We start from the raw sequence: 288,358 nt of genomic DNA on the forward strand, positions 1-288,358 counted from the left end.
CCACTAAATACCACTGAAAAGATGATGTTGCTCTTGTAATTTAGAGATGTCCTGCAGAGATGTGTTGGCACAGGGGCCGAGATGCCAAGGACTCACCATTTGCCTTTATAGGGTTGAAGAGGTGCCCACCCCATAATCTCTTTGGGTTCTCATGAGAACCTTCTTCCCTTTGAGCAGCCACTCTTCAGCCTCATGTTGGGAGGTTAACATTTGAGGATTTGTCTCCCTTTGTCTTCTGCCTCACATATCTTGCTGTGCTGCTCCAAGCTTTCACAGGCTGTTCCCTAGGTTCTTCTTTTTCTGCCTTATTTTGGTCTTCATTCCCCTCCATCTCCCCTTGTTTGTAAGCTTTTTCCAGCCTCTGACCTCCACTCCCTCTTCTCAGCTCCTTCTCTCTTCTTCCTCACCCAGCTCTTCCCTATGATACACTCCATCACTTCCTGCATTTCCAGATCTTTGAACATTTTGAATCCCTCAGTCAATAATTCCCTTGAGCATGAGCTCCTCCTTGAGCAGACACCTGCCCTTCCTCAGCTGTCCACTCTTCTTGAGTGAACAACAGCTTTCCCAGAGCCACTGCAGCCCCTCAGGTTTTTCCTCAGTGATCTGCTCTTTTCCCAGCACCATTCCCCACCCTGAGCTGCTGTAACCTGAGTATTTGTTACAGCTCCACACTCTCTTTCCAGAGTGGCAGCAGATACTTCCCAAAACATCACTGAGGCACTAAAGCTATGCCAGCCTCCTGTTTGTTCTGTTTTACCTCTGTAATTTGAAGTTTTTTTGGTTTTTTTTAGTTTTTCAGAAGTTTCTTTCACTTTAACTACCTTGAATACTTAATGTGGCTGGGAAATCCTTACCACTCCTCTCTTCATCTACATCTATCCATTTATGGTCTGGGCAGCTTATTTTGGGTGAAAGCTGCTGTTCTTACTCATCAGAGTTGCTGTGCTGTAACCATGATCCAGGGAGCTGCTCCTTGAGGCTGGGGGCTCTGGGTCAGGAGCTGCAGGTACTCACTCCCACCTGAATGCACATTTATTAGGTTTTGGGAGGATTAGGGTTTGGTTGGGGGTGATCAGAGGGTCTGGCTTTGGCACTGTTCACACCTCCCTCCGTGTCCTGCTGCCACTGCCTCTCCTGCATCCCTCAGCCTTGATTAAACCCCCTCTCTCCAAGGTCCCTGTGTGCCCCCAGCTTGCACTGCAGCTTCCCCCTTCCTTCCCCATCCCAACTTTCTTCTCCTCAGTTGCATTCATCCCGCCTCGCTCCCTGGAGCATGGCACCAGATGTGACACTTGGGGACAGGGCTTAGGTGCGGACTTGGCCATGGTGGTTTAAGAGTTGGACTCGATGCTCTTGGAGGTATTTTCTATGATAATATCGCTCCCTTGCTGTGCTTCCTGCTGCCAAACTAAAGAAGTCTACAACTCTTGCACTCCATCATCCCTTTTTCACCCTCCTCTTCACCCTCCCTCGCTTCTCACAGACAGAATCACAGAATAATGAGGTTGGAAGAGACCTCCAAGATCATCAAGTCCAACCTATGCCCTAACACCTCAACTAGACTATAGCACCGAATGCCATGTCCAGTCTTTTTTAAACACATCTAGAGATGGTGATTCCACCACCTCCCTGGGAAGACAGTTCCAGTACTTTATTATTCTTTAGGTGATTTTTTTTTCCTAATGTCCAGCCTATTCCTTCCCTGATGTAGCTTGAGGCTGTGTCCTCTTGTTCTGCCAGTTGCTGCCCGATGGAAGAGACCGACCCCACCTGTGCACAACCTCCCTTCAGGAGCTGTAGAGAGCAACAAGGTCACCCTTAAACCTCCTCTTCTCCAGGCTGAACAACCCCAACTCCTTCAAACATTCCTCACGGGGCTCGTGCTCCAAGCCCCTCACCAGCCTTGCGCTCAAGCATCTCCTCTTTCCTCCCTCCCCACCACTTCTCTGCCATCGTTTCTGCTTCCCCTCACGGCTCTCCCGCCGCCGCTGCCATTTCCCCTCACGGCCGCCCCCACCGGCGGCAGGGGGCGCTGCGGGGCCGCCCCGGCCGCGCTCGGCGGGGCGGGCGGGCGGCGCCTCCCTCCTTCCTTCCGTCCTTCCCTCCCTCCTTCCATGCCTCCATCCCTCCCTCCATCCCTCCCCGCTCCCCCCCGCCGCCCGCCCGCCCGGCCGGGGCTGCGCTGGCTCCGCTCCGCTCCCGCGGCAGCCGCACAGACGGCGCGGCGGCTCCGAGCCATGCGCGCTCGGCGGCGGGCGGGCAGCGCGCTCCGCGCACGGCAGCCGGGCCCTTCCTCCCCGCGGGACGGGACCGCTCGCGGACTAAAACTCTGTGGATACAATGAAGTGGCTCTGGGACTCTTGGTTTAGCAGGAAAAATTAAATAAAGCGATGTAAGTTTTCTTCTCTTTTTTAAAAAAAATTTTGTTCGTTTGGTTGTTTGCTTGTTAATAAAACCGTAAGAAAAAGACGCGGAAAGGATGCCCTGTTCGGAGCGTGTCGCGGAGGAGGAATGAGCAGTGCCGGGGTTTTCCCTTCCCAAAGTTTTCCTGGAGGCGGAAACGCGACGGTCCCGTCCGAGCAGAGAGGGACCGGGGGCTGGGGCAGAGGGAAGTTGGTGCAGCAAAGCTTGCTCTGGGCTGTGGAAGCAGAGGACATAGGATCATGCAGGTATAGATGCGTATTGCTGTTTAAAGGTAATTCTGGCAGACGTTCAGTTTAGTTTCCATCTTGCTTCCGCACCCAGAAGTGCCGGGAAGAGCAAACAGCGCAGAAAATACTCTGCGATTGTTCAGTTGATGTTGTCTGTTGTCAGATGTGTTGGAGTGGAAAGCTAGTGGCAGGTGTTGAAGGGAAGAAATGAGCCGGACCGGTCATTTCTGTAGTGGCAGAGAAAATGTATCATTCTTCTGTATGGCAAGGGTGTTACTGGTATTACTTGTTGTAAGAGCTGACGTATTTTAAGTGTGTTTTTTAACGGCACCAAGCACCCCAAAGCTGTTTGTAGAACAGCTTTGCTTAACAAATTTGGAGTTTTTACTGGCAGAAATAAAAAACTTGACTTGGCTCATGTGAGTAAAAGCAAATCGGGGAGAGCTCTGCTGCACTCCTGCAAGGTGATCATGATTTTATCAAGGCAGCCCTGAGGGGAACAGTGACATACTGGGAGCACCGTGAGAGACAACAAAAGCTAAATTAAAGCAAAACTTATGCAACCGAAATGTGGCTGCAATGGGAATAAATCAGACCTTTCAATTTTATTTTTCTTGGAGATTTTTGGGTGAGGAGGTGGAGATGAGCTTCTGAAAAGTGAATAAGCACACCAGCCAAGCACATCTAGGGCAACAGGTCTCGTTTTGCCTTGCAGAGGGTGAGCTGAGCCTTGTGAGTGCTTGAGCCAAGCTTTTCCAGGCACAGCCGGGCCAGTGGCTGCTCCTGTTGGATCCGGAGTTGGTGGCCCCGAACTCTCCCACTGCCGGGCTGGCGAGCAGCTCTTCCCAAAACACAGGGTGCATGGTGGAATAAACACGGTGATTCAAAGAGGATTTGTCAATACTAAAAATAAACAGGCCCGCAGATGTGTCCTAGAGGGTCATGTCCAGACACAGCATTTTCGGGGCCAATGAGCCGATTTCGGCGATTTTCCGTCCGTGTGTCCTGTCCAAGGTGCTGAAGTTCATTTTGCTGCAATTTCCCAGGATTTCGGGGTTTGGCAGAAGGGGTCTTGGAGGCTTCCTGATGTCTTAAACCGGCGAGGGGGTTCCCCCCCGTTTGGTATGAAGAAAAAGCAGGGATGTGTTTTCAGACACGTATATTTGATCCGTGCTTTTGGCGTGGGGAGGCAGACCAGGTGGAGACGCAGATGGATCCGGCAGATCCCATAAGCTTGTGGTGGCAGAGAATTGGAAAGGTCAGAGCTGTGAGGCAGTGAGGAGTGAAACCCTCTTATTTGAATGGACCAAGAAAGTGGTGTTTTTGGAAGTGTTGCTTCTGCTGGTTTGGGTACATTGCCTTGATGAAACAGGGTTCCAAAAAAGTTGAGGGGAGCCCAGCATCAGGATGGGATGGGAATGATACAGCTGGATTTGGAGTGATTTTCACTGGTTTTGTTAATAATTTTTTAATCTGGTGTAGCCTTTTCAAGTGGCAAACGTGGTTGAAAGAGAGCTTCAGAAACAGAGGGTCCTTCATAAAAAATATCGTATCTTTTTGGAGCAAATGTCTCAACGTGTAAGCAATGGAAGTTGTGGTATTTTTAGATTAATGTGCCAAAAGCTCTCAGCCTTGAGTAGTGGAGTTTATGTAACTTTGGTAGGGGGCAGGTCGCAGTATTGCCAGAAATAATCACAGATTAATATTTTACTGAACTTGCTTGTGATTGGAGTTGGACGTTGTAACGTGGTTTTTCTCAGCTCTTGCTGCTCACTCTGAATCATCCACAGTGCAGCTTTGCTCTTCTGTCTGAGGCTCTGAGGGTTTTAGAAGCATGAAGGGTCAGCTTCTGAAGCCAGAGTTCTCACACAGGAGTGGTTTGTGCTGCAAGGAGCCCTGCAGATTTAAAGCATGCCAGGGCTCTGTACAGTGTGGCAGGGAACGGATCCTGTTTCATGGCCTCAATCATTTGTCAGAGGTCACAAAGGTATTCAGTTGCATCATTGGGTATGTAGCCTAAATACCTTGACCATGAAGGGGGTATGTAGACCACGAGACTTTGTGACTCTGAATGACAGCTCATGGGTACAGACTTTAAAAATGCAGCAGAGTTGAGAGCATTTCATTCCTGGCTTGAACCAGAAAGTGGCCTCGGTTCTCACTATGATGGACTAACACCTGTGGCACCAGCTACTGCCTCCCAGGACCTTTACATGTGACAGGAAAAGGTTGAGTAGTTGCTGTGTTCTTGATTTAAGCACGTTGTCAAAATTATGTTTAAAGATTTACTGATAGGAAATTTCATCCTGACTGGGAGATTAATGAAATATAGCTACTTTTAATTTCTTTAAATATTCTGTTTATGATGTTAGAGAGGGATTGGTTTAACGTCTCATTACGCTTTTCTGTTTAGTGTTTGAAGGAATCCTTTGTGCATGTATCAGAGTAAAGAACATTTTGATTTTCATATTGAACCATGCTGGTGGTCATTTGGAAATCCTAGTCCTACTTTTCAGAAGGAACTTATTGTCGTCCGTTATCATCTTTAGAACCTTAGTTTTTGAAAGCTCAACTTGAAAAATCATAAAAGGTACCTGTTGTTTTCAGAGATCGGGTGCTCAGTTCTTCCTGAAAATTGTTACCTCATAAGTTGTCTCTGATTTACTCTGGAAAATTATAGCCCTGATTGTTAAAAGGTGACATCAACTAATTTCTCAGTTCTCTTAAATAGAACTTTGGTAACTTAGAAGCAGTATCACTCTTAAATATCCACTTGAATTTCTGCTTTGGGTTTACACATTGTCTCGAGGTAGGGCCTTAGTCATGGTATAAAGCAGTTTATAGTTGGAGTTCTGTCATCGCTTTTCCCTCGTTTCACCATCTAACCTGGAGTAAAATACATGAAGTCTGTGGGGTATATTTCTGTTTGCTTGTAGTGAATATCTCTTCCATGGTGTCATGGATAATTGCAATCAGTTCAGATAAACATGTGTTTATTTATCCTTTAAATAGGACTGTCCTTATGAACACCTACCAAAAGGAAACCCCGTTGATATTTCTATTGATCTTGGTTTATTATTTACTCTGCAGACCAAACTGAGGAGCCCACTTTGACCTGGCTCTGTCTCTTTGGGTTTCTCTTGCAAAGTGACAGTTTCTAAATCAGGAAGGAAATCAGGTCACATTTCTGGTTCTACAGGATTTATCTCATTGCTCTTCTTTCAAAGTAATTAGAGTTACTAATAATGAGGAAAAGAAAACTTTTCCAGAACTGGAATGTCCCTAACTCCTCTCTCCTTCTGGCAGTTTTTGTGTCACTGAAGAGACCCAGGTAGTTCAGAAACTTTGGTGTGTAGGATCCTTTTGCTCTGTTACATACACAGTGTCTTCCTTTCAATGCAGCTGCAGGTGATCTTTTCACCTTTATAAATCTATCTTCTTTCCCTTAGAATTGTGTTTCCTTATTTATTTCCCAATAATTCTGGAGTTGGTGTTACTAGCTCCGGACTGTCCATTGTAGTGAGTGAGATCCCAGATTTCAGCTTGGGAGATGAATAAGAACACATTTATTACAGTTATCCCCTGTTCCCGTCCCTCAGCTGGCTCAGGACAGAGTGATTTTGTTAAATTCATGCAGTACCAGCTGTCACGAGCACTGTTTGCACCCCTCCTTCTCTGGTTTCTAATCAGTCCGAGTTCACAGAGGAAACTTCCCATGAAAGATGGCAAAACAACCACAAAAAATTCCCTCTCTTGTCACACTCCCACCTTTGAGGAGGTGTAGCTTGGCCTCCCACCAGGAGGTCACCTTGTGAATCATTACAGTGCAAAATTGTGTCAAAAGATCCCTTATCTTTCGTGGCAAAAACATGCCTCACTGCTCTTTGTATTGAACAAAGCCTTTGTTAATCACTGTTCTGCATAACAAGAATGGTCTGAGTTTTATTTTTATCATCATATTGCAAGAGCTTTTTGAATTTAGAGATTTGACACATCAAATAATGCTGTTGTACCAAAACATGCAGAAAAAATTAACAATTCCGCTAAGCTCCAAGTTTTCTCTTTGCCCTTTTTTATTTAATTATAAAATTAGAAGTTTACTTTTATGTCGTGGAAAAAAAAGTCCATACTTCACTGGACTATTTATTTCATCTCTCATTTTTAATTGAGTTTTCCTAGTTTGCTAAACTTTTGCTCTTTCTGCAATGCTGAGAGCCCTGCCAACAGGTTGTAGATTTTTTGAAAGCTTGCTGGATTCCTAAGGCACTAAAATTGCTCTGCATTCCAGTTATTGTTTGAAAAATATCTGCAACTTGTACTTTATTAGTTTTTAATCCAACTCTAGTATTGAATATCTAAAGAAGTTTTACTGGTTTTATTTGCAATTGTGTAAAGGTTAGGTGACAATGCAGACCACGGGCACAATTAAGGTGTGTTGGAAGAAATTAGTCTTTTTTCAATATTTGTGGCACTTGAAGGCTGATTGTGAACACTAAGCCTGGTTTTTAGGGTTTTCAAGGGGCCTTGGGAAATGGGAGTTGTGCTTGAGTTTTTTTCTCTGCTGATTTTAAGTCTTTAGTGAAAACAAAAAAAATCTGTGTCATACAATGTAATAGAAAAACTTGTTCATGAGCAATTTTTTGTTTTAGGATCCAATAGCTGGAGATAGATTAGAGACTAACTTTTAAAGCCAAAATCCCTTATTAAAGACTGTATTGGTTCTAAAGTGATTTTTCTATGTTTCTTTTCCTTATCGTATTGAAATGGTCGCTTTTACCCGCTAAAATGGACAGTTTTGTTAGAGGCTGAATACGCCACAGGTGCTCCTGACAGCCTTGCAGCACATTGGGTCTAGCAAGTTTTGCTTCAGGTTTAACAGAACCTTGGTCTTGGGAAACCAGAACAGCACAGAGGAATCAATCACCTCTGGTTATTTACAGTGAGAAAAAATCCCCCCTGTAGGAGCCAGCTCAGCTTTTGTGCCCCACTGCCAGCCCATTCCAGCCCTCCCAGGAGCGTCCCTGCTGCAGGGTCAGACACTGCCCAGGGAAACAATCTTTAAAGAAAGTGATGATGAGGAAAAAAAGCCCCTTTCTCATGGTGTAAAGCTCATAAAGAGGAGAAACTCTGTCATGAAGTTTTTGTTTTAACCTGTCACCAGAAGTGGGCAGAGGTTTAGGGAGAGCAATGTTAGCGGGAGGCTTTTGGGAAGAGGAGAAAGGAGCATCATTAAAGTGTTACAGCCTGACCTGTAGACAGGCACTTAGTGTTGTCTGAGGCCTGACACGCTGCTAGCACGTTACATAATGCACAATTATAAAATCACACTAAAGCCTCTTTAAAATACCTGTCTGATTATAACAGGGTAATAATTATGCCGCGTTTAATAGAGCTGAGTGCTGCGGGGAAGGGACCCCCCTGCGCCAAACTTGTTCCTGTGCCTGCCAGCCCGCATGCAGCCAGCCGTGCCATCCCCTGGGGTGCCTTAGACCCTCCCAAAGCCCCTCGGGTGTGTGCCCGTGCCCCGTGTCGCTCTCGTGTTACACAGGGGTTGTCCTTTCCTTCCGGACGCATTTCTGCCCGTCGCTGCTCCCCATATTAGTCCAGCCAGCTCGGCGTGACGCGGCCGCCCTCTCTCCCTCCCCGGGGCCGAGCACATCGCCTCCGGTGCATTGCCTAGCCCTGTCCCCAGCCTCCGACACGGCACATCGCCACCGGTGCGTCCCCAGCCCGGTCCCCAGCCCAGCCTCCGCCAGAGCGCATCGCCTGCGGCGCGGCCCCGGCCGGGTCCCCGCTCCGCACCGCGCTGTGCCCCGCGGCTCCCGCGCTGCCGGAGGGGCAAAGGCCAGCCGTGGCTGCAGCCAGAGGCTCTGCAAAGCACTGCAAGTATCTCAACAACTTTTTGCATTTATTTCTTCCTCCCCCTCTTGATCTCTTTTCAGCAGCGTCTCACGTCGGGAGGTCCGGTCTGGCTCGATGCGCGCGTGTAGTTCCCATTGAGCCGCTCCGTGGTGAGCTCCGGGTCCCTCGGGAGATCGCCCCTCCGGCAAAGTTCCCCGCGTTTGCCGAGGTTCTCGCAGCTCTTCCTCATGTCCATCAAACGGAGGGATGAGTCCTCTCCTCGGCTCTGCCGGCGTAAATCCAGATCGATTTGTTCGACTTCAGCAGAGCTAATCCAGATTTACACAGCCCTTTCCCCGAGGACTTCCCCCGTTTTTCGCTCTGGGTGACCGTCAGTGGGCCAATGTCAAAATACATCTGATCTAGGCAGATTCCCTGTCTACAGATATTAATTATTCCCTGGCAAGTTTCTGAGGAAGAGCAGTTGGATTTGAAAACAATATACAAATTCTGTTGCTAATTTTAGAAAGTAAGGGGGATTTTTCCCCCTCCTGTTGAAACTAAATATAATTTGAAAGATAATGTACAAAGACTTAAATATAGCCTGCAATTATACATGGCATATGAATAGTTTCTCTTGGTTTTAACATGTTTGGTTTATTTTTCCATCTTTCTCAGCAGACAGCTGCTAGATAAAGGGAGAAAAGTAAATAGTTGTTATGAAACCATACGTCATAGCTACAAGGAATAATTTAAGAAAAGGAATTATCTTAATTATAAGGGACGATAAAGACTAAACAAATCCTTTCTGTGCTTCATCCCCTTGCCCCATCATCTTATGACACCTCTGTAGTAGTACTTTAGCTAAAGAAGTACCTGAGTGCTTCTAGAACAAATTTCTTTTGGGTCCATCATGTTCCTGTTCCTGCTGCATTCAGGCAGTTTTGAAATGAGGCTCTGGATCCTCCTTCACGGGAGGATGAAATTGGAGTAGAAACTTTCCTAGGAAAATTCCCGGGTTCTTGAGTTCCCTTGCCCTCGGTGGAAATTTCGCTTGAATTATACTGAGTTTGCTTTCCTATGAATTTGCTCAACTTGACAACCCCCAAAACTTTTGTTGCGTCCGCACGGTGTCTGAGCAAGCACCTGCAAGGTGTACAGACGTCCTGGCATGAACAACTTGCTTTTTCTGGCAGTTGTGAAACACAGTTCTGCTCCTCAAATACTGTTACATCTGAGGAAAAATTGTTCTTTTGATTAATCAAGTTTCTTGGGGTTTTCCCTGTCTTGTGAAACCTGAGCAGTGCTGGGCTGGTGGGTCTTGCTCTGAGTGTTGTGTGCTCAATAGTCAGGACCCAGTAAAGCTTTTTAGCTGCTTCTAAGGACAGACCAGAAAGAACCTGGGAACACTGCACTGTGGTCACACATCACCTTTTTTACACAGGTATGAAGAATGGAATAAAAGACCCTCAAAATAATAACAATACTAAAAAGACGCCCCAAAATAATGGTTGTAGACTCCTGGGAACAAGGCGAGTGGCTGTGTCTGAGGCTGTGATCCAAAAACATTGAAATATTCTGGGCTGTGGTTTTCTTTTATTAATTAGTCTAAGTGATGTTCAGAACCTGAAACCAAGGCTTTTAGACACATCTCTGGTGCCTAATTCTGCTCAGTGTCTCATAACAGGGTGAATCAGGAGACTGTTTATTGAAGTCAGTGATGCAGTGTCGATGTAAAAGCGACAGAAGGGAGATGGAGGATTTGTTTACGAGCAGAAAAGTCCCCTGGACAGTTTAACACTAACAGAGAAAATTACTGAATAGTTGCAAAGCACAGAGCTTAAATGTAGCTGAAATAAGTCTTCTGGAGCATTTCCAGAACTATTTTAAGGGCCTGATCCAGAGCCTGATGAAGCCAAAGGTAAAGCTCTTCTTGACTTCTTTGGATCCAACATTACATTTCAAAACATCATTCCGTCTCTGGAATTCTCTAAAGCTGTCTCCTAGATGGTTTTTAATTAACTTTTATGCCAGATATAATGTCTTTTGTATCCCTTTAGTACTTGGATTTGTTAACTATAAGAAATAATATCATAATGCCTTTGTTGCACAGGAAATTCTGATTTTTTATGTAGTCATTAGTTGTGCAAGCCATTGAAACTCATCTTTTGTTGCTTGGCTTGTCCATTGGTTTACCAGTGTGCATCTGTCTTATTCTGTAACTTTTGAACCCACTGGTTCAGGACTAAGGGATGTTTGGCTTTTGCAAGTGCTGTTTAAGGATGTTGTTGGGTTGACATTAGAGAGGCTCAATGGAGCATCATATGCAAGAAAGTGACTGTGTAGTGACCCAGCTACATACATTACAGAATTTTTATTGTGTTATTCCATATTTTGTTCTATTTTATGTTTAGTGTCCTATTGTTGGGCCAGTAACTGCTTCACATCCACCACCCAGGTCTGTGAGATCAGGTAATGCCAGGTGTAGGTTGTAATTGCATCGCTTTAAAGGCAGCTTGCAAACAAAGCCCTGGGGTCTCAGTGCATTTTGAAATAATCTGAAAAGGCTCCATCATGTGTATTCAGCACTGGATCCGAGCCTGGTGAAGACCCTCTTTGGCTTCAGGAGCTTGTGGATAGGTCTTTGTGTCTGAGGAGGAGTGGGTATCAGAGGTCAGGTACCAAGGGTGCCTTGAGCTGTGAGAGAGCCTACTCCTGTTAAAAGACTGGAGGAGGTGACAGAGGGACAAAGATGATGTCCCCTCCTTCTTTAAACCTGCCCCATGACTTTGCAGCTGAGTCCCCCTCTGTGCAGGGGGGATGTTTATCTGTATTGGCACTGCTGCCTACTTACATGCATCAGATAGGGATTAATAACTATATATAAAAGACAACTTTTATTTATATTAAAAAAAAATCAGGAACAAAGCAAGGCTATTGAAAATGCAATTTCCAGCTCCATCAGTCGAGTACTCCCCATTTTGCTGAGGACTGGCCTGTCATGGTGTCAGATGGGACATGTGTGCCCAGCTATTGCAAGAAGCGGGTGCAAACCTGGATGAGAGGCAGCAGGGGTACAAAGCAGGATGAGAGGCAGCAGGGATCACGCTGAGGATCCCCTGCCTTGTGTGCACCCATGCAGTGAGGCTGTGGCTGTTTCTCCCCCAGCCCGTGCCCTGCCCATCGCTGCGAGGAAGGGAAAATGGAGGGTGTCCCTGACCCCGGTAATCTCCAGCTGCCACCGAGCCTCCCGGGAGGCACCCGTGGCCAGCACAGATTAACACAGCCCACAGCAGGGACTGGCCTGTGGCCAGCATGGCCCTGGGATCAAAGGAGCACGGAGGTGGCTGAGAGCCACCTTTGGGCCCCTCCTCCTTGCCTCGCTCTGCAGCAGCTTTTGCCTTCCCTGGTAAATCAAAGCCACCCTCTGCAGATCAAAATGCTTCTTTCCCTGTGTCTTGCGTAGGGTGTTGGTGTCCAAGGTGTGGTTTCAGAGCTGACAATTGGATAAAGTCTTCAGGATCTTGCTTCGAGAGTGACATGGAGGTGTGCTGGCTGCCTTTTTTCTTGATGGGCAGAAACAGGGTGTTCTGACCCCAAAGGATAAAGGATGGTGGTGCAAAGCAGGGAACCATCATGAGGTTGTCACGGGCAGACCCAGTGCAGAGGCTTGGAACCATCATGAGGATGTCACAGGCAGACCCAGTGCGGAGGCACATTATGAGCTGTGCCCAGTTCCCTACAGAGCCCTTTCTGGCCCAGTGGCCTCTAGGAGGGAAGGATCAGGAGGAAACTTTGTGCAGCATTATTTTAGAGTTTCAAAGGTCACAAAGAGCCAGGGAAAGCACAGAAATTGGCCTCACAGCACTGAAAATAGTATATTTGAGTGGCAAGCCGGTGCCTTGATTTGGTTTGCAGTGGGTGGTCTAATAAGAAGTTTATTTCTGTTAGAGAGGTTATTTTTGAGGGCTGTTTGTTTGCCAGGATTAAGAGGAAAGTGGTTTAAAACATATTTTGGAGGGATTGTCAATGTTGTCCCTATCAGTTCCAGCAGCTCTCATGCCCCAAAACACAGAGGTTATTTCATAGCTGAGCCCTTTTAGGGAGATCCCTCATACCATGCACTCCCTTTGGCCACCTTGGTTTTCAGCTTCTTCTCCCTGGGCCAATAGCTGTTTTGTGCTGACCAGCACTGCACAGCCACACAGCTGCCAACAACCAGCCCTGGGTTTGAGAGGTTTGTTTTCCAAGGTGGGGCTGGTGCCAGCTGCACTGTTTTTATGGTGTGACGGTCCTTGGGATGAACCCTGCCTTAACTTCTGTGAGCCTGTTGTGTTATCCCTTCCCAACATTAACCCAAAGTCCTGCTCAGGCAGCAAACAACCTGAGCAGCAGCCTGGAGGAATGGCCTTGCAGGGGAATTTTCTCCTCTCACTTCAGTGGTCCAGAGTCCCACCCTGAATGCAGAGCATGATCGCTTCATGCTCATTTTAAATTGTGCCAGCTGAACATGCATACTGGTTTGCAGGACCATGTGGCCCAGGGCAGGACTCAAAAAACAGCATCCCACACATTTGGGTCTGTGGGATGTCAAATACATTGAATATTTTCTTCCCAACGCCAGCTTGAAAGCTAGTTTTATAGTCACAGCTAACATTGCAAATGTTTGAGTCGTTCCCTGGTGCATGATTTCTTCCAAGAGGCTCCTACAACTTTAATGAATGTGAAAGTTGTGATTAGCATGGGAAATCATAGCTTATAGCAACTACACAATCTATTAGGCTACCCATCAGTCTTGCTGTTAGAGCACTCTGCAGAATTCAATAAACAATATTATTTACTCTGTTGTCTTTAGGAGCTTGAGAAACTTCCCAAAATGTCTAATAATCCAGAAAAAAGCTTTGTTGAAGAGCAAGTTCACTTCATTGATTTCATTTCTTCACTTTGGTTACTGAATGGCAGGCTAAAAATAAATTTAAAAAAAAACAAACCAGTATTGAGATCAATCGCTAATTGATTTTGCCTTGTCATATCCAGTTAAAAGCAGAACCAATGCTTTCTGAAATGTTACTGATGTTCTGGAGCTTTATAAAGCTGCATATGAGAGCATGCATCAATAGCAGAGTGTAAGATCTCTTAATTTGGGCTTCATACAGAGTTTTAGGCATGTAAATGTCAGACTAAAGTTCAAGGCTTCACCAAAGTGCTGTGAGGATCTCCAATGTCAGTGAAATTCCTATTAAAAACTGTCCTTTGAGGCTTTGCTGCCTGCAAATGCTGGTTTCTTGAAACAAAAGTTGCATGGATTGTTGAAGAAAAGGTCTCACAGGGTAAAGTTGTGGCTGAAGAGAATTTCTGAGCAGGAAACAATGAAGGAGCTGCTGTAGGATCTGCCACAAGAGCCAAGCTCAGCTGCTTTGCTCCAGCAGTGAGTCAGCTGGGGACACCATCCCGGAGGGCAGGGACAGTGTGTGTGGCTGTCCCCACACCTCAGTGGGACTGAAGGGCTTGTGTTGCATCCCTAGTGCTGGAGGTGCTGGGAATCACTCTTTCCCAGAAGCAGGAGGGCAGGCAGGGACCAGCCCCCCTTTGCTGTGCTTGGCATCACCCTGACAGCTCCCCATCCTCACCCTCCCTCTCCAGAAGCACCTCCTGGCTCACTCTGCTGAGGCTGCTGCTTTTCTGGATGGTTTTCCCTGGACTGCCAGCCTTGTGCCTTTGAGGGGGGATGGAGGGAGGGGAGAGCCAAAACAGAGGACAGCCTATTTTTAGGCTGACTATCTCCCACTCCCTGGAAGGCCGGGTGCCAATTAGGTGGTGTGGCGGGGTGACACTTGCCTGTCTGTAATGTACCAAGGGACCCCGAGCCTGACTAGATTTTTGCAGTAATGTTTATTTTGTGCTGTTTCATCTGCTCATTTTTATCTGCATAACTTCCTCCTCCCTCCCATCACATTTTATAACAGAGCTCCATGCACACCGTGTTGTGTGATGTTTTGAAGCCCAAGTACATGATTTTGGCTTGTGCCTTTCTGTTCCTTTTGTAGTAGGATAAGAAAGAAAAGACTGGAAAATTTAGGCTCAACTCCATAATTTAGAGATTATAAAACAATCAAATAAAACTGTGATCATCTACTCTGTCTCCAGAATAGCAGAGGGCTCCTCATAATTAGTATTTTTTCAGCTACAGCATGTACTGTCACGAAGAGGAATTGAACAGGATGGATTTTTTCATCCTTCAGTCTTTGGTAGGTTATTAGTCTTTGGTAAAGCATGGTTAAATGATTTTCTTTAAAGTGAGCACATTATGCCTAATTAATATTTCTTTTGTTCCAGTTCTTGACCACTGGATTTCTCCTATATTATTCTGGCAGAGTGCAAAGTATCTGTAATAAGAAGAGAAGTAGTAATGTTTTAGCTGTGTTTGTCCAAGGGTGCTGCTACTGTGATTAATTTATCTCTTTCCATTTCCTTTGGTGTTATCGAGCTCTTTGCAGCGTTTACTATGAGCCTGATTTCCAGCCCATAATTGTCTTTAATGATACTTCCCTAAACCTTTCTAATTTATCAGCACAACCCTTGTGCTTTGGACATCAGAACCAAAATGGGGTAGTGTTCCCATCAGTTTCTATCACTGTCCCCTGAGCCGTGATTAACCAAACTCTGCATCAGCTCTTTTGCTCTTTCCCCCAGAAAGCAGAAATGTTTTCAGTCCTTCACATCTTCCTGTGATAAAACACTGCCACAATTGTGGTTTTCTTCTGGTGCCTCACCACAGTGTCCCAGTACCTTGGAAAGCAGCACTGACATTCAAAGTACATGTTGGCCAAATCTGTAGGAACTCTTGGGTTCAATTATCATAACTTGTTGATATAGAGAGTCTAGCTAAAGAAACTGGGGTATTTTAGACTCCTTTTGTAGATATTTATTGCTCTTAAATGCAAAATGACATTCTCAGCATATTATTGCTCCATTGCATGGATTTTTCCCCAGTACAGAACAGAAATAGGTATTGAACATTTCTGTGCTGTTGTGTCTGACGGTACTTAAAGGATAGGTTTTGTTCCTTATGTTTGAAAAGTTCCCTCTTGCCCTTAAAAAGGCCAGCAATTTCTCTAGCTGCAGTTCTGTCACTGATTCTTTCTATTCTAACACAAGCACCTGTGTTACATGTCATCATGTTATTCTTGACTTCCTTTCTTTTTTCTTTTTTTAAGAAAGAATTTTGCACTCTGGAGTGTGTGCAGCATTTTGATTGTCATAGGATAGGAGGTAAATACTTTTTTGAGCTCTTTCAGTGTCCAGGAAGAGAGAGTGCACAGGCTCTGCACAACATGGCCAACACAGGATTGGAAGGATGAAGCTGATATTTGGAGAGAACTGGGGAAATAGGAAAGGGAACATTCCCCTACATCTCATTAAAGGTGAAATTCTTTCTCTGCAGAAACCCTCAGCAAAACAGATCTGCTTCACATCACCAAAGCTCAAAGCATCCCTTTTATTAAGGGACAGACTTAAGGGGGTTTTAAGCCTCCAGATATTGATATGTGACAGTCTGGTACATGTTCCCACATTGTGTCATATGATGGCAACTACAAATACCCTTTTTCCCCCCCACAAAATATGATTGTGATATCATGCCACCTTCTGTGTTTCTGCTGGCAGCCCACACATAGCTGGGGCTTAGAAGAGTGACACCAGGGTCAAAACCTGAATCATCATCCTACAGCCACTGTCCTTCTGCAGCTGAGCAGTAAAGTGCTCCTCTTTGACTTCATCCTTAGCTGGAGACTGCAACAAAACAGCACCACTGGGACACTGTCCTCAGCACACTCTTGCTGGGCCGAAGCACTCAGGACTTTGGGAGAAGTTCTCTGCTTTGGGGGAAAACCCAGGCTGGGAGGTGAGCTAAGCCCTGGGTCAATGAGCTCAAAACCAAGGTCTGTGAGGAGGAAAGATAACTTCCCAAATCACAGCTGAAGCCCTGCAGAGCAGTGAGGTTTTCTTTCATTTGCTGGAAGTATCAGAATTCAGTCTTTCAGACCTCCTGATGCTGGGATCCATTAACAAGACATACAAATCTTGACTGTGACTGAACATGAACTCTGGGCTGATGCATATTTATTTATTAATATTTTCTATTCCATGCTGCTGATTGTCCCAGATGCAGGGGAGGGAAATGACTTTCAAATGAGAAGATTTTTCTTAAGCCTAGAGCATGGCTGTACTTGGAATGCAAACTTTAATCAGTTGCTTGATGGAGAAATATGTAATAAAAGTGCAATGTCTGCTGGGTTCCCTTTCATCTGAGAATCAGCTGTAGGGTTGTGTCCCTTGGAAGAAATATGGATTGTGTGCAAAATAATTTAGGCTCTTTGGAATAGTCTCGTTACAGAGACCAGCTACCTTTTTTGTGTGCTTATTTATCTTATTATCACAGCAGTGGTAAATTTTAATAATAGTGGTAAACGTGGCTTGGTGGGGAAGCTGTGCTTCACTGACTTTTTGGGGGGAAGTTGAGTATTTATAGTTTGGAGATTTTCTAAGTCTTACTCTTGCATTCCAGTGTCTGTTTCTTCAGTTCAGCAGCAGCTGGGTTCCTGGGCTCTCAGACACAGGAGTGTCCTTAACCCCAAGGAGGCATCACTTCTTCCACAGCCCAAATCCTCTTGCCCCATGCACCCTGCAGGCAGTCACAACCCAAGCATGAGGAAACTCCACTCAAAAGCAGGAATGTCTCTCTGGCTGATTTCATGAGCTGTTATGGGTTCATACCATCCTTCCCAAGGAGGACGTGCCCAAGGGGCAGCCCAAACCCTGAGAGTTTTTGCTGTGCACCTAAAAAAGAATCCTGGGTGCTCCTGTAAATGGTTGCAGTAAAGAGCTACTGGAGGAAGCTATTTTTTTTTTTCAGGGCAAAACCAGAGAGGCTACTTAGCATACTTTTACATGCTGCTAATGTGGTTTTATTGCTTCTAGGACCTGACCTACTATCGGTATGTGCTGCTGTGGATGCTTTTACTCATTTGGAGCTGGTCCAGGGATCTCTAATGGGGCTCTGCACTGCATGACCTAGGTGTGCTCAGCATGACACCATCCCCTGCACTGGGAGAGCTGGTTTATCACACTGCTGAGGACTGGGAAGATTGGGAATTTGGGCCAGCAGCACGCTCTACCTTGTGCTGGAGTTTGGATCCTGTGGAGTACTGGGTGATGGAGGCAGGGACACCCCTGCTGTCCCCATCACCAACAGGCCATGTGTTTCTTAATGGTCTGTTGTGGACTTGCTTTGTGCACACAGAGCACTTCAGTCCAAGCACTGGGACATGGGGATGTGGTGAGCTGTGAGTCGTTCCCCACTGCTCCTAATGAGAAACCCAACAGATTCCAAGTTAGAAATGGACAAATGGCTTTTGGGATTCACATTTCCCTTCACTGCTGAGCCCGGGAGTCTTGCAGCCAAAATAACGAGTCTTAACATTATCCCTGTATCTCTATAAGCATTTCCCTCAGTGGTATATTTAGCAACATAAATTAGGTTTTGTGTGTATTTGGTGCTCCTAGTTTTGGCCTTCCTTCCCACTCTACAGCTGCAAATTGCTGAAGTGATTGTGTGCTGTTTGTTGTGCTTTACAAGGTTTCTTGACAGCTATCAGCATGTTACATTTAGTGCAGCTTTCTACTTTTTTTTCCCCCTCCATGTATATAATGCTGATCCAGGCAATAACATCTTTCCTGCAAGGGCAGTTTCTTTCTGAAATGCTTAAATACAGACTGAGAAAACCTTATTTTCATGAGCAGTGGCTTCTATGACTGAATATCTCATAGAGACCCAATCTGTATTCAGAAAATCTGAATGCCTCTCCTTTGTCACCAAAGTAGCAATTTTATACAGGAATTGGCAAAAAACATTGTATCACAGAGGTGAAATCTTTGGATGACAATGTGATTTTACTGTTGAGTGCACATGTCTTTAGAGTTAGGCTAAAGGAGCGGTTCACACCTTGTGTTACTTGCCATGATTTTTAAGTGTTATTTTTTAGGGGCAGGGCATTGTCAAGACACTGTTGCTGGGTTTTATTGTCTGTGAGACTTCACTTGTTTCTCCAGGAGAAAGGAATGGGTGAAGCCACAACGGAGTGATCACAGAGCTGGAGTGAGGGTCAGGCAGACCTTGGAGACCGACCCACTTGGCTGGGAAGCTCTGCAGTTGCTCCCAGTTCAGCCAGCCTTGAGGAAGCTTGGGCTGGCCTGAGATAACCTGCAAAGGAAGGGCTCCAGCAGCTGAGGCAAAGGGAATAATAATTTTGGAGGAGAGAATAGCAATCCATGCCCAGGAGTAGCAACCCAGACACAGGAGATCCTGTGTCTTCCTGAGAATGGGAGATCACCCTGAGAGTTGTGTTTGCCTTGGGTACTCTTGAGTTGTCTGAGTGATGTACCTGGGCTTTTGATGACACTGCCAAACTGGGCTGGAAAAACGAGGCACTGCATTTCAAAGAAGAGAAAATTAGATAGCTGGAAAGAGAAAACCCAAATCAACCAAGCAAAACCAAACAACAACAAACAAAAAACCCCAAAAAACCCAACCAAACAAAAAAACACACACAAAAAAAACCCAAACAAAAACAAAATGAAAAAAAAATCCCAAAAAAAACATCACCAAAAGGTATTAATTGGACAGAAATAATTTAAGCATCCTTTCACCACATGGATCACAGTTTTTTCTTACCTTACAGAGGTAAAATTGAGGGCAAATTGCATGCCCAAAGTGTTGTAGGAATGACACAGCCAGAGGGTTTCCCCTACACAATACACTAGCAAACAAATTTTCTGTCCATTTCTTCAAACCTCCACAGAGAGCTCCAGAAAGCCCCTTCTAGACCCAGGGGCCCAAGGAAGGATCTTTCTACCCATATCTTTCCAGAACGTCTCTCTTCACCACCATTCATTTATTTTTCCCAAATCCTTCCCACTCTGTCACTATAGGACATGAGAAAGCACAACATGTACTGCTGCTATTGTAAAGGTAAAAAAAGGAAGTTTATTTTCTGACTCCAGCATTTATAGTTTTCCAAAGGTGACAGTGGATTGGAGGGTGAAGGTGCCACCTCTCCAACGACACTGGACAAACTACCCGTACATCAAATTTCTCCTCCTCTGTGAAGGAATAAAAAAACAATAAGTTATTTACAGAAAGTGTGTAAGAAAGTTTGCTACAAGAATGTAAACTCAGAAGGCTTTAGAAAAATCTTAAAAAATCAGGGTGACACCATTCCTCCCTTGAATTCTGCTTGGGTGAACATGCCCCATTGCCTTGCTTTTGCTTCCTTCCAAGCAGAAGCACCTCCCACCCCAAGGGACAGCACTGGATTCCGTGTTTTCACAGACAGGAGCAGTGTGAGCATTCCTTACATGGTTAATCAGGTGTAGAGAAAGAGCACAACGTGTGTGGCCTCGGGTGACCCCAGACACTGCCGGGAGGTGCCTCTGCCTCTGCTTTGTGAACTTGGAGCATCTGTGCTCTCATCATGTGCTTTGCTGATGCAGGATGGCTAAAGTGTGCTGCTTGGGTGGTGAAACACAGAAAAAATTTTGTCTTCCAAGGTCTGTGCTGCTCTCCAGCCCTCAGAACATACCTCTCCTGGGGTCTGCCCAGCATGGAGTTTGCTGTGCATGTCAAGACTGTGCTGCAGGAGCATGAGAGCATTCAAAGCATGTTGGCATGAGTGGTTCTAACCAAGATTCTACTCCCATATAGGCTCTGAAAATGCACGCTCAGCAAAACTGCTGAAAATGTGCTGGAGAGCTTAGCCACAAGAGTACATCTGTGAAATATTTAAAAAGTAGTCAAAGAGGGGAAAAAAAAGTGAAGAGCAAATTGAGAAGAAAGTGTGCTGCTAGTTCAGCAGAAAAGACAATTGTACCTGCCGGTAGCAAGAACAACTTCATCATCTGACGCATGGAGCTCTTCCAGCTTGTCACAACCCATGCTGCACACCCAGGGCTATTTGTTGCATTAGCAATGAACCAGTGAGTGCAGGGAGCTGCAGCTCCTCCTGGCACATAGGCTGGGCACCAGATCCTGCCTGTGGAGGTGCTGCTGCTGCTTGCACAGGAGAGGAAAAGGTGAGGATGTGAAATGCCATTGGGGTCACGCTGTGTTTCCAACCTCCTCTGAACTGGGTGTTCATCAAGCCCAAGTGCAAAGTCAAGCCTCAAATATTATCTGTTATTTTGTGAGGAGGACTTAATAGACACCTATCACCCTACAGCTGAGTTTTGTTTTGCTGTGGCTAAGAGATGACTGATTTTTATTCTTTGGCAGGGGAGGGCATGGGAGCAGCTGTCTCCAGATGCCAAATGGCAGCTCAAAATTTGAGTTAAGGAGAAATCTGCATTCAGCTGTAAATGAATAGGAAGACATTAATTATCCTACTCAGCCAAGATTGAGGGAAGATACTTTTCACAGTATGTGTGAATTCCAGAGGTAGGGTAGGTCTTACAGCTCAGCTCCATCACAAAGAGCTGCATCCATACTGGAATAAATGAGGCTAAAATCTTTCTTGGAGTTTGTTGCTAAGGACTTTCCTGCTGAATGATGCATGGGAGTGAATCAGCAGTGAGATGTGTATTTCATGTGTAATGTGCTCGAGGGGTGTGATTTGTTCAGAAGGCAGATTGCCTTACTATGTTCTTGACAAAAGAGTCTTGAAAGTTGGACTCAGTTGAATGTGTTGCAATAATGCAGCCTTGTAGTCCCAGATACCTGAATGAACTTGGTGTGATCTCCATTTCCTATCTTCTGTATGCCTGAAAGAAACTCCTCTACAGGCAGAAATAATCTTCCAGGTCACAACTGACCCACAGGACGCATGCCAGTTAAGATGACAAAGAAAAAAGCCCACAAAACTTTTGTTTAAATCATATGGAGTTAGCTCTGTGCTGGACTTCAGTCTGTTTTATCTTACTGGAGGTAAAATCTTCTGACTTTTGTCAATGTTCCTGTCAGTTCCAGGAGAGACAAGCAAGCTGCACCTCTGGAAAAGGATTGCAAAGTAGAGTCATTGGCTTTCATGGTGGAACTATATAACCAACCATACTGGATTTTGCAATCCAGAGTTTTCTCAGCATTTTGAACAGATCTGGTCACAGGATGAAGAAATACAGAAGTGACAGTAATGAGGAAAGAGCAAATACATGAGCTCTCCTGTGGGGAAAAAGTTTGTGCTAACTTGCCTCCTGACAGCAGCCCTGGGGCTGCCTTCAAGATAAGACTTGCAGGAAACACAGACAAAACCCCCTGAATCCTAGAGATGGGAGAGCATATGTAGCCTTGAAAATCACAAGCTGGTTAATAATGATGGAGTTTGTTGTTGTTTGTTGTGTATACAAGCTGCATGGGAAGTGCTCATGAAGGCAGGAGGGAGAAAGGTTCCTAGAGATCATGGAGACTGACCTTTCACATCTGCACTTACCAACCCAGAAAAAGCAATTCCAAGTGTGATTTGGCCTACCTGAAGACTTGTCCTTCCAATTTTCAAAGCCAGCAGCTTGAGTTTGCCTGTCAGGTGCTAATTTTGAGGTGAGAGCTGTCTCCAGAATCAGAGCTGACTGATGGGAAAGCAGCTTGGCTGTTGAGCAGGGAGATGATCTCCCATTGTGGGCATCATTCCTGCATTCCTTAACTGGGAGAGGAGTGCAGCAAGCCTGCCTCGGTAGGACTTACATGGAAATGGCATTTTTAGGGGAATGTTTGAAATGCATCTAACAGGCACCCAGTTAAACACTCCTCTCAGTCTGGCAACAGGCCAGTTTAGAATCTTTTGAACTTCTTGCCCTCCAGGCAGAACCCAGGGTTGAGTTTTCCTACCGACTTCCAGGATGCCAGGTCATTGCTCTCCACAGTGAAGAGAGCCCAGCTGCCTAAAATTCACCCCCAGCTCTGTTTGTCTCCTTGGCCCTGATCGAGGTTTCTCAGGCTCATCCAAAGGCAGGCATTGTTTTCTGCAGCTTCTGTGGCACTGTGTCCACTGGCAGACCTCTGTTTTTAGCAGGGTTAGGAGTCAGACCACAGCTGGTAGCCAGGCAGTCTGCCAGTGTGCTGGGCACATCAGCCATTTCTCATGATATAGAGCAGCTGAGCTAGATTTTTTTTTTTTTTTTTTTGTGTGTGTGTGTGTAAGTTTTTAAACACGTTGAGCTTGCCATGTGGGAAAAAGTTCTGTTACTCTTGTGCTTGCCTGCATCCAATTGTGGCAAGGGCACAAGAGTTTGGGAGCATATTTCTGCTCCTGGCTTAAAACTTGCTCTCATCATAGTGTGCCTGGTGAGACACCAAAGTCCTGTTTCTAGCTGCAGATCCTCAGTGTGGTGCATGTAGGCAGGGAAATAAAACTAAAATTCTGTGTAAATTCTGAGGCTGCTTCTGCAGCTCTCGTGCACCATATGCTGTTCTCAGGAGAGTAGGATTTCAGCCTGACCATCAGGCTCTTGAGGGAGTGTTTCACTGCTGCTTTGCTGCCCTGGACAGAATCTTTGCATGAAGTTATTGCCCCTGAACCAAAAGCAGAGCTGAGTGTCTTTCATGGTCTCATTTTTCTGCATGGTCCTGCTTTAAGGGATTGATCCACGTTATCAGTGTTTTCCTCCTCTTTCTTCAGGAGTTAAATTTTAGACTTTACTCTTTCAAGGCAGAAAAGGATGAGAGAGGAAGCCATGATATTAATCCCTGCACAGAAACACTGATTCTGCTTTTCTGAGGTATTATCCTAAGACAGGAAAAATAAAACTGCCATTGCTTTGAGAGTGGCAAAATTAATTCAACATGATTTCCTATGGGTCTAGTTCATTTACCTTTAACTCACCCTTCCAAGCCCGTGGTTTCCTCCTGACCACTTGTGGGGCTAACTGGCAATGTGGGCAATGGCTTTTGAAGATTCCTTTGCATCCCTAAAGTGATGGACATGCTGACTTCCAGCTCTCAGAATGAATAAGGGGTTGGAGCTACACCACAGAGGAGGCACAAAGTCCCACTGATTTATAATACTAAAGTGTGTTTGAAATTGGCCAATGGATTCAAAAGTTATTAGAAGGGATTAAAAGACAGACAGCATGACCAGATAAGCCTTTTTTCCTCAGGAAACTAGGCTAAAAAGGGAAAAAAAAAAAAACTCAACCAAACTAGTGCAAGGACTTCTGTGATGTCCTCTCTTCATCCTGCTTTTTTTCATTGTCTGGGGTAGTTAATACTAAAAGCTCTGTGTATTTACAAAGGATTGATGCAGCATAAAAAGAAATGGTGCTCTCCTTTCCTCTGACTTTTTATTTATATTACACCTGCAATATTGAATGTCATCAGTCCACTGATGTGAACCATCCCACCAAGCCCCCTGTCTCAGCAGCTGAAATCTGATGGGTGTGAGAAATGACTTGGAGTTACCCACATCTGAACCCCCCTGCCTAAAACAGGATTGAGCTTCCAGGAGACAAGCCCCATGGATTTGTCCCTGTTTGTTGAGGGGTTGTGAGACAAGCCAAGTCACTTTTTATCCATGAGCAGCTCATGAAGACTCTGCTGCTTCGTCTCAGTCAAGGTGTGAAGGTGGAAATATTTCAGCTGAGTAGGTAAAATAGGCTGTGCCTATCTCAGCCTCAAACACACCCTTGACTGGTACCTTTCACAGTGGACAGTGCTTTGCAGCCTAGAATCTGCCAGTGGTTGCAGACTTTGGGAGGTGGGGAAGCCCACGAGGTGCTGTGCTTGGGCTCTGGGGAAGAGGATGCCACTTTGCATGCTCAGCAAAGCTGGTGACCCTCCAATCCCTGTGCACATCTCAGAGCAAACTCAGTTGACTGGGATCCTGTGATCCCAGAGGAATGCTGGGGAAGGGTTGGATTTGATGGAGCCTTTCATCTGAGAGAAGAGGGCTAGGAAAATATTTAGCCTCAGCTGCAAGAAGAAAAAGAGTTAAAGCCTGTGCAGGTATTAAGACTTGGAATTTAATTTCAGACCAAAGATAGATATGTTCCTGGAGATAGATCTTGAAATGTGAAGAAAAGGTATGAAGTTAGGATTTGGTGTTCTGATTATCTTGGTATTTCTAGCCCAATTTTCTGTGTTCCTGGTTATATAGCAGAGCTGGTACAGCTTTTCAAACAGACACAGAAATCCAGAAATAAAAGGAATAGCTGTCAGTGAACCTGCCACCCCCATACACAAGTCCAGTGAGGCAGCTGGGTGTAAAGTTCCTCCCTCCCTTCCTGCTCTTGTGACATCCCTGTTGTCCCAGGATGTTCTTCAAAGCATTGCTGGGGCCCACGAGGTGGCTTTGAAGAGCAGGATGGGGAGTGACCTCCAGCTGACAGCCTGGAGAGACTGTCTTGTCCCCCTGCAGGGCTGGGGTTTAGTATTTTCTGAGCATTCTCAAGGACAAGAGGTTTGATGGCTCAGAATCAGTGCCTTGAACTCTTATTTGGAGGAATCTGGTGGTGGAGGTGGTGGGTAAAGGAATTGCTTGAGGTGGTGGACACCAGATTAAGCCCACACCTGCCAAGGAAAAGATTTCATTCACCTGGTGCTGTTTGGGCTTTCAGACCTTCTGAGTGTGTCCCACCCCAGCTCAGGGTGCAGCTGCACTTTATATATGGGAGGCAGAGGATGATGGGCTGTGGGTAAAAGGCTTTGGAAAGATGGGATGCCTTCATCTTGCTGGTGGAAGAGGTAAATAACCTCACACTTTTCTGCCTTTTGTCAAGCCACAGCGTGTTTGTCCAGTGCAAAATAATTTCATCTGGTGCTACTGTCAAAGAACAAAAAATAGCAACAGGAATTTTTGGGGCTGGGCTTCAATTTAGAGGCTCAAAATGTTTGTGCAGAGTTGGAAATCCTTCCTTGCCCTTCCCCCTCAGCTGGGCACTTAACATGGTGAAGGAATGCGTGATACCCTGCCTAGTCCTCGGGATTAGTAATTTACTTTGTTGTCTGTGTTAATCTAAAGCCCTGGTGATGCAGCAGAACTTCAGCCAAGTTCCTCCTTGGAGGAGTTTGGGAGGAGGGAGTTTATGTGGTGTGTGAAACAAAGCTCTGTGGTAAAAAGGGCCATTGTCTGTGACCCTGCTGCCCAGGAGGGACCAAACTGCCCTTGCCCTGCTCCATCAGGTGTGCAGCTGGCAGAACCCCCTGTCCTCTGCAGCCAGAGAAAGCTCTGAAAGCAGCTCTGTGTCAAAAAGCAGCTTCCCAGCTGAAGTCTGGCGTTCCCTCCGCTCCTGGGAACTGCAGGGCTGCTGCCTTTTGGTGACTTGCTCTCCAGAGGCTGAGAAGAGAGCCTTTCTGCTCCTGCCTCTGCTGGGCTGGCTCTTGGGAGATGTGGGTCTGTGCTCCAGGAGTGGCTCACTCCCCTGCCTGAAGATTGCAAGGTCCCTTACAAAGCACCTTATGCCTCTACCAGGCCCTCATCCCTTGGCAAGGTTTATCCTGCTCAAGGTTCTGCCAAGTGTTTCTCCCACCCCAACCCCCTGCTGGATTAAGCTCACACCCATTGTTTTCCTTTGCTGCTAATTTGTGGTGGTTTATTTTTCTTCCTGTGCTGCAAGAGGTACTGCCTGACATAACCTAACCCTGACAGACTCCTGATAGCAGCTCCCTCCCACCCTCCTCATTCCCGTTCATCTTGTGGCTCATTTTGAAATTGCCATTATTTCATCCCTCTGGGGCACCAGCTAAGGCTACCCTGATGATGGATGCTGCCAGACCAGATGCATAAATATTAAGAAAGCGGAAAGAGCCAGACCTGCAATTTCTTTGTGCAGAGCAGTGATGATGCTCTTCTTACAGCTGACCAGCACAACTGCAGTCTGAGCTCCAGGTTAGAAAGCTGTAGATGCTGGTTAAAATGAAGATTTAACTGTGATTAACCAGCTTGTGGTCAGACAGAGAAGCAAGGATGCTGGTTATACTGGGAAGTTTTACTAGACTGCTGCTGGGTTTATCCAGCACACTGGGCTTATCTCAATTGTACCTTGTCTCAATTCTGATGCTGGTGGTGCAATTGTGACTAGATGATTTTTTCACAGTTTTCTGGATTTTGACATGAAAATATTTGACCCTAGAAATGATTATTCTCAGTCTGGTGTGTAAGGCTTGTAGTGCTGTGTCATAACTTGCTTACCTATGTGCCCCCCTTAATAAATCAGTATGGGTTTGCCTGCAATTGCCAGAGGTTTGGTGCTATCAGAAATATTCAGATACTTTAAGAAAAAAAAAAAAATCTTGATTAATGCTGAGTTAGCTGTCTCCCCTCTAATGCTGTTTCCAGTTCAATGGATGTCTTGATAATGGTGTTTGATCTGAAGGCCACAGACTTATTGATGGTCACAGATCAAAATACCATCCCTGCTAATAAATTATGCTTCTCTCTTTCTGCTAAGAAGTGCAGCAAGAAACAACATCTATAAAAGCAAGGGGAAAATCTGAGCAGTCCCAACAAAGACTCATAGCAGCACTACTCAGAGTAAGAGCCAGCACAATTGAAGTACATTTCCAGATGGGAAATTTGGGAGATGCAAATTGGATGCTGGTGCTGCATCTTTATTTTGGACCCCAAAGCACAGCAAGGCTCATGGTGTTTCTTTTCCTTCCTGTCCACATCCTTCTGCCTGTCTATGCCACCTTAGATCAGCTATAGCTTTGGGAATTTGAGGATCTATAGCTCAGAAATAGTGTTGAAAAGACACAGGAGATTCTTCTTATGACTCAGGGCTGCAGCTAATAGTGCAAAGAGTTTTTGATTGACTAACATCAACTTAATGTTCACCGTCTCCAAAACATCATCTCTTTGGTATTATCTATGAGCACTGAGAGCAAGGGCTATTAGTGTGGTCACACAAAGATCTCAACAATCCTGCACCCAATCCCAACTGAGAAAGCTGGATTTTTTTTTAAAATCAGGGACTGTGGATAAAAAATAGCCCTCATCTTGCTAGAGGTGATCTCTCAAGATTTGCATGGAGTATCCTGGTGATATTGCTATGCTTCCAAGGATCTCACTTTGTCACTTCTCATGCTTATCAGGAAAAATGAAGTTCACCTGTTTAACATTTTCCAAGACTAGTAGCTTTCACTTACAAAAAATGTGCAAGTTTCCTTTCTCTATTTAAAACTAGCAATCAGGACCCATTTATATTCCCTGTAGCAGGAAGACTGAAAGACATCACATTTCAGACCATACCAAAAAAACATCTGAATTTCCACATTTCCTCACTTCAATCTACACACGCCACCAAATCCTAGCTATTTGTAGTTTCCTGAAGATGAAAACTTTTGCTTTGTGGCAACCTTTGAGCATCCATTAAAGCTCAGATGATGGATCAGAGCAGATTGTGTGGTGCTGCCCATCTGCCCATCGGATGCCCAGGCTCACTTTTTAATAAGAGCAAGGAGCTGGTTGTAATGTCATACAGTCATAATTCTTGGCAGTTGCTATAGTTCATATGTTTATTGGAAGCTGAAGCTTTGGAGCATTTTTCAGATGTCTTTACACTTCCTGCTTTAATGCTTGGGATTTTTTTCTCAGCTGAGCTCTCTGGGTCCCAAAGCCCTGTTTATTAGGGAAGGAACCATGTGCCCAGTGGAGTGTTTCATGGAGGGAGTGACTATACTGAAAAAAGGTGAACAAGTCCAGGAGCACCTGCCTGAGCAGTGCATGCTTGTAAGCTTAGAAGGTTTTTGGATGTTTGGAAAAGGACAGGGAGATAACTTTTCCTGTAAAAGAGCTGAGTATGGAATTTTGGGGCTAATCTGAGAGATGATGGACTTTCCCTTAGAGAGAAGGTGAGTTGTGTCAGACTGGCTGAGGAGAAGGCAGCACTTTCTGCTGTCTGAAGTGGACTGCAATTAAATAATCTCTCAGGCATTTAGGGTTTGCACCGTGGTTTGAAATAGATTATAGGGCAGCTGGAGTCAGGGGAGAGTTTCTACCTGGTTCATCCACAACATTTCCTTGTACTACATGGACACCTTAGAAGAAGGCTCCAGAAGTTCTGAAGGAAGTGTGTCCCTCCCCAGTCCTGTTCTCCACCCCTTGTGCCATGGCACTGAATGTTCAGCACCCCTGTTCACCTAAGTCAGGCTGGCATGTGCTCCTAGCCATGAAATGAGGGCAGTGCTCCTTGCTGTGCAGCGGTGAGGGAGAGGAGATGCTCCTGGGGCTTCACAGCCCTTGATGTGGGCTTTGAAACCTGCAGGGAGGATTATTTCCAGGCTTTTCTGAGGCAGCCCTGAAATGCAAGAGACAAGATTCACAAGACTTCCCTCATTTCTTCTTTTCCCATTGCTTCCATCTCAATTTAGGATGCAGGATAGCAATAAGAGAGGATGCTTGGCATCCCCACTCTTACAGCCCCAGCCTCCTGAATAAGCAGAGTAACGCTGGAGTTTCCCCTCAGGAAGGTGACATGGTATAAAATTTCTTCTAGGACAAAATTCCTTCTCTTAATAAGACCTCCATTTAAATAATCCAAGTCTCAGAGCTGAGATGCAGCTGGCCCATGTGCCCAGGAGAGCATTTCAGAATACTTTTACCCAACAGTTGGTCTGAGATCAAACAGACTTGGCATTGCGCTGTTTCCTGGATAACACGCCGTCATTATTTATTCATCTGAATCAAAGTGCTTGATGTTTTCATGCTATCAGTTAGACAGAGCCATATCGTCTGCCTCCCCTTTTTTTTTTTATTAATTTGTTGTGTTTCAAGAAAGTTTTGAAGCTGTTGCAGTGGGAAATCCATAGCTTAAGTGGCAGCTTGCTCATCTTTTATTTATTTTTGTAATAATCCCGTTGTTACACATTCAAAGCTCCAAAAGATCCTTGTCCTCAATCAAAAGTTTTGTGTTTGGATGAGGTTGTAGTGGTGACTTCTAGAAAGCATGATATTCTGGCTTTGAATAGGTACTGTTGTTTTTTTTTGTTTGGGGTTTTTTTTTTTTTTTTGTGATTTAAAGAGATATAATATGTTTGATCAAAAGCAAGTAATTTGAAAATTGATTTTTATATTTGGATTAAGGTGATAAAATTCCCAATTTTTTCATATATTTTAAAACTACAAACACAGGAATGTCAAGCCAGTGGGAGAACCAGCAATGGGATGTGATTAGGGTGATTTCTGGCCTGTTTCTCATCATTCTTGGAGAGAAAGTGTTTTTTTTTACCCCTATGAAAAATGGTGATTTTCTCTGATAAATCTGTTCCCTTTTCAGTTTGGAGGCTTCTTTGTTGCAGAAAGAAATTTGTAACTCAAAGTAGATGCTCTTTACTTAAACGCTTCTCTATTGGAAAAGCATTTTTCCATAGAAATAGAGTTTCAATAGGAAAATTTGCAGTCAGCTGTTCCACACTACAGGCAATGCTGCTCCCCCTTCCCCTCCAAAGGGTGGTTTCATACAGAACCTGCACTTCTGCACATCCATACCAGTGCTGTGGTTTCATAAGCACATTTCCCTATTTTGAAATGTTTTCCTGTCTCCTGTTTTTGTGTAAAACATCCTCACAAAGAGGGAGAATGATTAATTGGAAACTCCAGAGGAAACTACAAAATCAATTTCACTCAAAGAACTGTCTAATGCAGAAACTAAACAAATAAAAACCCCCAGAGCATTATATGGGTTTTTTCCCTATCCTTATTCAGTCATCAGGCTTTTAACTGTTACTTGGAAGATTTTTTCTGACATTAAACTATAACCTTTTATATTTCACCTTATTAGTGCTCTGCTGCACATTATCTGTGAACACAACAAACAATATTACAAAAAATAGCTGAAAACTGTCTTGATGGAGTGCAGTTATTGGGACCACTTACACCAAAAGGAGTTCTGATCCCCAAACTCATTGTGCTTCTTTATGAAATTAATCCATAAGATTTTCTGCTCATAAATAACTGTGAAATGACTGAACTTTAAAACATAAGACATCTTATGTGCTAAACCTCATGGAAGAATAATCTCTTGATAAATTTAGTTTTAAAGTAACGGAAGCGTGGATGATTGCAATTCTATTTTCAGACATGCATGATAAAACTTTTCTATTTTGTTTGTAGCAAAGCCAGTTTAAGCCAGGACTTCCAAATGAAGATGGAGATGTGAGAACAAGCAGGGTTGGTGGGGTGAACAGCCCTGGCCCTGGGTTTGGAGGTAGTTTTGTGAAGATGAACCCAGATTGTGGGAGATTAAATGTGAGATTTGAGCTGGTTGGTGCTGATGGCATCACCAGCCGTGTCAGAAAGTCTGGAAGAGCAGGGCCTGTGTCTCTGCTCTCCACCTGAGCCATCAGAAGCAGAGAACACTGAAACCATCAAATCTGGGATCATTCTGTGTGCGTTGGGTCAAACAGAGGCAGTGATGTCTGTGTTATCCAGGCAATACCTAAATAACAGATACAAGTAGGCCAGCCACTGAGGTGTGTTTTGGGTTTGTAAGGAGAAAATAGATAAGATAAATCAGCAGAACTCTTTTCAGCCACTGTGAGGCTAAATGTGAAGCATATGAAGAGGGATTTCCCATTACTTTGTTAATATGAGCATTCAATTTAATTTCTATTCATGTGGGAGAATCATAAATTGTAAGAATTGAGAGGATCAGTAATGCTTTTAATGGTCTGATCTTCCAGGCTTGATGTTCTTCTTGCTTGGGCCTCAGGGCTGGCTTGCAGGCTCTCCTGGGAGTTTTGTGATGGTGTTTTACACAGCTCCCTTTGCCAGCACATCCCCTCAGGGAACAAAAAGGTTAGGCAAAAGTCAGACTCGAGGACCTTAGGGGTGTTTTCCAGCCTAAATGATTCTGTGATTCTAAGTCATGCTGAAGCCCAAGGCTGCAGTGCAAAGCTCCAATCTGCTCTGCTGTGACCGTGTCTTCCAGGACATCCTTCAACTTCTTTGCAGCTCAGTGACTTGGAGAAAAGGGAGAGGCACAATTTCCATAAAAGATGGTGTGGATTAACTTTGTCTAGCTGCCAGGTGCCCACCAAGCTGCTCTCTAACTTCATCCTCCTCAGACTGGATTAACCCACCCTAGATGGCTATTAAACAGTCTGATACAAAAAAGAGGCACTTGGAGGGTGTGAAATATATCCTGGAGACAGGGACACGAGGAATCTGTGAAATGCTATCCAAATTTGCTTTTTTTCCCCCTCCACTTAATTTCTCTCTTCTTTGTCTGACAGTAGAGATAGGCTGGAGAGAGCTGGGGTCTAAGACAGCTCTGCTGGAGTTAGGAGCTTTGGGAATAATTTTGTAAGGAAAGTAGAGACAGGGAAGAGTGTTTTGGAGCCAGGCTAAACATTTATGAGGGGAGAGAGGAACAGTGCTATCCCACTCTTAATTGCTTTTAAAATCATTGTGTGCTTTGTTACAATCTGCAAGACAAGTCCAAGACTAGAATAGGAAAGTGGCTGTGAGCTAGGACAGAGGTGCACTTTCAGCTCTGTTTTGGATTGTTTTGTCATGATCCTCCAGGAGTCATGGGTGCAACTAGCCCACATTTCACTCTACTTTTAAAAATATTGCCTCAAAACCACTTCTGCCCATGTAACTGCACAGTCCAGACCTCAAACACCCATTAAATTTGTAGAAACAAAATGTAAGGCATTAAATGTTTTCTAGAATTGTGAGTCTGTAGTGAGTCTGAGAGTATCAGGACAACCTGTGTGACCCTGCTTCTGGGAACAATGTGGTGGTCATTGACTAATTAAATGTATCCCGTTTGGTAAAACTGAAGATCTGTATTATGTTCCAAAGCAATTGTGTGCACTGGAAAGCTGTTGTAGAAGTGTTGGGGTTTGCCATGCACTGGAATGGAGCAGCCCCTTGGTCCATTCCTTTGCCATCATGTGGTTGGAGGTGGCTGGTCTCTATTTTTGAAAAGAGTCAAGGCAGAAGAAAAAATAACACCCCTCACACACCTTGCATCATATTCCACAATGGTCTGACTTTTGGATGGAGGACATCTCTCAGTCCAGATGTCCCTGCTCTGTCAGAAAAAAGCAAACAGGAAAATGTAGACATAGCATTCACAGGTACCTACAGGCACATACCAACACCAGAATTTTGGCATCACAATAAACAAATGGACTCATCAGAAGCCTTGCTAGGGTCTAAAGCATAGTTTATCTCTCTGAAGTAGACATTGAAAATAAGAGAGATGACTCATGCCCTAGCAGTGGCTATTTCGCCCTGAATGTGTAACATCCTGCACTTCTTTGGTTTGGCTAATCTATTCCAATCCATCAGAGATGCTAAATTTTAGTTGATTCAATCTATTCTGAGAATATGAGGCTATTTCACAAGAGTTGCATGTCCAATATATATATATAATTTAGTCAAAAATAGCTAGAATACATTATTTGCCCTAAGCTTAGGAACTACACTTTAGGATGGATAAAGATGCAGGTGGATGTAGAGAGGAGCAGGCAGTACTCATACATGGCAGATTAAAAATTAACAGATCTGATCAAAATCTTCCATTGCCTTGTCAAATTTGTATTTTTAGTTGAAATTGTCTTGAAAAAGCAAAAAGAAAATCAGAATGTTCAGGCAGTACATTCTGCATCATTTTAGGACCCTGTCAGGGTAGGTGATGTTATAACTCGTAGACATAATGTCATTCTGAGGACTCTTAACCCCAGTATTTATATGTATATAGGAAGAGGTTAGGTCAAATATTGGATGACCTCTCAGTGGATTTGCTGTTTATCACTGCTATTAGTAATCACACAATCATATCACAGAATGGCTTGATTTGGAAGGGACCTTAAGGATGATTTTTTTCCAACCCCCCTGCCATGGGCCATGATATCTTCCACTAAACCAGGTTGTTCAAATCTGTCCAACCTGGCCTTGAACACTTCCAGGGATGGGGTTTCCACAGCTTCTCTGGGCAACCTGTGCCAGGGCTTCCCCACCCTCACAGGGAAGAATTTCTTCCTAATATCAAATCTAAACCTACTCATTTTCACTTTAAATCCAATCCTCCTTGTTTTACCTCTCATGTGCTTGTCTAAAGCACTCTCCAGCTCTCTTGGACCTGCTTTAGGAAGTTCTGTCAGCTCTCCCTGGAGCCTTCTCTTTTCTTAGCCAACTATTGTAGTCTGTCTTCATAAGAGAAGTGCTTCGGTTCTCTGACCATCTTTGTGGCCATCCTTTGGACCTGGTCTGACAGGTCCAAGTTTTTCCTGTGTTGAGGGATCCCAGATGTGGCTGCAGCATTCCAGGCAGGGTCTCACCAGAGCTGAGCATCTTTTTCCACTTGCTGGTCACTCTGCTCATGGTGCAGCCCAGGATATGGTTGGCTTTTGGGCCAACTAAATAATGAAAAAGTTATTTTTAGGAATAATGTTTTTTGGGTTGTTTTGGTTTTTTTTTTTTCTTACAGGAAGTGCAAGCAAGTTCCCAAAATATGGAGCTAGTGCATTTTCCATGTAGAAAACACCATGCATTGATACCATCATCAGATATTGCCCTTTCACAGGCCACTTGATGTATTATTTTCTGGTTTGCTCATTGACTGTTTGGTCCCATAAGCTAAATTAAGCAAGGAGCCACAGCAGGGTTTGCAATACTAGGCCTCTATTGTATCCTTCCAGTGCATTGTGCCTCAGGCCCAGCTGAGAATTACCAACCACTCGAGCATGCACCGGTGACACATAAATGCGTGTTTGGATGTGGCCTGTTAGTAAATGCAATGTCCCCAGCAGTTTTGTTTGGATGATTATATTATTGCTAATTAACAGAAAATGTCATGACTTTTGGAATAGAATTGTTTGTGCAATGAGTTATTTACTCTGAAAAATCCTCCCATGTGAAAAGATGAGGAAATTGTACAGGGGAGAATGGGAGGGATACTTGGGATTGCCATGAGGTTCTCAGAAGCAGGAGTCTCATTGACATCAGTAGGACATAACCAAAACCACTCCTGGTAATGTGACTCAATCATATACCTCTAAAATCATCCATGTTCACCACTCTTTAAATGCTCCTCATCATTTGCTCAGATGCACTTTGGGTTTTAGTTAGTGTCAGGAGAAATAAAGTTTAATTCAGCTAACCTACCAGCAAATGTAGTAGCTGGAAGGCGGCAGTCTTGGTGATAACATTAAAAGGCTACTAGATATTAAAAAAAAAAAAAAACAAAACAATGAAAAATCCCTGGCTGCTCTGCATCCATTTTTCTGTCAGACTAATTTACATAATGGTTTAGAACATTATGTAATTCAAATCAAATCACTGTCAGTCAGCACCAGCATCCATTGCATCTTTTCCATGGAGCTATGCTGAGTGGCTGAAGTAAACTTCTTTGAAAGGAGCAGCAGAAGACAAAAAACTCGGTCTCTCCAACGCCAGGGGTCTGACCCACTGCCTATTGCAGTCACACAGAATATTCCCCTTGACTGACATGAGCTGAGGATTCACCCCCAGAACCCATGTAAGCTCTTAACTCTGATTCCTAAACTTGGCAAACAAACCCAGGCGGTTTTCAATCGCAAACAGGCAGAATATCCCTCCTCTCTGGACAGCAATAATCCCTCTCTGTCTCTCGGGGGGGGAAGGGGGTTGAAATCTCTTCCATCAGAGTAAAAGAGCCACCAGCTTTATCAAAATAGTATTGCCAAATTTACAGTGCACTGAATAATGAATCAAATCTTCAATATATTCTAGCAAGCACCAACTCCCTGATAGATTCCATTATCCTTCCTGAGTCTCTACTGCCATTACCTGAAAAGATAATTTTGCCAGTGCACTTCTAAATCTGTGCCTTTTTATTTTTTTCTCTTTTGTATTTTGTTGCCAAAGCAGTGAAAATATTTGCCAGTAGCTGGGGCTCCATTAACACCAAAAATTATCCAAAAACCACAGACAGAGACCCTGCATCCTTGTCCATGGTCACCCACCATCATAGATAGAGATGCTTTGCATGGAACAAAGAGGAGAATAAAATAGTAGTGACAAAATCTCACAGAACTGGTGTGAATGTCATTTGAGAGTTATTGCTGTGGGCAAGGATAGGTTTGTGAAAAGGTTATGTTTGCCTGGAATAAAGTAGGTGGGAGGAGGAGAGAATTTTCTTGGCTAAGGCATAGGAAATGGATAAAGGTAGAGAAGGATGGGAAGATGGCTATGTTGGAGGTGTATGGATAGGGTGGAGTTTAGTGAAGAAAGTGAGTGATTTTAGAGCAAAGTGCTGTTGCAGACTGGCAGGACCTGCTGTTTCACCTCATATCAGCCAGATGCAGGAGGGGGACCTGCCACCTCCCACAGCTTAACTTTGTATGGTTTGAGTCTCTCTCCCCCAGCCTTTCACATCCAATTTTTTATTGACCCTTCACCTCAGCTTCTTTTTGTTGCTGTCCCTTGAAAGAAGGAAAACCTAAATAGCTTTATTCACTATTAAAAATGAAGTTTAGTTGTTATGTCATGTTTGTCTCTTAATTCATTGCTACCATTGTGAAAGAGGCCCTGGCTTTGCTTACAGAGTTTCATCCATCTCTCTTAATGTAAACATGTCAGTTCTGATGATTGGCTTTTATGAGTCTGTTTGTTTTCTGCTGATGAAATGTTTCCCTATAACTCGGATGTGAGGGGATCAGGAAAGCCTTACCTAAACTGTGCTAATACATCAGACAGCTTTCCAGACGTGGCTCCTTCTTCCCTAGAAGCATGCAGCCAAGATTTTGCTGTCTAGCCTAAAGCTGCCTTCTTTCTCTGGCATAGCCATCCCATAATGGCACCAGAATATATTTTAATAGCTGTTTTACAGCTTCCTTTATCCGTCTTTATGTCTTTACAAAACACTCTGTGAATAAAATGGACCAGATTTGATATATTTTATTCATGGGAGCATTCAAAGCACCTAGTGGTGTGAGCACTGTGTATTACATTTGGCACAATATGGAGTTTTCCTGTAGATGTCTTATTTCTTGTTCAAAAGCCAGTGACTGCATCATGAGCTGAAAACATCCCTCTTTCTTGGTAGTTCTTTCCAAGCTCTGTTGTTTCAGAGTAGCAAAGGAAGAATCTTTCGCTGGATCTGAAGACTGTGTAGTTTATTGTAAAATAACTCTGAGACCAATTTCTAGTTAATTAAAATAGACATGAAAACCTACTGGGTGCAAAGAATTATAATTCTCAGCAAAATATAGAGATCTGCATTGGTAACTATAATGTGCTCTTTCTCTCTTGCTTATTTATGTCATTTGGTTGCAGAGTAATTTGAAATAAAGACACCTGCGAAGAAAGCAGAATATTTTTAGCTCACTAAAAATATTTATTTCATCATAAGAGAAGACTTAGTGCCAGCATTTAATTATTGGCAAAAAATTTATGATCCCCAAATACCCTTTCAATATCAGGATGAAATATTCTGAATTCATTTCCTTTAGCACATGTTGGCTTTCTGAAGACTCTATTTTTTCAGTAAGTCATTGGAAATGTCAGAATGCTATGATTCTGATGAGTGAACAGCCAGCAAAACCCATTAAACTGGATTTAAAAGAAGATACTGCGTAGGCAGAGCTGGTTGTGACAAAAGACCTGTGGACCTGTGACTCTGAAGTTTTGTTTTGGATATTTTGTGCTGTTTTGGTTTGGTATTTCCCAACAATCTGGATGCAATGAGTTCTCTTACATATTTATTTCTGCCCCTGGTCAGCATCCATGGTGAGCAGGAGCTCTTGTTTTGGGACATGTGTTATGCAATGTCGTATCAACCTGCAGGTTGGCCTTGTGACACGGGCAGCAAGAGGAACTCTGGCTCACATCTCCTCCTGTGTCAGCTTGGACAGGTTTCAAAACTGTGCTTTGCCTAGGAGAGCTCAAGAGCTAAGCATTTCAGCCATTTCTATCAAAATTTTGTGGAATATCATCATTTTCCCCTGCAGACCAGCCATGGGAACCAGGCACTGGATTTTCCAGCAGCCCTTTTTGCACCTCCACCTTGGAGCTCACCCAACAAGATGTTTGTGGATAAACAAACATTTGCAGATTGCCTTCACAGGGTGCAAAAAGCTCAGAGTTTTCCAGCTCCCTGCAAGCTTGGTTACCTTCTAGGCTATTAGTTTAATACCTCAATTACACACTGTCTGCTGTTCATGCTCTGGTGTGAAGGTGCTCTTTTAAAAAGAAACATTTCTAGCCAAATATTCTGGATCCTAAGAGATCAATTCCCCAGGTGTGACTTCCCTGGGCAGAGCTGTGCTGATTTATGGCAGCTGGAGATGTGGCTGATTATATGTGTTAAGAACATGTGTTGCAAAAACAAGCATTGTTTGTGGTCTTGAAAAAATTATGCCTCTTGGAGAGAAACAAACCAAATATCATCTTAAGCAGAAGTAATGCGTGCGCTGTGTAAATTTTTTGAGGACTGTCTTAATGTGAACACACAGGCCCTCAAAGTGTGTGCTAACAGCAACTGAAATTTTTCAGTTAAAAGAGAATTTCCCATGACACCCCCTCACTGTAGAATGTGAGATGTGGTATAAATATAAGTGGATTAAGTCTCAGAAGGTTGTTTGTTTGTTTATTTGTTTGTTTGTTGTCAGTAAAATTATGAAGTGTGTCTCAGTTACCTAGACTCCTTTAGCTTCTTCATCTTTTTACAAAAAGTCTTTATTTGATCTGAGTTAAAAACAGTTCTCCATGCAGCCATTACTTCATGACTGGAATAAAATTTCTGTGGGTTCCCATATCAACTTTTAAATATTTTTAAATCTTATTAGGTGTTTGTGTTTGTGTGTAAATTTATGCATATGAATGTATTAATCTAGACCAGTGACATTAAATTAGATGTGTCATTGCTGGGTTCTTTATTTCCCTAGCCTACAATTCTCATGTTTTGCTGTGCTCTGCAGGTCAAAGAAAAATGCCAAAGAGATTATATGGAAAAGGAGTGTGTGGGGGGAAAGATGACTGTGCTCCATGTAGTCTCAGACATTGAAAAAAAAACCATCCACATGACTCTTCTTGTTACCACAGCAGTTAGGAAGACAAAATCTTTATTAAATAACAAACATTTCTTCAACAAAAGGAGAATTTAAGGCTGTGGGATTAGTATTTTGTAAGAGTTTGGACTAGCAGAGCTGCAGTGCAAACATCCCTCTCCCCAGCCCGTGGTCTGCAGTAGCTTCCCGAGTGGCATCACGGAAATCAGCAGATGAGGACAGTCCTACTCAAGATGAGCATGTGTGATGCCTTTAGCCTGCAAGACACTCTCACAACCATGATCTTCCAGTTTGGTTCCTTTATTACCATTGCCAAAGGCCTGAAATGCAAGTTTGAGTCCCTGATAAAACAGAGGGACTTGCAGGGCTTGCAGGTGATGTTCTGAGAACCTGAGAGCTATTTTGAGCTGGAGTGGCTGAAGCCTGTGACAGTAAGGTTAAAACTGCAATGGAAAACAGTATTTATCTTTCTGAATAAATACAAGTGCTAGTAAAATTTCTTTGCTCTCACTTCTTGCCACACCAAAGAAACAATTCTTCTTGGGGCTTTATTTTCATATGCACGTTTTGTTTGCATAACCAGTACATTTTATCAGCAACAAGCGATGCTAACTGGCCAAGCAAGAGGGAAATTTTCCTTCTGTGCTTGGTGATATCACAGAAACAATGTGTTTGAAGCCTTGTACTTCAAAAATATGCCTGTGAGGAATGGAAAAATTCAGGCTTGTATTGTAAATACGTGAGTCACAACAGCTATTATCTCTTAAGAAATGGCATTCGAGCTCTTTGATTCAGTCATTGATGATTTCCCTTTTTAACTTGTGGTGCTTTCTTACCCTTTCAAGAAACATCTGGCCTAACCCTGGCTATTTGTAGAAATGTTTGCAATTCACAGATTAAAAGAAATTAGGCATAGAAAGGACCCATGAAATTGTCCATTTCCTGAAAGCATATGAAATTGAAAAAGAATTGTGCTAAATATATATATATTAAAATGTGGAAGTTTATCTTATATACAATATGAAGACAAAACATGTCACAAATCTTCAATTGTAAAGGTGCTGAAACATACTTTTTTTTAGAGAGAAAAATTAAATAGATGGCTAGCAAAAACTCTAATGAAGTTTGTGTACGATTTTCCAGTTCTTTCTAGGCAGCTACCTTTCTGGAAATTGTAGATAAAATTGAAAAGATCAGGTTTTGACCTGTTTGAATTTGATTAATTTTTCTAATGAGAGAGAGCTTTAAGCAAAAATAATTACCTTTAGAAAAAAAAAAAATTAAAACTTCTAATGCCGATTAGGCTTTTTGGGCTTTTTTATCTCCCTGACCATGCCCTGTTTGTTTCTCTTTTGAGGAAAAAATTCAGTAGTTCTGTTGCCAGAATGGCTTCTCTTGAAGTCTTTAAGGAAGTCTGAGACTGTGTGGACAAAGCACACATTTAGGTTTCTTTAGACTGGGAAGAGTGTTAACATAGGACAAGCATAAGTAGCTTTTCTTGCTTGCACCCAGGTTTCTGACTCAGAGGTAGCAACTTGTGTTTTAAATCATTTATGGGCCTTTTGTCACTGCTCTGTGACTTGATTAGAAATTTCTTGATTCTCATATTATTAGAAAAAGCAAACAGTCATTCCCCATTCACTGCCTTGACAGAGCTCATCATCATCTGGAATTCAGCCTAACTAACAATGTTCTCATCTCCAGTTTAGAAACCTCTTCTCTGCCCTTCCAGCAGTCCTGAACAGCCACTGCCTTTTGTTGTCCCCCTTCAGCACTGAGGCAGTTTTCATTCTGGAGCAACAAAAATGGAAAGGACAAAAAAACCCTGAGAGAATTCTCTGACCACCTGTATTGATGTCATTTATAGTGAAAGTGAAATTCCATTTGCTGAGTCACAAAGCGTTGGGTGTAGGAAACTCGATTTGTGGGAAAGCTTCTAATTTCCTGTTTTTCAGCAGGAAGAGGATAAAACAAATGACATAGAGGGGAGAGGGGAAAGGAAAAAGGAGAATAAATCTAACAAAAGAAGAATGCCCCAAACTTCAGGAAGGCTAATTCATTTCAGCCCTGCTTGTTCAAACCAGCTGTAATTCAGAGCATAATGTACAAGCTTCAGTAAATCATTCCAGTGTGATAGACTGTGATCAATGACAATTTAATGAATTCATTTTAAAATGAAGTCAGAATAGGAGAGACAGTAGTTATTCGAAAGCGTCCTTTACTCAGAGAAATTGAGTCAATAAATATGCTCTTTGTCATGCAGAGTCCAGTTAGAGTCTTGTTTGCTAACAAAAATGCTGTCATCACAGAGCCTAATAGACGCAAACTATCTGGAACTATCCATTGTAAATAGACAAATTCCATCTGAAAGCAGAAAACAAACGTGGTGGCTGAACAAAGAGTGGGATCCTGCATGCGTTGCTGAATGAAATAGGGTAGCCCACCTCAAAATCTACTATTTTGTGTGTCACAAGAGTGTATTCTGATTGAGTATGAATGGCCTGGTGGTGGCAAAAATACAAGGTCTGTGTTTCTTCTGTGAAATGAGTTTTAATTTTTGCGGAGTGAGGGCTTCTCTCGCTGGAAAAACATGCCTCTAAAGTGACTTTAAATTGCAAAATGTGGCTTCAGTGGATGGATTTGTGCAGGCTGCTAGAACAGGAATAAGCTTCATCCTTTTTCAAACAGTAGTTTTACATTAATTTTCGCAGCTATCCGTGTTGTTTAGTGCAGATACACGAAGGCTTTTTGTTCAGATGTGCTTTTCACGCTTGGTTTTATTCATGTAAGTTGAAGAGATGGGACAATTCTTACTTGTTTTCATTCAGGCAGAGACTGGAAGTGTTAACATTGAAGTACCATCAGGACAAGATTATCAAGCTTTACAGGTTTGGGTTAGAATCATAGAGTAAAAGAATATCTTGAGCTGGAAAGCACAAGGATCATCGAGCTAACTCCTGGATATTCAAATTGGTCTTGGATGAAAGGAGCCTGGTTTTCAGATATGACAAACTGGCAACAGTGGCTGTTCAGCATCTTGGAAGCTTGGTGTGCTTTCATGAAGGTCCCAGAGCTTTTCCAGGCACATCGGAGCGTCTATCATCCTTCAGATTTCAGGGTGTGGAGGAAAAGAAAACGCTCAAAAGTCCTGAGGAGATATCTTGAAGATGGTATTTCCAATCCCAAAGGAAAATTAAAATTATATTACAGAAGGCTAAGACAGAGATTATGAAGATTTTTTTATGGGATTTAAAAATCTAAACTTGACCCTTCACTCTTTAAATTTGGAATAGAACAGCTGGGGCATTTTTAGATTTTGCATCATGTGGCCAGACATCGGCTGATTTAAATCTGCCTTGCAGTCATCTTAGGAACATTGTTCATCCACTCCCAGAGCTGCATTTTCAAAAATGAGTTAGGAATCTGAATCTCTTTTGCTTTCAATGAAATTTAAGCTAGTGTGAATCTAAGTTACATCTTAGTTTGGATTTAGGATCCAAAATGACTGAAGAACTGAAGAATATTCCACAATCTATCTATAAAGTCTGTTTAGATTTGATCATGTGTGATTTCTTATTGAAATTACAATCTCAGTCATTTTTGTTTTCCTTGATGTTCTATTAACCGCACAAAAACAGATGAAGAGCTTCCTGATAATATATATCGAGTTATTGGGGGTTGAGTTTGGTGGGGTTTTCTTATTCTGCTGGCTTTGTTCTTGTTTTCCTCACACCACTAACTTTTGATAACTTTTTTATTTGTTTCAGCTGTTTCCACTACTAGGAGTAAAGACCAGTAAAGACAAAGCAGGATGAAAAGATGGCTGACTTCTTGTTACCACCGGGTACTAACAGCTTCCACCGGTTCACGCCCGAGTCCTTGGCTGCCATCGAGAAGCGAATTGCAGAGAAGCTCGCAAGGAATGCCAAGCAGGAGTACAGAGAGCAGCTGGGCGAGGAAGAGAAACCTCAGCCTCAGTTTGACTTGCAAGCTTGCAAGAAGCTGCCTGATATCTATGGGACTGTTTCTCCAGAGCTCATTGGGGAGCCTTTGGAGGACATTGACCCTTTCTACAACGATCGTAAGGTGAGCACCAACCTGCTCCTCAGCCTCTGCTAAAGCGTGACCTCTTCTATGAGTGCTCTGCTTGTTATCTTTCTATAAAAAGTAAAAATACTTCTTTCCCAGATTAAGGATCAAAATGTGGGCATGAGCAGGGCTCCCAGAAAACATCTAAGCAGGAGGGCAAAGAGCGATAAAAAACATAATTTAAGCTTGTGTGTTTTCAGATAACCCTGAGAATGAATATACAATATCTGAAATGAGCAGAGCAGTAGCTGAGTTAATTTAAGCCAGAGGTTTTTATCTGCCCTATCTTGCCTTCTGCATGAGCTGTGACTTCACAGGTCTGTTGTTTATCACTTAAGCCCCTTAATGTTAAGGGCTTCTGGGTGACTTGAGCCTTGTGCGAGCACTCTGCACAAGAGCAGGAGGCACCTTCACAACCATTCCTGGAGAGCAGCAGTTCTGTTCCTGCTGGGGAAGAGCAAAACTCCATTTAAGATGACCAAAATAGAGCAGAAGGGAGGTGTGAGCAGCATGTGCAGTGCTGGCACTTTGCAGAATGGTGAACTTTGTCCCAAAGTGAGCATCACCTGATGAGGGATCACGTGCAGGCTGGACCAAAGCCACAGCAGTGCAAACAGCTTCTGTCAAAAGGCTGTTGACAGCAGAGCTGGGCTGGTTGCTTACTACAGTTCATTCCCCTTTCCAAGCATTTCACAAACTAGAGGATAAAATAAAGCTTGGAAGGCCTTTGTATTTTTAGGCAGCTTCCAGTTTTTTCAGGTACTGCTGTTAGTGATTTTGGGCTATGCTATTTCCTGTAAACAACAAATTAATATGACCATAATGGCACTTCTATTAAAACAGTGTAGAGGTAGGTGCTAGAGCTACAGAATAAAAGTTGAATGGATAAAGAAAAACAGATTACTTACCTGGAAGGGCCAGAATTAACTTACCTTTTAATTTACCTGCTATCCCTGGGCATAAGCAACAGGATATAGATTTGCAATTTTAGTGCCATGAAGTTTTTAGACTCAAGGTGCATTAATTGCTTAGATTTTATATATTGTGCATCTCAATTCTGTCTCTGAGTGAATATTAGTTCCTCTATGACTGGTGGGGCATCTTCAGAGCTCTGCAAATTGTGTCAGCATCCAATTCACTTTTGTTTTGGGTTTAAGTTAACTCAGAGAATTGTTTTTCTCTGGCCATATTAATCTGAGCACAATGAGAGTGCTTCAGTGCCAAGGTCAGATCCTAGTGTGGAACTGTGCCTCCTACAACTTTTTACTTGGTGAGACAAAATTGAGAGCAATAAAGTGTTCAAAGTAGAGAAGTTGGATCAACAACATGGTGAGATTTGCAACACCTGGGAAGAAGAGCATAACATAAATTCTTGCACCACATTTTAGTCTCCAGGTAATATTTTTAAAATTAATTTTTAAATTAATTTTTTAGTCTCCAGGTTATTTTTTATTATTTTTAAAGGTGATTCTGCTCTCTTCCCAGCCCCATGGTAGAGGTGATGGCACAGGACCCACTAAGGGTTGTAGAAAGAAAAACTACTTGGGATATTACAACAGGACAGTCAGTTCTGTAGGGAAAGCCTTGGACAAAACTTTTCACCAAGAGAGAAAGGGGGTTTTGGGAGAGGGGAAAAGTATGGGATGCTAGCAGGAGTTTCCCAGTGGGATGTGGGCTGGAAAAGCTGAGCATAAATGCAAATACTGAATGTTCTCATTTCCTGTTTTGTTTTCCAGACATTTATAGTACTGAACAAAGGGAAGACAATCTTTCGATTTAGTGCCACTCCTGCCTTGTATATACTTAGTCCTTTCCATCCAATCAGAAGAGCAGCAATTAAAATTTTGGTACATTCATATCCTTTCTGTTGATTTTCCTCCTCATGTATTTTATATGGGTTTTAAACACAGATGGATGGAAGTCAGAAACCATTTTATTTCATTAAGCTGTTTTAAATTTTTTGGCTGAATTTGCCTGCACAAGCAGAAATGCACTTGGATTTTTGGGTTTGTTTCATTTATATTGTTATGTGAGCTATAAAAATGACTGTATCATACTGCTGGCATCAGATAATGTGAATTGCAGTGGAGAGTCTGGGGAGTTTATTCAGGATTAAAAGACGGGAAGGGACTGATGATCTTTACTGAAGGGAAAGTGGGTGTAGTACCTCAGAAACGAAAGCAACCAGGGGAAATCTGCACTGATGGAGATTCCAAGCACTTCAGCAATCCCTCTGTGACACTGCAGACATGATTTAATTTTGAATTGCTTCAGATCAGAATTTTTTTTTCCTGAAACAAAATATTTCAAAAATTGTCTTGTTGATTCTTCTCTAGTTTGTTTATTTGGCTATGTTATCTGACAAGGAAAAAAGGCACAGGCTGTCCTTCTGGACCTTCCAATGGAAGAACAGTGCCTGATTTCCTGTAGCTCTGGTTCTGAAGTCATGCAAAACACACTGCAGTGGTTGGTTTGGGCTTGTTTTTTTATTTTTTTCACACAACCCCAGAAACGTTCTATTCTGATATAGTCCTATCTCTCTGGAAGGCCAAACTGACCCAAATGTTCAGCTTTGTGTGAACATTACTAAAAACACACCTTTTTTCATGACTTGGCTGCTTTCTCTAGGGTGCACATGGGAGACCAGGCAGTGATAATTCAAAGGCTTCACATGCTGTTCTGATTATCCCGTGATGTTTTAGTGATGGAAATCCCTCGTCTGCAATGCTCATGTCCATCACAGAGAATGAATAAATATTAAGTAGGTAGCATCTTAGAAACATTGCTTAATTATCAAATTTCAGGGAAAGCAAATAGGGAAATAAATTAGATTCCCACTTCACACAGAGAGGAGAACAAAAAGGTGATACTGTAGATATTCCATCAAAAGGAAAAACAGGTGGAGCTTCTGATTGTAATAATTCTATGTAAAAATGACTATATGTTATCAGCCAATATATTATTATGGTTACTAAGAATACACTGTAGAATTCTGCAGCGAGATGAGCTGGTGGATCAGATTATGTGTGCACACAATGCAGCACATGCAGCTGCATACCTAGAGCTCAACCAAGTTTTTTAGGCACAGTTACCTCAGCACAGCCTTGCTGAAGTTAATCAAGGTCAATGCAATTGCCCAGGTATTGCTAAGGGAAGAATATGAAAAGTGAGCTTCTTAGAAAGAAATTGAGACTATTGCCTCCAGCTTTGAAGGCTTGCTCTGTCTTTTCTTCCCTTTTTTCTGCATTGTCTGGTGAAGCCAAGAGGTGACAGGAATGTGTAGCACAGGAGCTACATGCCCTTGGTAGCAGTTGAACAGAAGATAAATAAGCAAGAAATCCATATCACATTACTTCCAAGGATAAAGACCACAGAGGACTGCATTTAAAATATCTCTCAGGAAAGAAATATGGTCAGATAAGGAGTGTAAGATTTTCAGAGTGGCAGGTCTCAATGCAAACATAAGTTTAGCTGCAGAAAGACAGAAATTATCACCTTGTGTTAATTTGTTGAGAGATAAATAATAATGTCAAGAGATCCCATGGCTCAGCCTTTGGGAGGCACAGGCAGGAGAGAACAACTCCAATCCCAGTGAGACAACGAAGATCCTGAATTAGGCACTGATTTGTTTTCTGTCAATAAAGACCTTTTGTATCAACCTGAAATACAAAGGCCAAGTGGCAGAGCAGGCAGTCAATATCCCAGGCAGAAAGGAGCCTGAACCCGCAAGTACTCAAGCAGATAATATCACAGACATGGACCTGGGAACCAGATCTATCCTCTTGCGTGACTGTAATCAAGCAATCTTTATTTTCCCCAGGGCAAAAGCCTGAAAGGAGCATTAGCAAATGGTGCCCTGTCACGTAAATATTTGTAGCAGCTTCTTTAGTGGATGCCATATTTCAATTTCCAGCCATTGAGTGCACCATGAAGGCCAACAGTGGAACAGAATAGAGAGGACAGAGTAAAATATAAAGAAGCTGTGGGGGTCACATTTCTTGGTTAAGTAGTTGTATGTGGAGCTCTTTCTCTGAGATGTCTGGCAGGATAGATGCTATGTGCTCACTGCTCATCTAGCCAAGACTGTGAATTCCAGTCTTTCAAAAGTACACCTTCCAAGGGCAAAAACTTCCACATCCTCCTAGTGATGTTTATTACAACTAATAATGTATCTTTAAAGCCCTTCTAGGTATTTCTCCTCTTATTCAGAATCTGTGAGGCCTCATGGATGGTCCAGAGACCACATGGCTGCCCAGAAGGTGGCCCTGCTCCACTCCTGTCCCAGAGCACATGAGGAGTGCAGGATTGTATTCCCAATGGGATGAGCACTTTTTGTCTTCTGCATCATTATTAGCTGTTATTAACATTTTTATTAACAATCTCCACCTTCTAATGAGATGAAATCACTGGCAACATTTCTTTGATGCCTTGTGTTTAAAAGACTCCTCTTAGTTCTTCTTGCCTGCAAGCCAAGGACCATTCTGTGGTGTCCTTAGTTTCTCCAAGCAGTTTGCTAGCCTATATAGAATATGTAGCAATTGTAATTTCTAGTTTTTCTAGGTTTTATAGCCACTTTTTCTCACTTTGCCACTGATCCAGGCTGAAGGTTTGGCAAAAATGACCTTCCTTGGTGCTAGAATTATGGATTCTGGTGCATCAGAAAAATAAAAATAATTTTCTTACAGAAGTTCCAGTCTTTGTGCATATTTTCTGCTTGCAGCTTTCCTCCCATCTTATTTTGCACACTTGCCATAAGGCAAAATGAGATCTTGTGAGCACCAATTAAACATTCTATTCATTGGGAGTAACCTTTGCTTGCACATATTATATGTAATTTGGCAATGATCACCTGAAGAGCCTCTAGTACTCAGTCTGCTAATTAACAATTATCCATCATAATGAAGTCTAGAATAGAAGTATGCTGCGTTGGACTCGATATCTTTGTGCTAGGAGATAAAATTTATAACTTTTAGAATCGGTTTCTGCAAAGGCTATTCTGTAACCTCAAATTGGAAATAATAGGTTTAATTTATTGCAGAAAGGATCTTAATGAGTAGCTTAGTATATTTAGTTTGTAGGCTTTGGAAAATTTGATTTAATAGCAGTTCTAAGATAGGGAATGGACAATGCTGCTAATACAGCTTATCTCAGTTTTATCTTCTTTGCTTTGTCCTTTCCGAGTAGATCATCATCATGGACTTTTTCTAATGCAAACAATTGCATTTGATTTCAGGTAGGAATGCTAATTTTCATTCTGTGGGGATTTCTGTTTTCTCTTTCTAATTTAACACAAACCACTAACTTTGGTGTATAACCAGCTGAATTGTTCCATTCTTTTATGTTCTTTGTAGTTTTCAGCTTGGTCATGAAACCCAGATTGAATTTGTAGTGTGTTTGTTGTCCCAGAGCTGGCCCTTAACATTTTCAACCTGTGTTCTCTGGTTTGTGCTCTTTGGTGCTTGAATAAGGAGGTGATGACACCTGCCTGTAAGTGAGCATTTGGGAGAGCTGTTAGATTCAGTTTATGTCACAAGGAAACAGGCATGTAGAAATCAAACCAGTGACTCTAAATTCCAACATAGGAGTTTATTTGCTTGGAATGAAAATATGCTGTTTGTTTGACATGGTCTGAAGATAGATCTCTGCGTTCCTGTGCTTCATCCACAGCATTTCACTGGAGTTGAAAAAGTAATCCAGTGTTTTCTAGGCTAGCTGGAACTTAATAATTTTGTTAACAAGAATGACAAAACTTATAGAAATACATCTGAAGCTGATTTGAGCAAATGTGAGCAGGTATCAGTCATCCTTCCCACTCCTTCAGTAGGAGGTGTTGGCCCAGAAGTGGAAGATGTTTGTGAGATGAGCAGTCCCTGTGAGTTCAATTACTGCTTTCTGTGGTGGCCCTGGGGAATCTGCAGGTTGGTTACTGCCAATTTAACCTTGCAGTTACTTATGTGGCCCATTGGAAAATGTTCCACTCTGTATTCAGCAGAGATTTTGGCTCTGCAAGAGGATAAATTTAATGCAAATATTTCAGGACGTAGCTTTGAAGCTAAATCCTTCAATCACTATTCTCAAACAAAAAAATAACACAAGCAAAATCAACTACAGAGGTGAAATAAAACCGAACCAAACTTCTTTTTTTTTTCCTTCATAAAAAAGACAAAATAAATATATTTTTTGGTTTTACTTGTATTCCCTGGGAAGGGTCCCTGCCTATTGACTGGGTAGCAGGCTGTTTTTCCTTTGCCTCATCTTCTGTAGTTAGATTTTCCTGGTTGCATGCAGTTATTGATGCAGGAGAATCCCATCATATTTTGTAATTTTTTTTACAGAAAGCAGCATGTGCTTTTAGGAGAGCTGTCCAGTGAATTATGTTATCAATTTCAGGAATTTGATTTAGGGTTCTTTTTATGTTTATGGGTTCAGCTTAGCAGCAAAGAGTGTGAACTGTGCACTTGGGAGATTTGTTTTAGCCTCCAAGTAGGGAATTGGTCCCTGAGCAGAGACAGAGAGCCCTGCCCAAGGCTGGGCCTATTTGCCCAGCAGGTTTGCAGACCAAGCCTTAAAATTAGTGCTCTGAAACTCATACTTGCTTTTGGTGAAACTTTATACTGAAAGCGAGACCTCAAGCCCATTAAAGAGATTAGACAGACCAGATTTGTAACTTTCCTCTACTGCCTGAGAAATGTTTCAGGATAAAAAATGAAGTGGGAATTTGCAGACACAGGTTTTTCGGTGGATACTTAAATGAGACTAATCCCTCTTTTCATACAAAGTTGTGCACCTATGCACATTGTCATCTGACCAGCACAGCTGTAAATTTGGGGTATTGTGCTTTCAAAGGACTGCAGAGTCAGTACATTTGTTTACGGTATAAAGAATGATTAAAAGATGTAGGAAAAGAAAAAAAAAAAGCAGGGAAGGTTCCCTCATTTTTCTCTGTTCATATAATTATTTGTCTCCTTATGCACTTGCAAACAAATGCATATAGTTCTTGAAACAACTTACAAATTGTGATTGAGCTGTCACATCTTGTGTGAAAAGACAAAAATTTATGAAGTCTTGTATCAAATACGTTGTTTTCCTTAATTTGCCTATTTACATTGTTCAGTATGTTTATTATGTGCACTATTTTAACTAATTGTGTGTTCATGGCACAATCAGAGACTCCGTCATGGAATAAATATGTTGAGTAAGTATCCTTGCTGCTTTACAGCTGTCCCACCCTCACCTCATCCTTCCTTTTGTTGTGTTCTTATTTGCATCTTGTTTGCTATTGTCTCATTTCTTTCTAGCAGTACTGACTGTGGTGTCTGCCCTCTCAAAATGGTTTTCCAGGTAGTTGTTTCAGCCTGTGAAAACTCCCTTAGTAAGCAAGCTAAACATTTTTAGTCCATGAATTTCATGCTTATTGCCAGAGGCACATTTTTTGCTACATCTGGATGAAATAACCTATTGAGGACAGCCCTGTTTAAAACTTTTCAGCCTTCCACAGTTCTCATTCAAGACATTTGATGGTTGGACACATCAGAATAGGCTGATGGAGCTCAAGCTGAATTATTTCAGAGAATATTTCTTGAACTGACTTACCTCTATCCTTGGTCTGAAACTTAATGGATGCAAAACTTTCTTTTGGACTGAGCACAGCATGAGACGTGCTCCCCTGTAATCATTGGCAGGAATACTTTATGAACATCAAATTATCTGGGAACATTTCTATGAGAATTCCTGTCTTTTTAGCTTGACAAGCCTTCAGGAAAAATAGCAAAGGCGCTGCTTGAAGTGGGTTATTTTTTGTTGTTGTGGGTTTTAAAATTAATTTTAAAAGAGGTTAAGAGGCTTCAGTGAAATGAAAACCCATTTCATTTCTTTAAGTTGCTTAAAAATATTCCTTTTAGAAACAGATACCAGATGCACAAGCTAATCAACCTACAGTGCATTAAACAATTATTTTGGCTCATTGAACCAATCAGAACCCACTTTTTATTTTTGACTGACATATGATAAATGCCATCTGCTGCTTCATAGCCTGGTGGTTGGTCTACTCAGGGCTGTAAGAAAAGACAGTAAAACGCCCTTATTTAGGTTCCACAAAATCATGCAGGACACATCTTCTAGGCCATAAATTACTAATTATAGGCAGCACTGATCCAAATATTTCATCCCATCACAATACCATCCTAATCCCAAGATGTTTCATGTATAGTGTGGTACCCTCAAGTATGTCTGTGGTTGTCCTTTCCCCTGATGCTGTCCTTCTCCTATTGAAAATTTTCATAACCATTGCCCTGATGTTTTCTGCTGAGTCATGGACATCTCATCCATGTGATCATCTCATCAAACTTTGGACACTTGGTGTACAGCTGGAAATTCGAACATTCTAGAGGAAAAACCCAAAAATTATAATCTTGTGTCTTCTGCAAGCAGGAGAATGTGGATGATTTTATCAGTGCATCAAGCAGAGCATGCAGAAAACACAGAACAGAAATGTAGATGGACTCATGCAGCATGGAGTGAATCCTTCCATGTTTCCTCTTCTCCTGTGTCCCCTCATATCTCTCAACTTTTCCTCCTCAAGTGCATATAACAAAACCAAAGTCAAGAACTTTGGAGGAGCAAAATAACCCAATGAACTGTAATTCAAATTGATTAATATTGGATTTGGAGAAGATACGTTTAATCCGTTTTGTTCTGCTATTTCAGAGACTCACAGGGGATAGAAGAATAACCTTGTTCAAATATTTGTCCTAGATCTTCCTTTAAAGCATTTTCCTTACCATTTTGAAAAAAAAAAAAAAGGAATCAGTTCAATATTCCCCCACTACATTTTTTTTAAGAGCCCTGACTTTCGTTGTTAAAGAAGCTGTTCAGTTGCTGGAGGACTTCGCCTGATCCATTTAGAATTAGATGATGATTATACAATCAATTAAACCCATCTGACATGCAGAATAAATACAAGTGCTTTATCATTTTAATGAGCTTATGTACTGTTAAGGATTTTTTTTTTTTTAGTTCTTTGCATGTGTTTTCTGTGTGTATTACTAAATACACATGCTTAAAGAGACTGTCACATGCATGACCTATATTCGAAATACCAGGGCAAAGCTAAATAGGAGCGGTGAAAATGTTGGGTACAAGATAATGCTCAGGTATATGGTCAAAGAGGAGCTGTGAGACACATTTAATGCCCACTGCTGCACCCAAACTCTCCTGCCAATCCCCATTTTAAGATGAAACACACTGAGATTTTATAACATGTGAATAGCACTACCATGTGACATGATGGCAGGAGGGCAGGATATCTGTGTATTTGACCAGTTGCAGTTCAGTAATACAGCTAAATATATTTTATGCATAATGTTCTTCCTTATATTGCCACCTTCAATGGCTCACACCTTTTTTCTACCAAACAGGAATCTGAACTGTTACAATTTTTTTAAATGTGTGATGGCACCAATTGATGTTTAGGCACTGAACAGAAAACAAAAGCCAGTGTTTCCAATGACAGCCCTTCACATAATGATTTATGAGATTTGTGTTTTAATGGATTTGAGGTGCTTGAGGTTTTTTAATAGGCTTTGGTATCATCTGCATCTTCATAAGGAGAAAAGGGGTAGGGAATGCCCATGGTAGACACTAAACATTTATTTCTTTTGTTAAAATATGGCCTAGAATATCCAGTCCATTGGGCTACGTGTCTCAGGCAGCAACATATAAAAAGAGCTTTGTATGCCCTGAACTCTGTCTCTGATGGCAGGTAGAGCCCTAGGTGAGCACAGATCTGAGAGCTATAAATCAGAGCCAATTCTGTCCTCCACAGAGATTTTGCTAAATTTTATTACAAGTGTCATCTTTATTATGAAAGGTAAGATCTATGTTCCAGCCCAGATCGTCACAGTCAAGAGGCTGTCGGTAATAACTTAATTTACCAGGGGAAAAAAAAACAGGCTTGTGCCTCCTTTACTGTCAGGCAGGTTAAAATTACTACATACAGTAGTCATGTGGGAGTTTTTAAATTCTTTTTTAGTGAGGGCATTTTGTTGTTTGATTCTTAAGGCTGGTGTGATTTGCCAGGGTTAGTGAAACACAAGGAAATTTGCAGGACAATTACCCTTTCTAGCTGATGAAAACAAGTGGTAGCAAATGTCTTGGGCAGGAAGAGATGAGAGGTATGAGTGGAACAATCACTCTCCTTCCAACTGGAAAGACAAGGAGTGTGGCATAATATTGCCCAGAGAGGTGGTGGACTTCCCATCCCTGGGAATGCTCAAGACCAGGTTGGATGGGTCTCTGATATTCTGGTCTAGCGGGAGGTTTCCTGCTCATTTCAGGGGGTTGGAAGGAGATGATTTTTAAGATCCCTTCCCACCCAAACCATTCCATGATTACTATTTGCCCACTGGATTTGGCAGAGGTTCAGAAACCCCATAGCCCAGCTTAGAAGCGTAGTGTCTGTGCTTGAATTAATGAGTGAGGATTCATCAAGGGACACCCCATGCTGAAAATTATCTTCATTCTGAGACTGTCCCAAGTATTTTGCTGTTCCTTACCTGTTCCTTGGTCCACACACAAGGCTGTTCATTCACAGCCCAGTGCTGCAGCTGTGACTCACATGAGCAACCCCAGAGTTGTGCCTCTGCAGTTTCAGTCATCTGCTGCTTGCTAATTCTCTTTCTTCCTTGGCCACTCTGTTCCCCAGGTACACTTTCACTGGCATTTACACTTTTGAGTCATTGATAAAAATATTGGCGAGAGGATTTTGCATGACAGAATTCACCTTCCTTCGGGATCCATGGAACTGGCTGGATTTCAGTGTTATTGTTATGGCGTAAGTAGCACTCCTTTATATTTTTCAAGAGAGTTATATGCAATAGAACTTTTTAAATGGTTGTCTCGGTGTTCTTTTTTTTTTTTTTTTTTCACTCAAATTTTACTGAAAATGAAAAAAAGGTTGAAGTATATTAGGAATGAGGATTTTTATCCTGAGTGGTTTCAGAGGAAGAAGTCAGAGAAATTCTCAGTTCTGTTCTCTGAATTCATTACACAATTTTGGAGAAATTATTTACTCTCTCTGTGTTCCACAGGGAGAGCTGTTTGTAAAATACCTGTAATAATATCTGCCTATCTAATGTAATTTTGGGAAGCTTCAGACCCCTGAATAGAAAGTGTTGTAAGTGTGACTGAATACCCACGTATTTAAATCCCTATTTATACTCTATCTATCCATCACATCATCAGAGCTGTTTTCACGTCCCTCTTTTCACAAACCCTTTTCACCTGGAAAGTAATTACTATTTTACTATAGAGAATTAATTTGTAGTCCTCTGAAACTTGCTATATATCTTGGAAATAGAAATTTGGCCCCCAATATTTTATCCCCCTTTAGCTGTATGCTTCTGCCTAGATTGTTAGAGTTCATTGAGGACACGTGGGGTTCTGGTGCTGTGAAGAAGGTGATGGATTTGCAACATCCAGACAGCTAAAAATACACAGGGGTAGAGAAGCAGCCAGCCAGCACTCACAGGGGACTCGGGGTCAGCCCAAGCTCTAGCCAAAGGCAGAGGTCTGACACTGACTGTACTCCAGCTAAGATAGAATTCATAGATTTCTTCACAGTCACAAAAGAGAAAATTGTGCAAAGAACGAGTGCCATCTTGAACTGAAAGCTGGTAGAGATGTCTGAAAGGCTCAGCTTCCTAAGCACACAAGGATCTGATCTGATCTCCCTGGTCTTTTTCTGCTAAATGATACCTGTATTCAGTTCTGGGTTTAGGTTAGTTCTTGCTGCCATCTTTAAACCCCATAATTCACAGCATTAAGTGAGATTCAAGTGTGTTAACACCAACATCTGAGCTGAGCTCCAGGGGATGTGAAATTTGAATGGAACCAAAATCAGGGGAGAATATAACCAAAGTTACCTAAAACACTGAAATTGAAAGCACAACTCTATAGGGTGCAGGGATCAAGACCAGTATTCAAGGAGACTCTGGATGATGCTCTTGGTCATATAGTTTAGTTTTAAGCAGTCCTGTGAGGAACAGGGAATTTCACTCTTGATCCTTATAGGTCCCTTCCCATAGCTTGAGATATTTTATAATTCTGTGGTTCTTAGCAGCAGAGCAGCACGAAGGTGTGTAAAACCTAAGTGAACTTCCTCAGGAACACTCTCAGTTATTTCAGTAGGCTTTGGATCTAAGCCAGCCCTAGGCCAGGTCCTGGTATCTGTTGCTGCATTCCTATGGATTTGGCTGAACTGACATCTGGCCACTATGATAAGCCTTTAAAAAAACAAATCAGTGCAGATGGGGAGAATCTTTTGGAGGTCAGCACACAACTGGGTATTTTTCTCAGCTAAACTTTTCCTCAAGCATCGCAATTCTCCTGCAACATTTAGTGGCAGGACAAAAACACAGAGTCACCATCCTGTTCTCCTGTCTCCCGTCCATCAGGCAGGTGCTAAAAGCAGGGTATAATCATCCATCTGTGTGTGAGTTAGGATGTGAGTTTATCTGTAGGTCTCAGAGTTCAGCACAACGTGGAGAATTTCTGTGCATGGGTTCTCACTTTTCTAGAAGGAAGGAGGTTTCTGACAGTAAGGTAGAAAGGAGCAGAGAAGAGAACAAGAGGAGCCCCAGCTTCCAGATTTGATCATGAATCTGCTCCTCCTCATCTTGTCAACTTGCGCAGAGGTTGAGGCATCACCCCCAGCTCTGGGGGCATCTCAGACTGAAACTCAGGTCTGAACAGTGAGTGGAGGACATGGTCTGAATACCCCTTAAATTATCTCTGCATCATCTCTGGATATTTGGGACGTAGGGAGCAGGAAAGATGAGAAGGATTGCACAGACCTTGAGGCAGACAGTAACCCACAGGGGAATTATTCACTCTGTGTTGGTAGGAACCAGGATTTGGGGCCCATAGGCTGTGGGCTTTCCCCTCCTTTTTCTTTTCTATTTCTAGACTTGAATGGCCACTCAGTGCTTCAGCCCAAGGATCATGAAAAATCCTTAAAGCTTTTCTTATGAGAGGCTTGGGATTCTGTGCTTTCTTTCTTAACTACCTTTTGATTTTCTTTCAAAATTATATTTCACATCTTATTTAGAACATCCCTAAAACAGGGGGACCTACAACTGTGAACTATGAAACTTCTTAATATCAAACTATTTTCTTAATACCAAACTATCTCTTCAGAACCAGAATTCATTCCTATTGTTTCTTACTTTAGGGCATATTATACTAAGACTTTAAGAATGGAAAAATACATGGAATTCTGGAATAAAAAAAGAAATGGAAAAGTGTTTCCTTGTGCCCATAGGCAGCAATGAGAGAGTTAAAAGTGGCTGCAATATGATCTTCATATGTACAATGAAACCTCCTTCCCAAGTATGCAAGCAGCAGATAGTACAGAGTCTTGGATAATGGAATCTATTCTGATGTGATTTAGCCTTCATACAAATCCAATTTGCGAGTAATTTAAAGTAAGATGGATCACACAGGTAACTCTGGTGTTGTCTCTGCTTGTAGCCTGTGTGCTGCCAGAGGTATTTCTGTATCTGCAAACAAAGATGGGCTGGGAATTCAAAATGGAGGAGCCTGATAAGGGGCCATGAGATTCAGATGGACCAAGGGTTTTGAGCTAACAGAAAATAGAATTATTTCACTGATGTGTGTTACACTGGGAAAGCCATCATTTGCTTTAGAGCTGTTGCAAAATAGCTTCTTGTCTTCTCTCTTGGCACAGATTGGGCCACAGAGAGTTGTTTTAAATAGCACACTGGAGAATAAGAAGTGCTCCATGTCCCTGGGGCTTTTCTCCTGTCCTGTGCCCGCAGACACAGCCATGGCTTGTGACTCTCTCTGGGGTCAGGGATGGGTTCAGAGGAAATTATGAAACTGCCCTTGTTTAGATCCCTCTCTCCCAGACTAGTGAGTTCCTCTTTCCAGGACAGGTGAGGGAGATGCAGCTGTAGCTCTGGGTTGGGAAGTGCCCTGTCAAAATCTTAAAGACAATAAGGAATTCCCTGGCTAATGGGAAAATTCAGGATAGGAATTCCAGTTACTTCTCACTCCCTGGTACAAAAGAGCTGGTCAGCAGCATTTTAATTGAAAAAAATGACCAAAATAAATCCAAATTGGCTATTAAAAGCAGCAGTATTATCAATTTCATATGCTTGTTCACATATTCATAGTGTTCTTTTACAAATCTCTGGTCAGCAAAACCATATTCCCATCCTAGTGCTTCTCCTCAAATTATTTTTTCCTCCACCTTTCATGCTGAAGAAGAATTTGGGAGAGAAGCACAGGGTAAAGCTGGGGAAGAAACAGGTAAATTGTTGCCCAGACTCCCCTGGGAGATTATGAAGAGAAGCAATGTTGTTCTTCCAGGCTGTAATCTGGATTAGTAGATATGGAGAGGATGCTTTGTCCTCCCCAGGGGCCTTTGGACAAAGCCCACTTAAGCAGGCCTTGTAAAATAACCAGGTGAGTTTTTTCCATAACATTTAGAAACAAAGACCCCAAAGAAGTAAGGCAGTTGAATGAAATTTAGTAGAATTTTAGAAGTAAAATTCAAGGGTCCAAGATCTCTTTTGATCTGAAGATACAGTGATGACTATGGTTTTTCTGCATACTGACTCGGAGGAAATAATTTTGTACAACACTGATTAAATGAAATTCATTCCATGACTGGAATGCTCCCTCCTGGGAGCATTTAGCTTGGATGTGATGAGTCTCCAGGATGACCAAGAAAGAGGCATGGCAGGGAGCAGCTGGGACTGGTATTTTAATAATAAAGAGTTTTTAATAGGATGGCAGTTATATTCATTTAGACTCCATCTTCCCACAGCCAAAGGGCATGAAATTGAAATATAAAACAAAATACAATTTAAAGCATCTCTTGAACCCAAAATTTGCTTTACCACAGAAATACAGCATCTTAAACTAAATAACCCAGTCAAAATGTTTGAACTATTTTGCTATGTTGTCTTATATGTAGTTTTCATAAGCTATTATGTGAAAATTGCTTGAGTATTTGAAGCAGCAAAATAACTCTTAATATTTCCAATAATGTAAAGATTTTTTTTTTTTTTTTGTTCAACTACATGATGGTAAAATCTTTAAAGTATTTATGGCTGAACAGCACAATAACAGAGTTTACCCAGTAGGTTTAAAGGATGGATGCCTAATAGAAAAGTTTAATAGTTCAAGTAGCATTTGAAATGATGTGAACTAATAAAAACCTGGGGCAAATGGCATCAAAGAGCAGCCTGAGAAGTGGATTCACCTCTCATTTGGCTGCGTTCACTCCGCTGTGTATGAATGCTTTCTACATTCAGACAAGTCTCATACTCTATTGTATAATTCCAAATAACTGTGACTTAATTCTACAGGTATGTAGGAGAATTTGTGAATGTAGGCAGTGTTTCACCTCTTCGGACTTTCAGGGTATTGAGAGCTTTAAAAACTATTTCAGTAATCCCAGGTAAGACGCCCTGATCCTTACGTTTTGGCTCTCAGCTACAAGTGATTCTTTCTCTGTCTCTCTTTGTCCCTTTGATTGTTGTTTTTTTGGCTGGTGTTTTGTCATTGTCTGTGTGTGACTTTCCCTTGTTACAGATACATAACTGAATTTGTGGACCTGGGCAATGTCTCAGCCTTGCGAACGTTCAGAGTACTGCGGGCGCTGAAAACAATCTCAGTCATTTCAGGTGAAAATCAGGTTAAACACTCGGGCTGCAGTTAAAGCCTACATGCCATTTCCAGTAGCAAACACTGTAATTATGAAAGACTTAACCATAGATTCTGATCAGGAAATGGAGGAATGTAGGGAATGTGACCTGTCAATAGAATACCCTTTTTCTTACATGTTTTTTTCCAAAATGGTTTTTGTGGGCAGAAGGAATGAGAGTGCCTCCAAAATTGCAGAGCTCACGAGTGCTGCAGTAAGAGCAGTGGCTCGTGAGTCACACACATAAAGTGCTCATCTGTGAACCCTGTGAAGATGGCAATGAAAATCTTTTAAAACCTTCGGATATTGATTTTTAGAAATGGAAGGTTAATGACCTCAAAATGCATATTCATGTTGAAGAGCACATCGATAGTGGAATCTAAATCTGTGCTATGAGCTGAGGTTTCAAGACTGCAGGCACAGATAGCCTAATTTGTCATGGTGTTTATCCATTTGCATGTGATAGAAACACTGCTGAAATTTTGGGCCTTGAAGAGATTGGAAAACATTTCAGTGTTTATTTTGGTAGGTTCAGCATTTTGTTGACTCATGTTTTCTCATATTTTCAAAAATATGATTACTCCCCTCTTCACCCCCTCAAAAAAAAAAAAAAATAAAAATCAGTTTTACTACACGTCTGGTAGTGAAAGAAGCTCTTTATATAATCTCTTACTATTAAAAAATATAAAGCAATTTATGCAGAGATGAGTCCACTGAGGACTAAACATACAACAAAACTTTCTTGCTGAGCATTATCTATGGACAGGTCTCATTCAGCCTCAGTGTTTAACATCTCCAACCTGCATGACAAGGTAGAGAAGATAGCAAAAACCTTGCATGGTAGATCCTATTTGTGATAATCCTGAACAGATGTTGGCAATTACATGTTAAAAATATTCAAAACATCGAGAGAATTGCTCAGATTCTTGCTCACAGATCTTTAAGGTTAGAAAGTCTTTTCCACCTACTCTGTTATACACTATAATATCAATCTAAACAAATTATGTGTAGTAAACTTACAGGGATATGTATTAAAAATCATCACCACATGGAGCTAGAAATGGGAATTCAGGAATGGAAGTGTTAAGAAAAAATATATATCTGAGTCTAGAGTTTGGTTCCTCATTCCAATACCACAGTAATGAAAATCAGGAAAATTACTGGGAAACCAAGGTACTTTTCATTGGAAGTGTGTGTCCAAATGCAGATTTTAACGAGATCCATTAGGTCCTTGAAACCAGTACCTTGTCTTAATTTTTGTCTTTGAAGAATAACCTATTAGCAGACATTTGTGGGGATTTTAAAGTTTTTTCTAACAGCATTTTTTTTTCCATTAGATAGGAAATAGGAGATAGGATTTTTATTTTCCTTTGGAAGCAGAGCGGAGCATAGATCCTGTGAGATGGTGGTGGCTACCCAGAGAGAAAGGCAGAGTTTGTTTCCTAGATTCCTTTGATAGAAATTTGAAGACTTAACTTGGAGGCACATCCATCTCCAGGGGACACCTTTCACCTTACATCTTGTCTCAGGCTTGAGCCTCTTCAGAGCAGAGCATGTCCATTTTTCTGAGTTATATATATAACAATTTTCTGCTGTCCTGTATCAGAGGAGGAGCTGAACCTTGTTTTATATCAAATGATAAGATATGACTTAGTAGGGAAAAAGTTGAGTACTGAGATTCAAGATATCCAGATTCAAATACACCAAAACCCTTCAGTGATATTAAAAATTGACTTGTCCATTTGTTGGTTAATAGAAGGAAAAAAAAAGAGGAGTGTTATTTATTAAAGTAATGCATAAAACCTCACATTCTCTTTTTTCATTCTGACTGAATATTTGATTAGTTTTTTTTATAACTGCATTTTTATGTACAAGTTCCTGAATTATTTGGTGACATAACTGCATGTAGATATGGCAATAGAATATCTAGCCTTTGATTTTATCATCAAGATTACCTGTGCCCTGAGTATTAAATTACAAATGTGAAGAGCTACAAATTGCCATAGCTGCCAGTGAAAAACAGACAAGGTGTTTTTTTTTTTTAATATTAGCAGATAATTTCAGTGGAGTCAGCTCATCTTACAGTTAGGCATATATATTTTAAATGATATATTGGACATGATGCTGTGGTTTCTCTGGAGATTAGTCTGAGATTTTAATGATAACATAGGCTTATGCTGTGGTGAAATAGTTTCACCTCAGGCTTAAAAATGAAAATATGACGAGCATGAACACCTTTCATGAGCTTTTTGGGGTTAATTGCCATAGAGAGGAGAAGGTGGTTGTTATTTTTGCTTCATCTTTCGCATCTCAGGTGAAAAGTACTAAGTTGTATTCTCCTTTGGAAATACCTGAGCTTTCCCTCAATAAAATTGATCACTTTTCCATCAGGTGCTTCTATTTGCACAAACAGGCTTGGACTCACCGTGCTCAGTGAAATTGCTTACAGAAAGCCACGGGCCAACTTCTCCGTGGTGTAAGGCTTCTGTCCAGCAAAGCACTTAGAGGCTGCTTTTCAAAGGCATTCTGCTTCACTTGGAATCAATGGGTTTCTCTATTGACTCCAGAGGGAGTCAGTAAAGCTGACAATTAATGCTTTTAAAAATCTCACCTACCTTTAATGTCTGGCTCTAAGTGCTCAGGCAGGCACAGGGATCTTTAGAGGGACACGGGCTCACAGGCCTGAAAAAGATCTCCTAAATTCAAAGTCCATTCCCCTGGCCTAAGGCTGCATTTAGCACAGCTCAAGCATGGCATGGTATTTATTGCCTGACTTCTTTGACACCTTCTTTCAAAGGTGGAGGTCCCAGGGTCTTCCTGAGAAGTCCAGGAACTGTTCCAGCAACTCATTGTTTTTGTCATTAGAAGATTTGTCCCAGGTGGACGGTTCAGACCCAACAACACAAATGTTGGCGTCTACCAGCCAGCTTCCCTCTCACTGGAGATCTGGGACTCAGTTTGAGTGCCATAGTGCCAATATCTCCTGCTCCAAATGTGCATGGACCTGTAGATCCTGACTCTGAATGCAGCCTCCCTCCCTCTTGCTTCATCAGATCTCTCTTTTTTTTTCCCCTGGAGGTCAGTGCCTTATCTCCTGTGGCAGCCCTCAATGTGCCAGAAGACCTCCATGGAACCCCTCCATTTTCCCTTTTGTGCACTGAGCACACCCATTTCTTCCTGTTTTCCAGTTGCCCATGATATTGAGAGGAAAACAAGGTTTGTGCAGGTTCAGGTGTTTAGAAATAGGTAACATTTTTCTCTATGGGAGCATTTTAAAACCTTTAACTCTCGGTGATTTGATTTACTAATTGGCATCTTGCGTGTTCCCATGGCAACTGTATTCATTTGTTTTTCTAGCCAGATAGGAACCATGGTCAGCAGCAGAACAACCCACTGAAGCCATTCATTTGTCTCCCATTAGCATCCCATTACCAGAGTATCCAAATCCCGGTGGGCTCAATAGGAATAACAACAGAGGGTCTTGAAACATATTTTATCCTCATGGAAATCACCAATGTTTTTGATAAGTACTAACTGAGATAATATAAACCCTGAGGTACACCCTTTCCATCAAAAGACCACAAAAAGCAGGCCATCATCATCATCTTCATCAGCATCCCCAGGATTTTGAGAAGTGCCTGCATGCAGCTGTATCCAGAGAAGCTCCCCTGATCTTTCTGGAGCAGGCGTGTACACCACGGATATCTCACACAAAATGACAGGGTACCAGGGAAAGGTGACCTCACAGAAAATTGGGCCGAGGCACTTTGGGGCCTGATCCAGCTCCCATTTAAGTTAGTGTGAGACTAAAGGCTATAAATAGTGCTGTGAATGTTATCCAGTGCCTCTGTGATAGCCTGAACAGAGCTTGGAGAACAAGAATTAAGACTGTGTGGAGGAGACTGACCCCCGTTCACTGCTTTAGTCTCACTGAAATCCTGCTGCAGGGACATAAATGTCACTCTTTTGGTGGGTAAATCACTTAACTCAAGAAGTAACTATCCCAGAGGTGAGAAACATGGCATATTTGTGTTTTCCTTGGAGACTGGCATGTCAGTCACTTTTCCACACTAAGCCAGCCCGCAGGAATGCTGACACCAATTCAAGTTTGCCAACATGTTGTTAAATTCTTTGCTGCCCCATGTCTCAGTGAGTAATGACAAAATACACTCATCAAGGGTGAGCCCTCCTCTCCTTACACGCCTGTGAGTCATGCAGACATTTACAGGACACAGGTGTATCCTCAGGGAAAGGAATGGACTCAATAAGGATAACCCTGCTGCAAGTCACACTCTTTATTTCTTTTTTTTTGTGGTTTTTTTTTTCATTTTTCTTCTTCTTCCCACTTGTTTCCAGACTGTGCATGAACGTGTCTGGTGTTCTGTAGGTGATTGCCAACATCTGGTATGGATGTCATACTGAATTATGTTAATACTTCCTCACATCTCACATAAGGAATGGATGGTGTTTTGGGATCTTGCCATTTCTCATTGTTTGGTGTTGCTTGCATTTTCTATGGTTTCTGATTTGCATTTGAAAAATGATTATTTGATTAACCTCTGAATGTGATAATTTCTACCTGCCTTAACAGGAACATTTGGGCCAAATTCTTCTTGCTCTCTGCAGATGTCAGGCTGCCTATACAGCCCTCGTTCCACTGATTTTGGATCTCGTGGGTTTTTTCATGTCATGCAAGCAGGATTTGGCCCAGAGGTGTGGAAAGAAGTCAGTGATTCAGAAAAAGCCTGTTATTGATTTACTCCACAGGGAGTAATCTATGACCCATTGTCATTAACAGCTGTAGATGTTACTCAGCTTTGGATCGGATCCTCAGGTTTTTTTCCTGCATGCTGCCTGGTTTGATGTTTGACTTGCAAGAATTAAGTAAATGCCTTTAATGCCCCATAAATAATATCTTCTATTAAGCTATATTACAGTGCTCTCATTGGCACTATTTCAAAGAAGGATTATTTCTCCAGAAGATTTAACCGTGCTTTAAATTTGAATACATCTAGCATTGCTTTTACAAAACATGGGATTGATTCAGAGAGATGCAGAGCATCTGCAAGAAGTCCTGAGTGTCCTTAATTCCCCTCAGCCCTTCTGTTTTAGAGGCACAGATAGTTTGAATGAGCAATGAATTAAATATTTTCCTTAGCCTTGGCACATAGCTGTGTCAACCACCTTGATGGATGCTACTTAATTTTCTGAGAAAATTTTGGTTTTAAAGGATAAGAAAAAAACAGTTCAGCTCTAAATATAACACTCTCCAAATGGTTTTCCTGGAAAGTTTTAACAAAGGTCCAGGAGGCAGAGTACAAGTTATTTTTAAATGGTCTTTAATTACAGAAATTGTATTACTAAAAAATCATCCTCTTAAATTGTTCAGAAGCTTGTAAGCTATGAAAAAAAACACCAAAAAAAAAATAAAAAGGAAGTAAAGCAGGAAACTCTCTTATAAAGAAATTATTTGATACCTGCAAGGAATGAACTTGTAAAACGAAGAGCATAGAATTGCTATTCTATTTAAAACTCCAGTAAGTAATCTGGGAAAAACATGTTTCATTAAATGACCTTGAAATTGGCAATACTGAGGCCTGATTTTGAAAATGGAGTGTTTTTATTGGTGACTAGAATTTTGTAGGGTTTTTTGTTTAATATTATCCCTAATCATATTAGGACTCCCATTGCCCCTGCCCATATGAGTAAGATTAATTAGTGCACTTAGATGGTACAAATACAGACTCCAAGTTTGTATTTGCATTACAAACAAATAAATGTTCTGCAGGGATTTCACAGGGAATATGGCAGTAAAAGAATTTGTAGTATTTTTTCCTTAAGACTGTTTGCATTTGGATTTCCCAAGTTTAACCAACTTCATTGAAGCAACATCTGTACATTCAAAGGACAAGCAATGATAAGAATCCCTGAAAATATTTCAGAATATTAGATTTAAAAAATAAAATATTCTAGTTTATTTTCAAATCCTTTTCCTCGCCTCACTACTTGTATAGGGCCTGGCTGCCTTAAAGGTCTTAAAATGATGGACAAGGGTGACAATTATTTTCAGAACTGGCCTACATCTAAAATTACATCCCATTCAGGTAAAAAATCACGTGTAGATTAACAGAAGAGGTTTCATTTTTATTTAGGCATGGAAAAGGTAGCCAAGCCTACAGATAGGTTCAAAAATTCAAAGTCAGGCTTTTTCCAAGTGTCTGAGTAGAACTGACCTCATTTGTAAAACCTCTTTCTGGTGAGGAGGAGAGGAAGCATGACAATCTAGGTTTTGCCTGATGTTTATCCTGCAATCATTTATGCTTTGTTTTTGAGCAGAGCAGGGAGCTGTCTAACCTCAGCCTCTTTGCCATGCCACAAACTAATTTTGGAGAGGCAAACACAGAATTTAGTGGGGAGAGCAGCAACTGACAGAACTAGAGGACACACAAGCTGCATCAAGGGAAATAAGGATATTAGGAAGAAGTTTTCCACAGAAAGGTGATAAAGTTCTGGAATGGCTGCCTGGGGAGGTGGTGGAGTCCCCATCCCTGGGTGTGTTTAACAAAGACTGGATGTGGCACTGGGTGCCAGGGTTGAGTTGAGGTGTTGGGGCTGGGTTGGACTCGATGATCTTGAAGGTCCCTTCCAACCTGGTCATTCTGTGATTCTGTGAGCTCCCCACACCTGGTGGATCAGTGCCTTTTGGTCAAATGGGCCATTTTACAGATGTTAATATAATTCACAGATTACCAATATCCTATGCAGGAGTGGAGTATTTTAGGGATTGCTGCAGCTGTTCATTCCAACAGCTCATCTTCATCTGAGAAACCCCTCACTCTAACCAGAGATTTTTAAAGCAAAGCCAAAAGCTAATTTTGCTTTCCTATGAGTCCTGAAGTACATTTTCACATTATTTTCAATTTCACAGCACTAACTCAGCCTTTGTGGCTGCCAAACTCTTGGGGTGGAATTCCAAGGAACTGAGATTTAATGTATATGTTCATATTCAGTGAGCAAATCAATGGGCTTCTGAATATTGCCCAGCAGAATTCCTCCTGTTTCCTCTTGCATGTGCTTTTTTTCTATTTAAATCAATTTCTCTTATTGCTACCATACTGGTGACACAGATTATCAGAAGCACTTATTAGCACTTACCAGTATTAATTAAATATAAATAGGAAAGAAATTACAAAATTGCCACCAATGTGCAGCTGATATTAATGTCCAGCTGCAGCACACCAGTTTAGAAGAGAAGGGTATTTTTTAAAAAAGGAATGGGGCTTTCTGTTGTATCGTGTAATATTCAATCAGCTCAAACAGTGCTGATCTCCAGGAACACTTCAAAAGCAAGAACTACCACTTGAGAAAACTGTATAATTATTTATATCTGAATATTTAAAGAAGAATAAGCTGAAGCTAGTGTTACAGGGTGAAAGAATAGAGGAGAAGCTAATTTGTGTGACCCAAGCCTTTGGTGTTATGCAATGGGATTATTTATCTACTTTGGCAGCATACTATAAAACTATTAACTTTGCCCAGGTAGTGTTGGAGCCTCAGGTTGTTTTACTCAAATAATTTTCACTGCATTTATTTGATTGCCTGTATTTGGTTTTTTTCCTAATCCCAAATTCTTGTTGTCTTAAGCAAATTAATTGAAGGCAGAGGAATTATTCATATGAGGACAGCATGTTGGATTTGGTACTAAAATATATAAAATAATCAGGGAATAAACAGCATTTCCATACCTCTTCATCTGTTTATGTGAGGGATAAAGTTATCAGAATCATCTGAGAGATTTAAAAGCAATTCACGTTCTCAAAATTCAATGGGATTTAGGCTTTACCACCTCTACTGCAGCTCCATGAAAATATAAAACATTCCATATTTCTTTTATCCACGGATAGTTTCATATCTCACTGTCCCTCCATTCAGTTCTTCTCCTTCATTTTTAAATCAGTGTTTGTGCAATTCCAGGACTTTTGTCCAAAACCAGGCCAAACTAGACATTCATAGTGATCAATTGTCTCTCATTTCTGACGTCCAGTTGCACACACATACTCAAAGCCCTCCAGATTTCCCTTTCCATGGAGATTTTCATCATGAAAAGCAGCTGTCTGCAGACACATTTCAGTCTCTCAGTCTATAAACTCTTGGCTTTTATCTCCCTAGGACTGAAGACCATTGTAGGGGCACTTATCCAGTCTGTTAAGAAACTTGCAGATGTGATGATCCTGACCGTTTTCTGCTTGAGTGTCTTTGCCCTCATAGGCCTCCAGCTCTTCATGGGCAACCTGAGACACAAATGTGTCAGGGATTACACCATGTTTAACTTCACCAATGGCTCCTTGTACTTGGATGGTAGGACCTGGAACAACTCAGAGGAATTTCTTAGTGATCCAGGTAAGCTCGTCTTTACCCTATAATCCAGTTCCTGGTCATTTGAAGTTTGGAGATTTTTGTTTGTTTGTTTGTTCTGAGGTGGGTTTTTTTTTTTGGTTGGTTTTTTTTTTTTTTTTTTTTGTTTCATTGGGTTTTTGTTTGGTGATATTTTTGGTGATGGGTTTTTTGGGGTTTTTTTTATTAAATTATATTGATGAAGAGCTGTACATGAATCAGCAAAATGTGACTACTGGCTCATCATGATGTCAATGTGGTTTTGAAATACCTACGTACTTTCCTCTGAATCTCTATGGTGCCTTCACAGTTCATGCTGGAAATACTTCTCATGTCCTAGCTGCCTCACTGTTGATTTTCAGCTGTTTAGGGGATCTTATATATTTATAAAGCTCTGTTTGCTGGAATTGAGCAATCACATGAAGATTTCAACCCTGTGTGTGTGGGTCTGGTTGCATGTTGTTTCTCTGAATACAGTTTTTAGCTCTTGCATTTTCTAGAAAAACTTCAATATTTGAGTTAATGCCCTTAAAAATTTTCAAAAGGTAAAGCAAAGCAATTCAGTCTTTATTAATCTGAAAACCCCAAGAGAATTTTTTTAAGGAAATCTTTTGCTGTTTGAGCCTAACTTATTATTTGGGTCAGGCCATCCTGTACAAACTCATGACCAATGACCTTTTGCATTTTATTTATTTTAAGGAGAAAAATTAACCCCATAATCAACCCATTAACTGGAGTTTTGGTGGAGAGGCAGTGTCATATTGTCATGGGGTAGCTCTACTCTGGCTCTGTGGACCCTACAGTCCTGCATCTCCAGCCACCTGTATTACAAAACCCCCAAATCTGACTCGTGGGAGTTGCCTGACTTGACCCAGGGCAGGGATTTGGCCAAGGGCAGTCCCTCCATTCCCTGGTGACTTCTGGCCTTTCTGCTCAGTTCCTCTCCCTGTGCCCTGAGAACCCTGGAAGCAGTGGTGTTAAGGAGGTTTTCTTCAAGGAACAGAAAGCTCACCATGGGTGTCTTTAGGGCATGATGTGGTCGATGCAGCATTAAGGAAGGACAGGTGACAAAGCTCTGGCTGAGTGAGGGTTGTCTTTGGAACTGGCCATGACCTTCAGCTTATGTGTCCTCTCCATGCCCCTGTATCAGAGCCCCTGATCAGCTGAAAGGGAAGAAAGCTCTTGGAATTCTGTTGGATGGTGTGGAACCATGCTACCCCTGCTTCCAGTGAGGAACTAGTACAGATATTTTTACACCTGTGCTGGATTAAGGCACCTCAGGGCTCCTCTACCCACAGATAACTGAGAGCTGTGTGAGGAGCTGCTTTCCCTCTCTCACAGAGGCATTGAGGGCTAAAACAGTGATGGCTGGAAGCATAAAGCCCTGAAAGAAAGGTGAAAGGAAGAAACGGGGCCGTGAAGAGAGTCTGGCTCTCTGGAAATTTAAATAGGTTAAATGTGATATAGGATAGTCTGTTAACATACAGATAATGTCAGGGCCAGCTGCAGCATTGCTTTAAATGTGAGGAATTGTACAGCTGCTCCAGCATACCATGAGCAAGTTTATTTATGTAGTCTTGTTACAGGGAGGGGGGCAGACACTCCCAGAAATCCATATAGGAAATCCAGCAATGGTTAATAGGGTCATGAAAATATAGTTTCTATCACTAGAGATTTGCCTATTACAAAGATAACCAACTTGGTGAGATAGTGGATTAAAGTGAATTAAGTTTTGACCACATGGTATTACTAGAATGTAATAACAATAATATTAATTAGTATTTTCGTAATATCTGAAAATAAAGACATGGTGCATTATGGCAAACAGTTGTCTCTTTGGACAGACAGAAATTATTAAAATTATGAAAATGTTGAGGCAATGCAGCAGGCCCCTGGAGACCTAGAAGAATATAAGTAGATTTATAAGAAAAAAGTAATGACCTCTGAATAACAATGAAGCCTTCCTCAAAATGCTGAAGAAGGAGGCTTAGCTATTAGTTAAGAGAGAACAGTATTAAGTAGGATTTTTATTTTCCCCTATTGCAGTAAAGTGATTCAGAAATGGAAGGACTGGCTCGTTTTGTGACTAGATGGGATAGTGCTTTGTATTTCATTTTGTGTAAGTATTATGGTGAAATGAAGTGACCGTTTAAAGGAGAGGCACTGACCAAAATTTAATAACAGTCCGAATTTCAAGTACTGCAGGGAATTAAGCAATACGTACAGTTAGATTAAAGTGTAGGTAGACCAAATTAGATAAAAGAGGAATATATTAAGAAACAGAATCATGTCAGTGTTTATTCTGAAGAAGAACTAGAGAAGAAAATTGGCCAACATGTTGAGATAGTAGAGTTCACTCAAAGGGAACACAGACAATTACAAGAGCTCTTTGGAGATTTTACAACCAATGTGGCTGAGTCATTTAGTTTGGAGTAGGGATACTAATCTAAAAACCCCAGAAAACAGAAACCTGAAGTACTGCCCGAGATCCATAACAATACGTTATAGAAAAAGAGTGATGTAAAAAAATAAAGGAGTGCAAACCACTGAAAATTAAATTGGAGAAATTCTTAATTCTCTTCATCAGGACACCAAAATAGGGAATTAAAATGGGGTGATGTGACAGTTCTGCTCTTCTTGAAGAGCAAAAATATGCTTTGGATTCTTTAAGAATATTTTAATATTTTAAAGGGCAGCAGGGAGCCTCTGAAATGGCATCAGCCTCCTCCTGTGCTTTATAACCATTTTTTGCATGAATGAAAAAAACAGAAATCTGTAAAACCCCTTAAAAGGGTAACAGAGGGAAGAATTGCTTGGTGTTGCAGAGGAAATAGTTGAGAGATTTTTTCATGAGGTGTGAAGGAAGATAAGAACTTGGTTTTGAGTCTTTCAAAGCCCTTTTTAGTTCGAGATAACTCTGTGCTGTGGGCATTTGCTACAGGGGACATTTTGGTTGTGTCTCTGGGATGGCCTGGGATAGCTCCAGGTCTACTTTTTTATTCAAAACTAACTTCATATCTGGACAAAGTTCTGTAATCTTTCCTTATCTTATCTGCCTTCAGCCTCCAGGCAGGAAATTTTTTTCTCATCTGTCTTCTCAATCCCTTCATTTTGGTTTCATATACAGGGGAAAAAGTCAGTTTATAAACTTTGTGCCATCACTGGCTTAACCACAGTTATGTGGTAGCTCTTGATTTTTCGTTTATCCCTGAGGAAATAACAACCACAACCCTAGATTTCTGGAACTCCTTCCCTTAACTCCATACTTAAGACCCACGGGTACTTTCCTGTTCTACCAGTGTGTTCCAGAAAAGTCTTCTTTCTATAAATATTGTCAATCTTGCAATGCAAGGTTGCTAACGTTGTTGAGAATTGTTGGGTTTTTCCCTCCATCTGCCATGAGATGATCACACACTAAATCCAATGAGGAATTCCTGCTGTCCAACCAACATTTTGCTTGTTCTTGCCATCATTACAAAGGCTTCTGCAGCTGAAGGAAATGCCAGGTAACTTGGAAGAAAGAGGCAAAATTATAAGCATGGAGATCCAGTGGGAAAATTCAATAGTGGTTCCTATTTATGCTCATTAAATACTAGAATAAAAGGTCCTAAACTATAAGAATGTGAGTAAATATTCCTGATTAGATTGTCAAGAAGAAAAGTGTCAAGGCATTGTCATTAAAAGCTTAACTCAGTGAAAGAAACTTCTGCTAAGTTACTGTGGGTGCTTCTGGTGTCTCAGCTTAATTACTGGGCACAGCAGCCATGGTAAGATGAGACAAATTTTTAGTCTTCCTCAACTCACAGTGGAGATTCAGGTCTAAAATCTGCCTTTAGCTGGGCACCTCTCTTCAACATGAACAAGAGAACATTTATATTCTTTCTACCCATTGAAATGGCTCAAAATTTAAACAGGAAACTCTAAGAGGAAGGCTTATCAGAAAAATTATTCCATTCTGGCTTTGTCTCCAATGAGTAATGCTTACTACTGCAAACCTAGAGAAGGGGAAAAATTAAGATTAAGGAAGAAGTAACTCATCAGGTCTCCCAGTTTCCTCTGTGTGACTACTCTTTGAATAAATGGATTCTGGGATGAGAGACAGCTGAGCATCAGATAAAATCAGACTAAAAAATTCTTCATGTCAAGTGCCAGTGGTAAAATTACAATCATTCATCTGGGAAAATGGTGACTACTGATAGGTAATTATTTTCCTTCCCGCAGTTCTAGATTTGGTACGAGATTGTGATCAATAAGCCCAAGGAGGATTTTTTTTAGACATTAATAATAAAAAAACCTGGAAGACTGGAGTTTTATATGCAGCAGTGATTGTATATAAAAATGAAATAAAGGGGCAAATAAGGTTGAAAATAATGATAGTTTACATCCACAGCATTATGAAAATTATGAGATCAATATATCAATATCAAAGTCATTGTGCTGTTGGTTTTATCATTAGGAGAGTTAATAGGTTAGTAATGCCAGCTGACTAAAAAACTATAAACCTAATTTCAATACTTGTAAAGATTTCTAGGAAAGCAGCTCAAAATAACATTCTTGAAAGCCTGTCTTGGGCTGTGGTGTTTAAATTAAAGACGTTTTTGATGAAGTGAAGCTTCATGAACATGCGAGTTGGAAAGGATTAAAAGCTGTAGGATGTCAGATATGTCACTGGCTTTGAGAAGTACCAATGGACTGGGTATAGTTGGTTCAAGTAGCTTGTGATTTTAGAATCTTTAATGTCATTTATGTATTCCATTATGAAAATGGATTATTGACTAGTCAGTAAGTAGAAATCTGAGTCCTTTTGTTGAGCAGCGTTTAATGTAAGGGCTAAAAGCATAAGAAAAAAATGCTTTAGAGAAGATCCTTAAAACTATAATTAAATTATATAATGTCACTTATGGAATGATAGTCTCGAACCCCAGAATTTTCTTTTACTTTAAACTAAATATCTTGTTTAAGACACTCTGAAAGAATCTTGTTTTCAAATTGTTCTATATATGTTTTCCTCTCAAAATTAGAATCTTTTAAGGTAAAAGAAAACAACCCTGTAATTTCTGTTAGATAGTCTTGTCCAAGCAATTGACATTAAAAAAAATTAGCAAGTAAAATAAATGAATGTTCAAGCTTTATGAGCCTTTTAGTGGGAGGAATCAGCTACTATTTTTATAGCTTAAAACAGGTATTTCAGGGTTGTTATTTTTTTCTGCTAGAGAAGTTTCTGGCATTCATTTAATGGCAGTGATTTTTCTTTTCTTCTGGAGTCAAATTGTGTGGTTAACAGTGATCTGGGGGAAAAAACCAAAACAACTTTTAAGGAAAAAATACAGATCAAGATTAATATAATATTTTTTTTTCACCTCCATTTGACCCAGAAGACTTAGGGCTGCTTCAGGTTCCATATTTAGGAAGATGTATAGAGTATGTGAAGTTTTGGGGATACCCATCCAAATCATGCTCTTGGGCACTTGAGAAGGGATCAAAGGCTTGTGTGGAACAGATGCTGAGGCATAGATTTGTGAATATATAGAAATGTACATCTGCATGTAGATGAAGCTGTGGGTATCTTCTCTAAGCTCTGTGCCTGATTGTTATCTCTGCCTGATGGAATAATTTTTGTTTCCAGAACCACTGAAATGAAGCTCTATGAACAGATACTGTATGGGAATTGTAGAGAAAAGAATTTTGTCCAAGTTAGATAATAAATGTAGCCAGTTTGGGGAGAGATGAAGTGTTTGAGGCGTTGTCTGAGGTGGTAATAGAAGACAGCGAGTGTTTGATGAATAATTTTGGAGGTGGGAGGAAAGAGAGAAGCAATAAATCAAGTTGGGACTGGAACATGTGTTTTTTTATGCATGATTGTGAATGAACCAGTGATTAAAACAAGGAACCTCTCTGGGCTTTCAGATGGTGCTTGTTAGCATGGAATCTATTGACATTACTCTAACTGTAAATATTGTGGCTTTGTTCAAGTATTGTGGGTCTTTTGATAAATAGCTTCATCAATGCTCAAAACTGAATGCTCTGATGTGTTATTAACATGGGTATTGTACCTGTGCACTTTAACTTTTTAAGCTAAATAGAAAAAGAAAACCCCATCAGAAGTGCAAGGATCAGAAAAACAGGAATTGATAATGCTGACTCCAATACAGTCTCTTTCTGACCATCCAATAAGATTTTTTCCAGCTTTGTGGTGAAATATGATGTTTTTATATTGTGAATATTTGAAATATTTTGTGAATCAGGAGGATTTCTACCTCAGTTACACTTTCTGTTCTCATCACTGCTCATAGAAAGGAGATATCTACTTGAGCAAAAATCTGCAATGGAAAGTTCAGACAAAACATTTTCAGTTTCACTGCACCTTCCAATTGTTCATAAACTACAGAATAAAAACGCCACCTGGTTTGAACAGTGATGTGCATTTAAAAGGACTTTCTATGTGCCCATTAAGGTCTGTCCATGGACTGCTCCATGCTCCAGGTTCAGTGATAAAGTGCATTGCAAAGGCAAGAGCATCTTCTGCTTTTACCTCTGAGCACTCAGCCCAGGTGCACTGTGAGCAGAGAAAAGCTTGCATTGCAGCTTGCTCTTATTATCACTGCTTTTAAGGGATAAGCAAAGATATATTTTCTCCTGATAATTTCCATCAGTGCTGAACTCCCCCTAGTGAAGTAGAGATAAAATATGGGAATTCCCAGGCTCAATCTGGCCTTGGCATACCTAGAGCAGCATCTCTCTGTGCCACTGAAAAGTCCCATTAGCTCCCAAAAATGATTAGCAGAGCTTAAAGTATAGATATTTTTCTTATTTTCTATTAACAATGACTGTTGTAACTCAGGATATCCTTATCTACACAGGCAACAAATCTTTCTTTGACTGTTTTGTCCACAGGGGCAGCCTGCAGCAGCAACTTCAGCAGTTCAAATGGGCAGTACAGTGAAAAATATTTCCTTTAGTTTTGAAAATTCTTCTTTTCCTTTCCCCCTTCCATTTTCTTAAGGCAAAAAACATTGTTATCATGTTCTTGTCACTAGGAGCACAAAGCTCCCTGTTCTCTTTTTCCAGAATACATGCTATTTTTTACTGTGATAGTCACCTTTTTTCCTAGGATAAAAGATGCCCATTTTTTTCAATTGCTGCTCTTCCTAAATTTTCCCACTCATTCTCATTACTTCTCAATACTTTCCAGTCTGACAGATACCCTATTGAAAGCACTGAAAATGGTCTTTCTTGAGGCCATCAAGACTAACCATTACCCCAGCACTGCCAAGTTCACCAATAAACCATCCCCAAGTGTCACATCCACATTTTTAAACACCTGCAGGGGTGGTGACTCCGCCACCTCCCTGGCCTCACAGCCCTTCCCAAGAGGAAATATTTCCTAATATCCAATCCAAACCTCCTGGTGTGCAACCTGAGGTCATTTCTCCCAGTCCTATCATCACTTTTTCCCTGGGAGAAGACTGACCCTGATCTGGCTGCATGCTCCTGTCAGGGAGTTGTAGAGAGTGAGAAGCCTTTCCTGCCCTCCAGGAGATCAGCACTCCCACCCAGCTTGGTGTCATCTGCAAACTGGCTGAGGCTGCACTTGATCCCCTTGTCCACATTGCTCCATCCTTGCCCTCCTGCAAGCCAATATTACACTTTCCTCTGATCACAGCTTCATATTACAGAAAAGTGTTGACTAAGAAACCCTACCAAAATAAGAATCCATCTCTCTTATCTGAATTTATACAGGAAATTTAAGGGCTGACATGGTTATGAATAGGTGAGGTTTTCTCCTTCTCTGCTTTACTTCACTTTCTGACAGCTTAATATTCCATTTTTCATTTCTCCACTCCTTTTTTTTACTGGAGTAGGTGTCTCTAGTGTTCCTCATTCAGTCCATGCCTCAGACTTTATTTACCTGGAAAATACAGTATATAGGAAATGTTGTTACCTCTCTGCTCACCTTCTCGTTCCCTTGTACTTATAAATGTAACAAAGAAATGAAGGTACAGCCCTCTGTTAGCCTACAGAGATCCTGCATGCTGACTTTTCATATTAACCTGTGTTTTCTGTCTCCCAGCCATTTTTTGATCCAATTTATTTGTTTTCTTTATCACAGTAAGTGCAGAAGTTGGGGTTTTTTTCTATTTTTCCATCATCTGTCTGTAATCACAAATGCATTTGATCTTTGTAGCAGCTTTTGATTTTAATTCTTTTGTGCAAAACACATGAAAAAACTCCACAAAACACAAAACCTCTACAAAACTTCCAGAGAGCACACTTCAGCACTTTGCTGCCTATTCATGTGGAGCATATGTCTAAACAAGAGGTACTAAATGTGCTTTTAGTTGCATGCTATGCACCCTACAGCCCTAAGAGTGGGGGTCTGAGTGACTGGTGAGGCACAGAGGCATAGAAGAAGGTTACCTGAAGATGTTTAAAAGCCAACATGTGTGTTTATTCCTAGTCATTGTCTCCTGTCTTGTCTTCCTGGGGATGCTCCTGGGCTTGGCAAGGTCCTCAAGCCAATTTGAGAGCATCTAAATTCTCTGCTCTCCCCTGGTGCACACCTCCAAAAGCTCCTGATGTGCTTTTCCTCCTCTCCTGATGTGCTTTTTGTTCCCTCAGACCATGTGAGCAGCACAAACCAGGTACTGTGGATCTCTGAGGCTTTCAGAGCCTCTTCCTAGTGCACGGGAGCCATCTAGCTCAAGAGGGCTTGATTGATATTTTTAGTGGCTTTTTCACAAAGGGGGAAAAAGCTGTACTGTCAAAATTGGAGACATTTTCTGTGCTGAGGCGACTGCTGAGCCTGGCAGGGAAATTGTTTCTCTGACTTGTCTGGAGAATGGGGAGAAGCATTAACAGGGAGCCTACCAGAGAGACTCAAAGTGAAGGAGACCACTTTCCTCTCACCACCTGGTTGTATGATTTTCTACAACCTCCTCCCAGCCCCTCCATGTCTCCTTCAGGACAACTCATGCCCAGAATTCCACAAAATTCTTTGTTTACTGTGGGAATCCAGGGCTTTCCTCTGGCTGCCCTAGAAGGTCTGGGACCCTGGCAGGGGTCAGGAATCCCCCTGGACAGAGCCCCCAGAGACACTGTCTGTGATCTCTGTCCATGGAAAAGAGTTTTCAATCTTACAGGATGAATTACAAGCTCTGAGTGTTTGATATAAGTAATAATTAAGTGTGGCACGGGTGCAAAAGTAAAATTTTAGGATTCTAGATAAGGGGTCCAAAGGGGACAAGATGCAGGAAATTGGGTGTGTCTTGTGCTTTTTCTCCTTCTTCATGCCCTCCATATTTCACTGTGGGGTTGGCATTTTTCTGTTGTTTCAGGCTGGGGACACACTGTCCAACGTAGGTGACAGATATTGGCACGTTATTGTAAATCCAGCCCAGGGAGTTTCTGGTATTTAATGCTTGTCACATCCCACTGAGGGCAGAGCCCCACACGCTGCCCTGCAGGACAGAGCTGGGCAGGGCAGCAGAACATGTTAGAGATAAACAGAATAAACAACCTGGAAACCAGCACAGACCAATTATGACTTCTGCTTTGGCAGTGGGGCTGACAGACAGAGACTTTCTACAATCTCAGAATCATCAATACCTCAGATTCCAACATTTACCACAAAGTCGTGCAGTTGCCAGTGCTGTACATAAAGTTGTCCCCTTGATCTCTGCTCCCTCTATCCACCCAACCATCTTGGCCATAAGTCCTCCTGTTCCTTTTTGAACTGAAGTTTTGGAAATGTCCTTCCGTGTGGTTACAGGGTATGGAGGAATTAGGGAGCTGGGCTGGAAGAGATTTCCTAGAGAAAGAAGGAGGATGGGAAGCAAGGAGAGGAGAGCACCCAAGAGCCTCTGAAACTCAGCAGAAGGGTCATCAGCAGCAAATGCCAGGGGACAGCAAAGGAGACACATATCTCCTGTCAGGGGCTGAGCAACAGGAGAGTAACTGATTATTATAATTATTTACAACCCCTTTTAGCTGGGAAGAACTAACCGGCAGTTCAATTTTTTCCCCAAGCATTCTCCCCTAAATAACACCTTCTAGACAGCCTGTTCCATGGCTTTTGTGAGGCATGTTTTTCATCTTCAAACTCAATTTCATTTATTAGAGGCTTCGCCGTGTGCGACACAGTGTGCGCACAGCAAGTGCAGCAAGGATTCGCTTTAATTATCGTGTATTGCCAGGAGGCAAAGCGCGTTTGCGCCAGCGGGCGAAAGGGCGAGGAGGGGGTGTTGTCTGTTTCCTCTCCATGCCAAATATCACAACTGTAAGGGGATGGAGCTTTCTGAACTGCATTTTAAATTTGGAATGGGGACGTTGGGTGGCTGTCAGTGCTCTGTGCCAGCCCCAGCGCTGGGAGAAAGTCTCCAAGCAGTGAGTGCCCGTGTGGCTGCAATAAATAGTCCGAGATAACAAACACCTCTCTGAAGTTTTTGTTAGAAAGTCAGCCAGAGGACTCTTCTCTGGGCAGTGACTAATGATATTTGAATGTTGCTCTTTATGCAAGTGTGATAATATATAGGGTTGTTGCGGTGGTTTTAATTGGAATTAATTTGTTGTAAGATGAGTCAAAATAACATTCAGGAGGGCCTTCAAAGGAGGAGCAGAAACTGGAGGCAGAAGCTCTGTTTTCTAAGCTGACTCCAAACCTTTTTCAGTTTTCTGAAAGAGAAAAATTTCTTTTCCTTCACACAGAAGTGAGGAAAGTTTCTACTCTGCAGTCTATGCACCCGACTGGCTTTTCTGCTCATTTGTTTATTAAAGGTGTGGAAAGCACAAGCTGGAGCATATTTTTAATTGGAATAATTTTTTTTTTTTTTGAGGAAGTTTGCTTTTTTTTCCCCCTGTTAATTTGACAAGTGGAGACATTGTGAAGGTTAACTCTGTTAGAATCACCTGGTGTGGGAGGGAGCAATGCAGAAAGATAATGAGAAATCAGAAAAAGTGTAGAACGAAACAGACAAAATGATGAGGAACTGACTTTGGGAGGAAGATATTGCAAGAATAGACATGGAAAATTTGTGATTTTACCCACTTGCATGTAGTGACTTTAAAATTATGGCCATTGTTATTTGCTTTGAGAAGTATAGGACGCAGAACATGGACTTGAAAGAGACCTTGTTATTCAAACCATTTTTACTTCTTTCAATATGACCAGGTAGTTACCTTACTTTGGAAATTCCTGTAGAAAAATTCCAAAAAAGCAACATGTGCCCTATGACTGTGACACCAACATTTTAGTAAAGCTGGTAAAAAAAAAAAAAAAAGAAATTAGCATTACCTTTGGAAAGAATGGCACATTACATAAACTTTATGTACACACACACAGGTGCTACAAATATAATTGTTTTGCCTTAATTTTACTTCAAAAAATAAGAAAAAACTCAAAAGTAAGCACCTAAAATAGAGGTTTTCAGTTTTATTTTCCATATTTGTTTTTCTATTTTTTTCCCTACCACAAGCTGATATTTTCCTGTGAAAAACAAAACAAAAATTAATTGCAGTCTTCCAAGGCAATGAAAAATTACTGTGTTTTCATGTGGCATTGCTCAGTTTGAGCAGTTCTCAGAGAGAAAATCCTGCTCTGCATGAAAAAGGAGCTCCTAGTTCTTTGCCCACGTTAGAGTTAACTGATGGGAAGCTGAGGCCATGGGGCAATATGGTACCAAGGGTGTTCATTCTTTAAAGCAAGAGTGACGCCTGTTTGCTTCTTGCAGCTCTCTGATTGCCCAGCAGGCTTGATTGAAACCCAAACCAATGAGCTTTGAAGCAAAGATTGATTGTTGTGCACATTTTTGAGAATACAGCAATTTGTCTCCTTGGGTGTAAAGCTCTAATCCCCCTTTCATTTATCAGTGGGGAATGGGGAGTTCACTTCTTCCTCCGCCCGAGGTTTGTCACAGCGGCTGTGGATACTCCCTTGCACAGACCCCATGGTGAAGGTGTGCCCTCCCAGCAGCACCTACACACCAGTTCCTCAGCCTGCATCTCATGGGGTTCTTTGGCACCTGCCTTGCTGCTTGTTTTAGAAATGTAAATGCTTAAGCCAACAGCAGACAACAGTATTTTGTCTGTTCTCAAGATTTCAGATTTCTTGTTCACACACAGAGAAACTTCATCCTCCTTAATCCTATGCTCAGACTCAGTTCTTATCTTCTGATTTGGATGACCAGGAGGTGTTGTTTTGGTTTTCAACAAACACTGTGCTGCAGAATTTCAATCAAACCTGGAATCATAGAATCATGGAATAGTTTGTGTTGAATAGGACCTTAAAGACGATCTAGCTCAGAGAGAAAGTGGTCTGGTGCATCACTGATTCTGTGCATCCCAAATAAGATGCCACCTGTCCTGAGAAAAGCAGAGATCCTTGCCTGGCAGAGCTGGAGGGTGAAAGGTGATGCAGATGTGGCATCTTTCCCTGTTTTGTGGTGATTGACCACCAATCCTCAACCATACCTAGTCCCGAGTGCTGCAGTCACACAAGGTGTTTCTGTAGAAAGCCTATGTGACCAAGTGGAAGACAAAGTGGAAAAGCATCCAATCTGAGCAGGATCTGTGCTCTGATAACTTGTGAACACCATCACGTGCCCCTGTAACCACAAGCTCCTGGGCAGTAATTCCCTCTTGGCATGCAGCAGAGCAGGGCTTTTCCACTGCTCGCAGCTTACGGAGAAAGCCACAGCACATCTGTTCAGCGGTTGAGCCACTGAGCATTCTCTGCATAGCCCGCCTGGATAAGCTGTCACTCTTGATTTTTAAAACATTTCACAACAGAGGGTTAGCCTGGAATGGGGAACCTCTTGTGAGCAGCATCTGCAGAGGTCCCTCTGCTCACAAAGCCTACCAGGCAAGGCTGCCACCATCATCTCTTGGCCAAGAGGGGATCACATCCTCTCTGCTGCAACAAAACACACCAGATTGTTTACCCCTCCTCAGTGACCTGCTCACCTCTGTTTTGCATTTTTTACGTTTCTAAAGCAATGCTTTTATCTCTTCTTCCCTGCCACCATCCAGGTTTTAGAAATGTTCCTTAGAACATCTTTTCTTCATGCTCCCTCCGGAACACTGATTTTGCTTATCCTTTTGAGAAGAAATTGGCCTCCTGTTCTGTTACTCTGCATGTTAGACTTGGTTGGCTGGGGAGAGAAGAAGAAGTGTGTATGCAAAGTCTCTCATTAGCCTGGAGATGCTAATTTCCTTAAGCGTTATTGATAGTCAACCTGGGAATGATCCACAGCACTTAAATTTAGCTTGCATTTCTGAGGCTCCCTTGAGAAGTTTCTGTCTTTCTCCATTGCCATTACAGATGATGACAGTGATAAATATTTGTCTCAGTGAATACTTCCTTGTTTGTTTGATCTTTAACAGGGTGCATTTTTGTTTCTTTTGCTTTATACTGTGTGTTTCCCATGCTGAGCAGAATCCACCAGACTGAGGGAGTGGGCTGCTTTGTTAATATTATTACATTCTGAGTTATATCTGGTTACGTTTTTAACCTATGAGTCAGTAATTTCTGCCACAAACTTCAATTAAGATGTGTCTCATCAGTGTAGAGACTAAAAGTTACAGGCTAGCATATGGTTTGGTTTCATTACATTTACAGAATTTAGTAACAATGTTCTTGGTTTGAACAGAGAGACATGGCTAAATAGAATTTCCTAAAGACCTTGCCCACAGCCCATTGTCACCTTATTCAACAGGTCAGATTTGGAATACAAACAGCAAGTGCTCGCAGAGATTTGAAAAAAAATAGATTTATTTTTCCAATTTATAGAAGTTAAAATTAGCAAAACAAAGCAAAAGCCTGCCATTCATCTCTCAGTTGCCGAGTTGCTGTCCCAGTTGAATATGCTGGTTGGTGGATGATATTTTTGAATGTTATCATTCCTAGAATGTGTTTATTAAAAAGCCATTTCTCTATCTCTGTTGCAGTGAACTATTTCATTAAAAACGGTACAGAAGATGTGTTACTGTGTGGCAACAGCACTGATGCTGGGTAAGTAGTTTAAAAATATCTTCAATTCTGGTCTGGTTTTGTTGCCATTATTATTATTATTATTATTATTATTATTATTATTATTACTACATTTTCCTCTAGTTCTGTCCACTTTTCACCAGCATGAAGTAGCTATTTCAACTTCCTTGGGTCTAGGCATAATAGTAGAGAGGATAATGACAATATTGTGCATAGTAATACAATTTTCTCAACTGCAGGGAGGAGAAGTTTCTATGTGTCACTTCCTCAGGTTTAAAATCTTTAGGGGCCTTATTACAGTTCGTTTTCAATACATTTGAATTTCTCAGTAAAAAATAGTGAAAACTAAGTAAAATTTTGGCTGAGTGGAGAGTATTCTAATGGAAATGAAACAGAACACCTGGAGGGATTTAAATTGATGATGAATTCCTGGCTTTTGGCAAATGAAGGTAAACAAATCAACAAATGTCCCAAAAATAGCATGTTTTGGAAGTGGGAAGGTACTCAGGGTTGAATTGTGATCTACATTTGCACTTGATTTGCTTATGGATTATATGTATTTCATTTTCTCATTGTATAGACAGTGAAGCAACCCAGGGGTGTGCTAACATCCTCTGCATAAAGGAATTTATTCATATCCTTGCCATCTATAGATGCCAATGGTTCCTCCTGCATCCCATCCCCAGGGTCCAAGTGGACTGGCAGAGTGTGCGATTTTATTTGACAGCTTCTCATGATCTTGATGGAAGTGGAAGAGTTCAGACAGAATGAAGGAGATGGGATCTTCTGTGGTCAGAGGAAATTATCAGCCAGGCAAAGATTGCAGGCTGTTAGGAGTTGTAGGAAGAGGTGTAAATTATCCTGGAGTAGTGGACAGAGGAGCTTCTGAGCCAAATATGTGAGAGCATTTGAACCAGGGAGGTGGGTGTCTTAGGCCAAGGGAGGAGGTGAGATGATCTAATTCTGAAGGAAGATGTTCTGAGCTGGTAGAACCAAATGTGGAAGACTGGGGAAAAAAAAAGAAGTTTCATTTAGGAAGAATTTAATGAGGAAATAAAAGTCAGGAAGATGAAGGGAAGATACAATCTGAACTTGCTTGTGGACAAAAAGGCAAGAAAAGCCCTCAGGTCCCAGGGAGGGTTGTTTTGCTTTCTGCTGCTGCTGCCTGTATCTGTATTGACATGAGACAAAGGGAAAGCTCAGTGTCAGCCTTCCCTCTGCAGGCCTGCTGTGTCTGATCCGTAGTTAGACTCCAAGATCCTTGGGCAGAGGGCCATGCTTTCCCCTTTGTTTGTTCCTCGGGAGGTACAATGTCAGCATCCATTAATTAAGGCCTTTGTTGATTGTAATACATTGTGTTTATCCAGGCTCAGGCAGAACTCCAAGACTATTGGGATGTTTCCCGGGAATCCCAGGATCTGGCAATCTCCATTGTGCTGGAGAACCTCAGCCTTTGCAAACCAATATTGGGAAAAACAAGTGCTCTGCACAGCAACAATATTTTGTGTGTCAACAATATTAATTTTTCTCGCTGATGACCTGAGCCATGGCTGCTCGTGGGCTATGCTGAAAGAGTTGATTGCTACTGCTTTGGAATTGTTCAACTGGTGGGAAGTTAAATATCAATCCAATATCCGTGGAGTGCTTATATGTTGGCAGCCTGTGTGGATTTAAGAGTTAGTTTGTAGCAAGGCAAATGAGCAAAGCCACCCTCTTTCCTTCCCGTAAAAGTTAATAAATTGCAGTGTGTCAGCAAAAAGCCGTGACTGGAGAAAAGCTCTGGTGGAGGCACTATGCCCACAAGAGAGTTACAGCCTGAAATAGCCAGGGGAGAACTTGCAGTTCTTGAGTATAAGAGGACAAAAATTACACCTTCAAACTGAGTGTTCTTGTGCTTGTTTTGATAAATACATCAAAACTGTCAGTGTTTGTGACATCAAGGGAAACCAGCTTTCCCTTTATGCCTTGTTTCTTTCTTCTTCAGCCTTTTGCTGTTTTAGTTAAGTATTTAATACCACTGGGTAAGGCTTGAGTTTAAATGCCTAAAAATGGGTAATAAATATTCCTACTTATGCTGTGTTTTTTTAGCTTAGGATTAGTAAGTGTTGTCTCATCTGCTATACATTGTACAGAGTTACTGCTAGTCATCCACTGCTGTCGTTTAAAGGCATGAAGATAATTAGAAAAATGATCCTCAGGCCTCAGGGGATGTGCAAAGTCGTGTATTCCCACCTGTTGGGACAGGGAGAGCATAATTTACAGGCTGATGTATCTAACAAGTAGATTTCTTTTCTCTCACCCCTCAAAGATTGAAGGCAAGAGCAAGAGTGGTCAACAGAAAACCAAAATCTGCATGCTTGGGACCTTCTGGGGAGGTTTCACCACAGGAGCAAGGGAAGGGACGTCAGAGGAAGTAAATAAATGAGGATGTGGTTCCCTCATTTATTAGTAATGAAATTCATGCCAAGGGAGGATGCTTTGATTGGGAACCCATCAGGGCATCAGGAAGGTGTGGTAAGGAAAGAGAGCTGGCAAGGCCGTGTCTGAGTGTTCACAGCATTTATGGGATGTGTTTTGCTCACAGTTTGAATTCATCAGCCTCTGGGACACACTGAGGACCCAAAGGAAATTCAGGGAAGGGCAGTGTCATGTGTTCTCCCCTGGAAGGATTTGTTGTTAGAGTGAGGGGTATCTGTGTTGTGGCCAGGATATTAAATCTTGAGGTAATTGAAAAAGCCATTTCAGTGCATTTTTAAAAGCATGTTAATGACACTCTGAGGTTTGTCTGGTTGCTGTTATTATAGAAGAGTTAAAAAAAAAATCCAAATAAATCTGCTATGGCAATTGTTAGGTGCTGAGACTCAAGTAGTCTAATGTAAGAGCGTGTAATGATGGAGACTGCAACCTGAGCTGGAGTAGCAAGCCAAAATCAGCAGGGGAATGATCATCAGTGGATTCTATATCACAGGCAATCTAATTATCTCCAAGGTGGGGGCTTTATTACATTACTAGGAATGACTGTTTTCTGAACAAGCACCCAAGCTGCCAATAAAGCAGGAGGTAATGGATCTAGGTAATATTGATTCCAGTTCAGAAGGGATTTGAATAGATGTATGTCACTCAGCTGTAGCAAATGTGTGTCTAGTACTTGACCTGGCAGAGAGGCAGGGAAAAAACCCATTTATTTGCATTTCTAGATATGCTCAAGCAACCTCAAGAATCTACTTTAAAAACCATGCTGCAGAGACATGGTAGGAATCAGGGAGGTATGTCAGGGAGACGTGGTAGGTCAGAGAGATGGCAAATTTCTTAGGTGCACAAGGGCAAATCTGTCTGTGGGTTTCCCATGTGATGCCTCAGAAACCTTCTTGAACCCTGAAATCTGACTTTTCTTCCTTTAATCAAGCAAAACTTTTTTGTTGCTTTTCATTTTGTTTATCTGACTGCATTTTCCCCCTTGATGTACAGCAAGAATTTGTTTTGTGCTTACAAGGAACAGAGTACAATAGAAACAAGAAGTAACTTTTGGAGAAAAGAGAAAATCAAATGTTTGTGGTCAAAGATATTCTTTGGCTCAAAGTGACACCTGCTTGGTGTTTCACAGCAAGAACATTCAGAAAACTACACTGATAGAAAAATGCTTTGCTCTGTGTGTCACAGATTGGTCAGACTGGGAGCAGTGCTAACATTAAGGCTCTCTAAACAAAACAAAACAAAACAAAACAAAATTAAAGTAGTGCATTTGCAGTTGTTGATGTTTTTAGATGCGTTTGGAGGTTAAATTTAGTAGTTCTTTTGGATGTTGCTACACTGGGATATACACAAATTGTTTCTCTTTGCAACTTCAGCATCTTCTATTTTATTTGTTTAAAATAAATGGAGGAAGCTCAGATAGTCTGATTTTTAAAAAAGGATTACAAATTCTATAAATTTGCTTTTCAATTTAATCCCCAGTATATATCTTATCCAATGTTGAACACCTTATTTCAGCCTCAAGGAAGGTGCAATAAAGCCCCAGTACAATGGTCAAATATTTGAGAGATCTTAGATGGGAGCAGAAGGTGGAAACTGCTCTTTCCTTAGTAAAATCTAGTCCTGGCATCAAGTGGAGCATGATTTGTGAAGGCTGCAGAACAGCAGGTAACAGTAGGCACCACCACATACTTCCTATAAAAATAGATATATTTTATATCTCTCTTATATATTTCTTTATATCTGTTTTTTATCTCTCTCACATCCTATATGTCTGCCCTCCTGGGCCCACCTTCAGATCCAAGGAGGCATCCTGCTGGAGCACACCATGACCAGAGCAGATTGCCAGTGGGGAGCACATCCAATCCTCCCACACAATTCCAGCTTGTCCCTTCTTGGTGGCATTTAACCCCTCACTCTGGTGAGGTGACCAGCACTGCAGAGTCGCCTGCTTCTCCACACAGTAAAGATTTTATGGGGGCTGCAGCAGTGTGGAATTATCTGTCTGTGAGAAAGGAAGGTACATTTCAGCTCTAAAGCATTTTCACTTTCATCCTGCTGTAATTTCACAGAGATGTTTGTCTGCTGTGTTTAGGCTGCTGTTTTTATTTCCCCTCCTGCCTGAAGGTTTGGTTGAGCAATAGAAACAGCAAGGAAATTTGTCCAGTAGGAGAAGGAGACAAGATGCTGTCAATGTACAAAGTAAACAGACAGACACAGAAGAGAAACTTAAATTCTTTCTTTTTTACTTTTTCATTTGCAATTACAACAAGGAGCTAGCTTTTCAGAAAAGTATACATGTTTTAAGTCATTTTTGCCCCCTTTGGATCAGACTGTTTAATTTTTTTTTACCCTTACACATCATATGTCCTGTGTATTCAGCTCATGGGCAGGAATAGTCTACAAAATCATCCTGACAATGAAAGAACATTTGCATCATGTCTGTACTGATATTACCAAAACAGACTAGCGAACAGGAAGGAAAAAGCAGCCAGTAAATCTACTTCAGGAGCAACAAGAAAGCACCTTTGGCAACTGCATCCTAGTAATTGTTGCTATAGAAACTTTAGCTACCTTTATTCTTACTATGACCTTGATTTTTCTTAACAGGATACATTAAAATCATGTACACTGTGAGGCAAGATGGTTTGGTAAATTCTATCACTGAGCTCACTGCATATAAGGGATGAAAGAATGACCATGTGCTGTAGTGCTCCTCAAAGTCTTTGTGTCAGTCCTTAACTCTTTCTAAGGCATTATCAGGGAAAAAAAAAACCAAAACAAAAACAAAAAACCAAGAAACATCCTTTTGTTTTCTTCTGTGTTGTGGCATTTTACTAAGGTAATGAATACCCACCTGTAAAATGGCATCAGATGCCTGTTTTCCTATCTCCATGAGCACCAAAAGCAGTGTTTTTGTGGCAGTTTCTCCACATCACCCTCCTGTCAGCGCGCTCCTTACACGTGCGGCGATGCAGAGCTTTGATCTCTCTGAGATGTAGTAACATTCCTCTGCCTTTATGCATCCTCCACGCAGTGATTTAAAGCCCCTTGTAAAGGCTTATCACAGCCCTGAAGGGTAGAGAAGAAACATGCTCCGTGCTGAGGAGGAGAGCTGCTATCGGGTGCCTCCACCAGTGCTACTGCAGCTCTCACCCAGAACTTGGCAGGGGGGAGCCTGGAAAAATGGGTGTGTGCCAGAACATCTCCAACAGCATCCAGCAACACAGCCCCAGCTGCACCAGAAACTGGGCAGCTGCACCAGGGGAAAGTGCACACAGCTGACCCTGGTTTTCTGCTGCTGGCAATTAGGACTATTGCAGCTCTAAGTTGCCTTAACTTATATCTGTGTAGTTATTATTATTGCTGTTGTTATGAATTCTTTTCCATAAGAAAGTCATAGGTTCAGGCCATATTGTGCTGAATGCTGGATAAATAGGGTGAGAAGAGCTCTTTTGGCTTGGAGGTTTGACATTTCAGAGGTGTAAGTCTGGATGAGTGGGGTGCAGGTGTTGCACATGGACACTCCTGGGGAGCAACACCAACATCTGATTGACTTTTCATCATTAATCAGACAGAACTTTGACTTTTCTTCATTTAATCAGACAGAACTTTTAATTTTGTTTATCCAACTGCATTTTCCCCCTTGATGTACGGCAAGAATTTGTTTTGTGCTTACGAGGAACAGAGTACAATAGAAACAAGAAATAACTTTTGGAGAAGAGAGAAAATCTTCAGAAAATCTTTCTCTTTCAGGAGAAAGCCCTGGCTGCAAGCCGTGTCAGGACTACCCAACTTTGTCAGGCAGGTCATGGTCTCCCAGTGTTTAACTTGCTGTAGAATGGGTCCATTCCAAGAAATGGGATACTGGAGATGTGCCTAATGGGATTGTTGTGTGCATTACCCTCTCCAAATACAGCCTGATGTGGTACAGCTGGGCTGACAGGTGGGAGAGCCTGTAAAGTTTGCTTGAGTGAGGAAGGGGACACAATTTCCAAATGTGTCCTCTTCAAATATCACCAAAGCAAGGGTATTTTGGTAATTACTGTGTTTTTTAAACTACTAGAGCTAAAAATGTAATTACATCCCAGATTATCAAGCAATACTAGTGCATTTGTTTCAAACCTTCAGGTTATGCAGTACACCTTAAATGAATTTATCTAGTTCCTGATGTAAATCACATAAGATTTTCCATTTATCTGAGCTGGCTACAGTGACAGGAGAATCAGGATGATCTGCTCATGGTGAAAAAACCTCTTGCCTGAGTGTGTTAAACAAACAGGAAGCAAGTATGACACCTCAAAGGTGCTACAGGGACCATGGGCATGACTTGAGGAATTATAGAGGTTTAGGAACAATAATAACAGTCCCCATTCCTAGGGATCAGTGGTGTGTTTGGAAGATCATGTCTCTGGTCAAACAGCAGCAGTAGGGATTAAATCCAAATCCACTCAATTCTTAAGGAGGGGTAATATTACCTCTTAGTCAAAGCTGTAATAAGCTCATCAGCCACATGAGAGGAGCAGACTTACTAGAGTCTACAGCCTTCATTAGGCAGTAATCTACTGTTATGTTTATGATGATAAATTATTGCCCTACATTTTGTTTGGTGGGTTAGACAGAAGCATCGGTGTCTGGCCACTGGATTGAGTCAGAGGAAATAAGATCTTGCTTGCCTGGCTGCAGTGTGGAGCCTGAGGAAGGCAGGTTGCAGGAGAGGGATTTGTTCCCCTCTCAGTTCGTGGGCTGAATCCACAGCTTCTCCATCTTCCTGAGCGAGCAGCCAGTGGGGGAGGCTCAAACTTTTCCTGGATTTGAGTCAGCAGCGTGCAGGCTGCTGCACCTGGGTCAGGTGCTCATGGGCACCTCCTTCTCTTTTCTCCTCCAGTTTCAACTCTTGGTAGATGTTGCTCTTTATTCTGAGCATTTCTTCTCTTCTTTGTCATGATCGCTTTTTTTTTCCCCCCTCCATTTCCCTGCAGTGTATAGTTTAATTTGCTTGCACTTCCATCATTTCAGACAATTGGCACCCCTTCCCTTGCCTTTAAAAATGTCCTTCATGTTCTCTCTGTCCATTTGTATTCTTGGAGTGAGAGCTGCTGTGAGCTCCTGGTCAGACCTATTCAAGACAAAGCACGGCACTGCAAGTCAGATTTTGGCTTTTAGGTGGTAATTAGTGGGGAGCTGTAAGTCAGACACTCTAACCATGATTAGTCTTTAATATTACAAAACAAGAAAGAGCAGGAGAATGAAAAAAACCTGTGACTTTCAAGCACATGAAGCACCCACTGACATCAATGGCTTTGGCTGAAGTGCCGCTGGCTTTTGGCCCCTTTCTCCTACATGCTCAGTTACCCTTACAACATTCATTTTTTAAAATGTTTTCCTGTTTTAGAATGGGTTGTTTCATTTTTTTAGGTAAGAACAAATGTTAGTCTAAGGATTTTTGTTCCCCACAGTATGATCTTCTAACTTGACTGCTGTCTCTTCTCTCAGAGTCCAGGAAAGGAGAAAATATGGAAAGTGCAGGGAAAAATACTCAAGTCTGTGGTCTAAAGGAAATCTAAGCCTCTCTTTTGTGGTCTGTGGACTTCAGCAGGATGAGGAGGTTGAGGAAGACTCTACTGCGCACATCAACCAGCCATGGAGGCCACGGGCATTGTCTGTCCTTCAAGGGCTGCCAGGTTTTCAAACCTCACCTTGGGGTTTCCATTTCAACCACCAGGGAGACTTCCACTCCCCAGGAATTAGCCATGTGCCAAAGACATCAGCCTCAAACTGTTCAGCTTGATTTCTGCATTCCTAGACCTAAGGTGTGACCTAAGCAGGAACACTAAGGGACTCTTAACAAAATAGGGGTTTGGATTTTTAATTTTTGCTGTGTCTGTGGTATGTGCTTCACTGCTTCTGTAGTGAGCAAGCCAGAGTGTCCCTTTGTAACCTAAACCCAAGGAAAGTGCAGCCTTCACCTCACAGCTGTCATTGATGTTGACTCCTGGTAGCACATGGGAAACCCTCCCTGCATTTTCAGGATCTGGATGTTACAATCCAGTCCATGGATGTTTTACAAATCTTCCTTTATTGCTCAACCCTATTGGCCACTGTAGCCTGGATCAGCAGCTTGCTTGGCTTGCCTAGATTAAACTCTTGAGACAGAGCATTTTGTAATTATGCCCCTCAGCTACAGCTCTCTGGCATTCCCAGCCTGTGTTATTTAAACCAAAGCTGTTTCTTATGTCTTTTAATTTCCTGTACCAATGCCAGCTTGCAGTGGTGATTACAGCCTGATGGATAGGTAGGTAGGCTGCTGCTTTTAACTTTTCTGAATCAATGACACTAATTTTATTGTGATCAATTGAACAGCATCCTGTGACATTCCTGTGGAGGATGGTATATTTATGTAGCTTGTTTTTGTTGCCCACCCCTGTGCATCAGAGGAGAGTACATTCCTCACAAATGCTTCCCTGAGGTAAAAGAAGCTGAAGAGTTTGCAAAAAATCCAAAGGGGGTAGGCATAATGTCATACATGGTGGAAGGTTCAGTAAAATCTTGAGGCTCTTAAAAAAATCTTCAGAGGAAATGGTGTCAGTTGCAGAATAATATTCTCATGTGAGAGCCTTACACCTAAATTTCTGTAGTGTTTTTCTGGGAAGCAGCATTTTGTTTTCCTCTCAGTGTTTTTAACACGTTCCCATACCCTGTGGGTTATCTCTCTGTTGGCCACAAAAGAGGGTGAGTAGGAATAAGGAGTTGACAAGTAGGAAATTCTGTCTCAAGGGTCTGGTTGCCATAATAAGGGTGTAAGCTAACATTAAAAACATTTTTGGGGCAGGGATCGTGCTTTTCATGCTGCAGCACCTCGTTTGAATGCTCTTAAAGCTGAAAAGAGTATTAGAGAAGTGTGTTTTCCAGGTTTCAGCTGGAATGGAGTTAATTTTCTTCCTTGTGGCTGCTAGAGTGGTGTATTTTGGATTTAGGATTTGATGGTGGTAGCACACTGATGTTTTCAGTTGTTGCTAAGAAATGCTTCTACTAAGTGAAAGACTTCTCAGCTTCTCATGCTCTGCCAGTGAGGAGGCTGGGGGGACACAGGGAGCTGGGAGGGGACACAGCCAGGGCAGCTGAGCACAACTGGCCAGAGGGATTTTCCACACCACGTGCTCGGTATATGAACAGTGGGGGAAAGCTGGCCATGAGCAGTTGCACTGAGCATCACTTGTGTAGTTCAATTATTTTATTACTGTAATTATTAGTATTATTATTATTTTCTTCCTTTTCTGCCCTATTAAGCTGTCTGTATCTCAGCACACAAGATTTCTTATTGTTACTCATCCTATTTTATCCCCCATCCCACTGGGGCTCGGGTGGGTGAGCAGCTCTGTGGGGTTTGGCTGCCAGCTGGGGTTAAACCATTCACTGTGGAGTCAGACAATGGGAAATGACCCATAAGGACAGAATGAAAAATGAAAAACATGTATTATATGTGTATAATACTAATTGTATTATAAACAGAAAATGTTCCTCTGAGAGACTGCTGCTCACTTTCACAGTCAGAGGGGTTACATCTCTATGTCCTACAGATTTCCAAGTAAAGTAAAATGCTTTGAGCACTTGCTCAAAAATTCTTCATCAAAAGTTTCCCTAGAAAGCAACATTGGCAGTGAACTTGAATGACTTTGTATCCTCTAATATGTGCTCAGAAATTCCTATGAAAATTCAACCCAACGCTTCTAAATCCCCTTTTTCTCAGATTTTGTTCAAAAGGGTGAAGAGATTAAGAGGAAATTCACCCTACTAACTGACATTCAGAGGAAAATCTCATCCTTCTCAATAATTTATATTAATGGCAAAATGGAAATTCTTCTGCCTAAGATTTTAGGCAACTTATTCTAGAAGAAGCCTGATTTCCAAATAACTGCCCTGCCTAGGCTGAAGTCCACCATTAAAGTAACCACCAGCAAAGTTTCTCTCAGCTGCATTGGGTTGTTTTAGCCATTAGTAATAATGTTAAAATAAGAACAATGAGACCAGATCAATGGAGCCACTTGGGATTTCTCTTTAGGGAGAGATGAAGGAAAGGGCTCTGCGCCTCTGGCCATGATCACGAAGTTTCCAACCATACCCACTGTGGGAGTGAAGTCATTTTCTCATGGCAGAAATAATCAGCTTTACAGAAATGGTCGTGTCTTGTGTAGACACGATGTCTTAGAGCCAGCAAAGGGAATTTCCTTCTCAGGAGCCTGGAGAATCCATTTCTCAGAGTTCCTGAGCAGCTGAGTGGCACATCACAGTCCATGAAGGTTCTTTGCTGCAGCAGATCACACAGAAATCTCACATCTCTGCAGCATAGTGACAGCAGATGCTGCCTTTGGGAGAGAGGAGGTTTAGTGAAAAAGTCTGCCTCAAAAAAGGACCTGGGTATACAAGAGACATTCAGTGTGCATCTGCATATTTGGGGGGGTTGGGGGGGAATATGTAATTTCTGCATTTTATTATCTTCTAACTCAGTAATGTTACTGTATTTTTTATTGAAGTGTGGCTTTTATTAGGAAAAAATAGGTAGTCAATCTAGGAAAGATCTAGAAGGAGGCATTTCTAGACTCGCAGGGAAAAAATTAGGAGTGACTCTTTCTTTCTTTGTGAGATATAATTGTTATTATCTGAATTCTCAACTGGTATAAGCTAACTTGGCTCTACCCAAGGTGACAGAATCACTTATTATACCCCCACTTGTGTGCAACATCTAATTCACTAAACATCAGCTGTTCATTTTTCATTGCTTTTTCTGAAAACTACTGTAAACAAAGATCTGCACACATTTTGCAATGCTTCAGCACTCCTTTTATCAGTGTTCAAAGCAGACTTACTTTAAAATTTGTGATTCACTACTGATATTAAATTAAGATTCTAAAAGTGCTGTTGAATGTCTAATGGTGGTGGCAGACAACATAGATTTGTATAAAAACATATTCTCATTTTGTCATGCAATAGAGATTCCTCTGCTGTAAAATTTATTTTATATCTGTATAAAAACTATAGTTTTTAAAGAAAAAGAACACTGGTTTTCACACTGACAAACACTCTACTTTCTCAGGGATCAATTATTTTTTCTGGAATTTAAAAAAATAGTTTGCTTTATTTGTATTTCTGCTTTGCATTTCAGTTTCTGGCAATATTCTGCTTTGGTAAAAAAGTAGCAGCGATTGAGAAGCTCTAAGATATTTTTCTGGGAGAAAATGAAGCTGAAAGCTATACAATTGATGTGACTGGTGACATGTCCAAAATCCCTCATGTCCCAAGCATCCCCAGTTGTGGCAGCTGGAATTTGCAGGGAATTGTACCAGGTTCATCTTTCTCTGAAGGATTAGGAGAACAGGGAGAGCTGGTGGAACTGCACATTCTGCTGAGATGCTTCTCCAGATATTAGACAGGTCTCACCCAAAAAATTCCCAAATACCATAAGGCTCCAGGGCACTTGATCTCCCACTCTCTTCCTAGGATACATGCAGAAGAAAGCCTTTGCATATTTCTATGTGTTCAGTTCTAGTGGATCATACCTTATTTTTTGGAGAGTGGATTCTGATCTGCAAGAGCTGTGGGGGTTTTTGACTAATCTGTTCTGAGAGAGAGGCTGGCACCTCGACCCAGGGTCTCTTCTACCTTGTGTTTCACTTGATGATGCAGTTCAGTGCTTACACAGTACCACTGAGAGCACTTTTTATCTCTTCTGGCATATGGGACTAGAAAATTACTTGTAAAGAGCCTCAAAGGTTAATGAGAGCCAGCGAAATTCGTGCTATCTGCATGCCATGTAATACAGTAATCTACAAGACACACAAGGAAAGCGTTTCCTGGCAGAAATAGAAAAAATGTCATGACCCCAGACTGTGGCGGTGAGTGGAACAAAGGGCTGGGTTTCTTAGATTAAACATTTAATCCTTTTGTGGGGTGAGTGAGGTCAGGCAAAGGAAGCAATCAGGAAGGTGCTCCAATAGCACAGGCTGGTGGTGTCTAGCTACTGTCAGACTGAGTAACCAAAAGAGCAGGTTCACCATCACAGTGTTACCTGCAACTGTAACAGGAGACACCAGGTTTTTGAGTCTTAATTAGGAATAAGTGCCAAGAGAAATCATATATAAGCACCTAATTCCAGTCTATTCAAAAATTTGTGAAATGCTAGGTGATTATTTGTCATTGCAGCTCCTGCTATGATTTTTATTTTCCTGTTTATCCTTTCAAAGAAAAAAATAAGGTTGACAAGACCTTGGATATTGTGAAGTAACATCACCTCTTTCCTGTGTTTTTACACCGTGAAGGAGCTTATCATGGATGACCTGTGCTCTTAACCAAGAGCATTGGATGTGTTTCCCTGGAAATCAGTTTCTCCATGTTGGAGCCATCTCAGGTGCATCTCACAGATTGCATTTCATGTTTTGCAGCACGTGCCCTGAGGGATATATATGTCTGAAGGCTGGGGAAAATCCTGACCATGGTTACACAAGCTTTGATACTTTTGGCTGGGCCTTTCTCTCCTTGTTCCGTCTTATGACTCAGGATTACTGGGAACGTCTTTACCAACAGGTATGAGGTCATTTTAGTACTGTTTTAGATTAAAAAATATAAATAAAGGCATCATCTTGTTACAGTGGTATATACAACAATTAAAGACAAGAAAGAATTGCTGGTTATTAGGTAAACTGTGCTTTGTGTATGTTCTAGAGAAGGATAATCAGATGTTCTGGAGAAGGACAATCAGTCCTCCACTCTAATTTTCTTAAGAGTGATGATGTCTGAAGACATTAGGCCAGGTGTTTGGGGAAATTGAGAAAAAGTGGCACTGAGACAAAGACCCCAATTCACCTGAGTCTAAATGAAGTTCACCACTTAAGGAAGATCACCACATCACCACTTGGGGATTTTTTGGCAGATGGTGTAACACAAGTTAATCTTTGAGTCCAGCTCAAGAAAAGGCCAGAGAAGCACCTGTGTTCTTGTTCACTTGGATATCTGCTTTTGCAAGGTGTGGTGATGAGCACAAATTCAGAAAATGGCAAAATTATGTGATGCATTTCAGTTCTCTCTGCTGCAAGCTCTTCATCATGGACCCCTGACAGACAGAGGCACAAACAGATCCAGACTCAGCTCACAGTCACATGCAAGGTGGTCCCTGAATAAATGCTCATTTCAGCATGCATTTCCTGAAATGTGTGCAAACCCCAAAGAACTACATCTGCCAGCTTGGTACTGAATTACATTCTCTGTCCATGAAGCCACTGCTGCATCTCAAACCTGCCAAAACTGGAAGGTGATCATATGGAAATCAGGGGATGACTTTGCCAGAACTACTCTGAAGGTGCTGAGGTAAACATTGCTGAAGATTTGGGGGATTTCAGCTTCACATACAGCCAGTTATGCAATTTCACTTCAGGAAAATGTAAAACAAGGAAACTGAAGATCCTTTGAACAGCTGTATTCACTTGCTTGACAAAGAACTACGTGTACAGCTCTGGAAGACATAACCTGTCATGGCCAATAAGGGTGAACATCACTCCATTTTATTATTTGACCTTATACTATCACACAGTGTTTTCTGTCAGTAGTATCAACTCACTGAGCATGGGGCATATCTGTTACATATCTGTTACACATAAGCTGTCCCCCTAAATTTTGATTATGCCAAAACATCTGTTGAAGAACCAGGGGATACATTCAACAGAGCCCAAGGTTTGTTCTTCTTGTCCTGACACCGATGTCTCAATGATATTTGGGTGAGTTGCACCCTAAACATGTATTTTTCTCCCTGAAAAAGGATCTGGATTGTAGATATCTGAAGGGATCCAACATGAATCCCACTTGGATGGTTTCTACACACTAGACAAAACTAGATTGAACTGTGGGGGAATTTTTCACTGCAACTGACTCTAATATCTATTCTAAAATAAAACCAGCAGAGATATTTGGTACGAGAGGAAAGCATTGAAAGCAATATTCTTTTATAAATTAATTCACTGCAAGGCACACAATTTTTGATTAAGGTATAAAAATTTATTGGTGAGGAGATTATTTCCTTGTATGTGGTTGTCATTTCTCATCAAAGGCTTTCTGTTTGAACTATTAACAAAGGCTGAATTCAATTATATTATAAACCTAATTTTAAAATAAACCCCTTCCTCTCTTTATTTTTTTTTCTTTTTAAAAACATGGTAAAGCTTTGTTAATTTTACTTTTGCACGTACAGACTCTCAGATCTGCTGGGAAGATCTACATGCTTTTTTTCATGCTGGTCATCTTTCTGGGCTCATTTTACCTGATCAACCTGATTCTGGCTGTTGTGGCCATGGCATATGAGGAGCAGAACCAAGCCACGATTGCTGAAACAGAGGAGAAGGAAAGAAAGTTCCGGGAAGCCATGGAGATGTTGAAGAAAGAGCAGGAGGTCAGTGAATTATGTGACATGATTAGCCTTGAGTGACTTGAACAAATGTTACCTTGGGATCCACGTCCTCTTTATTTTACATTTGTGTGATAAACAAAGTAAGAGTTTGCTTGAAAGCACTTTTATGTTTATTGTACTGGACAAAGTTATTGCAACTTTTTTTGTGTGTGAAAGAAAAATTACAGTCCTCCCTCTTAGGAGTGGGGCCATTTGGGGTTTTCATATCCAGAAGTGTACTGTTTTAACCATGTCACGTATGCCAGCAGAGAAATTGAATATAGTTTAGCATGTGAGATGTTTTAATGATGGCAAAACAACATCTGCATTTGAGCACAACCCAGCTATTTTGGTAGCTCAGCAAGAGCCCCAGCTAGACCTCCTTCCACCACCCCTTTAGCATTCATTGTTTCTTCACTGTCTTTCTCAACCTGCTGTAAATCCAATTGTTTGATAATCAAGGTAAAGTTGCAGATTAACCTCTTTGAAGAACATACAGCTTCATTCCTGGAAAAGTAAACAGGCAGACCTTGAGGTTAAGATCTGCAAATTATGCAAAGGGTATGGATTTAATGTTATGTCATAAATTTAAACAAACCAGGGAGGCCAAATGGTTGATGTAGCCTTATAGCCTTAATAACAGTATTTAATTTGCATGTGGTTTGTGTGGGGTAGAAAGCTTTTATTAAACAGCAGAAGAGAACATTTTAGGTGCTGTGAACAAGAAGACAATAAGAAAATTAGTCTGAAATAACACATAGCACTGTAGTTCAGAGAAATAAATCCTTGAAACACAATATAAACTAATATACATAATTTTCTTTTTGGTACATTTGGCTTCAGGGCCTAATCCAAAGCCCATTTAAATCCTTGGAAAGAAAATAGAAAATGCAATTCACTCTTGACAAAGTGCTAGTAGTGGCTTATGAATCATTTAAGTCCTTTTAAAGATCCTCTTTGATAGTTTAAGTAATAGGTAAATGCAATTTAGTCCATATACAGCCACTTTGAACAGAGTAACTCTGCCATAACCTAAGGGAACAAACTGAGTTCCAGCTCGTACCTATTTTGTACAAATTTTCATGTGTATTGGCTCCAGCTGAGCTCTTCCTAATAACAGTCAACTTTGGTAGCCCCAACTATAATTAAAGATATTTAAGAATTTCATTTTGAAGGCTTTGATTTCAATTAAGCCTGTGTATACAAAAGAAAAGGAACATTAAGCCCAGAAAGCATAATGTGTCAAAAAACAAGGTTGCCCCTGAAAATCTGAATTTTTCCCATTTGTTTGTATGCTTTGTAATAGAGTCATTTCTTCAGCCAGGCATTTCTCATCTTCCCTGTGCAGTGCAAAGGGTGGACAGTGCATGACTTGAGAGCAGCTCTTTGCTTTCTCATCCTTTGTTCTGTTGCCTTAGGCCAGCTCGAGCAGAATTCCCAGCTCAGGCAGTCAAAGCCTGCTTGGAAGAAAAAGTGACTAATTTCCTCCAAGGTTTTTCAGAGCCTCTTGCCACTGCTCAGACTCCATGTGCTTCAAAAATGCTCCTTTCTGGTTGCAGTACTCCTGGAGTATTATCCTGGTTTTATGGGAAGGAAGTTGAGGAGTGGAGTGATTTGTGTCTGTGATGTTCACTAATGAAGTTCAGTAATTCCGCAAATCAACTCCTGGCATTTCAAAGCAGACATTTGGAAGAAGAAGCTCAGGAAAGGGAATTGGGTGGCTGCACCATGGAGCTTTCAGATGTCCTACTGAGATATCTCACCCCAGTCAGAGCTACTCAGTTTTAGTCTGGTTCTCCAAACCTCAGTCAAGATTTTGGTTTTTACTTTCTCACTGTACCACTAAGTTCTTGCCTCAAGAGCTCTCTTTTGCATAATCCTCATATCAGGGCTCATGTGAACTAAGGTTTCCTCCTATCCTTCAGCCACCACATGTCCTTGCCAGGTGTGCCTGGTTCCACACATCTTTCCTGCCCCTGGAGTTGTTGCAGAGGGTTAAGGCTGCAGTGCCTGAGGAACAGGACATGGTGCAACCACAGGAACCCAAACAGAACCCAAATGGGTGGATAGGCAGGACATGGGGACATCCTCAAGCCCAGGCTGGATGGGGCACAGAGGAAGCTGGTAAGATGTCCCTGCCCATGGCAGCAGGGTTGGATGAGCTATAAGCTCCCTTCCAACACAAGCTGTTCTGTGCTTCTATGGTCCTCCATGCCATGAAGAGCAATTCAGCCCAAATGCTTTTTCAATATCTGAGAGAGGTATTGACTGCAGAAACAATTCAAGCAATAGGTATGAAAATGATAAGAAACTAAAAATTAGCTTATTTTGCAGTATGAGTGCAGCATGATTAGTACACAACCTGCAATATTTTCTAGATGAACAAATTATGACAACAATCAAAAAGGAAAACCCAAACTGTTCAGTCCAGCTTTTATAATGTGCAGCATAAAGGGAGCAGAAATATAATTGATAGACCTGCTTGGGGACTATCAGTCAATTTATACAATTGGTCTAACACATTCCTAAATCTGAGCTTAACACCAAAAGACTTGCCAAATCTTTATGAAGAGAAAGCACTTCAGCATTGCAATTAAATCAATTGACTCAAAAAAAAAAAAAACAAACAAAAAAAAAAAAACAAAACAAAAAAAAAAAAAAAAACAAGAAACCAACCAAAACAACCTAGACCAGTGTCTGAGCCCTCCTCCTCTCTGCTCTAAGCAGCTTGCTTATGAAAGATATTTCCCACAGGAATTAAGTTTTGTTGTGCTCTCAGCCTGATAGAGCTACTGCTACTCCTTGAAATACATGATTGATTCTTTACACGGCTGTTAAGTGCCTTCACTTTCCTTGGACTGATGCCTGTGGGAGGAAGGGAGTATTTTGCAGTGGAGACATGATTGCCTGTTTGATTCTAGTGGCTTGCAGACAATAGCACTGAGGATTCATCTGTTTCTCCTGTTCTGGGGAACCAGGAGAGGCTTTTTTTAACAATTCACTCTCTTCACGTGTTTCAGCTGGGGGCTCTGCTTTGGGCTGGTCTCCAGGCCACCGATGTGGCCACCACTGGTTCTCCAGCACCTCCAGCACCTCCAAACCTGAGCCTTGTGCCCAGAGTCCCCTCACTCCTCCTGCCTGGGCCCCAGCTCTGCCAGCTCCTGTCGATCCTTCCTCCTGGCTGCTCGTTTCCTCCCTGGGCTGTGGTTTTGGTGCTCAGGCTTTGGAATTGGGCTCCTGCTGGGCTCCCAGCAGCTGGTGTGTTATCTGCCTGCTCCTGCAGAGATCCCAGCAGATAGCCAGCACAGCATGGAGGCACATGGTACAGCAAAGGCCACCTTATCTCCAGTTCAGCCCATGGCTCTTTCTTTGCATCTCTGGTCGCAGCTGCCTGTGCTGCCATTGGGATAAGTGTTTACAGAAACGTGCCAGCTGAGCTGCCTGCTGCTCCTGGCATCCCTCTGTGCAGGGGAGGGAAAATCCCAGCAGCCAGCTGGGCTGCCCTCCTCTCCAGCCCTTCACGGGGCTGCAGTCCAGGGGAACTTTAATCCGAGGTTCCCCAACCTGAGATTTTTTTTTGCCTGGCACCAGAAATGTTACTCCACGGCTGTGCACACAGGCTGTTCCTTCATGATATGTCAAACACTCTTGTGTGGGAACCCCCACATAAAAAACATCCTTTTATTCAGCCATTCCTAAGTTTTATATTCTTTATCTCCAGATTTTTTTAATATCTCTCCTATACAACATTAAAATTTAAAATGAAAAGTAATTTCTGAGCGGCAGTAGTTTTCACTGAAATCCTGAAATAACAATATTTATACCTTCTATAATCTTCTGATTTAGGCACTAGCAGCTAAAGGAATTGATTCAATGTCACTCAGCTCATTGGAAATGTCACCTAAAAGTGCAAAAGAAAGAAGAAATAAGAGAAAGAAAAAGAAATCTTTGGGGGCAGATGAATATGGAGAGGACCAAAGGAATCCCAAATCATCTGACTATGATGATGGTCAAAGGAGGATGGTAAGCCACAGTCTGAAACATCACTTGTTCCACACTGTACTTTCCTGGACAGGCCAAGTCTGAGCAAGGCAATTTAAATTGAAACTTTCAGAAGAAACAGGTATTTAATATCTTAACTGATATTAACATAGCAGATACAACATAAAGTCTGTGCTAGAACAGTGGAAGGAAACATATTACCGCTTTATTTTTTTAATGAATTTAAAATGCCCATTAAACATTTTTATAAACCTAGTTTTTTCAATTTTTTTCCATTTTTTTCCTTTTTTTTTTGCCTCAAGATTACCCTCGATCTGGTTTATTTTCTTTCATTCATTTGATGATATCTATCCTATCCCTACTAGAGATAAAAAAATATCTTAGTAGAAACTTACAAGGCTTGAAATAAAAAGAGAGGAGGAGAAAAGGAGGAAACTTGTCTCTGAGGGCTTTTTAAATATTATACAAAGACATTATTAACATTTTTATAGTCTTTTGCTAGTTGCCTCCAAGTCAAAACTTTGTGGCACTTGTTTCTACTTTCTATTGCAGGGAAGAAAAACAGAGTGACAGTGTTATTAAATAAGATTTTATGTAAATGTTCCTGACATGCATGAATATGAATCTGCCCATGCTGTATGTATCAAGGGATCATAAATAGCTCCAGATAATTTATCTTTGTTTAACTGAGGGCAAAGTTTAAATCAGTTTGTTTTGTTGTTTTGAATAGCCATGTAATGGGCTAAGTCATTTTCTATTTTGTTGTCAGTGAATTTAGGGATACTTGGCAGCCATAAAAAGCTCATAGAAGACATGTAAGTGGTGTAAGTAAATGTGACCAATTAATGACTCCTCAGCTCACAAAATTTACCCAGAGCTGGATTTCTGTAGATGACATGCATTTTTTAATCCAATTGTTAATGTTGTTGTCTCATTGGTCAAGAGGGTTGCATATCAAATTGCACCTTTTCTAAACCCAGAATTGCTCTTTAGCTTCATTCTGGATGGGTTTCAGGACACCACGTGCCCCAAGCACCGTGGATTGGAGCTGTGCATTTCCAGTTTATTTCTCAGATTAATATTCCTTGTTTTCACTTTTTGCCCCTGGATGTCATATGCATGAGAAGCATGGGAGACACATTTCAAAGCTGATAGTAAATCTTCTCTGCAAGGCTGTGTCTGGCATGGTTGGAGGGAATAAGGCTGAGTCATCATTCAGATGCTATCTTAGCAGCTGGAAGTGTGTTGCCATCAGAAATCAATCTCAATGACTGTGCCATGGAAACCCAGGCATGGATTTCTGACCAGCTGAAATTTGGTAGCAATGCAAAAGCTCTGTTTTTAGTTAGAAAGAGCCTGGGTTTTGTACTCCTCCATGTACCAGTGTCACTAAATGGCATCATTACATAACTCAGTGGTGTAAGCTACAGCACAAAATAAAATCAGGCTTCATTTGATTTGTCTGGTTTGTGGGTGCTGTGGCAGTCTGACCTCTCTTCATAGATACTTGGCTCATGGGAAAGTTCTGAAGAAGCTGTGCCGCGCTCCCGCCCAGTTGCACACGGGGGTACAAAGGAATAAACCAATACATAATACAGGGATAATAAAACATATACATAACGCAACTCCACAAAGCTGGAAATTCTGTGCAGGCATAAATTCAAAAATATGTTCTGCCTAAATGCTCTTACTCGAGTAATTTCCTCTTTAGAAAAAAGACGAAGGGGTAGACTTGAATTCCTTAGACATTTTCTGAAGATCCCTTTTGCTCTGCCGGATTTTAGGTGTGTTTAGTCCTTGGCTACATCTTGCTGATGCTCTGGCAGAGTTGCAGTCTCACTAACTGACGTCAGAGAGGATCGTCAAGGCTGATATTTAAGTGAGGGAGACTGCTGTGTACTGAGGTTACCTAGCCCTTAAGCAGCCATGTGCACTGAGATAATCATTTTACAAACTAATAAACCATATCCCTCTTCTTGCTCTTGGTTTGTTTTTTGGTTTTTTTTCTTTTTCTTTTATCACCTTCTTCCGTCGTATTCTGCTGCTTCTTCTTCCCTCTTCTTCTCATTTTCCCTGCAGTTCATTTCCTGCCCTATTTCTTTATCTATTCTTCTCCCACTGCACTGTTCCTTCCCTAGCTGTAATGAAGATGTGTGATGATGCAGTAGATTGGAGCTGGATCCCCTTCCCTGCTCCTGTCTTCCACTCCTTGTGCTGCCCTCCCAGGTCCTCTGGCACTTGTCCCATGGGGGGGAGTAGAAGCAAAGGAAGTATCGCACTGAGAGCTGAATGCCACCTTGTCCCTTCCTATTTCAGTACATCTTTAATTGTCAAGTGTTAGACAAATGCCTAAAGGCTAGGAATGACTGTCCAACCTCTTAACTTTGCGGAGCCTGAATACCTGTAATTAAGCTTCTCTTTCTCTGAAGCGCTTGGTTTAAAATGGAACTTACTGCTCTCCCCCAGAACTTCCTCGCTCCTGAAAACGTGTTGCAAAATGTTGTTTCTCTTTCCCCTTTTTCCTTTCTGGGGGTTTCCAGACTCTCCTTGGCATTAGTTATGGTCCCAGTGCAAACTTGGTGAAGCGCAGAACCAGCCACGGAAGCGTTTTCAGTTTCCGACTCCGTGGCAGAGACACTTGCTCCGAGACAGATTTTGCCGATGATGAGATCAGCATCGCTGGGGAAAATGAAAGCCACCGGGGCTCTCTCTTAATTCCAAGATCTGGGAGGCGTCCAAGCGTGCAAAGTCAAGTGAGCCATAGTTCTCACCCTACTACTCCCAACTACACCCAGACGGGCAAAAGGAACAGCTCAGTGGATTGCAATGGTGTGGTTTCCCTGATAGGAGGAGGCACCGGGGCACTCAACCCAGACCCTACTTCTCCTGCAGGGTTACTGCTCCCCCCAGTTATTATGGAAAAGCCTGGGACAGGCAACCTGGTGAGTACTTTAAACCTTTTGTATGTGATTCGCGCTCTCGTTTCCTTCTAAATGTTGTTGGAGATTGCTGTAATTTATTTGCACCATATGGAGTCTACAGTGAGAAACCCAGACCCACCATTCCAGTCAGGTGGGAAGACAATGAGTTAATTCACAGAGAAATATGTGCCTAGTGCCTCATCAGGGAGGTTCATGCCTTCTGGTGAGATTTTCTCTTCAGATCTGTCACGAGGCAAATACCTAAATCTTGAGTTTGACAGAGACTTTCTTTTCTTGAAGGGACAGTTTTAAACTTGATTTCTTTTGACTTTTGAATATTTGACATTGTCTGGTGGATAGAAAATTATGGGTTTTAAATGATTCCGTGAATCTTGCCATCTTGAGACTCTGTTTTCTCTTGCTGTTTGGTCTCTGTTTGCATCTGACCTCTAGTCTTCACTTGGGCTACTTGAGGAGGGCTGTTCCTTCAGTCCAAAGGTAGTTCCCAGAAAGGTTTAGCATCCAGTTCAAATAACATACAGGAAATATGAGCAGATGTTCAACAGATTTCAGCCCTTTTGCAGATTGCCAGCATTTTTGTTGCAGAGCAGCACCATGAGATGGTGTTTTTGGAAATAGCTGCTACACAGGCAGAGCAATCTGGACAGGTTGCTAGTTTGAGATAGTGGGAATTTATCTTTTCTTATGTAGATAATATGCATTGAAGCTCATCACTCTCACAATCTTCTAAATGATGGAGGTCACTACTACAGTCAGTGTGGGCAGGATTCATTTCATTTTAGGGATCAAAACAGACCAGAATTAATCTCTCTCCTTGGAAATGCCTTTTGCTGTTCACTTTAACCACAAGTCTTAAGTTAGGTGAGATAAAGCCCACTCAGAGTAACAAGGTGCCAAAACCAGGTTATGTTTGTGGGGTGAAAAAAGCAAATGTGATTATAACATGAATTAAGCAAGGTATCTCCTAAAGAGAAAGGTGAGTGTGATGGATCCCAGCCAGTGGTGTCAGATTATCAGTAAATTGAGAAGCATTTTTTTTCTCTCGAGCCAAGCAGCTTTATTCCTTTCAGGGTTTGGACTAAATTTTTTTTCCTCACCTCTCTGGGCATTCCCTGTAGTTCTGCAAATAGATTCTCACACCACCCATGAGAGAAGGGGCCATGCTACATGTGGGAAACTGGTTGGTGTGAGAATTATCTGTTTTGTTGACAGTTTTGAGACTGTTGGTGCTTTTTCAGATGTTCACATCTCCCTTCATTTAGGACTTTGGTAATCCCACTTTTACTCTCTGTGGACAAGGATGATCAGTCCTGAGACAATTCTATAAACAGCTGAGAAACAGAAATGCTGTTTGTAGATATGGAAGTTTTACTGGATTTGTCTTTGTGAAAAAAAAAAAAAAAAGTGTGTATTAAAGGAGCTGGAGAAGAAAATTTGTGCATCTGTTACAAAAAAAAAAAATCTGAACCAAAGTTAAAAGACCTCAGTAGATGAGAAGAGGATGTCCCCTTTTCTCTGTGAGGAAAGCAGCTCTGCAGGCTGCTGAGGCTGTCCCAGCTGTCAGAAAAAGCTTAGCAAAGCACAAGAGCACTCAACCCTTCACAGAAAATATCAGTGTTTTACAGGATTGGGTCCTGAGGTGACAGGGAGGCTCTGAGCTCTGCTGGCATTTATTTTCATTTGTCGGCTTCCTGCCTTTTGAATAAATGGATGTTGGAAATGGAATGGCCGGGGTGGGTGAGCTCACTTGGTGGCTCCCTGACCATCTAGGAAATAACACCCAGGCACTACAGTGAGAGATGCTCATCCAGTGGTGCAATGTGAAGGATGTTGTGTCTTTTGCAAAACAGGTTTGGTATCTAATCTATCCAGAAGATGTAAGCTGGAGTTAAAGGCTGATTGGCAAGGGGCCCATTGCTGTACAGATGTATTCACTGCAGGAGCCATAAGCACTGGGCACAAACATGCAGCCTCAGCTGTGGCTCAGGCAGAAGGAAATAGCAAATCTGACCCCTCAGCGTGCTTGGAGATAAATCAAGCATGTTTCTTGGCTTTGCATTTGATGATTCTCACCTTTTTTGTGTTAAAATTTGTAGGTGAATTTGTTCTTTGCTAGCTGCTCTGGTTTCTTTTTATAATCTCTTGATATGTTTGGGGAAGGTAGAAGAAAGATGTTGCAGTTACCTCATCAACCTCTCTGACCCTTCTGCTGTTATGTATTTTGAGCAAGTGTGAGCCCGTGGTGGAAAAGAACCCACTTGGACTATCTGTTGTACCTTTCATGAGCAAGAAATGAAGGGACAGTCCATTAAAATGCATCACTGTAACGTGGCTTAAGCCCTGACTTGCAGCTTCCCGAGGTGTAACTGTGCCTTTGCTCATGTAAATGGAGCACCTGGGTAGATGGAGCTGGAAAAAAAACCACAATTTACACCATTAGATTTTTGAAGATGCACTTTTTTAGGTCACTTCGTGATGCTGAGTAGTATCAGTTGAACATAACACAGACCCATTAGATTGCTACTGAAGAGGGGAGATCACTGAATTCTGATTTGGGGAAAGCTTGGAGGAGCACTTCTGATTTAAAAGACAGAGAAAACATCAAACAAGGTCTGACCATCTCTGGTTTTGCATTTTCAACCTCTAGGCCTTCAGTCACAAATAGTGACTTAGCCCATAGCTGTCACAAATTATTCCAAAGTGGATCCTCCTCAGGTTCCTCCAGAAAAGCACAGTCATTAACCACTTTTGAGCATTTTAGCCTGATCAGCTTTAGCAATATTCACCCTGAACAGTTTACCCCAGGCAAAGTGGTTGGGTTGGGACCACAAGGAACAACTTCCAGGCCTTTGTGTCATTGCAACTGTGCCCAGTCCTAGCCAAGGGCCATTTCCCCACAGGAATGGCTGCAGGTGGCAGCTGAGCTGACACGGGAAACATCTGTGCAGTTCAGCTGCCCTCTCCCAAAAGAGAAGTGGCTGCAGCAGTTTATCCCACTATTCAGGCTGGTGACTCAGAGGAGTGACATCCTGGCACTTAGCTGCAGAAAAGCACATAAGATAAAAAATCCAGTTTCGAATGCTCTTCAGATGGCCTTGAATGCTTGGCACAAATGGATGAGCGGGTTTCCATAAGAAACCAAGTGTGTCTGCACTGTCCATCTCCTCTCCCTAATTCCTAAATCCAGCTGAGGAAAAAGGGAGGATTTTAGGTGCTAGGGCCCATCAGTCTCATCAGCTGGGGAATCTTGATGGCCATCAGGTTTGCTGACCATGGTCAGCATGGTCCATGCTGAGCAGCCACTTGCCCATGGGCTCATCTGCATCAAAGTAGTCCTGAAAGTCCCCAGGGGCTTCAGTGCACAGCCTGAGCAAGAGAGGGACATCCTACTCTCTACAGGGAGCCCAGGCATCTCTGCACACTTTGCTACACCCATGGGTGTCCCCATGCCACAAATGAGTTCCCACAAGGAGCATTTTGGGGAGCTGCACAGAGGGTTCAGTGCCAGGAGGGCTCCAGCCAGAGAGCCTCCAGTGGTCATGGGAAGAGCAAAGTAGCGAAATATGGAAGTGTGGTCTGCAAAATCCCTTCTCAAAACCAGGTCTGGGTCCAGCAGTCATCAGCTGGAGGGGAAGATCGACAGGTGGTCACGTCTGAGGGGTGCAGGGACCTTGTCCCAGGAAACCCATGGCAAGTCCTGGTCACTCTTCTGGAAATCCAGGGGACTCAGGGATGTCCTGTTCTCCCATCAGCTTTCTTCAAGTGGTGCAGCTGCTGATTTTATCAAACTATTCCAGTGTGTAAATAAGACATAAGCAGGACTTGGTGACCATTCTAATTGTTTTTGTCTTGACCTGAAACTGAGAGTTTTGAAAAATGATACATTTTTACACTCCTTATTGCTGGGTGGGATTTTGGCTTTTACCTTATTTAGATAAAGTCTATATATTAGGTAAGTAACTTCAGGGCACACAACAACCTAAAGGTTCTGCACGATCCTGCAGTATTTATTTGTGGCTTTTCATTGCTCTGTTGTGTCTTGGTGTTTCTTAGTTAAGAGGTTAGAATAACACCTCCCTTAACAAGGTATTGATATTCTTGAGCAGAATTTGATTTAGTTCATGAGCTCTTGCCCAGAGCTCAATTTATCCATGGATTCTGATGAGGCTGAGTGCAATCTCACCTGTGGTTGTCAAGAACTTCTAGAGGGTTAAGGAACACACAAAACACCATCCCTTCTAGCCTCCTAAATCCAGCTGGAGCCTTTTCTGTATACTCCAGGGAAATCACAAGATTTTTAGTTTAAACTGACTTTACAATTGTTCCAGAGGTAAGAAGTGGAAGAGAAATGGATGCAGGACTGAAGAGTGGTGTTTTCCAAGTGGGCACAGGCTGTTAGGTGGTGATCCCCACTGCTTTGCAGTCCCTGGGGCACCTCCTCACCAGAGCTTCCCATCAGTCCAGGACCAGGGCAGGGCAGCCTGTGACATGGTTTTGGGATGGGCAACAAGGCTGGAGTAACCTGGGGTCACCCTCTTGCACAAAGGGCCGTTCCTGAATTTCCTCTTGGCCACACTCATGCTTTCTTTTCTAGGAAACTTGAAATTCTGAGCATTACTAGATTGGCAGGAGGGAAAACACCTGGAGAGAGGCCAAGCTGTTTATCAAGGGACTGAAATAAAGATTAAGGAATGTATCTTTAGATTATATTATTTTTTGTGATATTATTTTTAAAATAAAAACAAACAAACAAACAAAAAAGACCTTGCTTTTTGTTTCAGCTAAGCATAAAAGGCTTTTGCTGACCACATTGGTTTGAGATTTTCATGTTGATCCTAAAATCACCCTGAGGTAAAATTTTTCTCTTTCACTTCTTGCTGGTGAAAAGGGAAAGTGTTAGCAGTTTCCATGTTCAGAAATAAAGGTCAATGGAATAAGTCATCCAAAAATTTTCCAATAAGTTATGTGGATAAAAGCTCCCTCTGATGCTGTCACACAGAGTTGTCACCACAGCTCTGGTTTCTGCTCACTTCAAACTTTGCTTTTGTACATCCTAAGTGTAAATCACTTAGATTTGGTACAAATATTTCAAACTGCTTTAGTTTAGTTTAAGCATCTCTTTAAATAGTCAGACATCCCCAAAATTAGGTGGTTTCTTTTTAATGCTGTGTTCTATTATGGCCACCTCCAATTTCATTAAATATTTGTGCTGGTGCCTTACTGGGTCCATTGCTCATGGTGTGGCCTGTCTACCTTCTTCTGCTTGGAAAATTTTGGAGTGTACAAGGAAAATGAAACCTGTCCTGGTCCCCAAGAATGGTCTTTAAAAATGCTGCTATGTTTAAGCCTATCTTCACATAATCATTTTGACATAGTTCAAAACTGTAGGCAGTGAGAAGAAAATATCCCTGTTATGCATCCTCATTTACATTTAAATTACTGGATAGTATATTTGTCTCTATAGAATTTATCTAATCCAGAGGAGGAACATTTCCAGTCAATCAGGGGGCAACACAAATAATCTTATCCTGCTGGAGGTGTCTATATTTAACTCCATTGTGATTTCTCATCTGGATCCTAGGGAGACTCCTTGCATAACTGTGAAGACAGCTGTTATTTTATGCCTAATTTCTATAGAAATATAAGTACAATGAGCAACTGTGCCTGTGTGTGTTCTCTCAGAGGTGATAATAGCCTTCATGCTGCCTGCTTGTCCAGTTCCTGGAATTGTTTCTGTCTCACAGTGCAAAAGCTGCCAGTTCCTTTTGTGACTATCAGCTATCTCTATTCTAAAATAAATAATAATAATATAAACCCAAACCCACACATATCTACTCTTTACATAGGGAAAAATCTTATGACCTTCCTTAAGCAGCTTTAATAATTTTAAGCAATTCACCTGGAGGGAAACTTTCTTTCCTGGAAAAATTCTTCCTAGTAAGGGGCAAAGTGACTACGTGATGGTTTTGCTGCTCTCTTGGCAAATCCTTGCCCAGTGGAATTGCCTGCCACACTCTGTGTCCTCTGCTGTGTGCCAGGTGCCAGGGGGCTGGCAGGGAACAGGGGCTTGACTTTGTTTAGTTAAATAAATGTTTTAAAAACAGGAAGAATGAACCTCCGAATGTTCCTTTGGGTTTCTACCACTTTGCAGTTGTGAATAAAAGGTGTCTTTCAGATAAAGGACTCTTGGGAATGAGGTTGTCTAATGACATGTTACTGGTGCACCCCATGCATTAGGTCAGATAGGATGGGAAGATATTAGAGCTTAAAAAGACTGAAATAATCCACAGAGATTTGAAATTTGAGGTTTTCTTATGGTTCATTTTACAGAGACAAACTTGTGGTTTGGGGTTTTTCCTCTTTTTCTTTACTTTTCTTTATTTTTTAATGTATTCTACTTAAAAATTTGTTTTCCTTCACCCTGTCTAGCTCTTTCTTTTTGGTACCATGTATTTGTTATGTATTCCAAACTGCTGTGAATGATTATGCAATTTTGTAGATGCTTTCTTCATTAATAAAACATTTGTTATTTCATTGGTTTTTATTGGATGTGTTTGAGGTGAAGGAGATCAAGCAAACTAATGCATCTGAAGCACCATTCCTGGTATTCCCTGGCTCCTAAGCCAAGGAGAGTTTTTTCTTGTTGTGTACGCCTCTCTTTGTAGAATTTCTGATTATAACTTTCCTTTTGAGATGACTTTGCCAGTAACTCAATGGGCAATAAGCAGATTCAGTTGAATTTTTCCTTAATAGAACATTTTGAGGGGGGAGGGGAGGGGAAGGCCATTTTGGAGCATTACTGATTTTCTGGCCCAGCTAATGTTTTAAGTGCTTGCTTTCAAAGTCCTTACTCTTCTCTGGCCTTGCAGTGATTGGTGTTTTTAACTGCAGTACTTGAAGTGACCTGGGCCAGCATCCTGGTTATAATTTTCTTTGTCAACCAGTGGCCAAATATCTTTGCCCTTTGCTGGGAATATCCCCTGCCCTGGAGAGGTCATTGAGCTCATAGAGGTTCAGCACCTTTATTTATTGCTTTTCTCATGGAACTGCCTATCTTGAAGAGCATTTTTGGTAGAGGAATGGTGGAGAGGAGGGATCCTATGTCCCTGGGCACCAACAGTAGAGCTGTGGAGCTGCTGCTTTTTGGCACATCTTGGTTGACATTCCAGGTGCTGATCAGGGGGGGTCAGGGCCATTTCAGACCCAAGTGATGAGAAGATCCAGAAGACTGAATCTAATTCCTGTAGCTCATTTGTCTGTGGAGAAACTAAAGCAGCTACTCTGATATCTAAATAAACCAGAGGTTCTCATTTGTAGGGATTTCTTCTCCTTTCCTGTTTCCTTGAGCTGTAACACAAGAGCCATCAGGATCCATCCATCTACACCTCTCTTGTTCCACAGTGTCTCAGACCTCACAGATGCTTGAGGACCAGGGCAGGGGCTGTTAATTATTTTGAAAAACTGAGTGTCTCAACCAGGAGGTCTGTGACAGAGAATGATTTCGAACCTGGCTTTTCCAGATTCTTGCACCTCAACCATTTTTCTTTCCACTTGAATGGGATCTAGAGGAGTAAACCAAGTGGGATTTTTTTCTCTATATAAAGTGGGAGCTTGTAATAATAAAAGCCTTAACATCTTGCTCCTCTGAGCTGACAATATAAAGTGTTTAATGCAGTGTGTGTCTTCAGCTATGCTGTATTTTTGTCTGACTTCAGAAACCCAAGCCTACAAAAAGAAAAAAACTAATTTAAAATGAGACATTAAACAAAGACAGTTTGGGAGTTCTGTTTTTCTGGTATTTGATTTCTTTGGGAATTTTTTTTATGCTTTTCCTTGAGAAACATGAGAACAAGGGTTAGGTTATTTATTTTTTCCCGAGAAAAAGAAGTTAAGTCTCTCCCCTAATTACAGAGCCTCAGAATCCATAACACCAAAGATCACCACAATGACAATATGTTCCTGAGATTGGGCAGTGTTTCAGAACAAGGAAAAACATGTGTTGGGGAGTCAGTTTGCTTGGTATGATATCAGAGGTCTGCAATGGAGCTGTTACCCACGCCCTTTTCCTTTTCTAGCTGTATAATTAAATACTTAACACATTTCAGAAATAATGGATTAATTAATGTAATTAAGCAGGCCTTCTTTCACAAGTGAAGAGCATAGGAAAGCAGCACTGCTATTCTTCTGGCATCGAAAGCCTTCCTTTATTTTCACCCACACTTTACATGAAGGCGAAGGGCAGAATAAATGTTCCAAAACTGCTCAAAGTGCCATTTCCAAAAGCTGTGCCCCACCAGCATGCCTTTAACTCAGAAGTCAATGAGCTTTAGACTCTTCAGATGACAAAATTAATTCTTAGGCAGTTTTGAAATTTCTACCCAGTATCTGCCTTGGTTTTACTCTGCTGATCCAGTGTGTTCCTTTAAACAGACCTCCCCCTCGGACGAGGCAAGCAAGAAACAGCTTTTAATGCCCCACCGGCCCTCAGTGGACCACTCAGATGAGCCCTTTCAGAGGCAGAGGGCAGTGAGTGCTGTCAGCATCATCACCAGTGCCCTGGAAGGTAAGAGACATCCTCAGTTTCCCAGCTCAAAACCACGTCTGTGTTAAAAGACAGGAAAAAAAGTGACACAAAATGCCCAGATACAATTTTGAGAGATGGCACTAAGGAGAGTTATTGCAACCCCTATAACAGAGGCAACACAATCCTTGTCTTACCCATGGACTTGTAAAAATCCAGAGAAAGTGCTACATAATCAGAATTGGAGCTGTAAGATTTAAGATTTTAAGTGCTGTCTTGGTGTTAGATGTGCACAGGGCTCCCTGGAGTGCAGAGCACCAGGCTGGTTTTGGGTGACTGTACATGTGCTGGTGTCTCATCTCACTGGGGCTGGTGGAAAGCCTGGCACATGTAGAACCTCCAAATTCTGAGGGAGGAAAGTCTCAAAGTCTTTCTCACAAGAGGGACTCTGCATTGTGGTGCTCAAAGGACGGCTTTAACTGTGCAAATATTTCTCAACAACTTTTTCCACTGCTCTTCTCCTGAGGTGCAGGAGCATTTTCCTCCTCTGAGTTTCCATAGGCAGGAACTTTGCATGTTCCCCTTGCAAATTTATTGAGAGCAAGACAACTCAGAGCAAGACCCCCACATTCCCAGTCTTTTGACTTGTAGCATGAAAGGGCTTCCTACACTTTCTCGTGTTTCCTATACTGCAAACAAGGATGAGAGAGGAGGCAGCACCTAAGAGCACAGAAAAATGTCACTCAAGAGCACAGTAGCAAGGGAAATTGTGGGTTCTCCTGCAGCCTAATTCTCTGTGTGACTGATGGATAGGGACTCACAAACAGGAACTGGACATTGCCCAGTGTGAAACCACAAAGCCCCTCCTCTTCCTCAGTATTTTACCCTCTTGTTGGTTATATTCAGTGGTGTTGTGGCCAGAAGATATATTTGTGTCTGAATGAATAAAGAGCTCTTAATAGGGAAATAATTGCTTTGGTGTATTCCAGTTTTTAATGTACTCTGCAAATGTTTTATTCGTTTTCTGTGGGGTTTTTAGCAATTAGCTTTGTGACTGATTTGCTCTCTTGCAATGTATTAAGAATGCTTAAAAGACCTGGACATGTGGATTTCTTGTTTATTTAATGGTATTTTTCTATTCCTTTATATCACAGAAATAGTGACCAACCAGGCTAGGATAACTTAGAGGACATGGCACTCAGGAATGTGGTTTAGTGGTGAACTTGGCAGTCAAAGGATAACAGATGGAATCAGTGATCTTAGCTGTCTTTTCCAACCTAAATGATTCTATGTAGAAGAAATGCTTATCAAAGGTTTCCTAACTCCCAGACTTTGATTAGTCATTGAAATTGAATACCTGTTAACAAGGAACATCAGATCAGAATAAAATATATCACAGGATTTAACTATATTCATGGCTGTAGATTTGTGCCAAACTTTGAAACAGCCAGATAAGAAATCCCTTCCCCTTTACTTATTTGGTTTCTGCTCTTAGCTCTTGGGCAGTCAACAACTGTCTGTTTTTTCCAGACATTACAAAGCCTTGCAGAAAAGAAAGGACCTATTTCTTTTTAAATTTAAAAATAAGAGGTAAAACATCACAATGCTGAATATATTTTTCTGACCATTTTTTACAGTAGCAGAAAAAACTTTTTATTTTGCAGATATTAAAAAAAAAAAAAAATCTTGTGTTTTCCAAAGATCCTGTTTACTGGGAAAGGATGTGGATTCTTAATTAATTTAAACCCTTTTAATGCCACATCACTGCCAAAGTCATAACCTCCTCCTTCCCTTGCTGTGTTCCTGCACTTTGTATGATTGGTTTTCAGCTGGATCAACAAGCAGAACCAGCTCACCCAGAAGAGCACAAAAGCTGGCAAAAAGACAGAGAAATAACATGTGGCTGAGGCTGAAGAGGGTGAAACCAAACCTTTTAGCAGCAACCTGGACTTAAAGGGGCTTATGTTGTGAAAAATAAGAATATAGATGAATGTGTGCTAGATTTACCTGGAAAATTAGATCCTTAAGGAATTGACTGCCCTAAACTCCTTATTGCTCTCAGAGGCAAGTTTTAAAAAAAAAAAAAAAAAGGATTTTGCATTGAAATTCATTATTCTCAAATAATTATAGGGTTACCTGTAAACTCTCACTTTGGAGGCTGGAAAAAGTCATTTCTTGGGAGGAATTTAAAGGAATTTAATTTCCTAAAGATCTCAGAGTAGAGTAGATCTGTGTGCAAAACCTGTGCAGGTGGGACACCATATGGTATTTTGAAAGCTTGATGGAAGACACCGAATATCACAGCTCTGTTGTCCTTTGAAGAAAAGTGGGTAAAGAATCAGAGAATCTGAGGGAAAATTCTCCAAGATCAGCAGGTCCAACCTGTGACTGAATACCCCCGTGCCACCAAACCATATTGCAGAGTGCCACGTCCACTCAGTTTTTGAACATTTCCAGGGATGGGGACTCCATCTGTGCTTAACCACTCTTTCAATGAAGAGATTTTTTCTCAGTATCCAATCTGAATCTCCCCTGGCACAGCCTGGAGCCATTTCTCCTTGTCCCAAATGCTTCCTGCCTTGGGAGAGGAGGCTGTTTATGAACTGATTGAAATAACAGCCTTGGCTGAAGTTTTCCTGTTATCAGTGCAGCTTCTAATTATATAGACTAAAACCATAATACAGCATTCCATGCCCATAAAGGAATCAGAAAAGGAAGGCATTGAGCAATTCTGCTGATCATCGTCATTTAGCCATTAACTGTCTTTTTTGACTTTTTTTTTTTCACCATTTAACACAAATTATACTTATGAAGCTATTTCAATTCTTTTGTGCATAGGTAAGATGAGCATGCAAAAGTGGTATTATAGGCAAAATTTAAGAGCACCTTTAAAAAGCACATTTTTAGTAGTGTTTTGAAACTGGCTTGTGTGCTCCCTGATTTTGTCTGTGGGCCTTTCGGAAAAATCAGATATTTAATGCCTTTTGGGATTGCACATCAAGGACAGAAACTCTGTTGACAACCAGTGATACTCTGGTCCTCAAGTACTTAAATCAGCTTTAAATCTTGGATTTAAGCTCTTTCATCTCTTATCTGCTTTAAAAGGTATTACTTAAGATACTTTGAAAATGTGACTGGGGAATGAAAATTAACATATTCCAATCTAAGTTAAATGAAGATAGTGTATTTTATCCATTCAAAATTAGCAAAATGGAAAATAGAGTAAGAATCCAAGCCTATATATAATTCTAGACTTCACATATTTAGTGTGATTCTCACTTTTTGCCTGTGACACTTTTAAAAGGTTTTTACTTTCAGAACAGGTCACTGTCTGCTAAGTGTAGGTCAACTGGCTAAAACCCCAATGTGTGTAATTTGCCAGCCTGTTAGGACAGGAATATTTTTATCTTTGAAAAAAGTTTGGGGTAATTTGTGGGCCTTCCTCTCTGTAATGAGTAATTTTAAGTGTTCTCTTGTGGTATAACTCAGTGTGAATTGACTGTGACTTTGCTGCTTGTGACTTAGAGCTTGAGGAATCGCACCAGAAATGTCCTCCCTGCTGGAACCACTTTGCTGTTAAATTCCTCATTTGGGATTGCTGCCCACTTTGGCTTTTAATCAAGAAATTTGTCAAGTTTGTGGTAATGGACCCATTTACCGACCTCACCATCACCCTGTGCATTGTGCTGAACACGCTCTTCATGGCCCTGGAGCATTACAAGATGACCAAGGAGTTTGAGCACATGCTGTACATTGGCAATTTGGTAAGTGAAGTGCCACCTGAGGGGTGGATTTCCTGCTTTTTAAAGTTTTGACCATGGCTTGGGAATGTCCCATTTTGATAACTTCCAGCATTGCTTGGCATTTGTCAAGCAAGTCCTCACAGCTACCTCTTTCTGAAGAGAGCTGAATGAAGTGTCTATTTTTATCAAGCTAACATATTCTGATCTTATTAGCCATGGTTTTGGGCTGTTCCTGATAGATATCTGTTTAAGGAAATGAGATAAGCAAAAGGTTAATGAGCTTTATTCAGGATTTCTGGTAAAGCACCCATAAGGCAGCATCTCTTGGTGACTAATAGTGACTTTTATGTTAAAACAGAAACCTACAGAAAAAAAAGCAAGTCAAGATCTTGGAGGGAAATGGAGCTGTGTTTGACCATGGTTGATATCTATGCTGGAAGGTGCCTGTAGTGCATCTTCTACATGTGGTGGGTGCTATGAAAACCCTGGGGCAAAGGGGACAGGGAGCAAAGCATGGCCAATGCTTTGAGGGGAAATTTAATGTGCAAACCAGAGCAGGTGGATGTAGAGATGCAAAGCAAGCAGAGACCACACTTGTCCAAAGAAAAGCAGAGGGACAGCCCACAGTCAAGATGCAGGGACAGGAGAAAAGAATTTCCAAGGCCAATGTGATAAAATCTGTGGCCCAGGGGGGCACTCAAAATGGAATCTTTTTCTTTAATCATGTTTCTTTCTCTAAGTTATGTTTAAAAGTTGTCATGTGTTACTGCTTTAAAACTTAATGTCTAGAATCCTTTTAATTGTAAAAGAATCTGAATTAGAAAAGGCACAGGCCATCTAGCCATGGCATGGTGGAATTGCCCCTAAGATGTAGTGGTTGCTGCAGAGATATCCTACAAGAACATAAGTGATCTGGAGAATCTGGAAGGTGGATGCTGCTAAGTTTGCATTTGAGGAGCTCACAGCAGACCTTCAAAAAGCCCTGTTTAATGCTAGGCTAATCACTCACAGAGGGTTAGATGTAACAGGCTGCAGAGGCTGCAGTCTCTCAAAGCTGGATTCATGTCACCTGATTTTAAGTATTTAAAGCCTAGGAGTCTGTGCCAGTTGTCTTTGTCTCTTTCTAAAGTCAGTGGAAAGTAATGGACAGTTTCAAGCCCCGTGAATGTGCTGTTGCAGTGACATTTGCTTTTGGATAAGGTGAACAGTGGCCTGCAGGGCTGTGACTGGAGCAGCCCCTGACCATGGTGGGAGCAGAGACACTGCAGATGTGAGACCTGCTTCAGTGAGAAGCCTCCCATGCTGGCAGGCTTGGGTGGGGAGTAGCAATAACCAGGCATTCTGTATCAGTCTTAGAATACAGGATATAACATATACACTTATTTTTCTTTACCCTGGTGCTTGTTATTTCTAGCTGTGGCTTTCCATGGGCAGGTTAAGGTTATTCCCCTGTCGGAATCTGAGGTATTGATGATTCTGAGATTGTAGAAAGTCTCTGTCTTTCTGCCCCATTGCCAAAGCAGAAGCCAGAATTGGTCTGTGCTGGTTTCAAGGTTGTTTATTCTGTTTATCTCTAACATGTTCTGCTGCCCTGCCCAGCTCTGTCCTGCAGGGCAGCGTGTGGGGCTCTGCCCTCAGTGGGATGTGACAAACATTCAATACCAGAAACTCCCTGGGCTGGATTTACAATAACGTGCCAAGATCTGTCACCTACGTTGGACAGTGTGTCCCCAGCCTGAACCAACAGAAAAATGCCAACACCACAGTGAAACATGGAGGGCATGGAGAAGGAGAAAAAGGACAAGGCACACCCAATTTCCTCCATCTTGTCCCCCTTTGGACCCCTCATCTAGAATCCTAAAATTTTACTTTTGCACCCGTGCCACACTTAATTATTACTTATATCAAACACTCAGAGCTTGTAATTCATCCTGTAAGATTGAAAACTCTTTTGCATGGACAGAGATCACAGACAGTGTCTCTGGGGGCTCTGTCTAGGGGGGTTCCTGACCCCTGCCAGGGTCCCAGACCTTCCAGGGCAGCCAGAGGGAAGCTCTGGATTCCTACATTCCCCTAGGCTTTGGGACCTGTCTCCAGTTTTTCAGCTGATGTGTCTTGGCAAATCTCCCTGTGTTGTGCTAAGCAGAAATCTGTTTGGGTCTCTCTTGCTCCAAACCCGTGCTCTTGCCCTCTGCAGAAAGCAGTAGATAAGGATAGCCTGGAAATCATCTTACAGGACTGCACCCAGCTTCACTTTGCAGCCAACATTCCTTCTTGTTGCTCAACAATTTGTGGCCTTCTAAGATGACTTGAAAAAATTCCTTTGCATCCATCAAAGCAGGTGGCAAAGCTGCCACTTCCCTCTCTGGCATTTGGGATAGTCAAGGTGTCTGCTCCTCACTCTGCTTTTGGCAGATCAGCTTCCCCCTTTGGAGACCACAGGCAGTGAAACTTTAGCCCTTGGCTTCCCTCCTGCCAACACAGCTCCTGTAGGCCTGCCAGGGCTGAGCAGGGCTGTGCCAGGTGCCATCAGGAAATTAGACAATCAGTAGAGACAGGAATTTTTGCAAACAGGGAAATTTTGCAGAGAGACACACCTTTTTTTTTTTTTTTTTTTTTCCCAGAGAGAGAAATTTTACAGAGCAAATATTTGCAAAATTTTGCCAAGAAAAGAGAAGAAAAATCTCACTGTGGGTTTCTTAGCACTGTTTCTCTTCTTTGTGCTAAAGTGTAAAGTAAGCAAAACAGTCTGCCTGCATTTTTTGTAGCATGCTGATGGCTCAGGGCTCCCCTTCTCTTTGAGATCCCAGCTTGGGTCTGTGAGAGCCCAGCCTGTCTCAGCTCACCCTCACCAGCTTTACTAAACCCGCACATAACTGGATTAATTGTGAGCAGAGCAGGTCAGAGAAAGGTAACTCCATTTTGTGGAAGATTTTGCAAAGTCATTTGTAATGAAAATTGACATTTTCTGCAATTCCCTGTGAAAGGGAAGGGAGTCCCAGCTCCAGGGCAGGCTGCCAGGTGACTGCATCCCCTGAGCTGCAGACTGGAGCCCCCCCTCTGCCCCCACGCTGGCTGGCTGGCTGTCTTCCCATTACATCTAGCCCTCTTTGAGTGATTATGCTAGCATTAAACAGGGGAAATATGAAAGAGGGCAGGTCTTTGGCTTTTTTTTTTGGCTTTTTTTTTTTTTTGGCTTTTTTTTTTTTTTTTTTCATTTCTGAGAGAACTGAAAGAATGAAAATGGAATATAGATTTTCTTTCTCTGGATCTGCCAGTCACTGGGGCTCTCCTGCTGTGATTGTCCATCATTCAGCATCTGCTACTTGCAGGCATCCCTTACAGGAATGAACATTTTCAAATGTGATCACAGGGCCAGTCGAGCACGTGTACAGAGTTCATCTGCCCACGCAGTGCCACCACTTAAAAAATGAGTGGAGACAACAAGACTCCTTCAATTTCTGTTTTCCTTTAGAAGCTGAGGTACCATTATGCAACATTAAAGCCTAAATGGCTGAAACGACAGATAAAAGGGTTTGGGGTTTTTTGTTTTTTTTTTTTTTTTTAAGACAAAGTGCTCCACATCAGCAGTGTCATATTTAGCACCAGTGGGATGTTAAGCTACTTGTTTTCTTTCCAGCCTTTATCACAAGAAGCACCCAGCCCCTTGTGCAGGTGCAGTGGACCAGGTGCTGTGTGGAATTTGTGGCTGGTACACACACGACACCTGATGCCTTCAGGAAGGCTCAGACATTTTGCTGCCTTGCTGTGACATTTCCTTCTCAGAAAGCTATTGATTAAAATGATTCAGGCAAAGAAAGTGATCCTCCTGAGTCATTTTCTCAGCAAGAGGGTTGCATAATGTGTGCAGCGTGGTCTCGTCGTTTTTTAAAGCAGTCCCCTGGATACAATTTCACAGGCATCCAGTTTTGTCTTGCTCTCTGTCCCAGGAAAAATTTGAGCATTATAGTGGGAATCTTTGGTATCTCTAACCCCTGTGACTCAGAAGTTCTTTGCTAATTAGAAATATGAGACAGGTTGTTTGTTGTGTTCTTGGTATGAGGCGGTGATGGGAAGTTGCTCTGTCCCAAGGTATTGCTGCAATCCAAGAGATCATTTTCCTGAGGGGAAACAGAAGGTATTTTCCATAAGGAATTGTGTAAAATGGCCACTTGGAACAATTAATTCCTGAAGCATTACAGAGCAAAGCCAAGCACTCTGCAAATTCAGGCTATGATAATTTATTTTTATTCTTTAATATCATAATTGTATGATTTTACTCTTTGCCTTTCATGTCATAGTGGATGTCTCATCTCTGTTGCTCAGAGTTGATCAGTTTTGCTGGGCTAATGTTGCAAATATTCAACTTCTTGGAAGGAAAACATTTCTCCTTGACTGTATATTAGTGGTACATGACCTCTGGATTTGCCCCCCCTGTTTTGACCATCAAAGTGTATTAATGTTGATTGTTTCACAGAAAACCATGTATTTTAATTTTACAGATATCCATTTCTGCAAAGGTATACATTTCTATTTCAGAAATTCCAGAATTTTCCAGAAACACAAAGCTCTGGGCAGCTTGTACTAGGATGTGACATAAAAATAAAACAGTATATGACAAACCTGGTGTCCACATTTTGTCATTTTAAGTTGATTGCATTTTAAGTCATTTGAAGTAGCATTGCACTATGCATTTAAAACATCACTTAAGCAGGGCATGCAAAGGTACAAATCTGATTCTCCGGGATACTTTACAGGAATCTATTAAAAGTGAATTTGCTATCAGCAGCCTTCCTTTCCCTGCTCCCTCTGCCTCATAGGTAATATCTATATGTTGTTTTAAAGAAAAATGTTCCAATTAGAAACTCCAACATAAGACATTTGAACTGGGTCATAAATAACCAAAGTCTTCCCAAGATGCAGTGAGAAGAAAATTGCTGTGACTGTTTGTAAAAATAAAAAAAAAAAAACAAACCCACCAAGACTCAAATTAGAGTTTCTAATTGTCTTGGCTGCCAGCAATAACCTCAGAATAACTGGAGGCATGCATTGCCCTTCTATTGATAATAAGAACAAAATTAAAAGGGATAATACACCAGCTACACTGCAACCTAAGTAGCCCTTAACACTCTCCATTCACTTAGCTTTCTCCACTGAAATATATAGATTTAACCTTTATAAAAGACACCTTTTCACCTTTTTTTTTCTTTTTTTTCCCCACTGTGATTATTCAGATGATGGAAGGAGATGGATTTGTATGTCCCAATCCAGATCCTGAAGTCAGATATCATTATAAGTTTACATCAATATCAGGTGTTATTGTGAAAAGACTAGACAAAATTGTAATAGAGATAAAGAGTCAGCCACAAAAAAAGCAAGTATTTGTTTGTAGAATGTCTCTGGCTTTCTGCCGGGTTCACCTGTGTGAGTGGAAACTCCACAAGCAAGGAGTTGTACTTAAAAGGTTAGTTTGACTTCATATTTTCTTTCTTCAGGTCTTCACTGGGATTTTTACAGCAGAAATGATCTTCAAAGTAATTGCCCTTGACCCCTACTACTATTTCCAACAGGGCTGGAATATTTTTGACAGCATAATTGTTATTCTAAGCCTGATGGAACTGGGTTTGTCCAGCATGGGAAACCTGTCTGTTTTACGCTCCTTTCGACTGGTAATGGTCTTATTCTGTTCTTAACCATCTTTTTTTTTTAATTACATATAAACTCTGACATGAATGCAACGTATTTTCTTAAAAATGCATCTGCCTATAATTGCTGCAAGCTGGTGAACAGTATGTGACACTAATTACTGTGGGATAAATGGAATTGTTCCAGATTTACATCAGGGTAAATGAGAACATAATTTGATTCCTTCTAGCTGTGCCAGGTACTTGTAGCACACTTAAAATATTTGAATTCCAATTTGTAATAAAGATCTGCCATTTTATACCTGTACACCTGTTAGTACAGACAGTAGAAAATTGATAGCCCAAGAAATGCAAGAGCTGATAACTTGTTGTTTTAGGAGCTGTTATTCCTAAATTATGTTATAAACATGCCACTGTTCTTTTAGATGTTGTCAAAAGAAAATGTCTTTGAATTATTCAGAGAGATTTTTTTTTTTTCTAGAACTGATCAGCATAACATAGCATCTGTCTTTCACAGGAGCTCCTTAGCTGTCAGCTCCTTTGTTAAGCAGGGGACAGTGGTGTTCTATTAATGAGAGACTGGCAACATGCTGGAACAGAAAAGTACTTTCCTTGCCAGCTTGACATTTGTGTTGCACTTCATGTACCAGGATGTCCATGCTAATAATTCTGGCCATGATATGGCTTCGAAATTTTAAAGATCAGAAAAATAAGCTTACGTTTATCAGAAGAAAAGAATTTTTTTAACCCAAAATTCTCTGCACTGCTCAAAATAGTAAATTTTCCATCACTGTCCTAAGTGTCTCCCTCCAGTTTTTGGAGCAATCCTGCTTCAATAGGTCTTAATTTAAACCTTCAGCTGAAAACTCAGCACAAGGGCTAGGCACCATTTACATCCTTAAAATAGGTCTTAAGTGGGCCGTGGGCTGGCACAGACTGCGTGATCCTCGGCACAGAGGTGATTTTCACCCTGGGAGCTAACAGCTAATAACACCTGAGTGAGACTTGCTCTGAAGCACAGAGGAATTCCTCCTCTCATTGTGAGACCAAACCTGAAACCCCTTCCTCCAGATGCCTGCCAAGCTGTTTATTTTGAGGAAGAAAGGCAGCATGAAAGAAAAAAACTAAGAAATAGATTTCATCCTTCCATCCTTTCCCCACCAGTGGGGGAATATGCCATTAAAACCATGTCTATCTAACCAGGCAGAGCATAGCTTAGGAAAACTTAATTCTCATCTGAGAAGCCCAACTGATGTTTTATTAATAGAAGTAATGAGGTTAACAGGAAGTATGGCTAAAATCACCTTGTACCACACACACTGCAGCATTTAACATCTTTCACGTTTTACTCACTTTAATAATTCATTGGCTGAAATGGCTGATGCTTCTGTGAGCTGACACTGTTGTTTATGTTCTGTTCACAGCTGCGAGTCTTCAAGTTGGCAAAGTCCTGGCCCACCTTAAATACTCTCATTAAAATCATTGGTAACTCAGTGGGTGCCCTTGGTAACCTCACCCTCGTGCTGGCCATCATCGTCTTTATTTTTGCCGTGGTAGGAATGCAGCTTTTTGGGAAAAGCTACTTGGACAATGTGAAGAAGATAAGCACGACTGGCAATCTGCCACGGTGGCACATGAACGACTTCTTCCACTCCTTCCTCATCATCTTCCGAATTTTGTGCGGAGAGTGGATCGAGACCATGTGGGACTGTATGGAAGTGGCTGGGCAGCCACTGTGCCTTCTCGTCTTCTTGCTGGTCATGGTGATAGGAAACCTGGTGGTGAGTTCTCAAGATGTTTTGGGGTTTTTTTCTTCCTTTCCTGGTGGGCCTGCGCAAAAGTCTGCATTTTTTAATCCAGAAATGGTAAATCTCACATTGCTCCATGATTTAATTCAATGAACCGAGTTGTCAGCAGGACAAATTTGTTCCTATCCCAAATATAAAGTTGCATTACTAGTTGACTAATTGGGAATGAGGACTTGCTGGATTTTTTCAGAAGAGCAGATGTTTTACTAGAAGCAATGCACATGGGTTGATCGCAGTGATTTTATTTATTTTGCCATACATGGGGCTGAAGGCTTTCCTGATTTCTTTTCTGTACAGGTGTATCACCTCAACTATCCCTGTTTAGGGACATATTTATATTTCCCTTCACTTCTGGCCCAGAACACACAAACCTTACCACAGCACTGTGTCTTTGAGAGGAGTTTTGAATGTCTTTAGCCTGCATGTTTTAGGAAGCTGCATGTTTTGTTTACAGTAATGTCACTGGCTCACTTGCTGGTTTTTTAATATCCCATAAGCCTGGCTTACATAAGCTCTGAACCTATTAAGACTGAATTATATTTCCCTGTTGACATCTTAAGGAGCGCTTTGCTGGCTTTCAGTCATCGTGGAAATGTTTTGCCTGTTCAGCTTACAGAGCATCTTTGACATTGTGGCTCTAATGGCCTTACTGTTTATGTAGTGAGTTATTTAATAGTAGATGCTGCTGTAAAAAAAAAACTGTTGGTTTTATGCTACCAATTGCTTTTAGTGGTTATTTTGCTTTTAAGTACCCAATGTTTTGGTTCTCGGCTGCTGGGTTAGAAAAGTTCTTGAAGGAGCTTATAGAAAAGCAAAGTGTGTTGCTTTCTTTACATTAACCTAAATTTTAACAGTTATTTTCACATGAAAATATTGATTGCAAAAGCAAAGTATATTTTTTAGGTTTTTTTTAATAAAAGTCAAAAGATTAAACTGTAATTACACAGAAAGTGAGAAATTATTTACTTTTTTTTTTCCTAGGACTTACCATTTCTATAAATTTTTCTTGGAATTAAATTTGATTAGAAGAGCTGGGGCAAAATATTACTTTCTTTATTTATGAAAAAACATTATTTATTCTATCTTTTAGGAGAGTTTAGCCTGAGATCTAGAAAGTTAATTTCCCCCTGCTATTAAGCAATGTGTTCTGTGTATGATGATGAAAGCTGGAAATGTGTTAAATTCTAGGGAAAATGTTAACATTTGAAATATTCATGGATTATTAAAAGATGTGAATTAGCAACATCTGATACCCTTAGATATTAACACTCATTAATGTGCACAAGTTCTGCTAAGGATGAAATCTGTCTCAGCAGAGACTGCATTAACATTATCTACGTATATTTAACCTTCAGTGCTCAAAAAAAAAAAAAAAAAAAGAATGTCCCAATGTAAAACCAGATATTGAAAAACTCTGTCTGCATGGAGAAGTTGAAGTTATTGGTCAGCTGAAAGAGAAAATTGCTAGCTTTACTTTTTCAGCCAACAGTTCTGTAAGGATGTGGCAAAGACTGATAAAGAGAAATAATTCTTGTGTTTGGGCACTCATAGAAAAAAAAAAAAGAAGGAAATTATTAATAGGTGATGAGGCAGTGAAAATAACAACAGATTCTGATTTATGAGACTGATCCAGTCCAACATGGAGATATCAAGGTGTGATTAGCAGGTAGAGAGGAGGTCATCTTACACCTCTGGCACCTGCAAAATTGTTGCTTTATTCAGTAAGAGTGAATTGAACTCACCAACTCCCTCTCATAACATCATCGGACACAAAAATTCTGGTAGCTTAAAAGCACCACAAGCTCTTTCAAATAAAAATACTCATGTGCAAAAACTTAAACCAGTAACTCCACTGCCATCTGTGCCAGCAAAGTCTCTCTTATAACTTGCTGAGATCCTTTTTCCTCCTCTGAGTTTCAAGAGTCAGTTCTGATAAAGAATATTATCTTCAGGTTGTATCTCATTTGGGCTCTAAATGCTTCCATAGTATCTGGAGGCTTGGACAAAATCTTGGTGTAGCATATCTGTACATGCTTCTAAATTAATTTTTTTAATCTGTCACATCTACCTTATGGTGATGTCTGTGGTCACTTTCCCAGCTGCAAGGCTGAGGATTACGGAGCAAACTTGCACCTGGACTCCTGTAAAGAATGCAAACTGTGTTGAAATTGTTACGACCACTGCAATTCTGTGGTATGTTCAGTGATTCGGTTTGCAGGTCTTATCCAGCCTCACTAACATAACAATTCAAAGGAGTGGTGAAGAAAAGCCAGGAAACCTAGAAAGTGCCCTGGGCAACATTGTGTTATAGAGCAGTCCAGTTGTTCAAAGGAATTTTAGTATATCTGTAGATTTTGGATTGTATTCATATATCCTGAAAATGTCTGGGACAATTTGTGTGCAGTGCCACATGAAACTATATTTAAGGCTGGTCAGCTGATGAGTGAATCATCTTCAAGGAGCTAAACTTTACAATACAGTTGGAAAACAATCTGCTGTGTAACTGCCTTTTGCACAATAAAGCTGTGCTGCTACTGCCAGGTGGCATTTTAGAGTCATTGAGGCTGATTTAGAAGGTAAAGCCAAGACAGATACATCATAAGAATTTCTTAATTATTTGTAAGAGAGAGCTTTTGAAACAGCTAAGTGAATAATTACTCTTTTTGTTAAGTTTTCAAAAGGGCTTAACGTATTTTTAATGTACATTTATGTTACTGAGGTGAACAAGGAAAATCACCAAGACAGGAGTTATTGAGATGATGTAGGAGAATTAGGGTCACGAGGCAGGTCCTGGTGCCCTCTGCTCTGGTGAGAGTTGATGTGACACCAGCCACTTCTCAGGGGACAGCTGTGTGTGCTGGGTGCTAACAACATGCATGAATAACAGTGACATTTCCATCACGGGCAGGACAGCCTCCCAACCTCATTGGGTGTCTGTGACACACTGGCCAAGCCACACTTGTACCCTCTGATGGCCACCAGGATGAAGTATAGATCCTGCCACCATCTCCTGAAGTGCCACCAAGGGCAGGACAGCCTAAAATGCACTTGCAGTCTCTGCTCCTGCTCCAGCTGGGCTGTATGAACCACAGAGCATCTCTCAGTGTTAAATCCACAGAGCTGCAGTTCATTTCCTGGCTGAGTTCTGGGCTGCTGTTGTCTCACCTCTGTCCCATTCACACATCCCAGTACATCCATGGCACATCCAGCCCTGTTCCCCAGCCCACCACAAGCTGGCAAATCACTGCTGCATTTCCCTGGTGGATCTTGCATTGCTGGAGTCACAAGCATGTAAACACGTAGGGTCTGTAACCAGGAAGGTGACACCTTAAGAATTTTCCTTCAAAGCAGAATGTAAGAAGGGAATTCCTCCTTTAGGATCAGCCCTAGCCATTTTTTTTCCCTGCTGTCCATTCACTCAGGAAAATATTGATGACATTTTCTGAGAACACTAAGGTAGAAAGCACCACCAATTTCTAGGGTAACTATCCTGTAGGCAGGATTGCATAACCATTATTGAATTAATGCATGATGCATGGAATTATGAAATACAAAGTGTAAGGTCATGCACTCAGCCCTTTTTAAATATTTATGTTATGATCCCGTAGCTTACCAACAGAAAATGTTTGAGAGCATATGTATCAGTCACTGTGAACATCTACATCTGAAATAATTACATGGAGGCACCTCTATAGTCAGATCCTGTTAATGGAGTCTGTGAAGTCATAAAATATCTTACCACCCAAAAAATCTAAATATATCAGACTAAATAGCCCCTAAAACTACCTATTTCTGTCCCTGCCATCCTAGGAGGCAAACAGCTGTAGAAATCCCCATGTGGCTTAATATGTTGACCCAAGAGGACCTTCTGGTCCTGTGTTTTCCCATGGTAATTTCAGTGCCTGGCAGCAGAGCTGCTCAGCAGGGTTTGGATGAGATTTGAAGTGACCACTTTGGTTGAACTCAGTGGAAACTTTTCTCTGAAAAAGTCAAATGTGCCCAAAACCTGTCTTTCTATTCTGCTTCCACATCTCAGGAAGTCTTTATGATTTTTTTTTTTTTTCTGTTGTAATTTGGTCCATGAGACAGGCAGAAATATGGAAATGTCACATTCTTGAGTGGAAGAGGCTTGTGCCTGCCTACATGCCTTTCCTACAATTCCATGTAGGAAAGGATTTTTGAAGAGGTGTTCTGGGAAAGTCCTGCTAAACCTCCATCAGATTAAAATCAGTGGATTCTCAAACTGGTCAGACACCTCATTATGAGTCATTCACCACCATTTCCCTCTTGAACAGACAAAGTCTGTTGATAAAATGAGTTACCAGAGCTGTTCTGACAGACACACAGTTCTGCAGCCAGGCAAGAAAGAAAAATCAAGTCACAGGGTATTGAGCAGCCTGGTCTAGTGGAAGGTTCTGTGCCTATGGCAGAGGGGCTGAAAATAGGTAATTTTTAAGGTCCCTTCCAACCCAAAGCAGGAAATGATTCTATGAATGGGAGCAATGCAGAACTTCTTGGTGCTTCCACTTCATCCTGTTCTTTTATAAGTCTCCCTCCTGACCATGAGAACATTATCCTGAGCACCACCAGTGCAACCTGGATGGGAATAATGGCCTAGAAGGAGGAGAAAGGCAAGAAAGATGAAGGGTCATTTAGCATGGAGGATTGTTTGGGTGGAGAAGAAAAATAACTACAGCCTTATGTGAAGCTTAATATATGAGAAGAATTTCACAGCAATTCCCTGCCTGAATCACTTTCCTAAATAACAGAGCCTAAGCAATATAAGGTGTCACTGGATCCCATGTGTCTATCTAATACTGTTTTTTTTTTTTTTTTTTTTGCTTTGTTTGCTAAAGTTGCCTTTAGTCCAGTGTTTAGAGTCAAGAAAACAGATAAAAAAAAACACAAAAGAGGCAGCTGTAATGTGTAGTGTGTAAATGTGTGAGACAGGGCTGATATTTGGATTGCATGGTCCTCAACATGGGGGCTTTGCTTCTGTATAAACCATTTTCCAGAATTAATTACTGAGTGTCACTAATTGAGCACAACAATCTCTAATTGAGGAACATAAGACTGAGTCTATGTGGCCACCTGTGAAGGAGAGCTGGTAGCCCACCCTGTGGGAATCCATCAGCTGGCTGGCTGTATGGGAGCTGCACAGGTCTATCTATCCCAGCTGGAATATTGTGGTCAGGGCAGAGTATGAAGAAGTTTAATAACACAGATTGAGATGTTCTTTTGCATTTGCCCTCAGTGCCAGAAAATATCCCTGAGCACATTTAATTTATTAGTGTAGGAGTATCCATAAAGTCCTGTCTCACTCAATGCTGGTGCTTCTCCATCACTGCAAATTTCTCAGCAGATCACGTCTGGGCTTGAAAGAGGCTTATGGTAATGTCAGATTTTCTCTTTGTTTAAATGAAATGGGTACAGAGAACAATCATTATCCCTTGTGGTAAAACCAGAAGTAATAGCAAAATAGCATCTTACAGGCATAGGTAAAAGTGGATTACAATTTTACATTTCAAGAACTCAGACAACCAAAGCATATTAGGATGGTCAAAGGTGGTCTTCAGATGGAGATTTGTATTTCTGCCTGACATGATAGGGCTGTCACTGAGGGAAGATACATCAAAACCCCAATGCTTTTAAAAGACAGGAAGCATTAAACCAGGGAATTTTGACACTATAAAACTTTTTAACAGGTGATGAAGGGCTGTTTTACCCCAAAAAGTATAAGGCCTCTTTAATTCAGACTACCTTTGTCAATAAATGAATGCAAATGTAACTCTAATGACATATGATAGCACTTTTCCAGCTATCTCCTTATTTTCTTTTCAAATTATATAGAAATATAGAATACCAAAGCCCCATTTTTGTGGGTTTTACTGTCTGTCCCTAGAGAAATGCTTAACACAAGGGTTAAAGCAAGACTTGCTGCCCTGAATCAAGTAATTATTTTTGCATTTTATGACAAACATGACTTACTCATGAGGGCCGCTGAAGACATTCACTGTGTGAATAAAGGTTAATCTCCTTGGAGGAAAATGTAGTATTTGTATTGCATTATTAATAAAAATTAAGTGGAATTTTAAAATATTGTGTGCCTTCTAATTGCAAATCTAACTAGGTTAGTTCTGCTTGCTGCAAATTAAAGCAGGTTTGGGAAGAAGGTATGACAGCCCAAATTACAACATTTAGGGTTTAGATTTTTAATTTTCAAATCACAGTAGAGGTCTGCAGTGTCCTCAGGCTTTACATGTTGTACTTCTGCCTCTAAGCACATACTCTCCTTGGGATCCATCGGTTCCACTTCTTGCACAATGGAAGGAAGAGAGGATAAGATGCAACTATGTGAAACCTGTGGAAAAACAGCTTTTTGCAAGGAGCAGGGAAGCCATAGGAGATTTGAAGAGACTTCAGGTTGTCCCAAGTCTCACATGAACACTCCCTTCCCTCCCCTCTCTCTCTGCACCCCAATGCTCACATCCTGGATGCTGCTGTTCACCTTATCTGCTCTTTCAGCAGCTCCCAACATTCTGGAAATATGCATTTGTGTTTTGGTTGCATCAGCTGAGAGGGCCAGCAGATAAACAGGCAGGAATAGGCATGTCAGGAGCAGTCATCGTCAGGACAGACAAAATCTGCAACGCAGCGAGCCAAGGGCACGTGGGACGCTGGGGAGGAACAGGACTGATCAGAAAGCTGCAGGAGCCATAATGAGAGCTGGGAAATACTGACAACAAGGGCTGGAGAGTTTGAGGGTCCAGAAGAAGCCAGGGAGCCCAAGGGATCATTAGTGAGAAGTGGAAGTGTCATTTGAGTCTGTCTCATCAGCTCGGGCACTTACGTAAGGGAGGCGAGTTTCCCTTCCCGAGTCACACGTGGCTCTGCAGGAGAGCAGCCCAGAATCCATCAATAAACTCAGCTGGGGATACAAAGAAAGTGGTGTCAGAACAGCTGTCAGCATGTCACTGCTGTCCTTGTGGCTTCCACTCATCTGCTCTCACGGCTGGCGGCGGGAATATTTGGTGTGATGCTGCGGAGCTCAAACCTCCAAGGGAGGCAGCTAAACCCCAGCACATTCCCAGCTTCTCCCTTCATCATTTCCATGCCAGCTACCTGAGCACTCCGTGTGTCCCAAAGCAATTTTAGCTATTTGTATTCCCCATTATCCATCCTTTCTTGAGAAGTGCTTGGGAAGAAGAGCACTCAGTTAGTTGTTGCTTTTGGGCAAGTATCTGGCTATATCTGCTTAAGTATTAAACATCCTCAGGGTTAAAGAAATGTCCACCAGAAACAGATGGCATCATCTGATGCTCAAAAAAAAAAAAGTCCTGACACCAGCCATCAATCAATCCATTGCCTCTGATGTCTCATAGTAGAGATGGAAAGCCTCCATCCTCTTGTGGGTTACTTTAAATACAAAGCTTTTGCCTGACACTCCAGGCTTTAAAAGCTGTGTGATTTATCAGTATCCACATAAATAACTATAATTTATTTTATTGGGTAGATATATCCCACCCCCATGAGTAACACCAGATGCTGGTGCTACAAAGTCTGGGGAAATTATCACTGTATTTATGGTGAGCCATCAAAGACTGCTGGGTTTCAAAAATGCCATTCTATGGTAGATTGAGTGGAGTCTGTTCAAATCTGGGAGGTTTAGGTCTGCTTCCCCCAAGATATGTGAGGGAAATGCACCTGAAAATAAATGGGAGGAGTGACTACTTTTAAAACCTACTTCTAAAAAGTAATTTGCTTCTTTCTGTCACTTCAGATTTATGGGAGTCTGTATCTGCTACAGGCTCATTGTTTCTTCTGAAGAGTTGAGTCTTGGCACTTGGTGACTAAATCTGAACTTACATCTTGTGTTAGGGGACAAATGTGTTTTCAAAGTATTATATGGTGTTCTTGTTGAACATATACTAAAATCTGTCAACTTTTTTCCGTGTAATATTCATCCACAAAAAGGTAGATATTTGAAAATATGACTAGCTCAAATCCCCATAGAAGTTGGCATACAGAAGAGGAGTGAGCTTTTGCTTCTGATGAAGCTCAAAGGAGGCTGAAAACAAAAAGAGGACTAAGTTTTGGTTTTTTAAATTTATTTGTGACATAAGGAATTCCCAAAGCAATAATCCAAAGCAGATTCATTAGTGGACTGTAACAGATTTTGGCATTTGGTGCAGATTTTCATTGGTAGAATCATAAATATTGCTTCTTGATCTATAAATGAGTCATTGAGATATATCAGAGAGAAATAAAATCTGTTAACAATGCTAGCGCCCTTCCTTAGGCATGTATAGAAGGGAATACAAAACTATCTTCCATTAACATTTATGGGTCTGAGATGTCTTGGAAATATGGAGGAGGAAGAATGGTAATACATTAATTCAATTGACCCAACCCCTTGGAAACCATCCTCATGCCTTTTGTTCTAATTGTGTTTCCAAATCAAAGATGTTTCTCTAAAAATATTATTTAAGCATTGAGCCCATTACATGAACTACTGACAAAATGAAATATTTTTAATAAGATACACCATATGTATGTTTTATGTTCTCATAGATATTTTACTTGTGAATATTCTAGTGGATTCTTTTCTGAGATTGGGTTGTATTCCAGGAGGTCGAAGGGGAGCTAAGTTATTATTTGGAAAACTGCAGCCCTGTTGATGTAGTAGGCATCAGCAGGGTAAATCTGTCCACTTTTTGTACTACAAGTGTCCTTGATTAATAGTGTAAGTAGGGGTTTTCAGTGGTTAAGTTCTTGCTAATAACTGGATAGTTATTAAAATCTAGAAGCACTGAGTCAAATTTAATTGGGCAAGAGTGTGCAAAGGTAGGTACAACTAAATGTGTCTCTTTTTATTAATGTCACAGTGCAAGTTGTCTGGATGTCATTGAAAGGGTAATGACAACGGAATTATTCTTAACATGTGCTGAGGGAAAGGCAAGGTTTTAATGCTAAAACAGACCAGGTGGTACAAAATTAATACATTATTCACTACTCCTAAACATTTTATGCTTAAAAAAAAAACCCCAAAAAACCCTGTTACAAATATTATTTTTCTTCACCAAAAATAAGCAGTGAGCTGTTCATTCTAACAGTTGCCTCTAGAAATATCTTGTTAAAAAGAATATGTGAAACAACTAGTGAGTCATGACAGACTTAACCTTCTTAGCAGGTGTATGATATTTAAGAGACACTGGAATTTATCTTTTCCATGTACAATGCACATTCATATCTGGATTTCTCCACCCAGCACATATGGTCTGTGGCTTCCCAAGGAAAAATGCTGAATAATGCATTTGGAAAATAAATGTAGTAGATCAAATATCAATTTCCTACCTTTGGAGGTCTTATTGAACTGTAAGAAATCCCTGCAAAGGGGTCCTGCCTTTGGTCTCCTGCTACCATTCCACATTTCTTCATCTTTACGAAATTCCACTCATCTGTGTCTTACTGTGTAAAAATTCTCTAAATTCAATAAACCCACTGACCCACACTTACTAAGGAGAATCTCCAACAGATATAGAGCTATTCCATCAATTTTATATTACTGGAAACAATGCAGGGTAAGGAGAACCAAACCTATTGATTTTTCATCTTTCTTATAATTTTTGTTTCTTTGCTACTATTTCAGTCCCTTTTGTTCTATTTCCTTGACTCCAGATTCATGTGTTATTTTTTTTTCCTGTTTTGTTTGGGTCATCCTTAGCCAGAATCTTGTTTAAATTAGTTCTAAGTGAATATGAACCAAATCTGCCATTCCTTTAATTATCTTCTACCCAAAATGTATTTTCTTCCATTTTGGTCAGTTCTGGTCTTCATTGTCCTAGAATCAAAGAGTAGTTTATGTTGGAAGGGACCTTAAAGATCATCTCCTTCCAGCCCCCCTGCCATGGCAGGGACACCTTCACTAGACTAGATTGCTCCAAGGCCTTCCAGCTTCTCTGGGAGACCTCTTACAGTGCTTCGCCACCCTCACAGTGTAAAATTTCTTTCTTATATCTAATCTAAATATCTCCTTTTTCAGTTTAAAGTCATTATCCCTTGTCCTATCAGTCCATGCCCTTGTCCCAAGTCCATCTCCAGCTCTCTTGTAACCCCTTTAGCCACTGGAAGGTGCTCTAAGGTCTTCCCAGAAGCTTCTCTTCTTCAGGCTGAAGTCCCTTAACTCTCTCAGCCTATCTCCAGAGGAGAGGTGATTATAATTCCCTTTTTCACATTGTCTCACATCTCTGCTGTAACATTCCTCATCTCACCCTTAGAGCAAACCTCCTCCTGTTTCCACCTTGCTTTGGGTTTCTGCTTTCCATGACATCTTCTCTGAGCTCCCTCTCACTGTGTCTTGACTTCACCCTTCCCAATACACAAGCAAGCTCCAAGATGCTGTCCTGAAGCCATTTGAAATTCTTGTAATTAATTCAATGCAAAAGGGGTTTTATGTTTTGACCAAGCTTTGCCCTCTGTAGGTCACACTCATATATTCTCTTGAAAAGGGTACATGCCAACTGACCTTAGTTAGCATTTGGATTGAAATATACCTGATGTTTTCCATGCTGAATTTTCGTGGAAAGTTCCAAAATCTTTGGGGATGGAAGGTTTTCAAGCAGCTCTACTTGCAGTTCATGCCCTTTTTCCTCTGTTTGCAGCCTCCTCCCCAACACAAGTTCCCTTCTCTTTCTGGCCCCCCTCATCCAGATTTAGTCATTGAAATTGCACAACTAAGAGCACTCACTTGCTCCTTGTGTTACAAACTCTTTTGTACAGGTGTTTCTTCCAGGGAGACTTCCATGTCCCTTCTCCCCTCCTGCAGTTCTCTTGCCCCACATTTGGATGTTGTTCCATCCCATTTCTGGGAGATCCAGCAAGTGCAAAGTGCTTGCTGAGAGATCTCTGTTTGAATACATGGGCTTCCTGTAGAAACTGAGGCATGAAAACAAACATTATGAGTGTCTCTCCCCTGTCTTGGTTAGCAAATTCCCTGGCCACCCCATCCCAGCTGGTGCCTGGGCGTTCAGGAACAGCCCTGGCTGGGGACAGCAGGCACAAACCCATCCTGCCTGGGGGAAGAGAAGTCAGCTACTTGCCCTCAGGGATAGGGAACAGGCCTTGGCTGGTCTTTGTTTGCTACTGAAATGCAATTTTTAGGTCATAAAATGGCCAAGGTGCCTGGCTCTCAGTTCCTGATTTCTCTCTAGCACACTGGCAGTGAGAATAAACCCACAGAAGTGTTCTTAAGGACAACTGACATCATCAAATTTCTCCTTTGCTTACCCATCTTGCACTAAAAGTTTTTAGTAACCCCTGTTGCTAGACAGGCACCCAAGATATAATTAATTAATGAAACTATTTTAAAATTTCCACATCAGCAAAATGCCTTTGTGTTTTCTGATATAAGAAGGAAGTCAGAGATGAAGTCATTCTGCCTGGAAAGATGAGTTTGCTTTAATCATATGGTGGATTTGGATTGAAGGATGCTGGTAGCCAGTCTTCCTTGGAGTGTTTTTCTTATGTTTCTAGTAAGTTTTCTCTGACAAGTACAGCTCAGAGCCAGCTATATCCTGTAGGATAAGGACCTCCTTCCCTTCTTACCCATGGATATCTCCCTGGGAATTTTGGAAGCATTAAGAAATGTGCAGAATTAGCCACAGCTGAGCCAGAGACCCAAGGGGATGGACTGACCATTGAGGACACAGAGGAACCCAGGAGCAGGTGCTGGCAGATGAATTGGGTCACTTTTTAGGACAGCAGTGAGGGGTGTGTGTTTCAGCACCTCTCACTTTGGCTTTCATTTTGGAGATGTAACTGGCACCGCTGTTGCTAAATATTCCCATTTCTTTATTGAAATGTGGGGGTTTGTACCACTTCTGAGCCATGGGGCTTCTCCAACAGGAGTCTCTGAAAGCCACAAGCCCAGCCATGTGCTGTGAAGGCAGGAGATTTCATCCTGTGCAAAATTACTGGTAGAAATCTATTTTGGAGCTTTTCTGAAAGAAGGCCTCCTGGTTGGCAGGCAGCTCTGTCACTTTGTTCTGCCCTTCCAGGAATCTGCACTCCCAAAATGCACAAAAATCAGAACCTTCTTACACCTCCCAAATTCACTGTAGAGGTATCCTTTTCACATTTCACTTAATAGGAAAGTGTGATTTTGTGATGGAACCCAAATTATAATATTAAACCTGGGAAATGGATTAGAAAGTAAGATTTTTAAAGGGAACTGTGTTCTCCCTGAAATTAAAAAAAATAAGGTTGGGAAAGATAATATTAATTATTTCTTGACTGTCTGATTTAATTTTGGAGTCTCTGGACCTACCCTCATGCTGATTTTTCTTTGTTGTAATATACTGGCCACAGGGAGCCATTGCTTACTGCTTTTCTTACTGCTTAAAATTACTTACTGATTTTCTTTCACTTTTACTCTGTTTCCATGTGGGTTTTTTTATCCTTTTGGTTCATTGTGGGTTACCTTTCCCCAGCTGTTTTCTGCCATGTATGAATGAGAATTCCCTCTTTCTCTTGATCTCCAGTCCCGACTGGCCACGGGACACGATGGCCTTGAGATGACTGAGGGCAAAACTTAACAAAGTACTTGGTCACAATTGAGTGTCCCCCTCTCTGAGGAGGTGTAGGATCTGAACTGTAAAAGGATGTAAAAGGTAAAAGGATGACTCTAGGGATCCCTCTCTTCCTGGACTGGGCAATGTCCTCCACATGAGCCCCCTAGGGTTAGGTTTGGTGTAGTCTTCAGGTAAAAACTGCAGAGTTTAAGTGTCAGAACTCAAAATGTCCCTCAGATATTTCCAGATGTTCTGGGCCCAGGTCAGAAGCATTTGAGACCCTGGCAGGCAGCTGGAAACAGCTGGGATTTTGGATTTGGTCCATGGAACAATTTACCAACCTTGCAGGAAGAACAAGAAGTCACAAAAGTTTAGATATTATAGTAGAAGTAGTCACAAAGTAAAGGGAAGAATTTTTGAGTGCTGTACAGGGGGGTTTTGGTTTTGTACGTGGGGGTCAGAAGTTTTAAGATGGAGGGATTTGGGCCGGTCCTGTTCCTCCTCTTTCTTCTTCCTTACCTCCATGTTCTTGGTGATGTTGGCACTCACAGATTGGTATAGAGCAGAAAATCACCATTTAATATAGGCAATAGACATTGGGGAAAAACTGTAACCATGGAACACATAATGTCCCATATAAGAGAGAGCAGCAGCCCTGGGCAGGGAGAGAAGAAGCAGTCGGGGTCAGAGAGGATGTCAGGGTGTGTGTGTGCCTCTGCCTGAGCTGTGAGCAAACCACAGCAGCAGAGAAGAAAATCTTTTAGATAACTTGCAATAAACTGCCTTGCGACCAGACAACAGAGACTGCTGAGCCTTTCTTTGGAAGCACGGGCTGGAGGAGAGACTTTTCCACCACACAGAGCCACCCTCGACCTAGGGCGAGCTCCGGCACTTAAGCATCCAAAATTAGAGGATTTTTTTCCTATTAGTCATTGTACAATTGGTAGAGCAGCTGTTATTTGCATGCAGCCAGGGAAAATATTCCAGGGGTAATGCAGGTGTTTCTCACTGATCATCGCTCCTTGCAGGGAGCAGCAATAGCAAAGACTCCCAAACTCTGCAGTCTGTCTTGCTCTCTGATTGTCCTGACATCCTCCTCAGCAGGACAGCCAAACACTTTTGTTGACTTAGCAGAAGGGTAATTGTCTCTTGGTTTGCAAACAATAAACTTTCCACAGTTTTCCTGATGCTTTTGGGGTACGTTGAGCCTTTAACATCACAAACACAGCTGGGACAAGTTTTCAACTGGACTTGTCTCACAGCACGTTTTGTCTGTCTAGACAGGGGTTTGAGAAGTCCACAACAGCTCTGATAGAGCCCTTGCTACTCTGCTGAATTAATGTTGTTTTGATATCTGATAAAAAACCTGCAGGAACATGTTTGTTTTTATGCCATGGCTCCAGGAGTGGGAAGAATTTATCTGACTCCACTCACCATCTCTTCCTCCTCAGATATAACATTTGAAGACTTGCAATTTCAGATCAGAAAACACTTGGTTTCCAAAGACTCATCTTCTAATACTTCTAACAAACATACTTAGAAAAAAAATAACACTGAAAGTCATCATCTACAAAAGAAATTTAAACTCAATAGTTCTTGACCAGATTTGGAGTGGTACAGTCTGTCTGCACAGTTATATGCATGTAGGTGAATAACAAAAGAAAAAATCTTGGCAAAATGAGGCAACCACCAGGTTGTGATTAAGAAGTGTCATGGGTTGCCTCAGATTTATGTTTCCAGGACTGTGTTTCAAATGACAAGGACAAGCACCTCGCTTTTCCAGCTTGTGGGGTGCTGCAGGACTGGAGATGAGGAGAGGCAGAGGCCTGAGGGTGGTCCCTCCTGTGCAAAGGGATGAGAACAGGACTGAGGAATCTGCCCCATCAATTACAGATACCCCTTTAAACTCTGAAGTGAGAAATTTGTGATCGTTCTCCACCCCAGGTGAGCACAGCTGCCATCCAGCATCACTTCTCTGCCCTGCACTGCTCACAGACAAACAGCTGCACCAGACACACCAAAACTGTGGGGAAACATAAAGTTCATGTTCAATACCTGAAAAGAGGAATGGGTAGTAAAACCCCCAGCTCTATTGTAAATACCACAAAAACATTCAGGGTAGGGGGAACACCCTCAGCTCACCTCATTCCTAGAGTTTGCCTGAAGATGGCTGAAGCTGTATCAGCCTCCCTACTTATTCTTCATAGGCCAGAGGTAAAATTAAGCCTTGTTCTCTCCTTTTGCTGGGCAAATAGAAATAATTCACATGGAATCTCTCAAATTGCAGCAACTTTTTGCATATGAAATAATTATTCTTACCATATTATTAACATTTTTTCTTTCCTAAGGAGAACATCCATTCTCATTACCATCATGAAGTAGTTCAGAGATTTTACTTAGGAAATAGACTGTATGTGCTGCATAGCTCTAATTAAAATTCATTTTCTTATATTTAAATAGACAAAACAGTTATTTCACCTAAGAGACTAACACAGAGTTGATGAGAAAAAATTCCTGTTGGAAGAATTGATATCACAGGAGCACTACAGTGCCTCACAACCCTCCCACCTGCAGCTGCTGTCCTGCTTGTGGGTTCAAACATTTTCCACATGGGAAGTTGTGTGGCTGCAAGGCAAGAAATTCATATCCCCATTTCCATGTGCTTTCCCAGCTGAACTTGGGCAAGAAAAATGAAGGAGCTTGATGGTGCTCCCACCTCTGCTCTCCCTCACTTGCCCCAGGCCACAGGAACCTCTTGCCAATCTTTTGGCATCACGATCATTTTGACAGCGAGAAACTAAGATATCAGAAGAATGGGATTATGAGATTGTCTGCAGGATAAAGAGAAACTGGGCTGGGAGGATATAAGCTTCTTATCCAAGCACAAATAGCTGAAAGAATAGGGAAGAGAATATAGAAAATAACTGATCATGTAAATTGCTTTTTGCAGGAATATTCTCTCTTAGTAGACTTTGCTCTGGGATGAAAACATACAAAGGATTGGAAAATATACTTCCAAGGAAAGAAATAATCCTCCAGAAAGACTGACTGCATTACTGACCTATCACTGCAGATCTCTAACTTAGATCTAACACTTAATCAGTGCAATTAAAGCTCATTTCTTAACAGTTTTTCTTTGCAGCTTAGTGGATTTTGCTACACTAAACAAAATATAATAATTGGCACCTATTTTGTTAGGCTTGCTAGAAGGTCTCCAAAGAACAAACTGCATCTCTCCCATCTGTGCTAGCCAAAGAACAGTGCAGATGTCCACTTCCATCCATGACCAGGAAGGAAGAAAATCAGATATTTTCACTAGTCAAAGAGTGCCTGAAGAGCTTCTTGTGGTCTGTATCTACCAGGCACTGCAGGTGTCCTGGTTTATCCAGAATAAAAAAGTATTAAATGAGTAGCTGACAATCTTGGCAGGTATTTCACATGCACTGTCTGGCCTTTCCTGTGCAGCTGAGTGACAGAAGTGACAATGAGCTGCCACAGGGTTACAATTTGGATTAATGGCTTGCTTTTTGTATGGTAGATTTCACTCATGGAGGTATTTTCTGCTCTAGACCCTGTTGTTACAGCAAACCCTGCCTTGGCTGGCTCCTAGGAGATTTCTCTTCCCAAGGGAAGCAAGGTGTCAAATCCCTTCCCCTCCTCCTGGGTGACACCAATGAGGGTCCAGGGCAGTGAGTGCAGGGCTGAGTTAATTCAGCTCAGGAGCCTGAACACTGTCTGACTGAATGACAGATGGAAGGTTAAATACATAAAGATTTCTATTGCTCCACTTTTGCCAAATCAAGGTAAACAAAAAGGTGGAAGGGAAAGGAAGAAGTAGTCTCATGCTTTTGTTCCAGAAGTATTCTAACTTCAGCAGCAGTGTTTGCAGATATATCTTCAAACAGGATTTGATGAGAAAGTGTCATCTGAATAGAAATTGTCTGATTTTGCCCTGTGTTGACACAAAAGGAGCTGAGATATTCAGACTGCAGCCTACCTCAGCAGCATATGAGTCTCCTTGCCTGGAGCTTTTTGGGGAGGATGGGTGCTTCCAGCAGCCTGTTTCCCCCCCATAGATGGGGAGCTTGGAATCAGCCTCACAGCTCCAGGCCCCTGTGCTTTTCACTTTTCACTCTGTGCTGCCAGCACAGAATTGGTGCAGCACTTTGCACAGTGCCTGAGTTGTGGCCCTGTGCTGCTGCTCGGGGTGGGGCTGGAGCATCCTGAGCTCCCCTCTGCCCTGGCAAGGCTGTCTGGTTTTAAAGGCTGGTCACCACTGTCCTGGAGTGTGATTGTCACCAAGATGGGCTGCCTGGGTGTGACAATGGACAATTGCTAGTCTTATGATTTCATTTTAGATAGGCCTGCAGGGAGCTGGACTTGATGATTCTATGGGTCCTTCCAGCTTGAGATACTCTGTGTGGCTTGTTTGAGCTGCATCGACCTTTAATCCAGCTCTGAGATACAAAATCCAAGCTTGCTTAGTCTTTGGTGGGCACTGCTCAGCTCCTCAGCATCCCCTGGGATACCAGACTGTCTCCACTGTCTACAGACATCCTGGGAAAGCTCCAGCTTAAGCACCTTGGGGAGGCACCTGACATAAGGCTGGATTAATCTGATCGTTTGTGCCTTTTCCTGGCACAACCTGAGTCACGAGCTTTGAAAAAGGCATTAGAAGTGAGAAGGTAAACAAAAGCATGCTGGATTGTCATTAGGCTAAAAGCTTAACATAATTATACTAAAATAATTCAGGGTTCTTTGAGTGCATCTGTCATTTGATTCCCAATCTCAAAGACCAAAAAAGTGACCTGCTTTCACAGTCTGGCTGCTCAGTGTCACTGGAAAGCAGATTTCTTTTTAAGGGGATCCATATGGACATACAAATTTGCCATTACTTTTGGAAATGGAGGTAATCTTTAGTTTGCTTTTGCTTAAACTGAAAGCACTGTGTTAGCAGCCAGGAGAACTGGGTATTATTAGTAACCTTTTACAGGAAATGTCGGATGTCATGAGTTAGGCATATATTTTTTCTGGAAAATGCAGTGTACAGTGAAATAAGTAAACATAAAGTGCTTACTCAGCAGTTCATTCTGTTTGAATGCCCAGCAATGCAACTCTGAGATTACCTGCTCATGGAGGAAGCAGGGAATGATATTTGACATTTATTTTTGGCTAAAAGCATGAAGTGCAAACAGGTCTTTGTGCAAAATGTCAGCTGCATTTCTGGGAAGAAAATTTAATTGAAGGTTGTTTTAATAATCCATGGTAAATAACAACACTAAGGATGCCACCCCCTACTGCATGTACCTGCAGGTGCATAGACAAACGAATCTAATGTATATATGTAGCTTGATGTCTGAAATGAATACAGAAAAGTGAATCAAGGTGTTTCAAACCTTTAGTGAACAGCAGAGTTAATGAAGTACAGGGTGAAATTCAGCTTCAGATAATGAAATTCCTGTGCATACAAAGAGATATTCATGTATGGAGATGTCTGAGCTATCACTACTCTGCAGAGGTCTAGGGCTTGACTCAATTTTGCTTGAGGACCCCTGGGGGTACTGCAAGGCATCCATCCTGGCCTCCAGCTGGACACAGATCTCCAGAACAGCGTGTCCTTCTGGGCAATTGCCTGAGGATGGCTTGGGCATGGAAGGGTCAGCTGGCACTAGACATTGGCAGATGGACCTAGCCCTGACATGGTCACCTGTGCTTGGTCAGTCTCTGCTGCCCACAAGATGAATTTCTAATTGAAACAGGGCTTAGATGCACCATGAGACCCTCAGGGTTTGGTGTCTGAGGCTGGAGGCAGCTGCAGTCCTTGATGAGCAGTTCAGTCCCCTAAATGTGGCCAGTCTGTGTCCTCCTGCAGCACACTGGGGTGCCCTGGTTGGATGGCAGCTGGAGCTTTGGGAGGACACAGACCTCCTGTGGGTCAGGTGCAGATATCTCAGACACCCTCCAACATCATCAGACACCTCTGTTAAGGTAGTTGAATTGTACCTATACAGTCCAGGAGATTTTTATTCTGGCTTCCTTTATCCCCTCCCTTCCTCCAGCTGCTCCCTCTTACGTACACACGTGCTTATTTTCAGGACACTTGCAGCAGTGTGGTTATCTCTGAGACCTCATCCTGCTGTCCAGCTGGGTGGAAAATGGCTGAAGGGGATCCATCAGTGCCTCCTTCCCTGATGGGCTCCCACCTGCTTGGCTGCAAATCCACTGCTCTGGTTTCACACAGCATCACTGGCAATACCTGCGAGTGAGGTGTGAAAGGAAAAACTGATTCCCACCAGGCCACCACAGTGATGAGGAGACCCACGCAAGCTGTCAGTGTGGTGGACCAGCTAAGAAACAATTAGCTTTAATCTCACTTTACTTTAGAGCAGGGCAGTGCTCGGGGCAGTGATGGTTTATTCAGTGGTTCATAATGGATGGGGGCATCTGCTGTGCCACCAACTGCTTTTGTTTCCAATCACAGTGATTGCAAAGGGTACTTTACAAAACAGCACAGACAGGGCACTTCAAACACTTCAAACTGTGTCATCAGAGTGATTAGGACCAGGTTTTTAGAATTCTATCCCATATATTCTGAATAATTGAAATAAGAGGAAACAGGGTAAGGGGATGATAGCAAAAGATTGTGACACTTTGGTAAGGCCCAGTTAAATAGAAATACTTTTTATGTTGTTTATGTTGGTCTAGAAGGTGTTATCAACTTAAAGTACTATTAGAAAGAGGGAAGTCAGGAGGCTTACAGGTATTTCTGGTAGCATTAAGAGATCAGAGAGAAAATACCTGCACAAAGTCCATTTTATTGCTGTAAATGGCAGTAGTGCTGCAGCACTGACCTTTCCTTGGTGGTACCCAGAGCTGTCACCCACCCACTTGGTACAGGCAGCAGTTGAGTTGATACCAGGCAATTTGGGATTGGTTTGTTTTGGGGTAAATATATTTTAGCAGATATTGGTTTGAGTCACCTTTACCCTGTTCTGTCATCCCAAGCATCCACCTCCAGTGTGAACTTTTTGCCCTGATAAATCCAGCACAAAAGGTGTAATTTATTTCTTCTCAGACCATGAGCAGGTGTAATGTGCAATATACAGCAGCTGGGCACCAGGTTGTGAGATATATTATTTGGGATGGCCTTTGAGAAGAAGTTGGTTTTATTTATTTGATATAATGGTATTTATTCAGGGTGTAAAAAGAGGTCTAAACCATCAAATACATTGCTTAAATTCCTAGTTGTGTCTAATCTTGCCACGCATTGCCAGCAAAAGTAGAGAGTTCTGAAGTGAAAAGAACAAGAGGAAGGTAACACACAATCTCAAGTTCAGTTTGGATCTTTTCAAAGACCTGAGAAAATCTTCAAATTGTTTTTTTTTTTCTTGACTAGTAACAGCATTTTCAGGACCAAGCCTGCTTTGGGAGTGAGTCTTGCTCAGATTTGGCCCCAGTAATCTGGTTGTGATGGCTTGTTTTAGCCTGGAGGGAGAAGTTTTTGAAGATATATGACCTCAGAGGTGTTTATTCTCAGTCACAATAGATTTCCTTCATGGCCCAGAGGATATTTAAAACAAGACTGTCTGTGAAAATGCATACAAGTGTTTAGAAATGTTTCCAAATGTACAGTGTGGTTGAAGTGCCTTGCCTATGTACATCATTGTCATAGAATCATAGAAGAATTTGGGTTGGGAGGGACCTTTAAAGGGCACCAGTCCAAACCCCTGCAGTCAGCAAGGACATTTTTAACTAGATCAGGTTGTTCAGAGCCCCATCCAACCTGACTTTGAATGCTTCCATTGATGGAAGCATTCAACCTGTACCTCACCATCTCCATCTTCAAAAATTTCTTCCCTAAATCTAGTCTGGGACTCCCCTCTTTGAGTTTAGGCCATTTCCCCTTGTCCTATTACAACAATCCTACAAGAAAGTTTATCCCCATTTTTCCTATAGACCTTGTTAAAGCAAGGAAAGGCCACAGTGAGGTCTTCCCAGAGCTTTTTGGGTGTTTGTTTTTTTTTTTGGTATTCTGTTTCTGAGCTTTTATTTTCTGTGTTTTGGGGTGTTAGGGGTGGGAAAGGGAGGAAGGGAATGTCAGTGTGTGTTATTGTCCATGCTAAACTTTTGTACCTGAGGTCAATGTGTTTGAAAATGCCTGCAGACTCCTTTTCCTGCTGAAACCACCTGTAATTAGAGGAATTTCCATGATGGGGTTACAGTGCCACAGATGAGATTAAATCAGACCCTCCTGTTTTCAGGACCAAACATGTCATAGTTGAGATGGTCACAATACAAAGCAACACAGTCCATTTTCAGAATGCTTCAAACCTGTTTTTATTATAGCATGCATTCTTTTTATATATTATTTTTATACAAAACTCAAAAGTTTACACTTTACTCATTGGTCACAAAAGACAAAGTGCTTATTGGAATAGGCAGTTGCAGGTTTCTCTTATTTATCCTCCTTTCTTTCTTGGTTTCTATGTCAACAACCTTGGTAGAAAATTCTTTCAGAGCTAAACATGGATCCTCTTATCAAACTCCTCTCTGGCTCTGTCTTAGTTTGAAAAGACAGGAGTCTGTGAAGGAAGGCAAAAGCCTCCTGTGAAATGGAAAAGGTAAACCCCTCCTTCCGAATTACCACAATTTCAAAATTAAAAGGCTCTCAGGCAAAGATATGGGAATAACAGTTGTTTATTAGGAAAAAAGTAAATAAAAATAATTTTTAAAAAATATAATTAGTACAAACAAAACTACTGATAGAGTTAGAAACCTGACACCCTGAGGAGTCAGGGTGTTGGTAATAGTCCAGTTAAATGGTGGCTGCTCCTCCTGGAGTGGCAGATGAAATGCTGCTGGAGCAGGGATCTGGAGAAGGGTGGAGTTTTCTCTGAAGGTCTGGTGATGGAGTAGTTGGGCCTGGTCTTCCTCTGGGAATCCAGCAGAGAAGAAGCTGCTCCAGAAGTCGCTGTAAAACCTCTTCCACACAAACACGTGCCCCCCACATTTAAAGCTCACCGATTTCCTTTTCACCTCACTCCCTTCAGGTGCTCAACCTGTTCCTTGCCTTGCTGCTGAGCTCCTTCAGCGCCGACAACCTGTCAGCCCCGGACGAGGACGGGGAGATGAACAACCTGCAGCTCGCTTTCGCCCGCATCAACAGGGGCCTGCAGTACGCCAAAAAAGCCGCCTGGAACTTCTGCTGCCACGTCCTGCGGCACCCCAAGACCACAGCTGAGAAGAAGGCCATGATGAAACTCGCTGCCCAGAACCCAGGAGCCCTCAACAACTGCGTGAACAGCCACGCCGCGGCCGAGCTGGGCAAGGACGGGGAGAACCACAAGGAGAGTCGCGCTGAGGATGGAGGGGCTAAAAATGGAGAGAAACACCCAGCAATTACAGATGAGGATTTTATGACCAATCCTGACCTGTCCATTTGTGTTCCTATTGCTGTGGGTGAGTCGGATATCGAGGAAGAGGATGAGGAGCAGAGCACCTTTACAGAAATGGAGCAGGTAAGCAACTAAAATATTTGTTAATTTTCAGCTTATTAAATGCCCTTTGCTCCAATCCTTGGTCTGGATCCCTTGGATGGCTAGTGATGCAAATGTCCTATGGCCTAATCCTGCCTTTGATATGCTGCTAACTTCAGAAGAAGTTACAGATGCATATCCAAGAGCAAAATTCAGTTTCCAACAAGAGAAATTTCCTTTCTTTGTATTCTTTGAGCTTGTCTAGATTAATTCTTCTAACCAGAGCAATTAAATCCTTTCTTGCACAGCAGATTGGTTCTTTTCCCTTTCAGCTGAATCATGGGAATGCTACAGAACAAATCTTAGGTTACTGAAGGATTTTTATCAAAATGGGCACTGTCTTGATTTGATTTGTGCAACAAGAATTGAGGGCTGGGTAGTTCTCTTTAAAATACAATAAGACAGAGTATGATATGACAAGGACCAGAGAAAGGAGAAGATGTGTTGTCATTTGTATTCTGACAAGAGAAAGTTATTCGCCTCCTCTTTGGTGTGACATGGCAGATTTTCAGGTTTTTTTCAGAGCACTCAGTAGTAAAGGCTGAAAAATCCTGTGCAGTTTGAAGTGTTGTGTGAAATGAAAAAGAAACATATTAAGGGGAATGATTTTCTTTCCCTCCTTCTCCCTCTTTCCCTTTTCTAGCAGCTTTATCTCTCAGCTCCACACACCGTATCTAGTGAATGTTTTCCAGACCCTCCAGCCTTGATCCAACACCTTCTGACGCTGGCTGAAACCAGTGGAGTTCAGCAGGCATTGGATCAAAGCTCCTTCTTCAGATCAGCAGTCAGGAGTGATCCTCAGTCTCATGGGTGAGAGGAAGAAAGTTTGAAAGCAAGATAGTTGTTAGAGAGGGAAGGACTGTCATAAAAAAGCTCCAAGGAAGGACTCTTGTGTCAGGAGCTGGGCACAAATCAGCTGCTTAAGGTTAATTTCTGCTGCTGTGTTGTGGAAATCTCTCCAGTGTCACTGCATCACCAAAAAGTCTTTCACAGTGATCATCTCACTGGGGAGTGGAACAGCAAGAGGTCAAAAAACTTAATCACAAACTTCACTGTCCAAATAGAAACCTAGGTAACAAAAAGAAAAGTCTGAAATTTTTGGTAAACACTTTTAGGGTGGATTTTTTGTGTCTGTTTAGGGACTATTTTATTGAAATGGTCTGTGGATCAGTGTGACAGTATGAATAACATCTAGTTTTCCTCTTTGAAGTCCTTCTCTATTCCCCAGCTGTATTTGAACCAACAAGCAGAGAACATTAGAAAAGTGAAATAGGAATGCAGTAGATGAAGAGGAGAATTGGAAAAAAAAGAAGTAAACTTCATGAATTCAGATAGAGTTTAATAAGAAAGAAAGATATTCTAATAATAGTGGAACTAGAATATGCAAAGCTAGTGATGCTCAAGGCATTTGCTCACCCCTTGTTGATCCATGCCCAGGCAGTTCCTGAGCAGTGGCCCCTGGCCAGCTTTCACTGGGAATTTATTGTTATTCTCAATCCAAAACATGGCCCTGTACCAGCTACTGGGAAGAAAAGTAACTTTATCCCAGCTTAAACCAGGACTGTTCTTTAGTATCAGGTGAGCTGTAAATATTGCCTAGTGTATATGTGGATAAAAGTGTATAAATATGTTTAATCATGGAATTCTGCGTTTGGTGATTTTTTTTTTTTCTTTTTGGTCTTTAAAGATGCCCACACCTTTCTGCTATATCTGACAGATGGTAACAATCTCAAACAATCTCAGATTTTTTTTTTTTCTAAACACTGAGAGCAAAAACTTGTGGAAACTTTGCACTCGAGTGTCCATGAGATCTGGAAGCATGTGCCTGTGCATGCTCAGGGGTGGGTGTTGCACCACTGTCATTCCTCTCTCATGATAAATAGTTATCATTCACAATTATGAGATAAATCCCAGCATAGGGCATGGAGGGCTTGGGATTTTTATGTCTTAATGTGCTTTACAAGGGTAGAAATGCAGATTTCTCTTTAGCTGCACTCTGTGTGTAAATTAGTGGAAGAAACAGGTTATTATCTTTTTATACTGTATATGTGGAATTAGAGCTTTAGTAAGATCTATTAGAGTCATGAGAGAAACAGCTGATGTAGAAGCAATATTATGAATAAAAGTAGATTTGGAAATACTAAGAAAACTCCTAATAGTTTCAATAATACTGAAACGTCATCACATGTAATAGAAACATTGGGGATTCAGAGTGAAACCAAATAGGGGGAAACAAAAGCCGGTAGGAGAAACAAACCAATATTCTGCCTTCCCAATGTATCTTTTAATGAAATTCTCAACAAACATTAGAGGAACATTGTCGCATTACCACGAGATATTTGGATTGCAGTGAAATAATGTACACTGCTGGCATGTACATTAAACAGAAGGCATGGAGTTGAGAAATTAATTAATTAGCTTTGTCACTAGTGCTTTCCAGGCTTGGACAAACAGCTGCTGCAGGTCACTGCTGTTCCCCTGTGCAGAGCCCTGATCAATGGTTTGCAGTTTTTATCTGCAGGTCTGAGGGGTCTTATTGCTGAAAAGGTCAAAACAAGCAGCAAGTTCATATATCCAGAAAGCAATTTTAACAAATTGCTAGAGGGGAAAATGTGTGTGTACAAGGCTGTTCCAACTCAAAAACTCAAAATACATTGGCATAATAAATAAACAAAAATAGGAAGAAGCTTAACAGCAAAAATTATAATTGTGTGATGAGCTTTGCATTTGCTTTTCTGCAAAACCCTAATAAATTTGCACAGCTGTAAATGTCTCCAAAAGGAGCAGAGCCATGAGCAAGCAGATGCCAACAAATTCAAAGATCTGTCATTTTTACTGGTGCCCATTCCAAAGATGTATGATCTCTGGAAAAAATTACTTGAAAAATTCACTTGATCAACATGTGGGTTACTGCAGAATAAATTATTGGATCTGAAGGCTGATATGAAATCCCAATTCCCTGGATATTGAGTTGTGGGATGTTACAATGGGCTGACCCTTTTACCAAGGGCATCCCTGTGGGACTGTGGGGAATAAATTTCCTCACTCACTGCCAGAAGCTTTGATCCTGCAAGCCCCAACTCCATGGGTGTCCTTACCTCCTCCCCTCCAGGATGTCCAGGATAACCAGATTAGAGCTCCCAAAGGAAGAACAACATGAACAAGAGCAAAATTTACATGATTTTTACATGATTGCACTGAGAGGGCACAATTAGGATGAAGTATCATTTTGTGCAGAGGGCATCATGCAGAAACCAAACAAGAAATACCAAGGGTATGCTAAACATTCAAATCTATTCCAACTTTCCCCTAATTACAATCCATATTTTTACATATTTCAATATTTTAGTATGTACAAAGGGAATGTGTATGTACATTTACTTCTGAGGAGAAGACAATGTACCCTGCTTCCCTTTAAAGTTGGCTGACCTGGAATTGAGCAGCCCTTTGGCAGCATTGCCAGAACGTGTTTTTCTCCTCCTGCAAGTGGATTTTGGTGCAAGAGCATGGAAAAGGAGGTGACAGGAGATGCATAAAAAGGGATAATGTGGATGAATACCTCTGCAGTGCACATCTAGTAAACCTACATGACTCTTGCACACCTTTTACACATTCTCTGTCAGTTGAAGGTCCCAGACCACATATCCTGTGCTTCCATCAGTCTGACTTGTCCAGTCTAAAAGACAGAGGCTAAAGGGATGCTGGTCTCAGGAAGAACCACAAAGTTATTGATTTTAATGGAGTGTTTTAGGTCAGAATCATCTCAGCTTACAGCTCCTGTACCAGAAAGGGTAATTCCTGGGTTCTTCCCAGAAAGTCACAAAACTACTCTAAAATAAACTATTGTGGCTATGAGAAATGGGCCCCAGAGCATTGCACAGAGCAGCTTGAAATTTCGGATGATGAGAAAACCTTCTGTGACTGCACATTTTCCTCTGAGTAATAGAAATGTCTAAGTTTAAATTTCAGCTGCCATTCATTTCTATTATCAAAGCTTGCACTGGCAGCAGCCATCTTCCTGAAAGCTGCCAATTTGTGGCACTGTCATTGAGGGGGTTTTGAAGGAGTGAGCCCACCTGATGGCTCCCAAATCTCCTTTGATTACTGAGATGCAAGTGAGGTGCTCTGCCAGCTCGGAGAGCCAGGGGACACGTACCTGTACCTGTAGCACACACATCCCACTGTGAAAGGATCCAAAAGAGAAGCAGAACAATGAAAGTCAGCACAGGCACAAGAAATGGGGAGTGAGGCTGAGAAAGAGCTGCCTTGAGCTAAATTAATTTGTCACTGCTGTGTGATATGTGTGTTGCTGCTGGTCACTGCAGCATTTTAGTTTGTGTCTTTATCTAACCCCTTCTACTTTGCCTGTTCATAGTGCTGAGGAAGTCTCTCCCTTTAAGTCCACCAGATTTCTTAAGGATTTAATGATTTTAGCCTCATAATGAGAAAAAAAAGAATAACGCTCTTTCAATTTTTTCCCTGTGTTTGACATGTAAAATATGAGTTTTCCCAGGAGGAAAACCTCTCCCAAGAGTTCAGTGGCAACCACAGCAATCTACTGGCTGCATCTTCTCGAGGTTTTTTGGGGCTCTCATTTTGGCTTCCTAGATGATTAAAATGTGGACGTTACCATCTTGAGCCTCCACAGAGTGTCTTGTAATTGCTTTATGACCATTTTTCATATGTGGCACCACCTTTCAGTCCCCTGAAGAAGAAAGAAATAGATTATGGGGACAGCAAGGTGATGAGATGATTAAGTGGATACAGTCCAGCCCAACTAATGCAATGGATTCTACAACAACATATCTGCAATTTAGCTACATTGAAGGTTTCAGACATCAGAGGGGTTTGTACCATTTACATTAGAGACCTAAGTGCAAAGCTTTTATCTTCAACAATTTCTGCTTTAGTTTTGCTTCCCTTTCAAGTGGCCCACAGCTGTAGCCCAGAACAGTGTGTGCCTTTTTCATAGTGACATCACTTTTTGGTTCAGAGGAATCCTGATAAATGCACCTAAAGGAACTTCCAGATGAGTAATGCTGGGTGTCCTAAATCAGCCCCCAAAATACAGCATTCTGCACTTACAGTTAACTCTATCTTGTACCTATTACCACAGTCTCAGTGAGGTTCAGGTTTTTGGGTTCACTGTCTGGATCCTTTTGTTCATTTGTGAGTTCCTACAGCCAGGAAATTTTAGTAGTACCACCTAAAAAAATGTCTCTACCCTTTCCTCCTCATTCGAGTCAGTCCAGCAGGGTTGCTACATCTTTCTGCCCTTCCTTACATCGAGTTACTACATGTGTTGCCTTACTCAAACCTCTTGTTTACGGCCGCCCAGCATGCCACTGAGGAGAAAACCCACGCTGTGGTGGCTAGTGGCCCTGTGGCCGGTGTCCATGTGTCACACTGAGCCCCTCTGCAGTGACAAACCCGGCCAGGGCGCCAACTTTCCGTGGGGATCACACCTTTGTGCCTTGGCTTGCAGCACTTGCCTGCTCGTCTCCAGAAGATGCCATTCATGATTTGTTCCGAGGCACTGGCTAATTGGGTCACGCACAGAGTGCTGCCTGCCCGCTGCCGGCACGCACGCCCCGGCAGCCCTGCCTTGTCTTTTCTGCTCCCAGTTCCCCCCACAGCCACTTTGTGCCATCCCAAAGAGCACTGCCCCGTTCTCCAGGAATCCTGAACAGCAGAGAGGTGCTGCTGTGTCTCCTGGGGCTCACCTTTCCCTGACCTGGCAGGAATATTGGCCTCAGGGATGTGTTTGTCACGGTCGCTCAGGCTTTCCCAATTTCCCACTTGCAGTGTTTCCCTTCCCAGCTCTCACTTAGGTGTCACGGCAGCCACATGGCTGAGCTTTCCGTGGGAGATGTTTGGAAGATGGCCTGGTTTTATTAATCTCATGGGCCAGGGGCCCTGGATATGCCATGGCCATTAGTGCTAGACCCAAAACAGAATGTAATTGGGTCAAAATGGGGAAGCACAGAGGTGTTATTTCGTAACACGTGCCTTTGTGGTTTTCAAAAAACCCCCATGTCGTGGGAGGTGATATGTCAGCATATGTGATATGCACAGCTGCACTTCTCAGTGGGATTTTCCTAGACCATTCTGGGCACAGCAGCAGCTCTGCTGTCATTTTGGGGATGTTTGGATCTGGGTCTGCACAGGGGGCCCAAGGGCTGGTCAGTACCTGGTTTTTGCACACTGGATGGGTATTCTTTGCTCCAGAGCACACTTTGCTCTCTCAACCTTATGGGTTTTTTTCCTCAATTGACAGTTCTCCCCCCTTGCATACCCTTTTCTGGACTTCACCAAACACATTTCCCAAGAAAAATAGGTTTCCAGCTGTAGATGAGTAACTACCTCTGTACACATCAAAGACAGAGCTGGCTGCCCTCACTCTCTATTCCATTGGTGCAGTCTCTACACTGTCCTGAAATTGATCAAAAGCCCAAGCTTTTATTCTCTTGTTCCCCTTTTATATTTCGGAATTACTAAATCATTTCATTTGACAAGGGGAAACTGTTTCTGATGGCTTTTCTTCCAAGTTTCTACCAGTAAGAGATTCATATTTTGAAGTCAGAGAGGACCATTAAAGTATGATGGTTTTGCTTTCTCATAGCACTGAGTCAAGGACTACAGCTAATTTCTACAGGGAGACTGTAAGTTTATTTTAGCTATGATGCATCATTTGTAAGATGGGGAAAAAAAAAAAAGAATGAAATTTCTCAGGTAACAGAAAGTTCACCATCTGCATATGGACCCACATCTGTTTCCTTTGTATACAGTGGAAATTTTATTGTACAGTTCCTGTTCATTACAAACCTGCTTCTAAACCTGAAGGGATTCTGTAAAAGTCAATGGAATTATTCCAGGTTGATGTAAGTGTAGCTGAAATTATTGAAAATTGTTATAAGGATGCCAGTGCACAAATATTTTGTTATAAAATTGTTTGTGACAATATCTTATGCTCCTAATAATTCTAACACCTATAAATCAGAGACACCATGAAGCCATGTGTTTATTTGACAAGGGTACATTAATTTTCAGCCTTTTACTGCAGGAAATATACTTTGCTGTCAGGAACCCTAATGCCCTTTTCAAATAGTATTTATATTCTGTCTGTTTGCAGTTCCAGTCTGTGGGACACGTTCTCTCTGAGTGTAGCTGGATAAAATACCATTGAATCCTGTTGATGACTCCCCAGTTCTCACAGGGAGGAGAGTGAGCCCACGTGTGTACATGCATGCTGCACACAATAAATCTTACAGCATCCTTCTTGTCACCTTTATTTGGGCCAATATTTTTCTGATCATTAAGTAAGATAACAGGGGTTTTCTTATTATTCTGTGCGTAGTTTGCCTGGATTTATCACTTTTTAAGCCATATGTTTTGCTTTGTGTTTCTTGAAAACTGTGTAGAACTCAATTATTGGCTAGTTATTTTTGGCAATAAAAGAGAACATTTCTGGATTTATTGTCTTCAGAAGAATAGCAGCAAGGGCATTAAAAAAAAAAAAGAAATGGGACTGTAAATCCCAGCAGCAGATTTAAAGCACCTATGTCCTCATCTTGACTTCTACGTGTAGAGAGACTCTTGGGTTTATCTTGTGGGGCAGAAACTCCCGTGTCAGATCTCTGCTGACGCGACTGGAGCAGTCACACCACAAACAGAGGTTTTAGGGTGCTTATTCAGTTCTCGGTGCCAGGCAAACATATTTGTCCACAGCAAAACGCCTAAGGTGCAGGAAACACCGGGAGCTGATGGAGCAGAGAAAGAAAGGAGCGGGGGAAAGCCAGGCTGGCATTGAGAGAGCCGATACCAGCGCGGCAGAGTTGACAACATGCGTTTGGACAAGTGCCCGGACCCGGGGCTGAGCGTCAGTCAGTCACAGCTTGCTGGATGCCATTTCCCAGTATCCATCTCCCTCCCCCAAGCAAAAGGCTGACCAGAAATGAGCATTTCTCACTGTTTCTCCCTTTGGTGAAGAAAATGCTGACACGTAGCATTTTGGGCAAAAAGAGCAGCAGGCAGTTCCCCAACAGCTCCCGTGCCATGTGAGGCAGCGTGTTGGAGGGGTAAAACTGCTCCCATTAATTATACTCCAAAATAACACTTCAAATAATGATTATTTTGTTGCTGTTGCCTGTAATAATATGAAATTTTCTTAATGATCAAAATATTAACATCTTAATTGGGTGAAAGGTTCTGGGTTATTTCAGGCACTCGCACTGACTACACTCCAAGGCAAATTTCCAAAATTTAAACTTCCATCAGAGAAGCCCATTAGTTTGAGTTTTTCATACTATACTGTGGAGAAATCCCAATTACCGAAAGAAACATAAAGTAGATTGTGATTAAACTTCAAAATGCAATTTAGCAGAAGGTATTAGCTTGAACTCTGCACAATGAACACTTATGAAACGCTTTCACTGCCTATTTAAGCCTATTGAATTGATAACAGTATAAATTAACTTTGGCAGTCCATCTTTTTGCCAAGTTCTTCCTCTCAGACAAGTTTTCAGAGTCAACCCTTGGAATAATGAATTTCTGTTTTATTATGGGGAGTGTGTTGTTCAGTGTGGTAAACGATCTAGGGCCAGGAAGGCAGAGGCCATTAGAAAAAATATGCCTTACTCTTCTGCAGCCAGAGTTCAAAGGCTTAAATATTCTGAATTAATCCAAGAAGGAACACTGCTGAACTGCTGCTTCTGAGGGATGACATTTTGCAAAGCATCCAACACTCACGCAGAGATCAGCAGTCAGTGACTGTGATGAGGTTTGTCTGGCAAAGTCTTAGTTCACCTTTATTCAAAATAGAAGAAAATACCAGGTCAGGCTGGTTCCAGGGGAGTTTTTCTGTTAATATCCTCTGCTGAGCAGCTGTGGTTTCTGGCCAGCCCTAGCCTTGGACATCCTGAATTGTAATGGCCAGTTTCTGTTAATTTTATCTAGCTAAGTACTCACGGGAGCATAATTTTTCTAGAGCAGGTACTGGTGTTTTCTTTACAAATACCCTGTGACTTTTTTGGGAAAAAAATGTGTTTATTAGGTCAAACAGGAGGGTAAGATCTGTGTTTAACTTACATAGGTGTAGCTTCAGACTTCCATGGCCTTAACTCTGACAGGTGACAGCACACACAAAAATCACCTGGGACCTACAGACACCTGGGACCTACAGACATCCAGGTTAGGGGCATCATCTACCCAGGGGTTGGGCAACAAATTCTGCTCTTTCTGAACTCAGGGACTATTGGTTTAATCTGTTTTGCCCGTGTGGCTCTTATGCATATGTTAGTGATTCCTATAAAGGCTGAATCATAGTGGTTCCTATAAAGGCTGAATCATAAAGAAAGTGAAAGAAAAAAAAGCATGTGGACTCACAGAGCAAATGGGAGCAGCACCTTCTAATTCTGATGTTTTACTCCCTTTGCACCATTTTGTTTCTGGCTTTTGCATAGGTGAATGACAAGAGAAATGTCAGGGAGGGGTAGATAAATGCAGCAAAATGGAACAAAAATCAGTGTACTAAGCTGTGGTGTCTGGCTGTTCCTGCTGAAGTGAAATGATGGACCAAGTGGCATAGGATGGAGAGGGGGCATCACCAGTCTCAAATAATCATGTTTAGTCTTTCCTGGCTTTTCCCCCTCTATGAGGCATTTGCAAGTCTTAAATGATACATGTGTGTGTCAGCCTTAAGGTAGGACTGACATACTTTACATTGGTATTGCAAATGCTGTAGTCTGCCAATAAAATGTTCTTGTAAATGAACACAGTGTAGCACAAGTCCTTTTGTGTCTTAGCTATAATCTTAGTGCTGTGATGTGGTATTGCTCCAGGTTTCCCTGTGATTTCCCATTAAACTGAGTAGTGGCAAGTCTGTATTACAGAAGCAATTATTCAAAGCAGGTTAGAGAGATTCTCAAATGTGCACATTTAAAATTGACAGCTGCACTCCAGCCTTCTTTCATTCCTAGCAGAACAAGTGATACTAATCTTCCCCTTCTCATATTATGGTAGTAAGGGAATTTTCCTGATCTATTTGGTGATCTTTCTTCATGCAGAAAGATAAATGCACTGATTTTGTTGGTGCTACAAGGATTTACATTTATTTGTAAAAGAGAAGAACCATGATCATAAATGATCTGTTCTCGTAATAAGAACCAATGATTCGTTTCTCCAGTTTGTGGTTATTTATTTTTCTCCCATTTCAGCTCAGATTTTTCAAGGCTTTTCAGAAAGACTGAATTCAGCATATCTGAGAGTTGTCAGCCTGGCAGCTCTGCAGTCTGCAGTCTCCTGTTTACTTTACACACGAAACAAGTGCCACCAAGGCAGTAATGCAAGCTCACCGTCTTTCACCAGCTCTGCAATCTGCTTGCTTCTCCACTTATGTGGAGGTAGTATATAAACAGCTCAGTTTTCACCATCATTTACTTGTTGGCTTCTTTGCAGAGGAAGGGTGCCAGTTACTAGATGCAAACTGTTGCTGAGGAAGGGTGCCAATTGCTGCCAGGCACGGCAATTTTGTGAAATCCATGGTTGTCTGCAAGGAGAAACACAAACATCAACAACCACTTTACAGAGTAAACAACCCTCTTGTAACAATCCCTGTCACACTGCTGAACAGGGTTTACTATACATGAAAAGCTCTGCAGACTTCCCTTATGGTCTCCAAAATTTGGGTAGAGGAAACTTTGCAGGATAAAATGTGTTGTCATCTGTTAAAGGAGCTGGATTTCTTGAGGAGAGTCAATGTCATAGCATCACTCATTAATGAATGGCTGAAGCAGAGATTCTTCTGTTGTCATACTCCTTCTGCTCCTCTGATGGGCAACATCCCAAGGTAAAGGAGGATTCCCCTGGCATGGCTCAATGTGTGCAGGCATGTATGTGGGGACCAGGACAAGCCTCCACTCCTGAGTCCGTGCCTGGAAATGTCCTGGCCAGCTCACACCTGGAATGTGATTGCACAACTCAAACATCTCTAAATTTTCCATTAGTGTCTCAAAAGTGGCCTTCAAAGGGGCAGCTGGATGCATGAGTATGGTGGGAAGTGGATACATGGCATCAAAGCTTCCCAGTGCATTGGGACTGAGTAAAAGGCAGTTTGCATTTGCACTGTCTCACCAGACAAAGGGAAATCCCTTATCCTTCTCAAAAAATAGTAAAATAATTAACTTCATCTATCCACATAATTTTTGCTCACTGGCTCTGCAATAACAATGGCAAGGAAGGAGAGCCCCAGAGCCAATTCCCATCTCTTTCCTCCCCACCTGCTTGGAACAGGAAGCTTCCTGCTATCAAAGGATTTGCACATCTTTCTCACAACAGCCACGGCCAGGGAATTGGGAACAAATGTCACAAGACAGGGTCATGATCTAGGGAGTGAGAGAAGCATCAGGAGAACCCATTTGAACTGATCACCATCCGAAAGGCAAGTCCTGGGATCCTCTTTCTAAATTTGTTTGCAAAGAATGGAAAAAATTATATTTCCATGGGGAAGGAATAAAGTGAATCCATGCTGATGACAGGTATTTGCCTTGTTTTGCCAGCAGCGAGTTCTCTTTCCAGAGGAGTGGCATTTGCACTAATCCCCATTTGAGCCTGGAACAATTAGCTGAAGTGTGGAGCCTTTTCAGAGACACAAGGCAGTGTGGAGCCTTTGCATTTATTGGTGTCAGCAAACAACTATGTGGGTCCGTGCACCAGCACTCTTGAGATGTCACCCAGATTATGCCCTGTTTCCAATCTGGTAGCTGTTTTCCTGGTGCTGCAGCGTGAGAGAGGACAGCCCTGTCCACCCCCCTCCATGTGCTAATCACTGGCATGGTGTTGGCAGATCACCTCTTTTTAGGGCCCACGTCAGAGCAGAGGTGAGCAAACTTTTGGTTTATGCTGAGGTCAGACCTGGGCTCTCAACCCTCCCTTTGCATGCACAAAGTTTTAGTACCATTTAATGTTTTTACTTTACAAATGAAGAAAGCGACAGAATTGATAAATATTAACATAATGTGTATTGCCTTGGCAACGTGGCACTTGATACAAAAATTAAGCATAAATTATGTAAACCACCCACGGTGGGAAGCTGTACAGGAGATAGACCTGCCGTTGCCGCCAGAAGAACAAATCATCTGGAATAAGGACAAAAGCAAACAGCCTAAAGTTAAACAACATAAACCAAAGGCACCTTTCCCCAGACAGGTCTCTGCTGGTTTTCAGGTGCTGTGTGCTGGAAGTGAGAATGTCACATCCCAGGAGACTCGTTCACCAGGACTGTCATTAGTTGCTTGCAAAAACTCAGCTGAATCCCTAACACTCCTTTTGGGATCAGTCTACACTACCAGATTTTTTAGAACAGTCTATTTCTCTTACTCATTTCCTCCCAGCTTATAAATGTAGAGGACAAGTTTGAAAAAACACATTGATGAACCAAATCGTTGTCTGAGCACATATGCGTGATGCCCCGTTGAATATTTTGCCAGGATATATTAATCAGTTTTAATTAACTTTAACTCATTGGATACTTGGTATGAGTGTGGTTTCTGGGAAGAAGCCAGGACCACATTTCCTGGAGTCGAGTCTTTATGAAAGTGTTGCTAAGTCCTGGTACCACACAGAGGGATTAGTAAATAGAGAATTAGTGTAAGTTTGGCATTTGACTCTAGCTTAACACAATAATTTGCTTAACAATTAGAATATTATCAGATCAGCTGAGTTACAGGGTCTGTGCTCTTACAGTGCACAGTTTCTAGTGAATCTGAGTGCACAACCTTTCTGAATAAATGAACTTGAGACGTCACCTCAGATTGTGTTGCACTTTCAACATGAAACGATTGTTTCTGCTGTTCCAGTGCTATAACCAATATCATGCCATTAAGATTACTTGGTACTAAGTTGAATGCACATTGCATTAAAAAAAAAGAACATTTTATGGCTGAGTGCCTTAGTTGTGTGTACTGTGCCTTCCACATTGGCTTCTCTCCTGAATATTAAACTATTTCCAAAGATAAAGGCTGCTGAAAAGCCTTAAAAAGTGTTACTTATTGTCAGAGACATACCTGTAACCCTGTGGTTATTGGTCTATGAAGATCAGTGCTAATGTGTGACTAGAAATTGTATGTAGTACCTTCCTATGCAGAAGGTACAGGTTTGGACATTCATAATTTGATTTATTAAAGTTAGAATATATTTTAGACCACATGCCCTCCAAAGCAGGAAACAAGTAATTTGATTTTAAATTAATTTCCCAGAAACACACAATGACATTTGAAAATACTGGTACAAACCTGAGAGTCCAAACATATTTATACAAAGAGCAATTTGTTAACCAACTGCTTCCTTTGTGTCATTTAGTCTTTTAGATGGTTACATTTGGAATAAAGTGGTTTTCTGCTCTGGGTACCTCTTGTGGGACTTCCTGCAGTGATGTGGCTTTAAAACTGAGGCAGGTAGTCTGGGACTCCCTGGGGAAGGGAAATTTGCTTAATACCTGAATAACACTGAATGTCAGTCAAGTCAAGGGAAAGGAAAAAAAAAAAAAAAGCTGGACAAATGAAAGATAAATAGGTTTAAATAATTACTATTGAAATCTGGTTATGCTTGTAATTTTTTTCTCAGCATGGAAGTCCCTCTGTAAGCTATTCAGCACAGCCCTTTGATTCCTGCTGGAGTTTTATTAATATTTTAGTAGCTGTGTTAGTAATGGCACGAACAGTGGTAGTGCTGTGATGAGCTGTGGAGTTTTCAGTGAAGTCCCTGTCTTAGGTGGATCAATAAAGCCACACAAACAGAGAACCTGGGCCCCCAGAGGGAGGGACTAACCCTGAAACATCCTTTCCTCTGCCATTAGTCGTGGGAGAACTTCTTGAGAGCTCGGCAGCAATAATCACCACTCCAGGAAGAAGCGGCTGGATTTAATGGTACCACGCATACTTGCAAGCACAAGGTCCAGTCAAATGTGTTTACTGAGAGAAAAAATTATTGCTGTGCTTCAGAATCCATCCCCTTTCAGGGAAGTGCTTCAGAGTGTGCTCTCCTTTCAGCCTTTGGTTGAACCTGGTGTGCTTCAGTGGGTGCAAAGTAGCCTTAAGTGTTTTGTTGAATAGGAGCCTCGTACATTTGCGTGTTTACATGCATTTTTTCTGTATCTATTTTCAGATATCTTTTATCTTTTCCAGTGAACTTTGCATTTTCTTCCCCTTCAATGTGTATCTTTTCTTCTCTGGGTGTGGGGATTTTTCACACAATTTCAAGCAGACTCATAGAACAATATTGGGTTTTGCCCTTGTGCCTTTCTCCAGTTTTTATATTCAGTGCCACCACCTGATTCTGAATTTTCAGAGCACACTCCTTGGTTATTTGGCAGCCACCTCTCTCTGCACCTCAGGTCACTGGAGGAAGTTTGTGTCTCATATCAGGCTCAAAATGAAGACGGCAAGGGAATTTCCTCCCACCTCAGCAACAAAAGCTCAGAAAAAAAGTTGGTCTGTTTGTATGTCCATTTTCTACAGTCATATATCTTGGCATATCCAAGTTGCTAAAGCTCAAAATTTGCAACACAAACTTGTGTTATCTCATTTATTGCCATTCTCCTTAAGATGTCATGCCCTGGCGAGAATAGTCCAGGCTGTTTTCTCTTCTAGCTGGAGAGTTCTCCTTAAGAAATAAGCATGCTATCAAAGAAAAAGAAAATAAACCCATCTAGGATTATTTCCAGCAGGAAAAGCAGCTGCAGCTGAGGGGGCAGCGATGCCAAAGCCCAGGAGTCCGGAGTCAGAACTCTGAGATTTATGAAGAGTTAAGTGAGTTGCACGTGGATAAGCAGTTGAAGGCTGAGCCACCACCTCCAGTAGGGAAAAAAGAGGTAACACAAACAACTTTCCTACCTGATACTGCATGAAATTCATTGCACCAGCTCCATAGTGCATGCCACTGGTTTATGTGGGGTTTATGGCTTGTAAAAATACATGTTTGTCACAGGGTAGGAAAGCAATAGTGTGTAATAGGTATTACAGTCTTAATAAAGAAGAGAGAGGATTTTGTTGTTATAAAAATAATTGGAAAGCTTGGAAAACGTGCAGTATAAATTACAATGGAATTGTAAGAGGCTTTTGGGGAAAAAAAGCCCAACCAACCACAAAATCATCCATAATGCTACTGTCTCATTTTAGGAGAAAATATGTGTGTGATTTCCCACTGAAAAGCAGCTCTAGGAAAGGCATCTGCTGACTTGGCAGACCTGAATGTTGAGTTCACTGGAGGGCATCTGCTCTCTGTCACAGATTAAGATTTTTTTTTCCTGTTAACACACACCCAAGAAAGGTGCGACAATTTAAGTAGCTGATGTGAAGGTACTAAGTAAAGAGCAAGCTTTGGTATTATTTAGTTGATTTGGCCAAAGTGCAGCTCATTAATTGTTTCTTGATGTGTACACATTGACATTTATCTTCAAGCTGTAGGATGATGTTGTCCTTATAAACATAAATATCAAAAATAACATGTTTGCACTGTACACTGAGTGACTCCAGGCTGTGTAATTGCCTGTATTCTCCTTGCTGACTTGTTAGGGGTTCTTCCCCTTCAGATTTAGAATTTTATTGACATAGCATTGCCTTTATTACTAGAGAGTGATGGATTCCTCTGTTTGAAAAGAGGAAATGTAGGTTTGGAATGTCCTAGGAGTTTGGAGAGTTCCAAAGCTGCTTGAGATTGGAATGAGGGATTGTTGTGCGGGACAAAAATTGACGAAAAGGAAAGAATGGCACAATACTAACACACATCACACCTTTCCCAGTTCTGCTGTAAAATTGCTGGCAAGTTTGTGTCCAGCAGGAGAAATCCCTTGAAGAGATCTTGACAGGACAAGAGGAAACAGACCCACCCCAGAGCCAGGGCTCCCCTTCTCCAAGCCTGCTGATTCATGTTGTCATATGGGTGGAATTTACTGCACTAAATGTAGACAATCTGCATCTGGATTTGTCATCTGAGGCCTCTGTTTAGACAATGTAGGCAGGTAAATGTGTCTCCAGCTGAAATCAGCATTTACATTAGGTCAGATCTCATAAAAGTGCCCATTTCTCTCCATTAACTATAAAGGGAGCACTTAGGTAGCACACTTAGGTGAGATAAATTCCACTCCCAGGAACCAGAAATCGTCCAGCCATGAAACCTTTCTTTAAAGGGCAGTCCTTGCCAGAGTACTTCTTGGCATATTCATATTCAGAAAGAAAACAACCTGAATTTAGAGGAAAGAGAGTTAAATATTTGATATCATGGTCTCAGGGAGAAAAAAAGTATGTATATTTAGCAAAGAAATACAAAACTTTCAAACAATGTAAAGAAGCATAACTAGGAGGAATTAGAAGACCATGTCAGGCATTTTTCTCTCAGAGGATTAGGTATCCTTCATGTTTAAATATCTTTTCAAGACAAGTGGACCCTGTGATCCTAACAGGGAAGCCAGAAAACTATGTCCTTCTTTAGTGCTATAACAAAATGTCACGATAAGTCAGGAACATTCTAGCCTCGATATATTCAGCAACATCGTGATAAAGAAATAATCCCCATTTCCTCCCTCAGCTTTCAAAGGGTCCTGAGACACAAATGCCACCTCTCTATAGCAGAGTATAATTGATTCTATTTGCAGCTGCTTAGAAAGAGGTGGAGGAACATGGCAATAATCCAGGGATGACTTGAAATCGAGCGGAAGTTCACACGAGGCTATGAATGCCAACACAAAAGAGCAAAGCCCAAAGGATGCTATTTTGGAAGATCTCGTGTGGACATTGCATACCCACGGTCCCCCTGTGCAGAAGCAATCTTTGTGCCAGCACGCAAGGACACACTCGTCGTATTTTTGATGAATGTCCCAAGAAGTTGCAACTGGCCAAATAAAGCCAACAACTGCAAGGGAGTAACAGATTTGGTATGCCCAAGAGGCAGGGCTTTCAGGGATTGTCAGTGACAGGAAACACTGGATGTGTTCCTAGTGAAACACTGTTGGTGTCAGTAAAGGGTACATTATATGATTAAAAATTCATTCTATATCCATCATCAGAAAGGCACCGTAGAAATAAAATCATTGGTGTCACGGGTGGAGAAGACTTTGGAGTACAAACTGGCTGCTTTCTCTGCCAAAATGCTGACCCATAAAATATTCACACAACTTTGTGGAATCTGGCTTTAAATGGATCAGGCAACTTAGATTTCTTCATTTACCAAAAGGAATAATTCACTTGCTAAAAAGAAATATCTCATGCCTGGGTATATTTCCTTAAATACCAGCCTTTCCTCACCTTTTTTTTTTTTTCCCTTTCAAAGTGCCATTTCATTACAGTCTTTTACCAGTTTTATCCATCAGTCTCTTTTTATGAATTAATATCATTTACTTTAATTGACTTGCTTTCTTCCTATTGTCTGGGGTTTACCCCCTGAAGTCATGCACCATTGTTCTTTCATTATTTATTGTAAATTAATATCTCTGAGCCATTTATCTGACTTTTTTTACCTCTTTGCAACTCCCTCAACTGTTCCTTTTCGGGTTTTTTCCTTCCAAGAAGAAAGCACAGTATTCCAAATACAATTTCTACAGAACTGTAAAAGAATAAATAATATCTCAGTATCTAGACATGATGCTTTCATATGGCTTTCTACATCATTATATCCCACTGCAAAAATCACATCTATTTTTTTAATATTATTCCAGGTTTCCAAAATGTCCATTGAAATTTTCCTGTAACTTGCCCATTTGTACTTTTTAAAATCATGTCCCATTTTGCTATATTCTCTCAATGTTTCCTTTCTCTTTTCCCTTCTGCTTCCTTGATTTCAATACTCTCCAATTTGATATTATCAGCTAACCTGAGGATTATATAGGTCAAGACCCCTTCTGTATCTTTAGTGAAGATAATGCTGACCCTAATCCCCACAGATTTCCTCCTCTGAGGGGAAAGTTTGTGCTATATTTGGGTCCTTAGAATGGCCTTTCTCCACACTGCAATGGGTGAACCTGAGCCCATTACAATTTATTTTAAAAGCAGGCTTTTCTATAACAGACATCCAAATGTTTTTCTTAAGGTTTATAATCATATGTCAATTTGATAGATTAAGGCTCTGATTTTCAGAGGTGAGGCAGAGAAAGAGGGAGATAAGAGGGCTAAGCCTTGAGCAAACATCAACTTTCAATGATATTTCAGCGTCTCACTGCTAAAGGCTTTTTGAAAAACACTTTCAGATCAATTTGCTGCTTTTACAGGCACAAGCAGTGGGTGTGGGAGCCCTGTCCGGGTACTTAAAACAGTCACTCCATCAACAAACACTTTAAAAATTGCCTTCTGCAGCATGAATTTAAGCACCAGGGGAAAACCTTCCAAAGAGGTCTTTGACAGATCCCTTTCCTCTGCCTTGCCCACTTCCTCCACTCACCTATTCCAAGAAAGAAGGAGGAGATTCTGTATTTGTCCTTTTTGCCTTCTTTTTGAGCTCTTTTCACCCTGTTTGTGCAGAGTTCTCTTGGCACACAGGAGAACCACCTCACTGCCTTTATGTCTATGACATTTCACTCTGAGTAAGCTCTCTCCTTTTCTCCGCTCTGTCTTTATTTAATTCAAAGGCTGCAGCAAGTGTTTAGTGATCTGTGATTCCCATGATTATTCCCTTTTCCTCCTCTCTCAGCTCAGTGTTGTGTTTACTTATTGCTGCTCTCCTGGGCCGTTTCCAGTTTTCCATGAGCATTCACTATCGATTGCTAATGATGTGTTAACTGGGTGTATTGGATCCCTTTATGCTCTGCAGCGTGCCTTGCCTGGATCTGCTGGTTTGTATATGTATATACAGGCTTTCTGGCTATTTCTCTGCTTACATTTATATTAATTCTAACAGGCTCTCCCCCCTTCTTGTTATTGATCCCCTTGTTGGATGATTTTAAGAAGTGTTTATTTTCTTAGACAACTGAATTTTGATTAGCTACCTTCCCTTCATCAATTGCTCTTGTGTCCCTGACTCTTCCCTAAGTTCATGAAAACCTTCTTAATCACTTTTAACCTTTCTGGCAAAGAGTAACCTTTGCTTCCTTCCCAGAATCATCCCTAATCTTTTCCTTCTCTTTCATATGTCTGGCTCCTTTTTCTAGTCCCTGTTCAGACCCTCAAACCTTAATCTACTGTTTTTTGAATCCATGTTCATTGTCTCTTCTTCTTTGGAGGCTTTTCAAAAAAACAACCTGTCTGTTTGCCTTGCATGTTCCCCACCTCCCTTTGACACTGATGGATTCTAATATTTCCTGGAAACTCCTCCTGATAAATAACTAAAGAGTCTATGATAAATTAATTGTATTTTGTTCTGTGAATTTTCTAACCTGTCTCTGCTAAATCCAGCTCTCTAGTTGAAAATGTTATCAAGATGAAATTGCTCTCAGAGTTTTCTTTGATTTCTGGCTATTGGTAAGAATTATACCCAACAAAGCTTCTCTTCTCATTGAAACTCCTATTTTCTACATCCTACAGCTGCATATGATTTAGGACTATTTCAGTGATGTCTGTTTTGACATCTTCATAACAGAACATGTAATGACTAAATGCATTCCCTGATGAACAGTTCCATGAAGTTCTGACTGTGCTAGAACTTGGGATGACATTTTTTTCACCGTCACACACTGTTGTGAGTCTGTAGGAAATGGGCTCTATACGACAGCTGCATTCTGAGTATGGCTTTTCAGAAGCTTTATCCATATCTTGGACCTGTTCTGTTCTTTCTGTTCTCTCTTTTTAAAAGGTCTCTTCTCAATTGTTTGCAGATCTTTTGCGTTCAGCATTAAAAACCCTAGCCAAGACTATGACCTTCTGGATGCTGCAGCTAATTGCAAACAAGTAGCTTCCACCCCCTCTTGCAAGCACTGCTGGAAGGTTCAGTCTTGCCCACTTTACCCCAGGTTCAGCATTTCTCTGAATTCAGCTATAAATTTTGCATTGACTGTGTATGCTGGAAAACAGAGGACCCATTTTCACATTAATAATAAATATATAAAGCTGTGCCTAGTCTCTTACTCCATCACCATCATGCTTATGAAAATAATACTTTATCTGTACGTGCCATCTCTCATATAACTATCTCACAGGCTGTTTAAAAGCTTGGGTAAGTATTATTGCCCTCATTTTTTAAAATGAAGGCAATAGTATTGCAAGATAAAGCACAAAATCTTTTAAGTGGGAACTCAGAGAAGAGTAAGCCACTTCACAAATGACACACTTTCCTGCTTGGAGCTATTTGTCATTGCCATGACCCATAGAAGATACCAGCTTTGGTATTGCCCACTTACACCAGATAATGCTCTAAAACATCCAGAAACAAACTGGATGTATTAGAGCATTATCTGGTGCAAATATCAGGTCTTTCACTTTAGTGGCCAAGCTACTTAGCTTGTAAAATTTAAAAGTAAATTAACTTAAATTTAACTGTGGATTAACACAAAATAGACACTCTTTATTTTAGCTAGCAAAATAAAATAGGGGGGAGACATTTCCTCTTTTCTTCTAAAGGAAGTGCCTTGATTCTCTTAAAGGAAAGTTAACCTGAAATTAGATTTCTATTTCATATTTGGGTGACTTATTGGATAGTGTATCATATGTCTTTTAATCATGAGTTCAGCCTTCAAAACAGATTTTGAAAATAATATATTCCCCAGATTTTTTTATCCAGATCTGCTCTAAATAGATGAGACAACCAATGCTTCAGGGAGCAGGAATATTCTTGCCCCATTTTGCAGAGGAGGATCTGAGAAATGCTGAATTTAAACAGTACACCTAAGATGATGGTGTCAAATATTTCAGGCGAGTGGTAGAGCCCTTGAGACATTTCTAAAAGCCATGTGCCTTTCCTCCTACATCACCTGGAGATCACAATGGTGTGACAGAAAGACAAGGGGCCATGTCATGTGCTGAGAAGTTGTTAGATGAGGGGTGAGACAGGAGGAAGAGCCCTCTCAAGATATTTGTACTTGAGCTTCCTGTGGCTGGACGCTGGAGGAGAGGCTGTCAGCAGGAGCAGAGCATGATCCTGACTGAGCAGGTGCAGATTTCATCCACCAGCTGTGGGTGAGGAACCTCAGGAATGAGGCCCAAAACACAGGAACCCAAGTCAGGTCATCCAATTCATCCTTCAACATTTCAGGAGTTAGGTCCCACTTCTGGAACCCCCCCCAAAGCATGAGCCTTCAGGATGTCAAACTAATGAAGTCCATCACTCCAAGGTTCCACCTACCATTAATCAGAGCAACCTGGTCTAGTGGAAGGTGTCCCAGCCCATGGCAGAGGGGCTGGAACTGGATTATTTTGAAGATCCCTTCCAACCCAAACCATTCTAAGATTCTGTGATTAATATTCAATGGCTGTTCACTCCCTTTCTGTGGTTTGCTTCTCTTTTGTCTCAAAAAGTAAGTTGTATATGTTAAGTTGTTGCTGCTGATGGGTCAGCCCCTGGTCTCAGGGTAGGCAGATCTGGCACCAGGGAGTGGCACCTTGGGAAGTGCATGGCAATGTCTCTGTTGTGGTGGCTTCAGCTGGGGTGCTGATTAGTGGAATGACAACTCTGCTACTTCCTTCGGGGCAACTGATCAATTTGTTTTCCACATCTTTGCTCTTGTTGGCAACAAGCTTGATGAAATCAGTCTTTCTGAAGGCAGCACGGTGGATTTGACAAATCCTGCAGAACTGCTGGAGCAGATCCCTGAGTTTGCTGAGGAGCTGATGGAGCCTGAAGATTGCTTCCCTGAAGGTAAGAACTTGCATGTTTCACTGCAATGCTGGGGCAAGAAACCTTCTTTTCTCTTATTGAACATCTCCTGACCTTCTCGCTGTGTTGCTCTGGTTGCTTGCAGTAGTATTTCACTGGATGCACTTTGTTTCTTAGGCACTATAATGCTGAAAACCCACACTCAAAATCCCTTGTTACCATTAGTCTTTGGATTTCCAAGGTTCTAAAATACTCCACAGCTTCTAAAGCCTTAGGCTTTTCAAATTATAATTTGTACCATAAAGAGTGTTTTATTTGTTTGTTTTTTAAATGCTGATTTTTGTCATTTGTCCAGTAAAGATTTTTGACTTCCAATATATGTCCATGATCAAATTTGGTAAAGAGATTACCAGATCAGGATGTTTCCATTGCTTAAATGTACCCAGGGAGTTCATAGAATCTGTCTGGAGAGTTCATGAGACTCAGGGACTCTCTTCCATTTGTTTCAAAGGGTGTCAAGATTAGCACATCCAGTGACTTTCATCTCAAGTCAGAGAACTGCTATGTAAAGGGCATTTAACACTATTATCTTAGATAACAACAGACCACATCTACATATATCTTTTAATACTGAAATTCACCATCATTTTATTAACATTTTAACACCATCCTGCTCCAAAACACAGATGTAAAACCCAGCTACACCAGAAGATCTTTGTTTAAATAAATATATAATGTAAATAGCATCCTAAGTTATTTCTTCTCAGAGTGAGTTCTGTTCCAAATATTATCTCAGTCAAATTTTTTGTTTTCCTATAAATCTGGGTTGGGAAAAACAGGGTTAGCTGAATAGTCCCTTGAAAATTCAAGCATTATTATAAACAAAAACAGAGCAGCTCAGATGGGATCAGACAGAGATGATTTGCTGGGTATATGAATGCCCCTGAAGTCAGCAAAAATGTGCATCTCTATATCTGTGAGAAAGATGATTGAATGAGGTAAGGGAGCCCTGCAGGGCTTACAAATGTCCCTAGGATCTAAACATTTTTTTGGCAGCTCTGCTTAAAAGCAGTAGCCAAAAATTAATGCAGTTGACGGAAGAAAGCATGGTGTAACTATTCAGGCCTGTGCAATAACATTTTGAAATTAGATCTGGTGTTTTCATTCTTTCACAATATATTTCTTAATGGGGCTAGTGAACAGCAATCTCTGTTGTGCACTGCAAAGTGATTATGTTATAGATGCTTAAACAAGCCAGTGCTGTGCAATCAGTGCTGTTCAGATGCCAGCTTAGAAATTCTGAAACTGTGGTTGGCCAGAACCACCATCCAGTTTTTTAAAAGAAATGAGGCAGACACCACACAACATGTTCCCAGAGTAGCAGCACTCTGTAATTTAATCTCTCTTAAAATAACCAGACCTATTTGAAATTCCACGGTGCAGGACCACAATGGAACCAACCCAGTTTGTCAGATCTTCCTCAGTGCTGTCTGTGGGATCCAGGGTAGCAAGCAGGACTCTTCCAGATGGATCACTGGAAGTATTTAACCAGCTTTGAAGCCTGCTGATCATCCTGGCAGCAGAGAAACGCAGAAAGGGAGGCACTGTGGGCTGAACCCCAAGCTTGCCTTGGGTTATTTCCACCCAGGTTCTGGCTCCTGTGCTCTTCCTTCTGAGCACCCCTGGTCCTGAATTTTGTTTTTATTCCTAGTCTCCCTTAGTTCCTCATCAGTGCATGTGCAAGTCAAGGTGTTTTTCTCTTCTCCCAGGATGCAGCCAGCTGAGCCTTGGCTCTAAATGGGAATTGAAGGAGAGCCTGTTCCCAGCCCTCAGCCCAGTGCATGGTGTCCAGGGACACCTGCAGGTTCAGGTGACATCCTCATCAACACATCTACTCTCCTTTCCTGTGCAGCACATATGATCCATGCACATTTTTCAGGCTTTACTGTTTTGGCTAAATGTGATCACATTGCTCATGGATTTGGCAGAAAAATGCACAAACACCATGTGATTATTCGCTCATAAAATTTCAAGTCAAATTGCCATAAACTGAAAGTCCAAATGATTCTTACAGCAACGACATTAACATTAGCTTTAATTTATGCAGGGAAACAAAGTGTTTTCCTGTAATCAACTTCTAATAAATATTTCCAATATCTTTGCCCAAATTTACTATTGCAATTAAACCTCATGCAGCTGTCACTTCAGTCTAGTTTAAAACCAAGTCAGCCAACAAACAGCAGTCTAAATAGCTGACAAGACTTTAAACTACTAAAATGAAAATATTGAAGGGCATGCACTGGGCAGGTTTATCTAGTCCTGCCTTTACTGATATTTTATAAACAGGTACAACAATATTTGGCATATTTGGGAGCATGAGAGTTAATATTTGTGAAAGAAAGAGATTATGTGAAAAAGAGGAGGGAGAGGGGAAGGGTTAATTTCTTAACTTCTTTAGGTATCTAAATTCAAACTATGACATTTCTCAACACATCCAGCATAGGTTATGTCCTGAACAAATATGTTCCAGATTCAGGCCTCTTTTTTTTTCAGATAACAAAGGCAACAAAGATAATGCATGTTCTTGAAATAGTTGCTGAAAGTTTGCTGAGGTCACAGTTTTCCGGGAGTTGGGTGACCCAGATAAGCCATAGGTCATTTTTCTTGGGGAGCCTTGTTAATGTGTTATCATCTCAAAATAGCTTTGATTAGGGTCAACAGGGAACATTCTTGGGTCAGGAAATGTGAAGGCAAGGTAGGGTCACAGCCCTGGCAGCTAGCAAATATTGCTGGGAAGAACCTGATAGAAATGGAGAGACCATTTCTGGTTGCCAGTTGATGGGAAAGGAACATTTATCCAATGCCAGCTATTTGGGTACTTTTTCCTCCAGATGCCTTGCAACACTCCAGTCCTGTTACCTCCATCGGTATGTGCTCTCTGCAGCAAAATTTACTCCCAGTTTGGACATTATCTTCTGTGTCTCGCAGAAGGTCGTCCAAAGAGAGCCCTCGGGCCACAGCGCTCTCCTCTGTCCCAGACCCTAATAGGAGAAAGATTCCACCAAGTCCTTAGGCGTAATTCCCCGGACACAGCCCGCTGGCAGAGGTTTCAGGGGAATATCACCAGAGGGTCATGCTGGAATGAGCAACCTCGCTCAACGCGTGGTTGGTCGCAACTCGTGACACCGAGGACGCCCGGAACCATCTTTCCGTGTGACCATGGTAGGAGCCATTATCGCTCCTAAAACACCCAAATGTCAGCTGGAAAATGCCACGTGCCCAAGTGAAGTTGCTGTGATTAGTGGTGGGATGTGTGTCCTGCCCTTCCCAACCACGGAGAGCGGCTGTTTAGAAGTAAGAAAGGGAAGAGAAGAAAAAAATAGACCGTTAAATGGAATAAGTCTAAATAGAGTTACGGGAACTGCCACTAGGTGAGTTTTAAAGGCTGTGTAAAACCAAGGCAAGCCCAACAAAATGTGCTCATTGGCATCCTAGAAAAAATAATGGAACAAACCCAAGTTTTAAAGTATCGCTTCCCTCTGGCTGTCATACCTGAGATACTCTGTGTTTTCCACCAGGAGCAGCGTGCTGGCATTATGTTGTACACAATTTTCAGGCATCATGAGACTCTTACAGCCCTATTACATGCTCAGAATTAAATTAATTCAGGCTAGACAGGACCTCTAGATTTAAAACTCATCCACCCCCTCACTCAAAGCACAGTGGTAGTCCAGGCTGTCCACTGCTTTTACTCCAAGGTGTTACACTCCTATTTGTTGTGACCTCCTAGATGATGTGCTTTGAGGAGAATAGCAGCAGATAAACAAGAAATGTACACTTGTTAAGCCCTTGGAAGGGTAAAAACACCTGGCTGTGGTTTTGTCAGATGTCCTCTTGGCAGCCCCCGGTTTAGCACACAAGATTTCAGATCTCCTGATGTGTCTCAGGTACCCAAATTCTGGAAACAGTGGTCATAAATCTCTCTTTCACACTATAAAATGAAGCTTTGCAATCACAGAATCATGGAATGATTCAGGCTGCAAGGCATCTTTAAAGGTTATCCCATTCCAACCCCCCTGAGTGAGTTAGTTGCAGGGCCAGAAGATGAGGAAAGGGTTAAATAGGAAGAGTCTGCTGAGAACATGTTCCCTCCAGCACGGGGAGGCAGTTGGGGTCTTTCAAAGGGGGCACAGTTGGGTTTGATCTTTTATTTGTGCATACCCAAGTTGCCAGACTGGTCATTAGAAATGCAGCTTGGCATAAAAAAAAAATATATATAAAACCCATGTTATGAATACCTGCCTGCTTGAGTTCATGCTTAAGAAGCTGTATTTTGTATCAAACCAAGCAATGCTGTAACCAGTGTTCAAAGCTAAGAAAAATACTGTTTTGTTCTAAAAATGAATGTCCCAATAATTGAGAACTCTTGTATAAAGGCATTCACAGAATTGCTGTGGTTTTAACACAAGGTACCACACTTGCTGGACAACAGAATGGAAAAAATGAATTGGTGCTCCTGATTTATTGAGAGAACCAGCAGCCCAATCCATCCTAAGTAAAAATAATAATTTTATGAAAATTTAAATATATATATTGGCATGAACAAGCAGTGGATTTGTAAATTCTTTGCCCATAAGCCTAAAATCAGTAGGCTTGGCTGTCAGGCATTGAGGAGGAAGGTTTTGCAGTATAACTCCCACATTTACAAAGAGGTTTTTTTTCCCAATGCACCAAGGTAATGCAATCAAATCTAAGAGCTCCATGATTAGAGTGCACCAGGCTAGAAAATGTGAATATGGAACAAAAGGGATATTTACAGAGATTGCATTCTATATTGAATTCCTTCTCCTTTTTTTTTAAGATATATTTTAATCTTCAGTTTGCGCTATAGGACACCCTAATGACTGAAGGGACTATTTCCCTTGTTATGAAATATGACCGAAAAGTAAATAATATCATGGTATATTAATGCATTTGGAAAGGTTTCTTGGTAAATAGGCCTCTGTTTTATGAGAAATGGTATGAAATATCCAAGTGTCAATTGAAAACAGACATTGTTCTTGGACAACTTGGCCACAGATGCAGCTCAGAACAGCTTCACAGATTTATCAGTAAATAATTCAAACCTCTGGGGGGACTTCTTCCACTCTTCTGTGTTCTGATGAGCAGTAATCCACCAACCAAAAGACCATGGTGGAAATTAGTTTGCTCTCAAAGACGATGCAGCCCAACATGAATTATAGTGGCAAAACTAAGCCCTGGCAAAATCACAAGGTGGTCAGAGTCTTCTGCAGAACCTATTCCCTTCCAGCACGGATTTCAGTGGGATAGCACAAATCTGTCGGACCAGGGAGGATGAGTAACTGTCATAGGAAATGCCAGAGGTTTTATTCCTGCCTTGACTCCTGCTGTGGTGAAAGGTGTTAATGAATGTTCTCCTTCATGGGGATAGAAATGCAGCAAAGCTGGGCTTTGCTGACCACCTGCCTTATGACAGGAACAGTTGGAGTTAGGATTGCTCAGACCCTCTCCAGGTCATGCCTTAGACACATCAAAATTATTTTGATATTTTGAGTTCCCAGAAATGGGGGAAAAAAACCCAACAAAGTGTTAGACTACAGACCAAGGTCAAGTAAACTTTTTCTGTTTGATTAAGTGAAGTTTCTAACTTAACATGTAAGCTTAGGTCAAGATGACCAGAGCAATAGGCTACCAGCATAAGAAAGAGTCCAGAAAGCATGAAAGCACAGTCAGGAAGGAAAATCAGAAAATTTAAATAGAAACAGGTTTCTACTAATTTATTAAAAGACCTGTTTGGGGTCGAGTTTTTCGTTTTGTTTTTTTTTTCTTCTTCTTTCCCTTTTCTCTTTGTGAATAGCTAAAAGCAGCATTTCATCTGAATTGCAGACAGCACAATTATTCACGGAAGTACTGCTTGACATTAGCAATTGTAGCAGAATCTGGTCTAAACATTTTTGAATTAGGCCCAATCAAAAGCATGGGATTTAATGGCACTGTGATTTTAGGCTGACTCATCTGATAAGCTATTTTGGATTTTTCAAGGTATTACTGTCAGTAACTAGGACTCTTTTTTCAGATTGAAATTGCATGAAAGCAATCAAAGAGCATTAAAAAAAAATTAGTGGGGCTACCTGGCTTTCTGTCTTTAAAAATACCTCTCAGTACTTGTAGATTATCAGATGGAAGCCAACTAAATCAGTAATAATCTGGTCTAACTGTGTTGTAAGTTTTTCCCATCACAAATGAAGTGACTCTGGAACCCACAGTGCCCTGCTCATTAGTTTCTAATATGAAGGTGATCCCTAATTTTAGCTGTGCCTGGACTCAGGTAATCAATGTAGGCTCCCTGTGTAGTGGAACTCCTCCAGGGAATGATTCATCCAATTAGCTTACAGTGGGAAAAACCACTTCCTGGGAGATCCTAACCTTTTCCAACAGTATTTACAGAGCTTTTATACTCTGTAGGAGCATGGCAGAGCATGGCATGCCTGTTACTGGTTGGGCCTAAGCATTTGTCTAAGATAAAAAAGCCAAGTAACCATCGAGGTAGACACAAGAAAAGAGCAAAATGTTTCTGTATAAATGTTTTAAGTAAGAAAAAAAGCTGATTTTTTTTTCCAATTTGAAATTAGTTTTGGGAGGGAGATAGATGCAAGGATAGATGCAAGCAGTGGCTACTTCCAGTACAAAGGGGGATTTCTGCTTAACACAAAAAATCCTCACTTACAGAGTGAACAACCTGCTCGTTAGGCCTTCATTTGATAAGTGAAGGATTTTAGCCCAAGTCTTTGATCTTCCTGATTCAAAGCTGGGGTGACAGTGAGGTGGGCAGTCTCCCTGAATTATTAGCACAGAGTGTGAGCCAGACACCTGAAAGGTGGTGATGACCATGTGGGCTGTGGGGTGAGAAGCAGTGCAGGAATTTTCTGGCAGCACTGCTGGAGATGCAGCTGATTGTGCCCTCGGTCATGTTGTGCTGGTGGGATTCTCCTGGTGAGCCTCTCTCAGCAGAGAATCTGCTTTGTGAAGTCTGTTCTGTGTACCTCCTTCCTAAAATACACCCAAACCCACATGCACTGCCAGCTGTGAGCATTGTACTGCTTTTAGAAAAAAGTAGTGACTAATATGATGTCCTTTTAATGCTTGCCTTGATTCTTTAGTGTTTGGGATTGAAGTGCTTAGAAGGATAATTCTTGCCTTTGCTGAAGTGGTACCTGACCTACAAAGGAACAGAGAGCTGGTTCTTATTTTTCCATCTTCTCCCAGTATTATGCCTTTCTAAAAAAGCTTCAACAATTTAGTGTATTTCAACAGTGCCCAGCATTTCTCCGAGTTCCAGAATACAGTGGTAAACTGGGAGATGCTGTGGGTCTGTGTGATGCAGGCATTTAGAGAACAAATAATTACATGCTATTATTATCTTTGTATAAATGGTTTATTGTCCTTTTATCCCCACACCAAAACTTAGCACAGCCAAGAGCCCACACCCAACCAAAACCACAGAAATGTAAGGGGAAACGTTCTGGGAGATCCATGAAGGATCCTACAGTTCTGCTGCTGCAGAAGAGGAATCTGGGATAATAAAAACTCACAGAAAATGCCAGGAGCACCACAGCAGACTTAGCAGCTCTCTTCCTCCTGGCAGAGCCCTGTGCCACCACATTCCAGCTGCTTGGGAATCCCGATATCCCAGGAGCTGCACTTGATCTCCTTCCATGTCACAGGCAGCTCAGGAGCCTCAGTTGTGCCACCTTGAATTAGCAGCATCTGCTCTCTCTGTAGCCTTGGCACTCGCCCTCTTTCCTCCCCAAGCTGCCTCCCTCAAATATTATTTCTACTCCCAAAAACACTGCATTGCATCACCATGGTGAGACATCCTCTCTTGTCACTTCTGACCACTGGCTGTGTGTTTCAAGACATCTTGGTGACCTTCCAGCTACAGAAGCAGTTGGCCTGTGGCTTTTTTTTCTCATGACGAAGTCAATAAACCTGCATAGTCAAGTCTCTTCCTACACAACACATGGAAAAAATGTAGGGTAAGTAGCTTGCTTTTTGAAAATAAAATAGGTTTTGAGGGTCATTCTCATCAGCAAATTTGACATTTGAGTCAGATTACCTGATGTAAGACTGACTGGCCAGGACAATTCCTGGCTCCCAGGGTCCTTTCACACCATTTCAAGTTCTTGCCCAGCACTAGGCAATGCACATGGTGTTTCTGAAGTGGGAGAGATGGATCTGTCTGTTACCAATGACAATATCTTTTTGCTACAACAAATGAGTGTTGCTAAGGAAACTACAAATGGCCATGGTCTTGCCTATCAGAAATCCTTATGTGGGCCCCATTACCAGCACAGCACTTAGCTATCACACATTATTTGTCACTGAGGTCAGAAAGTGCTATGAAGCATCATTGGGGATCCTGCTATAGAGCAGATATCTAAATTTCTGTGACATCAAAGGGGATTTAACTGCCTCAGTATAATTCCAAGATTGTTCTAATGCCTTATTTAAGCTAATGAGAGTCCAAGAGATCAAAATCTGCTCCTGCTTTTGCTGCCTGAGTCTCTTCAGCACATTGGTCCCATCTGCACTGTAGCACCTCCTCTCATCATCTCTCTTTCATCAGATTGCCACTTTTAATCAGTAATTCCAGTGGTATTATACTAGCAAGAAAATAACCTTCCTCCATTCAAAAGGCTGTGGAAGCTATCACTAATAACCTCCTAGAATTATTAGTCCTGATCAGAAGTGCTGCCTGAGCTCAGCTAACACTTTTTGAATGACCTAGGGCACTGGTGACTCATGGCCAATATATTCTGCATCACAAAAATCATTGGGAGAACTCCCTGGGACACATTTTAAGTGATTTTGAATGTTTTTTAATAGAGGAATGAGAGAAGGAAATGGAAGGCAGAGCAGAGAGGTTTTGTGAGAAACAAGAGGGAGGAAAGACACTGTGCAGCAGTCTATTGCTAAAAGAAATATTCCTGAGCAGCTTCTTATTGCAGCTTTAAGAATTAAATAGGCTTTTTTTAACAATTCCTTTGTTTTTGTTTTATTTCTTACAGTCTGTGTGCGATTCTTCCCATGCTGTTCAGTGGACATCACAAAATTTCCAGGCAAAATTTGGTGGAGGCTGAGAAAGACCTGCTACAGAATCGTGGAGCACAACTGGTTTGAAACATTCATCATCTTCATGATCCTGCTGAGCAGTGGAGCCCTGGTAAATGTGACAACATTTCCTAAGTGTTTAAAAGTGGACATGGGTCTCCAGTGTTCTCCAGTTTAGCTGCCTCTAAGATCTTATGAACCCTTAGTGGTCATTTCTCAAAGCAAAGCATTTTGTCTGGGGCTAAAACAGGTTGTCAGCTCTTATGGTTTCACCTGCCATTACCATATGGTGGGAAACTTCCTTCTGCTGTGACTAAAATTTTGACTTGCACATGTTTTGAAAAGAAAATCTATGAGGAAGTCTGTGTGAGGAAGTTTGCCAGCACTGCTGCCTCAACATCGCATAGCTGCTTCTCCATGAGAGTTCCCATCTGGATGCTTGCATTTTGCTCCAGGGGTGGCTTTGTTTTTTCCTTTTCTTCTCTTTTTTTAAAGCACACACTATAACCAGCTAATTAAAATTATAAAAGACACAGAAGGCATTAAATCAGTGCTACCCATGGAGCTAGTGGGTGCCTGTATTCCTGTTTTGAAATACCTTAGGTTAACACTCAGTACCTTCCCTGCACAGGTCCTCTTTGTGTCCAGGTGAATGTGCCTATGGACACTGCTTGGTCATTGCCCAGGACTCTGATAGGGGATCCTCTCCTCCTGAAATCCCACTGCACTCTGGAATTACCCTCTGTGTATTTTCAGCCCTGGGCTCTTCACAGGGATGTATTTATATTTCTCTTTTGCATGTCAGGAATGTCCCTGGATTTGGTGGGATTTCTCCTAGGTTTTCATCCTGACCTAGAGCAGAGATGTGTGTCAAGAGTTCTCCAGGCTTTAGTCAGGTGCTCATCTCCTTTGTGATGGAGAAGGACATTCACTTATTAAATTTGCAGGCAGTGCCATGTTTGGACAGGTTATCCATGCATTTCCAGAGGTCAGGATTGTCTCCAGCCAAGTGGGTGAATCTGCCTTAAGCAGTAAGGCAAACACCATCTTAGAAAGGTGCCTGCTTCCCCTCACTGGAATAATTGGAATAATCATTGGAATAATCCCAATAGGGAGGTGTGATGAAGGATGGCTGTAAGGGAACAGATTTCCTAAAAAGAACTGGAGAGGGAGCAGGCAACAAAAAGAATAAACTCCATCACAGCTCTGCACAAAAGCCCACCACCCCACTGGGCTACATAAATTATCCTGTTCTTCCACTCCAGTTGGCATCAAGGAGGCCTCAGCTGGAGCACTGGCTTCAGCTTTGGGCACTGCACTTTGGGAAAGATGTGGGCTAATTGAAGAAACTCCAGAGAAGAGCAACACAAATTATCAGTGGCCTAAAAAAAAAAAAGAGGACAAAAACACAGAAATCCTAAGTCTATGTAGCTCAAAGAAAGTCTCTGAAGGGAGAGAGGAAAGTAGAAATACATAAATGTTGATGCAAAGAAGGAAAGAAATGGACTGTTCTCCTGGTCCACCAGGTAGGGGCTGAAATGTCACGCAGGGAGTTTTATTTTATTATGAAAAATAAGAGGCTGAAAAATTTGGGTAAATAGTAGGCTTCTGAAAATTGTCACAGCTTTGCTGAAATGAATGGACTCTGACAGTTTTTGCACCAGCTTGAGCATCAGAATGTTAATTTTTGAATACATTTTAGAGGGGGAATGTCAGTTGCTATAATATGCTTTAGATGAATACACTTCCTTACATATGTAATTAAAAGTGCCTTAGATAACTGAGGACTGCAATATAAAGCTCATTTAATTTAAATTGCATGCATTCATTTAGTTTTTGCAGCTTTCAATTTAGCCAATGCAGTTCTGTATAAGGACAAATTAATCTTGCATTTTCTCACATATAAGCACCGTGCTTCAGTATTTGGACTGGAGATGTTAGAGGCAACACACAGTTTTTTTTTCCTGGTGTTCTGGGTTGCTCTTCCAAAAACTGAGCTCATCTGGCTGCATCTCTGGGACACCCTAAGTTCTTAAGGGACAAGAGCTATATATACCTTTAAGCCAATATATATATATATGTATGTGGTTAAACCATCAAAATATATCTTTAGCTTACTGTAGACGATCCAAAAAATCTTTCTTAAGATTTTAAGCCATAAGCACCCAAACTAGAAGCCTACTTTTTAATAGTATTTTTGGATAACACTGCAGGTATCCTGCTTAACTCTTTTTTAACACACAAAGCAAAGCAGAAAAAAAACCCCTTCATGATATTTTATATAGCAGAGGTTTCATCAGTTGTCACCGTGAAGAAATGCAAAGCACCAGAATTTTGTCATTTGGGTAATATTCATAGCTTGTCCAGAAGGACAGAAGTGTCCAGGTAGCACATTCTTCATCCCTTAATAAGCTGCTTCCTGACTGACAGTGTGCTTTTAGTAGACAAAACACAATGTACTTTTGGACAAGTTAGTAGGAAGTAGGGAGAGCAAAGGAGGGAGAGGAGGAAATAACTTTAAATGGTTTGTTGTTATTTTTGCAGTAATTGCAAAGTACAGCAAGTCATCTGACAAAGTGAGTGAGCCCCTACGAGAAGTGATAAACTCCAATCTGTGCATTGTTTTCAGGCTTTCTCCAACAGCTCTTTCACACCCTTGAAATATCATTTTTGAAGGCAAGATAGGAGACAGGGTTGCAGCGAAAACGTCACCCCAAAGTGTGGGGACAAATGGACAAGCCTTGGCACGGGCTGCCAAAGCTTTCTTGTCAGTTTAATTACTGTTCCCTGGCAGGCAAAAGAGCAGTGTGACTGCCTGAGTGACAAGTACCACACTTCTTGTATCTCCAGGCACTGGGTGTTTGCTAACTTTTTGAAGCTTCTCAGAAAGTAGCTACAGATCTGGAAATATGTAAATGCAGATAATTCACATGATTAGCACAGACCCTCTCAAATTATGTTTCTTGCTGCCAAGTGCTCTGGGTCACACGATGGGATGAGAGTAATATGTCACAGCTTGGGTTATCCAGGTTACAGGGACTTGGGAGCAGCTTGTGTAACAGCAGTGGCAAAAGTAGCTGGGGAAGCAGATCATAATTTTTGACTTAGAAACCCCAAAACAGGCTGCATATTGGCAAACCTGACACCAGGATCCTGCCTTTTATTTGATTTGTGTTATAAAGTGAAGGCTAAACTATGAGAGATCTTTATTTTCTTTCTTTTGGGAGGCATATTGGCTTAGATCTTAAATATTTTAAAGGGGTTATTCAGTTGCTCGTATTTGATACAGATACTGAAACTCTTTTCATAATGCTCTGCATGAGATTAGTTGGAGAGACAGATGAGATGGGGAGATAGATACCTTGACCTTTAAAATATTATTGTTCTGCTAAGTGAATAATAATGAGCATTTTTTGAGGCAGAGAGCTGTAGCCACCTGAAATGTGATGGCTGAACAGAAGCCAGGGAACTCCAGTACTCCATAACACAGGCAGGTTAATAACCCAATTTGTCATCATTAGCAATAAGATCTATTTGGCTAAATGCAAGGGTCATATTCTGCCTCCTAAATATAGACATCCTGTGCCCTGGGACATCTGAGGTGCCTGGGTAGCATTGGCACAGCCAACAGGAGATGAGGCAGGATAAATCTGGGCACTTTGGGGTGGCACTCTGCTTATAGGCTCACATTCCAAATTCAAGGTGCAGAAGCTCTCCCTGCACTGAGAGGTTGTCCAGCCAGTACAGCCAGTAGAGGCTGGAGAGAGATAACCAAGCCTGTGTCCTTTGTAGGGGAAAGCTGAACAGATCTCTCAGGTCAGAGTCAGTCCTGTTTGTGCTGAACACTCTTTTTAATTGTAATGTTAAAATACATCAGAAATCACAGACTGTACGTGATATTTTATCAAATATAGACCTGCAGTGCAATGCCCATGCTTTCTAACAGGGCTCAGGAGCAGTCATTAACCAATCCTTTGTACTTCCAGGCCTTTGAAGATATTTACCTTGAAGATCGAAAAAACATAAAAACCATGCTGGAATATGCTGACAAGGTATTCACTTACATCTTTGTCCTGGAGATGCTCCTGAAGTGGGTGGCTTATGGCTTCAAGAAGTATTTCACCAATGCCTGGTGCTGGCTGGACTTCCTCATTGTAGATGTGAGTATCACTTTGGAACTACAAGGTTTCTCCTGTAGGATTTTGCAGTGGGTGGGAAAGGGCCGTTAAGTTTGGCAGCTCTGCATCTGTGAAATGACAGCTGTCACTCTGATTGTGAGCATCAACCCCAGGCAGAGCTCAGAGGAGGTCTGGATGTGTGACTGTGCTTCTCCAGGACCCAAAGCAAACAGGGACGCTGTCCACAGCGACGTAGATGTGTCACCCTGCTGATGTGAGGCACATCTCCTTCCCATCCCCAGGAATTCTCCCTTTGCTCCAGCATTTAACATCTCATTTATGGCCAGGGATCTGTGTACAAAATCACAAACAGGACAGGACTGCCGAGGAACGTGCCTCGAGCTGTTTATTTTCCAGCATCAGCCTCATTACATGGTTATGACAATGGGAAGATACCAGCAGCTCACATCCCAAGCAGCAAAGAACTCAATGTTACAACTTACTTTAAATGCTTTTTGACCAATCACACAAAGCAAAAGCATATTGACAATTTTTCTATCCAACCACTATAAGCACAGTTAAAACAATGCTTGCTTATTTTGAATACAATACCTGCTTGTATGCCTTAAAATACAGTGCACAGAGCTCCATTATTAAGCTTAGAACTTCCTAATATCTCACTAGATATACTTTTCTGTAGTTTAAGGTGTTATTCTAGCCAAGCATTAATATACAGACCATTGTTTTATTTGTCCTTACTTTCTACTTCTTATATAACTTTTATAGTTCTAATTGCAGTTCTGCTGTTTCTGAGGCCTGCCTTTTGCAGCTTTCCCAAAACCCTCTGATTTTAAGGATTCCCACAATTCCTCCTCTCAGTACAACTAAAAAGAAACTTTTGCAACTGTGTCATTTAACTACCTTGCATTTCATGGATTCACTATAGTACATCTGTTAATTGCTTGCTTAAAGGATCTTTTTTTTTTGCTGTGGAGAGGTGAGCTTATTTTAAGGATTAATTGCACCATTTTTTGCCACATTAAATTACATGTAAGGACCCCACATTCCACACTCCCAGGTAGCACAGGGTCCAGCTACCTCAGCCTGCTCTGCACATGACCTGGGCACACCAGTTTTCAGCAGATTAGAGGAGCTGTCCTTGGCGGGGCTCCTCGGCGAGGCTGCCAGCAGTGTGTAACAGTATGTTCAGTTCTGCCTCCCAAATATTTACCAGTGCAGGAGTCCAGGAGAAGGTGTGAAAAGTCCTCTTGGCAAAGTGTCTTCACTACTACAAAACATTGCAAGATACTCCAAATCCCTGAAATGCCGCCACGCTTCCTTCTGCTGATTGAAGGATAATCCTCAGAAGTCTGAGCAAAAGGAAGCTCGTGCCCCAGGTGTGTTGCTAGTACCAGATTTGGCTCCTTCAGAGATTCACTTTGAATTGATGTGGGATCTGCCAAATCTAGGAAAAGTCAGCAGCACCACGTCCTCCAGATGAAGTCTCACATTTCATCTCAGTGTATCAATGAGAAGGCAATAATCTCCCTGAGGCCATTTCTTATTATCTTGAGGCATTAATGTGGGAGGCTGGCAGAGCTTTGCCATGATTATGTAATTTATTAAACTTCAGAGAAATTATTTTTCCCCATTTTACATCTGAACCTTAGCTCCAGGGTAGAACTGCACTTTCTTTGGCCCCAGCCCAGGAGAGCACTTCAATGGGACAATTTGCTTGTTTGAAGTTATGGTCATGTTTAAGTGCACTGCTGGATCAGAGCCTTTGGAAGTTTCTCCAGAGCTTTAATAAATTGATTTATGAAAAGGAAATTCTTTACATAAATTGTAGATCATAAATTCTTCTTTGCATATATGCTTAGAAACCTTTTAAAGGGAAGGCAGTCATTTTTCTCAGATTAGCTCCAGCAGAAGAGGAAAGTTTGGTTTAATTATTTAACCACAAAATTGCAATCTACCTGTTCCTAAGTTATAGCCCCTCTCTGAAAACAGTTCTCACTGTGATTTAGGTGGCACAGCTTTTCTTTTCTTGTTTCTCCTTCTCCAAAATGGGATTAATAGGACTCAGCTAAAGTACTGGATGGGCTTCCAGGAATTTGTTGTTCGAATTACTGTTTCAGTGAGCTACTGAAGACAAGAAGGGCTGGCTGAGGGATGAATATTGGCACAACCATAAGTAGAGGTGCTCCTGATGGGAGCAACCCTGTGCAGGATCAATTCACTGAGGCAGTTTTTGGAACTGTGTTGCAGTTTGGAATTAGTTCCACACCTGTAGAATAACATCTTATTAACACCGAAGAGAGTAAACCTCAAACTAAGCTAAATTTTGTCCTCCATGTGCAAAACCCCTTTGGAACAGGAGCCAGACAAGAACACAAAGTCCAAATGTAAATTAGGGTCATGTTTGCCTTTCAATGGTGGAGTTTATAATGCCAGATTGGAGCAGCAGCCACAGATGGCCTGGGAAAGGGGCTGCACTGTCCCCTGTCTCACATCCTATGGCATAAAACAGGGGGGACACCAGCTCTGGGACTCCCCTTGGCCCCAGAAAATAAACCTCAGAGCCTTCTTAGTGACCCAGAATGTTTTATGTTCTCAACCCACATTTAAATGTTCCACCCACTTTTAAATATTCATTTTGCAAGCTCCCAGTCTGTCCATCTGGACCAGTGTCCAGCTGGGATCCATGGCCTGGTGTCCATCTGGACAAACCATGTCCCCATCCATGTTCCCATCCCCATCCATGTCCTCATCCATGGCCACGTCCCCACCCACTGGGGTGGACTGGGATGGACAACCAAAAAGTTGCTCCACCACCCTTGAATTTTTTTGCTTATTGGTTGACTCTAGGCCATCACTTGTTCTTTGAGTTCTCAGTGAAAATATCTTTTCCCCCTGCACTATTCTTTTCTTAGAAATATTTTCCCAGTGCAGATTATGAGAACCTGGTGCTATATTTTTAGCAGGTTTAACAGATGCTTTTCTCCTACCCTATTGCTAACCCTGCCACTCTGAATTGGCGCAGTAATATCCTATAATTTTTCCAGCACACTTTTTATTTCAATTTACATTTTCTTTTTGGTGCTTTGAGAACCAAATCACTGCAACTGAGCTGCAGAAGGCAGTGAATGGGTGAATTAGCTGCTCCAAAAGAAGCAGATGAACCACTTGTCTGATTTTCTCAAATTTATTTGTTTAAAATTATTCACTTAAAAATTCCTGATCTGCAAATTATTCATTAGTGGTTTGGTATCAGTATTCAAAATTCAAGCTGCAGTGGTCGATTTTTGATTGGACATGTGAAACCATCTCTCATCTGTGGTTTCTCATTGTACAAATGCAACTCTGAATCTATTTTATGTTTTGAATAATTCATAAAACCAGCTCAAAATTTGCAAGTATTCACTATTTCTAAATGGGATTTGAACCCAGAGGGGTTATAATCATATTGCTGCTGATTTTTTTTTTTCTCTATATATCCTGCTTTGTGAAAGACCTTTGTCACTGATTTGGGCCAGTGGAACAGCAGAGTCTCCATCTGACAGTTGTGGACTACTAAAGAAAATTCTGTTTTGCAATGTCTAAACATCAAAACCTGAATAATCCACTAACTGAGCTATTTTTGATGTCTGTAGAATCCCTAAAGGATGATCTCTGGTAATGGGCTTCTCAAAGAAGTGTGCTAGTGTAGCAGAGAGTGCTTTCACATGCATTGCAACACAATAATGTCCTATCAACAGCTCTGCTACCCATGTCTTTTGGAGGAAAGAGAAATGGTTAATCAAACCACAAAATGCAGGCTCATTTCAGCTCAGGGCACCAGGGAAAGATGCCTTAGATGTCTGCTGGAAGTTTGGCATACTCAACAATCGACATCAATGTACATCCATACAAGTTACCCTGTGAAAAAGAAATGTACTGCTAAAAGTAACACCCTTCTACACTGTAAATATCAGCTCTCTGTGCTCATGAACTGCAGTAGTGAGCCCTCAATCCACAGCTCTTTTCACATGAGGGAAAGGCAGATGGTAATATATCTGTGCAGACAGAAGTGTAGACAGACACCAATATCACCATCAGGAATGACATTTATGCACAATCCTCTTTTCTAGGACGCATGGGTGAGTATTTCCACAAAGAACAGATATTTTCCAAGTATCCATGCAATCAAAACATCTTTGGACAAAGCAGATTAAGCAAGGGGTCTGACTTGGCCAGGGCTGGAGGCGGGTGGCACCCAAAGTGAATGTTTTTGGGAACTGCTCTCCCCCAGACCTGTCCTTCAAAAGCAGACAGAGCTGGGCTTTGAAACGAGCAGAGAGACTCCACCAGCTGTGCATGCTGGTGTCATGCTTGATGTTCCTTTCAATTGTTTTCCCCGGCCTATAAATATTATCTTGAGCTTATCTAGCTTGAGCTTCAGCCAATTAATTCTGAGCTATGTCCCAGTCTCTGCTGACAGCAGATGGATTATTCCATTGCATGGGCAGTTTGGGAAAGACATCAGTCTGGGGCTTAGCATCATTCAGAGTCAGGAGGTGTTGCAGTCAACAGCTTCTTCACTAGCTGCTCATGTACTGAAGGCAGAGGTGAGAGGCTGGAACCCCAGAGAATCTGTCACAGGAAGCTCATGGGAAAGAGGTGTGAACTCCCAACTCATTAGTAAGAATGATCAGGGAAAAAAGTCACAGCCAAGTTTCATTGCCTGTGGCATTCACAGAGAAATCCTCTTAAACCTGGACTAATGTCATCACTGCACAAAAGTCCATTATCACAAATCCATCATCTCCATTGCAGCTTTTGTGTTCAATTTAATTGACCAAATTAGTCCCAATCCAGGCTTACAAAAACCCAGCCTGATTGTCACGTTCTGATTTCAGAGATGAGGGGAGATGAGGGTTTCTCCACCAATTCTTTCTGAGATTATCCTGTCTTTCAAGTCTTCACAGGAAGAGAAAGCTATTTTTCTTAAACAATTGCTTTGTTAAGGATGCTGGCTGCCTCCTTCCCCTCCAGCAGTGGGTGGTCCTTGCACTGTGTCCTGCAGCAGGGAGGGAAGAACATCTCTAATTCTCATTTTTTTCCCTGATGCCCCACTACTTTCTCTCCAGTTGGGTCACCAGGGATGAAAATTGTTCTTTCCATCCCTTTTCCATCTCCCCTGCCATGGAGGGAGGGGCTCCCAAGAGTTTTGGGTAGTAGATCTGTCTGCAAAATAGCTCAAGCACACCTCAGCAATGGATTTGAAGGCCAGGTATCTCAAAAAAGTTATTTAATAAATCCACTAGGCAGGATTTTGTAGATGCTTTTATGGAAATGTAATTATATGTATTTTTCACTCTCCTCAATAACTATTGTGAGGTTCTAACACAGCATGTTTCTGGTGTTTGCCTGGAGCTGCTCAGTTGGTAACTAGAGATTTGTATTCCCCACTGAGCAGCTTTCCAAATTTCCTGTTTGCTGCCAAATTTCCTGTTTGCTTGTTTGAGATCTGCTCATGGATGTTCAGGCATTAAATGCACCATCACTTTCCCTGAACACTAAAACAAAAAAAAAAAGTCATTACATTTTCCAAGATAGTTCCTGGAAAGCACTTGCTCTAAGATTTCTGCTTCAAATATTTCACTGTCAGACAAGCTAAGAAGCAGCTAATAATCCTTGAATCTGAGATGAACATTTTAAAACAGTCTTTCCCTAGTTAAAACTGAATTGAATTAAATTATGCTCTTGTGTCGGATTGTCTTTAAGTGACAATTAAAAACTTGCTGTGTGAAGTAAATATTGATGGCTTATGATTACTTTAATTGTTTTTTTCCATCTGTATTCCCTGTTGATTAACAAGGTGATTTCTGTTTGCTGTACCAGTAATTACACAATCTGCTGTAATGAGTCGTTCCCAAACAGCACTGAAACCCAATTTGTATTCTTGGGACATTACTCTAAGAGCATGTGAATTTTGTCTAGTTTGTGTTCAGAAAAGCACACAGGAGCAGAATGACAAGAATACAGTCAAGGCAAATTAAAGATAATATGTCTTGTCACTTGGAGCAGCTTTTTAAGAGAGAACTTATTAGTGTTCTCTGTGAGCTGTCAAAAGTCCATGGGTACAACAGGGTATTATAACTTCAGAGTTCAGTTTTTAACTAGCTTTTTCCCAGTTCTTTACAGCAAATGCTCATGTGGGGTTTTTGAAGTTGTCTCAGTGCACATTCTTCTGAGCCTCTCTGATGTCATAAACCTCCCAGATAACAAGTAGGATTGAGATTCCCTCTCCAGAAGCCAGGGAGCCCAGTTTCAAATAGAAAAATAAAAAAGAAAGAAAGAAAGAAAGAAAGAAAGAAAGAAAGAAAGAAAGAAAGAAAGAAAGAAAGAAAGAAAGAAAGAAAGAAAGAAAGAAAGAAAGAAAGGAAGAAAGAAAGAAAGAAAGAAAGAAAGAAAGAAAGAGAGAAAGAAAGAGAGAAAGAGAGAAAGAGAGGAAGGAAGGAAGGAAGGAAGGAAGGAAGGAAGGAAGGAAGGAAGGAAGGAAGGAAGGAAGGAAGGAAGGAAGGAAGGAAGGAAGGAAGGAAGGAAGGAAGGAAGGAAGGAAGGAAGGAAGGAAGGAAGGAAAAAGAAAGAAAGACACATTGGCTAATTCAGGATAAATTAAAAGAAAAATCTAAATGAAGATAGGTGGTTTTAATGTGTGTTAGCAGGTCAGCCGAGGCTGTAAATCTCCCTTCTGCAACCCCACATTTTATCTCAACACAGCACATGCAAAAACATCCAAATGTCTGGTCTTATCTTGGTTTGCACTTCATGTTCATTACCACATGGATGCTAAAAGGGAAGAATCCAAGCCTTGCCAAAAGGAAACATAAGCTGAGTTTCAGACAAAGCACAGCAGAACAAAATATGATGCAGCTGCAGGAAAAGGGGTGGAAAACAGAGGTGAGGAGAAAAGTCCACAGTAAGCCTGGTTCACCATCTGCCTGTACCTTGCAAAGTGGCTGGGAGATGAATAATTACTGCAAATGCTGAAGAATTTCAATTACTGAAGCAGATTTTCAACTCTTGAAAGTGCTGTAAAAAACCCATCTCCACTCAGATTTCGCTGAGCTAGGTTTACCAAACATTTTTATTTCTCAAAGTTATTTAAAGATGGAGTGCTTTTCAGTGTCCTTTTTTGGAAGATTATGCTTAAAATGAAAATAATTAATAAAATCCTGGAGTTCTTGCATGCAGCTTGCTTGGCCCTTTCCATCACTGGGTGTGGAGCTGCCGAATTCCATACACAGGAATGTTCTCCCTTGCATGGAAGAGCTGAGCTGGGAGAGACACACTGGCTGTATTTACCAGTCCAGAGTCTCACAAACTCTTCAGGGACAGAGAAGGATGAGGGATTGTCCCACAGTTCCTCTCCCTGATGACCAGCACCTTTGAAACCCCAATTTGCAGACCAAAAAAACATCTTCCCACCATCCAGGATGGTCAGGAGCAGCTCAAGAGACTCCTCCTGAGAAGGAGGGAAAATTAAGAAATAAAGAGATAAAAGCAGCCTGCACAGGGACAGGGATCCTTTATTAGTGAGGGAGAGATGAGAGGAATTGGGATGAAATTTGAAAGCTGTGACTTGGTGGTGTAGAGACATTGTGCAGATCCCCCACCTTGACTTTGGGATGTTTGTGCTAAGGCAAATGAAGATTAACAATCCTACTTTTGGTATGTAATCCTACTTGTGCCATTATCCTTCCTGGCAGAAGTCAGGGATCCTACAATTCTTCAGAGTCCCTCTCCATTCTGGCATATTTAATACAATATGGACATATTCAATACACTTCAGGATCATTCAGGTTCAAGAACCCAACTAAATTGAGCTGATTTCGAAGCTAAGACTTTCCTGTTTCCCAGAATAATTTGGTTTTTTTCATATTGATTTGGAATATCTGATTAAATAAATGCTTTAGAGAAACAAGAAAATCCAGAACAGCACTTTGAGGAGGCAACACAAACAGATTTTTCTCTCTTTTTTTTTTTTTTTTTGTTTCTTTTTGTGAGTTTTTTGTTTGTTTGTTTTTTTGGGTTTTTGTTTTGTTTTGTTTTGTTTTTTGTTTCATTTTTTTGTTTGTTTGTTTGTTGTTGGGTTGAGGTTTTTTGTGTGGTTTTTTTGGGGGGCGGGGTTTGTTTGTTGTTTTGTTTTTGTTTTAGTTTTGGTTTTGGTTTTCTTTTCTTTGCTTGCTGGTTTGGTTTGGTTTGCTTGTTTTGGGGTTTTGATTTTCTTTGGGTTCTTTGTTTGGTTTGGGGCTTTTGTTGGTTTTTTTTGTTTGCTTTTTTTGTTGTTTTCATTGTGTCATATCTAAGTAGGGTCAATCCTAATCCTGTCCAGAAAGAAACTTGCCTTTACCTGAGCACCTCGACTCTCACCAGCTGGAATGCAAATGCAGCAGAGTCTATGGGGCTGATTCTCTCAGGAATCACTGTGTCCACCCCTGGCATGATAACACTGTCTTCACATAATAAATAATAACCAAGTCCACTCCTGACTGCAGCACTCAGCATCAGGAAGGCTCCCTGGGATGGAACAAGAGGTGGCTTTGGAGATTTTTTTTAGGGGAGAAAATCTTTCCTCTCTAGCTGCCCTGAATCCAGGCTGTCTCCACACAGCATCTGGATGAGAAGCAGAACACAGCTGATGATGAAGAAATTGTTTTGCTTTAAATCATAACAAGAACACCAGACTTTTCAGGGCATCTGCACCTGCACAGCCACTGCAGAGAGAACCCCTGGGACTTGGCCAAGCTTTGGCTGATCAAGTTACATCACGTGATCCCCAAAATTCACAGGAATCCCTAGCAGCCTGCCTTGGGAAATGGTCACAGCACCAATCCTGACAGATCTAGACAATACTCTCAGGCACAAGGTGTGACTTTTTGGGTGCTCTGTGCAGGGCAGGAGTTGGACTCCACGATCGTTGTGCATCCCAACTCAGCAGATCCTGTCATTCTGTGATCCCTACCCAGTGCTCATAAACTGGATGTCAAGGTGGGGCAAAGGTGCCTGTTTGCAGTAAAAAGGTGAATTGAGACGAGCTGAAAATCCATTTGTAAATGGTGATGGGGGAGAAAACTGCAGATCAATAAGTCAGTTTGCTGCCTGGCTGGATGAAAGCTCGCAGCCGACTCAGAAATTAGCTGAGGTTTAATTCTTGATTCTACCATCTGCCCTGGGAATTGACTGGAGCTGTTAGAAAAGCCTGAGCAGGTGTAGGGGAGGTGACAGATTAAGAGAACAGCAAGACATAAAGAGGTTCTTCTGGAAACCGCCAGGAAGCAATTAGGATGCAGGAATGATTTATTTAAAAGCATTTAACCCAACAAGAGTGACACATGCTGTTTGCAACGAGGCTGCCCTCTGAAAAGGAAACATTGCCTTGAAAAGCTTGGACATGAGGAGACAAGCTGAGAGCATGGAATATCAACAGTATTTTATAGCCTTAATTTGAGTAGTAGATGGAGGAGAAAAAGCATTTTTTAAAAGTAGAAAAGTACTGGAGAAACAAACAAACAAAAAAAAAGTGGATGTGGTAAATGAGTTTTTAAACCTGAGTAATAGGAAGTAGCACTGGGCTTTCCAGGAGATAATTTTTGTTTATAATTAATCTAGGCACTCGTGTAGCCCATCATGTTGTAATACATGAGAGCACTCCAGGAGCAATAATGAACTGCTGCAGTGAGGGAAGCCCTTTGATAGCTCATTTCAGACACATTTTCACCTCCAGGCCATGGACCAGCCCCAGAGCAGCCTTAAGGAGTTTTTAGTCTTTACCTGAACATGAGGGCTGTGATTCAAGGAAACAGGGAGCAGAGATGGGAATTTAGGTCGCCTTAGTGTCTCTCTAGTGTCCTATTTTTAAGACTTTCCTTTAACTTTATGCCTTTCTTTCATAATGTGCAATTTCTGGATTGGCAGGTGCAATCATACAGTTTGGCATCCGTATGGCAGAAAATGCAGTGTCAGAATGAAAGGGCAAAGGGATATTTAAAAAAAAATAAAATGACAATAAAAGTCTGCTCAGAAAGGGTGGATGCTGAAAGGAATACCAGCCTCATTATAAGCTCCCTTTTCCCACTCATGTTTCAGAGAGCCAAAGGAAGGTCCATGTATTTCAGTTTATTTGCAAAGTCCTGTTTCCCTGTGGGTTTTCCAGCTTGTATCTGGGGTAAAGACTGAATTTTGTTCCTTTTCAAATCAAGGGGAGAAATTTGTAACTTCAGGCATGGCTCTGAAAGATGCTAGACAGTGAAGAGGTCTTGGAGTGATCCTATCCTTGGCAGAAAAAGACAGGAGAGGCCAGGCTGGGTTGAAAAGAAGCACCCACAGCAATCCAAGCACTGTTTATTCTATTTTTTTTTTTTTTTAAAGGCACAATTAGAGAGGGAGAGACAGGTGTTTCTGGGGCACACAAAAAGCTATTTGAAAGCACCAGGGGCCTGCATTAGCTGGAACTGCTTATTTAAATAAGTGGCCAGAGCTTTCAGCTCAGCTGCTGTGCTTCCATTCAGATGTCTTTTTTTTTTATTTCTTTTTCCTGCTGTTTCCTCCCCTCTAATTTGAGCAAGCAGGTTAATTTGATGAAATCCCTGGCTGCATAAAGCAAATGCTGTTGCCCATACCAGGAAGGAGGTCTCCCCTTCTCCCTGAGACAGAGACTCACAGGGTCTCAGATGTGTGCAGCAGCAGGCATTTAGTGGAGTTTCTGGTTGGTTTTAGGATTCATATGATTATCCAAGGATGATTTTTGTTGTTGTTTAGGCAGAATTCCTTGTTTTCAGGGCTCTGCTATAAATTCACCTCAGTGGTGGTCAGGGGTTAATTAAAAGATGCAATTTGTGCTGGGCAGTGCCTGCCTTGGAATGGTGCTGCTCAGGTCTCTCTGCTTCCAGCCTGGTCCAGTGGATGCTCCCAGGTTATCTGAAATCATGTGCTTTTAGGAATGAAAAAAAGAAAAAAAATAGAGAGGACCAGCCTTTATTCCAGCTCAAACAGTTTATTCCAGTTTCTCCTTTGCTGTAGGAACCTCCACCAGCCCAGGGTGAAACACTGCTCCCAAACTTTGTGCCCTTGACTCCCTGTAACCCCCTGTGGAGGCTGCTAATATGATATGATATGAAAATGTGTTCTAAATGCAATCAATCCTTAGGGAAAAAACCCTCTATGATCTTCTAATTAAAGGCTTTTTTCCCTCCTTGTGCTGCATTATCACACTCCCTACTTTGTAATTGTTTTGCTGCCACCTGAAAATTCTGTTCTGGTGGCTTTACTGGGTTTACATGGGTTTACAGCACTGATTGCTTAGGTCACTGTCAGATAATGAAAACACATAAAATTATTGTAGAATTTTATCTCTGTGTGTTCATGGTGAATAATTTAAATAGAAAATGCTGCACATCTGTATCTGGTGAATGACTGAAACCAGCATGAGCACACTAGGAATTGAACACTACTCCAGTTACCACACCAGTCATATTTCTTACCTTCAGACTGGCAGAATTTCTGCAAAATAGTGAAATTGTGACAAGAAATTGGAAATTACTGAAAAAATGCTCTGTTTCCTGGACAAGACTTTGAAGTGGATTGTCAAAATTATTAAGGCATTCAGAAATTACTCTCATTAGAGTTACATTATATATGTATTTATGTAATTTATACAGCTATCAGTGAGTATAAGCTTTCATCAGAGATCCTTCCCTGTATTCTAGCCCTCTAAATTCATTGACTCTTCTTGATTTTTCCCTGGAAACACATATGAGTGTCATACAGTGGACACTCCAGACCCAAGCTCAAAACACCAGCCACAGGTTTGTTCAACCCCCATGGCTGGTATTTCTAGTGCCCAGAGCACCAGAATTAAAAGCTCTCATTTTTCCCTTGATCATGAGACTGAAAATGGCAACCATAAAAGCTGTGGGTGTTCATTTATCTCTCCCTTCACCCAGCTCCAGGCATCTGTCATGTAAATTATTGTAAAATCTATACAGATAAACTTTTGTGTAGATATATGTGGGGATGTAGAAATATGTGGGGATATAGAAATGCAGGTCTATATTTCTTGACACAATACTCCTATAGATACTAAGATAAAACTATCACTGGGCAAAGAAAGTTTGGAACAGGGGCAAAAATCTTCCCTGAATACCAGGGTCAGAGAACTCCACACTCTCTGCCTGTGATAATAAGAAGATGAATTTTCTAAGTAGGATTTACAAGTCTTTGCCAGGAGTCTGAGCTTTGCTGGGAAGCTCTGCCATTGAGCTGGGCAGTAAATGCTGACTCATTCAGGATTTCCACTCTTTTGGGCTGAAATAAATTTTGGGAAGTGTCTGACAGCACTGAGGCTGGGTTCTTGGCTGTGCTGAGATGATCCAGGGAATGTAAAAGGGAAGAGTTAATGTAGGAAATTAATTGAATGACATCCTAGTCCATGAGATCAGTGAGACCTGTGTGTCACAGGCCAAAGTCTGTGGAGGCAGGATTGCAAACTCTGATTTATGAGGACTTCTCCCCTCCTTAGAGACCCTCACTGCTGGCCAGGCTGTGCACTGGACTTCAGGTTAGGCAGAAAATTCCAGTGACAGCATTGTGCTGGAGACTTCAGGGACACCAATGAGCAGCAAGTCAAGGGGATGAGGAACAGTCTAGAACCAACATAAGGAAACTCTTCTCTGATTTAGTTAAATGGAAAGCTGTGAAAGCTTCTTAGTCAGATCTAGCAAGCCCTGGAAAGATCTCCAAGGGAAATGCTGGAGGGAAATGGGAGCTGTGATAAATCTGCTTGGATCAGGAGAAGTGCACAGGAGGATGGAGGATCCCACAGCTTACCTGTAACCTGCTGTGAAAAAGGTGAAATTGAGGTGAAGGCTCAAGGTTGACAGCAAATTGAGTGTTTTATGGGAAATGGTTCCAGGCAATAGTGGATCCTGAGGATTCACTCTGTCTCCACCACATTACAGTGCTGCTTCAGGGGTAGGTTTTTACAAAAAACTTACAAAACTATTTGCAAACAGGTACTGAAAAGATTAGAAATGTGTGTGTGACTTCTTTTGAATCTGGAGGTTACATTGACCCTAGAGGTGTTTTCTGGGTGCCAGCACATTTTTGATTCTGAGCATAGCACAAAGCAGAACTTTAGAGCAGCTTTGGGCTGCATAGTCTTGCTACAGTAAAAAAAAAAAAATAACAGAAATAGCTGACTTCACCTTTTGCTGTGATTATGTGGGGCAGTCAGCACCAATTTTGAAAACTGCTTGATTTTTTTTCCTAAAAATAACCTTATGGGTCACTTTTAATCAAGTCCAAATGGCCAAGTCCCTGCGTTAGTAATTCTCCTATAAATAAAATTTGACAGGGATACCTTCAAAACCAACATCCAAGCATTTAAAGAAGTTGTCTCAAACTCTGTTCTGACTCCAGCCTTGTAAATAATTGCCAAATATCACAGAGCTTCATGACCTAATCCTCTGCAGAGATATCTAATGCTGTGTAAATCTGTGTCAGGAGGGCAACACCACCTGTGATGTGTTTCAGGGTGACATTTGTGGCTCTCAAAGGAAAATGGGTATTCACTCAGATCCACTCAAAAGGGAATGAGAACCCACTCAAATCCAAGTGGTCTTGGATTTGAGTCTGGTCTGGTCTTGCAAGATTTGAACCAAAACCCTTCTGCCTTGGGATAAAGGGTAGTTATGGGACACAAATCCAGGATGAGGGAGGAATTGTGCAGGTGCTCCAACCAAAGCAGTTTGAAATCCTTTGTAAGATCTGACTTTCAGTCATCATGGGTGAAAGTAGCAAAGAAGGGTGTTGGGCACCCTGTATATTATTAATTTTCATTTAAATATCTACATTCATTTTACAGAACAATTTTACAAATTAGTGAGGTTCCCTTGGTATGTGAGTGTATGGATCTTTGTTCCTATCTCCGAGCATACAATCATTGAGCTGCTCTCCTCATACCTTCAGCCTCTCTGGATAGAAACCTCCAAGGCTTTGTGAGGTTAAGGCTATTTTCAGCACTAAACTTTCCACCAAAGACAGAAATATGTGGCACAGTTCTACTCCTATCATGATTTCTCCTTAATGACAGTTACTTTTTAGACTTTTAAGATTACTTAATTGAATGGCTTTAGTATATAACTATGGTGCACATTTGCTTACTGCTGTTAGACAAATCCTCAGCCCTTCACCATTATTTAGGCAACATTAAATCAGTGGGAAGAGTGAGTAAAAGGAGGATTTGGACTCTGTGTTGATGCAGCTCCAGAGTACAGGATGTAAACCAGGTTGGTGAGAAACAGGAAGGCAGAAAATGGCTGTATTGGTGAGCTGAAGACAGTTTTTAAGTTAAACCTAGATTTTTTTTTTCTTTAACTGTGAGCATCAGGTGAGCAGGATTGAAATCCCATCACTCCTCCAGGTGAAAAGAGCATGGCAAACCTATGGCATTGCTTACTCTCAAGTGACTTAGGCATCATGCTCAAGTCACAGGTTCAGATCTGCTTTCCTAGAGATGGAAGCAAAAGCTTTGCTGGTGATTTTTACCCTCTTCAGTGTCTATGTGGCCCAAGACATCAGACCAGGAGCCCAGTCTGGCTGTCTACTGTGATGTTCTTACAGGGCACTCAGTCCAAAAGGCAGAAGTGTTTGTCAAGCCCTTTGTTCTGCCCCAGGAGCTGGGTCTGTACACAGGAGGTGAGCCTGTGTCACACCTTGTTAAAGAGTGACATGTCACAGGGTGACAGCCAGCCTCTGTGCCACTTAGTCACCTGCAGGAGCAGGGCTGACTTATCCTGGCAGAAACCCCAGCTCAGGCTTGGTTCCCCTGAGACCTCCTGCCCTTAGTGACCCACATGACACCATAAAGCCATCAGCAGGTAAATAATTTAACAAACTGAGCAAGTTTTAAGAGTGCTTAGCTGTGCTGACAGCACTGATATGTAAATAAATGCATATTCAGGAGGAAGGCTGCTCAGGGAACACTGTCTTGGGACTTAGGGACCAGGCTGGTCTTGCCATGATTTATCCCATGGGTGATGCTGAGCTGGTCAGCCAGCAATGGCCTTCAGAGTAAAAATCATCCCATCCTAAAATTAAAAGGAAAGTTTCCCTCCAGAGCTGTCAGTGTTCAAGGAGGGTCTGGAGTTTCCTAGCACCTATTTTTTTTTATAATGTAGAGGAGTCCCTGCTTTTAGGCTTAGCTGCTATCTTGAAAATGGCAACAGCACCCACTGCTCACAGATGAGCTTTGCACACTCCCATTGGTGAGTATGAGATATCCAATACTGTGACAAATGGGGCTGTGAGAATGGTAAGTAAGAAAAAAAAAATTTGAAAATGAAGAAAAGGAACTGTGATAAGCAATATGCACAGGTTTCTCCTTCTAAAAAGGTAGCATATTATAGTATGTGGTGATCAGTTCCAGTTGGGTTTTTTGTTGTTTTGGGTTTTTTAATACATGCAAATTGGCATAATACCTACAGTGTTGGAGAGCTGTTTGTTTTCACTCTCAGTAAGATTTCAGGCTGTGAACACTGATTTGAGCATGCAGAACCCCATTGCTCCATATGTTCATAATCTCCATTGCCACTCAGCTTATTCAGAATCCAGTCCTGTGCCTGATACCACCACATTTCTGACCAACTAGAGCACTGTAAAAGCTCTGAGAACAGGAAGAGCATGGAAACCCCTCCATGCTGTTTCCAGATTCAGGATGTTTCTTTCCAAGAAATAGTCTTTGAAAGGTGTGAACCTCAACACTGAGCACCTCTCAAATTTCCATCTCCTTTAGAGACTGTGCAGAAACCAGAAAAAAATGAATAAGAGCAGAATGGAGAGCCATGCACATCATTCTTTTAAGGTCTGTGCTTAGAGCTATGCCTGCCAGCAATGTAGAAGATTTGTTTCTGATCACTCAGTTGAAGATTAGTGATTAAATGTTACTAGCAAAATCCTTTATCTTTGCTGAAAAGGGTTTCTTCCAAAAAGCTCTAAATTGTAGCTCTTACCTGACTCGTATTTTGGGTAGTGGAACTTACACACACCTCAGGGAGTGCACAGAAAACAGCACAGAGTGATGGGTCTGTTATGGTGATCTTTTTTTCATCCCCTTTGTGAAGGATTGTCACCCTGATTCTAAAGATTTTCTAAAGCCTTCTGAGTTTACATTCTGTTAGAAAACTTTCCCACACATTTTCTATAAACAAGATATTGTTTTGCATTCCTTCGTGGTGGTGGAGGAAGTTGATGAACTGGTGGTTTGTCCAATGTCTTTGGAGAGGTGGCCCATTCACTCTCCAATCCACTGTCACCTTTGGAAAAGTATAAAGGTTGGAGTCAGAAACTAAACCTTCTTCTTTTTTACCTTGCCATCATGGTGGCTCGTGTTGTGCTTTCTTGTGTCCTATAGCAACAAAGGATCATCCTTACTTCTGCGTGGATCCAATGAATATCTCCCATTTAAGACTTTTTTCCCCCCACTATTCCACTTAACCATCTGTTTCTTTCCAGGGAGGAAAGCCAGAAGAGAAGGAAAATGGCAGGAGTGTTCTAACAGGCTGCATTTTCACTTTGTGTCTCCACCCAGGTCTCTTTAATCAGTTTGGTTGCCAGCACTCTTGGATACTCCGAGATGGGTCCCATCAAATCCCTCCGGACCCTCCGTGCCCTGCGGCCGCTGAGAGCCTTGTCACGGTTTGAGGGGATGAGGGTAAGAGGACACAAAGCATCCACAAAGCATCCCCCAAAGCCCAACCTCGTGTGGATCACAGTGTAACAGGGCACTGCTGCACCAGGTTTTGTCAGCCAAAGGGAATGAGTGACAGTTCATTATCACGGCAACAAAGAAATCTCTCCTGGCTCTTGGTTGTATCATTACATCTTTATCCTTGGGTGGATTTAGTGATAAACTAATCCTAACTTGTCACACTACACCTTAAAAAAATACAGGTTTTTTTTGCATGAGGAAGCATTTGGCTATCAACTCCCTCTCAATTATAAGGTGTATCAGGGGAGCAGCCAAGCTAAAGTTTGCTCCCTGTTTTGACATGCATTAAAATGAGAGTGATTAGAAAGTTCTTAAGGACGTTTTCACTAATAATTAAAGCAAAAATTAGAAATGCTAAAGATAGGGAAATCAAATGAATGAATGATTTTTTTTTTTTTCCCTTTGAACAGATTGCAGTTTTAATGAGGAATGTTTGGATTAACATTAAAATCATGCAGCTTGTACTTATTGCTCCATCTTGTGCATCCATCTCTTTCTTTTCTGCATTCCTTTGCCACAGTGGCTATATTCCCACAGCATACCTGTTTATTTGTTAAGCTTACCTGCTAACAAGAATCAATTCTTGTTTAGATAAGCACTTTATTTAATTCCTCACACCATGCATGACTCGCAGGTGGTGACAGCTGTGTTCTGTATAAGCTGAGGTTACTGCTAACCTTGCAGATTGCATAGCAAGGTAAAGCAAATCTGTGACAAAATTCTGTGTCAGATTATATTGATGATCCCAAATCTTTCTGCTAGGTCAAGGAAAATGCTACATATTTCACTGTGATGTATGTTCAGGGTAAAGCTTTCCTGTAGACAAAATTTTGGTCCAAATCATCAGTGGCTAAATGTGTACTTCATGCACTGATTTCCCAGCAATGAATTATTCTCATTGCAATGCTCTCACAGCAAGAGACAAGGCTGGAGAACCTAACAACTGAGATGAGCCAGGAAATATCACCATACAGCAGTGTAGGAAAACCCCACGTGCATTCTTTTCCTCCTCTGTGGATAATCAGATTTGGCAATATAACACTTTGTTCCAAAGATTTTGTGATTAGCTAAATCATATTATTTTTGTGGATGAAGATGAGGCAAGTATTGTTGCAGACCACCTCTGTGTTAGTACTAAGGCAAAAAGATTCAAAAGGCTCTGTTTATCCAGGCACCCAAACCTAAATTGCTTTGGTCACCACAATCTTTCCAGCAGTCAGGCAATATTTTGCAGGTAATTTACCAAATAAAACAAAACCAAAGTGCAAATACACAAAGCGAGGTTGCACTACTGACAATAATTAAAGCTCTCACTCCTGTCATTCGATGACCTCATTCTAAGTCTTTATTAAACATTCACAGATGGAATATTTCAGCATTCAGTATTAGCAAAAGCAGTAGCTTAAATAGCAGAGTGATTTGTGCAGAGATTCTCTCAAATCAGTTTAGACTTGGCTTATGAAAGCTTAGCTTTTACTGGTGGATTTACAAGCCCAAGCAAAACTCAGTGTGTTCTAAGCTGACATAGAGTTGTTTACTCATGATTTCGCATCAGTTTAAGTAAATTGGATTCAAACCTGAATAGCAGTGGGGAAATGAGCCAAAAACATCAGAAAAGCCTTAGCAGAATAAAGAAAAAGTAACATTAAAAACTTCTCATTTTTCTCTGAGAACAGCAAGAGGCTGGCTTGGTGAATATCTTAACATGGATCAGCCCAGCAAGTTTCCTTCCCAGCATGCTCATTCTTACAGGCCCCTCAGTCCCTGACTCAATATCCCCTTCTCTTTCCTGTACAGCTGCAGCTGAAATATATTCAGTTGTTCTGAGCTATCAGAGGTGGTGAATTAGCTTGTAAACCATGATAAAATATAATTGAGAATACGTGCTATTGGAAAAGCAAATCATTTTAGTTTTAGTTTGTCTAACCACACTTAACAAGACTAGGGACAGTTAGACCTTTCATTATTAGGAGTTCATATGCTCCAAAATGCACAGGAAAATTGCCAGCGCAGTGATGGATTAAATAATGATAATGTTTGAGAAGCAAACACTGACAGTGAGAAAGTAATAATAGTTTGTTCTATTATAATGCCTCTTTCTTGAATAACTGAAACATCTCTGCAAGGCTAGAACAGGAGCAAGAAAGTTCTCATTTACTGCAGTAACAGATTTATTTCATCACTGTTGTGCCTAAATTTTGGGAGCAACTTTCCCTGAGACAGAGCAGCATTTGGGTGGCCAAGAGAGCCTGTTGCCATCAGACCTCAGTTCTCTCCCTGCCTTCAAACAGCCTGGGACCTGTGCAAGTTTGACACAATTCTCAGCAGCTCCTATGCCACAAAAGGTCTGCAAAATAAGGATGAACTTGTGCCATCCTGCCCCTCAATCCTCAGAAAAAGACCCCAGAAAGACCAGGATCCCACCTGACAGGACTGTAGACCCAGAGGCTCTACACTCATGAGCTCAGAATAAAGTACCTTAGCTCTTCCTGTCCCAAATAATGACATTTCTCATGTCTTCTCATTTGTTGTCCATCAGGGAATTGTTTCAGAGGTGGCATTTCCCTGCAAGGGAGGTTATTTTAGAAGGATATATTTACAGTATTTTAGGCAGTATTTTAGAAGGATGAGGGGAATGATGAGAGACCATTTAATGTGAAAATGATACTGGGCGAAGTCATGGTGAGATTGCTACAAGATGCATGCAGGAAAGAAACAGCATAATTAATGCTAGTTAGCATGATTTCATGGGAATAGTTCTTGTAAAATTGATATGGGCCTCTGATTTGATTACAAATTATGCTGATGGCAGTAACTGTGCTGATAGAGAATCCTTGGATTTCAGAGAGGAATCTGATACCATGAGATATTGTGATGAAAACACGAGCTTTGTACCAAGACAAGTAAACACATTTTAAAGTAGGTGATGGATGTCAAAAAGTAATTGTAAGCAGTGACCACGCTGTAAATTCGGTGATGAGCATCTCAGGGTGAGGGATTGTTCAGAATGAGACCTATCTTTAATCTGGAAGAAAATATAAAATCTTTGCTGACAGAACTCAAAATCAGTGTAAGTGGAATTACAGATAAGGGAATTATGCTGGCTGATCTGGATCGCAGTGAAAAATAGATCTGTTGTACAACACACATTTTAATAAACCCACATGCATTGACTACCTCAGGAGGAGGAATGTAGGTCACTCTGGGGGATGTTTCTTGGAAAACAGCAACTGAGAAGGACACAGGGATTAGGATGACTTTTCAACAGGACAAAAGCTTTGGGGCCAGTCTGACAAACAAGGTGACTTAGAATCCCTGAATATGCAGGGAAATAACCCAGAAAACAGAGGGACAGTGCAGGGCTTCAATGCTGGATTTCCATGAAAGTGCTGGAAAGGGGGAATTAAAAATGGGAAAGTCTCTGCAGAGAACTATGAGTGTGATTAAAAATCTGGGGAAAAAAAGCCATGATAGCTATAAGGCTCTGATTTTTTTAATTACCCAGAGCAATGTGCAGTGTTAACTCCCCCACAGTGAAGATGGGAATGATAGGAGAAGACATCTAAGAGCAGATGCCTTGAGTTCAACAAATTCCACCCAAAAATGCAGCAACTCTTGCTAAAACTGAGGACAAAGGGCACCATGTACAGATTATGTAATAATACATTTTTTCCTCCATTATTTGAAATCATGACACTGTAAATTAGATGTCTTTGCAAAAGCTGTGCCTGAGCTTCACTGGGAGTTATAGTCTGGGTCTGAAGTCTGATGGGCTCTATCAGAGCAAAGGGAGGATTAACTCATCATGCAAGTCTATTTCTGGATTAAAATTCTGAATCAGCTTTGGTTGAGGAGGTGGCCTGTGAGATCAGGATAGCTGGGGACCAAACACAGGTTATAGATTGCACCACTGAGTTAGGGCAGAGGGTGGCTCCATTTCTAGGCTGTTCCTAAAGAAGTCACCTGGAAGGTGATTTCACCTCTAAAGGCATTGATGGAAACCAACAAGTATGAAATCTTTTGTTACACATGGATATATGTGCTGCTATTCCAAAGTGCAGCAGAAATTCCTCCCTTTCCATGGCAAGATGTGCACCTGAACTCTTAATATGAATTTATGATAATAACCTGCATTTATGTATCCAGGTCTTCCTCTCACTTGTCTCAGTGCAAAACAAGAATGCTTCCACCAGAACAAATAGCATCACACTGGTGTAAAAGCAGAAGCAGCAAGAAAGAAACCCCCCTGTTAATAATTCGTTCAGAGAGGTGTTGCAGGATTTGCTCCAGCCTTGTGTCATGTTTTGTTATCTACAGGCTATTAAACATAACTCAGCAGAAGGGAAAAAGCAGGATGTGGGCATGGCCATCACTTGTACTGCTGAAACCTGGATGTCTGTGTCCTGTCACTGGGACCTGGCTTCAGCAGCACATGTAGCACAAATGCATTTTTTTTTTTTTGCTGACACAGGTTAAAACTGAAGAAAAATGTTGTGCAGAGAAGCAAATGAAACCTACTTTGACAAGAGCCAAGGCTATATCTAAACAAGCCCTTGATTTGGAAATTATTTGGCATTTTGGTTAACACGGTAAATTTGGTCTAAATGATGAGGTTAGAAATTGATTGACATCCAAAACGGAAAGATAAAATTAGCAAACAAACAAAACAAAACAAAACCAAAAAAAACCCAAGAAAATTCATCAGCAATGGGATTATACAGAAAAACAAAACAAAACAATTGGTCAAACTGCTTTTCCTGTGTGAAAATCAGTTTCATTCATAAATGCACAAAATATAAATCTGAGTTTTGGAAGATCTACATAATTTTGTATTGTGTGCTGTAGAGGAAGCTGCTGCTATACATGCATGAAAACCATTTCACTCCTCCGGGTATTTTCTTCCACAGCAATGCAAAAATGATGGAGAAGTGAATGTTACTTTATTAGCTCATCAGAAAATTGGACACTAACCCAAGAGAAAAGAAGAGCTGACATTTTCCATAATCAAATTCACCAATTGAATAAAGTTTAATTTTTATGGATCAATATCACCTTGTCTCAGTTTCAGAAATGTAGATGGAGAAGAAGAAGAGCTGAGTGGATGCCTATCAGATTTTAATCTCCAAAGCATGAGACAGGGATGGGGACAAATTTGTGTTGTGGGGCTGGTGTGTGCATCTGTCTGGGAGGCAGCATTGCCTGGACCATGCAAAGGCACCACCTGCAAAGGCTGTGAACATGGAGAAATCTGATTTGTATAGGAAAGGGGAAAATTACACTTTGTGATAGAGTTCTTCCCTCAGCAAATGTCTTGCATGGTGTGACTCTTGGGGTGTCCCGTGCAGAATTGGGAACTGGGCCCCTTCCAGCTCAGGATATTCTGATTCTTTATCCAGCTCAGGATATTCTGTTTGATTCTTTAGTGATCTTTGATTCTCCAGTGTAAGGTTTGGCATGCACAGATGCATTAACCACCTTAAACCCCAACAGTAAATGATGTGCACCTTGCCTGGGTGATGTGGTGGTGGTACTGCATTCAAACCTGGCAGCTGTGGAGGGTCTGCAGATGGTCTAAACTTTGGTTTTTCTTGCTTGGCTTCAGCATGGTGTCCACTTCCAGTGCCATTGTTCACACAACTTCTGCTTTTTGTTTTAATGTATGATTTTAAGCAGAGTTTTGCAGCCCTGTCTGGGTTAATGTGTAGGAATTTTACAGCATAACACAGGAAAGAAAAATAATTTTTTGTTAAATTAGAATGATTTTGCTCTTTTAATCATGCATACTGATCAGATTGGGGAAGCTGCCTTAGTACAGTATGTCTCAATCTGTTATTATTTAATTAAGCAAAATTTATCACAGCTATAGTTCACAACCCACTGGCTACAGAGGCCTGAGTGGATTCAAGGATTTCAGAAATCTTGTTTTCTCTATTTTGAGCCACTCTAGTGCATCCCAGCCATTTCCAATTAATCCCATTATTATTATAGTTTGACTGAAGTGTACTGTCCAAAAAGATTTGAGAGGTCAGGATGACTTCTGAATTCAGAGATTCCTCTTGAAAAAGCATCAACCCTTGGGTGGGATGCCAACAGATTCCTTCTTTGATCACCAAAAGGAAAAAATAATCATGTTGGAAGCCTTTAGGGGTGGTCTGGCTCCTTAGGCAGTGTCAGTGTTTATCCACCTGTGACCATGTGAGGGTTCAGATGTTAATGAACCCTTGTTAATGAAGTGTCCATACAAGTGCTGACATTAATTCTGTTTTCCCTTTTCTTTCTTTCCCCCAAGGTGGTGGTCAATGCCCTTGTGGGAGCCATCCCTTCCATCATGAATGTTCTGCTGGTCTGCCTCATCTTCTGGCTCATCTTCAGCATCATGGGAGTGAACCTCTTTGCTGGGAAGTTTGGGAAGTGCATTAATAAGACAGAAGGAGATATGCCTTTGGACTCTAAAATTATTAACAACATGAGTGACTGCATACTGTACAACGTGTCAGGCACGTTTTACTGGACAAAAGTTAAAGTTAACTTCGATAATGTTGGTGCTGGGTACCTGGCTCTGCTGCAAGTGGTAAGTGTGACCACCAGAAACTCATGGGCAGATGTTGCTGGTTCTCACTGGAACCATCAGTTTAAATGCTCAGGTTAACCTTACCTATCAGGACAATAACTTTTCTCAAGTGTAAATAAATCACATTTTGCATATTAACTTGGACTAGAAATATTATGGGAGTTTATGGTTTTAATTTGGGTTTCTACTACTATATCACTAATACAGTTCTCTGGGAGGTGATTGACCTACTGAGATGAATTAAAGACCATTTTGTGAATACTGTAATCCAGGGCAAAGTTCACTTCCAGAAAATAAATCTGTGCTACAGGAAGGACTGTCCATGCAGACAGAGTGCACTGGCCTTCCTGAACAGCCTGGGATTTCTCTATATTCTGCTGGGAAAAAAGAGAACTTCTAGTGCCTTCAGTTTCCCAGCTGAAGTTACTGCATGGAGCTGAAGTCTTAATTTATGTCTCTCTGCTCACTTTCCATTTTTGAGAAGGACACTTGTGCTTCTCAGTCTCATTCCTCACCTCATGTCCACCTGCTAAAATAATGATTCAGATTGAATCTAGCTATGGGTCATGGAGGGGATCAGGTTGCTGACACTGCCCCCAGCCCAGCCTCTCTGGGAAGGTGGCAAGAGCATAGCAGAAAAGAGTCTGATGAGGTTCAAAGATGATGGCAATATCTGAGCTATAAAGGCAGAAGAAAGCCACTTCTACAACCTTTTTCACTATCAAATGCAAAATATATATAAATGGATTGTATGCACTGAGAGTCACTTGTTTTGACACAAGACATCCTAACAGAAAGGACCACAGGAGACTCCACCTTGCCCAGGCCCTGCTGCTGGACTGCTGAGTGATTTCAGACAAATTGTTTTGTGTTTCAATTCCATAGGGCCCTCACATAAAGTAGTGATTAATATCCTTATTTCTACTGTTTCTAATCTGGAGCCAAATGATGAGAGAGGCTGGATGTGCACTTGGAGTATTGCTCATTGCACTTTTTGCATGCAGAGTTAAATAAGCTCCTTGATACATCTTTGGACAGGGAAATTTCTTTGTTGAAAAGCCTGTGACAGCATCCCTGAATTCTGGGATAAAAAATGTGTCCTGGGAGCTCAAATCATTTGTCACCTATAGAATCCACCCTTTGCAATGCAGCAGGGTATTGCCTTCAGCCCCCTCCTGCCCTTTCAAAGGGGCACGAGACTCCCATCAGACATGCCAGTCATTCTCCTGCCCAGGAAGCAAGTTTATTTTTCCCTGATCTGGTTTGGAACACCTCCATGAAGCAATTTTCTTGTCTGGTAGAAATCTTTGTTCTTATGTGTGCAGTTCCTGGTACACAAACACTTGAGTTTGAGATCTTCTGATCAGTGTCTATTGAGTTTTTCTTTCACACCCTCTGGAAAGAAGAAACTTTGGAATGGGCACAACCACTTTTGATTCTTTCCATGACATAAACTTGCTGAGAGTGAGAGCTTTTATCTGTTGCACATAAGTATAATATTCAGCTCAGCCATGCAGGGTAGATTATTTCACTTTGAACGCCTTTAATTAGATTTTCTGTTCTAAATAGTGTTTTCTTTGTCTTTCATTTAAACATCCAATGTAGATGAGCAAGAATTTCCAGGTTTAAAATATTGTGCCTTACCTGAAGTTTCTTAATTCGTCTGGTTATATAACATTTCCCTATATTTTTTTTTTTTTTTGGGGGGGAAACTCCATCAGAGAGGTAGCTACTCCTTCACCATTACTTTTATAAGAATCAAACTCCAGTTTTCTGAAAATCTTTAGCTTTTCATAAGTTGGCATTTCCTTAGGAATATCCAGTCTTTTCTAGTCACTTCTGTTGGGATCAGTGGTGGCAGAAGAAACATTACTGGTTGTAGGGTGGAGCTCAGCACACATTTGAAGGGAACAGGCTAATATTGCTCTTTTCCAGTTGAAAATGGATTTGATGACTCTGCAGGTTTCTTTCAAATCTGGGATCCTGTATTGGGTAGGAGAGAAATAGATTTTTAGTTGCAAAAGAAGTGTTATAAACCTGGGCCTGGTCAGGCTGAAAAAACTGATTTTAGCAGGAAACAAGCTCAACTTCTATGACAGGTGGCAGCTGTTTCTTCACGGAGGAAGAGCAGGAGCCAGTTTCCATTAGGGGATTGATTTTGGCTTTAATCCTGCACCTGGAGCTCTTATGTCTGCTGCTGACCACAGGCAATAAAGTGAAAAGGTGACACACACAAAGAAGGGGCCCAAACATCTGGATCTCCTTTGCCAGGAGTGTTGGTTACAGGTGCCCCTCATCAAATATTCTCCATATGGGTCACATTTCATGGGCAAACTCCCGTGGGAAGTGGCTCAGCTGACAGCCCAGCTCTCTTGGAGAGACTGACACCTCTGTGCATCCCTGTGCACAGCAGGGCAAGGAGGAGATAAGCAGTTGGGTCACAGCCTGCCAGGATCCAAAACATGAGCGTTAAAGTGTGACTTGTCTCTTGGCTGCTGACATTTTCAGCTGCCACAGCACGGATCTGAGTGGCTCTGAAGTTCCTTTGGAAAGCCTGCAAATCCAAGTGGAAATGTGTAAAACAAATCTGCTTGATGTTCTGTCTTCTTCAGCAGCGTATTTGAAAGAAATGAAAGTTGCTACTATAGAAAATTCAGGACGTGTGTGTACCCAGAGGAAAGCTTTCTGCATGAAATTTGCCCCAAATATCTTCTGCTCTCTTCCTCTTGGGGTCTGAGTGTCGAGATGACCCCAAGATTGTAAAAGTCTTTGTTCTCCCAGCCCGTGCAGCCAAAGAAGGAGCCAGAATTCATAGGATCAGGTTCTCAAGGTTGTTTATTTTTTTCCTTATCTGTAACATTCTTTCTCTGACCTGCAGAGCTCTGTCTAGCAGGTCAGCCATGGCATTCTGTCCACAGTCTTGGGCAGTGCTTACATTTTATACTCAAAACTACATGTGCTGTGTTTACAATAATGTGCCAATATCTATCATTTATGTTGGACAGTGTGTCTCTACCTTAAACCAACAAAAAAGTGTCACCATCACACCAAGACATGGAGTACAAGAAGGAGAAGAAGGCAAGGACATGCTCAAATTCCTCCATCTTGTCCCCCTAAACCCCATTCTAAAAACCCCAAAATTCTACTTTTTCACCCTGTGTTAATTCAACTACCACACTACTCAAACCCTTGTGGCTTGTAATTCCTCATACAATGTTGGAAGATTTTTCAGTGGGCTAAAATTGAAGCCACAAGTGTTTTTGACTTCGTGCCAAGGTCTCCAAGCCCCCTGCCAGGGTCTCGAGACAGCCAGGGCAGCCAGAGGGATGTCCTGGACTCTGACATTTTTCTACCATGATTTGGATCCATTGTGCTGTCCTGAAGTTGCCACTTTGGGTTAATGAGTGTGAGAAAAAATTCATGCAAAGTCAAGTCTCAAGCTCCTCCAAGTAACAAACAGGCTGTCCCAAAACAGGTTAACACAACAACAGAGGTAACTGCTCTGCTCAGTCTACAAGAAAGAGGAATGCCTCATTCATGGGGAGGGAAAGATCTCTGTGATCACAACTTTTTGACTTGCAAGAAGGATGATTCACTTTCCTGGTGATTTAGCACTCCTACAACCTTAACCTAGCAGGGAAAAGGTCTTGCTACAACCCAGTGCTTCAGGAATGTTTTTTTCTGTATTCCAAATTTCCTTAAATTATCACAGCACCTGTGTTCTATAAATCTGTATTTGAGCTGATCAAAGAAATATATTAAATTTCCAGTAGCAGTTTTGCATTTCCCTTGTGTAACCCCACACTTCCACCCTGTGATCACCTCTGCATATTTTTTTGCAATGGATTTTGAAATTTCAGCAATCTGTTGAAGAATAACCATGCAGCATCTGTCTTGTTTGGAAAAGTTCTCCTTGGATAGAATGGAGTAATGGAGTTAGATTGACTATATCCTACTTAGCTTTGAATTTGTCCTATTAACTCTGTCACTTTGGGACTCCAGATGAGGAGTGGGGAGATACAGAAGCATTTGTAGAGCAGCACAGCAAGCAGGAGCTGCAGAGTTAAAGCAAACCCTCCTGCCAGGTTTGAAGTCCTGACTGAGCCCATAAATCAGACACAAAATGGTCATGAGTCTAAAGTTACTGCATTACACCATCTCTTGCGCTTCTGTGAACTGCAATGCCTGATTTTACTGTCACTGTGGATGCAAAACGTGCAAAAAAAATCTCTGGTTTAGCTTTCGGATATTTCTCTCATCAACAGTAATGCCCAAAGAAACCTTTCAGCAGTGTGAAAATCAGTGTTTCAACCATGAAAAGCAGATGTTTTTATTGAACAATTTCCTTTCCTAGAAAAAAAATGAGAAAGAGAAAAAAGAGAAAGAAAAAGTGAAAGAGAAAGAAAAAGAGAAAGAAAAAGGGGAAGAGAAAGAAAAAGAGAAAAAGAAAAAGAGAAAGAAAAAGAAAGAAAAAGAGAAAGAGAAAGAAAAAGAGAAATAAAAAGAGAAAGAAAAAGAGAAAGAAAAATAGAAAGAGAAAGAAAAAGGGAAAGAAAAAGAGAAAGAAGAAAAAGGAAAAAAAAAAAGAAAAAGAAAAAGAAAAAGAAAAAAGAAAAAGAAAAAGAAAAAGAAAAAGAAAAAGAAAAAGAAAAAGAAAAAGAAAAAGAAAAAGAAAAAGAAAAAGAAAAAGAAAAAGAAAAAGAAAAAGAAAAAGAAAAAGAAAAAGAAAAAGAAAAAGAAAAATGAGAGGGAGAAGAAAAAGAAAAATAAAAAAGAAGTAAGCCCCAAAAACCTACAGATTTAAAGATTTGATTTATTTCAAGGCACCATTTGGTTTGAGGGCAGACAGTGCCATCCCACCTTTCCTCCTCCCCACTAATTTGCTGCATTGCAGCTCTGACCACCACCAGTGAAATAACGAAATGTAATCCCATCCCAGGATGAGTTTATCAGTAGATAATCTCATCACATGACAGTTTCAGTAGAAAATGGTCTTTCTCTGGATAGCTTCCAGGCAGGATAATATCACAAACACTCAAACACAGATTTTGTCACTTCCTTATCCAGAGTGTAAGTGGTTACTAATTCCAGATAAACAATTTCTTTTCTCAGTGTTATATTTCTTTCATTCTCAGTATCATTTACCCTCTGCAGGTGAAGTGTCCAGGGAAGCTTTCCAGATGTCCCAAAGATTTTTAATTCTCTTGCTTCTTGACAACTGCGGGAAACAGAAAATCACAGCACTTCATTCTCTTAATAGTTTGGGTTTTTTTTTGTCAAATCATTTCATTGTCCTTTATCACTACAAACCACTGTGCCTTGCAGGAGAGTTGCTCAAGTCTGTGGTACACACTGAGGGGTAAAATTGCTGCTCAAGAGAAAAGATTTCTTCCCAAGTGGGAGCAAAGTACAGGCTAAGATCATATCATTTTGTGCCACAGGGAAAGGATTTCGTGTTTCATCCCAGCCACCCTTCCTGAAGAGCACTTTGAGCTGAAAGCTCTGATGGCAGCAGAAAGTCTTTCAACAGATTAGAAAGAAAATGGCAAAAAAGGAAAATATTAGAATGTTTAAGCAGTATCAGCATGACAGGTTCAAATAATTATTTGTTTTGATAAAAATTACGATTGTTCCTGTAGATACTTTATCTAAAGTGTTTTTTAACACACAGCACCATGGAAGAGATTTTCTAAAGGATTCTGATTTGGGTGAGTGGGTTAATCTCTTTCAAGCAGTAGATATGAATAGGTGCAACCTTTCAAACACTATTTTATGTATACTTTTGTCAGAAATATCATTGATCTCTTGTACACTCTCCTTTGGCTCACTAGCATTCAGAAGGAATTGGGAAGGCAGCATTACCTCCAGGACTTAATATAATAATAGAGAGTTCTAAAACCACTGAATGTACCCACCTCAGCCCAACTGCCTGGGTTTCTCTTGGTAACCTCTGGCCAAAATCCTACTGGCATTATCTGGAATTGAATGCCTACACAAATAGGGCAAAATTCAGCTTAAGTGTCAGTCGGATGTAAAAAAATATTGGGTGTGGGTCTTACATACATGCCAGTGTAAATCTGATGAAATGAATAAATCTAAAAATGCCTCATTATCTGCTCACTCTGACTTAGGTCAGGGTAAGTCTGAATAGGTCAGAAGTTGCCAGAGCTCACCTCTAGATGGAAAAATCTCTCCTCCAACCCGTGCTTTCAAAAAAAGCTCAATAGTCTTCTGTTATCCAGTCTCAAGGCAGTTTATTGCAAGTTATCTAAAAGATTTTCTTCTCGGGCTGCTGTGGTTTGCTCACAGCTCAGGCAGAGGCACACACACACCCTGACATCCTCTCTGACTCCGACTGCTTCTTCTCTCCCACCCAGGGCTGCTGCTCTCTTTTATATGGGACATTACGTGTGACATGGTTACAGTTTTCCCCAATGCCTGTTACCTATATTAAATGGTGCTTTTCTGTCTTTTATATGGTACATTACGTGTTACATGATTACAGTTTCCCCCCAATGCCTATTACCTATATTAAATGGTGCTTTTCTGTCTTTTATATGGTACATTACGTGTTACATGGTTACAGTTTTTCCCCAATGCCTATTACCTATATTAAATGGTGCTTTTCTACTCTAAACCAATCCATGAATGCCAACATCACCAAAAACATGGAGGTAAGGAAGAAGAAAGAGGAAGGACAGGACTGGCCCAAATCCCTCCATCCTAAAACATCTGACCCCATGTACAATACCTAAAACCCCCCTGTACAGCACTCAAAAATTCTTCCCTCTACTTTGTGACTACCTCTACTCTAATATCTAAACTTTTGTGACTTCTTGTTCTCCCTGCAAGGTTGGTAAATCATTCCATGGCTCAAACCCAAAATCCCAGCTGTTTCCAGCTGCCTGCCAGGGGCTCAAATGCTTCTGACCTGGGCCTGGAACCTCCAAAAATGTCTGAGGGACATTTTGTGTTCCGACAAGAAGTCAAATGAGAAACAACTCTAGAGAACCCAAATGCAGTCAGTGGGGCTTAGTCCAGAGTCAGACCTAATGCCAGGTGTGCTTGGCATCAGGCTGTGCCTAATAAGAGGCATATATTGAGATCAAAGAGTCATGAGTTTGCTATAGAATAGTAAAAAAAATCCCTTCCCTGTGATTCTCCTAGGAGTGCTGTCACTGCCCTTCTGCGTTGAACTTTCCAATAAGAGACACTGACTTCTGTCACTGACTTCTCACTTCTTCTTTAAACAATTATAAAAAAAAATATTAAAACTACCGACTTCATAATGTTTAATAAAAAGGAAATCTGAACAGTAAAGCAGATTGAGTTTCCAGGGCCAGGCTCACAGCAGGTGTTGATTGCCTTTGCTTCTTTCAAGTCAGCTGTGATTTATGCAGCTCCCTGGGGTTTAATATTGTCGTGATTTGCCCTGGTTGAGAAGAGGGCAGAATCCAAGCTTCAGCAGGAAATGGATGGGATCCATCTCACCTGTGCAAGGCAACATTCTTTAATGTTATGTGCAGCCATATCACTTCATTACTTGAAATTTTTCAGGTCAGAACTTCCAAAGATTTAATTGTTATATTTTCTTTCCTTTTTAAGATCTCTACTAAAAACCTCTCTTTCATCCCTGCAAGTGTAGAAGTCAAAAAACAGAAATGAGAAAATCCAGGATAAAATCATAATGGAATTAATTTAAATATAGACATAAGCATAAACTCAAGGACACATGTTAGATTGCAAGGCAGGCAATGTATTAATTGTGAAGTACATGCTAAACATTGCATTTTGAAAGTTCATCGTAGAGATTATATCATTTCAGGGTGTACTTGTTTAATATGTTTATGTCTTATGTGGGATTTTTTTCAGGCCACATTTAAGGGCTGGATGGATATTATGTATGCAGCAGTGGATTCAAGAGAGGTAAGTCTCTGCAAGGAAATGAATAATTTCCTGTTCCATTGCCTTTTGCAGCACTGATGATGCTTAACAACAAACACAACAAAATAAAATACAAGCAGGGTGCCAGTCCCTGTGTTACTCTGGCTGGGACAGTTGCAGACTCTCATTGTTGGTAGCTGTACTGGAGCAGGATGACCCTGAAATTAAAGTAAATGTGGCCCTTACTCCTACACAACTGATTTATCTATTCCTGCTGCAGAGGTCCCAGCACACAGAGGCACCTCAAGAATTAGGCTGAATCCATCAAAGACCTAAATTGCTTTCTATATTTCTTCTCCTTTCCCTGCTCACTGCCTTATTTTCCAACTTTTGCTGATAACATGTCTTTAAAAGTGCTGGGTTAAGTTGAATTGCCCTGTGAAACAAATATTTAACCCTCCCTACACCTTCACTTTGAGTAAGTGTCTTTTCTGCTGATGGGACAGGAGCTGATGGGGCAAATGTGGGCACTGTTGCCAAACATGGCAGAGGTAACGTGAGGTTATCAGACTCAAGTCACCTCTTTCTCAGATCTTCAGCAATAGATCTGATTCCATTCCACCCCTCACTAAAAAAATTTGCACTTTAAAATGCAGTGTATTTCATTAGGATTCAATTATACTGCAATCATACTTCTGTTTTATTGTAAGTACCATTAGTTCATACAGGCATTAGGATAATCAGAAAATTGATTTTTTCCCCCTTTTGGGTTCAGACTGAGAACATTTGATAGGATTTATTCTGGAGTTGCACTTTTTGGAGCAGTGTGATTGCTGTGACAGTGTTGTGAAGTGTTGCTGGAATAACTGTGGCATTGCAGAAGCCAGTGGTAAACTTCAGAGGAGAGCTGACTGCTCACAGGAGTTACAATATTTTTATCATGTTTCATGACTTTTATTTCCAATGGACAGCTTTGTTTTGACTGCTTCAATATTTTGATGTGTGCAGAGGTGGTGCCATTTTCACACTCTCCCTTTTCCCTTTGCAGTGCGAGGAGCAGCCTGAATGGGAATGTAATTTATACATGTACCTTTACTTTGTGATTTTCATCATCTTCGGGTCTTTCTTCACATTGAACCTCTTCATTGGTGTCATCATTGACAATTTTAACCAACAAAAGAAAAAGATAAGTACTGCATATGCTACACAACATCTTGTGACTGCTGCAGGGACCGAGGCCAGGAACAGGTTTATCAGCAATGGCTTTGCCACAGCAGCCTCGAGATCAGCAGTGCCAGAGCATCTGCAGAAACCATCTTGCAGGACTTCTACAAAGGCACAGCTGTAGCAATCCCTAGTGTCCCTAGAGCATGAATATCCTGAAAATATAGGGTGGGGGACTCTATTCCCCACAGAAGGCAGCAAAGCAGCTCAGGAAGAGGGGATCTCTGGCACAAAATTTGACACGGGGGCACAGAGTGGCCTGATGTCCTCTGTGCAACAACACCACTGTACCTCTGAGCAGTCCAACCTGAGGAAAGCTACATTAAAAGGGAAATTAAATAGGAGAGGATTCATCCTTGAAGGGGGCAGAGGCAAGCTCTCTTCATCAAAAGTAATAGTGTTGTTCTCACCCTATACTTAGGTGGCCAGGACATCTTCATGACAGAAGAACAGAAAAAATATTATAATGCAATGAAAAAGCTGGGATCTAAGAAGCCTCAAAAGCCAATCCCAAGGCCACTGGTAAGAACAGCATAATTCAGTTGAACTTTGTGTAATAGCTGAATGTTTATTTACTAGAATAAGCACCATTCCAACTCCCCAGCATAGGAAAATTTATTGCTCCAGATGAAAGGCATTTAATAATTATATGTTTTGATTTTGGGTGATATTTACAAGTCCAGTGACCTGTGGTACAAAATTCCCTCTTCTGCAGCACTGACCAACACTACAATTTACATGTGCCATTTACATATGCCAGTGGCCACCTGCTTGCACTGAATAAATTCATGGCCACAGTCCAGAGTCTTGTTTACAGTAGTTTCAAAAAGCATTAGGAGCAAATGTATTTGAAAACTACATCAAAAAATATTCATCATCATTTTAAGTTTATGGAGTTCTAATCAGATGCAATATATTGTCTGTTTTTCTCGACATTCTGATCAATCAGGAGACAATTACATCATTTTTACACGGCTCAAATTTCCCAACTAAACCTTTTCCTTTCCCCCAGAACAAATACCAAGGTTTTATTTTCGATGTCGTCTCAAAACAAGCCTTCGATGTCTCCATCATGATTCTCATCTGCCTTAACATGGTTACCATGATGGTGGAAACAGATGACCAAAGTCAAGAAAAAGTGAACATCCTCCACAAAATCAACATGCTTTTTGTTGCCATCTTCACCGGGGAGTGCATCTTCAAAATGCTGGCTCTGCGACACTACTACTTCACCAATGGCTGGAACATATTTGACTTTGTGGTTGTGATTCTGTCCATCGTAGGTAGGTGACCCTGGACCCCAGACTCCAAGGTTAGAAAGGCAGATGTAAAATTAATTGGTAAAGTTGAAGGGTTTGTGCCATAATATATGCTTTCAACTCAGAGAACTGAATTCTACACGCAATTTGAAAATGCAATTATAACTAGCATACAACTGCCTAACAAAAACTGGTTTGATCAGGAAAAGTAGGAGGTTTATCAACCACACTTAACAGGTCCTGGTGATAAAACATGAACAGGCCACCACATACATTTAACACCAGTTCTTCATAAGAGCCAGTGACAGAGAAATAAAAAAGCCACATGAAAGTGGCACACGTGGATTGCTATTACTTTGCTATTTGCTTTTTATTACAAAAGTTTGAAATAGTCCATCAGGGCATGTTTGGGAAGTGCATTGAATCTGACTTTTTTCAGCCTTGTTACTAGAGCTCCACACCCTCATATAGCCAAGGGATGAAACAGAAAGGCGCAGTTTTATTGTTAGCTTGTGCCATTTGCTGTTCTGGAGATGTATTTAGATATTAAAGTACAGGTCAAGTGAATCTGAAATCCAACCAAAAGAGTTTTCACTAAAACTGGAAGTAGCAGCAACTGGAAGATGGTCAACTGATCCAGCGAGCAAAAGGAGCTCAGAAATTCAACACTTCTGAAAAAAAGGTTCCATTTTGAGGGAGGGAATAGGTGAATGAAAAAGTGATGTGTTTGGAAAATACCAGCTGACGCTCCTGCTGCTCTGAACACCCTATAGTGGACTGCAAGACCCCAGTGCAGATCTCTGGTGCTCAGAGACCCACCTGGGCTTTTGGGGGCATTGAACAGCCTGAATTTCACAGGTTTGGGTCACCCAGGGAACGTCACTGCCACACAGCTGTCACCAGAACCTTGAGGTCAGATGCTCTGGATATGCCCAGAGCACACAGTTAACCAGAGCTGCCAGGCTGCTCACAGTGCTGTCAGGTTGTTTCAGTGTCAGAGGCCTTGGGCCGTGCCAATTTTCCTGTGGGAGACAGGAGCTCAGCAGGGCTCAGTGCAGCCAGGGACTTGGCACTACACTTTCTGGACCAAGTGCTCTACTCCTGAAGGAAGAGTTTAGCACAGGGGTGCAAGCTCGTTTCCTTGCTAGCACAGCCTTAGTTCCCTCCCAGCCCATCAGGGAAACTGGAAAAATTTATAAGCAAGAAACCAACCAAATGGATACCCAGTAGAAACCTGCACTGTTCGAGTGGTAGCTCAAAAAGAACAGGCCAAGCACATCAGCATTTCTAAGTCGTTATTTTACAGACAAAATGTTGTCATGTCAGACGCATTCTGTCATCTGCACTCAAGACAAATTTATCAGGTGGGTCATGGCCAAAAAGCTGCATTTATCTGTGTCTTGACTTGATCTTGGTTTCTCATTACCAACAGAAAAGCTTTCCCTTAATAAAACTGCCACTACCATTCTTTGCTTACAGTATCACAAGTTCTTATAGATTAAATGGGCATGAAAAAGCAACAACGCCTTTCCCTTCATTGTGAGCCTTCCACTCTGGGCAGCTTTCCATTTATTTTCTCAATAATCCTGACTGAATGCTTTAAAAGGAAAGCCTGGGATTATTTCCCATGTACTAATTTGCTATCTGTCTCTTTTCTTTTCAAGGCACCGTACTTTCTGACATCATCCAGAAATATTTCTTCTCTCCCACACTCTTCAGAGTCATTCGTTTGGCTCGGATTGGCCGGATCCTGAGACTCATCCGGGGAGCCAAAGGAATTCGAACTCTCCTGTTTGCCTTAATGATGTCCCTTCCTGCTCTGTTCAACATTGGCCTCTTGCTGTTTCTGGTCATGTTCATTTATGCCATTTTTGGCATGGCTAACTTTGCCTATGTGAAGAAGGAGTATGGGATTGATGACATGTTCAACTTCCAAACCTTTGCTAACAGCATGCTCTGTCTCTTCCAAATCACCACATCAGCTGGCTGGGATGGTCTTCTCAACCCTATTTTAAACACTGGACCACCGTATTGCGACCCAAACCTTCCCAACGCAAATGGTTCAAAGGGAGACTGCGGGAGCCCTGCTGTAGGGATTTTATTCTTTGTCACATATATCATTATATCATTTCTCATTGTTGTAAACATGTATATAGCCATTATTTTAGAGAACTTCAGTGTAGCCACTGAGGAAAGTACAGAGCCTCTAAGCGAGGATGATTTTGATATGTTCTATGAAATCTGGGAGAAGTTTGACCCTGAAGCCACTCAGTTTATTGAGTATTCTGCACTTTCAGACTTTGCAGACGCGCTGTCAGAACCTTTGCGCATAGCGAAACCAAACAAAATCAAACTCATAGCGATGGACCTGCCCATGGTCAGCGGAGACAGGATCCATTGCTTGGATATTTTGTTTGCTTTTACAAAAAGGGTGCTAGGAGAATCCGGAGAGATGGATGCCCTCAAAATACAGATGGAAGAGAAGTTCATGGCAGCCAATCCCTCTAAGATCTCCTACGAGCCGATAACAACGACGCTCAGGCGGAAACAAGAAGAGGTCTCCGCCATCGTCATCCAGAGGGCCTACAGGAGACATTTGTTCCGGCGCTCCATGAAGCAGGCGTCCTACTTGTACAGGCACAGAACTTTGGAGAGCAGCATCCTGGAGGACGATGCGCCCGAGAAGGAGGGGCTCATTGCGTTCATGATGAACGAAAACTACGGCAGGCCAATAGACAAATCAGAAACTCTGTCCTCCACCTCTTTCCCTCCATCCTACGACAGCGTCACCAGAGGCACGAGTGAAAACCTCCAGTTGAAGATAACGGACGTGAGCAAAAGCGATGAGGCTATAGATTGTCTTCTCTCACCCGACAAGGATAAAGAATCAATTGTTTAAATGTTTGTTTAGAATGCTTTAAAACATTGTTTACAGAATGTAATGCTGTAACTACACAACAATTGAAGCAGCCTTCTTATTAAAAATTAGTTGCAAAAGAAACAGTGAAGTTTTTACCCTTAACTACAGGAGTCTAATAAGTCATATAACATTTGACCCTGCTCTTTTTGACTTGGCTCAATATTTATATTTATATATGCACAGGAAGATTCTTGGCAGGGTCATAGTTGTTATATCAATGGTGTGAATAAGAATAGGTTAGACTGTAAAACAGTAAACACAGTGTATATCTATCCACAGATAAAGCCTGGCTGTATACATTCATTTAAGGTCTTACTCATATTAGTGTGTTTACTTATGGCAATGTATGACCTTACATTCTAAAAAGAAAAAAAAAAATCACAGCTGCTGTAGCAAAATGTAACACTTACTGTATATGTTGTGAATGGTCTTTCATAAATTTATTATATTTGATATTTTTTTACTTAAAAAGAAAAAGAAGTCTCTTTTTCCATGGAGATTAATGATCCTTACACTCTTCATGATGAACTCTGAGTCAAGGTAATAGAAACTTGTGGGATCCCCATCACTTGAAGAGGAAAGCTGTTGTAAATTGAAGTATCAAATTAGCAACATTTAAACTGTTGATTATACTAAGTCCTCACTCTCGGGACTTACAACTGCACATCAGCAGAAACACACACACACACACACACACACACACACACACACACAAAAAAAAACCAAACAAACAAACAAAAAAAAAACATAGAAGCAAATGATGTCAAAATAATGAGGAAAATGGCTTGTTCTATCTTTCAGGAAACTAGACAATAATGGATTCTGTTTGTAAACCTGTTAATAAAAGCACTAATTTTTTAGTATGTTTCAAGAATCTGCTTTGAAATCCGCAATCAAACTCGCCATAGAAGTAGCGCATCACGTTTGTGTGTAGTGATCCAAAGCACCATCTAGGCTGGCAGAATTTCTGTTAAGGTAGTGGGATAGGTTACATTTTCCCCAGGAACACTGAGCTAAGCAGCCTTATTTGGAACTCAAAAAAAAAAAAAAAATAATAATAATAGTAATAAATCAATGCCAACTGGGCCATGCAGAACGGCTGTGACAGTGTGATCAAGAAGGTGGGAGGGGAATTACCTCTGGATCTGTACACAAATTTTGAGGGTTTGAATCCTTTTTACTCAAGGTCCATCTTTCATTTTCTCAGATAGTACAGTTAGATTTCTGGGGAAGGACAAGAAATACAGGAACTGATTAAAAAAAAATCTAAAAGATAATAGTTATATCCTCATTCCTGTAGGCAAAGTAATATTTACAGTTTATGTGTCCTTCAGCTTCAGGCCAAAGAAATGACAGTACGGTGAAAGGTGGATGTGTGGCTGTAGAAAAGTATTAGAGGTTTTTACACGCTAACATAGGTTATTATTTATTATCTTTCAGCCTCGATAGAATGTGAGAAATTATTTATGGAATATAGAGACATGTCCATCATTACAGACAAGTTCTTTCTTTTTCACCTTCAGACTGATTGTACTTGGGTTTGGTTGGACTTCATGGAAAATCTTGAGATTTCTGTAATGAGCCATTGCACTTTAAAGGAAGAGTAATTGTGCTTTTTCACCTTGGAGAAGCAAAGATATCAAGAATGTATTTAAGGTGTATTGTCATTAACATTTAGTTACATCCCAGGTTTTGAAGGAGTCAAAAAACCACATGGGGTTGGCAACAAGAATTAAAGCAACATGTTACAGTCAAGTTTATCTATGGCCATTGTTATCTGTCCTCTAAACAAGTCAGAATATTATGACAACAAGTCAAAGGGATGACAATGTATCTGTGTAAATATGGGCTAATATATTCTCTCCATTCATTGAGAGGTGTCTCAGGCATTCACTTGAGAGTGGTCTATCGGTTAATTCAGAGGATTTGCCATCAGGATTCCTGGGGTCTATTCCTGATTCTTACTACATGATTTTTAGGCAAATAATTTAACCTATCTGTGCCTCAGTTTACCCATCTGTAAAATGGGAATAATAATACTTACCTACCTCACAGGGGTGTTGTAAGACTTTCTGATTGCAAAGTGCTATAAGGGAATGAACCATACTATATAAGTATTATTATAATCATGCTCTCTTGCCCTTTTAACCCCATGTCTATGGTGTATAACATAGGGCTGTTCCTCTGGGCATTTTGTTGCCTTTAAATCTTGTATGTAATTAGATTCTAACTTAAGGGGACTACTCATTGTTCCTTGAAGTAAAAACATTCTTTATTCCTTCCCCCCTCCCAACCCCTCACCTCCCCCAAAAACTCAGAATTGCTCAAGGCTTCTCAAATTAGAGAAACTTTATATTCCCTGTGTATTTATGCTGTAATGTTATTCTGACTGTACATATCACCCAGAAAGAGTATGCGATTTTTATATTTATATGCATATATATATATACACACACATACGTATATCTATACATATATATGTATCTTGTGAGTTTATAGAGTGGCTGACACTCGGAGGACACGACTTACTGATTAAAATGTTTTCTCCTCAATGGGATTTATCGATCATTAGCAACAAACTGCTGCCTATAATGAAACTGTTTAATTAGAAAATAGTACATTCATTACTTGCTGAACAAGCATTTATTGGCTGACAAGTAGCAAAATTATTTTCCTTTCAAAGCTTTCGGATTTAAAAAAAAATAGGGAAAAATACTAAGGAAAAGGAGCATTTCTCATGCGATTTCTTTTCATGTATGATGCAAACTGTCTGAAACCCAAGGAAAACGCCAGCCTGCACTCATAAATGAGTTGTTGGTTATGCTGCTTTAACAATATTTAATTATTTGCAACTTATATTGGAAAATATTCAACAGCTGTTTTTATTAAGAGTCAGGCCCAGTAATGAATGGAATGTAAAGAGACAATTAGCTGGTCACTGATTTTATTAGAAAAGAGCCCTTCCTTTGGTCATTTCACCCTTGAGTTGAACATTTTAGTGTCATTGCTGTGAGACCCTATAGTACTGATGCAATTACAAATGGTTCTTTTACCCAAAACCTTTGAAAAAAAAAAAAAAAGTAATGCAAAAAAAATCTGAAAGAGGGTCTTAACTCTAGATGTTTACAGTGCAACTTTCTAAAACTGAATTGTAAATTGCTTTCAAAAACCTTTGTAACTGGAAGGTCGGTTTTCTATTGGGTTTTCTATTGCTCTGTGGTGTGTTTCTTTAGGGAAGAGGGAATGGTATCTTTGTATGGTATGCAGAACTCCCCTCAAAAATGTCAAACAACCTCACTTGTAGATCTTTGTTACTGGAGATGCTGATCCGAATCGAGCCATGACACAACCTCCCAGTGCAGTGATTTAGTTTAAGACACAAACTCAATAGTTGGCCCACACTGTCTATAAGCATGGTGAGTGCTACCATTTTCTTTTCTGTTGATTTGCTCAATAAAAGCTACCACATGAATCACTCAAGCTACAAAAAGAGCAAGGAAAATATCAGCCAATATCATAGGACATATTAAGCTGTTTGTACCTGGAAAAATTCAAGTTTATTATGTTTCTTTATTAAATAAATAAGGATAACAAATACTTTCTCTGCTTTTTTTTTTTTATATTATTACGTTGTCAACATTTTGTTATTATTTCTCTGACACTTTTCTACATATTTGTTTGGGAAATGCATTGTGACTTTTGTTTGGAGGCTTGTTGATGAAAACCCCTCCAGTTCATCTTACATTGGAAGGCAACCTACAGAGCATTAAAGGCTTGATCCAAAGCTTCTTGAAATCAGTGGAGAATTTCTGGCTACATCAGATGAATCCAAAACAGATTTGAAAGTCTCTCTTCAAACAGAATCATGTGAAGGATGAACCCAGAACTGATATTTCAACCCATCCTGCCCAGAAGAATTAGCTGGAGGAGGAAAACTAGTTTGAACTGCAATGAAAAAAATTCAGTCAGACCTTTGAAATAGTTTAACAAAAATGAGTTTATAATTATTTTTTATATTAACCTTGGGCAGTCTGACTTGTGGAGAAGAGGGTTCTTTTAATAAGTATTTGCTAAAATATGTCATACAATAATTTGACTTCTGAGTCAATGTGTATAGAATGAATCTGTTTGAAATTCAGGAAGATATTTTTGGTTTGGAAGGAGCACTTTGCTGAAATGAGAATTCTCTATGGAAACTGTCAAGTTAGTTAAGGAAATTCCTGGTTAAAATTTGTAGTCAAAATTCCCATGTAGAGGAAATTCAGTGTCATGATCCACACTAGGAAGATTTTCACATCCAGATTTTTACTATAATTGCCTAACTTCTATAGATGTATTCCCATCACTGTTCTAGGGGCTGATTTGGGTTACAGAACTTTCCTGATTTTCATGCAGGTCTTGGGAAAGTTTCTGAAGGGTTTCAGATTTTTTAATTTTCAGGATGAATTTCAAAAAACCCAAAATTTGCCAATTGGATTTCTTGTTCTCCAGCCCTAGCATGGAACTTGGAGGACTGTCTCCTCAGAAAATGTGGATTTTTATACTTGTTTTTTAAAACATGGAATCATTTGGATTGGAATGAGCCTAAAACATTACCGAGTTTCAAATCCGCCCTGCCATGGGCAGGGACACCTTCCACTGGACCAGTGGCTCCAAGCCCAGTCCAACCTGATCTTGAACTCTTCTAGGATAGGGCAGCAGTAACTTCTCTGGAAAACCTGCTCTGGTGTCTCACCACCCTCACAATGAATAATTTCTTCCTAATATCCAATTTAAATCTCTTATAGCTACTGTTCTGTAGCTTAACTACATTAATAAGTAAAATAAAGTTGATTTTACAAAGCAGCACATCTATTAAATCAAGCCTAGGTGCAGTCCATGAAGTTGGAGTCAGGGCTTGAAATGTCTAGATTAATTCTGACAGTTTTTTCTTTAGTGGTTTATGTTCCTCTTTACTTTTGATGCAATTTGTCTTATTAAATATCAAGACCCCTTTTGAAAAAAGTCAGTGTTAAGAGAGAGAGTTAACAGCAGCACAGGCAACCCAGTAAATTTTCTTAGGAAAAGTCACATATTAGTAATTTGCTTGAGGTTGAAAGAGGCTTTTTGAAGTCAGAAAACATTGCTGTTGGAAGGGGAGAAATAAAGAATAAATGCTCCGCAGTGCAAAGCCTCAGCTGGGCTCTAAGTGACACCCATGCAGGATGGCAGTGTTGTGTTTCTGGCACCAGGAATGCATTTTCCTGCTGTGTGCCAGGGGTGTGGAGAGTGGAGCAGGACTGGATTTATAACTGGAGAAAACAGAGAGGAGCACAGCACGCGGACAGAAAGCGCCGGACGCCCGCGGAGCGGCTGCTCCTTCGTGTCAATTCTCCCACCAAGCCGTGAAAGACCGTCCATGCCGGGCGAAGAACAAACATGGAAATCCTTCTGAGTGTTTACATATTGCAAAGAAATAGCAGCCGTGTCAAAGGGAAAGCATGTGAAAGCAAATAGTCCTCGGGGAATAGCTATTGGCAGCCAGCAGAAAAATGCTTCGCCGTCAAACGTCACCGATAACCCCGCGAGGGCTGGAGGTGTTGGGCTGCAGCACAGGCCTGGGTTTGTCAGCACCTCCGCCTGAGCTATTTTAGCCAGCTGACAAACAGGGCTCTGGGCAGCTCCTGGCCCACGTGCCTTTGCCATGGCAAACTTTCTGAGACTGCTGCTGATGTTGTTTTTTTCTCTGGAATTTCATTGCTTGTGAGTCCCGGCCGGGCTCAGAGCATTAGAGGTGTTTTTTCCCTAGAAAATCACTGCAGTCCTAGAAACCTCTAAGCAGTGTTCAAACATCAGCAGAGTGGCTTAAATAATGAGATTTTAATTCAAAAGTATTGTCTCTTCTTCTTTCTTTTCTCATTATTATTATTGCTACTATCATTATTTTTAAAACCCCAAAATTTCACATTTATATGATTGGGTCATATTTTCAAGCTTTTTGGCTTTTATGTTAGTAAAATAAATTGGCTTCAAGAGAAAAAAACAAAAGACACAGACAGGTATGATAAAACTATGCATTGGTTCCAAAAGAAGTATAAAGGTCACTTGAACCTACCTCTACTTTAGACCTCTGTGGCTTCTGTAGAATCTCAGTTTCTCTAAAGCTAAAGGGAATTTAGTATTTCCCATAGGGAAGCCAGGTTTTTAACACTTTTTTTTTTCATCTAGATAGACATTCCCAGTTGCACAAGTTTGTCTTAATTTTGTTTCAAATCTTGCAGACCAAGCAAAAATGAAATAATTTTCATTTTCAGCTCAGGGACAAGCTATGTTCATTGTAGGAATTGCTACAGAGGATACAAACCTGGAGTGAAGGGGTCAGTGCAATATGGGACAGTTCAACCCTTGGAGACATAGACTCATTGAATCTTGGAAGAGTTTGGGTTTGAAAGGACCTTTAAAAGCCATCCAATCCCACTGCCCTGCAGTGAGCAGGGACACCTTCCTCTAGACCAGATTGCTCAGAGCCCCGTTCAATCTGCCCTTGAACACTTCCAAGGAGAGGGCAGCCACAGCTCCTCTTGTTCCAGTGCCTCACCACCCCCATTGTAAATAATTTATTCCCTATACTAGTCTGAATCTCCTATCTTTTCATTTAGAACCATTACCTCTTGTCTTATCCCAACAGAACTCCCCTAAAACATTTATCCCCATCTTCCTTATAGGTTTCCTTTAAGTCATAAAAAAAGCCATCCCTTGCAGCCACAGCCATGCTAAACCTTAAATAGGAGAGGGCATCACCTCCCCCTGTCCTTGCCTTACCCCACAGGTCAGACAAGGCAGAGAAAGAGCCAGTGGCAGCTTCAATCAAATTCCTGTCTCTTACTACAGGAGTGGGGACTGAAGGGATGCTCTGGGGCTTGGCTGGGTTTGTTGGAGTCTGGATTTGCTGGAAAATCTTTGCTGGAGGAAGAAGAGAAGGTTCTCCCTGTGAGGAAGTGGGATGCTGTGGTTTTTGAGGGTGGGCTGCTCTGGATGTTGCAGGAGGAGCTTTGTAGCTGTGCCAAGAGCTCCAGCAGTGCTGTGCTGCACGTGTGCAGGGTCTTCTCTAAAGCCTGTGGTTGCAATGGGGTAAAGATGGTTGCAATGGGGTAAAGATAATTGAAATGGTGTAAAGATAGCTGTTTCTCCTGTGCAGTAGGAGTTTCTTACCCAGCAGGGAAGATACCAGCCCTCAAAGAGGGCAGGTGCCTCTCAGGACCTACCTGGCTACTCGTACAACAATAACAGTCACAGGGTCCTTCACCTCTGCCTGTGTCTCTGCCTTGGCCTATTTCAGTCTGGTTTGGTTGAGGGATGGAAGTCTCAGAGATAAATGAATTCCTACATGTTTTGCAAAAATAATCAACTGAGGAGTATGTGAAAATCTGGCAAGCAGGAAAGGTTGTAAAAAGAGGTCAGGTCTTAAGGAAAGATAAAACATTTTCACACAGAGACACAGGTAGGTCATATAAATACCTTACACAGGCAGGTCGTATAAATGCCTCATATTGTAGGGTGGATAATCAATTTGCATTTGCTTTGCCATCAAGGACTGCCAATTCCATGGCACAAAACACAGAAAAATGGAAGGGTTTAGTTCTGGTGCCCTGAGCTCTGTTTGGATTGCCTCCAATGGGAAGGTACCTGAGATGGAAGGTATTTTACTTTTTGTTTTCCAGGAGGAACTGGGAGGACAGCTATGCACCTTAGAGGTAAAATCCTCCCTGTAACTCTCTCCACAGCTGTACAGATGTGTAGTGCTCCTCAGAAAAAGTCAAAATTGAGAAAATAATGGGAGAAGCAAGGTGGAGATTAGAAGTTTGCAAGTACTCCACTTTTCTTCAGTAAGAGCAGCTGCTGAATAGTGTGGTGGGTAGGTGAGGGGGGCAAGCCCAGTGGTGATGACACTGTCATAAATCTCTCACAGTAGGTGACAGTCACCTGGGTAGCATCAGCAGTGATGCAGCTTGTGAGCAGCTCGGGGCTGCGTGGACACCTCTGTGTGTGCACAGCACAGATAACTGCTTATCTGCAGGCCTGCTGTTCCAGGAGTCATTTATCTCCACAGAAATGCTGCAGGGCTGAGCTGGGCGAGCTCTGCAGCCCCAGGGTTTCGCTGCACTCTCCTCTCCAGGCAGGGAGAAGGTGCAGCAATCTCCATGTGCTCCTGTCAGAGGGGCTCCAGTGGTCGGATTCGCCTCCCAGAAAGTTCACCACAAAGCACCGTGATAACAGTAAGTCAACAGAAAATACATGGTGGGCTAGAAAATACATCCACTGGAAATAAAATTTCATTATTTGTTTTTTAAAACTCATGGCTGTACTGGGAACTTGGACTCAAGTCCTCTTTCTCCTCACTGTCAGAGGAAAGCCCCTCTGGAACACTGTAATATTCAATGCAGTGATGCTACTCCTTTGAGCAATTATTAGCCAAACTGTTTTTCTCCTTTCCTTGAAGGAGGGCGCAGTGCAGAGCTGGATGTTAGTCTAGGATACAACCCCCTCCTCCAAACCACCACAACTAAAATGTCCTGGTTTAAGGCAAAGTTTTTTGTCATTCAAGCCATGATGAATTTTCTTTTGCCAGGAGTGGCTGCCTGGGAATAAAGCAGCTTCTTGCAATGGCATTTGCAGTAGAGCTGGGCTGGGTGAATTATCCTACTGTCCACTGAGAAGACAACAGAGGCCAGAAAACACCTAACTTCTCACTCACAGAGGCTTTCTAGGCTTCAGGGGGGGCATCCTCCCTTCCAGAAAGGGAAATGCTTGGCTGAAATCGTGTTTCTGACCCTATTCTGAGCCTGACATTAGACTGCCTTAGTGCAGCCAAAGATACATTGTCCCCCTTGAAAACAGGAGTGCCTGGTCAGGGTGCACAGGTCAGGGGTGACCACCAAGGATAAAACCCCAGTTTTTCACCCCACTCTTGTCCTATACTATTGCACTATAAGAAAATCTTGCCTTTTCTATATGGTATACATATGCCAGGAACCTGAAACCACAAAGGCTGCAAATCTCACTTTTGGGTAAGGTCTTGAGGACTTAACAGATGGAGGAGCCAGAGTGTGAACCTGCCACTGACATCTGCGATCTCCTCTCACCTCAGCCTCCCTAGGAAGGATGGGAAGATCAGCCTGAAGATTAGTCAGCCTTCACATTCTTGGAGTGTTTGGCATAGAAGCACTCCTGGACACTGACAGGGGGAAGGTGGAGAGCTACCCAGGCCCCAGAAGGTGGTAAACATGGCCCCAGTCCAAATCTAACAGGGCTGGTAAGGCTGTTGCTTTATAAGGATGCAGAGGCACAGGGAGGGATGACTTGCTGCTTTACCCCTCTCAAGTCAGTTCAGTGTTGCAACTTGTATTGAGAAGGGTGGACAAAGCACACTTCTTCGTGCTCACAGTGGACTCCCCTCCTTATTTTGTCTAAAAGGAATTTAGTTCAAGTTCTCAGAACTTCGGGGGGTGGGGAATTTTCAGTAAAACTATATTGTCACCTCCATGTAAGCAAGGAGGACTTTTCACCCTCAGTATTCTGTCCTGAAGTAAACTCCAAATGAAGTTAAAAGAACCTTCCCAGAGTAAAGAATGAGATGAAACATGATCCTGTAGCAATCTTTTTATCTGATGATGTTTGCAATTATCAATCTGAGCTTCTTTAATCCTCTCCATTCTTGGTGTAGGCAGTTGATGCTTGCAAGTATCACAGTTGTGGTCTCAGAGCTGTGTCCAAATCCCTGAAGCATGAAGCTTAAGGTCCTTACCCAGCTCTAATTTGAGAGCTTTGACTCTCACACCAGCTGACTGTGTGGATTAAATCCATGTAAATACCTTCATAGTGACTGGCAAAACATACTTGTGATGCTATCCTAAATTGGGATGCTCTCCCTCCAGGGGTGTCAGTTTGATGTTATCACCTACTCATCAAATAAATCCTTTTAGTAAAGGAGGGAGAATTCCTGCTCTCCATCAGGCCCATGAACAGCCTCTTTACCCTGTAAGTCTGTTTTCTCCCCTGCCTTGGGATCACCAAAGCTGGTTTTCCTACCCTGAGAAGATGCTGTTATTAATGCTTCGATATCATCTCTACTTCATCTCAGCTTGCTGCGAGTCACTGCCACGTTTGCACCTTGGTGCTCTGTCTCATTGGTCTGTGAAAGATCCAGGATGAGAGTTTTCCATCCCAAACACTCCTCTCCCTCCCAAGCTAATGGGGCCAGACAGGTCTGTCTGCCAGGCTCAGATTTCCTTAAGGGCCTCACGTCGCTGACAAAAGCCAAGAGAAGGTGATCACTTCAATGTGAATAAATTCTTCCCTGGCTTACAGCTCTGTCTATAAACATGGGCACAAGGCAGTACCTCACATCCAGAATGAGACATGCTGCATTCCCTCCCACCTCCAAAGGGCTTGAGATGCTCTATGCTGCTTCCAAACACTAGTTTTCTGCTAATTCTCCTCTTTGTAAGGATATACTTTAACTTCCAGCTATTGGGTTTGGGTTTTTTTTGCTCTGTCTTTAGCTTTTAGGTGAGCCAAATAAAAGCATGCCCTCTGTCAACGCAGCCATCAGTAGTTTTGGTCAGGCTTGTTCATCTGCATGGACCACATCTTGGGCTGTGTTTCCAAATCAGTCACAGGTTGCTTTTCTTGCCCAGAGGCTTAACAGGATGGCAGGAATAAACTCTGGTCCTTCTGAGTGGGGTCTTACCTTCCAACCTGCTTAGCTGAAGCAGTCCTTAGTCAGTCTGAACCCTGAAAATCAAGTCTGGGGGACTGACCTAAATCAGAGCTGTCCCAGGGAATCTTTCCCTGTTCACCTCTCAGTACCTCCCAACACCTCCAAACCTTCCTGGAGGGGAAATGGCTGCTGGAAACAGAAATATTGGTAGAACAGGCAGCTGGAGATGGGAGACAATCAGAAATTGGGAAGGGTATGAGAGTGCAGAGGGAAGAAATATGGGTGGCATGAGATGACCTGGGGGCTGCACCAAGCTGTTAACATGACCAGGAAGCACACAGAGAGCAAGTGCTGCAGTGCTCAGAGCAGCTTTGTAATCTGGATGAGGGTGTGGCAACACTGAATTCTGTGTCTGGTTGTGCCTTGTTCAGTGGCGTAGGAATAATCACTTTGACAAAGGGCTCTTCCAGCCAGGGAGAAGCCTGGGAAGTTCCCTAGGACAGACTGCTTCTCCATCTGTTCAGCCCCAGTGAGAAACCTGGCTGGCTTTTCAAGCCACCAAAAAACATGATAAATGCTGGTTTGAGAGTTCTCCTTGGTAGGCTCCTAGAAACTGGGGACTTTGGGGAAAGGATGCCTGCTGATTTTTATTTTTTCCCTTAAGTCTAGCCAATCTCATAATATTTTAAAAAATAAAACCAGAAAAGCAGAGCTCTGCTTTCATGTGTGTGTACACATGGAAATACGTGGTTTCAGAAGGAATTTCTGAAAGCAATTCACCTGGAGAAGACTCCTCATCTCCATGCTGGGCTTTTGAGGACATTTTTCTGAGCCAAAACCTGTTCTTCATTTTCTGAGGATGGAAAAGGTAGGCTATTTCATACTCTAAAAATGAGCACAACCTTAATGAAGTCAAAGCCACAGAGGGCTCAATTACACTTGCATCACAAAGTAACCACAAAATCTAATGGTGGTGGGGTTCAAATGTCTGCTGGCTTGCAAGAAGATGACCACAGAGAATGCAAAGCACCAGCTGGCTACTGCTGTCACCACTCCTGGGGAGAAAACCTGCTGGGCCAGAATGCCATCCCAAGCAGACAATAGCCCATGATGTGAGTGCAGTTTGGTGTTGCTGTTGATTCCTGCTTGTTAAATCTCTTTAAATTTATCAGGGATATTCTTTGTGCTAGAGACAACTCACTTCACTGTGTGACAGCAGCATCACCCCAGGACCCAAGGCCAGAGTGGGACAAATGTGTCTGACTCAGCAGTAAATGCACTTTCCTTCTCTCCCCGTGTGCAGCACGACTGCTGCTGAGCCACAAAGGGTGCTCTGGGCAGCTCTCCCAGCAGCAGCTGTCCCTCTGTGCCCAGCAAAGAGGCATCTAAGAAATCTTGGTATGTCTCCTGCCACACTCAGCAGGAAGGCTCAAACTGCACTGCAGGCTAAAAGTGATCTTGCAGCAGAGCCAAGAGGTTCAACACCCAGTCGTCCTTGTCACAGCACATTAAAAGCTGGTGATCACTCAGCTGTGAGCAAGCAAAGGCTCTTATGTAGAGCAAATGTAGTTCCTGCCACAGAGAAGCAGTGGGCAAGTTCCAGGAGTGAGCTTTCTGCTGACACTTGGAGTCTCTATAAAGATTGCATGCTCAGACCTCCGAGAGGGGAAAAAAAGTCACAGATTCCCCTTGTGCTCTCCAGATGCTTTCTGAAGAGCACGACAGTGGATGCCCAGCCTTGGGGCAGGCTCAGTCTGCCCTGTTGCCCAGGGCTGGTGTTTGAAGCTCAGAGGGCCATGGGATGCTTCAAGGGAGGCCACGTGGCAGAGCAGGAGTATCAGCCATGCCAAGGTTCTCTCAAGAAACACCACAGCTCCTCACCCCTTTCCCTCCCCCAGGCACTGAGGTCTGCAGCTCATCACTGGTTAATCCTTGGCCCAGATTTTTCCTAACTTTCAGTGAGAGTAGTGCAGCCAACAGATGGTTTACTTTCAATAATTGAACAAAGTCACAAATTCAGATAGTTTGGGCAACTTTATGTTAAACATTTTGATTGAACCAAAACTATGTTTATATTCATTAAGGGCAGCTTTGGCTGAAGACACTACATTGAAATATTGTGCTCAAGCATTTGGACTCCTCAGTTTTCTCTCTGAATGTGCTGTTCCTTTATCTGCCTCTTGTTTCTTTAAGATTCAGACTACAATTTCAAGCTTTGGTCAAGCTTGGGCATACAGCTCACACCAGATGTCTCTGGCACTGCTGGCAGAATTTAATTCCTTTGTAGTAGCACTCTGAAGCTGCACCATGTGCTGGAGATGAGAGTCTCCATTTCCCACTGGGGTTTTTGTAGCCCCTGGAAGTGCCTCTCCATTGTTAGTGCAGAGTGAGCAGAGCTGGGAGCTGCTGGAGCAACACTGTGATTGCAGAGGCAGGAAAGATGCCCCAGCTCTGCTTCTCTAAAAATCCAATCAAGCCCAGCCCTGGCCTTGAGCAAAACCAGCCTTTGTCCCAGGTGGCTGATGCTGTAAAGAACCAAGGTCATCTCATATTTCTTGAATGTATATATTCTTCATATGCTCTTGACAACTGAACGATGTCCAACCTCATGCATATTTGAAAAAGGGGTTGAGAAGTATCCTGCTGTGCATCAGCAACTAAAAGCTGTTACCTGAAGCCTGCTTGATCTGCTGTAACTTTTTTTTTGGCTCTTCTGCCATGTTAGCTTTCTCTGGAACAGCCTAATAAACTGACCACTGTCCTAGAGGATTTTGGTGGCAATGATGAAGTCAATAATCACTTGCACAGCTTCCTTCCAGCCACACAGTGAAATATTGCCTCTGTGGGTATTGCTGGGCCTGTGGGACTCAGCCTGTGGAGTGATGATGGCTTGCACTCCCATCTCTTGTGCTTCCCCACAGAAGCACAGCAGCTGGGCTGAAGACACATGGCATGGACTGCCCAGTGCCAGCAGTGCCATGGCACCCTGGAGCTGCCACTCTTCTGCTCCTGTCAGGTTCATTAAAAGGCCACTGTTCTTCCTCCTGTGGTTCAGCACCTCTCATATCCTTGATTAGGAGACTGCTGAACCATTTGTGGTGGGATTCAGCTGCCAGCTGCTCTTACACAGCAAATACATGATCACCTGCTCTCGTTCCTTCTGTATGAAGGAACCAACCCCGTGTGACCATCCAGCTCCACACTTGCATCTCTCACTCTAAGGACACAAACCCCTAAGGACAGCCTGCCCACGTGTCTCTGGTGGGGTAGAAAACATTTACATTGCAACAGCCACTGCTGAAGTGTGGTCACTTCTGGGAAGCAGAGCAGCTGCTGTTTACCAGGAGAAGGGAGGCTTTATGGTCTGGACAGTGGCTGGAGCCCAGGATTTTATTCTGGTGATGCCCCTGCTAGGAGCTGCAGCACTGTGCAGACATGGCTTTGGGAAATGGGATTGCACAACTCAGGGACTGATGGCAGTGTGACCATCCAGAGCTCTCTGCACTGATTCATCTGCTGCCTTGGGGACATGATTCAGCCCATGCTGACCCCCATGCTGTTCTAACCTGATTGCTGGAAGTCAACAGGTTTAAAATGAACTCAGGTATTGCTTGTACCCAGCCCCAAATGCAACCAAAGGGTTACAGTGCAGAATAAACCCTTGAAGAATGTGTCCGCATCCTCTGCCCTTTGTGATATGAGTGAATGGATGGAGTATGTGTACACAGATGAGGTGGAAGGGCAAAAATAAAGGAATAATTACAGTGTTAATTAGAAAACAACACATGTTTGCAGCCCAGCAAGGTCCAATCCTCCCTTGGTTGAGGCTCCATCTGACCTGTCACTGTTCAGGACTGTGAGCAGAGAGGTTGTTACTCAGATGAGACTGGAAAGTAGGGAGAATCTCCTGGGTAGACCTTCCCAAGGGACATAATGAGGCAATTTTTCTCAGAGAAGGGGTGGTAACCCCACCCTGGAAGTGTTCAAGCTGGGTTAGGTGGGGCTTTGATCAGCCTGCTAGAGTTGAGGGTTCTCTTCCCATGGCAGGGGAGCAGGAGCAAGATGATCTTTCAGGTCCCTTCCAACCTGAAGGACTCTATGTATCTATGATTCTATGAAGTCTAAGGCACTTGAACAGCTTTCAGATCTTCTTTTAGTTCCTTTCTCAGAAATGCCCCTTCTCAGGGTAGATTTAGGAAATGAATGAGGTAAATTGGGAATTCTCCCACATCTCCATATGGGGAGACAGGATGTCCCATGGTGTAAGCCATGAGAATGCAGCTCTCCCTCTCATCTACCTGCCTGTCCCAAGTGCAGGCAGAAACAGCAAAAGGCTGGTTTTGCCAGATATCAGAAAAAAACAGAAAGTGTGAAGCTGGAATGGCCAAATGGGGATGAGTAGGAGGTGGCCTGATGATTATTTTACTTAATGAGGAAAGGGATCCAGTTCATCCTGGTGGCACATATCTCAAACCAGACAGCACCAGTGTTACTAGAAATGTTTGTTCATTTAGCCTTACACCTGGATGAGCTTTATTTAGCAACCAAACTGAATGGGTTTTCTTTTAATGGGATCCAGATGTGAAGCAACCTTTAAGCACTAACAAGGAGAGGTTTGACTCCGCTGGGTACAGCTCTTCCTCATCCATCACTTTAACGTGATGTAGCAGCCCAGGATTTTGGAGGGATGTGCTGGGAGTCAGCAGACAGCAAAGGCTGTGTCTGTCAGACTGCAGGACAATGTTTGCAGCCCCCTGGGGATGGCAGGGACTGGCATTGATCAGTCAGACACAGAAAGGCTCTCGAGGGTGGGGACTGGGAGCAGCTGTGGGAAACAGCTGGAAACTCTCCTGCTTCCCTCCTGTCTACCTGCCTGGAAAAATCTCACCCAGAGATGGCACGTGGGATTTGCTGGATGGGTGTCAGAGCAGATTGGGGTTGTTTAGGCAGCACTTTGATAGTGAGGTGTGAGAGCCTCTCTGGGCGCTGTCCCCAGCACGCTGATAAGGACCCGCTGTCCCATCCCCGCCCTGGCATCCTGCTGCACATGCCACAGCAGCAAGGCACAGCTCTGGAAAAGGTGAGGAGACACTCGATAGGCCAAACACGTGGTGAATCACAGCAGAGCGTGAAGAAATGCTCAATGAGATGCTCAGGCACAGGAGCACCTCGACCATCCCAGGTGCAGTGGATCATCTCACCCCTGTCTGACAGCCACAGCCCGCAGTGCTCCTCCAGCCACACGTGGTTCCAGCAAGATTTCCTGAGTTTGCTGGTGGTTTTCTTGGGTTTTTTTTTTGTTTGTTTTTTTGGGTTGTTTTTTCTGTTATTGTTGTTGCTTTTGTCAGGAAAATTAATCCACAAAAATCAGAGTTTTATGTCCAAAAAGAGACAGAGGAGTCCTTTTACTTTATTAGAATAAAGAGAGAGGCCCAGGGGGCATTCCCCTGGGGTCTCTCAAATTTTTGGAGGATACAGCCTTATTTTTATCCTAATTTCCCCTCTCTCTTTCCCCATTGGCTGAGGTACAGACTCCCCGATACAACTCATACTGAAATTTTCCATCTGATGTATAACCCTCCCTTTTAATGTTTAATTCTTATGGAATTTAGGGGTTTTCCCCATTGTTTCTTTCTTCTTTCAATGTCTAATTTCATTTACCAGCAAACTTTGGCTGAGGTACAGACTTCCTGATACAACTCATACTGAAATTTCCCATCTAATGTATAACCCTCCCTTTTAATATTTAATTTTTTTATGGAATTTAGGGTTTTCCCCCATTGTTTCTTTCTTCTTTCAATGTCTAATTCCATTTACCAGCAAACCTAGAGCTTATTTGTAAAAGCAAATATCTTTCCATTCGTCAATCAGTGGAATCCTTCCCATTGTTTCTTTTATCTCTCAGTGCTGGTTTTATCTATCAGCAGCTTGTTTGTAAAGACAAATCCGCTATTCCTCTCACTTTTAAGGCTGTTTGCTCCCACTGCAGCCTCTGCCCCTGTCCCTGTGTCCATCCCAGCTGCAGGGGACTGCAGGGGAGGGACACCCAGAGCAGCTGCATTTGTCAGAGAGCTCCATTTGTCCTGCATGCCAGCTGTAATCTCCCAGCCCCAACACAGCAGCATCTGCTCCAGAGCCAGAATTATATAACCACAATTGGCCTGGCCAGGGCATGTTAAAGCCACGGGCAAGAGAGAGCCACCGGCTCCACTGCAGAGCTTGTCTTTAGCAAGAGCATTTCTGTGACTTTACAAACTTACTCCGGTGTTTTTTTTATCTTGGTGGAATTTGGGGGCTGTGTGACTTGCAATAATATTATTTAATATTTATACTACCAAATTCCCAGTCCTGGGCTACAAGAAATTAAGAAGAGTTTTAAAAAAAAAAAACTTAGAAATGGTGACAGTGAGAACACACACGAGGGAAACTCCACTGTGTCAGATTTGTTGAGAGGCTAAAAATATGTCCCTTTTTTAGAGAGAGGAGAAAGTGACTGGGAAATAGAATTAATCTGAGACAGTCTGAGGCAGATAGAGGGATTATACAGCAGTTCATTTAGGACTGCAGCATTCATTTTCAGGCACTCCTTTGCAAAATGCTTGGTGACTCCTGTGCACCCCAAAGAAGGTCTCTGAAAGCAGACTCCAGCCCCATTATGCACAACTGCAAATCTCTGAGTGGAACATCATTAACTGTACCCAAGACACAGCCAAGATTAACTTGGCTGAAAGCAAACATAGCATAGAAACATGTAAGACTAAATTCAAGGATGCCTCAGGAACTGTGGGGATAATCCATCACAACAACAGCTTTAGGCAGGAGAAGCCAAGAGGCCCAGATGGACTTTTCTGCTATCCTGTGGAAGTGATGCTCTGGTTTTAGGTGGTTCTCTGTGTGCTTGTGCACAGATATGCACGCAATCTCTCCTTTCTTCTGTGGGGTGATGGAAAATCCTCTCAGTGTGTAACCACAGTCAACCACTCGGCCTTACTGACCCTCCTGCTCCTGCATCCAGGCTTTGTGGCTTTGTGAAGGAGTGAACAAAATCTCAGGATTTCACACACCATCTCTCTCCAGGATTCAAAGAAAGATGGTTTTACACAGCCTACCATCAGAGGAAGGGGGAGTGCACAGGAGAAAAGGCCAATCTGCCTGAAGACATGCAGGTCACTGCTCAGGAAAAAGGAGCCAGGGGAGAAGAACACCTTTGGCTTCCAGCTGCCACGTTGGCTCTTGGAGGGCACCAGCAGCACCCTCTGGTGACCTGAGCTGTCCCAGACAACAGCAGCTACTGAGAAGAGGTTGGGCTCTGCAGGGCTTTTGCCATTAGTGGAATAAATCATTCAAAGCTCTGACAGTCTGCTGGGGGAGTTTGAGGTCGTGGAAAAGTGGTAGGGTAGGAGAAGAAAGAACTGCATGCTGAGGCTGGTAGGAGATGGGGGAAGGTTACCTTTGTGTAGTCATCCTGTACCAGGGCTGCCCTAGAATGCAGAGGCTGCATTCTGTAGGTCACAGTGATGTGGAGCTGTTAGTAGCTGCTGCCTGCCCCAGTTTCTGCCTGCAAAGAGCTGGCAAGAGGATTTCAATGCTACAGCCTCTTGGAGGAACAAATCTGTTGGTGCCTTAGAGGTTCCTCAGGCATGAGGCAGTGTCCTACCATGAATAACACACCTGCTAAATGCATGAGCATCACCCAGAAATTCAGTCTTTCTATTCTCTCCTGCCCAAATATCCTTTTCTACTGACAAAGAAGTTGTTTGCTTGTTAATTCTTCTCGTTACCTTTCAGGGAGCACAGTGCAGCATGTCTGGCATGGGAAACCCCAGGCAGCAGTGAGCTGAGGGTCTCCCTGGTGGTATCAGCTCCTGCTCAGACATTAGGACTCCTGGGCTTTCAAGGGACTATCAGATCAAATTCACAGTCCTTAGTCCCTACCTTGCAAAGTATGTAAAGTATGGACCGAAGGTACCCGAAAAAATTGCCTGTGCAAAAGTAAAATTCCTGGTTTATAACTTTGATGGCTGCTGGGTAAGTCAGTAATGTGCCATGAAATCATAAAGCCATTTAGGACATTGGGAGGTCCAATGCCCTGCTCAAGCAGGGTTCACTTCAAGCATTTGATGTTAAATCGGGTGGGTCAGAGTCCTGTCTATTCACTTTCAAATTTCAGCAAGGACAAGGATGGCACAGGCTCCCTGGGACCTGTTCCAGGCTGCATCACTCTTCTGGGGATTTTTTCCTCCTTTTTCTTTGCCACAAATTGTGCCACTGCCTCTTAATGTTTTGCTGTGATCCTTGGGGAAAAAATATGGCTCTATATTCTCATTAATCCCACATCAGGCAGGTGAAAACAGCAGTGTGGTGTTGCTCAGTCAGGACTGCTGGTTTTGACTGACAGACCTGGTTTAGGGTGGGTTTAGCTGTCACCATGGGCAATGCACTGTGCAGTTTGCTGAAAAGATCTTAGCAAGATTGAGCTTAAGAAGATGGTGATGCTGGTTCTGTACTCTGAAAAATTCCCTTTCTTTAGCTTTTCTCAGCTTGTTTACTTTGGAAAAAGGAGCAAGAGGAGTGAATTTCAAAGCAGAATGTCTACTTTTTGGATTTTTATATCACTGGCTCTTACATATTTTTAATGTAATGAATTTTAGGCATAAAAGCACTGTCATCTTCTTTAATTGATTCATTTTATTGTGCCTCAATTTTTTTTCTTATTCTCTTAAAAGGACAACAAAGCTCCATTTGTTTTCCACCATCTTGTAGGCCTGGGGTAAGCAGAAAATACTGAGAGTACCTTGTCTGCATACACAAGTAGGAAAAAGCTGCTCTTCCTTCCACTTATCTCCAAAAGCAGACCCAGAGTGTGATGCAGGAAAGCTCAAATGGCTCCACTGGATTGGCCAACTTTTGGTGGAACTCATTCTTCTCCACTGGATTGGCCAACTTTTGGTGGAACTCATTCTTCTCCTAATGTCTATTAGAAGTCCTCCACCCAAGGCATGTGAGGTCAGTCTGAGGACCAGGCCAGTCTAGAAAATGCACCAGCTGGTCACCCTAACTGAGAGGAGACAAATGACTTTGCAGTTCAAACAATCCATTTTTATATCATCATTACCTAACCATAGAGTCATTTATGTTGGATCTCTAAGAACACAGACTCCACTCATTAACCCAGCACTGCCAAGCCCATCACTGATCCATATCCCTCAGGACCAAATCTACACAGGGCTTTGAAATTCCTCCAGAGATGGTGACTCTACCACTCCACTGGGAAGCCTTTTCCAGTGCTTGACAGCTTTTTCAATGAAGAATTTTTTCCTATATCCAATCTAAACTTCCCCTGGTACAACATTATACTTTTTTCTTCTTGCCCTATCCCTTTTTACCTGGAAAAAGGCACCAACCCCCACCTGGCTACAACCTCCTTTCAGGGAGTCGTAGGGAGCAAGAAAGTCTCCCATAACCACATCAGCAGTTCTTGACACACTTGTGAGCGAGGCTGAGCTCTGAATATGCTCTTCCTAAGGAAGATGTGCAGGAGGGATCATTCAGGGTAGTGGCCAGGGTGGTGAGAATTTCAGGGAAAGTGGGACTGACACCATGTGGGACTGACACAATTTCTCTCCAAGTTTAGTTGTCTGCAGAAGAGAGGCTTTCACTCAGCTGAAGAAAGGTCTTTTGTTCCAATTATTAAGGAGCTGAAAAACTCAAATTATCCTTTCAAGTGTGAATTACCTTCCATCTGCAGAGGGGTGTAGTCTGCTGCCAGGTCACCTACCTCTGGTGGGTGAACTGTGGGGGAGGTCTGCATGAGTCACTGCTGGACCAGCATCCCACTGATTGAAATGCTTCAGCAGAAAAGTCTCCTAGAAAAATGCAGGCTCTCTGGATGGGTATTCTACTCCCTCCATGTGGGGAATCTTTTAAAAAGTGTTTTGAAGGGAGAAATTTTAAAAACAAAATGGAAAAATTTTGGGAAAAGACAAAGATTGTGATGTGGATGTTGCTCTCACATTGTTCTCTTCATTCACAAAGGGTGAAGTTAAAACCTGCTTTTAAGTTCTAACATTGGAAATTTGACTAATTGGAACTGAAAATTTTATTTAATTTTAACCCTAACCTTTTAATTCAGAGGCTGAAAAATCCTGTTGGAAGTCACTAAAGTGGCAAATCTTCTCTTCTAAATTCTCCATTTGGGTTTTCATGTGAGTTAAGAAGACTTTTGTTCTCATGCAGGTGTAATACTCCAAGTATAGATGAGAGTCACAGAGCTACACAATCTCTGCCCCAGAATAAATGTAGAAACCTGAACTCACAGTGCTTAGGTCAGCAGCCTACTTCTGCAGCTGGGCATGGAGGATATTATTATTTTGAGTGTGCCATTATTATTTTTAGTTCACATTGCCTTGCCACCTTCCTCACCTGCTTAATCTGATTTCCAAGTGCTTTTACAGATGGGGTGACACACAGAGTCCCAGGACTGAGCAAGAGCCAGCTTTACACTTTTATTTCCCAGCCTCTCCTGCCTGCTGAGCTGGCTCTTTGGGTGTCTGCTTTACCTACCCCCATCACTGCTGGTACAGAGCTGCCCCTCCATCGTGGAATATCTCATTCCTGACTGGACCTGGCAGGGAGGTGGCTGGCCCAGAGCCTGCCTCAATGAAAGCAGTTTTCTTCTGGGTATGAAACTAGAAGAAAAGAAAATAAACTATTTCCCAGCAGGTTTGAAGGAAGAGGGCAAAAAAACCCCTCCTAGAGTGCAGGGGCTGAGGTTGGCTTCCTGTCCAGAGCCAAGTGATTTCCTATTTAAAAGCTGATTAATCCAAATGCTTTTCAATTTAGAAGGCAGAGATCAATCAATAATTATCCCATTTAATCCCAACATAAATCCTTTAATTTTTTTTTAATTAAAAGCAGCCAAGCACCACTGGCTAGGATACACCAAATTGCATTAAAACCCTGGAGTGCCAGGGGACAGGCACAGGCAGCAAATTGTGCATGTGATTTTCTTCTTTCACTGCTGAGTTTTAATGTCCATTCTCTCTGCCTCCTGGTAGAAGATGATGAGCTTGGGATGTGCCTGGCAATGAGGAGGCAAATTAGACATTTCTTCAATGACTCACAAATCAGAGAAGTGTCCTCTTTCTGAAAGAAAAAACAGGAAGGGGGGAAATTCATCAGCACCTCCTTTACTGCAACAGTCTCCTCCAACAGAGATTAAGGACTTCAGCCATCCAGGATCCATGAGATTCAGATTTCCCAGCTCCATTTGAGCAAGATTTGGGTATCTCCTAGATCTGCTTCTTGGTCTGAGAATTTCCAGGGAGCCTAATACTAAAGTGCATCCTATTTATTACCTGCCTGCCTAGAGCAGAGGCCTCTCTTCTTATCAATTATCACAGTGTAATTGTAGGTCTAATCAATTGTTCCACCTAAACAAGGGCTGGATCTCAGCTGTCATGAAACTGCACCGGCACCACACCAGTAAAGGCTGCAGGACAGCCACAGGATGTTCAGCAAATGCCTTTGTTTGCAGCTTAATTTGGTGCCAATTCTCAGATATATCCAGGTTCTACCTCCTCTGGACTAAGTAATTAGGCTGAAGTTACACCTTTCTTCTTTAATGCCAAGGAAATCTTCATTATATTTTTATCTAAGCATGCTCCTGCTACATCTTCAATGGTAAAATTTAATTATAAGCATCTCTAATTAAATCAAGCTGGGCTGTGTGACTGTACATGTATTCCCTGCTCCTTACCTGCACTAATGAGTCATGTGGGGGACACAACTATTGAAAAGGTCAGAGGCTCACGAGGTTGGGGTTTCCTTTATGCAAAAAAAAAAAAAAAAAAAAGCCTGTGTATAATCCTCCTCCTATTCCTCCAGCCTGATGTGAACACAACCAGGGTTTTAAAAAATGTAGGAACTGGATGAAAATGGTGATGTTGCTTTTTACATAGCAGGATGGCAAGGTATCCCCAAGGCACTGTGCTGGAGGGGAAGCCCTTCCCATTTGTTTCTTTGCAGAAGAAGCCTGGAAGGACCAGTAAACCCTCCCTGACTGACTTGGAGCCAGAAATGAAGAGTGAGGATCATAAAAGCAAATAGACTCAAACCCATGACACATTCCCCCTGGCTCGTAGAGTAACTTTCAATGTAATCTGGCAACAATTTTTCTCAAACCCTAATCTGATGGCCTTTTAAAGACTTCTTTGGATTTTAAAAGGCTGTTTATATTGAGTTAAAAAAGGGCTTTGTAGCATTGTCCAGTAACAGCAACTACAGAACAAAGGACCCTTATTTAAATGCCTTCTTTGTGCTCTGCTTTTGAAGTGTAGGTAATTTAGATTACTCTGTAAAAGCAACCCCTTCCTTCTTTTCTTGGAGTTTGAGGGTTTATTTTCTGTCAGCTGTTCTTTGAAACCCTTTGAATAGAGCAAAGTTTAATTATCCATAGAAAAGAGAAAAAAAAAAAGAAATAAAAAGCCTAGTTATTTTGAAATGATTGAGGCTTTTCAGAAAATAAATTATCAAATAGTTATCACACCTGGGGAAACTGAAAGCTGTGGTAGAGCCACACCATGCAGGCATCCCCTAAAGTGTTAGGCTTTACCTAAGGAGTACACTGGGAATATTTTGGATTGCAGCAAAGGCTTTGCACCATGATCTATTAGGGGTGTCTTGAGGATCAAATCCATTAATTTGAACATTATATGCTGGCCTGACTTGTCATCTGTGTCAGCTCTGGAACATGATACTACTTACCATGGCACCTGCTGGAGTGGCTCAGGGATGAGGCTGCTTCAGCAATGTTTCTGTGGGAACAGGCATCTGACATCTCCACGTGTCAGCTCCCTGACAGGGAAGTGTTGAAGAAGAATCCATAACTTGTTGGTGGTGTCTAGTGCAATCACCAACATGCAGAAACAGAGCTGGGGATGTTGGAGGAGAGGTTGGGCATTTTGATGTTGGCATTTCAGCTGCTTTTGGGACTGCAGGCTGTGGCATGGAACAGCAGAAGGTATCAGGACCTGTGGTCAAGATGCCAACCATGACCAGCATCCAAATCTGCCTTCCCTAACCTTTGGGTCTGGGCATGTCTGGACATTCCCTGGACATCATGATGCCTTGAGGAGGCTGACCTAGAACAGAGGCTAGATGGAGCTAAAAAACAAAGTAGGGATTTATTGAGAGGCCTCAATGGTTCCACCTTGGGCAGCACAACACAAAAAGACCACAAAAATGCACAACCGCCCACAGGGTCTCACACTTTTATAATTTTTGGTCTATTTTCATATTGGAGTTAATTGTCCTATTCCAGCTTTAGCCCATGAAGTCCCATCCTGCTTGTTTTTCTCTCTCCAGCCCACCTTGTTTGTGCTTTTGAGCCTGAGATTTGGATCATTTCTCCTTGCTCCCCAGCTAGAGAAGGAATTTTTTTCTCTCCCTGCTCTGTGCAGAGAGCTCAGCATCCCCTGATATGAATCCCAGACCCACACACTAAAGCAGCACAGAATCTGAAAAATATAAAAGCTAAAACCTGAGGCATCAATCCCACCTCTCTGGACCATTCCTTTGCTTCATGAAACCTTCTCTTGGATCTGCCTGAGCAGCAGGTTCAGTGTTTGTAGTCCCTCCACCCAAGTTTTCTGCACTTAGAGCCTCCATGGCTCCTGTATTTGAGTTTTAGTTTGAGGGTGGGAATGGGAGCCACCCCCCACAATTCTGTCCAAGCAGCAGCCTGTGTCTCCTCCAGTTTCCTTCTCAGATCACTCATGCTTCAGGATTAACAATTCTGCCAAGTCTGGGTGGCTGGGGAATGTCCCTGGGATGGGCTGCACGTGCTGCTGTCATGCTCAGGGTACCCTGCAAACTCGTGATCCCTTATCAGCACGGCAGCACCACAACAACACCAGCTCTGGCTTTTCTCAGCTGTGTTTTGAGGACACCAAATGTGGGTTTGGGCACCTGCTGCTGTGGATAAGCAAGGAGAAGGAAGCATGCCCTGCTCTGAGCAGAAGGCATTGAGATTTGAGGTGGCCATCAGCTCCTGGGTTACATCCCTGCTGAACTTGGGCTTGGCCTCTGCTGCAGCTCTTCCTTGTGCTCTTGTGAGCTTCACCCTTATCACAGGCAGCTCTGCAATGCTTCCAGAGCAGAGCTGTCAACATCCAACCCTCGGACTTCTGAGAGGAGGAGGGACCTGCTGGTGTCTTGGAGATAAGGACTGAGAGCTTGGTGTGATTTGGTGCTCCCTAGGGATGCTGTGCAAAAGGGATTTTCCCCTGGGCAGGAGCCATCCCTGCAGACAAGATGTGCTATAACCTACTACCCACTAAATTTTCCAGAAGAAATTCACCAAAGAGACAAGGTTTAGTCCTTTTGCACAATGTCTCTGAGCTGCAGAAGGGTTTGGCATACAGACAGTTCAAGCAGTAAATCCACACTTCCAGGGAAACTCATCCGTGCTCTGGCTGGAGTCCACATCTTCAAACAAGGGGCACGTGAGTGGATGCTGGAGGAGAGGAAAAGTCCACTGCACACTGTGGGACACCTGGAATTCTGTCCTCCAGGGTGAGGTGGCAGCAGGGTGCTGCAAAAGAGGTTGGCAGCACCTGTGTACAGCGGGAGTGGTGCGAACTCCAGGGCCACAAATTCTCTGGGAAGGTTCTCTGGGGTCTGTCAGAGGAACGCCCTGAGTGAATGTAAATTATCCATGCTGGCTGGCAGCCAGGGATCTGGGTTGTGCTGCTGCACACCACCATTGACAGCTTCTCCCTACCCTTCCAGCCCAGCACATTAGGAATGACTGGGAAGAGCTACCACACAGCACAGGCCATAATTAAATGTCAGCCCTGTCAGAGAACCCACACAGAAGGAGATGCCCAAACCCATTATTTATTCTTTAGCCTGAAGCCTATACTTTAGGTTAGATATGAGGAAGAATATTTTCTTTTTTTTTAACGTTGAGGGAAGTGAGACATTGGAACAGGTTCCCCAGAGAAGCTGTGACTGCCCCATCCCTGGAAGTGTCCAAGGCCAGGCTGGATGAGGTGCTGAGCATCCTGACCTAGGGAAAGATGTCCCAGCCCATGGCAGAGGAGCTGGAACAAGATGATCTTTAAAGTCCCTTCCAACCTTAACTATATGATGATTCTGTGTTTCTATGTTTTCCAAGTGAGTCCCTTCTCCGTGTATGTTATTATTAATGATTTTCCTGCCACTGTCCTGTGCTGAGACATACACAAGCTCTTACAAAGACAGAAAGGAATCCCTTGTTCCACAACCATGAGTATCCCTGGGGTGTATCACAGCATGAGGCAGCCTCAAGTTACAGCCCTGGCAGTTACAGCATCTTTTCACTTTTTAGCATGTTTCATTAATCAGAGAAATCCTTCTACTGTGTGTGTGTGACCTATTCTGCAAGGACATCGGATAAGCTGATAGTGAATAATGATGTTAATGAGTTATAGTTTCACTGTTTCTGGCTTTGAATCCCTTTATTGCACCCCTTTTGATATTTAACTTGTGTTGAGCTGAAGGAATATCCCTGGGTCTGAATAGTAAATTCACATTTTGATTTGCCTCTTGGCTCAGAATGGATTGTAAGCTTCAGAAATGGACTTTTAAAAAAAAAAAATTATAATTTTTCTTGCTGTTGTGATCACACCTGCCTTCAGATTTTGTTCAATGACTGACACATTGGCTGCATAGAAAATGAGAACAGAAGCTGATGGATTCTGGAAAACTGCCTTATTCCTTTGTAAACCTTATATTTTCATATTATCCAGAAAAAAAAAATAAGAGGGAGTGAAGTTCAGAGCAAAATAGTATTTCTAAATCTGTGTGGCAGTACCAGGATTGTGTTCTGGCATATTCTTGGTACCTAGCTAGTGAAATCCCTGTCGTTTGTCATCCATCAATAAGATTTATCTGAGTCCTTCAGGTTGCTTCTTCCAAAGCACCGCCAGTATTTGATAGGGAAATGTCCTACTTTTGGATTTCTGCACATGCAGCTGAGGGCAAAGCTTGTTCTGCCTCTTGGTCCTGGGGTCATCTCCGTTCCAGTCCAAATCCAGCTGCCGTGGGAGGGCTGTAGGGCACAGTCCTGTCCCCACTCACCCCACTGGGCTTGTTAGAGCCAATCCCCCTGTGAGGTGGGGATGTGGAGCAGCTCCTTGGTGTGATCAGAGAAGATTTTGGATGCTAATGGTGCATGCACCTAATTCAAGAGTTGTTAACTGTCACTGTCGAGGCAGGACAGGAATGAGAAGATTGACTCAGAAGGCTGAGAGTAAAAACTCTGGTTTATTCAAAATACACTGCTCTTTTATACAGAGCTCCACAAGGATCAAATCCATTGGTTCTGAAGTGAAAACAACTCACAACATTGGTGCAGAGTGCTTGACACACAGTGATAGAACTTAACTATAAACAATGTGAAAAACAAGAGAGATAAAGAATTATTTACATTATTTCCCAGCACTTTCCCAGGCCTCTGCCTGGCTAGAAACTCTCAGTTTCTTCCTTTGACTGAATCTGAGACCCACAGTTAACAATAGGGCTGTGGAAAGATTTTGGCAGTGATAAATTACTCAGCTGACAGGACAGGGTCTCACATCTCCTAACCCTTCTTCATTCTTGCTTCAGGTTTTGCTTTCTGCAGCAGATTTGGGCAGCAACAGACTTTCTTCTTTCTTTCCAGTCTTTTCCCTAGGACAGGCTTGACAGGATAGGGCTGGAAGACTCAGCCTTGATGTTGCTCTTCAGGCTGACCCAAAGAGAAGGAAGCTGTGGATTCCCCATCTCTAGAAGTGTTCAAAGATAGTTTGGAGGAAGCCTGGAGCAACCTGGTCCAGTGGAAGGTGGGGGTTGGAAATAGATGATCTTTAAGGTCCCTTCCAAACCCAAACCATTCTGTGAGTCTGTGATGATTCTATGAAATATTAATAAACTGGGTAAAAGTCTTTCCACAGGAAAGCTGTTGATCAGTGACCTTCCTTCTGCAGTCAAAGCTGCAGAGCACTGCAGGCAGGGGTGAAGAAGGGCTCATGGAGACATCACCTGGAATTTGGATCCTGATGGAGACCTTACAGATCCCTACAGAGACCCAAGTAATATTATTTGGACAGCTCAGCACCCCTGAAAGCACTGGCAACCTAAAGAATGAGCATGGATTTTGCTGTAGATATATTCAATGGACTAAAATCAGCTTGCACCCAAACCCAGTATCCACTCCAAGACAGGTTTGCCTTGGGATGCAGCTGAAACATTTCTGACCATGTAACCCTCGTGCCAGTGCCACTGTAGAAAAGGGAGAGTTTAGGGAAAAGGAAAGCTGAGCACTGTCTGTCCATCAAAATCCCCTTTCACTGAGAAATTTACTCTGCAGTGAAGCCATCTGTTCTGAGAAGTGTTTGCTTGTGATTAACAAGTTTCATTCTTGTCAGGAAACCAAGTCATTTTATTAAAACAAAACCAAGCAAAACAAAGTAAGTCAAACACCAGAAATCAAACCAAATCAAACCAATTTTTTGAAAAGGAAAAAAAAAAAAAACACAGTAAATATCTTTTTGGGGAAAATCAAAACTATTCTATATGTTTAAGAATACTCTTCTGTCCAGCCATGAGTTACTCCAGTCCAGGGGAGCATCCATCTCCATGGGATCATATTCCCCTTGGCTGCTGGAATTACAACTACAAATGTTCCTAAATCATGACTGGTTCCCCCTTTTTTCTCCCTTCCTTTCCCCAACAGCACAGTGAGAAAAGAAGACAGTATTAAATGAAAAAAAAAAAAAAAAAAAAAAAAAAGGAAAAAAAGATAAAAGGTTCAAATTATCTGTTGTTTATCTGTTGGTGTTTTTTTTTTCTTTTTGTTTCTGACATTTCAGCATCTGCAGGTCACATTTTCAGGCTACAACATGAATAGTATTTTCTCCCCTGTAAGACAAAATACTTGCTTTTTCAAAATCCTTCCAGAGGAAATTAACATGAGGTTAAATTGATTAAAATGAGGTTTTAAACACCTCATCACTACATTCCCAAAGCCAGGACTTTAAGGAAAACACAGGCTGCAGCAAAATAAGTAAATTTAAGACCAAGCACTAACAGAGTGTCCTCCTTCATCCGTGGCTCTCACACAGACCTAAAGGTTTTTATCACCTCTCCCCAAACTAGGACAGACCTCTTTTTCCTCACTGAAATGGTTTTATCCCTTTATTTGGTGTCTGAAATGATTACTTTTAGCATGCAGTGCCTGTACAGCATGACCACACCCACGGGCACTCTCTGCCCTTGGGCTGCCAGCATTTCAACAGGATGCAGAGGGAATTTTTCCCATTTTAACACTCGATACCCTGCTCCTGGTTTTGCAAACATGTGCCAGTGCTGACACAAATATGATTTGCATCCAGTAACCTTTGTGCCTGGGCCTCCTGAGAATATATTTCTTGTCTCTGTACCGCCTTGTAAAATACTTACAGTGAATGGGCAGTAATACACAGATATTACTCCATGGAGCAACCATCCGATATGTAAAGTCAGGAGTTCAAAGAGGATTAAGGATTGCTGGCAACGAGCAAGCTGCATTGCTTGTGGATGTGGAAGCAGCCACAGCTGCTCTCACTTTTCAAGCACTGGAATTATTTCAGCGTCAGTAGAGGATTGCTCTGGAGTTTTTCCCTCTCCAAAAGCCATTGACCCATATTTGTTGTGTTTGGCAGAATGAAAGGTCGCGGGGTTAGGGGAGGTGTCCTGCCCAGCAGACATGAGGAAGCTGTTAGCCACTCAGTGGGAGAAATCTCCCTGCATGGCTGCAAGGGGCAGGGCAGGCTTTCTCCATCTAAAAACCTTCCTTGTGCTCCAGTCAAAAAAGGCGAAGGATTGTCAGAACTCAAAATGTCCCTCAGACATTTTTGGAGGTTCCAGGCCCTGGTCAGAAGCATTTGAGACCCTGGCACAGCTGGAAACAGCTGGGATTTTGAGTTTGAGCCATGGAATGATTTACCAACCTTGCAGGAAGAACAAGAAGTCACAACAGTTTAGATATAATAGAAGTAGTCACAAAGTAAAGGGAAGAATTTTTGAGTGCTGTACAGGGGGGGTTTGGTTTTGTACATGGGGTCAGAGGTTTTAAGATGGAGGGATTTGGGCCTGCCCTGTCCTCCCTCTTTCTTCTTCCTTACCTCCATGTTCTTGGTGATGTTGGCACTCACAGATTGGTTTAGAGTAGAAAAGCACCATTTAATATAGGTAATGGGCATTGGGGAAAAACTGTAAACATGTAACACGTAATGTACCATATAAAAGATAGAAAATCACCATTTAATATAGGTAATAGGCATTGGGGAAAAACTGTAAACATGTAACACGTAATGTACCATATAAAAGATAGAAAATCACCATTTAATATAGGTAATAGGCATTGGGGAAAAACTGTAAACATGTAACACGTAATGCACCATATAAAAGAGAGCAGCAGCCCTGGGCGGGGAGAGAAGAAGCAGTCGGGAGTCAGAGAGGATGTCAGGGTGTGTGTGTGCCTCTGCCTGGTCTGTGAACAAACCACAGCAGCCCCAGAAGAAAATCTTTTAGATAACTTGCAATAAACTGCCTTGAGACTGAACAACAAAAGAATACTTCTGCTTCTTTGGAAGCACGGGTTGAAGGAGAGACTTTTCCACCACACAGAGCCACCCCCGACCCAGGGTGAGCTCCGGCAAAGGATTTCCCATCCCATTCATGTCATCCCTCTCACAACCACTGCTCATTTATTTGGGCTGTTACATCAGGCAGGGTGTTCTGGCTGGCTCGTTTCAAATGCATGTCCATTTTTGCAGCTAGGAATAATTAAGAGAGCAGAGGTGATAGCACAAGAAAAAGGTACTGCAGAGTAATATTACTTGGACAGTTATGTGTACTCAAAAGAGCTGCTATTTGGGACTATTATAACAATCTTTTCCATGTTGGTAATAGAAAAGTAGACACAGGCAAAAACATCTTGTGTGCCCTTTCCATATCCTGTCTTCAGAGCTGCATTTAAATGCTTGTGGATAAAATAGGGTGTCTGGAATTCAGACCACCTCACAGGACATGAGAATTGCCTCTTGCAGAGCCCATAATTATGGGAAAAGTGATATAGATCTTAATTAGCATGAGCAAGTATTACAAACACCCACTGGATGCTGAGGAGATGGGGGCATGGTATCTCTCAATGCCATTTGGTCTGGAGGAGCCTGGCTAGACGACAGCTGCCAAGGGAGGGTTCATTCCTGTGTGGGTTGCCAGCTCTTCCCATCTTCCCTTCCCCAGCCCCAGGGATGTGCCCCCAGCTCCCAGCTGTGCTGCACCTCTCACCCCTGAGCCAGGGAGAATGAGTCTTTTCAACCCAGAGATGCTCTTGGTGCCTGGACAAGCTGCTCTCAGCAGGGAGTGGGTGGCACAGGGTGACCCAGCAGCTCCTCTGCAGCTGCCCCTGTGACATCTCTCTTGCAGATGCTCCATGCAGCAGCTGCACACAGCAGTCCATTCTCCAGCTGGGATGTCCTGAGGGAAGGGTTAACTATGCAAGTGAGGCCACACTGGGTGAGGCACCTCTTGCTTTGGTTGTGTTTGTGATGTGCAGGGCTACTGCACAGGAATGGGGTGAAATAAGTTCTGCCAATGTAATGCTCATTCCTGGATGTAGAACAGGGAGTGCAGCTGTGCTCATGAAGTATGGGACATTTTTTTTAAATTTAATCCTACTATTAAACTTTGTGCCAGTATTTGTAATCTGGAAGTTTTTTACCCTCTTGTTGCAATGCCTGCTGGAAAACCCTTAACTGCCTTCATGATATTAAGTGGTGGAAAATCTTAAAGGAATTAGAGAATTCACACATGGGTCTTGTTTCTCTTTACTGCTCTTTTTAAGGCTGAATAGCTGAGTGCTTGCCTTCAGGGATGCTCATGGCTCATGGGTTATGTCACTGCAATGTAGCCTCTTCTCCTTTGGTGGTTTATTTGTGATTGAGATTCATGTAAATATAAACCCAGAATATTTGATATAGGACAGTTTTGCCTCTAACTCTGCCAGTTTACTTGGCAACAAGGAGTAATGGTAGGAGGAAACCCTCTGGAAGGCAGGTAAACCTTTTGTAGATCTTCTCAGTGTCTCCCCTGTGGAATATAATTTGGTTTAGCCATGGAGTTGGTTTGTAGAATACTCAATTTTAACCAGCTGCTTTACTGCAAAGCCATGTGAAAGGTTGCTCCAGGGGGTGGTTGTCACTGGCAGAATCCAGGTCAGTTCCTCTCTCTGACTTTCTCACTTAAAATGAGGTTTCACTCAGAGACAGAATCTCTCAGCTCCACTGGAAGTCGATAGAACCAGGCAATTTCAGAGAGCAATTCCCCATGGACAGCTGTATCAGAAGATGGATCACTCTCCTGAGACACCTATTTCTCTCCATTAACTTAAAGACAGCCTGGAGCAATAGTTCAGATGAGGTCCCTTGGCAGAAGAGTCTCACCCTGGCTCTGTCCACCCTGTTGTGCTCTTAGAGAAGCCACAGCCACAGCCTCAATGTCTGCTCCTCGTCCTTGAGGTGACAATTCACCAGTCACCACAAGGACAGCCTGTCCATGTGGTCATGTCCAAAACCAGGAGGGTCTACACCTGTGTACTTCATGCCCAGAGTTTATCTGCCCAGCTAAACTGCTCCACTGGGGCTTCAAAATTCCAGATTTATTCTTCCAGGCCTCAGCTCACAGCAGGTAAAGCAGGAACGTTTTCATCTCTGCTCCCTTCAGGCTTTTTGCAAGGACAAGCACAGTCAGGCCTTGAGAAAACCAGCTCCTATAGGAGTTGTGGGGAGAGATGGCAGAAGAACACCTCACTGGCATTTTCAAGAGGGCCTGTGACAGAAGCCACTGGCATTCTGTTATTTGGGAAAAGGTCGGCTCATACCCTAGGAAAACATTTCTTAAACAATTTCATTGGATGTTGAATTAAGTTTGTCGTTCTGCTTTTTCAGATTATGTAAAGTTTAAACAAATTTTTAACAGAAGGAAAAGTTTTAAATCCTTGTATTCTTCTCTTGTCTGTGAACATAATCTGAGCCCAGATAAGCCTCAGACAGATGTTTATCTTAAGTGCATTCTCATACAAGATAATACCAGAGGTTTGGAATGAAGATGTCAAATGACCTTATAAAAAAAAGCCTCAGTGTGGGTGTTCAGCTCTCTGATCCTGGTGCAAGATCCTTGGTAAGATAAAAACCAAAATTAAGCAATACAAAACAATGTGAAAAACCCACTACAAGAGCATATCCATCTCTCTGGTGAGGAAAGAAAACTGTGACCTCTTAGAACCATAGAATATTACAATTGTTAATATCAGAAATTACCTTTAAGGCCATCAAGTCCAACCATCAAGTTCACCATTAAACCATGTCCTCAAATGCTGTATCTACACACTTTTGATCACTTCCAGGGATGGTGACTCCAGCACTCCCCTGGGGAATCTGTACCAATGATTTACAATTCTTTTTGTAAAAAGAAAAAAATTCCTTATGTCTAATCTAAACATCCCCTGGTGCAACTTGAGGCTGTTTCCTCTCATCCTGTCACTCTTTAACTGGATGAGGGAAGAGACACACAACCATCTCACTATATCTTCTTTCAGGGAGGTTTAGGGCATGATTAGGTCCCCCCTGAACCTCTTTTTCTCCAGGCCAACCAACCCCACCTCCCTCAGCAATTGCTTGTTTAAACAAATTTTTAACAGAAGGAAAAGTTTCAAATCCCTGTATTGTTCTCTTGCTGTTTGTGAACATAATGAGAGCCCAGATAAGCCTCAGATTTTCCTTCCACCCCCAGTCAGAGGAGGCTGTGGGCCACAGGACCCCCAGAAGTGTCCTTGGCCATAGCAAAAGAGAGCCCTTGTGACTTTGGGGACTTCCTGGCATGTATGGATTTCTGCAAACATTCAGTAGTCAGAAGAGAGGGTAGGTGATGGACAGGGAAGTATGAAAAAGTAGGAGACAGAAGGGCTAAAATTACACCAGGATTAAACTGATTTATGTAAGGGGACAATACAGGTTTATACAGGTGTGCTGTGAAGAGACTAGGCAAGTGTAAGGAAAAGTGAGTTCTGTTGTGTTCTTTTGTACCCATGTCTAACCTCATGTCAGGAACTGAGGAACAGGTTTTGGCAGAACCTGATTCTTGGCTTGTAGTGGCTGGTAGGAATGGAGATTGCCTCAGTTAGGATAAAAGGACCTGGAAATTTTAAAATGCCATAATATAAGTGATAAAGGAAAGAAAAGAGAAAATCATAGATAAACTAAACTGATGACAAAATTAATGATGTTTTATGCTTGGTTTTCTGGTTACAGTGACACATCCCCAGCAACACCTTTGATACCCAGGAGCATCACAGCACTGCTGGAGGGACTGTGCCATCATGCCCCACTCCAAATCCAGCAGAATAACACAAAAATCAGCCCAAAGTGCAATATTTTAACTCTCGTGACTCTTCAGACCATTCATTTTTCAGCTTCCATTCAGCCACTTCACCATATCACACAGATGCCCCAAGAAGAGCTTGGCAAACACTGGTTGCAAGCAGCAGCAAAGCAGGCTCAGAGAAAGTGTTTGCAGCGCCAAAATTACAAACATTCACCAAAAATTACACCTGCATTTAGGGGAAACACTGCTGGAAAGAAGGTCTGAGAAGCAATGGGAAGATGAACCCTTTACCCCTCGCAATCTTGTCCCCTCTGCTTGCACACAAGTAGCCTTGGTCTCTATTTTCAAGGTTGGTCGCTGCCAAAGGCCAATAATGCTCCTTGCCCAGTCTGATCTTGACCACATCTCTGTCTTGAACCAGCAGAGGAGGTTGGGGCATAATTAAACAGACCAGAAGAGAGTGTGGCAAGCAGGAATCTGATGTCAGGCAGCATCTCCCACCATATGTGGGAGTTCACCTGCAGTTCACATCTGACTTTAACGTGAAGCTGGAGCTGATGCGTGGGCTCACATCCATCACAGCCCTTGGCTGGAAGGAATTCCGTGGGGGAGCTTGTTTTGGTGGAGGAAGATCACAGGGATCTGCCAGCAGGAACTGAGCAGCAGCAAAGACTCCAGGCAGAGACAGGAAGGAGGAGGAGGAGGAGTTTTAGGTAACACCATACATGTAGGTGTGAAACATATTGATTCTCCCAAGCCCAAATTGCAATGCTTGTATTTCAGTTTTAACTCCCTGACTGTACTCAAACAAAAGCCATGAGAAGAGACTCGATGAAATATATATATATATATATATATATATATATTTTTTTTTTTAATAAGAGCTTATTTTTGTCTCTGGTGTTTCTGAGCTCTCCGATTCACAGCAATGGGATGATTTTTTACAAACTGCACAACCACTCATAAATGTACAGCAAGGACTGAGGCTAAGTTTATAATATTCAGTGCAGGCAGGTTTGAGCTTGCTTTGACAAAGCTGGATCAAACTATAAGAGAAGCCCCATGCCCACACTTGCACTGCCAGCCTGGTTTACCCTCTTCTGGGCAATGCAAAGAATGGGGGCTGCACACCAGCAGTGCAACAAATTCCTTCCCCAGATGTCATGCAATGCACCCTTTAAGCTGTGTGCAGGGAGCACAGGACTCAAAACTGTCTCACATCCCCCCCTCACAATTTGAGTGGATGACCTGAGTTGCTTTTCTCTACTACCACCCCCGTGAGACAACTGGCTGAGATTTTTTGCTGGAAAAGCACTCAGCAATACAAGGTTTGGCATCAATCAATGCAAAGCTGGCTTTATTCAGCACTCTTCTGACAGCCCTGCAGAGCATTCCCTGTCAGAGCAGGATGGCAAGACAAAGAAAGAAGCAGCAAGAAAAACCTGCAGCCTCCAACGTGCTCTTGGTGGCTGTTTGTGCACTCTGACTGTCTGGCCTGAAACGTGTATACAGCTGCGTCCTAAGTGCCCTGATAAGATTGGGGCTGCAGAATGTGTTATCCTGAGAACGTTTGCTGCTGTTTATCTGTGAGCTGAAAAAGTTTCCAAAGTCCCCCGGCCATCAGCCCCGACACCCTGGCTCAGAGCAGATGACAGGCAGAGGCGATACCCAACAGCTTTCGTGCCATGGGGCGATACCAAAGTGGCTGAGAACCCAAAAGCTCAGCCTGAGCTGTTGAGTGGGCTCTGCTGACACTGTTGATACCCAGCACTGCTGCTCTTGTGGCATCCTGTGGGAAAGTGGGGGATCCATCCCCTCCCCAGACCCCGGCATTCCTCATCCTCCTGGAGCAGTAGTCAGGAGGTGACAGCTCCATCCTCCCTTCTGCTCCCATCCAGGCTGTCAGATCCAAGTTAGGGGTGAATATATGCATCACCATCAGCTTATGTGTGAGAACCCCAGCCTTGCTCTGGGGTCCCATGTGGTGGTGAAATTTCTCCTCCAACCCGTGATTCCAAAGAAAAACTCCGCAGGTTTTTGCTGTTCAGTCTCAATGCTGTTTATTGTGAGTTATCTAAAAGATTTTCTTCTCTGGCTACTGCAGTTTGCTCAGCAGCTCAGGCAGAGGCACACACACACCCTGACATCCTCCCTGTCTGCTGTTTTCTTCTTCTCTCCCCCCACCCAGGGCTGCTGCTATCTTTTATAAGATATATTACATATTACATGTTTATAATTTTCCCCCAATACCTACTATCTATATTACAAGGTGCTTTTCTACTCTAAACCAATCTGTGAGTGCCAACATCACCAAGAACATGGAGGCAAGGAAGAAGAAGGAGGAAGAACAGGATCAGCCCACCTTCCTCCATCTTAGAACTTCTGACCCCCATGTACAAAGTAAAAACCCCCCTGTACAAGTGTTAAAACCCCCCTGTACAATACTAAAAAATTTCCCCTCTGTTTTGTAACTACTTTTACTATGCTATCTAACCCTTTGTGACTGCTTGTTCCACCTCCAAAGCTAGTAACTCATTCCATGGTTCAAATTCAAAATCACAGCTGTTTCCAGCTGCCTGCCAGGGTCTAAAATACTTCTGACCATGGCCTAAAACCTCTAAAAATGTCTGAGAGACATTTTGAGTTCCAACACTTATGAGTACATTGAGTACATATATATATATATATATATTTCTCCAGCACAGATGTTTTTAATGTGCTGGATGTGGGAAAGGTGCCAGAGGCCTTCTATGTGGGCACCTCTGTTTTTCAAAGCATAGGCACTTTGCAGTGCCAGTGGGCAGGGGCTGTTTTAAACTTGAGGGGATGGACATCGAGCTGTGCCTACTTTCTTTCAATGTGCAGGATAGGAAAAATGTGGAGAAACCTCCCAGTGTGGTCCCAAGGCTCCCCACCCACAACCTGCCTGTCTCTGATTGGCTGACATTATCCCAATATATTAGATGTTTGAGTCATTTCTACAGAAAAATAGTTTCTGGATTTATTTTTCCATTTTTCAGTCAAAATCCCTCCCCAACTACTAGGAGTAAAACTTAATCTTCTTACTGTACACATCCCTATAAATCCTTCCAGACTCAGTGGGGGTTTTTGTATGGTTTAATGGCTTAATTAGTGAATGTTTATGAAGCACTTCTGATATCTTTGCATGAAAGATGCTGTAGAAGCACAAGCTTACAATATTTTCATCACCCAATTAAGTTCAAGCAACATATAGGGAAGAGATTTATTTACATAACTTAAGGATTTTATAATTCTTACAGAGCTTGCAAAAAACTCAGAGAAGACTTCAGCTGCTCCAGCCACCAACTGCTGGCAGTCCTGGAGGTTTCTGGTGACCTATGTCCCATGGTAAGTAATTTTCTCTGAGAAGTTGTTTTTTTTTCAATCCTGCACAATCTGCAGGGTGGTGAAACGTGTTTGGCACTGGGGCTTCCCCCTACAGTTTGAATTCCAGGCAGGAGTTGCACTAGAGAAACCCTGTGAAGACTCTGGAGTTAGGCACTATTTCTGGAAGTCCTCCTCATCAAACAAGCTAAAAATAACAATAAATGCCCCAAGTTTTTTGGCAGGAGGGCAGCAACCAGGGCCCATCACGCCTAGTTCCCACCTACACAGCTCTGGAGTAAAGGTCTACTTGGAGTTATTTGCTTTTTTCTCATCCACATCCCTGATGTCTGTTAGCAGGGCTGGTTTTAATCAGCTATTTACATGCTTTTTGTATCCAGAGCAAACACAGAGACATTGATTTCCACCCATGTGCACTGCTTTGTGTGACTTGAAGTTTTGAAGTCTCTAATCTTCTTCCCAGTTGAGCTGGGAATCTGGCTTGTGCCACCACCACACAGCCAATTCCAGACAAAGGTAGGCAAAACCTCTCTATTTTGGAGAAATAGCTGCAATGTAGGAGAGAAATCTGGGAGGTGAAACAGGGATTCTAAGAAAATATCAGCTGAATGGGTGGTCTTGAGCAGCAAAACAGCTTTTAGGCATTGCTGCTCCATAAATGTGGGGTGAGTTCACCAGGTTTTCATCTCCCCCTTGCCCAAAAGATGGTGTTGAGGTGGTGCAGAGAAGGATGACAGGCAGGATCAAAGGTATGGAACAGCTCTTGTGTGGAGATGGATTTAACAGAGGGCAGATAAAGTCATGACTGACCTGGAAAAAAAATGAATAGAGAAGAAGATTCTGGCTCCTCTGATCCAAGGACAGCAAATGGCATGTGGGATGGAAATAAAATGAGATATTCTGCACTGTCTGTGCACTGCAGCTTTGGTGCTTGGACCAGGGGATGCTCTAGATATTCTGGGGGCTTTTTGTGGTTTCAAAATGTGACAATGAATGAAAGATCCTCCAGGAATTGCCAAGCATTGAGCATTTGCTGGGATGTCACAGGGCACTGCTCCTGTCTGCCCACCCTGCCCTTGTTCAAGGTGACACTGGGCAAGACTGAGCTCTGGCTTGGCACAGCACAGGTATTTCTGTGTTTCTGTTATCTGGCATTAATTTGTCAAAAATTATCAGTTTCCTGTTAGCATCTGCAGACAACAGCTCTGTTTTAACACACCAGGACTCAGCCCAAGACACAGCATTCAGGCTGAGATCTGCCTGTTCTGGAAAACCTTTTCTGTGATGGTTCCCACCCAGACATATAAGGAGCTTCCAGCACATGACCAGCCCATGTCATTTCCATATTTTCTTTCCAAGACTTTCTGAAAAGAGGTTTGGTCACAAAACCTGAGCAAATGCAGGAAGTCAACACTGATTTTTTCCTTCCTATTTCCTCCTAAACACAAAAGCTTCTCCTCCTTTCGATTTTGTGATTAAATCAAAGCTCATCCTTCATCATTATGAAGACATTACAAATCCATACTGATGTGCTGCCTGGCTCTGCACCTTCTAAAATAACCCCCAAAACCAGAGGACACCATTCCCCTCCGTGGTGATCAGACTACTTTCTCTCTTTGTTTTACAGCTCCATTTTGATGGATTTCTAAAATGGAGAATCATGGAACGCCTCAAGCTGGGAGGGATCCATAAGGATCACTATTTCCAACTCCCTGCTCCTTGCAGGACCACCTAAAATTAACCCCATGACTAAGAGCACCATTCTGTGAATTGGGGCAGATTTGGTGCTGTGACCACTTCCCTGAACACATTCTCAGTGAGGAACCTTGTCCTAATGTCCAAACTGAACTCACCCTGGCACAGCTTCATTCCATGTCCTCACGTCCTATCACTGGCCATGTCACGAGTCTGCTCTGATCTTCCTCCCACCTAAGCCCATGCAAATTTGAAACATTCTCTCTGCCTTTGATCCAGGTTGCCAGCGTGAAGAATCTGGCTCTGAAGTCTGGACAGAGGATGTAGCCAGAAGAGCTGATAGAATTCCAAACCCAAAGTTATCCACAGGACTGTCTTAGTCTTCTGGCTCGCTGGAGACCTGGTCATGTGCAGATCCACGTGTTTCTTCAGTGTTTGTGAAATTTGGAGGGATATAATGCACTGCTTTTAGCATAGGCAAAATGCAACTAAACAAATTACTTTAGTCTCATTTACAATATATTATTTCTGTATACCATCTATCCTCGCTCCTTCACTGGCTGTATTTTCACTTTTCCATAAAACAGACCTTTCAAACATTGCAATGCCATCATTGCTTCTAATTCAGGATTGTTTCAGGCCCTTATATCCCTGTGTACACTGGGAGAGCACAGCACTCAGATAGCAAAATAAATCTTTGAGTCTTAAAGCTATTTTTTTAGTTTATCATTTTATTTGGAGATCACTTAGGGTTTCCCCTCAGCTGTGGAATTACAGCCTGGACATTAGTAGTTATTTTGTCTCGCAAAACACCTTGTCACTGAATTATTTCATGCAGGAACCTTCTTATAACTTATCTCCTCCTATGACTTTTTCACACTTAAAGGTCACAGTCCTCTGCCTCTGATATCACCAGCTCTCACTGCAGAAAGGGTAAGAGTCCCAACATGTGGCAGGAATTTGAGGGGGAGACAAAGCACTGCAGGGGAAAAAAAGCTTTTTTTTTTTTTTTTTTTTTTTTTTTTTTTTTTTTTAACAGATAATTTATGGGCTGTTAGAGAGGACAGAAGAAGAGGTAAAAGGAAGGGGATAAAAGCTTCTGGTTGGAGCCAGGCAAGACAGACATTGCCAAGATGTGGTCTCTGCCTCTCCCTTGCTCCCTGTATGGATTTTGCTGCCTATCTCACCACTTATGAGCAATATTATTAAAAAAAATCTCATCACCTGAATGGCAACCACTCTCCTGCCTACCCAACAGCAGGGTGCCCTTGTAACAGGCCTTATAAATACAGCCTGCAAAATGTTCAGTGGAGGATTTACTTACAACAGGAGCCCAGGGCAGGGGTAAACTCAATGTGAAGTCACCTCGACCTGAATTTCCCCCAAAACAGACCTGATGGGGTCTCAAAACCTCTGATTTGGATTTTATTGGGGTAGAAACCAGAACAGAAAGATCTCTCAGACAAAAGGAACAGGGACTTGCTGGGTGAGACAAGTGGAAGTGAAACAGGCTGGGGGTGACACTTCTGCTCCTGAAGGGCTCTCGGCTGCGGCCAGGTGAGCTCAGAGACACCCACGTGTCTGCTTCAAGGTCAGCATCAACTCCAAAACTCCCAGCGTCCAGATTTAGACTGGAATCCAAAACACATCAGGGACAAGTTAATTTTGCCTCTGATAAAAGGGAAAGGGGGGCCTGGCCAGCAGATTTTGCTGTCATTTCAGTAGCAAGTGAAAAGGAAAGGCAAGGACTGTCCCCAAAGGAGGCTTTGCTCAGCTACACCATTCGGGTTTCCACTTGGCAGGAAATATGTTAAAGCTAAATGGATTTCCTTTGGAAAAGCAGAAGCTTAACTGAAACAACACGGTTCTTTAACACACTTTTAAAGTAATAAAAACTGTTGTAGGGACCCTGCAAAAAGCCAGAGCAGCAGGTTCTCCCAAACCAAACCATATTCCACCATGGCATGTTATGCAAGGAGCAGAAATCCAGGCAATGACAGAACAATGGATAAAAAGATGGCAGGTCATTTATAGATAAATAGGGATTTGCAAATATTAAATTGAGTCCTAATGGACTGGCATTCTCTGCCAACATATTTAGAAGGAAAAAGGATTAACTAGGAGTTTGTCACAAAGACCTCCATCTACAGAGCAGTTTTTCAGGCAGGCTTGTTCTTTGAGAAAAACATTTATGTCTAAAACTGCTGTGGAAAAATCCATCTCTCACACAGATGCTGACCTGTAAAATGTTTGCTTTTTTGCTTTCCATGATGAGCAGTCTGAGATCTGCACCACTGCTCTGAGGTAGATTCTGCCTCTTGAAGTTTAAATGCCTTATTATGAAATTATACAGATGTGCTTGACCTCTTGGTATCCAACAGGTCTGTGTGACTAATTGGTTTTGCTCTGAACTGACAAAGGAGAAAAGTTAGAGGGGGAAGCAGAATATTAAAGAAAAACTACTTTTCATGCTTCTTCAAATCAAAGCCATGCTGTGCTTTGTTTAGTTTTATTTTCTCATCAGTATTAGTCTACTGCAATTTCACTGGAAAAGTGAACAGTTTTGTTAACAATCGTGCATTTCTTGAGGAGGAGTCACTTGGATGCACTACAGCTGTACCAAACAGTGGATGAAGGATTAATTGTGTGGGGCTGAGCTGCCCACTGGGGTTGAACCTTGACACTGAGAACTGTCATTTTTCCCACAGCACTCCTGGCTCTCCACACCTCTGAAATAACTTGCCCATTACAATCCACCTGAACACGGTCGCCATCTCAGGTTGCTGTAGCAACTTCATTAATTTCAAGCTGAATTGAACTGATTAGGTCCCAGGATAGCATCCACCTTAGCCTGCATTCCCACTGCCTGGCACAGCCATGACCTTTAAGCAAATCGTTGCTCTTCTCAGTGTGAGCAGAAGCAGCCACCCACGAGCCTCACAAGATGAGAGTTTCCTGTCTTCATCAGAAAATATTACAGAAAGGTTCAGTCTTGACTCCTTCCCTGCACCATCTGAACCATTACTGCACTATTCAGGAGTATGAAATGCTCGTGCACCACAGTGGATTTAATCTTTCTATACCATTTTCATTCATTCCTGTCCCTCCTCTCTACCTGACAGATTCTGTCCATCCCAGGTAGGAGTGCGCAGCACAAACACCTCCCCTTCAGGAGCACTGTTGGGTATTTTTTTCATTTTTTCTCCCCCAAAATGTGTTTATATTCTGATTTCAAATTAAAATTAACAACCTCAAGTCAAATTCTAACATGTCAAAGCCAAACACTTTGCAGCAAGAATTGCTGGTTTAAGTGTAGAAACCTGGGGAACAAGGAGTGAATGCACTGCCATGTCCAAACTCTGAGAGCTGGAGAAGGGGCCTGTGAGCAGATAGGAGAGCATTCCCTTGGGACCAGCTTCCATTTGCTGGTCCATGGAGACCACACAGCACAGAACTGCACAAGCACAGGAATGGGACTGAGGAATGGGAAAGACAAGTAGAGGGGCATTAAGGCTATTAAAGACCCTCAAAGCCCTCTGACCCATTTCCAGGAGGATCCAGGGGAATGGACTGCATTTGCATTTTCATTTGCATTTGTATGAGAAGTGAGAAACCTAATCCTAGAGCAGAGAAACCTTACCTGTGAGAAGGTATCCCCATGAAACCTGGGCAGTGCTCACAGGACCCTGGACAGCCTGTTGGCAGCATCAGTGTTGGAACCAGCATTTGTGATCTCCTTTCTTCTCCTACTTGATCTCCCTTTCACTTTTTATTCCCTCTTTTCTTTTATACTTTTATTACTCTTATTAATAGAGGGTAGGAGCAAAATTTACCATTATCCATGCTGAGTGTTCAGTTTGCTAATAAAACTCTGTGAGCTTTGTTTTGGGACCATTTTGGCTTTTGCCATTCTTTTTCAACCACAAACCTCCACCCTTCTTGGGTTTTCCCTTCCACACAGGAATGGGACAAAACAGTAAGGGGAAGCTTCAGATCTGCCAAACTTAAACATTTACATTTCATTGGGCAGTTCATGAAGCCCTAGATGAGCACACCTGGAATGTGTACAGTGAACAGATCACTACTTTACCCATCCACATTTACCAATGCAAGGCTCATAAAATAATTTACTTATTTTTGTGGATATGTACTTTTTAAGAAACCGCTCAAACCGGAGTTTCAAAACCACCAGGTATCAGTTTGTTCCATTCTATGAGGACATCATCATCATTACTCCGGTGCTGTGTTTGCTTGCTGCTGTTATTAAGTCCTCTGATGTTTGTGCAAGGAAAAAAAATCACTGCACTTCAGATTATTTAACACCTAAATGAAATGGAGCTGGTTCATCCCACGGAGTTGCTAGGCAGCCATGGCAGAGAGGCGAGCAAGGACAAATAAACAGCTCAAGGAGCACGAGCTGCAGCAGGGTAAACCCTACTCCTGCAAGCGTGTGCAAACCACACATTTTGTGAGCAGAAAATTATGCAATTAGGAGAGGAATAAGGCAAACTGCTTATGAAGTTGTTCTGAAAGTTTTCAGTATTCTTTTCCCTTCCAGAGATTTCAGGCAGGAACAAGTTGGTACCCAGGTTTCCTCCTACTCTCCCCTATGGAGCAGAGACACAAGGGACTCCTTTGCTATTATAGGACACTCTCCAGAAGAAAACTTCAGCTTGGGAAATTGAGAAACTTCAGAGCATTTCAGGTAATTCATTTTACAAAGAACACCATACTTGTAATTAACAATTAAGGGGATAAAATATTTCACACTGGCATAAACTTTCCAGAGGCTCAAGTGGACATTGTCTCTACTGTCAGAAGAAACTTTGGTTTACCAATATCCCAGCCTGATGTCCTGACACCTGTTTTTTTTTGTAAAACTGACCATACTAATCCTGATTCCATTCCAAAAGTTACCAGTTGCTATGACATCCTTCCACAGCACCCTCTGACATATTTAATGTTGATGAATGAGCAACAAGGTAGAGATTATAGCCATGAAGGAACAGGGATCATGGAGAAAGGTGCATTCCTCTCCTGGGAAGAGGAGAATTTTCCACTGGGAAATTGTCACTCTGAGTCTGGCTCCTTTGGTGGAGCACCATGGGCTTTATGAAGCTGGATAAATCCAGAGCTGTTCTTCAGCTGCATGGTGACAATAATAAAGTTCAAAAAGAGATGTATGTCAGAAAATGTAGCAACCAGGCACTTCATTTTTTTTCTTTTTTGCTTTCAAATGCAAAATAGCTGTTTTGAGTTGAGTCTGACAAGGCTGGAATTTTGTCACAAATTTACAAGTTCTTGACTTGGAAAGAATAGTTCATATTTATTAAAAAAATCTTTCAAGAAGCTTAGTTTTCTGGATACAAACAACATTCATGAACTGCCTTAACAATATGTCATTTTGTTCTGGAGTACTTACATGAAGTGCTTTTCATCTATTTGAAGATGAAAGAATGCATTTATTAAAACAAACAACAAAAAAGACTGAGAAGTTATTTTCCAAGTGGAGGTGGGGAAAAAGGTATCTAAAGATGTTCTAGGTTTCACATGCAACTGATGGGTTTGTTTGTCTAAGTGAGAATGTCTGGGTCTGGTGGGGGCACCAACTGGTACAACCAGAGAGGAGTAAAACACTTCATGATCTCCATGGTCTGGCTCCAACCAGGGCAGAAAAACAGTGCTAGAAGTGTTCCTGTCTCTACAGTGACCTCAGTGGGAGTTTGCAGCATTTCTGCAGGTGCCTGCATGGCAGATACCTTAACTGAAATGAGATTATTCCCCTCCCAAAGGTGGTTACAGGAGGCAGGGACGCTGCACTGCTCTGGGACCAGCTTTTAAAGGGAGTGGTTGGAAGAGGAGCTCTGTCACTGCCCTGGGGCTTTCTGCCTGCTCTCGGAGCCCTTACAGAGCTGCCTTGTGCACCACATATTTGGGAGATCTGAGCCTACCCAGCTCTGCCATATAAGGCATTTCACAGAGCGTGTCTCCATCCTGCCTGTTGGGTATTATCTGCACAACCCCTTCGGGCTGGATTATCTCCTTTACTGAAATCTGCTCCATATAAGGGGCTGGGAAAGGGCTGTGCTCCTCCATCTGCTCGTGCCTTGGAGTGGCGAAAGGACTGTGTGCCTGCGAGGGCTTGGCTCCAGCCCCAAACCCCCCCATGCTGACAGGGCTGCAGCAGTTGGCATGGGAGCTTGTTCTCCCTGTGATTTGCCACCCTCCAGACCCTCCCTGTGAAAGTTCTTCCGAAATTGGCTACTTTGGTTAGATAATGATCTTTAGTGTTGGGTAGGTGATGCCCAAATGCTGGTGCAGGGTATGAAATCAGCTCTGGAACGTGTCATCCCTGGGAGAAGTCAGCACCCAAACCTTGTGCCAGCATCCAGGAAAGTGTGGTCAGTTTTGTTGTCATGAAACTGCTATGATTAATTTTATTTGTGGCAAATGCACTGCCTAATCTCCTTAGTAAGTACTAAGATGCAGTAGCATTAGGTAAGATTGATGTAGCACAGCAAATGAGAGACTTTGTGAAGCAAAAAGGTTTTCCACCCATTCCTGGGATGCATAATAATGAGTTAATGGCACAAAACAAACAATGGTCAAAGCAACTTTCATATCCCCCCCATGAGTATGTGGTCTGTTTTGTATATGAGTGATTCTTCATAGAATTTTACTCCCATAAAAGCTTTTATTTCCTCATTTTGTACATGTGCCAAGTGGCAAGGAAAGCCAGAGGCAATTAAAACAAATATGGCTTGAATTACAGGCCTGTTCCCACAAGACCATGTGATAAGTAAACTAGTTAAGATGTGCAATAAGGAAAAGTAGATGTTGTAGAGAATCCACTTTCCCAGAATTGGCATTGGCCTGCTTTTCCTGTGCTCACCCCTCTCCCTGTGAGCCAGGGTCTCTCCAGCACCACTCCATGCAAAGGGGATGAAAAGGGCTGCACCTCCATCCAGTGCCTGGTCCCAGTCACCCTGCAGCGTGGACCCACGTCTGCTAAAAGGCCAAGTTTTACCTCCCCAGCCAAAATTCCAGCACCTAATTCCAATGTGTTTTTTCCCATGGGTGAAAGCAAGTAAAGACCTTCATGTTCCCAAAGAAAAAGAGTAGGAATATCAAAATACTGAAGGATGGGGGGAAATCAAAAAGGTTGTCCATCTTAGACTTCTGCTGTCATATCAGATCAGAGAAGGCAGAAAAGGCCAGAATGTTAATTATTGCAATTGTGCATTTTCTCTGGTGAACTCTTGGTAAGTGCCACCTTCCTCAGTGTGATAAAATAAAAGGATTGGGATTTGGGGGAATGCTGAGTCCTGCACTAGCACTGAGGAAGGCATGGTCCGAGTGCAAGGTCAGTCATGTTCAAAGGAACACCTTCAAGGTGTACCAAATCTTTCCATCCATTTTGACACAGATTTGAGAAGGGAATTGAAGAAATGCTGTATGCAGAATGACCCCAGTGCAAGTGTTGATCAGGAAAGTATCAATATGTGTGGTCTGGTCTCTAGAGTAGGGCATGAGGCTCCCTCAAAAGGTCAATAAGAGAGAAATCATCTGGACATCACTATGGTGCCCTTTCTTAAGACAAATTTCTGTTCCACACAACCTCAATCCTTTACACTGTTGTGATTAATGTATTAAACCTTGTACTCAGCCCTTTTCCATGAAATTCTGGGCTTAACCCTCCTTTTGCATTACATTTCTGGTAACTGGGATGGACATGGACAGATCTTGACATCACCAAGGGTTTGAGTCTCAGGAACACTATTAATCACCAGGGAAAATGATGCTCCAGTAGAGAGCTTTAAACAAAGTCACGCTTCAATATCTTCAGATTGTTTAATTCCCTCAAAAGCCAGGGCTTGGTCCACATCTCTTATGCTGATTGGTCTGGCACAGAACCATTGTGGCAGTATTTTTGAGGGTGTAAGCAGCCATAATGCAATTTCTATTAACCCAGTGCAAATAATTCTGCAATATTTTTCTGGCCTAAGAGGTCAGACTGTCCTCACCTGGCTCCCTGCTTTGGCAAAATGGTCTGGTTTAGTTCTGAACCAAACCTGGGTGTAGCTCAGGTTGTTACAGTCTGCTCTTTAGGGACCCACCTCATCTCAACACTGTCCCTACACACTCTTCTTCCAGTCCAGCAAGAGGAAAGGAGTAATCCCCCAGGAGGACAGATCTGTCCAGGGCATAAACAGTGTGAACTTCTTGTCAATACAGCTCCCCCTGATCTGGGGGAAAAAACTTTTGCACGTGGCAAATTCTCTTCTGGTGATTAATACTCTTATTTTACTATATTTGTGCCTTTTAAGGATCACGTTAAACTGAGCCCCACAATTCTGCTTTAATCAGTCTCTAAGTCAGCAGTGGGTCATGTGTGGGTGAACACAAATTGCCCTGAGCCTCAGCCATACCTCCTACAACAGAGGTAAAACTGGGGAGGATGGGCACCAGCTAGAATTATCATTATCATGACTGAATGAGCAGGCACAGCCCTCCAAAGAGGGTGGAAAACATCGATTCTTACCTGATTTATTGCTATTTATGCACATGCTTATCCTGTCTCCCAGAAATGGATACAAAGGCTTCTTCAACTGATCTACTCATGTGAGTTAAGCACTTCAGAGTTTGCAGGCTTAGGACCTAAATCCATGAGAGCAAAGCATCTTGCTGCATGCCTTGAATTTATCTGGACCAGAAACCTTTATTTCAGCTTGAAACTTCCCAGACCCTCTGCCTGTGCTTTCATAAGAGGATGACCTTAAGCCCCCGATATATTCTGTTGAAATGTGATTTAAAGTTCTGGCAGAAAGGCAAAACTACTTCTTCCCCCTGACCCCCCACCCCCACAAAAAAAAAAAAAAAAAACAACAACAACAACAACAAAAAACCCACAATAAACAAACATAAGCTGCTGCCTTTCTCTGGCTCTTTACTTATCACTTATTCTAGTAGATTGATTCCTCGGTCAGACAGGTAAGACACAATTGAATTTGTGAGCCTAATGCATATCAGCTCATGCACCCTAGACTAGCTCCCAAAACTGCACATCACACCATCTGTCGTGAATAGGTGGAGGGCAAATGGCAAAAGAAAATCTGCCTTGCAACAAAGAAGAAAATCATTAGCACTGGAAAGGGTGCTGCTACCTGAAAAAAAAGGCAACACATGCCTCAGGGAATGAGAGCTCATTAGAGTGCTTGTCTCTGTTTCCTTTATTGTTAACCTTCGTGGGTAAACATAAGCCCAAATGTTCATTTAAAGGATTCTAATGCTCAGTCACACGTAATTTTCAAGCACTTCCTAGATGTCTGTTCTTGCCACGAGCTGTTTTTTCTCTCCTTCACAGCATTTGGGCTTTCCCTCCACGTTGCTCCACATTTCAGCCCTCCGTAACAGCTTCTCTATGAAAATACTTCATTTTCTCAATCCACCTCCTCACAAAACACCACCAGAAGCCATCAGCTTTCTCCCAGAGCTGCTCTCCATCATGATGCAGTGCAGGGAACAGGCCAGGATTGACCAGGATTGTTTCAAGACAGTCTGTACAGCCAAGGGTCCAAATTACATCAGTCAGGCATTTGTTAAACATCTCCACACGCCCCAGTATTTCCCTTAATTCCAGGTTGACTCAAACCTTGTGTGAATGGGTTGTGCCTTCAGTGAAGTTTGGACTATGGTCCTTCCACATGATACAGGGATGCTGCCATGCCAAAATCCCCATTTTATTTTCACTCACCATCCTAGAGGATGACAGCATCCCCTTTTCATTTAAATGATTCAATTATGAACTTCTCCAGTGCTCGCTCTGTAATGAATTCCTTGATCAGAAATACTCAAGACATTGCTAGTCCTGGATATAATTGAATCTTTGTTCTGTGACTTGAACCTGCTATCAATACTTATTGAAGAACTGAACACACACTTGTCCACTGAGTGCTTAAAAGTGACTCAGGTTGTTATGTTGTGGTTGATTTACAACAAAACCATCTGAATTATGAACTGTGTGAGGAAGAGCTAATTGAATTTGAAATGTTAAGGCTGATGGTGCTTCAGATTGTGATTAATACCAAGTCAAAAGCCTTCCCCAGGGATGTTGGCATCAAGAGATGCTCAACAGCTCCGCAGGCACGTTTTATAGTGGGACAAGCCTCTCATTGGCAAAATGGGATTTATCCTTTTAGAGGTGGTTAATCCACAAGTTAAACCAGTATGATCTGCGAAAGACTGCAATGGGGAAGCTGTTGAATTGTGAGAGAAATAAGAAAAACAATAAAATTCCGCATGGGGCTGATTTTCTTCCTTTACATTTTAGCTCTCCAATTCATGGAGGCAGTTTTAACCAGGTACCTCCATGCAAATTAACTTGAAGATTTGAATGGCAAAAGCAAGTTTGCTGCTATTGCTACTGCTCAGCAAATGCCAAGCTCTACGTTATTAATTGAACTGAATAAATAGTTGGTTGACAGGGATAAATTCCTCCAGAGACTGATTCATCCCACTTACCTATCTAATTTAAGAGGGGAATAATTGTCCTTTGTGAGGCACCTGTGTCTCATCAGAGACTTCAAATGAACCTTTTCATACCTAACCTTGGGAGAAATTATATCAAAGGAAATGCTATTTGGAATGGCCAGTTGAGACAGGAGATAATCTCTTGTTCAGTTTGTGTGAGCAGACTTTGCTCCTGTTTTCCCTGCTGCACACATATATATTTTCCTCCCAGTGATAAGACCTGGGTCTATATTGTCTGCTCCATCAATGCAGAGAACAGAAATACTACAGAGGCACATGACATGCAAGATTAATGCCCTTTAACTTCAGGCATCTGCCATCCAGGCTCCTACATGGCATCAGGCATCAGTGCAGAGAAACATTCACTTTGTGGACATCATTCATCTGACCAGCTTTAGAGGGAAAGGTGGATTGTGCTCCGAAACCCACGCACTCTTCTAAATCCCAAACTCCACTGTCTATAAGAAAAGCAGATAAATAATTCATACATGGGTGTTTCCAGCAGTGTAAGATGTTTAATCACATGTGACCCACTTTCACAGTCATTACCACTAGTGACTGGGAGGGATCCAAATCACAGACCAGAGCAGGAAGGTTTTGGGTGGCTGCTCCTTGAGCAAGAGAGCTGCTGAAATGTCCAGAATAAGTGTTCAAATTAGATTAATGCACATGGTGTCATGTATTTATTTTTAAGGTCCACTACATTCCTTCATGGGATTGCTTCCCTCAGGACACTTTAGTCCCTCCTCAAACAGATGATGGATGAGACCTTTCTTTCACTCATTTATTCTGTGTGTGTTTCTCTAAAAACAAGACAGCTTTTAGGGGAAGAAAGGCTTTTGCTCTGATTCTGGCTCCCAGAAGTCTTATGCTCAGAAAAGATAAATTTTCAAGGTTTCTTTCAGCTTTGTTTTTGGTTTTTTGTGGGTTTTTTTTGTTTGCTTTGTTTACTTGCTTGTTTTCTGATTTTTTTTTATGAATAGCTGATTCCTACTTTCTATGAAAAGGCACATTTGTCATAGACTTATCACACACAGTTGTCAAGATTGCAAGATCTGTTTCTACTGCTTTTGGTGTTAGCAAAAATAATTCCTAACTCCAGAACAGTCAGTTATTTGTGGACAGCTTTAAAGGATATGTTTGTATTTCTTGCTGACTTAATAACTGCAGATGTGGAAGCACAGAAAAATTTGAGTCCTTAACCAATCCTACTTCTTCAAATACATAAACCAGATGTTCTTGTGATTTCTAAGCTGACATATATTCACTTCAGTGGAGTGAAAGGGATTTCCTGGGTGGATAAGGATTTAAGCCATTAACCCTGGTCATTCCCTCCTCCCAGCTTCCCAAAGTATCAGTTGTCCTCAGTGTCTGTCTCCTTGAACCCCTCTGTGCTGTACCCTCTTCACCTCTGATCAGTTTTTCCAGCTACACATTTTGATGACTCTCACTGCAATACTTGTGCAGATGGCAAAAATATATAATAAATATTTTATTTTCTAAGAACCCCATCATAAGAGCATTATCATGTGCCTGGGGAGGGGTTTGTCATGCCCTGTTTCTGCCTTGCCTGGCTGTTAAAAAAAATTGCTGAGCTTGCTGTGCATGGGATGACAGATGCCATTCCTTCTGAAATACCAACATTACATGCCTGACTCAGGGACCCTGTGGCTGTGAACTGATGCAGAGGAATGTGCCCAGGTCTGCAGCCCCACACCATCAAAAGGGGGATTCCCTTCACTCTCTCAATAATCAGACTGTGATGCTGGCATTAAACTTTGGTGATGGCACAGCATTAACCATCTTGTGTGTGATCCCAGCAGAGAATAGAAAAAAGTTCAGACTGAGAAACAAGTTCAGGAGAGAAATTTCGTGTTTGCTGCAAGAAAGCAAATATAGAAAAAAAAAAGAGCAGATCCAGGTGAAAGGGGAAAGTGAGAATAAAGAGAAAGGAGAATAAAGAAGACAAGAAAATGCAGAATCCTCAAGTGGATTGAAACTAAAACCTTGAGCTCATGCCTCACCACACATTTTCTGGTGAAGGACACATTCTTCCACTGCTAAAAACCACTGGCCAACAGTGGTGATCACTCTGTCTGCATTATGAGATGGAGAAACCTTCCTTTACCCTTGGCCTACAGGACATTAAATATAAAATCTGATCTTTTTCCACGGGCAAATGTGATGCTCCTTGACCAGGCAACGATAGAAATAGTTTTCATTGATTTCCTAGACTAAACCACATCTATACTCTTTGGATATTCCTGCAAATTCAACCTCCCCTCTCTCCCTCCAGGCTTCAAGTTCCTGTCTAAATCAACTGCACAAATGGAGTTTTCTCTCTGCCCATGAGCAGCTGAGACAGGTTTTGCAATAAGGCTGAGAGGAGAGTAGACCTCTATTAAGAGAGGTGGCAGCAAAGAACAACAGAGTGATTAAATGCAAAATTGAAATCATAATGGAAATTGGGGCACTGAAAAGAAATTTTAATTAAGTAAGCAACTGCAAATCAAACAAATGTATTCATTATTTAATCAACTAGTGAGTGCAGAAATCTCAACTAATCAGGAAAGTCTCGGGGAACAGATAAAGAAACGAATCAAGAAACCAATTTAAAAGCCATAAGAAAATAGCACACATCCTCACTACAAAAGACTGTTTGTCTGAGAAACAGAAGGGAAGCTTCTTTTTTTTCCCCAAACATCATATTTCTTATCTTTGTAAGGCTCTATTTTTTTTTTTTTTGCTGGGATTTAGGAATGCTATTTTCCTGCATAGTTGCTTTTAATCTGGTCCATCACAGAAAGATTGACTGTAAAGTGATGTATTTCTTTGCCTACTTCCACTCATTTTTCACCTGCTGTGCAGACCCCTTGAGGTGTCATGATAAATTAATTTTTACTATGGTAGCTAAGACACTGGGTGCCCCGAGCTACTGCTCAGCTCCGTGTCTGAAGTGGGACATTGGCAGTGCAGAGCACAAAGGAGGGTGGCTGGGCTGTCTCACAGATGTGAGCAGGGCCAGCAGAGGAAGGTGATTTATTATTAACCAGAGCTTTGCCAGAAATCTGCCAGCTTGCTCCTGCTTCAGCGAAAGAAGCGATGCTGAGAACCTCCTCAGCGTGGTCCAGAGGAGGGACACGAAGGTGGTCAGGGGGCTGGGGCACTCTCCTGTGAGGAAAGGCTTGAGAGAGCAGAAGCTGTTCATCCTGGAGAAGAGAAGGCTCCAGGGAGACTTTAGAGCCCTTTCCAGTGCCTAAAGTGGCTCCAAGAGAGCTGGGGAGGGACTTTGGACAAGGCTGTGGAGTGATGGGACAAGGGGAAATGGCTTTGAACTGAAAGAAGGGAAATTTAGATGAAAAATTAGGGAGAAATTCTTTACAGTGAGGGTGGTGAGGCACTGGAACAGGTTATCCATGGAAGCTGGGGCTGTCTCATCCCTGGAAGTGTCTAAGGCCAGGTTGGATGGAGCTTGGAGCAACATGGGATAGTAGAAGTTGCCCTGCCCATGGCAGGGGAGTTGGAATGAGATGACCTTTAAATCCCTTCCAACCCAAACCATTCTGTGATTCTGTGATTCAGACCTGCATAAGACTGTGCCTCTGGGCATGTTTCCACCCTGATTTTTTTTGTGACTGACCTGTGTGAGTGCCAGAGCAGGTATTCACTTCAGTGAACTCCTTGCTAAGTCAGCAAACAGCTCAGCATGGAGAGCCCTTTCAAGCCTCAGAGCTACTCCAGGGTAACCAAATGAGTCACAAGCAGCCATATAATTACTTTTCTGGGCTTCCTTACTTAAGAATGTGGATCTGATTACAAAAGCATGAATCCAGAGAGAATTTGTCATCATACCTTGTGAGCGTAGACATGTTTGCACTCAAAGCAGTTGGGTAGGGGCAGGAGATAAGTTAAAGAATAGTACAAACAAGTCATTTACTGCACCGTCTTGTAAGTATAGCCTGTCTACAGTCTAATAAAAAAAAAATCACATATTTAATTAGTGGCTTCATTCAGCATTGTGTGAACAGTGATTCACTGTGCCAAGCCAGAGGAAACGGGTAAAAAATAGACCTTGCATGAGATAGCTGAGAAAAAAAAAATCTGTTTTATTCAGAGAGTAAAATATCAGCTATGTAACAAAGACACATGAGAAAACATGATGGGGCTTTTAAAACACAAGAGTAGCAAACTCTTATATAGAACAAGTGGAAATTAAGTTCACCTTTGCACCAAAGGGAAAGGAGTCTGATTTAATACCCAGACTCAGGGACAGCAAATATCTAGTTTTTATTCTTTCTCTGTGCTGGAGCACAGTGCAAACACTTTTCGTATTTCTGCTTGTCTGCATTATTCATCTGCTCCTACTGTCAAAAGAGCCAAGCCCTTCACAGTAACATTTTTCACCTGATCACATCCCTTCTGCAGATGAAAGTGCACATCCCTTCCTCTGCACTGAAGTCCCCATGGCCTCACCAGCTGCTTGGGGCTGCAAGGTGAAAACCCCTTGTTCTGCAGAGGCAGGGCTCAGAAGGCTCTCAAGCAGAGAGCTGCTTTTGAAATTAGCATTTCCAGGTACTTCAGGGTCTGACAATAACACTTCCCAACTCACCCATCTTGGGAGAACCAAATATCCCAGCACCTTGCTCATTCCTCAGGTTGATCATAGGGCAAAATTAGGAGCCACCAGGTGCAGTTTGGGCTGCAGATGTTCTTTGAAGGTGCTTGCAAGATCCCCAGAATTCAACAGTTTCTCATGCTCCTCCTGAAGATCCACAGCTGAGGAAGCTGATTATTTTATGGAAGACTAAACCATGGTTCAGCCTCCAACAACAGGAAAGGGGTCGGAACTAAATGTTCTATAAGGTCCCTTCTAACCCAAACCATTATATAAGAACCAATTTCCTGGGCTCCATGGCCACAGAATCATAGAGGATGCTGAAGGGGTGATGTGTGCTTCATCCTCTGGTGTTGATGCAATGTTGGTCTTTGAAATAATTACATTATAACTGGGCTGGGCTGGCAGGAAAGGAGAAGTGTGATTCTATAGCTTTATGATTAGGGTGCTCCCCTAGGAAGAAGGGTAGCAGACTTCCAGCCCACTTAATATTTACTGCTTAATAAGGAAAAAGTTTTGGTTTTGTCCAGCTTTGTTGTGAGTTTGGTGTCCCAGCATGGAAGAGAAGAATTGCAAGACCAATGGATGTCTACCTCTCCTGTTTCTGGAGGGTCCTTGGGAGCTTCTGCCCATCAGGAGCTCATGGACAGTCTAGGGAAGCCCAGCTCAAGCTTCACATAGGTTTATTTTTTGCTGAATCAGAGTTGATTTGTCTTAAACTGCAGAAATCACGACAGAAAAGTAATTTTACAAGAGTGTCACGCTGCTGCCTAACACTGCTCAGAGCAATCTCATCACAGGACATGCTTCAGTGCCCCAGTTGGAGCATTATTCCAATTTTGTGGTCAGGATCCCTGATTTTATGGTCAGCATCCCTGTGCCCTTCAAGCTGCAACTGCCCTCATAGCCCAGGGTTTGCACACGTGCTCTGGTGCTGCTTCACCACCAGCAGCCAGCATCCCAGAGCATCTCCTGCTCCCTCCTAACCACATTAGCAGGAGGTAATGACGTGGGATCGAAAGGAAGCAGCAAATTGGATTGTGACCCCCTGCAGGATGGGTGTGATGGGTGTGCTGTCAGACCCACGCACATGCCCACGGAGTGACCTGTCCTCACACACACACCAGGGCTGGGCTCTGCAGACACACTCCCTGTTAATTAGGCAGAGATCAGAAACCAGCCTCTTAGTCTGCTATGGGAGGTAATGCCATTCAGGGCTAAAAATAAATCTATCAGCTGGAAACTGGATGAATAAGACTGGTTTTAAGGAGGGTGATGTAATTTTTAGGTTACATCATGCAGTTATGTTGCATCCCATTTGATATACCATGAGAGCATACAGCAATTTCAGCTCTGCGTTAAGACCATATTTGAGTGAGCAATCTCAGGAAAGAGGACAGAAATCTTTCTATGCCCAGAAATCTGCTTTATGAACTTCTCCATCCTACAGCAAAGAAAGTATTATTATCCCCAGAAAATCCATCTCCCCAAAATCCCTGCTTATATGTGGAGCTGGAGGTCAGAACTGTGCTTGCTGGAGGGAAATCCCAGCCAGCACACATCTAATTATGCTGCTGTCTTCCAGATCCCACGTAGCAGCTCCTGATAAAAGAATGGACAGGAAAAGTTGAATCAGTTGCAGTGTGGTTTATGATTTTGCATTATTAAGCCATTGGGACTGCCAGACAAGCTGAGAGCTTAGTGAACTGAACTCTCTAAGACCTGCTAAGTACTCATGAGGCACTATGCAAACCCACAAAACAGGAGCATTAATCTTCAGGCAGACTTGTCAGGATACTCAATACATGAGTGACAGATGAGAATGGAGTGGGAAAGAGGGAAGGGCAAAAAAAATACAAATTAGGAGCTTTCCACAAACCCCTCTTTAAAATGTCACAGTTCTTCAAAACTTTCTTTTTTTTTTTCTTTTTTTTTTTTAGCAAGCCTTTGTTTTTCATGTCATAAAGGCATATCCATACTTTAGCACTGATTTCACTGGAATTACTCCAGATTTACTGCAGTCTAGCTGCACGGCATTGGCTCTTTATAATAATGTGCCTCATTAGTAGCTACTTACAGCGTAACTGAATTATAGCACATCTAGTTCTGGGCAGTTGCTGCAAAATGGGGCACTGACGTGACACCTAATAAAATACTTGTTAGAGCCTTCTGGGAGTTACAGTGTTGTATTATTTACGAAGTGCCATTGTGTTTTAAAAACAGAAGACCAGATGTTAAAATCTGTTTCATTTACACGCTGTCACCAAGGATTAAATCTATTGTCTTGGCTGAGAATATGCCAATCTATGCAATGCATATGTTGGCGTGGAGCATCCCTGGAGGAACAGGGGTCAGGCACCCAGGGTGCTCCAACACCATCTTTGGAGACAGAGTAGTTCAAAGGGGATGTGGCCTGGTTTGAGCACTGAGACAGATGTTGGAAACTTGGGCAAAAATAAGTAGAGGATTGTGCTCTTCCCAGATCTGACTTTCCACAAAGCTTTTTTGTGATAACCTGTGCAGCACTCCTGCTAGCTGAAGAGTGCTCTTTGACAGCGGGACACCTCCTAAACAAACAAGAGTTGCCCTTTGGGACTTTCGGGTACAGATTCTTAGCAGTTGCTTGCTTTTTGGTTTTTTGGGGGTTTTTCCCTAAGAAACAAACATTTGTATACAAGTCCTGAGTGTGCACTAGAAGAGGCTTTTTCTGTGAGGAGAGAAATGCAGTGCCAACTTCAATCTCTACAGCAGCAACATGCCATAGCCACACTTGCTGCTCCTGCTGCTCAGTGCCTGAGGGCAGCACGTCGCCTGGAGTCCCAGAGCACGTAGGCAGAGGTGTCTCCTGCCACGTAGAAGTTTAGCCTGGTCCTGCCCCGAGGCTCTGCCACCAGGCAGCTGCAGCTCCCCTCCAGCTGTCACATCCCAGTGCTGCAGAGCCCTCCCTGCCCAGTGTCCCATGAAGGAGAGCCACGCCGAGCTGGCGTTGGAGTGCTGACAGCAGAGCAGGAGCCTCTCTTGGGGGGAAAAGAAAAAATAAAATAAAATTTTAAAAGGTGGATTTGAGAGCTCTGAGGACATGCTCCTCCATGAACTGAAGGGGATCCAGTTTTTCTGAAGCCCACACATTGGTGAAGCATCTCTCTTGCCAGGCTGGTGCTCAAAGTGCTGCTGAGGCATTGCTGGGCAGGCAGCTCTTATGAGCTCCCACACATCCTCAGCCATGGGGCCCATCACTCCCCTGGGCTTATCTCCAGCTCTGAGTATCAGATTGGGTGAAGTTACTCCAGTGGAGATATTTTCCTTTTTTTTTTCACCAACATGTAGAAGTGAGAAATACCTTACCCTCGAAAATGCTGTGTTTTTCAAAGTTATTTCCTGAGGTGATGTGAGCACTCCTGGAGCCAGGTGTGACCAGCAGTGTCCAACAATTTGAGCTGCTGCAAGCAACCATGGCAGCCCCAGCAACACAGAGGTTGTGCTACAAATGTTAGAATTCCCCTGCCTGAAGCTTTGCTGAATTTTTGAAGAACATCTGAAGTGCAAGCTTGACTGACCACAAATGTTGACCTAATTAAAGTAAGCACTTCACAAGGAAGTGGGTTTGTCCCTGGGCTTGTCAGAGGAGTCTGGGACTTGTTCTTTGCTTGGATCTTGCCTGTACAGTCGTCCACCATCCTCACTTCCCACTGGCCTCCATGCTCCCACTGTCCCGGTGTTTTCCCCAAGGAAGGGAAAACAATTTGACCCAGGAAAGTACCACTGACCCCTCCCCACCCTGCAGCCAAGCCCCACAAGTCTCTCCCAACCATCATCACTCTGAATTCATGCTGACTACTCCAGGGATTTTGAGAGACAGAAGTTTTGCTAAAATAACTCCATAGGCAAAAGGGTTTAGTTCATTTTCGAGAGGGAATGAGTTTAAATTGTGAAATGCTTAAAACTTGAGACTGCTTTGACTTACACAACACTGAAGAAAGGCAAACTAGAAATTCTGAGATGGATTCACTGAAAAAGTTCATTTCTGTACAGGAGGCCACTGGGCTCAGATCTGCCTGTGAAGTTTTCCCTACAAAAAAACCAAAGAGGCATGAAGGGGGAGAGGTTTTGGACAGGATTTCATGGTGGACATCTCCAAATCTAGAAAGGTAATTAGGATGGCAAAGGCAGAGGTGTGTGTGAGGGTGATGGGAACAAACAACTCCATGGGTGAGGGGATGGGTATTGATATCTTTGAAATGGTTCTTAATGTCTCTACCAACTTCAAGCCAGAGGGCTGCTACAGAGCACTGGCAGTTTGACAAAGGGTCAGTACAAGCCCGAGTTTCTGAACTCTGGGGGGAAAGGACATGTTTAAAGGGGGGAATATATGGAAGGCTGTGCTTTCCTGGAACCTCAGCAATGGGGAAAGGAAGAGAGCAATGTGTGGCTGGGAGTTTGCGATAAAAGGAGGCTGCACCTGTCAGAGTCCAGGACATCCCTCTGGCTGCCCTGGCTGTCTCAAGACCCTGGCAGGGGGCTCAAAGATCCTGACACAAAGTCAAAAACACCTGTGGCTTTGATTTTAGCTGGTGGAAAAAACTGCTGACTTTGTATGAGGAATTACAAGCCACAAGGGTTTTAGTAGTGTGATATCTGATCTAAGACAGGGTGGAAAAGTAGAATTTTAGGACTTTTAGAATGGGGTTGAAGGGGGTACAAAATGGAGGAATTTGGGCGTGTCCTGACCTTCTTCTCCTTCTTCTTGTCCTCCATGTCTTGGTGTGATAGTGACAGTTTTCTATTGGTTTAGGATAGGGACACACTGTCTAACATAAATGATAGGTATTGGTAATATATTGTAAACACAGACATGTAGTTTTGAGTATACAATGTGGGAGCTGCCCAGGGCTCAGGTCAGAAATGTTATGGCCTCCTTGCTAGGCAGAGCTCAGCAGGTCAGAGAAAGAACATTTAGATAAAAAGAAATAAACAACCTTGAAAGCACAATCAGAAGCATTCCAGCTCCTTCTTTGGCTGTGTTTGGGCAAAGGGAAGCAAAGACTCTTTTCAATCTCTTGGGGTCACCCTGACCTTCAGAACCCTGAGAGAAATCGACCCCTCTGAAACCCAAGAGAGAAAACCTCATGGGTATGTGCCCCAGTGGACAATGTCCCCTTTATTCAAATAAAGTAGTAGGACTCCTCTGTCTCCTGTGTGAACACTGACTTTTCAAAGTGGGATTTTCCATACAAAGACTTGAACAAGGAGGCTGGAGCTCCAGGAAGCCATCATCCAGCACTAGGGCAGCAGGGGGCTTGTGCAGGGACATGGAGTGGCTGATGAGTTCTAGATAGGACCAAAACCAGCCTGTGTTTCAAAATGCCCCAAGAGAAATGCTCTATAAAATTAATTGCTTTCCTATAACTCTTTAAATATCTAACAAAACACAAGCCATGTGGGGTGAACCTAAGAGTGCATCGTTCTCCCCCTGTGGAGACACCTGAGTGTTTAAGAGGTTGGGATCTGGTCCCAGCTGCGCTCCATGAAGGTGTGATGATCATTCTTTATTCAGGAGAGATGGAGGTGGCAAAAAAGCTTTTTACAATGAAAAGAGCTGAGTTGCAAGATCAGAGGAATATGTGAGGCTGATAAGAATTATATAATGCAAAAAGAATCTGGCTTTAGGACTGGATCCAGAGTAGAAACTTGTGCACTGGTGCTGGAAGAGTGCTTGTGCTTAGAAAAAATCAGGAGGAAAGAATTATTATTAAATTTATTATTTATTATATATATTATATATAATTAAATATTAGTGATAATATAAGAATAATATATGGTTAATTATATTTGCATATTGGTGTATGGTATACAATTATACATCATAATATATTATTTATTCATTTATATTTTTATTATTTGTTGTCTAAAATAATTAGAAAAAATTAGGAAAAATCATAGAGAAAGGTTGAGGCACTGACCAGAGGAGACAACCTGGAAGAGGAGACGTGTGGTCTTATTTGGTCCCTGAAGCACTGAGGCACCAAATATGTGCAAGATTAGATGCAGTTCCCATCCCTCCTGGAAGCAGCCTGTGGACCCCTCAGCATTCAGTAACTTCTTGGCTCAAACTGGGGAGCAGCAATTCCCACCCTTCAATGAGAGCAGGGCCATGATTCTGATGGGTAGGAAAGGCTGCTTCAGAGATAATTTTGCATTTCTCAGGCCTGTGGCTGTGTCACACATCCCTTTACACAGCGCCTGCTGCAGGGTTCTCCTCCCAGATCCTGCTCAGCTCAGAGCTGGGATGGTCAATCAGGGAGTGCATTTCTCCTCTGCTGAAACCTCATGAGGACCTCATAAACTATGTGGGATAAATTAAACCTTGACTCAGTGGCACAGTGAAGCTAAAGCAAGGATGGATTTAATCACAGGATGGTTCATATGGAGTGGCAGAAAGGTCTCCTGTTGCTGTTTTTATTATAATGTGAAATGGTGCTGGAGAGGGAAAGCTGCCCCTTTCAGGTAACAACAAGGAGATGTACATCTCTTTATGTACAAAGAGATGTACATAAATACAAAGATTTATGTACTCCCTGTTCAGATGGATACAAACTGCAATGGTCTCTGTAGGCACACACGAACTCCTTTTGTAGGAACAACGCTTCAGAGCAGTGATATTTTTCCCCTGATGCTACCATCAGGAAAACGTGACGTTCATGGGTTTCCTAAAGCAGCCCAGTTTGTAAACACAGAGTTTTACCTTGGGAAAAGTTCTCCTTCCATTTGCCAACACGTTTAGCCTTAGAGAGCGTTTTGTCACAGGGAGCATCCAGATGAGGCGGATCTGAGCGGTGACCCTGGCAAAGCTCGGCTCAGGAGGGGTCGAGCAGGAGCAGGGGGCACAGGAAGCACTGGGGTATTGATTTCAGACTTTCAGACTCCTGCCAAAGGGAGGCTGCGAGTGCCCTGTCATGCCATGAGCCGCTGTCATTTCCCAGAAGCGAGGCCATGCCGCGGTCTCCCCTTGCTAATCCGCGAGGCACATTGCCACGCTGTAGGTTTGTTTTGAGGTGGCGAGCAGGGGGGAGGCAGGGAGGAGATCAAATTAGCCTCCTAGGCATGTACACAGGCACATTGCCCCCCTCCTGCCTCTCCAGGATCAGCTGCCTGCATCGCGCTAACATTAAGAGAGCCTCACTAAATGCAACCAGCGGGAGAACGCAGTGGGCGCTTTTCCCCTCTTCAGATCCAGGTCTGCCCCAGGGACAGCACCAAAGAGCTGAACCTGTGAGCAACTGCTTCCTGTCAAGCCTGCAACATTTGTGACTCAGCTTCTGACTGCTCAGTGCAGGGCAATTCCCCCAGATGGGGGAAAAAACCCCACAGGGGCTCCCTGATGCAAGTGTCGCACAGGAGGAGCTGTGACCATCACTCTCAGGAGGATCCATGGGGACTTGTGGCATTTTTTCACACCAGGTGAGCACTACAACCACCCCTACAACATTCCCCAGACATCTCCAAGCTGACCTTTATCTCACTGAATCCACAGTGGACCACCATCATCATCCCAAAGAGAACCACAGCACCATCACCCCAAAGATAACCCCACCACCATCAACCCAAAGAGAACACCACCACCCTCACCCCAAAAAGACCCCCACCTTCCTCACCTGAAAGAGAACCCCACCACCATCACCCCAAAGATAACCCCACCACTATCACCCCAATGAGAACCCCACATCCTTCACCCCAAAGAGAACCCCTCCTCCATCACCCCAAAGAGAACTCCTCCTCCATCACCCCAAAAATAACCCCACCACCATCACCCCAAAGAGAACCCCACCATCCTCACCCCAAAGAGAACCCAACCACCATCACCTGAAAGAGAACCCCACCACCATCACCCCAAAGATAACCCCACCACTATCACCCCAATGAGAACCCCACATCCTTCACCCCAAAGAGAACCCCACCACCCTCACCCCAAAGAGAATCATGGGGAGAACACCAGGGATGAACTTGACCTGCTCGTGCTGCTCATGATTATGTGTGTGCAAACACTGCCCTCTGCCTCCTGCAGAAAGGCTTTATTGTTGGGTTGGGGATCATCAGATTTTTAATTTTCATCTCCTATGATTGCAGAGATTCCTCCAGCCTGGCTGCATGCCAGCACACAAAATGTTGAGAGCAAAATATCAGTGTGCCCAGCTTGGCACTGGGAGTGCCAGCCCAAATACTCAGAGCCATGTGGTGAGTGGGCTGTCAAATTCTTCAGCCCTACAATAAGGAAAACCTGGAGATTTTCTTATCTGTCTTATGAAAGGGAAAAAATTTGGTTTGTTTCATCCTTTAGGGTCATCTTTTCCTGCATTTTTCTCCTAGGGGAAAGTTTAGGAACATTTTCGTTTGTTTTAACTAAGTTGAATCTCTCAAGGTAAGGGGAAAAATAAAATGCCATCAGACCTAAATACCCAACCAGACACACCTGGCTCTGATTCCCAGAACATTCCTGGAGGACCAGCAGTGTAGATAAGCACAGCAAAGCCGAAGTTGAGCAAGGGAATGTGGGAGCAGAGCAATGAAATGATGTTTCTCAAAGTGACAGCTGGCCCAGGGCATGTCCAGAAGTCAAATCTGTGCTTCTGTCTGGAGCACAGATGAAGCCCCCAAGCCTGCTTGGCTTGCAGGCTGTTTTCAGCTGGCCCCAGAAGGGTACATGAGCTGTGTCCCATTGTTGATGCCCCTGCACCTCTTGTGGGGTACCCATCACCCAAAAATCACCGCTTCCCTTCACCCCATGAAGGGCAACACAGACAGAACCTCCCAGGGACTTCCAGCAGAAGGGGTTGCCTGGCTCCTGTCACATTTTGGGAAAGCCCCTTGGCCTTTTATCTGCACCATGTATGGCCCCTGAGAGTGTCAGGCTGGAAGAGGCACAGAGGGCAGGGAGGCAGCAAACCAAATACTGTGAAGAGAAGAAAATGCACGGAGGTTGCACTCAAACTGCTCACAAACCAGCCCATAAGAGCTGGATCTCCCAGCCATGGCCTGTCCTTCCCCACCTTTTGGTTTCTCCACTGAGGGGGCAGCTCTGCTCCCATTTCATGTTGTTTTGTTATGGAGGATATCACAGGGAACTCTCCTCTAAAGAATGCATCCTTTTTTTTTTTTTTTTTTTTTTTTTTTTTTTTTTTTTTTTCCCTTTCTGGTCAATAAAACTGCATTTTGACTTTAGGGTGAAGATTTGGATCAATTCTCATTTTCTACAAAATGATTCTCTCTTATACACCAAGGAATAGAATTGAAAATGTAATTTATCTTGTTGAGAGGTAGAGTCAGGGTCATGAAAATTAACCCCCAAGTGCCATTTAGTGTGTCTTTTCACATGCCAGCAAATAGCAAAGAACATCTTTGGACTGGTAAACAGTAATTTAGTAAAAAATACAATCAGTTTTGCCCAGGCCTCTGAAGGAACCCTGCCACCAAGTCACTTTTTCTCCATAGTGTAAAAATAACTTAAAACAACCACTTTCAGCCATGATTTGCTAGCAAATTCTCTTGCCAGGTGAAAACTGGGATCTGGGTGACTTTGTCTCAAAATGTTATATTCTAATATTTGGCTATATAAATTCAAGAACTGGACTCCTTTAATGAAACAATTTCACTTTCAGAATCCACAGGATTAAAAATGGAAAAAATACAGGATAAAATGCTATGAGTATTCTCATTTAAGGCCAAGAAAATGTGACATTTTAAAATTACTCAGACTGATGAAGAGAAAATGAGGTTTAGCCAGGCCAACAGAGAAAGCTTTGAGGAGACACTCCCCTGATATTGCCTTCAGATTTATAATTTGGACTTCATACTGCCAGCAGGGGTAGTGGAGGCAGACATTTAATTCATCATGACCCTTGGGCAGCTGTTGCTGCTGATCACCAGAGATGAAGCTCATAAAGGAAGCCTGGGCTGGATAAATGGACAATGTGATTCACCAGGGCATGCAAGAAATGTTGGGGTTTGTGGATGAGGAAGGAGGATGTTGAAATCTTTCTTCATTGAAAGGGAAATGGTGGAATCATCATCCCTGGAAATGTTCAGAAAACGTGCAGGTGTGATGCCTGGGAATGGGGTTTTGTGGTGGACCTGGCTGGGCTGGTTTAATGGCTGGACTTGACCTCAGAGGACTTTTCCAACTTTATTATTCTATGAAATAGGACAAGACCTAGGAATGGCTCCTCCTGGTGCAAAGAGTTTGTGTCAGCACCAAGACACAGTAATGGATCAGCTCTGCAAAAAGCAGCTGGAATCTCATCTGGGTGTCGGGCTGATGGGGCCCTCCTGTGAAATTCATTCAGCAATTGTCTGTCAGGGGTTTGGCCCAGCACTTTATTCTCTTTAAACCAAGGAGTGTCTGCTTTCCATGGCTTTGTGCTTTCTATTTGGATTGAAAAGCAAGGAAAAAAATGTTACTCAGGAGGTTTCTGGTGATGGATGGCAGCAGTTTATACTTTGTGAATCAGGCTTGGTCATGTCTCAATATTCAGTTTGCAGGATCTGCATGGCAACACAGGGACTGTGATGCACCAAGCAATGATGTGGGGGGCAGGCAGGGAAAAGATTTTTGTTAAAACCTCAAGGATTCAATTATTTGGAAAAAAAAATTAAAAGGAAACAAAAGCAAACAAACAAACAAAACCCAACAAAAGCAATCAAGCAAATGAAAAACAACAACAAAGCAAGCAAACAAACAAACAAAAACCACCAAAAAAACCCATCAGAAGGAAGGAATTTTCACAGTGGCACTGCAAGCAAACTAGTCAAGCTGACAAAGAAAAGAGCCTTTGGATTCCATTCAAATGATGCATAAAGGAGAAAATTTTGAAAGCAACTCAATCAATTTTTATCCTCAGCTCTGAACTACATAGAAGAGGTCGGCTCTAAATGACTAGTCTTTTATTTGGTACTTAAGTTCCTATAGCACTTGAGAAAGTCCCGGATATCTTTGTTCCAGGGTCTAAAAAACCCTCACAAGAGTTTCCAGGCTGAAGGAAGGAAAACATTTAATAACAGGTGCAATGGATTACGGGGAAATGATGAAGTGGTATCTGTCAGCATCGTGGCCATGATACTCATCCATCAAACACTTAATTACTACCCAGGGCTCTCTTGCAGCAAGGCAAGTTCAAAGGAGGGCAATGAGGGCACTTTACAGATATTTCCAGGTGTCTGTAGGCAAACACAAAGTTGCTTGTTCAAAAATTGTATGAGTGACAAGGGGAAGGTGTGGGGCAGGTTAGAGCTGGGAATTAGAGGCAGAAAGAAACAAGAGGTCTTGAAAACACAGTCTGACTGCTCTGCCTGACGCAATAGGAAGGCAAATCAGGGGAAAGTTAAAAGCAGAAAGGTGTGCCAGCCAATACAAAGGGATGGTGAAATGCAGAGTAGGACTCTGCTTGTCCAAGACCAGGGAAAATGCTGCCGTAAATTTGAATAATGTAAATTTGGAGCAAACTTTTGCCTTCTAGGTCTGTAGGAGCATAGGAGAGGTTGTGTCTGCTGGATGGTAGGAAGAACAAACCAGAAAGAACAACAACCTGTGCAGGGAGAGACTGGAGGGGTAGAAGAAGATCCTTATAAAGGGCATTGATAGGAACCCAGTTCATGCTGTCTGCAGAGATTTGCCAGGGATGGAGTCAGCAGCTGAGTTTGGATGCCCAAATGCCAGTGAGACAGCTCAGCCCCGAGAATCAGAGGAACCCATTGGAACACCTCCCTGCCTTTTTCTGCCATCTCCACACCCAGCAAGTGCATCTGTGGAACCAAAGCCTGCAGAGCTGCCCACGCACCCGGGGGCAGAGGCGCCCGTGCGTGGGAGATGTTTGCCCAAAACCACCCACTGCCAGTCCCCACTGTGACCCCCGTGGGTGACAAGGAGAGATGGCACCCAGCACAGAGACATCCCCTCCCCACGTCCCCGGTGGCCGTGTCCCAAGGCAGGGCTGGTGTCAGCTTTTCCGTGCTCCAGCACTTCAAAAGGGGCTCTTGGAGCATCGCTGCTGCAGCCACCGAGCAAGCCAGGCTATCTATCTTCAGGGATAAGATAAGACATCAAAGTGATTGATTCCCAGCTCTCCACGTCAAAGCAGAGTGTGGGGGCTGGTGACAGCCCACGCATCCCCCCATCCCACAGGAGTACGGCTGCATGTGGGGAGGGCTGTCAGATTCCCAATGGCTTTTCATTTTTTGTTTTTTTTTTTTTTTTTCCCCCAACTTTATCTGTTTCCTGTTGGCAACCAAGCTTAATTTGTGCTTTTGAAAGTATTTCGTTACCTTTAAATAACAATAAGGAACGCCCACGGAAAAATGTCTTGGTGCCCTGACAAGCAGATTTTCAATGGGAAATTGTGACCACCCAGCAGCAAAAAATGATCATTATAGGCACATAATCCATTCTATCAGTCCACCAATCACCACAGCATGAAATGGCCCCATTAACACCCCCCAGGACCTAATCATTCACCTTCCTCTAATACCCTGTCAAATAAACAGCTCAGGGAAATGCCTGTTATTTTGCTGGATGCAAAAGCCTGCCTGCTAGCCAGTGGAAAAATGACGGAAAGTTGTAGAAAAGAACTATTCCCTGATTTATTTTAAATTTCCTAGCAGACAGATGCTGATGGTCTACTTGAGAAGGAGCTGTCAGGCTGTTTTGCCCTCTCTCTCCACTCTCCCTGTTGCCTAATACCCATGGTATCATCCCTCCTCAGCAGCACTGGGGGGAATACATTTGTCACACTGCGAACCCGAAGAGAATGAGGACATCTCTTATCAGAGCTGAGCCACCCTGAGAAGGTGCTGGCTGATGGGAGATAGGAAGAGGCTTGTTTGAGGGACCTCTGAAAGCTCCTTATGGCCTGTTGTGAGGTATCCAGATACAGGCTGCCACAGGGTGACTGAGGGTGTGTTTAACATGTGACTTTCAGAGTTTTTAACAGCAGAAAGGAAAATACATTGTCCCTACTTCCCCCCAGGGTGACTTCTGGGCTGCCACAAAGTCACAGATTTTTGGTACTCCTGGTTGGTGGATATTCTCACCAGGGACAACTCAGCTTGCTGTGTTGATATGACATTTTTAGGGATTCTTGCAGGCTGGTTTGTTCAGCCTGGAGAAGGGGAGACTGATGGGAGATCTCATCATGGTCTGCAGCTTCTTCACGAGGGGAAATAGAGGGGCAGGCACAGATCTCAGCTCTCTATGACCAGTGAAGGGACCCAAGGCATCAGCATGAAGTTGTGTCAGGGGGAGATTAGGTTGGATATTAGGAAAATGTTCACCCGGAGGGTGGTTGGGCACTGGAACAGGCTCCCCAGGACAGTGGTCACAGCACAAAACCTGACAGAGCTCAAGAAGTATTTGAAAAATGCTCTCAAGGCACATGGTGTGAATATTTGGGTTTTCTGTCAGGGCCAGGAACTGAACTCAATGATTCTTGAGTTGAACTCAGTGATTCCAACTCAGCTTATTCTGTGATTCTGCTCCTTGAGTGAAGGTCCCCAGCCGATGTTTTTTTCCCATCCTTCACATTGTGAAGCCCCCATTCCCAGAGCCCACCCATAGACACATATGAAGCCATAAAATTTGGAAACTACTTGGCAAAATGCAAGTCTTTGTGCAAAACAGAGTACAAAGGTGAATAGAATGGTCCTGGAAAGCCAGAGTTGAATAAATCCCACTTGTTTTTCATTGAAGAAAGACACTGTGCTGGGACAACATCAAGCTGCCTAACATATGGTGTGGAGGAACGAGGATGTGCTGGCTACTGTCCTAAAATCACCTCCTGCTGCACAGCAGTGACCAAATAAATGGGCGAAATCGAGTCCTGAGGCTGCTGGACTGGCAGAAAAGGGAAGGAAGGAAAAAAAAAAAGAATGGAAGAAATGTTACAATCAGTTAAGCCAGAGAATTCTTCTCCAAGGAGGCAGTCAATAGGAGGAACACGGGGATACAGAGAGCCTGGAGCAGCAGGCTGGTGGCTTTAGCGCCGCTCCATTAGCGCGGAGGGACGGCTCGGCCGGAGCGCGGCCTCACTTTCCACTGGGGTTCCTCCCCATCAACAGCTCAACCAACAGGTGCAGCCTGGTGTTTAAATCTGCTCAGGGCCAGGGGAGAGCAGCCAGAGCAGCGAGGAGAGGAGCGGCGGCGGAGATGAAAGTGGGGCCAGCGGCACCTGGGCTCCAGGGAGGGACGGCGAGGAGCAGAGAGCTCCAGCCCTGCCTAGCCCCACGGCTGCTGGATATCCCCTGTAACATGAGTGGGGGATCTGGACAGCCCCAGAGGTCAAGTATCTGCATCAGAAAGCTGTGGAAACCACGGGAAGTGATTATTAATAGCCATACAGAGAGGCTGAGGATTTGGCAGGTGGTCCTTTCACAAAAGGGATGTACCTGCTTTGCAGGGGACAGCAAAGTCTTGCCCCTTGGTGCTGTCAATCAGGCCCTGTCTCTGCAGCAGAAAAGGTCTCTGCTGCAGGAAAAGTACAATGGCAGTGGCTGGATGTGTGTCCTGCTCTGCCTCAGCCTTTATGTGGAACTATGGGCAAAGCCTCCCCCTGCCATCCCATTTTCCATCCCACATAAGCAAACGATTATTAATTATTTTCTCTCTTTCTCTTGTGGCCAAGCATTGTCTGATGAGGCACATGGGAATCCTGAGGGAGATGGTTTTCAAAGAAGCCCAGGAGCTTTGGGTCATGCTTAATGCCCCTTCTTCATGACTTCTCAGCTGTATGGGCAGAATCTGATTTTCTTACCCCTAAAAGTGCAGATATGGGACATGCTTTGGAGTAGAGAAGATCTTCCCAGAATAACTAGACTTCCAGTTCTTCCAGCAGGCATGAAATGTAGCAGCAACTTCTGCTTTGGGCTGGGTGTCACATGTCACAGGAGACACCAGGTCACAAGCCAGCACTTTGGTCACCAGTATCAGCAGTTTCAGAGCTTTCATTCAGACCAAGGCAGGTCAAGGCCATTTTCTCTCTCTGGATGGGTGGCTTCCCATGCAACAGCCTTGTTTCTGCCAATCCTGTCCTTGGTTTGTCTCCCTAACATAGGCTTCTGCATTTAATATAGAATTCAATTACCTGAAATACCCAATTTTGCAATAATTTCCTATCCTGGGAGACACCAGAATGTAACAAGTTGGTGAAGAATTCTCCCCAGTAAACACAAATTGTTTTCAAAATGGTTTTGCTTTCAGGGGAAAGACAGCATGGGACCTAACTCCATCCAGGAGCAACCCTGAGGATGATGCCAGATTTCAAGAAACCCCTGGGGATGATTCCAGATTTGGGGCAAGTTAGTTCTCTGGTCAGAAAAATTCTTTTTCTCTGGGTGTAAGGATGAGAAAGGTGTGTTCCATCAAGCGGGTTGGGTGGCACATGCATCCCTGATGCTTTCTTTGAAACAACTCTTTCTCCTCCACTTTAGTGGAAAAAGAGCTCAAAAAAGCTGCATTTCCAGGGCACCTTATGTCTCTTGTAGTCTGAAGCCCAGAACTGTTACCCTGATGCACAAAAAAATATGTAGATGTAAAATTATCAGAAAATCCCCCATTTTCTAGGCAATAAATATGATTAGTGCTGCTTTGTTCACTCCAAGAGTCTGAAAAAAAAAAAAAAAAGGCTTAAAAATTTGAAAATGTAGATTACCAGCAAACCTTAAAGGTCATCTTGACAGATAAGGTATTTAACGAATTCTGGATTGATCTTTTTCTTAGTTCTTATGGAATTGGATTATAATGATTGTATTTGCACAGCCTTTTTTTTTTTTTTTTAAGAAACAAAGTGTTTGATTTCATTAAATTGGGGGCTTTGCTTTGGAAAGTTTAATTGCAACTAAAATATGGATGTAAATGTTGCAATAATCCAGCTCCATTATTGTTTCAGTAATTCATGTAGTCTGGCATACAAGAAAAGAAAGTAAATTCAGCTTTGAATTGAAGGCTGTGTAAATTTGGCATTTTTGACTTCAGGGGATATTTATCAGCAGATTATTTTTGGGGAATTTATGCAGGTATGACTAGGATTGCATTCTTAAAGAGATTGTGTACAGACACCAAAATAATTGATCAGTGCTTGTGATAGTCCATCCTGAAGATCCTCTAATAATGTAGGTCCAAGCACTTGAAAAAATTCAGATCCAGGGCTTCCTTATGCAGAGGGCATGACATTTTTATAAATGCTTAAATCTACACAAGAATTAGGACTAATTCCTAATTCCAAGAGCTACATTGAAAATGTGCTTATTTAAAATTGCTACTCAGCAGTTCCTTAATTATACTTTACAAAGCCTGAGTGTGCAGGAACTCCCACTGGAAGACCTGTAATTTTTGGCAAAGGGCAGAATTGAAGACGTGGCACTTTTTTTCATGCTCCTGTATGACAGCCCAGGGAACCTTCTGCCATTCAACCCTCCTGGTCTTACACTAAGGCACCAAACCTCTCCAGATTCTGTGTGCAACTCCCTCATGCCCAGCTCAAGGCTGCAGCTTCCATGAGATGGCTGAAAAATAAAAAGTCAGGCTGAATATTGTAGCATTTAATCCAAGTGAGCCAAGTTTCCAGGTGGATTTATGTTGTAGCACAAATTTCAGCAGTTAGTCCTGTAACAAGTGTGAAGCTTCTGAAGCCTTATCTTCTCTTTATCAGTTGAATAATACAGGCCTCTGCTTGGCCAGACTAAATGGGATTATAATTGAATGTTTCCTCTGAAAAAATCAATGGCATGGAAATGACAGGTCAATGTTGCCTGAGCATGTGCTCCATCCTCCCAAAAGATGGGATGCACCCCCCAAACACATCCATGTGAGCAGTGCAGCTCTAGTGCAATTATCATTATCATAATATTCTTCTGAAATCTGCATTCAGCTCTAGTTTCCTTGGGCTATGGGTAAGCACACACTTGGGGAGCAGGCAGGGAATCAAAAATGTTGCAGCTGGTGCCCATCACCTCACCCAAAAAGCCTGGGGATGCTGCAGGAATTGCTGAGCACATCCTCATGACCTTCCCTCACCATGCAGAAAGGCAAATCAGATGATCACTGTGGTGTCTTCTTGTTTCTGTCCTTGCTAAAACAAAAGTCACCCTGTTCCTCACCCCGTGATTGGCTCCCAAAGGCAAGGGCTCCTCCAAAAACCCAGGCACTGCAGTTTGGATGGGCTTTTGCCTGCCCTGATCTGATTGCAGGAGACAGCCAGCTTGGATCTGCTCGGGATGGGGCTGTCTTTAAGGGCTGGCCTGGTCTTTGGTCTAAACAGAAAAAAATATCCTTCAAAATGATTTGATGTGAGCCCTCGGCTGGTTCAGCCCCAGCTTCACCCATCCACACTCAGAGCTGTGCCTCACACTTGGCTCCAGGCACCCTTTGTCTCCCAGTTTCAGCCCTCCCTGGCAGGAGGGGTGGCCTAAGCAGTAGTTTCATGGTGGTGGGGTCCCAGCACAACTTGGATGACCCACCAGAAATTCATCTGCTCCATCTCCCCTCCATGGATGGGATGGATATTCCCAGCTCAGCTTCTGCAGGTGATTCACAGTGGCATCTGCAGCTACAGGGCTCCGTTCTCACATTTTTTCAACCCATGCCCCTTCCTCTGTCCCTTCTCAGTAATTCCCTGCCTTGGGCCACAGGGCTGGTTCTGAGTGTGTGCTGTGTGAATTCCTTCTGGTTTTCCTTCCTGAGCCCCAAAAGGGACACATCATGTTGTTCCCCTGACCAAAACTGAATTTCCTTTGCTATGCATGCTCTTGGCCCTTTGCTGGGTTTCCTGGCCCCTCTGATGCACCTCTGCAAATCTGTTCCCTTTTCCTACACATCCCCTTTGCCTTCCCCACATCATTCCCTTCACTGTGTCCAGACTTACCAAATTTTGAAGCTCTGGCTCTAACAGGGACATTTTTAAGCTGTGTGAGCACTCTACAGTTAAATCCCTCTCCAGATTTCTCTTTTATGTTTTTTTTTCTCTTTACCCA

General features: G+C 42.2%; 1 protein-coding gene across 1 annotated transcript; it reads left to right on the plus strand.

The window, feature by feature from the left end:
* Nucleotides 1–2,215: 2,215 nt before the first annotated feature.
* On the plus strand, nucleotides 2,216–216,693 carry LOC110484562 (sodium channel protein type 5 subunit alpha). The gene is made up of 28 exons (XM_085563330.1): nucleotides 2,216–2,395; nucleotides 42,243–42,561; nucleotides 44,301–44,418; nucleotides 49,669–49,759; nucleotides 53,267–53,395; nucleotides 57,957–58,048; nucleotides 66,464–66,694; nucleotides 80,630–80,693; nucleotides 93,584–93,725; nucleotides 95,383–95,580; nucleotides 99,424–99,600; nucleotides 102,120–102,521; nucleotides 110,952–111,084; nucleotides 114,568–114,806; nucleotides 120,281–120,454; nucleotides 121,855–122,211; nucleotides 143,858–144,325; nucleotides 159,063–159,209; nucleotides 165,994–166,114; nucleotides 175,162–175,316; nucleotides 179,191–179,364; nucleotides 195,956–196,078; nucleotides 202,425–202,706; nucleotides 210,579–210,632; nucleotides 211,639–211,780; nucleotides 212,236–212,336; nucleotides 212,827–213,097; nucleotides 214,738–216,693. The coding sequence occupies exons 2-28, from the start codon at nucleotides 42,295–42,297 to the stop codon at nucleotides 215,970–215,972; spliced, it is 6,087 nt and encodes a 2,028-aa protein (XP_085419456.1). The 5' UTR covers nucleotides 2,216–2,395; nucleotides 42,243–42,294; the 3' UTR covers nucleotides 215,973–216,693.
* Nucleotides 216,694–288,358: the final 71,665 nt, after the last annotated feature.

Source organism: Lonchura striata, chromosome 2 (genome assembly GCF_050655825.1).
Source record: "Lonchura striata isolate lonStrDom1 chromosome 2, ASM5065582v1, whole genome shotgun sequence".
Lineage (NCBI taxonomy): Eukaryota > Metazoa > Chordata > Aves > Passeriformes > Estrildidae > Lonchura > Lonchura striata.

Bases quoted from the DNA above. Each gene is read 5' to 3' on its own strand.
- LOC110484562 (XM_085563330.1), top strand. From the start codon at position 42,295: ATGGCTGACTTCTTGTTACCACCGGGTACTAACAGCTTCCACCGGTTC. The intron at 179,365-195,955 runs GTGAGTATCACT...GTCTCCACCCAG, and splicing joins TGGACTTCCTCATTGTAGAT to GTCTCTTTAATCAGTTTGGT. The intron at 211,781-212,235 runs GTACTGCATATG...CCCTATACTTAG, and splicing joins CCAACAAAAGAAAAAGATAA to GTGGCCAGGACATCTTCATG.